The sequence below is a fragment of the Eptesicus fuscus genome, chromosome 10 (assembly GCF_027574615.1).
Source record: "Eptesicus fuscus isolate TK198812 chromosome 10, DD_ASM_mEF_20220401, whole genome shotgun sequence".
Classification (NCBI taxonomy): domain Eukaryota; kingdom Metazoa; phylum Chordata; class Mammalia; order Chiroptera; family Vespertilionidae; genus Eptesicus; species Eptesicus fuscus.
The window spans coordinates 41,993,905-42,200,966 of NC_072482.1; the positions used below are offsets into that span (position 1 = coordinate 41,993,905).

General features: G+C 38.7%; 1 protein-coding gene across 26 annotated transcripts; it reads right to left on the bottom strand.

The window, feature by feature from the left end:
• Positions 1-2,628: 2,628 nt before the first annotated feature.
• SNAP91 (synaptosome associated protein 91) lies at positions 2,629-126,567 on the bottom strand. Of its 26 annotated transcripts, none has more exons than XM_054721846.1 (28): positions 126,438-126,567; positions 90,130-90,272; positions 89,388-89,463; positions 88,378-88,480; positions 86,276-86,369; positions 84,482-84,593; positions 76,494-76,600; positions 64,088-64,129; positions 58,872-58,942; positions 53,282-53,309; positions 51,902-52,011; positions 49,712-49,830; positions 44,127-44,141; positions 43,811-43,978; positions 37,802-37,906; positions 36,874-37,152; positions 36,574-36,651; positions 36,343-36,414; positions 35,833-35,916; positions 34,514-34,597; positions 28,150-28,284; positions 26,309-26,458; positions 22,431-22,461; positions 20,748-20,859; positions 20,347-20,370; positions 6,850-6,933; positions 6,112-6,216; positions 2,629-2,721 (listed from the first exon to the last, which is right to left on the bottom strand). In XM_054721846.1, exons 1-28 carry the CDS (start codon positions 126,565-126,567, stop codon positions 2,629-2,631), a joined length of 2,754 nt encoding a protein of 917 aa, XP_054577821.1. The 26 variants fall into 26 exon arrangements, with proteins under 26 accessions (XP_054577821.1, XP_027983456.2, XP_008142944.2 ...); XM_028127655.2 differs by lacking the exon at positions 20,347-20,370 and adding an exon at positions 56,895-56,900 and having other exon boundaries at positions 26,309-26,443; XM_008144722.3 differs by lacking the exon at positions 20,347-20,370 and adding an exon at positions 56,895-56,900.
• Between the last annotated feature and the right edge of the window lie 80,495 nt (positions 126,568-207,062).

Consider the following 207,062-nt stretch of genomic DNA (forward strand, 5'->3'; position numbering starts at 1 on the left):
TTGGGGTGCCTTCATAATATCACTTGAATAGCACATCTCCAATTGCATTTGTATGGACATGATAGACACAGACCCTTGACTTTTCAGTGCATTTAATCAAGAATGAATAAATAGGCCAATTTAGGTGCAAAACCTGTCAAATGTAATTAAAATATAGATTTTAATATAGCAGTGATTAAATAGGGAATTCTCACTTTTTTTCATTCTTGATAAGGTAGCTTCAAGGAGAAATATTTATTATGGACATTAACCTTTATATTTTTTTAAAATAAAATTTCTTAACATATACAGTGCCACAAAAATAAACATTTCTCACAACAGTTGAAGTTCCTGTGATTGGAAAAATGTATTCCACACCGAAAAAAGTTTTGTATATTTAAGTGTTTTCCTTACTATTTGATATTATCACACTATTCCTGTAACAGAGATGCAGAAGAAAAGAGAATTTATGGAGAGTTTAGGTTTGTCCAAAAGTTATATATACATTGAAACCTTCAAAAACACAGACACATCTTTCCAAATGGCTCACCACACAACAGCTGCATCATCCGTCCATGGGCGAGGTCAGAAAAGCACTAAGGGCATGAGAAACATCCACTCATTGTTTACATCATACAACACAAATAACCCAAATACACTACAAGTCTGAGAGTAGGGATAACAGCTAAGGGAGTACACATTCCTAAGGTTCACTTTCACAGCTGTGCTACACGTTTCAGGAGAGAAGTTATGAGTAAGCATTGGGTTTGGTACTGGTGGCTCACTTTGTAAGTCTGAGCATCAATCTTATCTGAAGTCTCCAAACTCAATATTTTTTTCCTAGTCAGTCACAAAAATTGCAGCTGTAAAGATAAAAAGCACTTGAATTAAAAAACAGTATGACACACTCTTCAAGCATTTTATTTATCTCCCTTGCAATGTTACTTCATAGGTAGCATGAAAAATCTTTATGCAAAAGGTTTCTATGTTACAAGATTCACCGTCATATACCTTTAGCCATTCTCTAAAATGAGCTTAAAATTTCAGCCAGGAAATTATAAAACACAACATTTTAATGTATAGTTTTGTTTTAGAAAAAAATTATATCAGCAGAATTTTGGAATTTGGATACTTAAAACTCTTAATAGTAAGACACTCAGTTTCAATTAAGAACAGCTAACCTTTAGAAAAGAGCAGTGAAAAAAGGGGAATGGCAGGGACTTCTATTATTATTATTGTTGTTGTTATTATTATTAATTTATTTTTAGTTATGGTGCTCAATGTGTCACCAAACAGTTAAACAAGTGACAGAATAGAAGAGAAAGGAGATATTCTTGGTGGCTCAACGCCTTCCTTTACTCTACTCCCACCCACACTTCACCAGTCATCTTTGCCACAAAACCTTTCCTGGGTCTTTAAAGCTTGGCCCTGTGGGTAACTCTTCACAAAGCAGTCAGTGTGTGTCTTCCTCTTGACTGTGAATCCCTGAGGGACTGTTCTGGGTATTTAACAGCATTCTTGACATATGATAAGAGCAATATTCACCGGAGTAACAGGCAGACAAAAGGCTGCTCTGTGCAATGTTCTTGGTCACTCCTGGAATTGCAATTGCTCATTGTCTTACCTATGCCTACATCAGCCCAGTCCAACCCAAAGTAGAATACAAAAGGCACAAGAGAAATTACTTGGCTGAGATGTCAAAGTTTTAAATTATTAACTTTGTATAAGAAAAAAAAATAAAGCAGTAATTTAAAAAATCTTAATGGGCATTAGAGAAAGTTTAAAGATATACAGGTATAAATAAAAAATAACACTGGGTAGTGGTCCAAAAGTTCAACACTCTGCTCCTCCAGCGTGACCTTGCGCTAATCACCTGATGCCAAGCGTCAGTTCCTTTAGCTGTGAAATGGAGACTATGTGGCTAGTTTATCTCACTGGGTTTGATCTCCTACAGAGAAGATCAAAGAAGTTAATGACTGAGAGGTGGGTAGGGAAAGTACTGAAAATAATGAAAAGCAGCATTATTACTGCTCATCACACTCAGCAAGTATTTGTTGAGAACCTCCCCACTGTGTAAGGTGCTGGGGTGAAGAGTCAACTTTTTTCTTCATCGTAAGTTCACTATTAATCACTTCCTATTATGTTAGGAATTTAAAACTAGAATGTTAATTTAAAAATTCTACTTGAATGTAGAAAAGCAAAGGGTAATAATCTAAGTTTCATTTGATGAGGCCAAGAAAGGCTGAAGAAGATAAAAATACAGTATGTAGCCAAGTATATTCTTAGGTGATTTCTAAATACAATATCATAAATATTATCTTTTTATAAATTCCAGTCACAATTTACCAAGTAGCTTGAACAACTTTCTGCTTTATCGGTATAATATCTATGCTTTCCAGTCTAAGGACAATTTGGAGATTTGTCTTTCTCTTAGAGGTTTTATAAATTAAGTAAGATTTAAAAAAAAATCATTGATAATTCATTAATAGCTTTTAACATTGATTAAAAATATAAACACTCAAATTATAATGATCATATACATGTATTAAAACACAGAAGTACAAATATCATACCTAAAATAGCTAAGCATTGCACAAGTAATTATTACAAGCCCACAGGAAAAGCTCAATATTAGATACCTTAAATTGTTTACAAGAAATCCTTGATGTTAAGATCCGCTAATGGGTCCTTTGCTGGAGGTTTCTTGGGACTCTGAGTGGCAGGTGTAGGGCTTGGAGAAAGCTAATGGGGAAAAGCCAGCCCCAGAGAGAAGAAATAGAAAGCAAACAAGAAAGATAGATAAGCATTAGGCAGAGCACGCACCACCGAAAACACACATGCGGAAGATTAGATGGCTAAGGGTTTACAAAATCTACTTTGTTCTACTTAGTCACAGTGTTGTGCTTAATTTTGGACTTGTAAAATACACTTCAGATATTTGGCTTTTCTGAAATTCTTTCATATCAGATGCAGCCAAAGAAAAATTGGAGGACTCTGGTAGAACAATATGGATATGAGTTAGAGAAGATGTGAAAGACTAGTCACATAAAGATACTATGAATATACAATGAGCAAAACAAAATAATCAATTTCTCTGTACACAAGCATTTTGACTTTGGGCTATTAGTACCACTAAACTAATGAAGGAAATTTAAAGGACTTTTTTTTTTTTATAGGGAAAGTGAGTTTGAAGGAAACATTGAAGAGTAACAGTTTGCAGAAAGCCACAGAAGAAAGTACTTAAAATTATTAGCTAAATATACTAGGATTTCATATAAAGCATTTAAAGTGAAAACCAGTCCAGTTTGGGGCACTGTCTGTCTCAGAGGAGCAAACAGTTTCCTAGTTATAAATGTCACTAAATTCCAACATCGCCTGTCCAACTTGCAGAAAAGACTAATTATTCAATACTATAGGAAATAATCATACTGAACTTGCAGTAAAGGCAGCAAAGAATTGCTTTACCTGGTTTCTGTTTGACACCTAAATTATTTCATTGTGTGACAGAAATAGGTTCTGGGATCAGGCTTCTGCAGGAATGCTAGGGGACAAGGCCTTGATTTGGTTATGTAATCTATGTAGAATAGTAACCTTTGAACCTAATTAATCGCCAATGCTCATATGATAGAAACCTAAGAAATCTGGGATTTCAGGGCAGGGATATATGTTTTTACTGGTTCAGTAAACAGCTCCAGAAAAAAGCATTTTCAGATGTGTTCCTATGTCCAGAAACTATTGACTGACTGCAGAATCTGTCAGTCAAGTTTCCATTTAAAAAACTCGATTCATACTCCATAGGAAGATCAAGAAAAAAATGACTATAAGGGTTGGAGTTGTTTGGAAGATAAGAAACTCAAGGACTGATTCATAATTAATAATTAGGTGAGATGATAACAACATCGTAATACCAACCAATTGAGGAATAATGGGATTGTCCAGGCATCCCATCAGTAATGAAAAGCTAATCTGTTCTCTGAAGCTACAAGTCATGTTTATTATCTAGTATAATCAACTATGCTTCATCTCTGATATAGGATATACATCTAAAAATTATATAAGCATGACATGCCATTTTCTAAATTATTATAAATTTGGTTAAATGATTAAAACATTGTTTTCATCATATACTCTACTTCTCAAGTTTATTCTTTGAATTAAGTAAACAAATTGATACTATGTAACACTGGCAGTATGCTAAAAAACAACTACTTTAAATAATAAAGCTGTATTAACTTATTTGTAAAGTTTTCAGCACACCAAGTTCATTAAAATAGAAACATTTTTCTTTTTTCAGAAAGGCGGTAAATAGTCATGGATATATTCAACCATCAAGGTAACACACCTGATAAATGAGATCCTTCTTAGAAATTAAAAATATCTAGACTAAATTTAACCTTACTATTATCCCCAAAACTTTCCTCACTCTCCCCAAAAAGCAACTCTAGGAAGGGTTCATTGTCTCAGATGAGACTAGAACATTTCTCATGAAGATAATGCTTTAGTTATGGCATTGAAGGCCAGGGTTCCTCACATTTTAAATTTATCTCTTTGAACACCTAACACCATTCTCTCTCCTGGTCACTGTGGCTTTGAGGGATTAAAGTAAAAAAGTTGAAAGTATGTTTTGGGAACAGATAGAAAATGGATTTAGAGATGATTTAAGGAACAAAGGGGATTCATGTACATTCAGAAAGTTCACAGAAGGAATCCTATAGATAAGGCAATATAAATACCCTTTGGTAAGTTAAACTATAGAAGTAAAAATGTTTACTGATATTGTTAAAAGGTATTTGACTTATTTGCTTTAGTTTGCTCAGCATGGTGCTAGTGAAGTTGTATCTTGGTGTTCTGACTATATCTAAGTCAGTTTCTCATGGTGAAAACCTCCTTGGTTCTACATACTATACCTCCAACAGACAATTTTTAAGAGAACTCAAGAAAGGGTGACTCATCAGCATGACTATCACTACAAGCAGCAAAAGCAGTTCTACAAAGTGCACATATTTTAGCACCTTTGTTAATGAAGGTAGCACAATGTTGAGTAAGAAATTGGGCCTCACCTAAAGAGAGGTTTGCCTTTTCTTCTGGGTACCCTCTAAACCTTTGGAATTTCCCAAGTGACTTTGTTAGTAAGGTTGGATTTTTGAAAGCACACCTGAAAGGTTATGCTAACAAGATAACTCACAATGGGGGCTAGCCGTGACAGAAAAACCAACCGTGTGATTTGAGAGTTGGGTCTTTGGGCCACATGATATCACTCTGAATTTTAGGGAGGAGTGAGGGTGGATAGATTAAGTTCAACCCCATTGGCAAAAATTCTATTAATCTTTCCTACATAATGAAACCTCAATAAAAACTGAGCACACTGAGCTTTCTGGGTTAGCAATACTGCATGAATATTGTCACACATTGATGCCAGGTGGTAAACCCATCCCTGAGGACAAAGAAGCTTCATGCTTGGAACCCTCCCAGAATTCAACCTATGTATCTCTTCTTTTGGCTGGATCTAATTTGTATCCTTTCACTATAATAAAACTGTAATTTTGAATTTAGTGCTTTCCTGAGTTCTCTGAGTCATACTAAGAAATTATCTAATCTGAGGGTGGTCCTGGGAACCCTCAAATTTGTAGGCAGCTGATCTGAAGTGAACATGATCCACGGGGCTCCCAAACTTGTGGCTGGTCTGAAGTGAGGGTAGTCTTATGGGGACTGCTCCCTTAGACGTTACAGTTTGGCAAACTCACTGAGGTTAGTGTTACAAGTCTTGGGCAAACTTGGTAGTCTGGAGGACTGTGTCCCTAACCTTGAGTTTGGCTAACTCTGGAAACACATAATAAAACTGTGGATCAGAAGTACTCATTTTTCTGGAATAAGTGCATAGATACTTTAAATGCCTGGTTGTCCTCAGGAACCATTCTGAATGACGTAGGAGAGGAATGGTGGGACTTTAAGACAGGTAGTTATGTCTATCCTTTTTCTCAAAACCTCACAGTATTGCTAGTCTGTCTTCCATGCTCCCTTTACTTCTGAAGCAACAGATAGGATATTAGGCAAAAACATTTCAACCGTTTTCCACATGACAGGTTAATACTTAGCAATGAATGTCTTCGTTCTGTGGACATTTACACGGACCTGTGTGCCGGGTACAGCTGCAGCTCCAAAGGGTGGCCTCATCATGGGCTGTGCAAACATGACTGGCTGCTGCGGCATCATGGGCATGCCCGTCCCAGCCGGAGGCTGAAAAGGAACAGGGGTTCACAGCGCGAGTGGAATCCACTATGGCAAGGCCCTAGCAGTGATGTCTTTAGTATGCTCCTGAAAAATCCTCAGGACTCCAGGACCATGAGAAAGTGTAATTTGTGCTTCGACGCTGGAGGATGGCAGAGAATCACGGAGGCACCGTAGAAGCGGGGCTGGCCACATAGCATCCTCATCCCAACCAGGCTTTGTTGTTATTTGCCTTCTGTAAGCATAATTCTTAAAGAGATAAAACCTTGTTTCGTTATGGATGATGGCCCTAAAATTTGCTAGTGATGAAAGTGGCAAGTGAAAAGTCCTAGTATAGGGATTAAGAGTAGATTTTGATGATTGAGCTAAGAATGCTTGATAAATATTACTCCAAAAATAACATAACAATGCACTATAGAAATTATTTTGATAGAAATGATTTTAACTATTTTGTATGTGACTTTATCATGTCATGTGTAGACTACCTATGTCCAAAGCAGATGAGGCAACTTTTTAAGTTTTACCTTACTGCATTCTGGGAAGGATTATATTCCATGGCAGTATTTTTTAATCTGGGATTGGGCAATTGGGCAAAGGCCTTAGAAATGTCAATTACACTTTTTAGCGCGGGTTGTCACTCACCATTCCAAACCCTGCTCCTGGCTGTCCAACAGATGGGGCCCCAGCACCAGGAGGAACTGAACTGGTTGGAGGTACAGCTCCTTGCTACCAAAAAAACCACAAGACAAACGTACACACAAAGTAACAACCAAAAGGAAAGAACCAATGTAATTTTGTTTAAAATGACAATATAATTTTAAAATGCATACTCCTTAGGTATATGTAGATATGCAAAGAATTTTCAAATTTCAGTTTCAAATTAAAAAAAAAATGGGTCTAGCACCATGACAATTATATGAACATACTTACCAAACTGATGTTCACTGTTGTAGTGCTATTTGGGCTCGTTGGCTAGCTGATTAGTTATAGTATAGGGTTTCCCCTCTACCGCCTTATATATCTCTCTTCCACCCTCATGATAAATGAGCCAAATTTATCTAAGCTTTTCCTTTGCTCACCTAAGGATACACACTTTCCCAAAAATGTATACACACACTTTGAATAATTATAAAGGCAGTGTTTATATATACTTTTTGATTTTAGAAAAAGGAGAGAGAGAGAGAGAGAGAGAGAGAGATCAATGTAAGAGAGAAACATCAATAAGTTGCCTCTCATACGTGCCCTTATCGGGCATCAAACCCACAACCTGTGTGCCTTGACCAGAAATTGAACCCGCAACCTTTTGGTGTATGGGTTGATGCTCCAACCAATAGAACCACCTAACCAGGGCTCCCCATTTTTAAATTATTCTTTTTTTGTGTTGTACTTGCTTTTCTCTGACTTGAGTGTTGTACATTTGCACAATGGCCAAAATTCTTAGTTTTAAGAAGCACTTAAAAGACTGCACACACATATCCCATTTCAGATACAGGTCTGGTAGTTTTCAGTCATACACCCAAACCCTCTAATATTTCCCTTATGTTTAAAATTAACCATACTGCGATGCCTTAAATTTAAAGTTAACAATTAGAGCAAAACTCTAATTAAAAAAGGAAATATTACAGTGATGTCAGCAAAAATGGTGAAGTAAGGAACTTTAAAAGCCACCCCCAACCCCCAAAACAATAATGGCTAAACAAGCAAAAAGTCATTATCAACTATTTGGAACTCTGGAAACTAAATAACAGTTTAAGCAACCTAGAAGGTACTTATTCAAGAATATTAGTTGAATCTTACTAAGAATAGTGAACTTTGAGACATTTTAACTTAATCTAGTTCCATCCACTGTTTTCTACTTAAGCTGTAGTCTTGAAAATAACAGCACACATTCCCAGTAATAGTACCAGAGGGAAGCAGAATATATTTAATTATTTGTTTTGTTCGGTCTGGGTGGATCCCTGGAAAGATTGGCTCAAAAGTTTGTCTTTGTCTTGCCAAACTGGGAATGCACCTAGTGTTAAAGCTGCTGTCTTAAGTCACTTGTGGAAAATATTTACAAGCAAATAGTTCAGATGTTGCTGTCTGAGGCAACAGATAACAGTTAGGGCAAATAGTAGACTAAGCAAAAAGCTTGGGAGGAAAGGCTGGAGAATGAGATGCTTTAGGGATTTAGACTTTGAAGAGCTTAGACATACTCCTGGAAATTTAGAAGGCCATGTACATGCCTAGGAAAGACTTGAGAAGTCCTCTGGCTCACCTTGATGCTTTGAGTAAGCAGTAGGTGATTGCTAAGGTAGAGTTGCAAACTGCCTGGTTGAGTTTGAAGACATGCTGCAACACACACTCAGAGCTCCTCTATAAAAGCTAGGAGATAATTTATATTCTGGGAGTTTTATATAATTATCAACTGACCTAAACTTAGATAAAGAAACAGAGACTTCAATGGTCACACTTGACAAAGAACACACACTACAGAATTAATTCAGAATGGTCACTAAACAAAAAAACAAACAACTAAAAAAGTAGCAACAACAAACCTTTGGGGGAAGGGGTAGAATCTGATTTTGAGTTGCCACATTATAATATTCAAAATTCCCAGGTTTCAACAAAAAATTGTGAGGCATACAAATGGGAATGTATAGTTCATATGCTGGAGAGAGATCTCAAATCAATTACTTAAACTTCCATCTTAAGAACAAACTAAATCCAAAGTAAGCAAAGGAAGTAAGTAATAAATATTAGACTAGAGATAAATGAAATAGAGAATAGAAAAACAAAGTAGAAAACAGAAGAAATAAAAAGCTGATTCTTTGAAAAGATCAATGAAATAGACAAACTTGCAGCAGACAAACCAAGAAAAAAGAGTGAAACTTATCAGAATGAGGAATGGAAGTGGGGACATTACTACCAACCTTGCAGAAAGAAAAATGATTGTAAGGAAATATTATGAGAAATTATATACTAAAACATTAGATAACCCAGGTAAGATTATAAAATTCTTAGAAATACACAAACTACAAGAAGAAATAGAAAATTTAAATAGATGTATAGCAAGTGAAGAGGCTGAGTCAGTAATCAAAAACTTTCACCATAGAAAAGCCCAGAACCAGATAGCTTCACTGGTGAATGCTTTTAAATGTATGAAGAAGAATTGATAGCAATCCTTCTCAAGCTCGCTCTCTCTCTCTCTAAAAAAGAACATTTTAAATCATTCTTTAATGCCAATTATTACCCTGATACCTAACCCAGACAAGAACATCATAGAAAAAGGAAACTATAGATCATTATGTTTTATGAACACTGATGCAAAAATTCTCAACAAAATACTAGCATACTGAATCCAGCAACATATTATACACCATGGCCACGTGAGGTTTAACCAAGGAATTCGAGGTAGGTTCAATCAATATAATATGTTATATTAATAAATTTAAGAAAAAAATCTCACATGATCATCTCAGGAGATGCAAAAAAGGCATATGACAAAATCCAACACCCTTTCATAGACACAGCAAAAACACTCAACAAACTAGGAATAGAAGCAAAATTCCTCAACCTGATAAAAGGCACCTAAGAAGAAACTATGCTTAACATCATACTTAATATTGAATGACTGAAAGCTTTCTTCTTAATAACAAGACAAAGATATACTGGATGTTCTAATCAGGGCAATTAGGTAAGAAAAAGAAATAAATATCAACCAGGTAAGAATGGAAGAAACATACTTATATGGTCAATTAATCTACGACAAAGGAGGCAAGGATATATAATGGAATAAAGATAGTCACTTTAGCAAGGGGTGCTGGAAAAATTGGACAGATACATGCAAAAAATTAAATTGAACCACTTTATTATACCACATACAAAAATAAACACAGAATGGACTAAATCCTTAACCCTTTGCACTCGCTTGCTTTTTTCTCGATTCCTTTATTCTACTCGGGATTTAATTTTTTAAATACCCCAGATTTTACAAAGCGTGGCAATAGAATAAAAAACTGGAGTTTCTTTTCATACAAACTTATTTATTTGGATTTTTTTATATTTCAAATTATTGATACATTCAAAGAGTATAAAAAGAGCTGCTACCGATGCTAACCGTGTCGAGTCACACTTGATATCCGAGTGCAAAAGGTTTTAAACCTAAGACCTGAAATCATAAAACTCCTAGAAGAAAATATAGACAGTAAACTCCTTGACTTTACTCTTGGCAATATCTTTTTGGATAAGTCTCCTTGAACAAAAGAAAAACAAATGTGACTATATCAAGCTAAAAAGTTTTTGCACAGCAAAGGAAACCACTAACAAAACAAAGAGACAAGCTACTGAATGAGAGAACATATTTTCCAATGATACATATGATAAAAGGGCAAAAGACGTGAATAGACATTTCTCTAAAGAGGACATACAATGGTCAATAGACATATGCAAAGATGCTCAACATCACTAATCATCAGGGAAGTGCAAATTAAAACCAAATGGGATATCACCTCCCACCTGTCAGAAAGATTATCATCAATAAATCAACAAACAAAAAGTGTGGGTGAGGAAACTTGTGCACTGTTGGTGGGACCATAAACTGGTGCAGCAACTGTGGAAAAGAGTATAGAGGGTCCTTTAAAAATTTAAAATAAAGCTTCCTCATGAACCAGCAATTCTACTTCTGGGTATTTATCTGAAGAAACCAAAACAGTAATTTGCAAAGCTACGTGCCCCCCATGTTCACTGCAGATTTACTAGTTATAGCCAAGATATGGAAGTAAGTGTCCGGTCATCCATTCAAGCAATCAAAGCGTAATATGCTAATGATATGCTAAGGCCTCTCAACCGCTTGCTATGACATACACTGACCACCAGGGGGCAGACAATCGACCAGTTGACCAGTTGCTATGATGTGCACTGACCACCAGGAGGCAGATGCTCTGACTGGTAGGTTAGCTTGCTGCTGGGGTCTGGCTGATAGGGGCTGAGCCAGACGGGCTGGACACACCCTGGAGCCCTCCCATGGTCCCTTTCTGGCTGGCCAAGCTCCCACGTCCTCCCCCGGCTCTGATTGTGCACTGGTGGGGTCCCTCGGTCTGGCCTGCGCTCTCTCACAACCTGAGCTGAGGGACCCCCCCACCCCAGTGTACGAATTTTGTGCACCAGGCCTCTAGTATATATATCTATTTTATTGCTGAGTAATATTTCATTATATAGATAGATAGATATAATGAAATATTATTCAGCAATAAAATGGAATGAAATCTTGCCATTTGTGGCAACATGGATGGACCTAGAAGGCATTATGCTAAGTGAAGTCAGACAGAGAAAGACAATTATCATATGATTTCATTTATATGTGGAATCTAAAAAAACAAAGCAAATGAATAAACAGAACAAAAAAGAAACAGACCTATATATAGAGAGAATAAACTGATGGTTGCCAAAGAGGAGGGGATGGGAGGATTGGATAAAACATAAATAAAAAGGGAAAAGAAAGAAAGAAATCAAACTATCTCTATTTGTAGGTGACATGATTTTATGGATAGAAAGTCCTAAGGAATCCATACACACAAAAAAACGTATCAGAGTTAATAAATAAGTTTAGCAAAGTCATAGGATATAAAATCAATATACAAAAATCAGTTCCCTGTACACTAGCAATGAACAATAAAAAACACAATTACAAAAACAATTTCATTTAGAGTAGCATTAAAATTAATAAAGTACTAAGCAATAAATTTACAAAGAGAAGTACAAGACTTATACACGACAACTATAAAGCAATGTAGAAATAAATTAAAGAAGACTTAAATAGAAAGTATGCTGTGTTCATGGACTGGAAGGGTAGAGGGAAAGCTATTTTGCTCCCCCTACAAGTATTATATTTCAGATTTACTCTTTACTCATCATTTCAACAGGATAGGTTTGGTAAGCTATTCACCAGACCCAGAATTATATAATTTATTGGAACCATGCCATTTATCAGAATTGTAAATAATAATTGTATTATTTACCTGAATTATATCATTGGGACTTAAGGAAATAAAAGAAACAAGGTTTTTATTAGTTATCAAAACAAAATGAGCTTGGGTCAAATAATTTCAAGAGAGTCTCAATTTGTCATTTTGCTTAAATGGTAGATTAACTAAAAAATTTCCTCTCCAAATATTATTTTTCCTAAGGTTTTAAATTGTTTTCTTTTTCAACCTTAACTGAATATTTTATCTATCGGCATATAAAGATTAGTTGTTTTTAGGGAGAGAAATGCAGATTCTGTGATTTCCTGTAAAATGCACATATTTCTGAATTGCAAGCACCTTCTCACTTTGTATGATGGAAACTTGAGAGGCCTGTTGTGCATTGGAAAGCAGGACTAAGAGGCTCTGGAAATGCAGGGCTCTCAATGGCTAATATGACAGAGCCCGGCCAGCAGACAGATTCCAAACAGTCAAGTCCTGTTAAGGTTTCTAGATCTAATTTCAGTTCTCTGATCTGAAACATTTTATAGCTGCACCTCCAAGCCACAAATGAGGGGAATTCGAAACAAATCTGGAAAACAACTTTAGCTCTTGTTTACAGATAAAACCTTTAAAAGGCACCCTCTCTTCTGTCCCTTCAACTTCCTACTCAAAGGTAAAGGCCTGCGGAAGACCAGGAAAATTTGGCAACACTGCTTTGCTGCTTCTGAAGCACAAGTCTTGGCTGTCTCTCTTCCTTTCCTTGGATATTCTTAGAAAAAGAAACTTAAACATATTTTAAGGAATAGAAAAATGGGAAAATAGGATGGAGGGAAGCCAGAGGCCCTTGGAGTGATTTCTGAGGTACAAGCAAAGCCAAAGCTTTGCTAAGAAAGAAGAGCTTTGTCCTAACTGCAGTAAGTGGTAGTGAATTTGTCTAGACTGCAAATAAGGCTGAGAGTTAATAAAGGTAAAATCACTCTGCTTTCGAGAGGCTTTATAGTGTTGCCCGAGTGTTAAGGAAAATAAACAAAGGAAATAGAACTACAGGGGGTCTGGCTGTAGCCGGGGCCAGCGGGGCGCACCTGCTCCCCGCTGTTTCCGCAGCCGGAGGCGGCCGGGCAGCAGGGCCTTCGCCTCAGGCTGCAGGCTGCGCAGGCTGCGTGGTGATGGAGGTACTGGGAGTCGCGCTCTTCCTGTGGGGCTTCTTCCCGCCTCCTGTGCGCTCCTCCTCCCAGCCCCAGCCCTCGGCAGGAGCCAGTTCCAATTGGACCAAGCTCCCCCCACCTCTCTTCAGGAAAGTTGTTACTACGCTGATCCATGCCTTGAGAGATGATTTTGTGTTTGGGTCAAAAGGTGTGAAATTTATGCCCTACACAACTTATCTTGTGGAAAAAGGAGCATCTCACAGTTTTGTGGCTGAAGCAAAGCCACCTACAGTTACTATGCCTCGAATCAAGGTTCCATCCCCGGCCGGGTCGGGCCTGTGCAAGAGGCAACCAATTGATGTGTCCCCTCACGTGTTTCTCCACCCTCCCTTTTCCAGTCTTTTAAAAGGAAAAAAATATCCGCAGGTAAGGGTTAACAAATGTGTGTGTGTGTGTGTCTGTGTGTGTGTGTGTGTCTGGTTTTTATAGCTGTTGTTTTCTGGGGAAAGAAATCCGTGGTTTGTTATTAATTGGAAAACAAAACCAAGTTGTAAAATTATTTACATAGTCTGTTACCAGTGTGGTGAAAAATGTATCTTTGTATAAATTTGGTTGTACACCTACAGAAAAATATGGAAGGGTACTTGCCAAAAAGCTTATCGGGTGGGGAGGTATACCGCCTCATATTCTTCTTCCCGTGGTACCGTCAGAGACAGGATCATGGGAGGGACTTCCTTATCTAGGCACAGTCATGCCGATCCATCCAGAGTAAAGGCTATCTCTGCACCCATCTTTGCCAGCAGGTCCCTGCCCAGCAGCGGGACTGGGCAGTCTGGTAGATACAGGAACTCATGAACTACCTGGTGGCTCCCAACGGGCATTGTCGGGGGCCACAGAATGGTCTACGGGTTTTGGTCCAGGTAGTCCCCACAATGGTGACTTCTCGTCCTGATAGTGGTACCACCTTATGTGTCACTACAGAATGTTCGGCCCCGGTGTCTACCGTAAACTTGACTGTTTGGCCCCCAACCTTCACTTTGACCATGGGCTCATGGGGGCCAAGTTGGATAGAGCTGGTCTTTCCTAGTCGGAATGTACTCCTGCCAGGCCGACCTGGTAGGCCGCTAGTGGGTCCGCCCCGTAGCGGCTGGGTGGAACAGAAGCTCCTGGCTTCCCCTTCTGACGGCTGGGGCACCCAGTTTTCCAGCGCCCAGGTTCCTTGCAGGAGGCACATTGGTCACGTCTCGGGCCCTTTCCTTCCTGGTTCTTTAGTCCCTCGTTGTCTCTGTCTGGGCTCTTCTGGCAGGGCTGGTTGCCTCAAGGCAGCAGCCAGGAGAGCCCCCTCCCTTTGCATTCTTCCTTCTTCCTCCTCCTTGGTAGTGCGGTCTCGGTTCACAAAGACCTTGTTGGCAATTTCTATCAGTTCAGTGGCATTCTTTCCGGCCATCCCCTCTCATTTTTGAGGTTTCTGTCTGATGTCGGTTTGAGCCTACCCCACAGAGGCAGCACTGACCATGCGCTGGCTTTAGGGGCCTCGGGAGTGTAGACTCTGAAGGCCTCGCAGAGTCTCTCATAAAAATCTGCCAGACTCTCACCCCATTTCTGCAGGACCTTAGAGGTCTTCGCCATGTTTGTAGGCTTCTTGGCCCCTGCCCTGATCCCTTGGAGGAAGGCGAGTCGATATCTTTGTAGACGACTTCTTCCCTCCTCCGCCTTTGGGTCCTAGAGTGGTTCTCCCTCAGGCGAGACTTCCCGTGCCCGGGCTTCTCCAGGTAGGTGTCCAGCTGGGGCTTGAGTCTGGAGCCATTTCCTGGCTTCAGCGACTATTCGTTGGCGTTCTTCTGTGTTGAACAAAGTGAGGAGGAGCTGTTTACATTTGACCTGGGATGGGAGGGGGCAATGAGTCTGAAATATGGATTCTAGGAGATCAACCATTGCCTGAGGTGTTTCGGGATATGGCAGAATGTGATGTTCCCAGTTGAGGAGGGGAGTGGTGGAGAATGGCTGATACTAGAAGACTCATCCCCCTTCTGGTAGGGTCCCATCAGGGCCTATTCTCTGTGGACCCCCTATCTCCCGCAATGGCATCTGCATTGCTCCTGGGGGTCTTGGTCCTTGGGCTTGGGCCGCTGACCCAGGATGTCTTCCCACAGGCTCAGGGGACCCTGGTTGTGGCGGCGGGCTAGCTGCAGGCAGGGGTGAGATCGATGGCTGCGGGCTATCCGGCAGGTGAGGTTCCCCATCTTCAGGTAGTGCGGCATTGGCGCGTATGGTGGCAGCAGTGAAATAGCTTCCTCTGAGTCCCCTTGTAATAGGGGGAGCCTCTGTACTTTTCGTGAAGTCTTCCTTTCACTTTGAGCCACGAGGACCTTACACTGTCCCTGACCAGTAATGCAGAACCGGACCCAGGAAGGTTGATCGGAGCTATTTCCAAGCATTGGTCTATGGAAGGAAACTGGTCCGCGTGGCCGGGGCTTCCAGTGACGACCCCATATACAGTAGGGACCATGGGGACATCAAGAGAGCCTTCAGAGGGCCATCCTACACCAAAGGTGGGCCACTCCAATTCACAGAGGGTGCGCAGCTTTCCGGGGGTCAATTTGACCCCATAATCTCCTGAGAACCCTTTCTTAAAGTTTTTAATCATACATTCCAGACCTGTAGGTTGTACGGAACGCCACCCTCGCCCCCCCATGATGGTGTCCAAAATGATGAACTAAAACCCTCCCAGGGAACGGTGTTGCGAAACAAACTATGGGGAGCTCTTCCTGTCGTCCACCTGGCCACTCCCCTCGCAGGGAATTAAGTGCCTCTTAGCATTGGCAGGGCAGTATAAGCACCTGACCCAGATCAGGTTCGCCGGGAGGGACAGTGTCCCCCAGAGCCTGACACTGCCCTAAGCCATATGAGGTCACCACAGAACCGCAGGTTGGGACTCACTCATGCTGACGCCATGGGGCACAGTCACTGACACACACACATGCACACAGATTCACACAGAGTTCCAGACTCCCACCCCAGGAGTCTCCTATCCTATGCGGTGACCACACTGCTCAGGAGGTGATCAAGCTGCCCTTCTGCCTTGTAGGCGGGCCTGAACTCGGTCCAGGGTCCCCGGGGACACTTACCAGTCTCATGTCCTGGTCCTGGCAGACTTTACTGTCTTCCCTAGAGGCCGTTCGAGGACAGCAGTGGCCGGCTACTTTCGGGCCCGGCGAGGGTCAGGGTCCAGTGAAATCACCAGCGTCGTGCCTTCCTGTCCTTCACGGGGACCCGAAATTAGCGGCCTCCTCTGATGGCTTCCGACAATGGTGGCGCAAAGGGCCAGAGTGGTTGTTGGCTTCTCAGAAAACAGGGAAACAAATGTGATGGCAGAAATCAGGCTGGGCAGAAGCGTCAATCCAAATGCACTCGGAGGTTCAGAAAAAGACTTCTGTTTGCACCGCTGCAGGCTCAGGGGAGTTCTCTCCAGAGTCTGAGCCCTGCAACCGGGTTCTGACCTTTTTTCATACATGATAAGCTTCCGGGTATTCAGGGGTCTTTCCACACATGTGGCAGCCTGGGTGGTTGGCTGCGCATCATGCGAGAAGCAAGCGAGATTACAGAAGCCAAGAGGATGGTTCTGGTGGAGCAAGTAAGGGGAGGGTTATCTGCTCTCGGCTTGCCTTCTCTCTCTGAGGCCAGAGTCAGGAGGGCCACTTCTTCTTTCTGATTGAGTGCCACTCACTGGTCCGCCTCCACACAGGGAAGGGTGCTCTCCAGGGCGCTCAGGGGTCACTGAGCAGACAAGGAACCCTCACTCTCAGCCCACAGCCCACAGACCACAGTCACCCTTCTCCTACCCCCTGTGAAACAGGCAGGGTTGGGGGAGGGGAGGAGAACGCCATTGCCCTGAACCCCAGCAGTTTAGAGGAGACCTTACCCAGGGACTGAGGGACACTCGGTGCTCAAGGGCACAATTGTGGGGAACTGTCAGGAATTGGCCCTAAAGGAACCTGTGGCCACTGTCACTAATCCTGGGACAGGCGTCCACAGCGCAAGGCCAGCTGCTGACCAGGTCTCCTCTCCAGGCGCAAGCCTCAGGCTCACTCAGGGCTCTTACAGACCTACAAGGACTGCACAGGACGCCAACGTGCGGTGCTCAAGCTTTATTGCAGACGCTGGCCAGCGAGCTGTAGTGTGAAAACACCCACAGTGCGCACCCTGGATGTGGGGCAGGACCCCTGCAGCTGCTCAGAAGTGTGGGCTTGAGCTCTGCCAGCCGGATATGGTGACTTTTTGCAGGTGTTTCTTCATGTTGCCTGAGTTGTTACAGGGGTCCGAAGGCTGACTTGGTGTTTACTCCCCACTAACGTGCACTTCATTGATTGTAGTGGTCTGGACAGTTCTCACATTCGTGGCTACACCGAAGAGGAGTGCAGCTATGACTGCAAGCATGCGACCAAAAATGACTCTCAAATATACCACTGACATACGACTTGCCCTCACCGCCTTCTTCTTGGAGGGGGTCCGCTGTCCACACTCCCTCCGGCACCGGTGTTTATGCACAGGGGAGGGTCATAGCCTACATGGCAATGGCAGTTCCTGTTATTGTTGCACAACCCAATGCCCTAGGCTCCAGGGCGGCAACCACAGATTCCTTCATTGTTACTGTTAACTTGTTAATTGTTGTCTGTTAACTATCCTATACCCAGCAAAAGAAGCAAAAGAAAAAAAGAAAAAAAAAGAAAGAAAGAGAACTACAGGTAACTCTGCCCTTCTAATAAATTATTTCTGTTCTAATTTCCCTTTCCAGAGCTGCTGTAGCTATTTTATGTCTCTAAGTTTCTGGAGCTTACTAAAAATTTAAAGTTTTCCGCTTCCTAAAAAAACCCAAAAACATATGGAGTTTTGAGGTTTAAAAAATGAGACTATTAATTTCAGTCTCAGTGATGGTGCCTGCCAATCAGATAAATGGCAGCCTTGCTGCCCTGAAGAAGCAAAGCAGTTAAGTATTTGATGCATTCACCACCTGTAGGGTTCGAATCTTGACCTCAGGGGAGGTAATGGGCAGGGAAGGTCTCCAACCTAATACTATTTTTAAAGTACTTCTCTCTTATTTGCCTTCTTGGTTAATGGCCTCTTCGTTTAGCAAACTGTCCCATATAGAAACTTGGGCAACCACTGTCTTGGTGGCTTCATTCACAACCACCCACAACTGTGTGGATTCTACCGGAGAGTTTTCTTTCTTGTCTTCCTTCCCCCTCACTTCAAGCTCTCAACCATTTTTTTTTTTTTTTTAACCTACAGCTGATCTACCAAATATCAGTACTTCACCACCCTTTCTCTACTCCCCTCATTCCATCTTAGATACTGCTATCACCTGGACTGCCCTGAAATTAACTTGTTAAAGAACAATTAAAAACTCGATCCTGCCTGGGCTGGAGTGTCTCAATGGTTGAGCTTCGACCTATGAGCCAGGAGGTCACGGTTCGATTCGTGGTCAAGACACATGCCCCGGTTGTGGGCTTGGTCCCCAATGGGGTGTGCAGGAGGCAGCCGATCAATTTCTATCTGTCCCTCTCTGTACCTCTCTGAAATCAATAAAAATATATTTGAAAAACACGCACAAAAACAACAACTTGATCCTGCTGAAAAGGGCACCACCATTAATGTATGAACTTCTCAGAGCAGCACGCAAGGCCTCTTTAATTTTGCATAGAATAGAATAGGAAAATTAGTTCCTTTAATTTGGTAACGATACTATAAATTGTGAGATTTAATGTGATCAGATAGTATCCAAGATCGGTGCTGAAGAAGCTTTTTCTTTCATTGGGGATTTTATACGTTTATTGACTGGCTTTCCCTGTACCCCAAACAAGACAGTGACGCTCAGATGTTTTTGTGTTGAGGAATGGAGTGCAGCTCCCTTTGGTCTCAGCATCTATTTGAGTCACTAACCACAGGTAAATGCCTGGGATCCCAGGGTAAGAATTATATTCCCTTCCACCCACAAACGAGCCCTAGTTTGAACAATAAGTTAAATGGTCATCTTCGTCATACATCAGTTTTAAAGAGAAATTTAGTTTTCTACTAAGTATCCTTTGTAAAATTTAAAATACAAAAAAATGGTCTTCTTAAGCATTGTTTTTAAATAATGCAAAGAAAGATTTAAAGAAATAGATACTTAGATACAACAGGCAATTTTTTCATTGTTATCAGTTAGGAAATCACTTAAAGTTAAGTTCTTTCAGACTTTGAAGTCACCAAGGAAAATATTAGCCCTTGAATTTCCTCTCACGACCACCACTGGCGGGGGTGAGGAGATAAGAGGAAGTGGGTTTCCAGAACAAAATGTATTTTCCTATAGAAACTATGGTATAAATTGTAAACTGTTAGTTCTGCTTAATGGTGAATTTTGACTCAAAAGGCATTATTTAGATTGGTTTGAACTTATTTTTATTTATAAAACTGCTTATATTTAAAAACATTACTATTTATAAAATTATTTAAAAGACAATATGTTCTAAATTCCAAAACTTAGATATTTAAATTAATTTCTGAAACACAATAGTTTTAGTAGAGTCTATCTAAAATGTTTATATTCTATTTATATTAATTCACTTCCATGCATGTTTGTTTGGCTGGGATTGGTGGGTGATAGTTAGAATTAATTCAGGCAATAAGGAGAATACGACATCAAGAAAGCCTTTGAGATGGGTGTGATATAGACATGAAGGTGGTAAGTAAAGGTGAAAAACTGCAAGTGAAATTGGGAAATAGCAACTAGCCTAGTTTTGCTAATAATGGAGCACATTTAGGAAAACAGTAAGTTTTGCTACCCTTGGTATAGTCTTTTTTATGGTAGCAAATTTCATAAAATAATAATTAGTCTTTATTACCAGTGATATGCTATTTCATAGAGTGAATGGTGGTATTAATATATTAATAGAAATTTAATATATCGAAATAAAATCTATTTAAATTTTATAGAAAAGATGGTGTTAGTAGTTTTGATTTTTGAAATGGTGAGAAGAATTAATAGTGATTTAAAATGAAAGTTCACTTACACAGTGGAAAATTGCCCAATCTTTCTGGTAAAAAAAAAAGTTGTCATTACTTAAGACAATCAAGAAATCTGGGCAAGACATATGATAAAATATAGATAATGATCAATGTTATTAAATGATTTTGAAAAATTATTTCCATAATTATACAAATATAAAACAAATATCTCAAGAAGCATATATACTATTTTGAAATAACTAAAATTAAAAAATAGGTCATAATCTTTATCAAGTATAAAGTCAATAAAGTTTGCATTTTGGTAAATATTGCATCTTGCTTATATTTCTTCGGAGTGCATGGAAAAGTACAGTGTCAGTAGCAAAATTAAGCAAAGTGCACTGTGTTGTACACACTGGGAACTGGCAAACTGCCCACACGGCCCCGGCCTCCAGGGGCTACGTACCAAAGGCGCACTGGATGGAACTCCTGCGGACCAGGTTGCTGGGGCCACTTTTGGCTGCCAGTTGGCACCACCGGTCAACTTTTTCTCTCCAGCATTCCACTGAAGATCTCCCCTAAAATCAAGCACGCAAAACACTCAAAAAACACACTGATCAGAAAAGAATGGTGTGTGATTCCTGAGATACTTTTATTTGCGGTTAGAAGCAGTCTGTTTGAGTCCAGTGATAACAAAGAACACAGGTTAAAACTGATAGAAGATGCTTAACATATTGTATCTAAGAAAGCTTAAAAGCATTTGACAAAAATAATTTAGAGTTTGGACCTCAATGATAACAGGAATTTTCTATTACTACTTTTTTTTTTTAATTTAAATTCTTTATTCTTGAAAGTATTACATCAGTCTCCTTTTTTCCCCCACTCCCCCTATCACTTCTAATAGAAAAATATGCCACAAATTTAACTGAATCCTTCACTGGTTATAAAAAATACTAAATAACTGTATCACAAATGCTATATACCAACACTTTGTTGAATTTGAGGTGCATCTATGATGTCCCTTTCTGGATCAACAGAAGGTTTCACACAACTATATCATAACTACAACCTGCATTACAATGACTGTAAGATATCATCCTATATAATCAAAGGATAATATGCAAATTAACCCTAATGGCAGAATGACCAGAATGACTGCTGGACCAGTCACTATAAGGCGCACCTACCACCTTTTGGTCCCTTTCCTCGGCCGGCAGGCTCCAATCGCCTGATAGTGAATGGGGAACCGGGGGTGGGTGGTTGGGGACGTGGGTGGTGCCAGGCCAAGGCCCCTGCCCTGCCAGTCGTGCCACACACAGAGGGTGAACTGCAGCAGGGGCGGGGCCGGTGAGCGGGCGGGAACAGCCGACCTCTCGGGCCCTTCCCCTGGCCATCAGGCACCAATCACCTAATGGCAAACAGGGAACCGGGGGGGGGGGGGGGCGGGGCCAGCTGTGGGCAGCAGGGGAAGATGGCCCTGATCACAGGCCAGGCCTAGGGACCATACCCATGCACGAATTTCATGCGCCGGGCCTCTAGTATATTGTAAAATGGATCCCAATTTCAGATGTTGAAATATGCATCTAAAAAAGGGTACACTGTTTATCATTCTTACTATCCTTCCTTAAAATTGATCCTCCATGAGAGACTTAAAAATCAATGTTAGCTAGGAATGTTGTAATGAGTCTAAAATTTAAAGCTATGAAAGTATTCAAACCACAATTCCCCAGTATTTCTAGACTAGAAGCCCAGTGCATGAAATTCGTGTACTGGTAGGGTCCCCAGCGGCTGCCGACTGCCGGCCGGGGCCTCCCTTCTTTCCCCCGGCTAGCCCTGCCCCCTGGTCGAATTCCCGGACAAACTCCTGGTAGAGGGGACAATTTGTATATTATGCTTTTAGTATATAGGATAAGATTTCATGACAATCTTGGAGACTAAAATATATTATTCCTTTTCATTGTCATAGCCAACAGTTTGGATGTTCCAGTAGAAAACAACAAAAACAAAAACCCAGAATAAAATAAAAACCAATTCTGAAATTACCTAGCCTGAGAATGAGTAATTACTTTAATGAGAACAACGTTTGATAGTCTCAAATAAGTACAAATACATTGTCTCAACAAAACCAGATAGTTTAAAAAGCACTTACTTTTTGGATGTGGTGCCAGAAATCCCAAGATCTATAAATGGATAAAAGAAAAAAAGAATTTAAAACTCTATACTCAGCTTAAATGATATGACATTTAAAAGATCAAAGACTCAGAGGTCTAGAAAACGTCCATATTTTGCCTAGGAATGACTACATTCAGTTTTGCAAAGGAGAAACTATGTCAGGAAACATTCACAAATCTAACATTTTCTTTTACTTTACATTATACTTAAGGATCGTATTTTAATGTCAATTCGTGTTCAGAAAAAAGAGTAAACACAGCAGGCTTGAGACTGCTATCTTAGAAAGGTCTATGTGGCTGGCATCTGGGAACCTAGCTAGTAAATTATTCTCTACACTGAGATAAAACTTAGCCTAATGATAAGAGTGGCTTGCTGTGTCTAAGCCATACAAACAACGTGGTTTATGCTGAACACCTGCTTTCCTTCTTAGAGACTGAAACTTTAGCACATGATCAGCATCCAAGAAAAATCCTGGGTGCTGAGTCTCTGAAGGGCTTCCTTGGGCAAAAACATCACACACGTGACCACATTTCTGTATGCCTTTCCGCTCCTGGGAATGAGAGAGCATAAGGAAGTCTGAGCATGGATTCCTCCAGACTCTGCCTGTGTCTTTTCCCCGATGATCCAGCTGTGCATCCTTATGAGCTCTTGTAATAAATCTTAGCTGTGAGTACAGACATGTGCTGAGTCTCCCGAGTCCTTCCAGTGAATCAGTGAATGTGAGGGTCGTCTTGAGGATCCTGACACAACCAGCTTCATCGTTCTGCTCTAATCTCAGTTCATCTATTACGTCAGCCAATATTTATTGAGCCCCTACATATACACCAGGCACAGTTCTAAGTGCTTTGGGTTATGTTAGTGAAGGGGAAAAAATAAATCCCAATCCTGGAGAATTTACATTCTAATGGGGTGAGATGGACGACAAAACAACATACATAAAAGAATAAAGAAGTAAATTATGTAGGCGGTTAGAAGGTAAAATGGAAAGCCTATGGAAACATGAAAAGAAAGAGCAGGATCTGGTGGCAGAGGGTGAGAGTGAGGGCAGGCAGTATGAAATAGGATGCGCAGGGGAGGCCTCGTGGAGAAGGTGAGACTTGGGCAAAGCTGAGCGGAGATCCGGGGGAGGAGCTTTCTAGGCTGTCATATGGTACACTCGGCCTAATGGTAACTCGAGGTTTAACATTTCCAGAAACCGCCAAACTGCTTTCCACAGTAGCTGCCCAATGTTGCCCTCTCACCAGCAATGTTAGAGAGTTTCAATTTCTCCACATCCTCATAGACACCAGTTATCATGTCTTTTTCATTGTAGACATTCCAATGGGTGTGAAGTGATATCTCATTGTGGTATTGATATGCGTTCCACCGATGACTGATGTTGAACATCTTTTCATGTACAAAGTGGCCATATACTTTTTGGAGAAATGTTTAAGTCATTTGACTCTTTTTAAATTGGGTTATTTGTCTTTACAATGTTGAGGTGTAGAGTTCTTTGTTCATTCTGAATACAAGTCCCTTATGAGATGTATGTTTTCTCCCATTCTGTTGATTGTTTTTCACTTTCTTGATGATATCACATGTAGCCCTATCTATCTATTCTTTTTTCTGTTGTTGCTTGTGCTGCTGGTGTCATATCTAAGAACAAGGTTATAAAGATTTATTCATACATTTTCTTCTAAAAATTTTATAGCTTTGGCTCCTACATTTAATCTATGAGCCATTTTGAATTAATTATTTTAAAGAACTACAAGACTGTTTCCAAAGTGGCTGCATCATGTATATCCCTACCAGCAATGGTTGAGAGTTCTAATTTCCCTACATCCTAGCCAACACTTGTTACTCTCTTTTTGATTGTAGCATTCCCAGTGAGTGTGAAGTGGTCTGTCGATGTGGTTTTGATTTGTATTTCCCTGATGACTAATGATGTTCAACATCTATTCATATACTTGTGGGCCACTGTATATCATTTTTGAAGAAATGTTTATTCAAATCCTTTGCCAATTTTAAAATTATTTGTCTTCTTATTACTGAATTGTAAGAGTTCTTTAATATTATAGATACAAGTCCCATATAAGATATATAACTTGGAAATACTTTCTCTCATTATGTGGGTTGTTTTTTCACTTTCTTAATGGTATCATTCATAACAAAAGTTTTTAATTTTGATGCATTCTTATTAATTTATTTTTATTTGATTGACTATTTTTGGTATTATATCTAAGAAGTCACTGCCTAATCCCAGGTCAATATACCTATATTTTTTCTCTAAGAGTTTTATCTCTTATATTTAGGTCTTTGATTCATTTTGAATTGATTTTTATGGATGGTATAATGAAGAGGCCTAACTTCAGTCTTTTGCATATGGCTATCCATTTGACTTGCACGTTTTTTGAATAGAGTATTTTTCCCATTCTGAATGGTCCTGCAAACATAGAAAATCATTTAGCATTGTTTGTGAGGTTTATTTCTGGGCTTTTCATTCTATGCTATTGGTCTATTTTTCTATGTCTATACTGTACTATTTGTCCTTATTACTATAGCTTTGTAGAAGTTCTGATATTAAGAAGTGTGCTTCAAATTTGTTTTTCATCAAGATTGTTTGGCTATTGGTCAGCTTTCTTCAGCTGATATAAATATCAAAGGTGGTAGCATCTGTGGGCTGTGTGCTGAGGGTACTCTTAGAAGCTAGAGGTAAAAACCCTCTATTTCTGTAGGAGGGTCTGGGCGGTACATTATAGTGTCCAGCAAAAGTAGTTACCACTACAGACTGTCCGTCAGTGAGATAATATTTTAGAGTAGGAAGAAATACTAAAATAATCTTTCCATGGCTGTCATCAAAGCATTTTCATGGATGCCCAGACTGAGGATGATGAATGGAAAACAAAAGTATATCCACAGGGTAACAGATAGAAAAAATTGTGTATAAATGATATGATAAACTTTTGATATAGCCTTGAGTGAAATGAAAGGTATTTGCAATGCTAACCCCATTCACCTTAATAAAAAAAATCAAATTCAGAGTTGAAATAAAAGGCCAGCATTTATTTTATCATACTGCCCTCACCTCCTAAGACTCTTTCACGTACCTAGCTCCAGCCACAGTCTCCTTGATGTTCCTTAAATATGCCAGGCAATCTTCTGCCCAATGTCTTGGCACTGGCTGTCTCCTTAGCCTGCACATGTTCTCCTTCAGATATCCATATGGTTCATTCCTCTACCTTCAAATCTTTGCTCAAATTTTACATTTTCAGTGAGGCTTACTCTCACCCCCACTCTGTGGCACTCTTTATCCCTCTTTGCCTGTTCTGTTTTTCCCCATGGCACTTATGACCTAACACACTATAAAATTTATTAATTTGAAAATGTTTAATGTTTGTCTTTGCCCTTTCAGAGCACCATAAAAACAGAAATTTATACCTGTTTTGATCACTAATTTTATATCTAGAGCATGGAAGAATGCCCAATATTCAATAAATAGTGTTCGTTGAATGAATAACTGAATCACACTTGGATGCTCAATTAGTCAACATACTGTATTTAAGTTACTTTGCATTCCCATTTCCAAATGAAATGAAAACTTAAGTACTTATTATACACAATACACTTGACTTCATACTTGCACATGCTCTCTAACTATACCTTGGATAATTTAGATTAATTATTAATTATGGCCTGGGTACTGCTTGCAAGACTATGGTATAGAGACTGCTTACCTTTCAAGGAACTGTACTGGGTAAAGAATTTCTGCCCACTCCTTAATACACTCACCCACAAGCGAATCCAGAAAAAAATACATAGGGAAAGACAGAGGGGGAAATCACACATGATTCAGTTAAATAAAACTATATTACTCACTGCCTACTAAGCTGGCAAGAGATGAGTCAAGATCGCTCCCAAGGGGTTTGCTTGCTGCCATTGCAGGACTAGGAGGTACCATCGGGATGGGTGCAGGCTGCCCCGTTGGTGCCATGGTTGGCATCAGAAGGTCACCTAGACCATCAAACACTGGAAATCAAATGGACCAGGTTCAGAATAATTGAAAAAAAAAAGGATCATATGGAAAATTAAAGGGAAAACTGTCTTTAAAAAAACCATGGAAACAAGTGAATATACAATCTTATAAAAGAAGACTTGTAATTCACACTTATCATGACCATAACACCAAAAAGAACATCTCTACATAAGTCTACTCATAAAGTATGAAATACTAATGAACATGAACAAAGATGGAAAACAATCTGTGTAATGTACAGGAAAGAGCACAGACTTTGGAGTCAGAATTGAGCTCAAACTCAGCTACATGCCTCACTAGCTGTATGTCTTTGAGAAAGTTACTGTCTAAGCTTTGGTTTCCTCATCTGTAAGTGGGAAGAGTGCCACTACTACTACATGGCTTTGTTGTGAAGATTAAATTAGATAATATATGTCATGTCTTCATTATAATGTTTGCTGTACACAGGCACTCAATAATTGGTAGCCATGGTTACTCATTAAAAGCTATCACTAAAACATGTTTTATTCAAAATGGTAGTGATTTACCAAAGCCTAAATCGTTTACTCTAAAGTTCTACAATGTTTCCTTTTTTAAAAAAATCTTTGTTGAAAGTATTACATAAACAACTTAAAACAATTTTTAAATGAGAAAAGAAGGCCGAATCTCTTAGTACCTTATGAAATTCGTGTCGAAATAAAACCTCATCTAATGGTCAATACCTACTAATAAGTATCTGAAAAACAGTTGACCATATTTTAGAAGTAAGAATTTTAATTATTTTTTCTCCAGTATAGCAATCACTTTTGGTTCTAACTTTAAGGGAACATTTAAAGTAAACACTATATCAGTAATAGGAACCATGCCATTATTCATGGTTCCTGATAACCATGCAACTAATTACTACCTGTCTAGTTCCTTGAATACAAGAAGACCATTTAAAATGCAGACTCATAGGATTTGCATAAGTTATCGCTAATATCCATGTCAAAGATTTTGTGGTTGTTAATTTTTATAAAAAAAACTATGCATATTTACCATACATACTACTATACAATGATTCTAAATTAAAAAAGAACAGCATTCAACTAGGCACTGGCAATGGAAGCAACCAAATTGTCAGGCAGGGCATATATTTAGGGTGTTTCTGAAACACATTTAATTGCCAAAAACTCACCAATTGAAAATTTGTAGTAAGGACCCAGCATGGGAAGAGTAGAATGGAAGAGAATACAAACAAAATGACAGCAGGATGAAAGGTTAAAGGCAGGCAAAGAATACTATTTGTGTCTCAACTTCAAAAAACCAAGAACTATGAAAGCTTCAGAGGGTGTAAGCAACAGCAGGGGGAGTGTCCACACATTCAGATACTGTACAAAGATCTAGTACAGAGTACTTGTTTTCCTTTAACCATCTCTAAACCGTGTGCATGTAAGCTCATGCAATAGATGGTGTGCGTGTTAAGTTAGATTTCTGCAAAAAAATTAAAAACAGAAATACAGAAAGGAATTAAAAGTTATTCTTAAAGCCACCAAAATATACTGAAAATATTTACTTAAGTTATTGAATTTATTTATTGAACAGTTTTTAAAATAAGTTCATCACTCAGTATTGTGTAGACATTTTCTGATTATCATACTAACCTTAGGTGGTTTATCTTATAATCAGAACAAATTAAAAGAATGTTTGAAAACCACTGTCTCACCTGATGGATCAAAGGAGCTGCTGCTAGAAGTTGAAGGCGTTGTTCCAAAAGCTGCCTCAAAATTGGGCTGTAGCAGGTTGTTCTGGGCTGGAGTCACTGGTGATGGAGAAGGGGCCATGAAAGAACCCCCAAATCCTAGGAAAAAGAAGTTCCAGAAAAACGTAAGCAGAAACAACTAAACATGGGTAAAGGCCATAAAAACAGAGTTAGAAAAGGTTATAGAAAACTGAAAGGAATTGAATGCATGTAGATGAGAGAAGTCAATGACACCTGGGAAGTTATAGGTTTTTATAAGTTTTTCAAGTATTTTGACATCTATCATGTATTAATGAGAGGTTTAAGTTAACTGGAAACAAGATAGCACACAAGAATATATACCTTTATTAAGAGAACCCACAGCAACCAAATCTACGATTACAGTAGAACACATACAGCTAAGAGGGTCTCACCAGATTTAAAATTCAGATAATTATTTTCATTATATTTAAACTTTGTTTCTTCAAATCACAAAACCAGGTAGTTAGAAAATGCTTAGTTGTACACATTGAACCAGTATAATCCTATATAATAAGTGAGGAATATGCTAATTATCCCTTAAGATGTGAGGCGTAATGACCGGATCACGAACCTGCAGGAGGGTGGAGCAGTGAACTACAAGCAGGTGGTGGAGAGCTACAGGAGCAGGCAGGGCAGCAAGCTATGGGGGGGGGGGGAGCGCGAGGGGAGCTATAGGAGGGTGGAGAAGCAGGCAGAGAGCTACAGGAGGGTACAAGCTAGCAGCAGAGAGCTACAGGAGGGAGCAGGCAGCAAGCTATGAGGGGGGGACAAGAGGGTGGGGGTGGGGGAAGCTACAGGAGGGCAGGGCAGCGAGTGGAGAGCTACTGGAGGGTGGCAGCGAGCTACTGGCGAGCTACTGGTGCACTGATTCGTGTGCAGGGCTACTAATAATAAAATAAAATCAGAAAAATATGCGTGCATTCTTTCTGCCACCAAATCCTTTCTAATATCTTTCATATGTTCTAGTCCCCTTGCTGCTACTGCCAAGTGAAGGCTCTCCCAACACTGCTCTCAGGATTCATAAAGTCGCCCAGGGGGGCTTCTCATTTGGACTTCCTCCAGTCTAGTCTCTGCAGTGCAGCCTGAGTGATGTTTCTGGGTGGAAAACGTTGACAAAGTTACTTGCCTAAAATCCTTCCCTGGAGTCGCATAACTTTCAGATTCAGAGTGCAGATTCCTTTGCATAGCAATCAAGCTCTTCTGGCTCTGGTTCCCTCCATCTCCGCAAACTAAGTTGCTGCTTATTGCATCACCATAGTGAGCCAGATGCCTGCTCTGGGAGGGCTTCCTTACCTATACTGCTATCAGCCACAACCACCTCCACCCCCCGCCCCAAGGACGTATGTGCTCTACCCAAGCCCCATCATAATTCCTTATTCTCACCCCCAGACCCACCCACCCACCCCAGGGATGGTATTTTGATGTCAAGAACTGTGTCTTCTTTTCTCACCTTTTCTACTACTAATCAGACAATGCCTGAAACTCGGTATTAACGTTTATGGAGTGAAGGAAACTTCTGAATATAAAAGGTGAGGAGAAATCAGACAATTATAAAACAAGGAAACCTCAAATTAAATATTTATCTTTTGACTACTAGAAGCAAATCATTTCTCTCCACCCCAGACAAAAGCAGAAGCAGAGCTCATCTGTACAAAAATGTGCAACCTGTGAAGGAAGTGATTTCTTAGTAAGAGCTGAGATGATGCTCTATTATCAAAGAATTTATTACTACCAGGAGTTTTTTTTTTATACTCAGTTTGGGTATATACATTCCTTTCCAATCTAGGCATATCTGCTCTTCTTCAGAAGCTGCTTACGAAAAAAAATCAGAAATGCTAAAAAAAAAAAAAAAAAAAAGTAAGCTTGCACTCCATAAAACTAATTTATAAGTTTGGAAAGTGGCTCCCATTGAAATTCTTTGGTTACTGTTTTCTAAAGCAGGCAATAATGTGCAAGTCATGTTGCTCCTGGAAATTGATATGGATTTGGGCTTAAGCTTTCCTTGTATATGTATAAAAAATTGTAATTTGGAAAATTGTTACCTATTAGAAGGTGGTTTTTAAAGTTCACTTTAAGCGATGTATTTGAGTGACATAAGCATCATGGAACTTTCCTAAGTGAAGAAAAGACATTCTTTATATTTTCAAGAACTTATATCAGTCTGAAGCAAAGATAGGCCAACAGTCATTATTTCTGTGGATGTGACCATTTTGGTTTTAGGGAGGTAGGCTGTGTTAAGTGCTGACTTTTTGGAAACATCGCACACCTCAAAGTTGGAATATGGCTGTGCTTATTAGGCAATTATTCTATGAGGTGCTGCTTCTTGTTACAGGTGAATGTGGAAACAATTGTACTGGATGCTCAGCTTCTTAAAACTTGGCCAAGGAAAGACAATATATTCTAGAATTTAGCATCATCTGATTCAATCCTATCTTTCCATGGCTGGAAGAAATGGTGAAAGAGAAGTTAACACACCTACCCAAGATTAAGTAGTAGAAAGAGAAAAAAATGTGCTTTGACACAGGGCTCATCTGCTTAGTACTACTAAACTTCATAAGATAAGTAGGTTTTCTCCATCGGTAAATAAAGAACACTATTCAACAACAACAACAACAGTGCCTTCTCTAAGACATTGAAGGGTACAGCCAAATTGGCATGAGGCTCACCAAGTGCCAGGCACTGTTCTATGCATTTATTAGGTTGAACCACATGAATTTCCTAATTGATTTGACCATTTAGGTCCTACAACAGCAGAAATTTTATGTTGTTCAACCTAAAACATACTTTAGCTAATTTAATCCCAACACCAACCCCATGAAGTTCCACAGATGAGGGAACTGAGGCCAGAGAGGTTAAGTAATTTGCCCAAGGTCAAATGATGGCAAATGCAGAGCCAGGATTCCACACAGGACTCTTCCAGATACTTGTTCATCATAATACTACACAGCCTCTTTCCCACAGCCAGGAGTAATGCCAGAATTGTACCTTCCTACAGGTTTATAAATTTGACAAAAGATCTGGAAAGCTGACTTTTTCCATTATACTCAGTTCTTATGAAGTAGGTGCCCTCACCAACCTCGATTAATTAAAAAGGTATAAAGTGACATAAAATAATCAACTGATTATCTTAAAGAAAAATCTATTGCTATACTCTTAATGAAGAGCTAAACAAGAAAATTATAGACATTAGTAAGAAGTTTGGAGAACTTCTGTTAAGTGAAAAGTTTTAGAGCCCAGGAATAGAAGCAAATAATAAGTAAACTGAAACCACTAATATTTCTTTCAATATGGTTATAAATTACATTAAGAAGAAAGGTATTCTATGGAATTGAAAATAAGGTAGTAATCAGTAGGCTTCTGAATGTCCTGCAGGCATATTTGAACTTTGCTACACTATAACTGGGTTGCTCAACCATCTACAGACTCACTGCCTTTTATCACAGATGATTAGTCTTACAAATGTATCTTTCTCAAAGGGAACAGCCTATGCACTTAATGAAGGTTTATTAATACAGACATATCAAAAGCTATCATATTACTTGGGTCGAGTGAAAATTTAAAACTATTGGGAGTTAAACATTCTCTCACACATAATCTCCTCACCCACATTTGCTCCATTATGTTAAAGATGGTTTCATTTCAATTATTCTCAGTGGTACAACCAGTTCTTAACACATTCCACTTATGAAGATCAATCTGAGCTAGTCAATATTGCTAAGAATAATAGCCTGAGACATTTTGTCTGACACTTTCAGACTGTTTTCCAGCCCCACAGAGGATGAAAATTATTGGCTCTCTGTAGACCTTCCCATTTAGTAAAAATTGTTAAGTTATTAATTCAACTCTGAACATTTTTATATTTTAAATCCATTCAAGGACTTCTATGACTCTGCTAAAACAGTAATTTGTGTCTTGTGGTTAGCAGAGAATGTAAAACTACAAAGAGCCTCATAAGGCTGGTTCATATCTTCCCCGCCTTTGGAATTAAAGATAGGCTGTGACACATTCCTTTATTAGCACAGACTTATGGTGCAGTCACCTCAGAATTGTGTCTGGTAGGGAAGAATATGGTTTTCCTGCTTGATGTCAACCTCAAAAGTTAGGCATATCCTTCAACACACCTAATCTCCCTTAATAATGCATTTTTATATCCATCATCCAGGAATCTGTCTGTATCTTTCAAATCTCTATATTTTCAGCTGGTATATACTGAGAGAAGTTTGCCAGCTGTATTCTTCACTGCGTAAAATAATATTAACCTTTATTTGTTATAAATTTAACTCTCAAGTTTCCAGCCAGACTCCATCTGAGATATGCATAATATCGGCATCCTACCAGTAATCTCAGTGACTTGGAGAGAATACCCAGAGAGAAAGAAGGACTTCCTGCAATTCTGCGAAAAGCCAGAACATTTGATTTTATTCATACCATTTCAATCTTAATTACAACTTCAAAGCAAAAATTTGTAATCACTGATCTCATTTTAAAATTGACAAGGTCATTTCCCCTCAAACAGCATTTAAAATTATGCTGTTTCTGCAGCCTGTTAAAATCTTATTGCTATAGCATAGTTTGTGCTAACTAAAAACATATTCTTCCATTTACAGCCTGTTAAATATCTGAATTAAGTGTACTGGTTTAGCTAGAGCTTAAAGTTTCTGTGACCAATTTGAAGCTGCCTATGAAGAATATCTGGACCAGGAGAAAAGTCAGATAAGCTAGTATTTTCTTTTTTCCACCAAGAAACCAGTTGTGGTTTGTGTTAAATGCATGGCCTCTTGTCATATCTGCAACTTTCCAAGTCCACAGTGGAATCCTGAATCTTTGTCATTCAGAAAAATACCAGCTGGCAGTCACTGGTATGAAGTGGATTTGGCAAATAGGAATGTCTTGTTTACAGGGAAAGATGGGAAAGACATAAAGAATGCCATTGCCCCTGGGAAAGATGATTGAATGTCCAGTTTGAATTACTGATGGAAGGGAAGGTCAAGAGTGGGGCTGCAATACCCCATGCAGCCTCTTGAGGAAATACTTGCCGTCATGTCAAATGTCCTACAGCTCTGAAGGCTGATGAGGCCATTACTCACTACTAATCCAAGAATGAATGTTCCCTGGTATATCCGGTGTTAGGATTGCTATTACACTCTAAAATGAGAGCCAGTCACTACCCTATCAAAGGCTACATGGCTAGCAGAGAATTTAAGCTGAGAGACTCTGGACATGGTGGCTTCCCTGTGCTTATGGGACCTACATTCTCACCAGCTCCTCACCAACGTTATGACCAAAATGCATCTCTTTTGGTGACTGGGGAGGGACAGAGGAAGCTGCATCTAGGTATCTGAGTCCTTTGTGATGCTGCTGCTGTGCTTCCTAGATGTACCCTTCTAAGTTAAGTCAGAGTGAGGTAAAACAGCAGTGTCCTGTGAGTTGATAACCAGAACCCAAAACTCACTTTTTGTGGTCTTGTAACTGGCAAGTGCTTTGCCTGTAAAAATCATAATGTCTAGGTCTGGCTATCATTAAGCACACTTTGCCTTGCCCCCAAGAAAGACAACAGTGGCCTTTTACTATGTTGGAGTCCTTGAAATGTTTTTTTTTAGTCTATCTATCCCATCATAGCAATAAGCAATAATTCTAGGCATCTTGTACTAATCTATTCCACAACATAGTCCTGTTGAACTGGGATTACTCCAGGGGTTTACAGATAAAAAAATGATCAGCTTGTTAAAAGGTGGAAGCAGCTTCAACCCAATGATAGAAATCTATGAGTTTCTCCTAGTGTGATTCATATATTATAGAATCAATGATCAAACATAAGCATATTTTAAAAATATTTTTATTGATTTTAGAAAGGAATGGAGAGAAGGAGAGGGAGAGGGAGAGAGACAGTGATTTTTGTTCCACTTATTTATGCACTCATTGGTTGCTTTTTGTATGTACCCTGACAGGGGATCGAACCCACAGCCTTGGCCTATCAGGATGAGGCTCTGACCAACTGAGGTATCCAGCCAGGGCTTAAAACATAAGCATATTACCTCTAAAGTAAACCAAAAAAAAAATGTGCTAACTAAAAGTAAGGCAGATTAGAAGCATCCATGGAGCCACAGTGGTGGCTTGTATACAAATGTGATTTTAAGACTAATTTCATAAAATTCTGGGAAATAACCTTCAATTACATAATGTCTTGTTTTTCAATTTCATGTCTCAAAGAAAACATGCACCTTAAAATTTATATAATAGCTATTACTTATAAAAATATATCCAAACTTAACTTCCACAAAATACCATTTTATTTTAATTTAATTACCAGCTAGTAGGTCTGCCGATGCTGACGAACTAGAAGCAGCCTGAGGTGCAGGTTGGGGTTCAGAAGCACTAGTTCCAAATGCATCTACCCATTATCCATTATGCAGCAAAAAAGTAAAAGAGTGTAAACGGTAAGTACAGTGAGTAATTTACGTGTTTTGCAGATAAATGCATAGATATGGAGCTTTGTACAGTGAGCTAGTCGCCTATGGATATGTGAAATGACAGAGTGAATTGAATTATGCTCTGATAACTTTATTCTCTCTCTCAAAAAAGAAGAGTTCTTTAATAGTTAAGAATTAACGCCTTTGTAAGAGTAAGATAACTTTTTAAAGGATAAAACTTTTGGACTAAATCCTGTCATTTATCAAAATAAGATCAAAGTGTTAAGAATTTTGTCCAAAGGTAATAAAATACAATTTTTCCATTTATAACTCAATTAAACTTTAAAAAAATTTAAACAAACAATTCAAGCAGCAGCAACAGCCCTCTCATACCCATATGTCAAGGTTTCATGTTTATTTGCCACAATTTTTGAGCCTCTGAATGTCAGAAACTGTGACATCCTTGCACCCTCATGTACCCTACCCATCATGGCACACAGAGTACTTAGTGTGGGTTTAACTTGCTAAGGATAATGTTTTAGCCAGTAGATACACACTTATGAATATTCATGAAGAAATCACGTCTATCCTGCATTTTTTCCCCCTGTAAATTTACTGCTAACAGAAGACTTTAAATATATCATCCAAAGGAGTAATTCAGGATTAATTCAGCACATTTTCCTGCTTTAAATAACATATACAGGAAGAGGAAAATACATTTAAATCAGTGAAATACCTTCCAATTCTTTGGAAGGATTTTGAAACATTAAACTCAATATAAATAAACTCTACAAAATGATGAAAACATCTAGAACTTATATGTTCAATTTTGACTGGCTTATTTGTGTTTTCAATTCTGAATTTCATTCATTTTTATATTGCCTTTAAGAACTTAGAAATGTTGCTTTTAGCCAACAGATCAGGATCACCAGGGAAGAACAGTAGAAAGAAATTCAAATGAGCTGATTCTACATAAGGATGAACGAAAAGTTAAAAACAATCATCTAGAGTTGTTAGGCCATGCAGGGAAAATTATGAACTGATGAGGATGAAGATGATGCAAAGAAATGCAAAGATCTTAAAAACTGGAGTTTACGTTCAAGAGATGGAAATGACTTCACATGGTAAAAAAAAAAAAAATGAAAGAGAGGATCTACAAACTATTATGAGGAAAAAATAAGACTCTGGTAAGGGTTGAAGGAGGAGAGATACGCACCCCCGAAAAGGTCTATCACACCTGAAGGATCCACCTTTGCTGGAGAGGCAGTGGTTGCAGGAGCCGGTGATGCAAATGTATCCACTGCAGCGAAGCACACAACAGGAAACATTGCCCGTCACCCGAAGGAAAAGGAAACCATGAGCCTCGGCAAAGGGCGTCTTGAGATCTCACGTTTAACAGCGGGCGGTACAGTGCACACAGTCTTGACAGTTAAGGGAAAGCGAATGGATCTAACAATACACACTTTCCCGAGGAAAATGAAATTTGACATCGTGAGGTCAGAGGTTTCAGTGTGGGGAAAAAAAAAAGAAGTTTTGTCTTTTCATTGCGTTAAATTTGAAATATTAACCTTCCTCAGTTGGTGACGGGCCAAAGAATGAGATTTTAAAAAGCGATTTTTTTTTTGGGGTGAAGAGGACCCAAGACAAACCGCACGCTTTCATACTGCCCTCTCCACGCAGGACCCCCCCAGGGCAGCTGAAGGCTTGACTTGGGCCAAGGACTCACCGGATAAGAGGTCGGCGGTGAGAGAGCTCTCAGGCACAGGAGAGGCCCCAGGTGGTGGAGAGGAGAAAGCATCTTCCGAAAGGGAAACAAACCAAAACCAGGCAGAAGTAAGTGGAAGCGGCAATCCGAGTCAAACATCTAACAAAGGCATCCACCCAGGCGAGGACAGAGCGCTCAGTCACCCACACATCTGGGAAAACTAACGGGAGAGAGGGGTGGCTTGGGCTTTACCTGTACCGAACAGGTCTATGCTAGGAGCAGCATCCGGCTTGGGCGCTGCAGCGGCTTCAGGGGCGGCCTCAAACAAATCTAAGACCAAGAACACACACATGCCTTTACTCCGCTGGATGAGCCAGCCTGAAACAGCATCCCTTTCCAGCTGTGACTTTGGCAGAAGCAGCACAGGGCTTCTAGAGAGCCATCCAGTTACAAGGTGCTCATGCAGGGAGAGCTGTGGAGGCAGCATATCGCAAGCTACCAGCCTTCACTCCACCGGATGGAATGAGTTCAATGACAAGAACAAAACATTACCACCAAAGATATCTAGAGCAGGAGGAGCGGCGGCGGTGGTGGTGGTGGCGGTGGCGGCAGAGGTGGTGGCGGTGGCGGCGGCGGTGGCGGTGGCAGCGGCGGTAGTGGCAGCGGTGGCCGCTGCAATGGCGGGAGCAGGAGAAGGAGCAGTGGCAGGAACCGGAGGGGCTGTGCTAGCTGTAGGGGTAACTACAGGAACACTGGTCTCGGGTGGCTTCATGGCAAAGAGGTCCAGCTCGGATGCAGCCTCTGCACTACCTTCGGATGGGGCAAAGGGGTCTTTTGGAAAGGAAAGTGGAGACACATACAAGAGCATCAGTCAAGGAAAGAGACGAGAGACTGGCATCACAACTATGGTGAGAGACACCTGACATGGGTATTTACCCACTAGCTAGGCATTCATTAGGCTGCTTGGACTAAACTACTGCCCTATTAGCAGGGGTCAGTGATTAGGATGTTTTTCTAAAGAAAAGGAAAAAAAAAAAAGGAAAATTAAGCAGGTACCGCAAGTTAAGAAACTGAAACACATCAAGGTACGTGTAAGATGAGCCTACAGTCTAGCATCAGAGATTGTTATTCTTCAAATCCTTACTTAACCCAGGAGCTTTGAAAATACATGAAAACATGCCTATATATTTGAACTCCGTGTTACAGAAGAGTCACAATATAGCATCAGAGAATAAAAAAAACATTAAGAGAGCATACTGGCACTGGTAAAAATTGTCAATCTTGAGAAATTGTCAATTTTGATCAGTATGCCCTTCATTGCCTTAATGTTTTAAGTGCCGGCATTATCTAGTCAGCTACGATGAAGGACATATTTTACTCAGAAGAAAGTAAAATTAGAAACACAGATGGCCCCATCTAACTACGGCAGTTTCACATTAGGACAGAAAAACAACAGACGGGCTCGTGACTGGAAACCCACCATTTCCTGAACATGCATCAAGTGCCGCGGCTACCGGGGTTGGGGTGGCTGCGGCGGCCCCTTCGGATGCTGCAGGGGCCTCCCCGGGAGAAGCTGCAAAGGCATCTTGGGTGCAGTTTTTAAAACAGCAGAAATTAAAGGAACAAAAAGAGAAGAAATACAGTAAAAGAACCACGTTAAATTGCGAAGAAGGCTCCCTTATACAACATGAGTTTCTTAAAACGCGTTTTCATGGCCCATGCACTGTCGGTGGTCACAAAACAGCTCTTTGCGCCCCGTCATGTTGGTTACATGCAAGTGGTACAGTGTCGATCCTGTGAGGCCTATTAGGACCCAACAGGTAACAGGATTCTCATTGTATAAGGGCTCCGAGAAGCATGTTTTATGCATCACTGGAAATTAATGGATGTGAAAATTAAAACAAAAATAACTTTATTATGTAACTTAAGACATTACACTTTGATGTCCAGGTGCTAGCTATTCACTTCATCACTGTGAGGCCTTTAGTGGTCTCTAGCAACATGGATGTCTTCTTTAATGCCAATAAATTGGAATATACAACGATAATGTAAAACAGTTTAGTTTAAAAATTTTTTTTATAGTCTAGTACAGGAGAAATTATACTGTTAATACAAAAGGTTTACAAAGTATTCCTTAAAGTTAGGTCTTCATAACCATTGAAAAGTATTTTCAGGTACAACCAAGGACTTGTTTTAAAGAAATAAGGAGATAACATTAGGGGATGACACCATAATGCCTTTATTTTTACTTAAATGTATTGTTGCTTTCAAATATTGTACTGCTCTAGTTGTTTGGAAAATAATCTACACTCAATAGATTAAAATATAGTTTCATGTTTTAAGAATATGTGTTTTTACTATTTAGAGTTAGAAAATTCATTAAAATACAGGCAGACCCAGTTTATAAATGCCCAATTTATAAATTGTTGATGGTTCCCAATGTGTGTTGCTTCTTTCTTTCTTTCTTTTTTGCCAACAGATGAAGTTAATTATAGTAAGAAAAAAAAAAAATCCTGGAGTTTTTGAAGAGCGTCTATGGTTCCAAAGTACAAAAGGAATGAAGCCATCATAAGTCGCCTAGAAGAAACTGCTGGAAAGTGGGCACCAACACCCACTTAGAACCTGTTTCTTACAGGCTAGCCTTCCCATCTTAAAACACTGCCTTCCCTACCTACCAGAGTTCCCCAGAACACTGCTCTTCTGGCCATGAAAAGGGGTTTGTCAGTTATACTTGGGAAACACTGCACAGTCTATCCCCTTTCTCGGAGATTTGTGTAGTGTATTAGGCTATAGGAAATCCTACAGTCCAGGCCCTTGTTTCTCTGTTTATCCCAGCACGTTCCAAAATGATCTGATTGTGAAACACATTAGCAATCTCTTGAGGCTCAGCATTAAATTAAGTACTCTAGCAAACATTAAATCAGAGACTCACTTGGCTTAAGAGGTCCTTTACAAAAACACAAGTATCCCTAGAAGGGACAACAGGACAATCAGTGATTCACATTTTATTGGTTTGTGGGATCTGATTGCTTCACTCAGCCACACTGAGGTCAATGAGGGAGAGGCCAAATAATAGTAATGGAGTATGAAACATACATGAGGAGACAGGGCACACCTTCTCCAGGTGCCATGTTAAGGATACGATAATAGAGAACGTAGAGCAACATGAAACCCTAAGACGGGGCAGAAGAGCATAAGAAAAGTCTAAGAGGACGTTGGAAGGGCTGAAAACATTTTGTCATGAGTCAGGTCTGTTTTCTTTCTTGTTTTTTTCCTGTAAAACTTTGGAACTCAGGCTAATAAAATGGGAATAGTAGAAACCGTAATAGCAGTCACTATTCAGTGATATTTATGTGCCAGTCACTGTGTAAATATTTTATGTGCACTAATAAATTTAATTCCTACGTATCTTGTGATACAGGTTCCACTATCTCCACTTTGTAGATAAGAGAATGGAAGCGTGGAGGCTCAGGGACTGGACCAAGGTCACACAACCAGCAAATGACAGAGTCAGGATTTGGCCATGAACTGTCTGACTGAGGTGTGTGTCTAACCACTATGCAACACTGCTGTGAGCTATGCCTCATCCCACTATATACAACTTCCTCCTGTAAAATGGAACAAATAGCAGTTATATCAGTGTTAGGGGCCAAATAAATATCCACGGTGTGACTTGCTGGCCTCTTTAATGATCACTTATGTGTAAGTAGGTGAAACCCGTATTTATAGCTCTGTCCACAGGAGAGTAAGGTTTTTTTTGGTTTGTTTTCCTGTGAGCAGGACATCTCCTTTTAATGCTTCTCCTATTTGGTAAAACTTAATATTATAAACTTAACTCACTTACTCCCATCAAAACTTCTCTAAAAGACAGGAGCCCAGCCGCTCCAGCCCCTGGCTGCTCAGTCTTCCCAGCCCAGGAGAAGGAGATGCGATGAGGAAGACTGCCCAGCCACTGTCTGACTGTGGCCACAAAGGAACCCTGGGCAAGAACTGTGCAGCTGAGCCCAGTCAGCCCCAGAACTGTGAGAGATAATAACATTTCAACGTTGTTGTTTTTTTAAATAAGACATTCCTTTTTTTAAATATATATTTTATTGATTTTTTACAGAGAGGAAGGGACTGGGATAGAGAGCTAGAAACATCGATGAGAGAGAAACATCGACCAGCTGCCTCCTGCACACCCCCTGCCGGAGATGTGCCCGCAACCAAGGTACATGCCCTTGACCAGAATCGAACCTGGGACCCTTCAGTCCGCAGGCGGACGTTCTATCCACTGAGCCAAACCGGTTTCGGCTGTTTTTTTTTTTTTGTGTGTGTGTGTTTTTTTAAACTTCTTTTAATACCTAGCTCTCTTTCATGATCAATGGCAACATTATTCTTCCAGTATTGAAAACTAAAGCGATTTCCAATGCAGTTCGCTCTCCCATGTTACCTATTGGCAATTTACGTCTAATTCTGCCAAGCCTTAACCAGCAAGCTCCTTGCTGACGCGGCTGTAGACTAGTCTTTTTTGCCTTCTAGCAATCTAGGAAACACTTTCTCTCAAGCTTCCTGTAACTACCTTCCTAAATATGTCTAATAGCTGTCGTTTTCCCCATCCTGAACTACTCTCCCCATCTTCTCCTGCCACATAAGCCATCTTTAAATCACATAATCCTCCTCAATAGCCCCAGAGTCACCTTTCCAGTTCCTCTCCTGCTCCTAAGGCCAGCTTGTTAACCAAGATGCACCAAATGAAGGCAGCCGTGTGGGGTAAGTTCCTTGGGTTTCCAGCCACTGGTTTTGTGCTCACAGACTACCACCCTCATGAAGGCTTGCTCATAACTTGATTCAGGTGATTGACAGGGTTCCCTGGTGCTTGTGCAGAGGAATGAGCGTCAATATGGCATTCTAGTGCTTAGGAAAACCCTGTTATTACAAACTACTGTGGTGTTGTTAGTGAGGTCTTCATAAATAAAAATATAACGTTTTCAAGGCTGTTGTCTTTTAGTTTTATCAATATCTTTTAAGTTTTACTGAAATTTTTAAACACAGCCTTCCAGTGCTATTATGCATGACCACAGAAAAAAGATTTTTGTTTAAGTTCATTAAAAAAATAAAACATTTAGTAAAACTGTTTCTGAGAAACTTGTTTAATAACTTATACTGAGACGACTAAAATATTATGTGGGTATACTCTGAATGTTTAAAAATAATAGACATTTCCTACTTTTCAAACTTGAAATAAAACACATAGAAAATTTAATGCTTTAATATTTCATATCCAAGAAATTAAACAATTGGCCATTTTTCAGAAATTAAAATTCTTTAAACTTATTTCTAAAGAAATCTACTTAACACTGCTGTGCCTGCTACATAAAATCTCAAAATGGCATGTTTTAAAGTTGTGTAAACCAAGTAACTGGTGTCTATTATTCAAAAGTTCTACCACTTGCCCATTTTAGAGAGACAAGATTTTTTTAAAAATGGCTACATATTGTGGCCAGAGACTCTCATTTACATTTTTATTTAAAATCCCATCTCTAAATGATTCCTTATGAATCAATGAAAAATAAGAAAGAAATTAAGGAATATCATTGAAAACTGCAAAACAGTGACACACATAGACTCCTGACACATAAAGCATAGAGATTTTATAGCTGTTAGAGGCCAGTTTTATTTACTATACAGATCAGTGAAAATAACTGATGCGATTTGCAGATGTACCCACCTTTAATCAACCTCTAGCCAGATGACTAGAAAGAATAAAGGTGAAATCAAGGGAGAGCCCCATTCTTTGGCATTAATTTGTATGATTTTCTGTAATACTAGTCATTTACTTACTTATTTGTTTGTACTAGTCCTTTAAATTTATATTTTACGGTAGAAATAATGGCACCATAAAAGTATTTTCAAACATACATATTTCTCTGCCTGACAAATGTAGTTAAAGCAGAAGAAATGGATCAACACACAAACAGCATAATGACACAAAGATTATTTCAAAGAAATATCTTTAGCTCTATTATTCTAGAGAGTCATGAGAGAAGCAAGATGGAGTTGATTTCTTAGAGGCAATTAGCTCCTTACACATAGCCTGAAAAACAAAAATCTAAATCGCTAAAGGCACTAAATGCTTAAGCACTACATTGTTATCCATCCCGTCCCTATTTTCCTTGAAGTTTTTCTGTTAACATTAGCCTATGAGAAACTGCCATACCCAACATCAATAATCGGGGCAGGGAAAAGGAGGGCGTGAAAAAGTTTATTTTATACGTTTAAGTTAACACAAATTTTTGGCCTCCAAATTTATACAGGCATAACTGAAAAACTTTCTCTAGTGGATGATGCTTTATAATACACTATTCACGAGTCTGCAAACCCCTCCCTCCTCCTTTTAAAAAACAGATTTCTCCTGTAGGAATGGGAGTGCAAATTCCTTTCTTGAAACAGTGACAATGATGCTGTCTCGTGGAATGCTTTTTGTCTTAGACAATGTTGGTAAACCTCAGAGACTGGGGTCCGGCATGTAGAACAGTGGTATGTGACACAGCGTGTCAGAGTAGTAAGTGCTCAGGGGAGAATCAGAATAAACCGGAGCCTGCCAAAACTCTCCTGCCCTCCCCACCATTTGCTTCCTCCAATGTCTTTACCATATTCTCAAAATGCCCTGGGGAAGATGTCATATTATAATGAAGAAACACAAAACTATGATGAATATAACACTACTCGACTTGTGCATTTGATAGGTGCACCTCCCCAGGTCTGGACATTAGCACCACGCAGATGGGAATACGTAAACAAACTGGCTTCAGATGGCTCACCAGGTCCAGGCATACGATACTGGCAGAGTCTAGGATATATAGCCCACGCCCATAGCTCTAAATCAACTCTGTGTCAGAATTTACATTAGCATATTTTCAATCCTTACAAGTCTCACCTAAACCTGTTTTTAATCTATGTCAAGAGCTCATTCAAATGATCTCTCAAAGTCCCAGAGCCAAAGATGGTCCAAGTTTTTGCTTAGAAGACGCTTAAAGTTGCAAAACTGGGCATATCCCCAAACTCTCTTCAGAGTCCTCCAAATCTGAACTCTCTTACTGGTAGATGATATTTTTGGTCCTAAATCCTAAGAAATAACTTAGGCCAGGATTTCCCCTCCCATATTCCCCAAATATTTTTCTCCCTGCTAGTGTGAATCTGGCCTAAAAGACAAAATCAAAAGCATTAGGTCTGGTACCACTTTTCCATAGATACTGCAGGGCGGAAACACATATGGGCCAAGAGTTCTAGCGGCAATTTCCACTTTGAGAAACGGAAAGTCAACCTCTGCTCTAAAACCACTGAAATTAAATGAAGATAAAGTTGATAAATTTAGCTAAGATAAACAGACATGAATAACCATTTAAAAAATATGTAAGCACTCTGACGTGCTGTTAAACAATGTACGGACGTTTAAATCTCAGCAATCCTGGAAGGAAAATGAAGGAACAGTGAGTGACTGACTAACCTCCGAAGAGATCCACTTCAGCAGTGACAGCGGTGACAGTTGTAGTAGTGGAGGCGGAAGCTGAAGCAGTTGCAATTTCAGCAGCTGTAGTAGGAGGGGTGGGTTCTGGGGCAAATGGATCTGAAATCTTTGCTTCAGAGGGAGCAGAGGAAAGCGTAGCCAGAGAGTCTATGTTGCACCAGAGATGGAGAACGGATGGAAGAGAAGAAAAGGAGAGGACGAAAAAATACACCAGGTTCCAAAAGATCAAAATGAAGGCAGTTAGTAAGATCCAGAAGTCTCTCAAAACAGAAGTTTAAAGTAAAGCTTTACTCACCCTCTCCCAAAAGGTCTATCGATGTCCATCGTGTGTCAGCATATGAAGAAATAAGAGATAAAGCTGAAATATTCAACCACACCAGTGTCCAAGCAGGGTGAGGCACTAACTGAAGAAATTCTAGCTTTCTGGACCATTTGTAATAAAAAACATAAATGTACAGTCAGCCCTCTGTATCTGTGTGTTCTACATCCTTGGTTCAACCAAACGTGAATCCAAAATATTTGGGGGAAAAAAATGTTACGTTGTGCTGATGTGTACAATGTAGTTTCACCTACGATCGTTACATCTCTACTGAACATGTACAGACTGTTTTTCTTGTCATCATTCCCTAAACAATATAGTAAACAACTATTTACATAGCATTTATATTACATTAGGGATTATAACTAATCTAGAGGTGGCTTAAAGAGGATATGTGTTATATGCAAATACTCGCCATTTTATATAAAGGTCTTGAGCATCTGCAGATTTTGGTATCTGAGGGGGTCCTGTACCCAATGCCTTGTGGATACTGAGAGATAACTCTATTACCTGTTATCATTATGGAACTTTTGAGCTGGAAGGGTACTTTAGTGAATTTCTAGATCAAATTTCCAACTTCATAGATGGGAAAACTGAGAGCAAGCGGGGTCAAGACACTTACCTAAGTCAGGTCTAAACAATTTTGAAAAACTCAATTTATTTTTTACCAGATTTACCATTTTAACTACTTTGATTGATTTCCATATACTATAAATATCCATTCTGATGAAATTACAGCTAACTGAACTTTACTGATCTTCTTTATTTGATCGTAGGTGAAACTACTATAGTCTGGAATACCAGATAATAAATTGGAGCTTTATAAAAGCTGTAGTTTGATTGTAGAATGTATAAAACAGTCAAATAAATAAATGCAAGTTTAGGGGTTAGAAAAAGAAACCCCAACCTAAACTTTTTTCTTCTTCATAATAATATATATAATCTTTATATATATTATATATTATATATATATATATATATATATATATATATATATATATATATATATATATATATATATACCTTACATTAAAACACAGTATTTCATTGGGAGGTTCATACTTTCTGTGTTCAACAGTGGGATTATAGTTGGCATCCTGAATAAGAAGCCTACAAGGAGTTATTCTTTACTTTACTATGACTCCATGTCAAACATTTGGATTGCTCAATGGCATTTTTCTATTCTCAGTCACATGAAACACCTCATATTTAAATTCATGAATGTTCCTGTAAATTTACTTTAATGATAATTTTTTTTATCAGAACTCATTAGAAAGATTTTTTTCCCCTAGAGCTTTAAAAACAATTAAGAACCTGTAACCCAAAAGTTCTAGAGGACATTTAAAAGAACTGAGAAACATAAATTTGACATTAAAATAGTCACATTCATTTAACTACGCATTTTGCAAACCCAGTGAATATTATGTAAAGCACTCTACAGCTACACTGAGATAATCAGACTCTTCCTAACCAAATCCCATATATTTCATAACAATTTTAGAAAATTATAGCACATGGAGTTGACATTAGAAACCCTCTTAAAATTTTAGAATGTATACTTAATAAATAGCATGCAAAAAGGACCTACTAGTATGTTGGGTTGGAGCTAGAGTATATTCTGCTGTTAGGTGGCCAGGTGAACAATCCCAAGAAACAGAAGGTTCTTCTAATAATTTCTTATACCAACAATACCTGGCCCAATACAAGTGTTACTCCCCAGTCACACTTCCTAAAAATATTTTTGGATGACAAAAGTGGGTCTTCAGAAGCCAGATAGACTTGGCCTCTCTCTTTTCCAGGCATTGGTGGGACTCTCCCTCACCCTGCCCTTATCAACATGGATATTTCAAGCTTCAATGAGACTTAGCAGAAGAGTGAAAAGCCACGTGACAGCACAGTTTCCAGACCTATGATGGGGAATGAGCAACTGATTTCATACATTTGTTAAGGAGGAGAAAACTTATTTGTATATACTAGAAGGTGAGAGAAATAAAAATATTTTAAAAATATAAAAGATGTCAAGAGGAGCCATATACATATAAGATTAAAATATTAATTCCTTGCCTTTGACTAGTATTTTGTTCAGCTGGAGGGGGATGATGAAACTTCCAGCAGTGATAAAATGGAAGAAGAAAAGTAAAATTTCCTAAGAAAATGTATGAGGTAATTAATCATATTGTTGAATAATTGATGATGAAAAATTTTTCCATTCCTGGAAACCACAGGTTTTAGTCTCCAAACTCTTCATTTTCTAGATAAAACAAAATTTATGCTACTTATATATTGCTTTATGCAAAATTTTCTCTCCTATAAAAGGAAGTCTCTATTTTAGGATGATAGGAACAGTTTTAAAGATTCTCAAAACTACTACTTGTTGTAAAGAATTAATCTATCCAAAAAAGCTACAATAGCAGAGTTGATCCACTTGCAAATGGTATATAATCAGATTTTTTAAATAATAGAAATCACTGGAAAATATTCACTGTAACCAAGAAAACAGGCCTACAACTAAATTAACAAGGAAATCTATATTCTGCAGTGAGCTGTAGCTAAACTTTTAGGTTATTATAAAGATTAAATGTGTTCATATATTTAAGTGCTTACCCATATCTGTTACATATAAATGCTTACATTAAATGCTAGCTATAGCTAACATTTAGGTTAAATTATAATTTTCATTATTGATCTGTTAATGTCAAAGCTTCTAATCTTTCTGTGTGTGTGCATCTGTCTAAATGCATGTGTATGAAAATAGCCTAAAGATATGCCCCCCAGATTTAATTAACAAGAAAATGGTAATATGAGTCATAAAAACTGCTTCTACTGTAGCTAATATTCCACATGGAAATTATTAAAGTCATATGATCACATAATATTGATGAGCTTTCAAATACATGTTGATAATTAATTCTTATTAGGTCCATTAATTCTAATTAAAACCCTAACAGTAATTCCATGTTTCTCAAAAAGCAGAAATCTGACTTCAAGCATTTATAATAAGAAATAATCTGTTTTCCCACTTCTACAATACACAGAAATATAACATACATAACTCACTTGTTTGGGCTGAGAGATGAATTTATTATAAGAAAAAAACACTTTCCCTATTATGGGGCCAAAAGTAGGAATTTAAAAAATGCTCTGTATTCTTTTCAATGAAACATGTTCATTATTAGCCCACAGGATGCCAAATCTTATAAGCACTATTTAAATTAAATTTACCAAAATATAAATTTGCTAAAATCTGGTTGCTTTACACCAACAGGAAAAAAAGAGTATCATTTACAATATATCCCCTAAAATGGCAATACTTAGAAACACCTGAAGTAGTGATGGTAATTTGAAAATGAAATCCTCTGTGTTATGGTCAGATAAGAATATCCAAATAGGTCTAACTAGCTTTTAAAGTTCGTATTGTACTGTCTAGTTAAACAAAGTTAAAATATGCTTCAATAATAAAATCAGCCTAATCTTATCAAACAATATTGAGAAAGTGATTTTTTTTTTTTTTAGTCACATAAGCCAAAATGTATTTGTTACAATTTAGCATCATCTTCAAATCTTCAACCATCACTGGATCTGTAGAATAAATGCAAACTGAAGGTGGGTGACTATGATTTCTCAACTTCATATTACACTACTTCAATTTCTTAAGGCTTATAATTTTTATTATTTTGCTTAGGAAATTTACTTATTAGCATTTTTCTCCCCAGCTGACTTTTCCACTGATATACAATACTGTGGCTGTAGGTATTTTGTTGAGACAGAAGACTAATGCTGTCTAACCATCAAAAAGTGGCCAGTAGGCCCTAACTCAAGGCTTCTGCTTGCCTAGAAAGCCCTCTGCACTAATTATTAAAAAGTGGTCCCTCGGGCCTACCAGCTTAGAAAAAGCACCTTTCTCTCAAGGATGAGAAAGGATTATAGCTTCTCTGGCAGAAAGCAGGCTGGATATCACCCCCTCTCCGGAGTCTCACACAAACTGGCTGTCCAGGCCAGACAGCCTAGGCTGAAACCACACGACTAGACCTACTGATATCTCAGTGTTTGTCACCAATAGTTATTACTTCTAACAAGTAAAGACTGAAAAGTGTTATAATAAAATTAGTTATTAAAACGTATTCTTCACAATATTATGTGTCTTAGCAAAAACTCCTTGGAGATGAATGTGAATTAAAATGTCATATTGAAATTGAAAAAGATTTCACCTACATTTTTCTTTTGTGTGTGTGTTTTATTTTATTTTTTTAACTGTTGGCACCAAAATAATTTTTTAGAGTGTCAATGTAAGAAATGTCCAAACTTGTAAAGAATTTTTTAAGAGCCTGTTTGAGTTTATTTGAGCTACCGGATGACATGCCAAGAAGCAAGATCTCAAATGCTCCCAAGCATGGTAGCTTTGTAGTTCTTTTTATACATTTGGAATTCAGAAGGGGACATAAGGAAGATACCTGAAGGTGGCGAAATGATGGTATTATAGGATAGTTAACAAGATTATGTGCTCCCTTAAGAGTGGTTATGCCTCTAAAAAAGAGGATTAATCTGGCATTTCAAAGGTGTGGTAAACTATATGCACAAGAACAATGGAAAGGGCTGACTTAAAGCAAAGATCCACCTATCATTAAAGAAGACAGAGGCCTGGAGCATGACTACTCTCCATGACCCCCCAGCCAGGAATTCAGGATCAGATCACCTATGCTGTTATTTTGGGTCACTGATTTATTACAGAGCCTCTCTCTCTCTCTGGTGTGCCGGGTTCCTGGCTCTCCTGTTGCAGGAGGTGCACTACCCTGTGCCCACACAGTGGACTAATGGACTTTAATTCGCCTGAATGCTGAGCTGGACCCGGCTGCAACATGGAACAGAAGCTCTGGACACTGGCCCCCCTTTTGGCTCTACTGGACTCCCAGCTGCCCCTCTTTTCAGGACTGGGTTAAGGGGCATGGGGCTTTGCAATCTGAGAGATGTAACTCCATGCAAATAAAGTCTTTTACCATATCTTGTTCTCCCGTGCAAGTCTTAGAAAATTCATTTCCTAAAGATCTCGCAAGAATCCCGCTCCTGCGAGAAATCGAGAAGTTTGATTCTCCAGTGACAAAGCTATCCCAGATTTTAACTGCATTTAAGTCAAATACAATGTGAATAAAATCAATTCCTGTCAGGAATCCATGAAGGAAGGCTTTCCCTGAGAAAACCAAATTAGAAATGCTGTCTTTGCATAATCTCATAAATGTTCAGGAATACCCAGACTTCTAAAGCCCAAATCTCTAGAAAACAAGACTAAATATAATCAGAATTTTAGAACAGCAAAGGAAAGTACTGCCTTTGTTCCAACTTTTAAAATAAAAACTACATGACTACATGAACATTTTAACTGTATTATGTGTACTTTCTCTGTCTCTGTCTCACTCAATATATATTTCAATTAATAGATGCCATTGTGAACATTTTCTCTCCAAGTTTCTAGCACCATTTTGGACCCTCAGAAGGTAAGCATAACAATTATAGCTGAGTAAAAGCAACTAAGTAGAGAGATGGCATGACTGTCTGGTTTCACTCACCTCCCCATGCAGTGGCTCCTCCTGAAGGTGGTGCTGGTGCTGGCGCCGCGGCTGCCGCCGCCCCTCCAGAGGAAAAGTCTGGCTGGAGGTCCAGGAGATCGCTGGATGGTTTAGAAGTACTGAATGGAAATATAATTTTAAAGTCAGACTTTGAAATTTTATAATGTAAAGATATTTTTAATAGAATTATGTAGAAAACATCACAGATTTTAAATCAAATAAGAGAATAATATCTTGGAAAGGATAGTAGTAGTTCTTCTACACCAAGGGTTAGCAAATGAGATTTGTAAAGGGCTAGAGGCTAAGTATTTCAAGCTTGTGGGCTAGATGATCTCTATCACTGCTTGACTCTGCCACCGTAAAAGTGAAACAAGACATAGATGACGCATGAACAAGTAAGTGTGCCTTTGTTCCAGTAAAACTTTATTTACAAAAAACAGCCAGCGGGATGGGGGATAGGTTTGACTCCTGGGGCCATAGTTTGCCAACTCTTGCTCTATAGACAACAACAAAGTTAAATCATATTTCAAGCTATGAGTCACTCACCAGATCACAGAGCAGAAATTAAAAGGGAAAACCTAAATGCCTCAAAGTAAGGTGGAATTTTCTTAATCATGTTACGAAATGCTGATTAGGAGGACTGTGACAAAAGGAAACATCATCCAAATATTAAAGGTATTAGGGTAAGAGGATTATGGATAATTTCTTTTCTTTTCTCTATTTTAAAAGTTTTTAATGAAAAAAATTCTTGTCTTGAGAAGAATACTTTATTTATAAACCCAAGATAGTAAAATGAATAATTACTAATGTACCTTGTTTTCTAAATAAAACTACAACATATCAGTTTTGGCTATAAAGAGGACTCACCTGGAAATACTTATATATATATTTTTTTATTTTCATTCATTGGGGCTGTGATTTTTCAAAGCTCCTCCATTTGCAGAAGTTCTAAGAAGGAACCTAGAGCTTTGCTATTCAAAGTATAGACCCCGAACTAGTAACATCCTGGGACCCTGTTAAAAATGCAACATCTCAGGCTTACCCCATTATCTCCTACATCAGAAATTTTATTTTAACATGACCCTGAGTGTTTCACATGTACATTCAGGTTAAAAGAGCACTGGCCTAAAGGTCACCAGACCAGGTACCAAGCCATCAGAGTCCCAGGTTCCCCATCCCCTCTTCATAAACAGCAATTACATCTTTATCTTTTTTACAGATTAGAATTCCAAGAAGAATAGATTCTGCTACTTAAAAAGTTTCTAAACCCTTGAAATTTGCCTACTTTTGATGTCCATTTAATAAATACAACAGGTATAACTACCAGAATAGGAAAGTATATTTATTAATATTCATATCAGAGCTTTTATAAGAAGTAACTTATCTTAGTATAGAGACAGAAAGGTCTTGGTTTTACCAAGTTGAAGATTATAAAAAGCCAAACTAAGCAATAGAGGATAACATACATTGTTAACGTGGGTGTATTACTTGGATTTATTGCTTAGTTCAAAATTTAAGTCTCTAAATATAGGGCATTCACAATCAGAGTCACAGATAGTACAAAATGAGACCAGAATCCTAAGGCAAAATAGCCAAACAAAGAGTTGACCTAAAGTTATTATTTGAGGAAGCCACTGCGAGTTGGGGCTTCACTGTAGGCAGCCCTGAGATTTCACAGAATGTACAGTCATCTCTACCTTTCTCACCACCGTTCTGACCTGTACGTGCTAGTAAAGCTCATTAGAAACACCACAGTGGTCCCTTCCTAACACCTGAGTCTGAGTCCCTCAGATACACCAGCTAATTGATCTACAACTGCAAGCTTTTTAAAAAAGGCATTTTAAGACACCATTTGAATTTCCCACAAGAATAAACACTTTTTAGAAAACATTTTCTGTGTCAGCCAATTTCAGAAGAACTTGCAATGTGTGCATGGTTTTTCCACTTCCTTTCCCAAATGTGTGGGCAGCAAGGTGATTTCCACAGCTTAGGCCTTCTTATGCTTTTAGAAGTACAGGCCTCGGTAAGTGTATCAGGTATAAAATAACTTACTTTGTGTACCTAAAAGTAACCCCAGTAATACATGTTAGGATTAGCTTTCATTTTCTGAAATCATTTGGGTTCAGTACATAAAAAAACAACAACTTGTCAAAATACTAATAAACATTCACTGAATGTTCATTAACTCACCTGACAGGGACAGCCGTGGATGGAGTTGCAAATAAATCAACCGGTGGGGACGTGTCAATAGTTTTCGCTGGTGTAGAATTAGGAGACGTAACAGTTGTGGCTGGAGAAGACTGAAAGTGAAGATGCACAACACACTCTAGTCAAATCCGAATCTACAGGACAGAGCAACAGCACTTCCACTTTGCAGACCCATGAACTATAGATCTATAGGGGGAAATACTCCTGTCACTGATAACGCTAATCCTGTCCTTAAACATGCTAAAAAAGAGATAGGGAGGTAAGGGAGTAATTAAATTTATTCAAGTAGGCTGTCTAAAAAGCATGCTTGTGGCCCTGGCTGGTGTTTCTCAGTGGTTAGGGTGTCGGCCCACACACCAAAAGGTTGCAGGTTCGATCCCCTAGTCGGGGCATGTGCAGGAGGCAACTAATCAATGTCTCTCACATCAGTGTTTCTCTGTTTCTTTTTCTCTCTCTCCTCCCTTCCCTCCCACCCTCCCTCCCTTCTACTCTCTCTAAAAATCGATGGAAAAAATATCCTCGGGTAAAGAGTAACCAAAATAGAAAAGAAAACAAAAAACAAAGGCACACTGTGGAAAGATTCCCAACTACAATTGCTTTCTTTACCATTAAAACACACATAATATCATGTGCCTTACTTGTCTCACAGGGCTGTGATTTAGAGTATGTGAAAGTGCTTTTCAACTAATAAAATGTTACAGATACATTTGTTCTCAGTGGTAAAGGACTAAGTTCACATTGTGATATTACACTGGACTTAGAAAATATAAAGGAGAATACATAAAAACTTACCTTACCTTTTCTAAAAAATTTAAAAATAAAATTACACCTGATCCAGTAATTCCTCTTCTGCATAATACCCAAAAGAATTGAAAGCAGGGACTTGAAGGGATATTTATACACACATGATCACAGCAGCATTATTTAAAATAGCCAAAAGGTGGAAGCAACTCAAAGTGTTCATTGACAGAAGAATAAATGAACAAAATGTGGTATATTCATACAATGAAATATTATACAGTCTTGCAAAGTAAGGAAATTCTGACATGTTACAACATGGATGAACCTTGAAGATATTATGCTAAGAAAAATAAGCCAGTCACAAAATGATTCTACTTATATGAGGTACCTGGAGTACTCAAAATCAGAGAGACAGAAAGTAAAATAGTGGCTACCAGGGACTTGGAATAGGGGAAGTAGAAAGTTAATGTTTCAAGGGTACAGAGTTTCTGTTTTAGAAGATAAAAAAGTTATAAAATGGATGATAGCAATGTTGCTAAATAATGTGAATGTAATCCACTAAACTGCACCTCGAAAATGATTAAAATTGTTAAAACAAAACACAACAAAAAATAAACTTACCTTACTTAATGGAGAGGGAGCACCAGATCTAAAAGGCAACAAAAAAATTAAAACTGAATATACATGTAGAAGCATTTAAATTTGATACTATCACTTGGTCAAACATTAATTTGTTTATATACAATTTTTTTTTTTTTTTAGTAATGGACACACTATTTAATACTTTCTATCTTTTACTCAGTTATGACATCTTTTTTAAAAAAAATTTATTGTTTAAGGTATTACAAATAGTAGTACATATGTCTCTTTTTTTGACATCCTCTTCTAATGTTTCCCACCCACTAAATTTCTAGTATTAGAAATTCTTAAATTAAAAATTTCCCCCTATATCTTTAGCAATTCAATTCTTCAAGTTGATCATTATTGCCCATGTCCATCAAAAATAAGCTGTCCGAATTGGAATTTATTTTTTTTTCTCCAAAACTTGGGAAAAATATGTTTTATAGAATTAAAAAACCTGCTGATTTATTATTTCAAAAAGTTAGGAAACTCATTAAGTTTAAAGTATATTGTGATTAATTAATCATAATTGTGATGCATAAAAGAAACACTAAAATAAATAAAAAATCCCTATGAGCCCTGTGCCTGAAATATGCCTCAACTTCCTTAAGTTTTTTTAATGGCTATAATGAAATCTATAAAAAATATTCCTATTGTCCTATTAGAACTAGTGGAAGCTTAAAAATGAACAGTAATCTCAATGTTTATTTCTAAAGCAGTGAAGGAAAATTAGGAAGAAATAATTTTTATTTTTTTTTAGTTATATTATGAATAGCAGTGACTACTGCACATCACTTCTACAAAGTGCTTCAGAAACATCTGCTTAAACAGCTTACATTTTACCAACCTGAGTTGGTGGAAAATAACAATAAAACAAAAGGAATAAAAATACATTGCAATAAGAAGCCTATAGTCAGGGTCTTATAGGATGTCAGGGATGTCTTGCTACTTATCTATAGAGAAAATATCACATGTAGCAGTAGCAGAAAAGAATTAGCAGAGAGTTAGTAACTGAATTTTATATACTATCATGAATTTTTATTATTGGATATAGCAAAACAAATCTAGTAGTAGTATATGCCTGATTAATACCTTTTATAGTCAAGTTCATTTGCAAATATATGCCTGCCATTTTCTATTTAAATTTAGTTTTTACTTAAAATTAATGTAAAGAAAGGGCACATAGAAATTTCTACTATATTATGAAGGTAGAAGAATAAAGGTAACATTTAATTTGGTTATGTGTAGTTTGGCTAAATATAATCTTAAGAATGACATATCCTATAAAGAAAAGGATATACATTTATCTACATTGCTTATTTCAAAGGGCCTACTGAAACAAGTGAATCACAGTGTGCTCTATATCCTAAAAGCTACTTAGGCACCTAAAAATCTTGTATAGCAGGAGTTCAAAAATTCCCTAATGTGTTTTTGACTAATAATTTCTCCACTCCCACCATTTTTTCCTTTATCTGTGTGGAAAAGGAAGGGAACGAAGTCTAAATAAAAATCCAAGAAAAAACAGCCTGAACTTGGCAAAAAAAATATAGAAGCCATTCGACATGGTCACTTTCTAAGAATGAATTAATTGAAATTAAATGATCTCTCAAGCAATGTCATGAAGCACTGCTCAGTGGTACTGACACACGAGGAATACTACTATTACAGAAAAGAGAACTGAGGATGTGCAAGCGCTTTTTGAAATATGTTTTTAAGCTAATACGTAAACATTTCTAACATATTGTATACTCCATGGCAATAATAAAGATATAACAAAAATGATAGAATTGTTCTATCTGCCATTAAAGAATATCACGCTCAAATATAAGCATAAAACATCATAATTGCACAAGAATTATTTTGCCAAGCTCCTACACGAATGCTATTACTAAATGACACATGTAGTTACCCCATGGATTAGACAAACAAATGAAAATTTCTTACTGTCCCTGTGGAGCTATCATGCCACCTACTGCACTATATCTTAACTGTGTAAGTGTCTGTATTCTCCATTAGATGCTAAGTTCTTAGCAGTGAGGGGACTCATCTCAATGATTTATATCTCTGGCACTTTACACAGCAGCTTGCAATGTGTAGGCAGTGAAATATATTTTGTATTATCTGAATTTTTGAATGAGAATACATTTATGTACTCTTTGTATAAAAATGTAAATTAACCAAAAGTCTTAAACATTATTTTGTGTGAAACTAAATTGTCAGGATGTGTGACCTCTGTTCCCATGGACCAGATCCAGCCTTTGACAAGATTTCATCAGAAAGGTGAGAACTAGAGGTGCTCCCATTGGGATATGACTTTAAAAAGGATCATTAATCACTGGTTAAAATCTGAGGCTCTGAGGTTCAGAGAGGTAAGTAATTTGCCAAGTCTCTTCATGCTTTAGTGGTGGGTTTAAGAATCCAGTCAAAGTCTGTCTGATGCCCGGAGCCTGTGCTCATTTCACATCCCAGCGGGTCCTGACGGAAACACACATAGCCCAGCACAGTTGTTCCTCCCTCACACAATACATTGCTTCCTTTTACTTGTTCCTTTGTTGATTTTCTATCTTACCATTGGTCATTTCTCCTTTATAAAAGAAAAGACTACAATGTTTTATATATAAGTAATGACATTTATTACAGACCTATACTTATTTTAGCTAGAGAAACTTAGCACTTAGTGAACTGTATTGGGGGAAATAAAGCACAAACATAATTTTAGAAGAGAATAAATGACTATAAAGTAATCTACCCTAAATTTTTTAAAATGCTACAAACTAATATGTGGGTTTTTCTGATGCACATAGTTTACTTCCACAATGTTAATAGTAAGGTATCAAAAGAGAACATTTTGTTATTTCTTATTTACAACAATAACCCCTACATAGTTCTGGTTATAAGTGCTAGTTATAAAAATAAACAACAACAAAAATAAAACACAGATGTGAAAAATCTGTCTTCCAAATAATTTTATTTACAATAGGTTTATCTTGCATTTCCTGCACCCTCAACAGTTAGAAACCCACATATAAAATAAAATAAAATTCTCTCTTTGGTCTATAAGGTCATAGAAACAAACAATATACAAAGGTGCATCATACAGTATTGCATAAAAGTTCCAAAATATCAGTTTCTTTAAGGCACTAAATATAAAGGGCATACATATTTTTATAGAAGACATTTGAAAATGCTTTGTTTTATGCACTTACCTAACCTGGAGACAACTTTAATAATTAATTTTATTTATAAAATTGTCTTTTGTTATATGACATGGGAAAATCTTCTGATTACTAAATAAATGAAAAAAACTTTGATTTCTAAAATCTAAAAGAAATATATATATTTGTGTACATACATACATATATACTAGTATCTAAGAGAGACTGTTAGTCTTGATCCAAGAAGACCAAACTAAAGTAAAACCATTTATGCCAGTCAACTTGTGAGACAAATAAAAAAGTATAATGAAAAACACAGATGTGTAAAATGGACAGAAATCAATTTTAAATGTTCTAAATACCAAATGTGGACTCTTAAGAGTGTTTTTTTTTTTTTTGCATTTTTAGTAATAACCAAATGCAAAAAAAAAAAAAAAGTCACTCAATATAGTACTCACCCTTCACTTAAGTTCCCAGGTAAGCACAAACATACAAAGAAGAAAATAGTTAACTACTGTAGTTCATTTATTTTAAAAACAGGGAATAAGCAAAAGACAAGTTCATATGCGGTCTTAGCCAATTCAGAAAAGAAATATGACAAGCATAAAATGATTTTAAGGCAGAGAGAAAAAGTATGCTCAGCTAAAGGTAATTCAAAACAGAAGTTACTATTTCACTGCTTTTGGAAATGTACGTTAGTATATATAGCTAAATTCTCCAAAAAATTTGCAGCAGCCACCAGGGGGCGAATTTAGATTTGAAGTTAGGACTAAGGAAATCCACTATGCCGTGTGTGGTGGGGGAAAACCTGAGAGGGAAAGAGTGCAGAGAAACTGCCCAAGGAAGAGGCTCTAACTCTTGTGGGTATGCATACTGCATTTCCTTCGCGAAAAAGGTTCCTTTGCCACAGGAGCAGGGCCTTTTCTCAGGCTTCCTGCCTCCTTTTCCTTAAATCCAAGGCAACTCACTTGGCTTCCTAGATCCCGTAGTACAGGATGGCCCCAGCAGTAGCTGGAAGCGGGCATCGCCTGTTGTGACTTAGTATACTCTCTAGTTTTTTATTTGGCATCAATCTATCCACAAAAGGCTGATCACCCATGGCCACACCCTGGGCTGTGGTAACAAACCTGCTAAAGCCCCCGAGAGGTCCATCATTGCAGTAGCTCTGCCATAACCGCCTGAGAGATTCCTACACTACTGTTTGTCATTGAAAATTTAAAACAGGCAATACTTTTTAGACTAACTTGGGGAAAATGACAGAAATAACACTTAGCCAATAAAACAACAACAAAAGTAAGGTCGGGACACTAGTCTAGATTCTGGGAGAAGAGAGCAGAAAGGAGTTGCCTTTTGGTAGCTGTACCGCAGGTAATATCTCTGATCGGCCTACAGATCTGTCATGGCCAGTTATTAAGTTGTCTCTGCTAACTTCTGCTGTCAAGCTCAGTGGACTAAACATCAAGCCAGGACAAACCACCACGACATTTCAAGCTGACTCTGTGGAGAGAGCTACACTAAGTGTTCAGGGGGAGATAATGAAGTATAAAATCATCCCTGACCTTTAGAATTAGAAAATCTATTTAAACCACATGTGTGAAAAAAAAACGGCCACAACACAGGGCAGAGCGTGATGAAGGAAGGTTTCATGAAATGTCCCTCCCGGGATGTGTGAGATTTACACAGACAGAGATAAGGGGGTTGGCATCCAGGACCAGCAAGGCACAAAGAGCGGAAAGCACTGGGTCTTGTGAATGCACAAGTTTTACCCCTGCCAGAGCAAAAATAAATAAATAAATAAATAGGAATGGAACCTGGACATTTTTTGCATGTATTGAGGAAAAATAGTAAAAAAATGTAAGTGCCAAACACAGGTATAAAAATCCAGTAAAATTGCACTTACCACTGCTTAATTGCCACTCTATAAAAAGATCTCTTAGTGGAATGTCAGCAGCATGCCATGCTGAATGGTTCAAGTGGGAAGAGTCTGGAGTCCAAGAAACTATACTCAAGGGCTTTTTTTTTTTTAACAGTGAGGTTGGTAACACAACAGTGTTCAAGGCTGCTTGTGAAATTGTGCTTGCTTTACGTATGCCCAATGATAACAGCCTCAATTTTTAAACATAAGCAACTCTTTTTCTGATTATTGTGAATCCCTTCTAAGGGCAAATACATAAATCAGCAAGTTCAGTTAACATAGGTGCAACCTACTCATTTGCTGCATTCGCCTGCAGACAGATGGTTGCAGGTGGGGTCGCACTGTCATGAGTTAATGGGACGGTGGGCGGGGGTGGGGGGGTTTGAGGAAACCCAGGAGAATTACAATAAAGCATACCCTAAAACTGTAGTAGTATAAGTTGTACTGTGATAAATCTCATTCTTATAAAGAACAATTCTAACATTTTTCATCTTATTTATAATATACAACTAATGCGTACTTGTTTCCAGGTTTCTTTCCTTCTAATGTATTTAGATGCTGTTCAAGGGTCTCCATGAGACTGCTGGGAGCCTACAATAAGAAAGTAAAAATAAATGTCTGGATTGCTTGCTTGCACAGTAAACACACTGGAACGTCACTGTAACCTTGCATGGTGGAGGCCTGTGAGTGGACCCCAATATATATGTGAGATGATTACATTCTAGGGGCTTTTAGTGTTAAAAATCTTTAAATTCCCTGGAATCTCAGACAGGCCAATCCTATATGTACTTAACTCCCCTGCATAACAGATAGTGTTACAGTGTGGTTTCAGTGTAGAGTATACATTGGATAAACTTTTTTCTAACATATTACTTATATGCAGTAAACTAAGTTTAATCCAATTCACCATATGTTTCCATAAGACCACAGTGAAAAAAGAATAGGTTTTTATATCCAAGTCAAAAATATAAGTGCTCAAGTACAAAGTAACAGAAATTTGAAAATACAGTAAAATCTCACTTATCCACGTTTGACTGAAATATTAGGAAAAATTGCTACTATACTAAAAAAAAGGGGGGGGGTAAGTGATAGTTGTGGGGAAAAGAATACACCTTTAGTAGCTAATAACAATTAAGATTTTCTTATTATTGAGGCATTTAATTTATTTCTATAATAAAATAACTATCAAATATAATAATGTTATAATGGACTATGTGTATTGGCAGATTTAATATATTTCAACCACTTTATTGAAAAGTAACTGTTTTCATAACATTTTAGGCAATATAAAGTGATGGCATTTTACTGTATATTAGAAAGAGAAATAAGAGATTCAAACAATATTCCACTCTATTCCTCAAGCATCAAAATTTTAATTTCATCTTTCTCATATAATTTTAACCCAAATTTGACCTTAGCAGCATAGGCATTCAGAGAATAGCATTTAATGAATAAAATATATAACTACATTTATAGATACACTGAATTCTAATAATTGTATTTAAATTAATATGAAATTAATTTTGAAGAACTATGCTAACTGTTGAAATAGTTCACATAACTCAAAAAAATTCATATCACTGTAATTTTATATGGTACCTAGAGTGACAATTTAAAATAAAATTATATTAAAAATTTTTGATTTTTAAAGTTTAGGATATTTATTTAATATTCACTTAAATTTTACAAATAGAATCATAAATGGTCTCAATAATCATGTGATTATTATAAGTATAAATTACTAAGTGAAGCAAACATAAGTTTATAAATATAAATTACTAAGTGAACAAAATATTAATGTGATCAAAGTGATGAAGGTAAGGTAGAAAGAAACAACCCTATGAGCATTATCTAAAAAGTTAATGACTATAGTGTAGAAAGAATAAGGACTAGCAGGGGGTATAATAAATCTAGAAAATTATAAAAATTAAAAGTTTAAAATATAACTCAGGTGAAAGTGGACTTACTCAACAAATTCCAGTAAACTACCGTAACAAGTATGCCTCTGAATATATAAAAAAGAAGTTTGTAAAAATAAAGAAAATTTTGCTGTATAGAAGAAATAGTCAACTATAAGGTTGTGCTAATTTAATAAACAAAGTGTACATTGTAACCTTAAAGGGAAGAAAATAGTAATGGCTTCATAATTTTTAGGTGTATCCATACCTGGTAACTTTAAAATTATAATAATAATTACAATTTTCATAATAATGGAACCCAGGAGGCATACTTCATTTTTTTTAAATTTTTAATATGGGATCACAGTATGGAAAAAATGTGTCAAGTGATAGAACCATTCTCCATTTAGAAGACTCAGGTCCTCTGAATGGTAAGTACAATGTAAAGGAAATGTGATTCTGTGCTAAGCCTGTTAAAAACAACAACAAATGCTACTTACAGACACAGAATAGAGAACAATATAGGACAGCATAAAAAAGAGGTAGTATATTCTCCTATTACAGTTTTTAGGTAGCTAAACAACAAAAATCAAAACCAGGAACAGAGTTTGCAATTTCTTTCTTTTTTCTTTTTTTGCAAAGTTTCTTAGCAATTTTAGGAAGAATTTTTAGAAAACAAATTAACAGTCACAATAGCCATAATGGAAATCTGATCAAGAACACAGACTACAAAATTGACTTTTGTCTTTAAGAGGAGTTATTTTGCAATATGTGGCACATAAAATTAAGTTTGGAGCATTTTATCTTAGAGGTTTAAAATGCTTCATCATTTAAATTACTTGTAAGTACTATGAAATCTAACAGAAATAAAGTTTTCAAATGTATGCAGACAAAAAAAAACAACTGTTTGATAGTAATGTTCAGGAGTGCAGGAATACCGCCTTCTTCTCAACTGTATCTATGGTGCTGAGCATATCCTGGCGTGTAGGAGGCAATAAAGCAAAACTAAAATTTCCAAGGAGCAAAACTCTGAGAATGCCTTTGCTATTGTAAAGAAATTTAAGGTTAACAAAGTATAATTAGTTACTCATTTTTAAAATGCCAAAGTCAATAGACCATTTAGACGGAAACACCAACCCAAGAATAAGTCAGCCTGTGAAAGCCAATAGATAACAGCAATATATTACGGTTACCGATTCATCAATGGTACAGTCTTTAAAAGGAGACTTTTCTTTATCAGTAGTTTTCAGGTCAACCAGAATTCCTGCCATCAAAACCTAAGATGTTTTTCATAAATGGAGATAATTTAAATTTGGAATGCGCACACACACACCAAACAGGAAATACTATTTTGAAAATCATTTTCTTGGAACAAATTCATAAATAATTTTGAGTCTAGAATAAAAAAGGAAGCATCCATCTAAAATTCAGAGGCTTTAGATTATAAAGCATCATTAAGGGGAGGGGGAGGGGGGCTGAGTGAAAAAGGTGAGGTGAGTAAGACAAAAAAACACAAACTCACAGACACAGACAACAGCATGGTGATTACCAGAAGGAAAAGGGGGGTTAGAGGGGACGTAGAAGAGGGTAAAGGGGGGCTAAATGACTTGGGGTGGTGAACACACAATACAATATACAGATGATGAATTATAGAAGTGTACACCTGACACCTATATAATTTTATTAACCAATGTCACCCCAATAAATACAATTAAGAAAACACAAATGGGAAAAAAGCAACCAAAAGATCATTCAAATTTTTGATCATTAGATTTAAGAAACCATTTGAAAGTGCTGAGAAATATATCAGTTCTGATATCATATTCACTTCTTACCCAAAACAAACTTTTGAATGTTTTTAAAGGAAATGTCACTGATACACATAAGTCATTTAAATGCACTTATGATGACATTAGATGCACAATTTAAAAAGGGCTACCGATGTCCACGCTGATAGTTATTATGCAATTTCTAACCTAAAGGATAGCCATTAAATTCCTCTGCTCCATCTTGCAGCAAGAGGAATTCTAATCCTTTTTTGAGTTACTAAGCAGCTTACTCCTTCTCCCAGTCAACAGGTAACCCTTCTGGTCTCCCTCTCCTCTCTAACCCTCTCCCACGTCTGGTGTTTTTATTGTCACAGCTAGACTGAGTGCCATGGTGGCCACAGAGAGGTCTGGCAGAGAACCTAATCTCAAAGGAGTTAAACTGAGCCCACAAAAAGTAGCATTTCTGACCCATCTGTAGATTGATTCTGGTCTAGCACGGTCTAAAGGATTAACCCTACCTAGAGCAGCTCACATTCCAGCTAGGACTTGACTATACTGTCCCAGTGTATCTAAATTCCCCAGTTCAGTTAGAAGTCTCCTTTGGACCTGTGGAAGGGGCTCTAAATAAGAATTAGCTCTGTTACTTATAATCCCAACAGAAATCACAATTAGGTAGCTTAAGAAATTTCAGAAGCACACAATACTCTTGTACTGAGATGTAAATATATACTGGAGAAATGAGCTACAAAAAATTTTTTTAATGAGGAGGTGATTTACAAATTAAACATTAATAGTGAAGTTTATGTGGCTCTTAAAATCATAACAAAAGTAGAGGATATGAAATACCAGAGTCTAACGGATCTCTACCAAAGAATACCTTTTTATTAGGGCCAGGGCAAGACTGTATCTTAAGGATTTTATCTCTGTTCACCAAATTGTGATAACACATAACATTATATAAAATATGTCGCCATAGCCTGTTTGGCTCAGTGGATAGTGTCGGCCTGTGAACTGGCCTGTGAACTGAAGGGTCCTGGGTTTGATTCTGGTCAAGGGCACATGCTCAGGTTGCGAGCTCGATCCCCAGTAGGGGGCATGCAGGAGGCAGCCAATCGATGATTCTCTCTAATCACTGATGTTTCTATCTCTCTCTCCTTCTCCCTTCTTCTCTGAAATCAATAAAAATATATTTTAAAAAATATTATGTCTCTGAACTCTAGAGAGATTATATAAATTATAATAAATTTTATAGTATCACTATAAATTAAATGCAAGTATGTGATTCCTTCTTTTGATGATTTACTATAATTCTATAATTTTAAAAACAAAACAGTATTAAGTATTCCTTTAAACCTTTCCTTGTCTTCCTTTTGGCTCTGCCCTAACTAAGACAAAGGAGGACCTATTTTCTTATTAACTGACAGCACTTCTAACAATACATCCAGTTTTTCTTTTATTCTACAGTGAGCTGCCTATAGAGCTGAATAAAGATGATTTATCATTTCTAAAAGCTATTCATTGAGCTGAATATTTTAATATTCAACTTTCTAGGTTAACATGCATTATTTATTTGGACTATTTTACAAATAAAGACAAAAATCAGCGTGGTAGAACTATATCAGAGTTTGCCCATTCATGCCCCTTCTTTGCACCTGGGGCATGCTGAAATCTAGAAGAACAAGCAGGAAGACAAATTCAAATGTCTTGATTATCATGCCTACAAATATCTTTTCATAGATAAAATATTTTTTAAAACAATATTCAAGGCTCCCTTTTGATTCAAGTTCAAGAATGAAAATATGACCTAAGTAAATTCAGTTGCCTTTTAAGAAGAAACTATGTTTATAAGGGCAGGAAAATATTCATATTACCTCTAGAAATATATTTAATAGCTAGAAAAAATAAACTAGAATAATTTCCAAGAAAGTCCATTGGCCTACATTTAAAATACATTAAATACTTTTAAATACTTACAAGACTTTATCAATGATCTAGGTAAGACCTTTTATGAAAAACTACAGAATAATAATTTCATGTACACTGAATCTTCCACTCAAAGAATCACTTACCTGTGTGAGGTCAGGAATATCACCTTTATCAATGCCAACTTGCTGTGGATTAAGAAAATAAAAAGTAACTTAATGGGAATTTTAAAAATTAATTTCTCTGAATTTAATTGAAGATCACCACATAATTAGTTAAAACTATATGTCAAACATGGTATAGAATTGTTATGTATATTAATCTTACTTTGAGCATATGCTCTTTGTGTAGTTTTCCACTCAGTATAATATAGCAATTATTTCACTAATATAGTTAGATATAACAAGTATAAAGAATTATGTTAAAATCCAAAAACAGAACTTAAGAAATTGAAGTGTAAAATTTAAGGTTTCTTCCATATTTAACAGCAGCTAAAAAATCTAAAAAAAATTGCATAGACTAAATTTAAATAGTTAATTATACCCAGTAAGTCCTTTGTACAGAAAATGTTTATTTAAAAATATATATATTTAAAATTTTAAAATTTAATTTAAACAAACCCTTCCCCAACCAAAAAACAAACAAACAAATAGTTCAGCCATTTCTCCCACCCCACCACCCACCTCTTGCAACCACCAATCTGTTTTCCGTACCCATGAGCTTGGATTTCTCTTATTATTTTTTTTAGATTCTTCATATAAGAGTGATCATATGGTTTTTGCTTTCTCTGACTTATTTCACTTTGCATAGTGCCCTCGAGATCCATCCATGATGTTACCAGTGGCAAGATTTCATTTTCTTTTATGGCTAAACTAGAGGCCCAGTGCATGATTAAATCATGCACGTGTAGGGTCCCCTACACGCTTTCGCTTTCGATCACGGGGGAGCTGGGTGCCTGTCCGCTGGTGCACCAGGCCTTTCAGAAGCCTTCGCAGCGCCGGAGGCTTCTGAAAGGCCTGGTGCCTGAGCAGACAGGCACCCAGCTCCCCCGCTTTTGATGGTCCGCGGCGGGACGTGAGCTCGCTGCCCCAGAGGTCCCTTCTGTGCCACAGCACAGCCATGGTGCAGACACTGAGCTCGGGCCGCCACTGGCGACGCGAGCTCAGTGTCCTGCCGGCCCAATCGGCCACCCCAGCCACCCTGAGTCCCGCAGCTCCTGGCCAATCGTGGGCATAGCAAAGGTACAGTCAATTTGCATATTTGTCTATTATTAGGTAGGATAATAGTCCACTGGGTGTGTGTATAATGTGTGTGTGTGTGTGTGTGTGTGTGTGTGTGTGTGTGTGTGTGTGTATAACATTTTCTTTATTCATTCATCTATTGATGGGTACTGGGGTTGTTTCCATATCTTGACTAATATAAATAATGGTGCAATGAACATGGGGTGCATATATTTTGTAATTAGAGTTTTCATTTACTTTGGATAAATATCCATGTGTGGAATTTCTGGATAATGCAGTTCTAGTTTTTTTAATCTTCACCCCAGGACATGCTTACTGATTTCAGAGAGAGAGAGAGAGAGAGAGAGAGAGAGAGAGAGAGAGAGAGAGAGAGAGATCTTACTTGCCTTAACTAGACCGAACTTGCAACCTATGTATGTGCCCTGACTGGGAATCAAATCCACAACCTTTTAGCATATGGGACAATGTTCCAACCAACTGCAGTTCTATTTTTAATTTTTTTGAGGAATCTGCATACTTTATTCTATGCTGGTTGCACCAATTTACATTCCCAGTAACAGTAAACAGGGTTCCCGTTTTCCCACATCCTTGCCAATACTTGTTATTTCTTGTCTTTTTAAAAACAGCCATTCTAACTAACATGTGTGAGGTGATAGTTCATTGTGGATTTGATTTGCATTTCCTAATAATTAATGATGTTGAGCATCATTTTATGTACCTGTTGCCCATCAGTATGTCGTTTTTGGAAAAATGTCTATTCAGATCTTCTGTCCATTTTTAATTGAACTACTTGCTTTTTTGCTATTGATTTGTATGAGGTTTTTGTTTTGTTAATCCTCACCTGAAGATATTTTTCCATCGATTTTTAGAGAGAGCAGAAGGGAGGGGGAACACACAGAAACACCCATGTGAGAGAGACACATGGACTGGTCGCCTCCCACATGGGCCCCAACCAGAGCCAGGATGGAGCCTGCAATCGAGATATGTGCCCTTGACCAGAATAGAACCTCCAGTCTTCAGACCAGTGCTCTATCCACTGAGTCAAACAGGCTAGGGCTGTATGAGCTCTTTCTATTTGTGGATATTAACCCCTTTTCAGAGATATGATTTGCAATTATTTTCTCCCATTTGGTAGGTTGCCTTTTTGTTTTGTTGATGGTTTCCTTTGCTGTGAAGAAGCTTATTAGTTGGATGTAGTCCCACTCGTTTATTTTTGCTTTTGTTGCCTTTTCTTTTGAGGTCAGATTTAAAAAATCATCAAGACCTATGTCAGAAAGATTATCACTTATGCTTTATTCTAGATGTTTTATGGTTTCAGCTTATATGTTCAAATCTTCAATTCATTTTGAGTTGTTTTTTGTGTATAGTGTAAGGTAGTGGCCCAGTTTCATTCTTTTGCATATGGCTGTCCAATTTTCCCAACACCATTTATTAAAAATTGTCCTTTCTACATTGTGTATTCTTAGCTCCTTTGTCGTAATTGAGCACATACTAGGTGTACCAGTTAATAATGCGGATTTTTTTTCAATAGATGGAGTTACACATATGTTGATATATATATATATATATGTGTGTGTGTGTGTGTGTGTGTATATATATATGATTTGATATGTATGCTATTTTGTTGTATTGACAGCAAGCTTCAAAACTTCATATGTCAAATTTGCTGAAGGTGTTAAACATCATAGATATTTTTACACTTAAAAATGTCGAATTTTGTGCCAAAAAAAGAGCATTTGCGGGAAGTTTAATTCATTACTTTATTTTGAAGAAAAAGTTATTGCCCTGACCGGTTTGGCTCAGTGGATAGAGCTTTGGACTGAAGGGTCCCAGGTTCGATGTCAAGGGCATGACCTTGGTTGCGGGCACATCCCCAGCAGGGGGTGTGCAAGAGGCAGCTGATCTGTTTCTCTCTCATTGATGTTTCTACTCTCTATCCCTCTCCCTGCCTCTCTGTAAAAAAAAAAAAAAAAAAAAAAGTTATTGTATACTTCGGGAAGCTTATGGTGAACATGCTCCATCTCCAGATACTTGAGAATGCTGGTTTAAATGCTTTAAAAGTAATGATTTTGATGTGAAAGACAAAGAACGTCCAGGTCAACCGAAAAAGTTTGAAGACCAACAATTACAAGCATTATTAGATGAAGATGCGTGTCAAACTCAAAAACAACTTGCAGAAAGATTAAATGTTGCTCAGCAAACAATTTCTGATCGTTTACAAGCAATGGGAAAGATTTTAAAGGAAGGAAAATGGGTGCCACATCAACTGGGTTGATCCAGGTCAACCAACAACACTGACTGCAAGGCCAAATCGCTTCAGAAAGAAGACAATGCTCTGTGTTTGGTGGGATCAGGAAGGTGTGGTGTATTATGAGCTTCTAAAACCAGGTGAAACCGTTAATACTGATTGCTACCAACAACAAATAATCAATTTGAACCACGCTTTGATTGTGAAATGACCAGAATTTTCCAGAAGACATGGCAAAGTAATTTTGCTTCATGCTAATGCACCATCACACACTTCAAAACCAGTTAAAGACATGTTAACAGATCTTGCCTGGGAAGTATTAACCCACCCACCGTATTCACCAGACCTTGCTCCTTCAGATTACCACTTGTTCCGATCGATGGCACACGCACTTTCTGAGCAGCACTTTAAAATGTACGAAGAAGTGGAAAATTGGGTCTCTGAATGATTTGCCTCAAAACAAGAAAAGTTCTATTGGGATGGTATCCACAAATTACCTGAAAGATGGGGAAATGTGTAGCTAGCAATGGACATTACTTTGAATAAAGCACTTTTGATGTTTCTCTTGAAATTATTGTGTTTTCTTTGATTACAAAATCCGCCATTATGAACCGGTACACCTAGTATGTGTGGTTGTATTTCTGGGCTCTCTATTTTGTTCTATTGATATTTCCTGAAGATTGCTTTGGCTATTTGGTGTCTTTTTTGGTTATATATAAATTTTAGAATTGCTTTCTATTTCTGTGAAAATACCACTGAAATTTTAATAGGGATTATGAATCTGTATATAGCTCTGGGTAGTATGAACATTTTAACAATATTATTTCTTCCAACCATGAGTATGGACTACTGATTTACTTGTGTTTTCTTCATTTTCTTTCATTAATATCTTAGTTTTCTACATTCAGATCTTTCACCTCCTTGGTTAAATTTATTCCTAGGTATTCCATTCTTTTTGATGCAATTACAAATAAGATTGTTTTCTTAATTTCTCTTCCTGACAGTTCATTGTTAGTATAAATCAATGCAACAAATTTTTATGTATTGATTTTGTATCCTGCAACATTATTGAATTTATTAGTTATAATTTTTGATGGCGTCTTTAGGTTTTTCTATATATAACATCATCTGCGAGTAGTGACAGTTCTACTTCTACCTTTCCAAGTTGGGTGCCTTTTATTTCTTTTTATTGCATAACTGTTCTTGCTAGGACTTCCAAAACTATGTTGAATAAATGTGGAGAGAGTGTCCAATCCTCGTCTCATTCCTACTCTTAGAAAAAACCTTTCAGCTTTTCACCATGGAGTATGATATAAATTTTGTTTGTTGGGAAGTTTTTGATTACTGATTCAATATTCTTGTTAGTAGTAAATTTGGTCAGATGTTCTGTTTCAGAATATAATTCAGTATTGGTAGGTTGTATATTTCTAGTAATTTATCTATTTCTCCTAGGACAGTGGTCGGCACACTCATTAATCAACAGAGCCAAATATCAACAGTACAAAGATTGAAATTTCTTTTGAGAGCCAAATTTTTCAAACCTAAACTTCTTCTAACACCACTTCTTCAAAATAGACTCACCCAGGCCGTGGTATTTTGTAGAAGAGCCACACTCAAGGGGCCAAAGAGCTGCATGTGGCTCGCGAGCCGCAGTTTGCTGACCATGGTCCTAGGATGTCCGAGTTACTGGCGTATAATTGTTCATAATACTCTCCGATGGACCTTGGTATTTCTGTAGTATCAGTTATAACATCTCTTTCATGTCTGTTTACTTATTTAAGTCCCTTCTCTTTTTTCTCTTGGCGAGTCTAGCTAGCATTTTGTCAATTTTATGTTTTCAAAGATTGAGCTTTTAGTCTCACTGATCTTTTCTATTGTCTTTTAAGTCTCTACTTGACTTATTTCTGCTTGAATCTTTATTTTCTTCCTTCTAGCTTTGTTTTACATTTTTTAGTTCCTTGAGGTGTAAAGTTAGATTGTTTGAGACTTTTCTCGTTTCTTGAAGTAGGCATTTATCACCAGGCACTGCGTTTTCTGCATCCCATAAATTCTTGTATGTTACATTTCCATTTTCTCTTGTCTCAAGGTATTTTTTGCTTCTCTTTTGATTTCTTCTTTGAGCTACTGGTTGTCAGTAAAATGTTTAATCTCCACCTATTTGTGAATATTCCAGTTTTCTTCATGTAATTTATTTCCAGTTTCATACCATTGTGGTCAGAAAATATGCTTGATATGATTTCAATCCTCTTAAATTTATTAAAACTCATTTTGTGGCCTAACATGTGCTTTATCTTGTAAAATGTCGCGTGTGTAGTTGAGAAGAATTTGTATCCTATTGCTTTTGGATGGAATGTTCGTAACATTGTTATCAATTTAAAATAGAATGTTATAGATATAAGTTGTTACTAGTATATGTAAGGCTCATGGTAACCACAAAACAAGAACCTATAGTAAATACATAAAAGATAAAGAAATCTAACCATACCACTAAAGAAAGTCAGCAAAGCACAAAGAAAGAGGACAAGAGAAGAAAGGAAGAGAGAACTATGAACATAGCTAGAAAACATTTAACAAATGGCAATAAGCTCAAACCTATGGACAATTACTTTATATGTAAATGGACTAAATTCTCCAATCAAAATACACAGAATGAATAAACAACAAAATCCATTTATATGCTGACTACAAGAGACACTCTATCTATCTATCTATCTATCTATCTATCTATCTCTATCTATCTATCTATCTATCTATCTACTAGAGGCCCAGTGCACGATATTTGTGCACAGGTAGGGTCCCTAGGCCTGACTGGTGATCAAGGCCAATATGTGAGGCAACCAGTGGGGTGATAGGGGGACCCCTGCTGACACCCGCCTTGGCTGGCCTGGGGCCTGCAGGCTGGTGGCAGCTCCTTATTGAGTGTCTTCCCCCTGGTGGTCAGTGCATGTCATAGTGACCAGTCATTCCACCATTCGGTTGATTTGCATATTAGGCTTTTATTATATAGGATTTATTTTTAAAGTAATTCTTATTTTGGTTTTTAATTCTTACCCAAAGACATGCTTTTACTAATTTTTTACAGAGAAGAAGGACATTGATGTGAGAGTGAAACATCATTCAGTTGCCTCCTGCATGTACCCCAACCAGAGATCAAACCTGCAACCTGGGTATGTGCCCTGACTTGGAATCCAATCCACCACCTTTTGGTGTACAGAACTATAATCCAACTAACTGAGCCATACCAGCCAGGGCAAGAGACACACTTTAGATGTAAAGACACACACAGATTCAAAGTGAAGGGACGGAAGAAGATATTCCTCACATATGGAAACCAAAAGAAAGCAGGAGTAGCTATACTTATACTAGACAAACTTTAAAGCAAAGACTGTAATAGAAAAAGAAGGGTGTTATATAATGATAAAGAAGTCTAGCTAACAAGAGGATATAATATTTGTAAATATTTATTCACCTAACATAAGAGCACTTAAATTTATGTAAGACAAACATTAAAAGGTAAAAGGGAGAAGTAGACAGCAATCCTACCTAATAAAAGAGTAATATGCAAATTAACCATCACTCCGCTATACCCACAAGCCATGCCCACCAGCCACGCCCACCAGCCAATCAGAGCAAGTATGCAAATAAACCCAACCAAGATGGCTACAGCCACAGAGAGAAGGAGGGAGGCTTGGGTTTCCGAGGCAATGGAGGAAGCCAAGCTTTCCACCTGCCCTTGCTGGCCTAAGCCTCCACTCAAGGCTACAAAGTTTCAATTATAGAAGGTAAACAAATCCAAACAGAAATGGCGGCAGCCACGGGGCTGAAAAGAGCAGGAGGCTAGGGTTGCCCCTGGCAATGGAAGAAGCAAAGCTTTCTGCACACACTGGCCAGCCCAGACCTCTGCTTAAGGCTACAAAGTTTCAATTATAGAAGGTAAATAAACCCCAACAGAAATGGCTGCCGGCCACGGAGCAAGCAGGAGGCTTGGCTCTGCTCCAGGCTACAAAGTTTCAATTGTAGAAGGTAAATAAATTCCAGATACCAGGGCCTCCGCTTGAGTCACCAGGGGGCGTGGCTGGCCTGCAAACCACCACAGGCCCCTCACTCAGGCTGCCCCACGCCCCAAGGGAATCCCTACCCTGATCCGGGACACCCTTCAGGGCAAACCAGCTGGCCCCCACCCCTGCACCAGGCCTCTGTCCTATCTAATAAAAGAGTACTATGCAGATTGACCATCACTCCAACACACAAGATGGCTGCCCCCATGTGGTCAAAGATCCTGCCCCTATGTGGATACAAGATGGCCACCACAAGATGGCCAGCAGGGGAGGGCAGTTGGGAGGCACCAGGCCTGCAAGGGAGGGCAGTTGAGAGGGACCACGCCTGCAAGGGAGGGCAGTTGAGAGGGACCAGGCCTGCAGGGGAAGGCAGTTAGGGGTGACCAGGCTGGCAGAGGAGGGAAGTTGGGGCAAACAGGCTGGCAGGGGAGTGGTTAGGGGGTGATCAGGCTGGCAAGCAGAAGCGGTTAGGGGCAATAAGGAAGGCAGGCAGGCGAGCAGTTGGGAGCCAGCAGTCCTGGATTGTGAGAGGGATGTCCGACTGCCCATTTTACTGGGATCAGGTCTAAACGGGCAGTCGGATATCCCTCAAGGGGTCCCAGATTGGAGAGGGTGCAGGCTGGGCTGAGGGACACCCTCCCTTCCCCGTGCATGAATTTCGTGCACCGGGCCTCTAGTACAATAATAATAGGGACCTTAATACCCCACTTATATCAATGAATGAAGGTCATTCAGACAGAACAATAAAGAAACATCAGCCTTAAAGGACATGTTATATCAGATGAACTTAACAGATTTTTATAAACATTCCATCCAAAAGCAACAGAATGTACATTTAGCTTTCATAACTTTTCAGGATGTATTTTCAATCCATTCCCAGAGAGAACCATTTAGTTAGTTTGTTATGTATCCTTCCAGAATTTTTTTTATGTATATCCAAGGAAATGTGAACTATATAAATATTTATATCCCCCATCATTATAGAATAACATTGTGTTATATACACTGAGCTTATATCTTTCATTTAATAATTTATCTTAGCTCTATATCTAAATTAATACACAGAGTTCCCTAATTTTTTTAAACAGCTACCTTGTCCTGTAATTTACTTAAGAAGTCATCTATTAACAGGAATTGAAGTTGATTCCAATCTCTTGCCATTGCAAGCAATGCTACACACAATATTTTGCCCTGTGTGTGTGGACTCATCTGTAGAATACATTTGTAGAAGTGGAATTACTAGGTAAAAGCATACAGGAATTTTTATTAGTAGGTTGGGGGAGGAAGTGAGGGAAAAAGAAGCACAAAGAAAGAGCACATGAGTGTGCAAATATAGAAATATATTAATAAAGCTAAATCAATGAAGAGAGTAATAGGTGCTTACCAATACTACTTTATCAACTCTTGTACAGATATGAAGATTATTCAAAATAAAAAGTGGGCAAAAAATGCAAATTATAACTTCAATGATCTCATTTTATATAAATGATAGAATTGACTCTCAAAGAAACAAAGTGAGTTAAACCAAAGTCTCTCTCTTTGATAAATTAAGTGCCTTGATTATGCTGATGGAATGTAGAAGCAAATACATGAAGCAAAAATGTTGGGTTCCTACAAAGACAATAAGGCAAAGCGGAGATTGGAAAATCCACTTGAGTGTCAGGTGCTGAGCTAACTTCTTTCCTCTGCCTTTTCTGTGTCTAAATTAGCTTGGGCACTATTGACATTTTGGGATGATGCTTTGTTGGGGGTTGTCTTGTGCACTGTAGGATATCATTGGTCTCTACCCATTGGATGTCAGTAGGCCTCCCCCTCTTCCTCTGAATGTAAGTGGGGCTTTAGGGTCCCCTGCTATTATTGCATTGCTCCCTACTGGGTTGTAATAATAAAAAATGTCTCCAGACATTGTCCGCTGGGGAGGAAGGGAAAGCAAAATTGCCTACTCTGGAGCACCACTGGTGTACAGGGCACTGACCCTCATCCCTCTAGATCAGCTTAAGCTGGAAAGTCCTCCCTGAAATATAGATTTTTAACTGCGAATGACTACACTCTGGCTTTAGAGAAGCCACTGATGCCTCCCTAAACTCACTTATGTTATTACAAGTTATGGAAATTATAAACTAAGGCAACTTCATCGCCTTTATTTCCATATTTAATACCTATTTAGGTGAGCCATTAAATATTAATATGAATGAAGTCAGTGTTTTTGAAATTAAAGTATTATGGATCCCTAATATTGGAATCACTTTGCCAAAAGATGATGTGTTCCTATGAAATGAATAATTCTGTTAAAGACACAATTTAGAAATTCATCCTTAACATTGCTATTTTTACTATCCTGACCTTGGAAGATTGAGGTGAAGTGTGATTGTACTATAGAAATCTTATTACTTTCTGTCTGCAAATATTCTGGAAGACATACTCCTACGACTTGGTATTTACCTTGGACTAGCAAACTAAGAATAACTTGGTTCTATAAAAGGGAAGTGTTTAGCAGAAATTCCTGTTACATGTGAAACAACCATTTTTGCAAAGTTTCAGTTGTCTGCTTTAGGAATCTTCAGTACAGTTAACCATCTGTATCCATGGGTTCCACATCCATGGATTCAACTAAACATAGACCAAAAATATCTGGGGGAAAATGCTATGGTGTTGGTGATGTGTATGATGTAGTTAGGATTATGACTGTGGTATCTATACTGAGCATACACAAACTCTTTTTTCTTGTCATTATTTCCTGAACAATATACTATAACAACTATTTACATAGCATTTACATTGTATTAGATATTATAAGTGACCTAGAGATGATCTTAAGTATATGAGTGGATGTGTATAGTTTATATGCAAATACAATGCTATTTTATGTGTGGAGACTTGAGCATCTGTGGATTTTGGCATCCACAGGGGGTCCTGGATCAATCCCCTGCAGAAACCAAGGGCTGATTGTATGAGAAAACAAAACATGGTGTTTTCTGCACTTTGAGCAATTCCTCTGAGAAATTTGATTATTTCCATAGAAATTAGTCTACTACTCTACATTTCTTTTAATAGGATGAACAACTTGGTGGTAACATTTGCCAAATACTCAATATAGTTGTATTTTTTAAATGACATTCTGGAAGTCTATATTAGGCAAATGGTACTAACCACAGGACAGCTATTTAATATGAATCTAAAGATAGATACACCATATGAGTACTAATTGGAAGAGAAAGCTATGTACATTTGTCAAAATATTTCAATATTAAGCAATCATAAGCATACCATTAAACACTGATATTCAACAATTAGTGTTGAAATCATGAACAATATAATTTAAATGTGAAAGAAAGCACAAATGGTTAGGTTTTATCCACTGTGGTTTAATGTTCATTCTATTAAAAATAATTTTGTAAATTAGTATACATTCTAATAAAACAATCATGATGTTCAAATAAAAGTAAAATATTTATTATTCAGTCATTTAAAGACAGGCTCTCAGAGTGATGTCTGATTTCTGTAACTGTCATTCACAACAGCCTGAACTGAGCCTGTGCTAACGTCGACAGACACAAAGTAAACTTTTACATGTAAAAATAGAAGGAATTGATAAGTAAGTACCCTCTTCTCATGGAGACCCTGAGCTGAGCCATATGAAGCTGATTAGATAAGTGTATACCCCAGACGGCCACATGTCAGCTCCTTATCTGATATAAACAGTAACAATGGGAACACTGGAAGCATATGCACCAGGAATTAGCAGAAAAATGAAATAATCTCCTGCTCTCTGGACTTAGGCAAAATTGTATTTTCACAGAAAGAAATTAGGTAAATTTACTAGATTATATTGATCATTATGGTTAAGCCATGGGAAACTCATATGAAATACAAAACATAAAACCTGTGCAGCAGTAAAAGCAAAAGTGTCAAGCAATTCTATCCTTTCTTAAAGACCACCGACATCAATAAACCCATGAGGAAATACACATGAACATGCTTTCAGGTATATGCAATTTATATGAGCTAATCTTTACCTTTTGTTTCTCATGTTATACACAAAATATTTTTATTCTGATTACAAGCCGTAAGGGTCAAAGCTGAAGACACCCTTTAAAAAGGGTGCTTGCAATATTATTTTGGTCTCATAATTTGAATTTGACAATTATTACTTCTGTGATATATGAGACTTGAACTAGACACAGGGACTAGAGTGCTTTTGAAACTATATATAAAATGCTTGTTCTGTGCTATATTCTCAAAGTGGTAAAAAGTACAAAAGCATGACATGAATGTCCCATGTTCATGGCATTGTGTGCTTTGCCACTGGGCTTCAGAACCTTTTGCACACAGCGCTCCTGTCAGTCCTAGCAATCAGTTAGTTGACATGTAAGATAAAAACCCATCTTGCTAAAGGATAACAATGTTATAATTTCTAATATCAGTATGAACCAATAATTGGGTCTTATAAGATGAAAGACCAACTTACAAAGAACCTCAGAAACATCAACTATACAGTTACAAAGTTATTTTGACTAAATATACTTAAAAGCCCTTAAGAAACTATAAACTTTATAAAATTAATTATACTTTGTTTTATTTTTCATTGTGTTTAAATCACTGACACGGTAAGAAAGGCCAGATTTTATGATCTATATTCACACACAAAGAACAATGGATGAACTTTTCTGAGGATTTTTTCTAGGGTTCAATAAAAAGGAAGCACTTTCTTACAATCAAAAATAGCATTAGGTGGAATGGAGGAACGGACTACCTTACAAAGCAGTAAGTGAGCTCATATCCATGAAACCTTTATTTAAGACAATGGTCATCTGACTGGGATACAGGAGTGCAGTGTACAGGTCTGAGTGAAAAGGTGGATAGATGACTTCTAAGGTCGCTTCCAACCCTAACGCTCTGTTATCTGTGGCAGAGTGTTTGGCTAGATTATAAATGTTATTATTTACTCCAGATACATGAGCTAATATTGTAAATTATATTCCCAACCAAGCTTTATATTACTTACCTCTGCAACTTTGAGAAATTCAGACACGCGCGTCATTCTAGTTAGAAATCGTTTGTAAATTTCTAGAGCATCTTTACATTGTCCTTTCTTCATTTCAAAAAACTTTTCTAGAACAGATAGACAAGCATTTTTAAAAGAGCATTATACTACATTTTATTGTAAGTATATATAAATACCATTACTTAAAATTGAAATTAATGTTTGAATCAACATGGCACTAAAATCTGTAAGAGGTATTAATGCACCTAAACAAGGGACCTCAGTGATTTAAAAGGGGTTCTTGTTCTACGGTGTCTCACAGGAAACAATGAAAATATAGTAAAATGTGAATTATCAAACAGGTTAAATTCATGATCCATACCTACCAGCTTTCTGTTTTGGAAAATAGCATCAAATTCTTTGTGATAACAATCTCAAAAGTAATGAATGACTGCACTGAACTGCATCCTTATTTCCTTACTAGCTCACTCTTAACCAATTAATTTATATATTATAAAGCAGTAACCTATAACGTCCATGAATTAAAGAATTCTCTAAGATGTCTACACTCTGTATAAATTGATACTTCCTTTATTGGTTATAAATTATTTCTTTCAAACAGTACAATGTATGTTTTAGTTATAAGATTGTGAAGTTTTGTGAAAAACATATGGTTTACCGAACACTTCATGACTCTATAATCACATCCTCTTTCTCAACCTGTAGCTTTCTAGACAGAAAAACAGAGGAGTTAGTTGTTCTCTTGTGTACTCCCAAGACTGGACATCACAGTCATTACGGTACCATCACTCCATTACAACGGCAGCATGACAGTGTGTTTTCTCCACACCGTTTTGAAGAAAACTAGCACTTTATCAGTGTTTTTGCCCGCCAGTCTTTCAGTCCATAATTACTGACACTGCAGATGGAGACATGGTAGGCCATTGTCTACAACAGCTCCCAGGCAACTCTGGATCATAACCAATGGCTTGGTATCATCATTATTTTATATCTGCACATGGTTAAACACATGCTATTTTTATATTCTCTCACACTTTAAAGTTCTTGATTTCATTCAGCATGTAATTTTACTACCTCAAAGTATTTTTAATTTTCTCAAGAAAGGTTTAATAATATATAATTACACAAAGAACTAATTATTAAGGGTAGCTACTCATTACCTTCTGTTGACAGTCTTTTCGTAATTTTACTTTTAGCATAGACCACCCCTGCAGGCTATTCAAGGGAAGCAAAGGGATTGAGAAAATAAACACATACTGTTTCCTACTTGTTAGGATTTGAGAAGGAAGCAAGCTTTTCAAATAAATGGTCAAAGCTAGCGATATTTTCTTTATCCACACTATCCTCTTTTTAGATAGGATCATGGTGCTATAAGGAAACAAGTCATTTTCCAAAAAAAGGACTTATTCTGGGAAACTATGCTTTCCTTTCTTTCTTGTTATACAATCTTCATATAAACAATTTCTTCAAAATGTCTAAATTACTTTTCTTTATTATAATCTGTTTATTTCTTTGCATTGGGTCTTTAGCAATAACACAAAAAGAAAAAGAAAACTAAATAATCTCAATTTCCTTTTAAAACCAATGCCTCAAAATTTTAAGCAAATTTTCTCTGTTTCCTTTGGGTGCTTTTAAAATGGCATCTATCATGGTAATTTAGGATTCAGCAACAAAAGAGATTCAATCATCACGGCTTTAGGTCATAAGCCCACAACTATTTCTATAACCATGGTAATGACGATGAAAGGCAACGTGCACTGACATACGCAAAATTGTGAGGATCCCTTGTCCCCTTAGAAACCAGGACAGGCTCCAGGGAAATTAACACGTTTAACAGAAGGTATGTGTCACCCAGAAATGAGCCTTTGTCTCTCTTTCATATTAAAGCTAACATATGTTGGTTTTCAGTTGTTGAAATGATCAAATTTGACATTCATAACATAAATGTTTATAAATAAAGTATTGATAAATCCCCTGTCATGTTAGTATTCCCTTTCACAAGTAACTGTCCTAGGAAAGAAGCCACATGAAAAGGAATCTCATCCCTGAAAGACAAACCAAGATTGTACATGTGGACATCAGTCAGGAAGGGAAGCATCTTCTAACTTGAACGTCAGAGTTTCAATATAGATATGATGTTTGTGAAGGTTTCTGGCACCAATATTGACTCCAACATTAGATGCCGAGAATTGGTCATGAAGTCCTGGATTAAAACTAAACCATAATATATTTAAGTTAATTCCTAGCATTACGTAGTAAACAGAAAACATACCTGTCTGTAAATACTTAGGATTCTAAGCGTGCCTATATTCTAAAGTATTATTTTCACAAGAGCCATTTGTCAACGCCGAACGAAGGCCTCTCACACCAGAATGTTGTCAGGCAAGAATACTAGTATATTCCCCTACCACTTTGGAAGAGTAGGGTCTTTAATATGAAAAGGTGTAACTTTCCTCCTTTTCTGCTCCTAATTATGGCCAATAGACTGTCTTTTTCAAATTAGATGAAATAAAAATATGTACCAAATGGTTATTATTTTAATAAAAAGGAAAAAATGCATTCTTACTATAATCAATCAGTGAATTCAACATAAAGAGAAAGTAGAGCAATATTTAAGTAGCTGTTCAAGACAACAATAGAGGAGGATCACATAGCTTAACATGTTTAATTGTCACATGAATTGTAGAGGCACTATATCCAATGTTCTCCAAGCCTAAGTGGGAATAAAACAAGGGTCCGCTGGTGAGAGAGGATGAGAATGAATCAACTGGGTGTGGATTTGAGTAAGATGAGCAACTCAAAGATAACTGAGGTTTTAGATTTAAAAGTCTAATTATATGTAAACAGAAACAAGGAGATTAGGAAGGGTAAATTCAAGAGTTCAGTTTTAGATCTTGCTGAGTTTTAGGTAAGAACACAATATCTAAATTTAAGTGTCTACAAATAAGAAGACATGCAAAACTAAAGCTCAGAATAAAAGTAAGAACCAACATACTAGATTTGGGACTCATCATAATGGAGATAATAGCTTTTACAATGAAGAACACACAGAAACAGCAGAATGGTAAATGGCTAGAAAGGAACTTCAGCAAAAGCTCACATTTATGAGTGGTAAGGAAGAGTAAGATCAGCTAGCAAAAGAGAAATGGGAAAACCTATCTTATTTGGTTTAGGGATAAACTGTCCCACCTGAAATAAAGGCATTATGGTTTTGAATTGCGTTTTATGGGCAGGAATCTTTCCATACCAAAGGCAAAATATCCAAGAGCCCTGTATTCGATGTTGGGATTGGCTCACCCAGCCCCCATTCTTTCGTTTTCTAGACTGATAAGAAGCAGGGGTTCTGCGAATTAGACCTGTGGGAGGCCTAGAAAGTGAAATTGAGGCAGAGCCATATTGCTTGTACCTTTACACCTGTTTCCTACAAGCGATAAAATGCTAGAAGTGAGAGTTTATCTTTCAGCAGCATTGCACTGTCTGCACTTAGTGGTTTTGAGGAGTAATTGTTATGATTGCAGCCACTTGGCATGATTCCCTAATCCCTGGAGTACAGCTTCAGGTGTCCATTCTCCTGCTTCCTAGGGCCGCAAGGCAGTCGGGTGGTAGCAGCAGCGACTTTCTTTGAGCACACCTTAAAGTGGTGGCCTCGGTAGTAGCTCCCCTAGATTCAGTAGTCATCTCAGGAGGCTGAGCCTAGAACCAGTTCCTGCAGGCTTCCAATAATTACATGAGTACCTAACTCCCTGTATTAAATCTCTTTTATTTACAATATGTAGGGTACTTTCTGTTTTCTTGAATAGGTACAGTGTTTAATAACTGAAGTGGCTGTAGAAATCAGACCCTCGAAAATGTTAAAGATGGGAATCTTGGATTAGATATGCAACCTGATTGGCTTTAATGGCAGCAATGTCCACCTGCAGCTATTGGAAAATTAGATTCTCATAGGCTGTGCTGCATAGGAGAAAAATAATTACTTAAATGATCACCTATCGTTTTCTGAAATGAGCACCCAGAATTAAGCTTATCAGAGCGAGCAGCTGCTGGGATAGAGTCCACCATGATGGGAACAAGGCAAACACAACTGTGGGGTGAGGGGCTGCTTCTGACTCCCCTGAAGAGCTTACAAAGGAAAATGACAGCACAGGATTTTAAATTATGGACGCAAGGTTCCATTCAGACTGTGATACTTCAAGCTGGCCTAAAATAACCTTATCTCTTGCAGACACAGGGCTGTCAGAGCTGAAAGTCAGATGAGTGTCTAATCCTGTGAGTTGCTGAATTATAACATATGTGGGTAAGTTAAATTTCTAGCCTCACCATGGTGTCCTTTGTGAAAATTAGGAATTTTATTGTAAAAGAAAATTGAAAACAAAACAAAACACTTGGGTAGATTCATCCAAAAATGAATCTATCCTTGCTGGAAAAAGCTTTTCCCCTCTTAGTCAGAAGAAGCTGGTCCTGCCTTGCTTGGAGATCCTGTAATCAACCCCTTTCATCAGAGAATGAAGATTCTCCTCATACCCTATCCTTCTACTTCTTATCCCCTTCCTTTTGTCAACTGCCTTGATAGAATGAAATTAGAATCTAGCAATTCCTGCATGCCCCAGGGAGACAAGCACAAAGTCGGACCCAGGAGGAAAAACCACACATGCTCCAAGAAGTACAAGAGTTTGTAGGTTTATGTTGGCAGGATGATTGCCAGACAAAATGAAAGATACTGACTTAAATTTAAATGGTAAATAACGAATAATTTTTAGCATGAGCATGTCCCAAATATTGCATGGTATTTATTAATACAAAAAGAGTCATTCATGTTGATCTGAATACAAATTTAATGAGGCATCTTGCATTTTTCCCCCTCCTGAATCTGTCAGTCCTAATTGATAAAAATCTAGAGAAGTGGAATGAATTCTAAAGGTCTGAGCAGGAAAGAAGGCATATTACATTACAGTTAATAACATTATTGATAACATCGATTTGGGTGAGCATACAAAACGCGTGGATTCAAAATGCTAGCCTGAGCATCTGGGAGGGACTCAAACACAGTGGCTCTCAAACCGAAGTCCCCAGATGGGCAGCAACAGCACTGCTCAGGCCTTATTGGAAATGTAATTCTCAGGCCCTTCCCCAGACCTACGGGATTAGAAACTCCGGGTTAGGGTCAAGCAATCTGAATTTCAATAAGCTTTCCAGGTATTCTTAAGGAAGGTCCTAGAAACTCAGCCAAAGCACTTTTTTCTCATCTCCTGCAAAGAAACTGTTATCAGAGTGTGCACAAGGGGAAAAAAACATGCCCAGACTTTTCAGGGACACACAGACTCTAAGCTGATGCTACTCCCTGGGGACGCAAAATGTCACTCTATGTTCTATCAATCTGAGTAGAGGCTCTATGGAGATTAGGTGATAAAAGAAAACTATATCCCAGTGGATGCATGAAACCATCTGCGGTTATTGCCCCAGTCTCCTGAATGTATAGTTGGAATAGAAGTACTTTGAAACTAGCAGAGTCCTCACAATGGTTTCCTAATTTCTGCAAAGATACAGGGCTAGCATTCCATCATATCCCCAGTTAACTTGCATATCTGGTTTGTGCAAAAGATGCATGGATGGTAGAGAGTAATAGTAGGTTACTGTAAACTTAATCAGGTGGTGATGCCTACTTGCAGAGATCCAGATGTGTTCTCCTTACCGGCGTAAAATCAGCACAGCTCCTGACACCTGACAGGCAACTACCAAACCAGAAAATTCTTTTATCTCCAGCCAATAAACAGAGCTCATCATAAGTAGTGAGGTTTCACCTGGCAGGATGCCAATACACCCTCACTGTCTTATTTCAGGGATATCATCCTCTCTGGCTGTCATAAGCCCAGGAAATACCACTTTGATGACATTATCCTGATTGTATCTACTGGACAAGAATTTCAAGTATGCTAAGTGCCTTGATAAGATACACGCATATCAAAGGGTGAGAGACAGAATCTATGAAAGTTCAGGGACCTGCTACCTCAACGAAGTTTCTGAAGGTCCAAAGGTCCCCTCCCTGTGAAAGACAAATTGCTTCACCTTGCACCCCCTATAACCAAAATACAGGCAAAGTTGGCTGAGGTTTTTTTGTTGTTGTTGTTTGGAGGTGGCATATACAGCATGTGTGTGCTGCTCTCAACAGAATATCTGGTACAGTATCAAATATGAAGTAGAATCCCAATGAAGGGACGGCTCTGCAACATCCCCAAACTGGAGTCACGTGGGCCTTTGCTCCTGCAGATCTAAAGGAACTCAAAGCATCTGCAGCAGCTCCGAATGCTGCAGAACGCCCTGGCACGCTCCACTAGGAATTTTAGGAGCCTCCAGTGCTTTGGAGCAGAGCCATGTCTTCTTCGGACAGTAACTAATATCTTTTGGAAAAATTGCTCTTGGCTTGCTTCTAGAGACTTAGATTCTGACCATAGAATATCGAGTAATCATGAGACCTCAAGTGTTTTCTAAAATACAAAACCATAAAGTTGGACAAGTGCAAGAATACTCCATCATCAAACGGAAGTGGTGTATCAGAGGTCAGCTTCAAGCAGATCCTGGACCCCATGCAGGTTGTGTGAACACGGCTCATATTCCCAGTACACCTCCTCTTCTGCACTGCCCTTTCTCCCTCAGATCATGCCTACGGCCAGCTGACTGAGGGGCAATAGAACTCAAGCTTGGTTTACAGATGGTTTCTCATGCTGGCACTAGTTGGAAGTAGTTTGCTGAATCATTATTATCCGCACAGAGGGGTGACCTTGACAGTGAAAGAAATCTTTTACTGCAGGGCAAGCTTTAAGTAGTGTATCTATCTGATTTTTTACTTTATGTCAAAGGAAATATGAGGATACATATGGAAATATACAAAAATATGTGCAGTAACTAACTGCTGGCCTGTTTTACCAGGGACTTAAAAAATAAAATAAAATGGGAAGATCAGTGACAAGAGATCTGGACAAAAGGTAGTAAGTAGATGGACCGCTCAGAATGAATGAAGAGCATGAGACTATTTCTATCCCATGCAATTGCAGGCCAAAGGCAACCAAAAGACTCTCAATAATCAGGGGGTAAGGGGACTCCATAGGCTGATGAACAAAGTGCCACTGCTAAATCTTCAGTCTGCCAATACCCGAGATCAATGCTGGGCTTCCACCTTGGCACCATACTCCAGGGAGAATGGAGTCATCCACAAAGTAATAGGATAAGCATGGATTCCTAGGTGGGAGAGCAGTAATTTCCCTATACCATAACAGACGGTTTATCCTGTACGTGGATCTATCATCTCTGCCCATATTGCTCTGCCAGTACCACCATCTGTGGAATTACTCACCATCATCGTATCTCACACAACACTGCCTCTATTTTTACTGCACACGAAATGAGACAACAGACTCCACAGAATCCATCAGTCTTAACAGGAATCCCATCCATCCAGAAGTGGCTGGCCTTACATAATGATGGGATGGCCTGCAGAAGAATCCATTTCTAACCTATTCTAAGAATATACCTTAAGAAGCTGGGGATTCCAGTGTACACTCTGAACCATTGATCACTGCATAGGTCCAGGCACCTAGGCGCTAGAGTGGCCCCTCTCACTATTCTACCGACTGAGGTGCCAGTGGCTGCTTGTTTCCTGTACATCTCCAGGGGTGGCATCACAGGGAGTTATTAGCAGAATGGAGCAGTTATTTGTCATTATGGGACTTATTCTGAGAGGCAAAGCTTATAACCTATTCCCTCCGTCATTCTGAAATTTTGTAAGCACCAAAATCCCTGTATAGAATCCCTTCCTGCCTAAAACATCTAGACTACTTCCTATTCCCTGAGCTGAATCCTTAGATGTAAGAATACTCAGGGGAATGTGACCGGAATGAATGGTATATTTAGATTTTCATGTATGAAGCCTGTGGTATCCAAATCTTTGCATCTGATACAGTCTTTATTCAAACATCATTCAGTAGTCTACTTACCAAGTAGGTTAATAACTCCATCATTGTAGCAAGCAAAAAGTTTGATAAGATCTTTGAAAAGAAGCATAAATGCAGCATTTATGACACCATTTGTTAGCTCATTTGGATGCACCTAGAAGAAAATGAGAAGTTAATATGTTAAATTGTATCATCAAATGACAATTTTTCTCAGAGCACATTAAAGTGTCTCAAATGATTACTAAGAAATTCATCTCTATTTTACAAATGTTGTGTAATTCTCTTAGTAACCCTACCAATATCAAAAGATGGATCGCATTTTTCTTGCTTTAAGTCAATGAAGTTAGTCCTATCAATTATAAGACATACATACACTCTATTTGATCAGTAATCCATAGATGGATCATATCCACCTTTTGAACATCTGGTCTTTTGCTGCTTTTACTATTTTTTATTACATTCTTCCACCTCCCCTATGTAATGTTCTCTGTGTAAGGGTTCAGGTTCCAGGGCCTGCAGTAACTCAGAGAGGAAGCACAGCATGGGAAATAGATACCTTATCAGCAACCCCTAAAGCAATTCTCAAGAATCATAGCATTTACGCATCTACCAAATACTCTAACCACCAAAATAAAGAAGAATAATTTCTCCTCATTCCCAAATCCTCATTCACAAGCTCTGGTGTTTTTTTTTGTTTGTTTAGTTTTGTTTTGTTTTTTTCACCTTTTATGACTTTTCTCCTTAGGACAGTATTATCGAAGGGAAGAAAAGCAAAGAAAAATAAATGTACAAAAAGAGGAAAAGATAAGCAATTCCATAAATACCTAGCTAAGTCCTTACTATAAAACCTGTCAAAAACAAGATAGTTTGCTGCTTTTACTGAAATGTCACAGGAGTTGGGTGTTGTGACTAGGATGCAATTATAAAGTGAACCATATCGTTGTAACAGAAATTTTAAATTATTAATACCTGAAGAAAATAGTTTTAAACAACCACCAAAAGAAAGAAAAGTTAACAATGTGAGTTAACCTTTTGCATTCGGATGTCGAGTGTGACTCGACACGGTTAGCATTGGTAGCAGGAAACGAGAAAAAAGCAAGCGAGTGCAAAGGGTTAAGAATCTTACTACATGTTAGAATACTTTATTTTCATGAATTAAATGTTTATTTAATTAGACTTTTTATTTTGAAATAACTATAAATCCATATGCAGTTGTAAAAAAAAAAAATATGGATTCCCAGGTACCATTCAACCAGTTTTTCCCAAATGGTAACATTACAACACTATATTATAATATCACAGCCAGGATATTGGTATTGATACAATCCACAAATCTTATCCGGATTTCCCCAATTTTATTTGTGTTCATGTGTGTGTGTATGTTTAGTTCTATATAATCTTACCACAGCCAACACACAGGAATGGTTTTAGAGACCAGCCAGGAAGAAGGACCAGGACAAAACAGAAATAATTCTCTTTGGTGGATGGTGTAATTTAGACGGTCTGTATAAAGTGGCTTCTAACAGCAGGCGGAGTCAGCTGCCTGCAGGTACATTTTGCACTACATTCTGTCAAAGACAACAGGAAATGGCCATCCTCCTCCAAACCTGGGGTTCCAGGAATGCATCACTCACATTTCCCCATGACTTAGTAAATACCTGGTAAGCTGCTGGGACAATCTGCACAATCATCTCCACTGCACTAACAGCTTCAACCAAGGGCTTATCTAATGTAAATGAGGGAGATCTCAATCTGCTTCCAGCTTTACCTGTAGCCCACCTTCAAATAAAAGACAATCCTGACTGTATAAGAAACATCTGCCAGTGAGATACATACATCAAATTCAAGCAGTGCATCGATTTGTCCCTGCAGTATTGGCATACTCTTTAGTAGCTTTTCTGGAACCATTGTTCTCATTACACCATCAGCCCTACAATTTTTTAAAAAGAGAAAAAGAGAAAACTTGCTTGTACATGAAAAATTCAAGACCACACACATTGTTCTAAGCTGTTTCCCCCGCTATTTCCTTGTTAATCATGTGGGATGATTTTGAGACATGAAGAGGTTGTAGTTGACCCCGCTCTCTGTACTACTTCCTTTTATCCATTCTTATTTTTCAACCACACAGGCAACAAAGGAAGAGAGCCATGTGGTCTGGATATTTAGAAGTCAGTTGAATTTCTAAATGGATTCTTTTAAATATTTAACCTAGATAACTGTATTCAAAATATAAGTTTCCTAAATGCCAGTTTGTTTGTTTCTGAGAAAGAGAGAAAACATGTCATGGAAGTCTTCAAAACCTGTAGGCCTGGGAGTCCAGATGTTATACTATGAACCATCAGTGAAGAAAAATGCATGCTGATAGGCACAGTTTGGCCAAAAAGAGATAAGTGTTTAACGAGCCACATAGAATGAAACCGGAGGTTAGTGCCCGAGGGTGCCTCAGAGCAGGCAATGAACCCTGGACCCACCGCTTAGGGAGCCCCTGCATCCAGGGATGGTCAAGCAGTGGCAGTACTGCAATGGGTGAGGAAAATGTAATGTGAACAGGCCGATGACGGCAATTTTCAAGGTCTTTCTCACTTCAATGGTAGGAAAAGTATCCCAAAGTGTCCTGATGTGCATAAAAGGGTGAGAAGTTTCTGAGAAGGTGTGGGCTTGTGGTGGAGAGGCCACAACCCATCTGAGAACATCAACAATGATTGCCCAGGGCCATCTTAGCAGGCAGAGGAAGGTGCATGGACTAGAATCATCTCTACTAAGAAGGGGTTAAAGTAAGGATCTTCATTTTATAAATGTTCACCCACAAGAAACTAACTTATTTTGAATAGGTAAGCTTATTATTGTTCATCACCATGATTTAAAAAGTTCAAAGCTAAGGCTGGGCAAGCTATTAGAAGAATAGAGTTAAATCTTTTTGTGTGGATCCCTGAAACTAAAATATTAAACCTTCTACAATACCTTGTCATTTTTTCAAGTTAGAAAAAATCACAAGATTTACACAAATTTTTGACTGAACATTTCAGATTAAACTCAAACGTCTATTTAGAAGGAAATAAATGTTAATTAAGAATTAAAATGTTTCTGTTTCAATTAGGCTTTCTTAATCAACGGTTAGTATTAATAATTAGTTCAATTATGGTGTGTGTGTGTGTGTGTGTGTAATACCAGGGCGGTATTACCTCTCAAAAAGAGATCTCCACCGTGTACACAGTTCAGTTTAACCTCAATCAAAATACATTGAAATAATTATTGTCAACTTCAGTCACTGCTCTTTTAATTAAAATTTGTTCAAATTCTCTCCATTTAAAATTGAATATATATATATATATATATATATATATATATATATATATATATATAGAGAGAGAGAGAGAGAGAGAGAGAGAGAGAGAGAGAGAGGCCAGATTATTATGATCTCTGAACGCATAATAATCTGGCCACTCAGTGTATTTGTATCTCAAATGGGTACCAAAAGTATTCTAGACTTTTGCTGGAGATCAATCACCTATTTGCCCTGAGCTTTCTATCAGCCAATGCAAAGGGGAAAACTGATCAGGTGCACGATTTATAGTATCTTTGATATCAAATAAATGAGGTACTCAAGAGAAGTACACTGAGTGGCCAGATTATTATGCGTTCAGAGATCATAATAATCTGGCCACTCAGTGTATATATGTTTAAGAATTTTGAATTGATTTTAATAAACAAAATGTTATACCAGAGCATCATGTCAGATTTTATGCATGATATATAAAGTAATGCATATTATAACCTCAAAACTAACTTCTATAATATTATTGAGTTTCTTTTTCAAGCATTTGTAAACAGAGCCTTCATAATCAAAATTATTTGGCATTTAAGATTAATTAAAAGAAATTAAGTATGCTTTCAAAACCTTTTTCTACACAAATAAATAGGAGAAAGAAACAACATACCCTTTCTTCACCCTGGCAAAATCAAATGCCATCTGTCTGTAAGAGAAAGCCTTTTCATTTAAATATCTACTATAGCGCCTTATGAAGGTAGACATATCATAACCTGGGGAAGGAGCGGAGAAAATAAAATTAATAAAATACCTTCAATTGTGCTTTGCTTAGTACCAATTTCTTTTAACTCCCCAGTGTAACTAATTCTAGGATGCGGTCAATAAGTGTATCAGACAAGCCTCATTTAAAATACTACTGCAGTCTACGGCCATACCACCCTGAACGCGCCTGATCTCGTCTAAAATACTACTGCAGGCAAAAATGCTTTTGCCATGAGACATTGCAAGACTATTCAGTTTAGTTATGCTATCATCCTTGAACAGAATGTCTATTCTGATTTTTCCTTGCAGTTTTGTTCACTGTTTCAAATAACAGCCAGTTTTAGACTTAATATGTGCAACTCTCTGAGAACTCTCCACTTGCTTGGTGTGCCTGCCTTATACGTAATAGCAACCAGCAAATATGATGACTGAACAGATGAATGCCATTTGAATTCTATTCATTTATAAAGAACACTCCTTCAGGACTGTTACCTGTTTTTTAAATTGGGAAAGTACCTTTCATTTCACTGCTTCTTGCACCATTATAAACAAACAACTGTGGGTCTAGCACAACCACTGTTACTATTTAAGGTAAACACTAGGAAGACAAAAATAAAGTTTACATAATTTACATGCTGAGTTATTTTAACAATGAGATATTTAAAAACTAGTATAAACTACCTATATTCAGGGTGTCCCACAATTATTCATTCAAAGTGTACATATACTTTGGGTTAAATGTGAAAAGAAAGAAACATCAATTGAGCTATCAAAAAATGTATGTACACCCTATACTTTTCATTTTTTCTTAAACACACAGTTATAATGATTTTGTATTAATAACTTCATTTCAAAAATAAAAATAATTAGACACAAAAAATATTAGCAAAAAGATAGATAAAACATAAATATTCTCACCATGGGATCCACTTTTGTCCAAAAAATTGCTGAGATTGAATAGTGTATTTCTAGAGGCCAAATACTGAATAAATCTCTGAAAAAAACAAAAATTAGAATCAAACACCAATGTTCTCAAATCATACTTTTAAATAATTTCTGATACTAAAGGGAATTTTTATTTTTACAAATTGTCACTCTTTTCTTTTACTCAGTTATAAATCTTCCTAGTCTCCTGACTTTCTCTGAAGGGGGGAAAGGACTGAATAATACTTACTGAGTTAGAACTAAATTGTATGATCTTTCATTTCTATATATATTAGAAACACTATAATTTAATAAGATTCAGTATGCATCCTATACAAAGTGGGAAATTTTTACATTATTAATATTTTCCAAAATTAAACATGTTTATGAAAGCAATTTTCACTTAAAGGCACAAAGGAATAATTCCTATGGGAAAAATAATTTTATTATCCCTTTTCCCCTCACATTTTTGCCCACTAATACATTGACATGGTAAATACATTTAGATACCAGCAATACTGAATACTTAGATATCTCTAATAAAATGTCTAACCACATTTGCTTTTTGAAAAATAGCAAAATAGAAGATTAAAATTGTACTCTAGAAGAATATGAACCAAGATTTCCTCTTCTTTTTCTGCTAATTAGTGAAAATCCAAAGGGCCTTAAGTCATCATCATCCTCTTCCACAAAAGCCTCATCCCCCACCAAAAATAGACAAGTTTACTTGGTTTACCTCATTTCCATGCACCATGAGATGATGTGTTGTGACTAAAGCTTTAAATACAACCACCCAGCTACTGTTTGTTGCTCGCTCAAAGAGCGTGTCGGCCATCTGAGGAATATTAACATTGGTCTCATTGGTAGCCTGGATCAAGTCTATGAACATATAGAAGATATCAGTCAATTATATTTGTCATTACATACAAAAACTCATTTCAAACATTAAACATTTAAACCTGTTCACTTAAATGAATTCAAAATTGCTTTGAAAATAGTTAATAAAAATTTTATAAGTTAAACTGTATTATTTTTACACATATATTTATGTGTTTTTTCTTGAGCTTATTTTTTTTTTCTATTGAATCCTCTTCTAAATTTTATGTGTTTTCTATTACCAATGTCATTTTTTAAAAGTACAAACTCCAGGAAAGCTAAGCCTCATATTAATCATCTTTGTTATCCCTCCAAGCATAATTGTCTCAGACATGTGGACACTTACTCTATGCATCATTTGAAGTCAATAACACACATGTATTTTTTGAAACACAAGAGCTAAAAGCATATTTCATTTGGATTTTAATTTTGATGGTTATTAATAAATACATTTGTCACATAAGTGTCAGAATGAGAGCAAATAGTAAAAGGAAAGAATTTTACTACGCCCATCTAAGCTTTCAAAGAACATCATGCATGCATTAAATTACTATAATTTGACTCTAGTTTCTAAGGGAGTAAAACTTTATAATAAATTCACTACCCTACATATTATCAGTATGATTCCAGGTCTATCTCAGGGGCAATTTTTTTTACAGTGGCCAAGAGGCGCTGCCCAGCATTCAGAAAACATGGTGAGTATTGTCCAAAAGCTAGCAGAGGCAACCCAAGATCACAGGCTTACAAAAGGAATCTAAGCCACACCGGGGCAGTGAGAAATGAAGAGGAAACAACACCTTAGACTTCTTTTGCATGCCACACCCACCATTCAGAGAACTGCATGTAATTCCCATTTCCTCGGAAATCCCATGCAACCAACACAGAGGCAAACCCATGCTTTACTCAAAATCCACACTCAGTAATCATCGAGCTATGTATTTGTTTTATGCACTTCTCTATTTTATCATAAATAAGGTTTTAAAAAGTTGATACTCCATCACTGAAGTAGCTATTAATTTCTTAAAGGGTATCGATAACTGTTCTGAGTTACAAGTGGACCAAACCAGGCTTATTTCTGACTTTATTTTAAATTCCATTCATCATCCCTGTCCCCTTAACGCCCCTCCCTCAACATTTTCCTTTATTGGAATTCTATTCATCCTTCAAGAAATCTTTCCTGGTCCCTTTTAAACGTAGCCCCCTGTGGCCTCTCTCTGTTTTAAAACTTGAGGCGCTTTGTTCTTGCTGGGTGTTCAGATTAGATGCGTAATCGTCCTAAGTTCCTGCCATACCAAAGCTCCTGGAAGATGGAAACAGTCATGCCAATGTCTTGTTTCCTGTGCAGCACTTCACAGAACACAATGCACGGTAAACATCTGCTGAGCGAAATGTATAAAAGCTATACTTTAGCCCCAAATATAAGCAGTTCTTTGAAAAAGAAAAACCACCATGCTCTCGCATTGTTTTCTGAGACAGTATCATGGGACTAATTGAAATTCTGTTCCAGTCATAAATTCTTCTATTCGTTTATTTACTGAACTGGGCTCAGGGAACACAGAAATGCACTGCTGGTCAGAGGAGACAAAAGCATGATCAGATAATAGAGAAACCCCTCTAAGAGATGAGTAAAGAGAGGCAAAATAATAGAGCAGAAAGAGCCCCGGGCCAGAACCCCGCTCAGCCCCTGCCTAGGTGTGTGACTCTCAGCAAATTAATATCCCTTTGAATCAGGTCCTCATCTTTTAAATTGGGGTAATAATTACTACTTTTCAGGGCTATTATAAGAATTGCAAGTGGTCTGAACAAAGTAGGTGCCCAAAATAAATGTTTGTAAATATTGTTACACATTATGAAAATGCAGTGAGATAGTAGAAAAGATCCCATGGGAGGGACCCTAAACTCAGCTATGACCTGCGACAGGAATGAGAAGTACATTTTTAGCAAATTTGCAAAGTGTGGAGTCATAAGAGGTGCTGTGTCCTTGGACAAATGTGGGGGTCTTAGCGCTAGGTGTGGGCAGGTGGTGGGGAGAAACTTAACTAAAGAGCGAGGGAATGGCCGGTGAGGGATCTCACACATGACATTAAAGAGTTTGGATTTCACCCTATGGACTAAGGGGACTCTTGGAAAAGTACCAATAAAATTTCACTTTTAGAGTCAACCACGTTATTCAGCAACTACTAAATACTATCTGCAAGGTAAGCAGAAGCACAGGATGAGGAATAATCATCTTTGCCTGGAGATACTAGAAGACTTTAAAAAGCCCAGTTGAGAGTCAGATGAGGTGAGCTTAAACTAAACTAGTAGTGGAGATAGGGGGAGATAATGAATGGGGAACAGAAAGATATTTATGAGGCATCACTGACAGGATTTGCAGGTGAGTACATGGATATGAAGAGGTGAAGGGAAAAGAAATCCTGAACAAGTCCAGGTTTCTGGTTTCAGGTCCAGTTAATGCTTTTCACTGAAATTGAAAGAGAGTTGTTTCAAAGGAGATATGAACTACTAGAGGCCCGGTGCATGAAATTTGTGCACGGGGGCTTGGTGGGGGATGTCCCTCAGCCTGGCCTGCACCCTCTCCAATCTGGGATCCCTTTCACAATCCAGAACCACTGGCTCCTAACTGCTCGCCTGCCTGCCTGCCTGCCTGCCTGATCGCCCCCAACTGCCCTCCCCTGCCAACTTGATCACCTCCTAACTGCCCTCCCCTGCCAACCTGATCACCCCCTAACTGCTCTCCCCTGCTGGTCTGATCGCCCCCTAACTGATAGCTCCCCTGCGCTGGCCTGATCGCCCCTAACTGCTTGCTCCCCTGTCAGCCTGATCGCCCCTAACCGCCTCTGCCTTGGCCCCTGCCACCGTGGCTTTGTCTGGAAGGAAGTCGGACATCCAGAAGATATCTGGTTGACCCGGTCTAATTAGCATATTACCCTTTTATTAGTATAGATTTTGGACATGATATATTTGAAATAGCTGCTGGAGATCTAATTTGACCAATGGATTTTAATGTAACAGTATAAATGTTCACTGACATGGTTTCAGATTCAACATTACAATTTAAATTTAAGAAACTACCACTTAGAGAGTTGTGGTGTAGTATCAAGAATGTCCTGAAAAGGCTATTAAAATGGTTCTCTCTTTTCTAATTGTGTATCTGTGTGAGGCCATATTTTCCTCATATATTTCAACCAAAACAATATATTCCAACAACCTGTATACAGAAACAGATATGAGCAACCATCTTCTTTGGGAGAGGATATTAAGAGATGTGTAAAAATATAAAGCCAAACATACCACTCTTCTCACTACAGTCCTTGTTATAGTAAATAATTATTTTTCTCTGAAAGTATTTTTAGTGCTAACTTATCAATTGGTTTATTATTGTTATTTTAAAAAGGAAAATATTTAAAGACTTTCTGTTTTGATGTCAAATACAGTAATTATCTAAAGACATAAATCACATAAACAAAAACTTTGAATTCCTCAATAATTTAAGAGTACAAAAAAGGTCTGAGAACAAACAGCTTGAGAGCTGCTTTTCTTGGTGTATGCCTAGAAAGGGAATTGCTAGGTTGTAGGGCATGCACATACTTTACAAAATGCTTTTACACAGTAATTGCACCAAGTATATGCTCATCAGTAGTTTATATGAGTTTCTACTGCTTTACTTTCCCACCAAATAAGGGTTTTCATTTAAAGAATTTCAAATAATTCAACAAAACAAAGTATGAACATAAACATGCAAAAAAAATTATTGAAAATTGTGAGAATCTGAATGTGAAATATCTCTGTCATATTTGAAATTCTTAGGATTGAAAGTCTTAGTTGAATTTTGGGAGACAGATATAGTATCTTTTTAGTAGTTTTAAAAATAGCTTTATTGAAGTATAATTGACATACAAAAAAACAGCACATATTTAAAATATACTATTTGGTAAGTTTTTACAAACATATGCACCATAAAACTATCAGCAAAATCTAGACAATGAACATATCCATCACCTCCTAAAGGTTTCCTCAAGCTTTTTTCTATTTCCTCCTTCCTGTCCCTCCCCATCTCCATCCCTGTGTCCCTTAATAATCACCAATATGCTGTCAGCCACTTTACATTAGTTTTTGTTTTCTAAATTTTCTATAAAGCAAATCATATTTTGGGTCACAGGGGACAAGTCTTCTTTCACTCAGCATAATTATTTTGAGACTTGTTTTCCAATATCAATAGTTTATTCCTTTTTATTGGTGAGGTGTGCTCATTATATGGACATACCAAAACTCTGTGTCCATTCACCTACTAATGGACATTTGGGAAGGCTGCAGGTTTTGGTTACTACATGTAAAACTGCTATGAACATTTGTGTACAAGTATTTGTATGAACATATGCTTTAGTTTTCCTTTGAGTAATAGCTGAGTGGAATATTTAAGTTATTTGAAAGTAAATATTTAAGAAACTGCCAAACTACTTCCATCCTGGTTGTATCATGTTACATTCTCACCAGCAGGGTATGAGCGGTCCAGTTTTTGCTGTTGTTTCATTGTTGCCATTTCAACAGGTGTGACAGGGTATCTCCTTGTGGTTTTTCTTTGCATTTCCCTGATGACTAATAATGTTAGACATTATTTTTCATATGCTTTTCATTAGTTTATTTGTCATTGGCATACATTCTTTGCCCATTTTTATTGGATTGTTTGTTTCTTATTATTTAGTTACTAGAGGCCCGGTGCATGAAATTCGTGCACGGGGGAAGGGGGTGTCCCTCAGCCCAGCCTGCACCCTCTCCAATCTGGGACCCCTCGAGGGATGTCCGACTGCCCTCTCACAATCCAGGACTGCTCTGCTGGCTCCCAACTGCTCGCCTGCCTGCCTTTCTGATTGCCCCTAACCGCTTCTGCCTGCCAGCCTGATCACCCCCTAACTACTCCCATGCCAGCCTGATTGATGTCTAACTGCTCCCCTGCCAGCCTGTTTGCCCCCAACTTCCCTCCTCTGCTGGCCTGGTCACCCCTAACTGCCCTCCCCTACAGGCTTGATCACCTCCAACTGCCCTCCCTTGCAGGCCTGGTCCCTCCCAACTGCCCTCCCCTGCTGGCCATCTTGTGTCCACATGGGGGCAGGATCTTTGACCACATGGGGGCAGCCATCTTGTGTGTTGGAGTGATGGTCAATCTGCATATTACTCTTTTATTAAATAGGATAGAAGCCTGGTGCATGGGTGGGGGCCAGCTGGTTTGCCCTGAAGGGTGTTCTGGATCAGGGTGGGGGTTCCCTTGGGGTGTGAGGCGGCCTGGGTGAGGGGCCTGTGGTGGTTTGCAGGCCGGCCATGCCCCCCAGTGAACCAAGTGGAGGCCCTGGTATCTAGGATTTATTTACCTTCTATAATTGAAACTTTGTAGCCTTAAGCGGAGGCCTGGGCCAGCCAGCGTGTGTGGAAATCTTGGCTTCCTCCATCGCTGGGGAAACCCAAGCCTCCCTCCTGCTCTCTCCATGGCTGCAGCCATCTTGGTTGGGTTAATTTGAATACTTGCTCCTGATTGGCTGATGGGCGTGGCTTGTGGGTGTGGCAGAGTGATGGTTAATTTGCATATCACTCTTTTATTAGATAGTATTCTGAATCAAATCCTCTATGAGATACATGATTTGTAAATATTTTCTTCAAGTCTGTGACTTCCCTTTTCATTCTCTCAACAGTGGCTTTCAGAGAACAGAAGTATTTAATAGAAAGTCCTATTTATTAAGTTTTTCTTTTATGGATTATCACGTAAGAAATTGTTAAGTCAAGGTCACAAAGTTTTTCTCCTATGCTTCTAGAAGTTTAAAAATTTTATGGTTGTAAAGTTAGATCTATAATATATTGTTAGTTTTTATAAATGGTCTGAGGTATGAATATATGGTCCTTTTTGCATTGTAATGTCAAATTGTTCCAGCATCATTTGTTGAAAAAACGATTCTTTTCCCACTGAATTGCCTTTGAACCTCTGTCAAAAATTAATTGGCCACATATCTTTGGGTCTATTTCAGGATTCTGTTATTTTGATTGATCTATTTGTCTATCTTTACCCCGATACCATGCTATCTTGATCAATGTAAATTTATAATAATTCTTGAAATTGGGTAGTGTTAGCCCTCCAACTTGGTTTCTTTTCAAAATTGGTTTGGCTCTTTTAGATCCTTTGTATTTTCACATGAGTTTTAAACTGAATTTATCAACTTAAAAAAATGTCTGCTGGGATTTTGATGGGGATTATGTTAAATCTCTACATGAATTTGGGGTGAACTGGCATCTTAACAACATTGAGTCTTCCCATCCATGTGCACAGTCTGTCTCTCCATTTATTTAGATCTGCTTTAACTTGTCTCAGCAATGTTTACAGTTTTTAGTAGATTTTGCTGATAGTTTGATGGGTGCATATGTTTATTGAAACTTACCAAATAGTATACTTTATGTTTGTCCAGTTTTTTGTCTGTCAATTATAGGTCAAAAAGGCTATTTTTAGTATTTCAGTGTTAGGTATATTTTGCCAGATACATTCTCAAAGTATTTCATATTCTTTGATTATTTCGTAAATTGTATTATTTTCATTTAAATTTCTAAATGTTCACTGCCAATTTTGAGAAATACAACTTATTTTTATATTTTGACTTTGTATCCTGCAACTTTGCTAAACTCACGAGTTCTTTTTGGTAGATTCCATCATATTTTTTCACAGATAATCATGTTATTTGTGACAAAGTCAGTTTTACTTGCAATCTTGATATGTTTGTTTTGTTTTGTGTGTTTTTTATTTATGGCACTGGCTAGAATCTCCTGTAATTTGAATAAAAATGGTGAGAGAGGACATCCCTGTCTTTTTCTGATCTTCAGAGGAAAGCATTCATCTTTCACTCTTAAGTGTGATGTGAGCTAAAAGTTTTTCTTAGATGTTCAATTGTTTTATGTTGGGTTGGGAAAGTGCCCTTCTAATCCCAGTTTGCTGAGAGCTTTTAGCATGAATGGATATAGTATTTTGTCAAATCTATTTTTGGCATTTATTGAGATGATCATATAGTTTTATAATGTCTGTTATTATGTTGAATTACATTAATTAATTTTCAACCTTGCATTCTTGGTCATGATGTTTTATCTGTTAATGGATTTGATTCGATAAAATTTTGTAAAAATTTTATGTGAGGGATATTGGTCTATTATTTTTCTTTTCTTAGAATGTCTTCATCTGGTTTGGGGATCAGTGTAACACTGGCCTCATAGAATAAGTTCTGAAGTATTGTCTCATCTTCAATTTTCTGGGAGAATTTTATAGAATTAGTATTACCTCGTTTTAAAATGTTTGGTACAACTTACTAATGAAGTCATCTGGACCTGGAGAGTTCTCTATGTTAGACTACCTTTAAAAAAATCCACAATAAATCAATTTATTTAATAGATATAGAGTTACTCAGATTATTTTATGTATTTCTGAATGAGCATTGGTAGTTTGTGACTTTCAACAAGTTTGTCCTTTTCATACAAGTTGAGAATTTATTGGCATCAAGTTGTTAGCAGTATTTCCTTATTGTCCTTCTGTAGAATCAGTAGTAATGTCTCTTTTATCATAATTACCTGATATTGATCATTTATTTCTTCTTTCATTTTTTTCTGATTGGTCTAGAAAAAGGCCTTTCAATTTTATCTGTCTTTTCAAAGGACCCTCTCCCTCTCCACAATTCAGGAAACCATTAGGATCCAGCTGGGTCCTCCATCCACCCTTTGCTATGGCCTGGACACTCTCTCATGGCAGTAAGCTGGGACAATCCTAGAATTCACCTACTTTGTTTTCCATCTCTTAAGGATGATGGTCCTTTACTGCCTGATGCCCAATATATTTAAAAGTTACTTGATAAACTTTGTGCAGTTTCTCAGTTGTTTCAGGAAGGAAGATAAATACAGAACCTGTTACTTCCATCTTTCCACAAAGTATAAGTCTCTCCTTTTTGGTGGCTTTAAGCAACTGAAAATATGTTACAAAATCTATCTGAGGCAAATTATCATCATCAAAATAAGAGAATATAATAAATAGATATAAGTAGGAAGATAACTTTAACTTTTAGGAGTTGTAAATAATTGTTCACTAAAATAAGAAAATGTCAACAAACCTAAATAGCTCTCAAATTTGTGATCACCTACTTTTTTCCCCACTACTATGTGAGACTCGTGGGAGAACTGTGGCAAGTCTAGGCAGGTCTGGACATGTAAAATGAAATGACTTAGTGAGGGTTTAGGTGGGAGATATGCCTAAAGGGGAAGCACTAGGAGGTACATAATTAAGACAAAGGTGGAACAGCAATAGCAAGAAGTGATGACCCTCAACTGTTAACTGTAGATGACACAGATGAATGGAGTAGGAAACAAAAGAATGAACACCCGCCTGAGAGTTTACAGAGATAAAGGGAGAAGTTTGTAAATGTGCCCAATATGATAAATAGCATTTGCAGAATTTAACCACAGTATCTTTTTTCAAATAAATTATTCTTTAAATTTAAAAGTACAAACCGTGAGCTTTAAAATTTTTCACTTACCCTAGTCAATATAGCTGGATAAAAACTTTATTTGTATTTTTATATTACTACATGCAAACTGGAATGTAATCTAGTTTCTAAATTATTTAGGTAATTTCTTTCATTTTCAATAAAAATATGTATATTTTGTAATTACTCTATAGTCCTTTGTAGAAATATATACCCCTCAAGCCCCCTTATTTGTTCCCCTATAGAATTATGGAAGATTCAAAATTAGAAGATGCAGTATATGTACAGCATAGACAAGTCATTCAGTTAAGACTTTGGAGCCAGACCAGACCCAGTTTAATTACAATCTGTTACTTAATAACTGTCTGATCTTGAGCAAAGTTGCCCCTCTTAACCTCCACTTCTGTATTACTATGATGAGGATAATAATAGCAACTATGTGACAGCTGGTTTATTAAAGTGGGTAAGGGAAGCAAAGAATCTAGAGCCTGACACATTATAAGGGAAAGATATCAAAGTACTAGCACAGAGCCTGATACACTATAGCCACTCCTTATAGTGTATCAGGCTCTGTGCTAGACTGGTTGCATTAAACTTCTTTCTTTTTTCTTTCTTTCTACCTATCATATACTTATCAAAAATACATATGGATATATATCATCCTATCCTATCCTATATAATAAAAGCCTAGTGACCAAATGACAGAACGACCAGAATGACCAGTGGACCAGTCACTATGATGTGCACTGACCACTAGGGGGCAGACGCTCAACGCAGGAGCTGCCCCCTGGTCATCAGTATGCTCCCACAGTGGGAGCACCGCTCGGCTGACTGTGATGAGTGGTGCTCCCACAGCAGGCGATCCTCGCAGGCCACGCCCCTCCCACTAGTGCAAGAATCCTGTGCACCAGGCCTCTAGTACATATATAATATAGTATACAATAATAGGGATAGATACACAATTATAATTAGATCCACCCTTTGGCTACCTATATCAAAAGACTTGGCATACTATGTGAATGAACTCAGTTAATTCATTCATTAACAAATATTTTCTGAATGCTTATCATGTGTCAGGCCCCGTTCTATCAGCTGGAGATACCGTAGTGAACAAAACAGATAGCATCTGCCTTCATAGATCATACTTCCTAATGGAGGGCACAAATACCTAGAGATACAATGTCAGGCAGAGATAAGTACTGTGATAAGAAATAAAGTAAGGGGGTACAAAGTAACAGCGGGTACTATTTTGGATAGAGTGATCAGGAAAGGCCTCCCCAAGAAAATGATATTTAAGTAGTCCTAAAGGCATTGAGGAAGCCAGTCATTCAGTCACCTTTGGAAGGAATGTTTCATGAAGAGCAAACAGCACATGCAAAGGTCCTGAGGTGAGAACGTGCCTGAAAGGTTAAAGAAACAGCAAGAAAGCCACTGTTTCTGGAGAACAGCAAGGGAGAAAGTGGCAGAAAGAGAACTGACCAAACCAGGTAACAATGCATTACAGCTCAGGAAGGACTTGGTATTTCATTGAAATGCAATGGGAAGTTGTTTGAGGGTTTTGATCAGGGAAAGGATGCAACCCAACTTATATTCTGAAGAATTACTATCATGGCTATATGGAGCATGAACTGGATGGGCGGAGTGAAGTTAGGGGGGTAAAGGTACCTCTATTGTCTGAAACACCTACAAAGATGTCCTCAGAGTTATGCCAACATTTAAGCATCATGGCAAACTATACCTTCAAAGTGCTCTAAACATGGGCCAGTTTGAGATGCAGGCAACAGCAACTTTTCAAAATGAACATTATAAACTGCCATGATTCTTCTGACCAATTCGGGTAGAGGAGAGACTGGCCGTGATGCTTCCCGAATGCAGCATCACGACTCACAGAGCTTCACGAAGCCAGCACAAGTGCCCAGCCACCTGCCTGCACAACTGGGCCCAGGGCGTGTCCCACTATTGCTTGGGATGGGGGGAGGGAACGAGGACGCAGTCCATGTGCCAAACATTGCATCCTCAGTTAACTCCAGGGTGGTAGAATATTATTAGGACAAAAATTACAAGTTTCCTTTTTGCCTTTTAGGATCTGTACACAGCTGGTTCTTGGCATTGACAATGTCACTGTTAGGGAAATCACTGGATTTCTTTAGCATAGTGTCTTCATTCATGAGGTAATCACATCTGTCCACGGGCCATAATACGACATTGCTCTTATAGTTTATCCTCTTCCGATGGTTTTCTTAACAACTAAAATGGGGTTCTCAAAAGAACTCTGTGCTTTAAGGAACAGATGTGAGCAGAACCGGGTATGTGGGGGGTGGCGGAGGGATTGAGCAAAAAAGAAAAACTTAAGGACACAGAAAACAGTGTGGTGATTGCTGGGGGATGAGGGGAGATACAGGAGGGTATAGGAGGGATATGTGGTGATGGAAAGAGACTTGACTTGGGGTGGTGAACACACAATACAGTGTACAGATAATGTATTGTAGAATTGTGCACCTGAAACCTATATAATTTTGTTAGCCAGTGTTACCCCAATAAACTAAAAATATATTAAAAATGAAGAGTATTGTAAAGGTAGACGACATTTTTTAAGAGACCACTGAAACAGAAGATCGTGGTGTTCTGCGCAATCCACAAAGAATCTCAAGCCAGTCCTCTAAGCTGGCAGGAACCGCTGGGAGGGCGGCCTTTGCTGACTTCATTGCCAAGGAGAGTGTAGAAGATACTGCAGCCTGGGTTTCTGATTTCCTGCTACTGCCACACGATGACCAATGGCCTATGTCTAGTCTGCAAGTGTGTCAGGTGAAGTCACTCATGTCCTGTCTCCATGATGGCCTTAAGTTTTGTGGGTGTTTTTGTTTGTTTATATTTGTGTGTGTATGTGTTTTTTTTGTTTTTTTTTGCTTTTTGTTTTGACAGAGCCTTGGACTGAAAATACGTTTAAGGGATTTAAATTTAAATGATCTCAAAACAGCACTTTTGGAGTCCCTGGAAAAGAACTTGCCATGTTAGGAAGTGTGCCATATCCCAACACTGATCAACCGTGCATATCTTTTGAAATATCTAACCTAAGATCCTCAGGCTCTAACCAGAGCCCCTCACTGCCTACTCCCCTCAGAAAAGAACAGCCATTTCATCTTCAGCTCACTCTTTATACCCAACACCTCCTTTTGGAATGCTCTAGGACCAGGAAGAGAAGCAATGCTTCACAGTTAGGACTCAAGCAGCAGGAGCAAGGCAGCAGTGTTCTGTTCCAATCAAGCTCCCTACCCACATATGTGAAACGTATGTTTCCTAAAAATAAACCAAATCCTTAAGTGGCAACTCCTGTAGCAGAATTCAGGACTCTTCTCCTTTGCTGTTTCTACAGCCTCATCTCTAGGATGTCTCCCAAAGCTAATCCAGGGCTGGATCTTAACTACCTTCTACTCCTGCTCTTCCCCTGGGCAAGAATCCTTGGCAACACCAGCACCATTCCATCTCCTTGGCCTTACCAAGTCTTGTTTTTATACTTCAGAACTTCCTAGAAGGAAATATCCCAAAAGACCCAAGTTAATTTTCTTTCTGGAATACCCAGGAACACAACTTTAGTTCATAATAGTCTATCTACCTATCTGTCTATCTATCTATCTGTCTGTCTATCTATCTATCTATCTATCTATCTATCCATCCATCCATCCACACACATGCACCATATACACCATACACACACACACATACACACACCATATACTAGTACACTATATAGACAAACACACACATATAAACCTTACCTAGTAAAAGAGAGAAAAAGAATTAAGTGAAATGAAAAGATTATATAAACCTCTCTTCTTCATATATATCCTTAATTCTTAAAAAAATAAAACAACTGAAAATGTTTTAGAGACATTAAAGAGAAGTTTATGAGGCTCTATTTACTGATTAATACTTAGTAAGGGGAAAAATGAAGAATGGTGAGAAATTCAGATATTACAGGTGGTAGCAGAGAGGTAAATCAGGAAGTCAACCCCGGAGACCCCAGGCCCCCGCCCTATCTTTTCCCCAAAAGCCCTGTCCAGCTGAGAACCTCCACCAGCCAACCCCCCACTACACTCTCCTATCCAGCAGGTGGAAAAATAATCACTTTCCTAGTTTCACTAGAGTGCAGGGGGCCAGGAGGAAAAGCTCTTCCTGATGTTTCAGAATGGAACTCATTCAGACCTTAACAACATTATAACAACGATTAGTAGTTCAGTCATATGCTCCAGGTACATTACGGTTAATACAGGCTCTGGGGAGTTAGCTGGAGAATTTAAATACTTATTAGACTATTGCAGAGGAAAACGATTTTTAAGATTTACAAAGCTTCAGTGTTCAGCCCTGGCTGGAGTGATGAGTGATGTCTGGTGTGCATCACCAGACATCACACCAGACATCAAAAGGTCACTGATTCGTTTCCTGGCCAGGGCACATGCCCAGGTTGCGGGTTTGATCCCCAGTTGGGAAGGCAACCAATTGATGCATTTTCATTTTTACCAAGAGGAGTCACTGTTTCCAAGGAGGTTTTCCACCTTTCCAGGTGCTGTGAGATAATCCTCAGCCTCATAGCTTTTCTAAGACCCTGCAGTCTAAAGAAAGAGATGTCTATTTCCTGTGTTTCTCTTCACCTCTTTTCTCCCACTTATTTAGATTTCCAAGATAAAGAAAAACAATGGATCTCGGTATACACAAAAGTCCACAAAAGAGTCATGTAATATCACAAAGATTACTAGCCATCTCAGAAAGAAGAAGAACCTCTAGGAATCTCTACAAAATGACAATCACCCCCACCTCACTACTGAATCTGCTCTGGAGTCAGTAGTGACTGCTAAACTGCCCAAGAGCAATGGACACTCTCTAGTTCCCATCTTCTGTGCAATTGGACAGTCCTGGAATGCACTGTGCCTTTATCTCAGCTGCCTGATTCCCGCCATATCCTAGAGTCCACTGATTTTTTTCTTATACCTTTCACTTGGGCTCTTTGCTATACCAGGCCTTCAAAACAAACAAAACTAGATGAAGTCTCTCAGGTGTAAGTTGGCTACTTAATTAAGCACTATTTTTACTATATTAAGTATTCCTTGGAATAAGTTGGTCATATTTATATGACCCATAATAAAAGTTACCATTTAGTTGTTTAAGAGGTATTTGACAATAAGTGGTAGCATGAAATGAGTTCATCAGAATTTAAATATTAAAGAGTTTCTTTTGTTCAAAGCACGGACAAAGCTTTGTGCTTTAAACTGTGACTAATAGGTCTTTGGTAACTAATTCAGCAAATAAATTACTTAAATTTAGGAACCAGACCATTATATAGAGATAAAACCACTGACATATTTTACTTTTATATTATCCAGTCCTTTATTAGTCTAGTTGAATTTTGAGTGTAATATATTAGAGCCTAAATATCCTTTAGGACAATGGCCACATCCATTACGATTAATAGAATGATTCAATGGCTGACACTACATTTACCAATTCTAATTTCCATTAGTAGAGCTTCATCACACTTTTCTTTAGTGCTGTTTTACATGGGGGTAAGACTAAGAAAGGATGAGATGAAAGCCAATTTCTATAGAGCTTATTAGAAATAACTAGAGCCATTCTTACCAGTGTGTTGATAACTGCAACGTTTTGCTAATTAACAATCATGTCCTTTCGTGTTGGGCACGAAAGTCTATTTGGGCGTTTTTAGTGCCTTGCTTTAAGAATATGTTATGTTCACTAGATTTTGCATTATTTTGATAACAGTTTTTATATGAACTCTTAAGTTTTTGATAAAAGTCAAGTGTATCAAGTTTTGGAGAATGGACATGATACATGATTTAACGTGATTGGTTCGACTGCAGTTAGCCTAGTACTCTCACACCTCACTGAAGCTAGCTGTTAACTCCACAGCTTGCTGAGCTCCTGCTGGGTTTGATGAGCTAGCTCTAGTAACACTAGCATAGGCAGATTGAGGTGTTCTGGGGAATTTGAGGTAAAATGAACATGTACTTTAAATGACCATGTTTATCATATGGATTTAGTTGTTCTTACCTAATACCATGATATTGGAAAAACATTGTTTAAAAAAATAACAGAAAATTATTCCATGCCCTTCAGGAAATAATATCCTAAATGAGTCATATGTTTGTGATGTTCACCTGACATTCAGCTAAACTGTAACTGTGGTTAGGATGTCTAAACCACACCTAGATCATAATGTACCAAAGAACCTAAAAACAATTAATAATATGATTGGTAATATTTTCTTTCTATAAGATTTCCTTTTCTCCTTCTATGTTACATAAGCCCATCTTAGGCTGAGACCATTTCACTTACCCATGCAGATACTGGGGGAAAGGGCATTCGAGGCAGAGGGAACCGTTGGTGCCCAGTTGGTTGCTTGCCTGACTTGCCCAGAAACAGTAAGAGGCTAGTGTATCTGAAGCCCAGTGAGGTGGAGCAGGCAGAGGCCAGACCCTGTAAGACCTTGAAGACCATTATTAGGCCTTTAGCTTTTTGAGTGAGTGATATGGAGTCTTTAAGCATAACAGTATCATGATTGGCATTATATTTACAAGGATCAGTCTAGCTGCCATGTTGAGATTACACTGTGGGGGAAGGCCTGGAGCAGAATTAGGCAGCAATTGCAGTCATCCTGGTAAGGGATGATGTTGGCTGGGAATGAATGGTGTCAGGGGAGGTGGGAGGTGACAAGTGGTTGGATCTATCTGTGTTTTACAGGTAGGTAGAACCAACAGGTTTTCCTGGCTGACTGCATTTGGGGTAGGAGAGAAAGAAAGGAGTCAGCAATGACATTAATGATTTAAGCCACTGGATGGATGAAGTTGCTATCAACTGAGATTCAGATGACTGACATGATATAAAAACACAGCTTTGAGGGGAAGATAAAGAGTTCAGCCTTGGATGTGTTGAGTGTAAGAGTCTAAAAATGTTTTCAAACTCATGAAATTTGCCTCCATGGTTTGTCCAGCTTTATATTAGGCTATGGTGATCTACAGTCTCTCCTTTTACCCTTCCAATACAGCCCCTTTCAAATTTAGCCTTGGCATTTTTATCCCCTTGGTAATTTCCTTGTGCAGGCCCTCGTTATCACTTGACTTTCCAATATCTCTATCTAGTCTACATTTTCCCTAGTGTAGCCATTTCACACATACCGGGACTCGGGGTGGCCGATTGGGCTGGTGGGGGGCAGTGACTCACGAGTCCCCTGCCCTCCGTTCCTCCTGCTGGCCCCAACGGCCGGCACTGCGGGAGGACCCAAGGGGCTTGCAGAAGGCGCCGGTGGCGGAACTTGGGGTGGCTGATTGCGTGGCTGATGGCACCAGTTTTCCACCAGCACCAGTTTTCCTCTGGCCACCCACTGATCGGAGCGCCTCCCGCCAGCGAGTTCGGGGTGGCTGATCATGCTGGCAGAAGGCACTCCGATCAGCAGGTGGCCAGAGGAAAACTGGTGCTGGAGGAACTCAGAATGGCCGATCACGCTGGCAGGAGGCGCTCTGATCAGCGGGTGGCCAGAGGAAAACTGGTGCCAGCAGCCAGGTGAAGGAAGGTCTTTTGCACGAAACTTCGTGCAACGGGCTTCTAGTCTAATCTAATAATAGACAAATATGCAAATTGACCGCACCTTCGCTACACCTAAGCCACACCCACCAGCCAAGCCACGCCCACCAACCAATCAGGACGAGTATGCAAATTGCCCCAACAAAGGTGGCGGCTGATTTGCATATCAAGACAGTGTCGAAAGAAGCCAAGAGCTGCAAAGGGGAGTAAAGCTTCGAAGAAGCAAGCAAGCCAGGGGGGTGGGGGGAGGAGAAGGGAGGAGCGAAGTCAGGGAGGGAAACGAAGGCGGGCTGGAGGAGAAGGCGGGGCCGGCGGCAAGGGCGGAGCGGAGGCGGGGCCGAGGCCGAAGGGAAACACGGGCGGGCTGGAGGAGAAGGCGGGGCCGGTGACAAGGGCGGGGTAGAGGTGGGGCCGGGGGCGAAGGGAAACGAAGGCGGGCTGGAGGAGAAGGTGAGGCGGGCGGCAAGGGCGGGGCGGAGGCGGGGCCGGGGGCGAAGGGAAACGCAGGCGGTCTGGAGGAGAAGGCGGGCCGGTGACAAGGGCGGGGCGGAGGCGGGGCCGGGGGCGAAGGGAAATGCGGGCGGGCTGGAGAAGGCGAGGTGGGCGGCAAGGGCGGGGCGGAGGCGGGGCCGGGGGCGAAGGGAAACACGGGCGGGCTGGAGAAGGCGAGGTGGGCGGCAAGGGCGGGGCGGAGGCGGGGCCGGGGGCGGAGGCGGGGCCGGGGGCGAAGGGAAAAGCAGGCGGGCCGGAGGAGAAGGTGAGGCGGGCGGCAAGGGCGGGGCGGGGCGGAGGCGGGCGACAATGGCGGAGCAAAGGGAAACGCGGGAGGGCCGGAGGAGAAGGCGAGGCGGGCGGCAAGGGAGGAACGGAGGCGGGGTAGAGTGCAGCAGGAAATCCCATTGCAGGAATTTTCCTGCAACGGGAAAGCTAGTATATATATAAAAAGCCAGAGACCGTAATGGCCATAATGACCCTAATGACTGGTTGCTATGACGCCCACCACGGCCAGTGAACCAGCCCAATCAGGGGTTGGGGCCGGCTGGCCAACCTCACAGCCCCTCTCCCCTGCCGGCCCGCCCGTGATCGGACTCTCCCACCCCAATCAAGAGTGGGCTGCCAGCCAAACGCCCCCTCCCTTCTCCCTGCCAGCCCCGCCCCCGATCAGCCTGCCCCACCAGGATAGGCCCGCAGCCCCTCCCCCCGGCCAACTGCCCCTGATTGCACCTCCCCACCCCAATAGGGGGCGGGGCTGGGTAGCCAACCTCCTGCAGCACCTCTCCCTGGCTGGCCATGCCCCTGATGGGCCTCCACCACCCTGATCAGTCTGCAGCCCCACCCTGCCGCCAGTTGCCCCTGATTGCACCTCCCCACCCCAATAGGGGGCGGGCTGGGTGGCCAACCTCCTGCAGCCCCTCTCCATGGCTGGCCACACCCCCAATGGGCCCCCACCACCCCAATATAGGTGGGGCTGGCCAGCCAACCTCCTGCAGCCCCTACCTCTGGCCACCCCACCCCTGATAGAACCCCCACCCCAATAGGGGGCAGGGCCAGCCAGCCAACCTCCTGCAGCCCCTCCCTCCACCCGGCCTCACCCCAGATCGGCTGCCCCCACCCTGATCAGGGGTAGGGCTGGCCGGCCAACCACTCATGGCCCCTCCCCCAGGCCGCTGGCCCCACCCCCAACAAGTCCCCCAACCCCAATTGGGGGTGGGGCCTGCCAGGCAATCACCCACGGCCCCTTCCCCCAGTTGCCCGGCCCTGATCGGGCCCAATCAGGGCACACCAGCTGGCCAACCTCCCGCCATCTCCTCCTCCTGACAGGCCCAGCCTGATCTGGCCAGACCCCACCTGTGCACAAATTCATGCACTGGGCCTCTAGTAAATACATAACAAATTGTTTAAAAATAAAATAGCTCATAATTATGACCTACTTAAGATTTTGACAAACTTTATGAATTACAATCTCCCTAAAGTTCTATTTGATGGTCAGTTAGTCTATTAAATGTTGTGAATTTTTTTTTTATTAATCTTCACCTGAGGATATTTTTTCCATTGAATTTTAAAAAGAGTGGGAGGAAGGAATGGGGAGAGAGAGAGAAAGAGAGAGAGAGAGAGAGGGAGAGGGAGAGAGAGAGAGAGAGAGAGAGAGAGAGAGAGAGAGAGAGAGAAACATCAATGTGAGAGAGATACATCCATTGGTTGTTCCTGCATGCACCCTGACCAGGGGTTGGGACCGAACCTACAACCCAGGTACATACCCGTGACTGGGAATCAAACCCAGGACCATTCAGGTGCAAGGTCCAATGCTCTAACCACTGAGAAACATTGGCCAGGGCAGCAATAACTCTTTTTTACTCAAAGACTCTATATTTGAGAAGTTTAATATCTAAAAATAGCTAAGTCTAAACTTTTTTTTTTTTACGAAGTCTCAATAATGTATTTCAGGAGGTGATGTTAATCAAACACAAGTTACACTCATATTTTGATAATTAGTACTAACATTTGTTAACAGAATAAAAACAAGATAATGAACCCCATACTGAGGGTTTAATGACCCCAGATATTTTCATATCTTGTAGGAATATACTACTGTCTCTCAAGCTGATACCACAGATAAACACAGAGAAGCTGCCACATAAAGTGCCTGAAAGATACCTAGGAAGATAACTGTTGGGGTCCCAAAGACATTTTCCTTCAATAACAATAATTCAGAAAGTAATTCAGGGTTGAAATTTGTTGCTGTGATGGCTGTTTTTAATAAATCTATTCATTTAAATGTTACCATAGCCCCATGATGCCTTAGAAAAGAAGAGACTGAGCCCGCCCCCCTCCAATTAAGTTAATTGGTCCAAGATCACAGCCTGAAAGCAATTGAGCCTGGAATTACATTAGGCCATTTGATCACAAGTCAGTATTCCTTCTGCTGTACCTTCTACCACTCCCCAAAGTCTGTAATTAAAAGGTATCTATATATATATATAAAAGGCTAATATACTAAGTGTCCATCCAGGGTAATGATGTCATGTAGCAACGCCTGGCTTCCTCTCCCTAGTGACTAGCCTCCTTGCAGTTTCTTCAGCCCAGGAACACGACTTGCTTTATAGCCAGGTGGAAACATTTTACACTTTAACCAAATGTCTGTGAAGCATTTTCTTGTGCCTCATCTCATTTGATCCTCACAGAAGTCCTGGAGTAGGTAGATAGGAAACTTGGTGGAATCATATTTTCTTTTCATTAGCCAGAAAATGGAGATGTAGAAAGCTTAGAAACTTGACCTGACTAAAAAGAAGTAAGAAATGGTGGACCTTGAAAATGACTTCAGGTTTTCTCACTGCGCAGAATATAGTCAAACACTGCGGCAGTTAAATATTTTACCCTTTGTTCTCCCTGCATGATCTACAATAATAATCTGCTTCATGTTTATATTTACTGCTGTGTTGCTAGTAGTTACCTGAAAGAGAAGTTGGGGTGCTTCACTGGGAGGGAAAAAGTTTAGCTAAATCAGAAAGCAAGTCTAATTAAGCAAGTTTATTCTATATATATAAAAGGCTAGGTTGACTAATGCATGTGTGATACATATAAAGCTCTCACTGGCACCAATTGCATGTGTGTGTTTCGATCTGTCATTGTCAATTGTGAATTTGGTTGACACTTCTATTATAGAGAAAGGGTGAAAAGTGATATTAAAATATTTCTTCTAATTAATTTCCTTTCTACGTGCACAAATTCGTGCACTGGGCCACTACTGGTAAAATAAAGGAGTCTGGAGCAAATCATCAAGATGCATAACTGATGAGGGGTGAGACTGGCTCAAAAATAGTTATTTGTGTCCACCCTCTCTACCCCCTTCCCCCCCCCCCATTAAACAGAGAAGGGTCTCTGCAGGGGTTTTGTCCATCTAGCTAATTAGCTAACCTGCCTTCAGATCTCACCCTGTCTTTAATTCCCCAAAACAATCATATGGTGAGTAAAATTGTCATTATTTACAGATGACATGATACTGTACATATAGAGAACCCTAAAGATTCTACCAAAAAAAGATAAATTCAGTAAAATATCAGGATACAAAATAAATATCCAGAAATCAGTTCCATTTTTATACACCAAAAATGCACTATCAGAAAGGGAAACAAAACAAAACCATCCCATTCACAAATGCTTCAAAAGGAATAAAATACCTAGGAATAAACTTAACCAAGGATGTAACAATTAAATGGTGTTGTAATGGGTTTTGTTTGGGATTATTGCTACTTCTGAATGACACTAGAGACACAGACAACATGATGCAAAGGAAAAAAGAATTCTTGCAGTTAGAACCCTTGATGAAATCCTGACTCCTCCCCTCATTGGCTATGGGACCTTCGATGGTCTCTAAACTCTTTAGGCCTCATTTCCCCCTTCTATAAAGTAGAAATAAAAGTTATTTGCCTCAAATGGTGTTTTTGAGGATAATAGCAATTGATTTCTTGATTTTAATTCCCTTAAATCTTATAGGGAAAGACAGACTACTAATGCATTATTCATCAAACAAGTGAATCAATAATTATTTTACATTGAAAAAAAAAAAAAACCCATATCCATGTACTTGTACCTGAGTAGCAATTCAAAGAGAATCTCTTGGTACTAAAATTCAAATGTGCTTTGCATAACTTATATTTTAATGCAATTGATTAATACCAAACCTGATGCGTTGAGAAAGTTTAGGTTTTAAATGCAAAAACTCGACACATCCTTTTTCTGCCTCACAATAGCTATAACTGTCTCTGTTAAAACCAAAATAGAGAGTCATCCTTTTGCTATTAAACAGAGCAGGGAAGAAAAACTTCCCATGGCCTAACCAAACAAATCTCCGAATTACTAGCTTTTAAAGACAAGGTCAAGGTCACTGGCAAGTAAAACCTGGGTTTGGAACCATCCAAGATGAATGCCAATTCTGGAAGTCTAGGTAAAATCAGAGAGCAGTTTACCTTAGTATCCAGTATGAATAAATTGCCTAGACAAGTGATGGCAAATCTGTTTCATCTTAAGCATCACCTATGATTGACAACAGAAATCCAAAACAGTGTATATGGATGCAGTTGGGGACCAAATCAAAGCTCTGAAGAAAAGAGTGCCAGGGTCAATCTGCAATGTCTGCCAAGGATGAAGGAATATACAGTGAGTCTACTGGCCAGCTAGTCATACATTTCCAGAATCCCCCAGCATCACTGAAAGAAAACTTAGCAGCTAGCTTATTGCTAGATAATAACGACCACATTCTTACAGCAGTGGCCTGATACAATTTCATTTTTGGCAGTCCCAGTGGCATAAAATAAGTGTTTTTAAGGTAGAAGTGACAAGCTGTAATCCAATTTCTTTTTCCTTGGACAGGGTGAGGTCAATGCTGTTTGTTCACATCCCATTTCCTTCCCCTTCTGGACTCACAGCTAGACCTTCCCCTACATTTTGGCGAGGCCACTGAGCTCTTGCTAATGGAATACAGGTGAAACGTTGTGCAGGCCTGGACCTTACTCCTCTTTCTATCTGCCTTTCTCGGTTAGAAAGATGCACAGAATCCAGTGGAGCACTCTGAAACCTTAGGGGATAGAATCCCTAGATGGAACATGCTGCCCACAGAAGTCTGTGATGTGAGAAAAAAATAAAATTGTTTCAGGCCACTATCTCTTGGAATTTCCAATTAAGGAGTTCTGGTTGAGAGTGACAATTATAGTATCACTAGAGGCCCGGTGCACAAATTCGTGCACAGGTGGGGTCCGGCTAGGGAGAGGGGCTGCAGGTAGTTAGCCAGCTGGTCCTGCCCCTGATCAGGGTTGGAGGGGGGGGCGATTGGGGGTGGGGCCGGCTGGGGGAGGGGCCACGGGCTATTGGCCAGCCACCCCGACTTCTGGTCAAACTCCCTGTTGAACTCCTGGTGGAACTCCCAGTTGAGGGGACAATTTGCATATTAGCCTTTTATTATATAGGATGCCACATACTCACATGGGCAAACCATGCCCTGAGCAAAGCAAATCAGAATTCTTCCCTCTGATTTTGTAAAACTCTAGCAGTAGGGAGAGAGTCTCTTTCTCTGGGTGAGGCGCGGTGATGTGAGCCTGGGAGCTTCAGCCCACCGTGTTTCCAGATGCACTGAGAAAGAGCTTGAGAACGAAGCAGATGCTCCACTATTGTGTGAAGTAGAGGCAAGAGAAACAGGAGGTGGACGGGGATCTTGAACAAGGACCAGAGAGGCCCAGCTTCCTCCCTGCCTTTCTCTCAGATTGGTGACAAGGGCCAAAGTGATCCTCTCTGTGCTCAAACTAGTTTGACCTACATTCCTGTAACCCCCTAATCAAAGTGGTCATGATCAATGTGGGTATACTAGTATAAGGTATATAAGGTGGAAAGTAAAAATCCTTAAACCCTCAGAAAATATTTTGAAATATATTGTACTAAACTATATAGTACAGGCATATACATACTTTTAAAAAATGAAAACCAGATCATATATCATTAATTATCTTCCCAAGTCAAATATACTTTAAGAATCTCATTTTTCAAAGTTGCCCACTATTATATTGTTTGGATACACCATCACTTTTTAAGTATTTAGGTGTATTCAATTTTGTGTTCCTATAATACATTGCTGCAACAGGCACCCTTGAATGCATGTTTTTTTCTATTCTTCCTTTCATTTATCTGAGATAAACTTACAGCAGTCAAATTGCTGGATCAAAGGACTTTCAAAAGTTTTGATTAAGACTGCCAATATGCCCTCCCAAATGAATGCCCAATTTGTACTCTTATTTTTCCATCTGAACAAGTAATGCTGAACTCAATTAAAGAAGCACTTCTGTCTGAGTCCACAGCACACTAAGGGAAATTATTAGCATAATCCCTCAGAAGAACCAAAGTCAAATCTCCATTCTACTGAGATACGTTTATAGAACATTCTTGACAGAGTAATGCTACCATAGCACACAGTTCTTCACAAAATGCAATAAAGTGCAACTAAAAATGAAGTGGCTTCTTTGAAACCATGATGAGAATTCTTGTATTCTTGTAGGGAAAAAAGAACAAGTAGAGAACCACAAAGCAAGGAGGAGATGCAGGTGTTAAATAGTCAGTTCAGCCTGTTCATTAGCGCAGACTCAAATCAGCCCTCCATGGAACCTCCCACCTTCCATGGCTAAGGTCATGCTCATTCAAAGGTAGACGAAACCAGAATGATAAGTGTTAAAGTACTTATGGAAGATGCCAGAAAAACATGAATACACTGCAATCCTGTTGGGTCAGGGAGACAAAAATAACAAAATTTCATTAATCCTGGGTCTAACAGAATTATTTATCTAGATGATGGAGGGTTTTGTAAGCTGTACAATTTGACATTAATCAAGTAGATGGTGAGATTATAGGAATTTTTTTAAATTTTATTTCAGCCCTTAAGGAAGAATCAATAGGCTCTCTTCTGACATGGTTTTAATATTTATCTTGAGGAAAAGAATTACAGTGCACGGTGATGTGAAAACAACTGGTTTTACAGAGAATAGGAGAAAGGTAAAGTTCTTCACTTGGATATTTACTTAACATAAACTTCAATAACTTTAGTTTTTTCTTTGGTGTTTCAGACTAAAAACAAATCCAGTGAAGTATGGGAAGAACATACTTAGATATACTTAATGTATATGGTGATTTTGGGGGGTTATTTTTGTTTGTTTGTTTTGGATTTTTAATAGTTAAGTCTAATTTATAAAATTCTATAATTTCAGTGATGGATAGTTAACAAGTGTTATAAATTATGTCACCACAATAATAAGACCAAACTAAATGGCCTTTAAATTGAAGTTTGCTTTCATACATAGTTTTTTGGAAGACTTTTAACTACAAGTCTGTAATCTTTTTAGTCTTCACTGTCACCAATGGCATAAGTAGCATTCTCCTGTGTCAAAACCATGACCCAAGAAGCAAGCAACAGACAAGAAGAGGGAAAAGATAAAATGAGGTCAGACTAACAGGACTAGTCCTGGAACACCGTCGGGGACTAATATATGCTGTGCACTGTGTCAGAAGTGCCCTGGGCTATATTTGTATTTATGGTGAATTTTAAATCAGACGGTTAAAATGTATGTGTTTGTGTATCTATATGTGTGTGCATGTGTGTGTGTCTATGTGTATATATATATATGTATGGATATATATGTACATGTGAATATACACATATACACATATACACTATCTATCTATGTTTAAATATTTTTACATTTCCCACATGACCTACACAGAGGCTATTTTCTGGCATATATAGCAATCAGACCTAGGTGAACAAAGCAATGGCCCATTAGGACATCTGCTGAAGGCAGGTAAGAATTATCCAATACTATTCAATACTGACACATGTAGAATGTGTGATTTTGCCTCTTTGGGATTCAGCTTCCTCATCTATAAAAATGAAGAGGTTGGACAATTTCTAAGATTCTCTCCAGCCTAGAAGATCCTCCTGGCCCCAGCCCATGTTCTGGCCCCTGTTCACAACTCAGGTCTCATCTATTAACATTTTCAGTCCTCTTCAACTCAGTTTTGCAGCAACCCTTAAGTTCTTTAAATTCCTAAAATGTGCCTTGCTCACCCTGAGCCTCTTCCTAGATAAGATAATGCAGCAGTCCTTGTCCTCACCTAAGGAAATCCCACTCATTCTTCAAGTCTGAGCTTAAACATCACTGCCTCTGTAATGGACCTCCACTGTAGTCTTTGCCTTCCCTGCTAAAACGTAGTCCCTTTTTAACCACCTGTAATTACTTCTTTCATTTTCGGCCTCCCCTACTAAGTCCCAAGCTCTCTGATGCCAAAAGCTGTGTGTGTCTTGTTCACCATGGTGTTGCTGCCTCCTGGAACAATTCCTGGCATTTCGTAAATACCCAAATATTTGTTAAATGAATAAATAATGGGCTTGTGCTAAATAAGCCACTGCAAGCCTCAACACTGAAAGTAATTTCTAATCTTTCCAAACAGGTCGCTAAAAACTAAATTAAATATGCCAACATTTATTGCTCTCTTTACAAAGGCAGAACAATCCAAGGTTTTAGCTTAAGCTTGTCTCCTTTCCTCACTGCTTTTCTAAAATCCTAAAGTTAATGGTAATATTATTATGTTAATGAGTAATATCACGATAGATTCAGTGAATAATATGATTTCGGTGAAATTAAGAGTATGTAGCTACTTGTGAAATAATGCTTTTCTTCTGTAACTATCCTTACTATTCATAATGTATGTATTCATGAAATATAAAATGGAAACTAAAAAGCAATGTTACACAAAGGTATCCAACTCAGAACAAAATAAAGCAAATGTACGCGCGCGCGCGCGCGCACACACACATACACACACACACGCACACACACACAAAATGCTAGCAAAGAATTTTCTGATACTAACACCTAATCATCTACTATCTAATCATTGATGATATGCATACACCAAGACAAGAACACGTATGCTTTCAATAATAGCCAAAAACTCTTCTTATTAAGAATATACTTTCCCCCAATTAAGTTTTTATCTTATTATAAAAATGCAATTGTTGAGAGACTGTTAGGAAATAAACATTAACTATCCACATTGGCAATTTACTGTTTCCTTTATTTGTTTGCTTTCCTCTGATACTAGACTTTTATCCATAACCTGAAGAGAAAATGGATCAAGTTGTAACTCCTTGTTCTTCTGAAAGGTTAGCAAGTAAAGGTAAAATTTTAAAATAGAAATAAGGAAAAAAGGGCCTAAAATTTGGGAAATAGGAAATGTGTAATAAAAATATCATTTAGCAAATGTTTACTAAAACCTGCTCCCATGCTATGTCTGGTGTTAGGGATAAGGCAGCCTCAACTGCAGACCAGAGAAAGAAAGAAACCATGGAACAGAATCCTCCCACTGCTTTTGGAGTGATATGACAAGGATATATGTACAGGGATATAAGCACTGAAAAAGAATGACTAATGTAGGTTTTAGAAATGAGATTTTAAAAATGTATTAAACACAGAAAGAGCATGTGCAAAGGCCCCAGAGGTACAGAGTACAGTGTAACTACTGAATTTCAAAGTGGCTCAGGAAAGGACTGTGGTGTTTGTGTTGGGGGTGGGGATTGGTGGAGAATAGAGGATAGGAAAACAGGTTGGTTCCATTTCTAGCATACAGGTAGACTGTAAAAAAAAAAAACCACCAAACACCTGATAATCCAGATAAATAATACAAGCATCCTTCCAACCATTTGGGTAAATGCAGAAGAAAAGCAATCCTCAGGGCTGAAAAAAAAAAAAGATGCAGAAAACCACATGGTAAACTGATACTGAAGAGAAGGCTCCCTGAGGTCATGTGTTAATGTGAGTGGATAGAGGCTTAGATTTTAAGAGCCCTGTGGGGAACAGGTACAAGGTCTTTGGGAATAAGGAAGGAGGCTAGCTGGAACTAAGATCTCCATATAAATCTAGAATTCTCATAGAGTTACTCCCTTAGTAATATTAGAAGAAAAACAAAAACTAAAAGAACACCTTCCAGCAAAGAAGAAAACAGAAAAACTTATCCCACCCAGCTTAGGTTCTGGGTAGATGAAGAAAAAGAATAACCATAGTTTCCCTCTGTCCAAGACTATGATTCAAATGTAGACTACAGATTCATACTCCTCTAGCAGGAGATCCTCAGAGCCATATATGTTTCAGAATTTAAGATTTTTCAGATTTTACAAAAATAATATGATACATACTAAAGTACACCATATATTAAGTAACACCCAGTACAATCTGGACAACACACATAATATGAGCATATTTCTGTAGCTCAACACATGAAAATTCATGGCATGTAATATAATGGCTATTATCAGGTCAAATTTTGCTGCCAAATGATTTTGGAGGGAGGAGGGAAGGTCTTCTGAGCTTTTTTGATTTTCTAAATATCAACCTAGACTTGTACTAGTTCAGAAACTCCAATAGCAGAAATCAACTTAAGATGCTCCCAAGGTGGTAGCACTGTGAGACTTCGCAGAAGCAAATATAAATTCTCTAGAGGTGATCCTAGGCATCAGGATTCCCACAGATGAAGTCCTAACCAACATGATTTAAGAGTCCAAAATTACAAAACACATGAGGAAACAAATCTTGAGTGAGGATTAGGCAAAAATAATAGCAGAAATAGAACTTCATGTAATGAGTCTATGAGATATAAAATGAATTGTACTCAAAATGGTAAAGAAATAAAAGAGGAACTCAAACATGTGAGCAAGAAATGTATGTTATAAAAAACACAATTGAAAAACTTTAAAAATGAAAAAAGTTAATAAATAATATTAAAAACTAAGGAGGAATAAAAGCAAAAAAGACATAGCTAAAGAGAGAATTAATGATCTGGAAGATATCTGAAAAACAAAGCAGGCTAAACAGGGAAGGAAATAGAAACTATGAAAGGTATATCTAGAAACATAAGGTTATAATGAGGAAGTCTAGCATATGTATAATCATATTTGAACAAGAGAAAAAAGAATGAGTGTAGGCAACAATTAATGGTAACTGAAATGCTGAGAATTTTCCAGAACTGATGAGAGACATGAATTCTCAGATTCAGGGAATCCAACAAGTTCCAAATAGGATAAATAAAAAGAAGGTTACATCTAAACACACATACACTACAGAAGGACAAGGCAAACAGATTTTAAAAGCAGCCACAAAAACAAAGAGATCACCTAAAGTCAGATAGACTAATAGTTGACTTCTTAAGAACAATAATGGAAACCAAGAGTTAAATACTATTCTCAAAGAGAAAATAACTGCCAATATAAAACTGTATATACAGACAAACTAACCCTATATAAAAATAAACGCAAAATAGATTAAAGACTTAAATATAAGACCTGGAATCATAAAACCCCTAGAAGAAAACATGGGTAATAAAGTCTTTGACATCACTCTTAGTAATATTTTTTTATATGTCTCCTCAGGCAAGGGAAACAAAGCATAAAAATAAACAAATGGACTACATCAAACTAAAATGTTTTTGCACAGTGAACAAAACCATCAACAAAACAGAAAGACAAGCTACTGAATGGAGAAGATATTTGCCAATGATACATCTGATAAGGGGTTAATAGCCAAAATTTAAAAAGAACTCATACAACTCAACATTTAAAAAATATAATCCAATTAAAAATGGGCAGAAGACCTGAATAGACATTTCTCCGAAGAGGACATACAAATGGCCAACAGACATATGCAAAGATGCTCAACATTACTAAGAATCAGGGAAATCAAGTTAAAACCACAATGAGATATCACCTCACACCTGTCAGAAGGGCTATCATCAATAAATCAGCAAACAACAAGTGTTGGTGAGGATGTGGAGAAAAGGGAACTCTTATGTACTGTTGGAATTGTAAATTGGTGCAGCCACTATGAAGATCAATATGGAGGTTCCTCAAATAATTAAAAATAGAACTATTATGTCACCCAGCAATTCCTCTTATGGGTATTTATCTGAAGAAATACAAAACACTGATCTGCAAAGATATATGCACCCCTATGGTTACTACGGCACTATTTATAATAGCCAAGATAGGGAAACAACCTATGTGTCCATCAATAAATGAATGGATAAAAAAGCAGTGGTACATATATACAATATAATATTACTTGGCCATACAAAAGAATGAAATCTTACCATCTGTGACAACATGGATGGACCCAGAGGGTATTATGCTAAGTGAAATAAGTCAAACAAAGAAAGACAAACATCATATGATTTCACTTATATGTGGAATCTCAAAAACAAAATTAATGAACAAACTATACAAACTTATAGATACAGAGAACAAATCAGCAGTCACTAGATGGAAGGGGCTTAGAGAATATGGGTGAAAGGGATTAAGAAGTACAAATTGCCAGTCATAAAAATAGTCCCTGGGATGTAAAGTGCAGCACAGGGAATATAGTCAATGATATTATATTAACTGTATGGTGCCACATGGGTACTAGACTTATTGGGGTGCTTACTTCCCAAGGTGTATAAATGTCTAATCACTACGCTCTACACTTGAAATGAATATAATATTGTATGTCAACTATAATTGAAAAATATTTTTTTAAAAAAAGAAAGTAAAAATAAGAAAATCTTAGACATAATGAAGGAATGGTGACCAAAGAAGTCAAGGTGGATATATTTAAATAAACACTGCCTGTATTGAATAATAATATCTAGCTTTGAAGTTTAAAACTATGATGAAATTAAAACACTGGACAGTTATAGCATGTAAGTAAAAAGGGGGTGATTGGAGTTAAAAGTTTCTAAATTTGTTTTGTTTGGGAGGAAAAAAGACATATTGACCTACTTTTGTCTTTAAGTATGCATATTAAAATCTTAAGGGTAATCACTAAAAAAACAGAAATAATATATATAGCTTCCAAATTATCAAAGGGGAAAGTTGAAGTTAAAGTACAAACTGAAGCAACTGAAAAGAGGGGGCATAGAGCAAGCCTGGAGAAGTAGTAAGGGCAAACCACTACGGATTGTATATATCAGTTGCTATGGTGGTGGTAGTAGCAGTAATAGTGCTAGTAGTAGCAACAACAACAATTATACTAGTAATGGTTAGCGGGAGGAGGAGGAGTAATAACCGATGTTCTTTCCACATTCATGTGTTAAACTCTGGGCTAGGGGTTCTACATGCATTATTTCATTTGTTCCTCACCAAAAGTGAGGTCAGTACTATTATTAATTTTCATTTTACAGTTGAGGTTTATTAATGATCTAAACCAAGGCAGAAGACAGCTAAATAACGAGATTGCAGAGAGTTTTTAATAATTAATCACCCACTGGATTTGAGAGATGAGGGATAACTCTCAGGTTCATGGCTTGTGTAATGCCTAGTTCCTAATAGCAATTCCAATTTTTCATGCATGAATTAAGCCAATCAAAGACACAGAACATCCAAAGGAGTAGAGTTGGGTTTGTTTTCTTTGGAATGGCGAGTTATTGTTTCAAGAAGTTTGGTCGTGACAGAAAAGCAAGGATGCCAGAGGCCACAGAGTCCAAGGAGAGTTGTGTGTAGGTGGTTTTGCTTGTTTTAAATTGAGATACTTGAACATATTTATAAGAGAGATAGAAAGAGAGGTTAACATACTGATGACAAAGAGAATAAATGATGTAGGAAGAAGGAGAATTATAATAGAAAATAAAAGTGCCAACTCTAGGAAAATAATCAAGGCCAAAAAACAAAACCACACAAAGCAGGCCCAGATCCCGCTTCTCTCTTTCCTGAGCAGCCAGGAATGGCTCATGACAAAATCCCTCAGAAGATATTAGGTCCTCCATAAAAATGCATGCGAGAGCCCTGGCCAGTGTGGCTCAGTTGGTTGAGCATCGTCCCATACACTGAAACATCACCAATTTGAATCCCCATCAGGGCACATACCCAGTTTGTGGGTTCAACTGAAGGCAACCAACCAATGTCTCTCTCTCTCTCTCCTTGTCCTTTCCTCTCTCTCTAAAATAAATAAAAATATATTTTTTAAATGCCTAAGAGAAAAACCTTATGGACACACATGGAAGGGTGAAGGCTTCAGGGTACAGTTCCCTCTCTGGTTTGTGCTCTAAGGAAGACTCCATCATTTCTTACTTCAGGTCATCACACATTTGACACCGGGATGCCATTCAACTATCCCCCCCCCTCCCAACCCCCTTCATGAGAAACAAACGAGTGAGCACATTACATAAACACTTAAGAAAAAACAGTCAACATTTCCCTTCACAAGCAAACAATATATTTCTCCACAAAGAAAAAGGAATTTACAATGTTTTTTAATGGCAAGAAATGTGGCTTTTCAAATTAGTTAACTACACCAGGATTATATTTGCAGGCTCTCTCAGGAGCTGCAGGCTCAGGAGCTGAGTCAACTAACCTAAGACTCTGTATAAAGAAAGCGTCCTCGGCCCTGAGGGAGCAGGGTTGTATATCACTTCTGACCTTCTTTACCAAGTTATTGAAACCCAGATAAGCTCCAAAGAACACTCTATCCTAGCATCGATCAATTTGAAGAGAGGAGGTAAGATATTTATTTGTGAAAAGCTAAGAGAGAGATCTATGGCAACTAAGTGCCCAGATTAAATTACAAATAAGACTTCAGTGACCATTTATTAAACATTAAAGCTAATATGGCAATGTACCCAAAATTGAGATTTTAATCTAAAATGCTGCAAGCTAATACTGAAACTAAGATACAAATGTACCTACTACATATGTAATTTTTATGTATTTTTCCATGTATACAATTTTTTAAACCACTAGGGCAACTTTTAAAACATCAACTTGAGTTACCAACTTTATACTGGTTTTAAGAAGATATCTACTAACCACATTGATTGCCAAAGAGGAAAAAATATTAAAAGGGATCCAAATATATTTGACGTTTAAAAAATTTTCTCTGAAAATGAGGAAGTGAAAAGATCCAGAAAGAAATCCCAATTTTTCCACTAGCTGGTTACAAAGCCTTCGGAGTTACTTTAAGTCATTTCTGAAGCAGGTTCCCTACTACTGCCTGACTCTTGGCACCTCTTTTTCCTCCCTGGCTCCTGCCAACCCCTAAATCTCACATGCTCTCTTTTGTTTCCTCCTGGGATGCTGAGCATCATCTGAGAAACATCACAGGACCAGGCAGATTGGACCCGTTGGATTTCTGATTTCTGAAACGCTGTTTGGAAGTATATTTTCTTCATCCCTTCTTGGCTGCCTAAAAAATAATTCAGAGTGTTTTACTGGTATACCACTCATGGGCTGGGTCTTCTGGAGAAATCAAGAAGAAATAGTGTGTCTTGACATAGGAAAATGAAGGGGATATTTAGACAATAATAAATAGTTAAATGAGAATAAATGGAATCAAAGTAAAATATATTTATAGCAAGTGTTCAGTAAACTTTTATATATTGTTCCAATTAATTTTATTCAATAAACTTTGCTTACTTTTTTGGATCGTAGCACTATAGAAATCTCTATAAGTTATAACAAATATAGATATGGTATTAACTGAATTAGGAGTTCTATAAATTAAAATATATTTTATAAGCTTCTGCAAATAAACTTTTAGGTTTAAAATTTATGTTTACTCAGAAAATTTCTTACTTAGTAACAGATATTTTATGAACAGAATTAAGGCAGCAGGAATTTTGTGGTAATTTGCCAATATTTGCCTTGAATCAAAATGTTGACCATATTTTATCAGATATGACCTACCCTTTATCAGATATTCTTAAAAGAAATACAGTCATATTTTTTCTTAATATGGGAGGAAAAGAATCACTTAAAAATGAAAAGATCTCAAACATAATATTCAGAACTTGAATCACTTGCCTATTATGTGGGATAAACTCATTATTAAAAACCCTCAAGAGGTTTAAAATACAAAAAAAAAAAAATAGGATTACTGATAACCAATTTGGCTTTTCATAAGGTTTGGCTGGATGTTAATAGTAACGTCTAAGTTTAAATATAGAAATTGCAAATAAGAACACAACATTTGGGTAGGTACTGGGTACCCTATTGGATCTTGTTACTTTATTATTTGACTCGAGCTATCCTTTAGTCCATCAAAGACCATCAATTACAAAACAGAAAAGGAAAAGCAACTGAAATGTAAAACACTCCTAACCAAGAAGGCAAATACTTGCTGAGTCCTGGGTGTTTTATGTACTATTAAATCTGTACACAAAGTTACAAGGAAAAGGAAATGGGGATGTATAGATAGACCCAGAAAAACTAAGGCCAAATTAACATTCGTTAGGTGTTTAATTGTCATAGGCACAGGGCAACATTATTAGAGTAGGGTAGAGCATAGAATAACAGTTTTACATAATCAAAAATTACCTTAAATATATAATCCTTAACTAGTTTACTAGTATATACAGTTTCTCTGTAGACACTGAAGTATCTATATCCTTTACATTTAATATATAGATGCTGATTATAGCAAAGCTTTTTATGAATATATTTTTCCTCTAAGAAACATACTGTTATTGAAAAAGAGGAAAAAAATCAGAGAATTTATTTCTAGAGGTTTTTTTTTAAATTAAATCTCCACCTTCTCTCCACCTACTCATTTAAAATAAGAAGTAATTTTTTCAAATGTATAAATCATGTAACATTAAGTGTCGTTTTATAAATCACCATAATTAACAATAATTTTCTTGGCCTATGAAACTACAGAGAAAAAATTGTCTTTTAAATCAGTATTTTAATTAAGTACACTTTTTATAAAGATTTTGAGACCATTTAATTAACCAGGTATCTAAAAATATTATAGAGCCATATATTCTATTCTTATAATCTTCCAATCTAAACTCTAAACTAAAAAGTTATACACAAATCAAGAAATTATAAATTTTTTGTTTCAAATCCCCAACTCTACATTTTATGCTCTTTTCCTCCCAAGTAGTATTTATTATTTTTCAAACTAAAACACCAACTATTGAAGAATACTTCAGGGCCTACAGTGAAACTTAGTTATGTGTTTGTATGTTTTAATGACTGGTGTGACTCACTTTTATAACTAGTACGTTACTGAAAACCTGTGAATAAATTACTAAGGTAGTTTACTGTTATTTAAAGAAACTGCACCAGGAATCCTGAGTGAAGATGCCATCTTACAATGCATATAAATATAATATTATGCATATTCAGATTCTCTGTATCATCTTTTCTTAAATTAGGACATACCAGTAATGTGCTATCTATCTTCCCAAATTCCTAAGATTGGTTGTAAGTGAAAATAATGCATGACTTAGTGGAAAAGTAAAATGTAAAAAACAAAACAAAAACAATACTTCTCAGTATGTGCCTTTTGCTCTTTTTTTGGAGGGGCGGGGGGGGGGGAGGACAGATTTAAATGTTGTTTTTTCATGCATTTCATAGAGACTGCACTGAGTACATGAGTTGTGAGGCCCAATTTCACACAAAGCCTTGCTGGCATTTTCAAGGTTAGACCATTCAGGCTAATATGGTTCCTTCCCCCAACTCTCCAACGAAGAATTTTACTAAATAAACCGCAGATGGCAGTTAAGTACAGTGGTAAAAGCTGTGATAGTTAATTATCTTGCCTGAACCAGTTAAGTAGTGACAAATAAATAATGTAAAGCCCATTGCCTGGCATACAGTAACTGCTCAATAAATGTTTAGCTCATATGATTATTCACATTAATAATTCAATACCAATTCCTGACTTTAGCTGCTTTCTTTAAATATGGAATCTTATCCCAAAGTTCCACATCTTCAAAATCACCCCACTTACTAACATATGCTGCAAATACTGGAAAACCTTCCACCTTAAAACATTTTAAGGAACTTTTTTGACATCTAAAAGATTAAGATGACTGATGACATATTTAGATATGGAAAAGTCAGTCTTTATCTGAAAATATTTTAATGAAATGCTCAAACCTGCGAATGTTTTCTGAAGTGTACTGATATACTAATCTATTATTTTCATAGCATTTAGCAAATCCACAAACTGTAGCTTTTTATTACGAGGATCTGCTAGACTGACACATACCTTTAAGACATGAGTCACCCTTCCAGTATTGGGGAAACTGATGGAAAGATGGCTAAATGATTCAGCATGCTGCAGCAAAACGAGCTGGTCATGAATTTATAATTTCCACTTCTGTTAGGTGCCCCAGCCCTGGTGGCCTCTCTCATCCTGTACTGCATATGTAACACATGATACCACAATTAACAAATGTTGTTAAGAATTCCCCCAGGAAAGGAATAATGCTGTTTTCCTTTCAAGCAAGCTTCTAGAAGCAAAATTATTCATTTTTATGGGACAACAGGTTCAGTAGGCTGGAACACCGTGACAGAGTCCGTTGTAAGTTCCATCAAGCTTAGCTTATACTGATAGGACTAGAGTCAATCCTAACACTGGTGCCATTTTCTCAGCCAGTTGCACATGGAAGACAGTGGGGAAGGCCTGCAGCAAAAGGAAACCAGAAAATGGACAAAGGACATCAGATGTGAAATGGCTATGGTTGTACCTGTGTCTCTCATGCCAGCACCGACCTTTGCCAACAAATACCGTAACAGGACAGATCTTAAGCAGGTCCAAAAGACCGAATGGCAACGACAGAATAGATTCTGATGCAGCCTGTTCAGGAGCCGCACTACCCAAAGCAGGTGAAAGGCTTTTTCTAAGTGTCCCTATGTGCCCTTCAATAACAAAAGATGGCCTGTTCAATCGAAGAAAACATTTGTTTCAGAAATATATAGATTCCAAACTAATTTTTCCCATCAAATAACCAATATGAAAAAAAAAAGTTATGAATTAAATGTTTTCATCTAAAGTCACACTGCCTCAAATGCTGGAAAAGCACATCCATTTTGTGACCACAGCCTCGTGTCATCCGGCCCAGCAGTGTCTGAGAATGGGACAAAGCAGTGTGCCAGGAAGGGTAAGACGAAATCCCCATCACCTACCAAGTGCCATTTCCTCCTTCGGTAGTTTGAATTTATTTCAGTTCGGTGTGGTTATACACAACACACACTCGTCCACCCACACTCACACCCAAAATCTCAGCAGCCACACCGAAAAAGATGGCATTATCTAAAAACTGTTCAAAATGTGTTTAAGAAACAACTGGGGTGACAAGTTTGACCTTCCCTAAATCCATCTTATTTCTGCTGTTGTTATGACTGTGCAACCCCTGATTTCCTCTAACCCGGAGAAGGAAGGGAGCGTGGAGAAAGAAAGAAAGAGGTGAAAAGTGCCTAATACAGAATGTGCAATTTCTTGGTATCTTACAGCATTAATGAATATGTATATTTTCTCCACCAAGACCTTGGTGGTAAAGAGGCGGGGGGGTGGGGGGGGTTGGGGAGGGGGGCGGGAATGGCTCAAAGACAAGGTTTGGGGGGCTGACCCAAGGAAACAGACACCTCCAGGGTTGGAGATTTCCAGCGCTGGGCAGCCCCGCTGAGAGTTGTAAAGGCTGCAGCGTTCTGGACCGCGAGCCCAGGCCGCGCCGCCGGCATCCAGGGCGCCCCTGCCAGGCGCGTGTCCCACTTATATAAAGAGATGCTTACAGTCCAGGTGCTTTTTCTTGGGGCCCATCACTTCATGAGTGGTGGCTTTGCAGACCGCTCTGGCCACAGCGGAGCCTGTCACGCTGTACTGAGCCGCGGCGATCCTGTCCGTGAGCGTTTGGCCCGACATCTTCTCTGGCCGCGTCTACCGCCTCCTCTTCTGCGGGAAAGGAGAGGGGAATGGTCTTGCTTTAAACTACAGACCCTGCCCTCGGAGCACCCAGGCCTGGCCTCCTCCAGCCGCACGCACGGCGGCTCTCTTCTCCGTCCCCGCCCTGGTACCACCCCTTGGAGCCAGAAACGCGCCCCGCTCCTGCAACGCGGTCCAGGGGGTCTTGAGCAAAGGTAGGTCTGTCGCGCAACCCCAGCGCGGGCTCCCGCCCCAGCATCCGGCCACCATCCCCTCCAGCGTCGCCTCACCCCTTCGGCGCCCCCAGTCAGCACTTTGCCTGCAACCTGATCCCCAGGTGCCAGACCGGCGTGCTTCGGGGTTATTCCCCGGGCGCTGCGCCCCCCGGGTGCCCACCCCTCACCTCCCCACCGTGCAGCCCGCAGGCTTCGGGAAATGAACTGGATACCCAAGCCCTGGCCGCTGCCCTCCTCCTCCCGCTGCTGCAGCAATGGGCTCGTCCTCCCGCGGCCGCAGTGGAGATTATCCTAACGTTGCGCCATGTTATGCCCGCGCCTCCCTTTCCTTCCTCCGCGTCCAAAGCCTGGCCGAGGCCCTCCGCCCGGGAAGCCTCCCTTCGCCCCCAAATCCCTGCTGCATGGACCGCGCCGCTCTGCGGAGGCGCCTGAGTCTCCGGGCGCCTCGCCCTTCCCGTCAGCAGGGCAGAGATGGGCTGACAGCCCAGCCCCCCGCCGTCCTCAGCGCCGCGGCGCTGTCACCCGGCCACTGCCCCTTCTCCGCGCCCCAGGATTATCCTTCCTGGTCCCCGTGGGCCCTGCAAGGGGGAGGGGGCCCGGCCCAGCCGCGGGTACTCACCCCGCCCCAGGAGCGGCGCCGCCCGCCGCAGGATGAGCCGAGCCTGGGCCACCGAGGGAAGCCGCGCCGGGTGGGTGTGTGCGGCCGCGCGTGGGACCCGGTGCCCCGGGCGCGATACCTCCAGCCCCGGCCCAGCCCCGGCCCTCAGCTCCGTGGTCCGTGCGCCCGTCGCCAGTGGCCCCAGGAGCCAGTGCCCGCCCGCCGCCTCCGCCGCCAGCGCCGCCGCGCCGCGTCTCCCCAGCTCTCCGCGCTGCGTCCCCATCCCCGCCCCCACCTCGGCTGTGGCTGCTCCGACGAGTCAGGTGACGGCGGCGGACAAACCCGGGCGAGCTCTCCGCGGAGCTCCCGGCGGCCCCCTCCCAGCTACTCACACTCGCCGCCCCCTCGAGCCGGGTGCGCCGCGCGCTAGCATCCCGGGTAAGCGCGGAGAGAGAGGGAGGCGGGATGCGGGGAGGCCGACGTCCACCCAGCCTTCCACGCCCCGCCGGGCGCCCAGCCCTCCCTCCGCCCGCTGGACCCGCACCCGCAAGCGCTCCGCGCGCGCGCGCGCCGCACACACCTGCCGCCGACTGCGGGATGCGCCCGGGCCGGCGGCGGCGTTGGCGCAGCCCTGCGAGTGGGTGCCGGAGTTTCCGCGGTGAAGGCCAAGGCTAGGGCGTGGTCACGCTCTGTCTGACAGATCCCAGCCCCCTATTCCCTCCTCCATTCGTCTCACACGCGCCCTCCTGTCAAAGGCAGACTTAGCCCAGATGGGCAGGACGATTTAAAATGTCAGATTCTGCCAACCAACCGCACCCGTTACCTGTGCGTCCTCAACTCCTTGGAGCTCCTCGACTTGTCTCTAACAATTGGGGGCCTGGGTGGGCAGGTCATTCTAGCCATTCTGGTCTTGAACGGATATTAAGGTCAGCTGCAAGGACGAGTAATTAGCAAAGCCATCGATGGAGTCGCAGATCATATTCACAGTAATCATTTGGGTGTGTAAAGAAAACTCTTTTTGTCCCCTTCAAAAGTAATTTCTGCCCATTAAATATAGTGTTTGAATTGCATGCATGGATTTCTAAACAGGGATTTGGGCTCAGTAATAGTTTCACGTGCGGACATTTTCAAAAAAAATGTTATTTACCTTAACCTAAAAAAAAATATATTTTTAAGTTTTTAAAGTGGAATCAAAATCAGAACTTGAGTTGTCATTTTCCTTGATATTTTTTGCTCGCTATGGGAGGCCTCTGTTTGGCCTGGCGGTTGTAAAATGTCTACCTATATATCAAGGTTTTGTTGTGTTCTCTCTTTCACCTGGTACAGTGTTCAGTATTTCGTAACTCTTGGGACTGACTGACTTTTAGCATTAATTACAAGCGTGATGACTAAAGGAAAGACTGCCCAAGACCAACATTGTTAGGGTTCAAATACTAGTCTTACCACATGATCTAGCAATATCACACCTAAGTATTTATCCAAGAGAAATAAAAACACATTTCCACTAAAAAAATGTGTACTCAAATCTTGTAGTAGCTTTATATGATGACCCAACTGGAAGAAACCCGAATGTTATGCTGGTGGTAAGGGGACAGACAAAAAGTGGTGGATCCACACAATGGAATTATACTATGCAATAACAAAGAGATGTGTTTTTATTTCTCTTAGGTAAATACCTAGGTGTGATATTACTTGATCATATGGGCCTTGAAGGCCCACGCATACAATAAATAGTATTCAATAAATCTTCAGCAAGAATAAGCATTGACTTTATTTATTGATTGATTTGAGAGAGAGAGAGAGAGAGAGAAACATTGATTTGTTATTCCACTTATTTATGTATTCATTGGTTGAATGTGCCCAGACTGGGGATCAAATCCGCAACCTTGGGGTATCAGGACAACACTCTAATCTGAAGTACCTGGCCAGGGCCAAACATTGATTTCCCATATTTTTACAAAATGAAGGATCTTTAGATCTCTCTCAATGGTCTATACAATAGATATTATATACAATAGACGTCCAAAACATTGGCTGAGAAAAAAACACACTATTTTTTTTCTGAGCCAAAATACATGTATGTCACTGTACAGATGTTTTCTAAGTCTCTCATTTAACTTTCATGTTTTATTCTGAGTATCAGATCTAATAGAGAAAAACCAAACCAACAATAATTAACATGTAGACTGACAATTTATATCAACACGTGAGGGCAAACGTGTTTAAGCTCTTGGTTTCAGCTTATTTGTAAGACATATGAGTAATATTAAAGAAACAAAGCAAAGGGCAATCACCCCAGGCAATAACCTGAATAACCTGAGGCGGAGTTTGAAAATTCATATTTTTCTCTAAAAACTATAATGCTTTTAAGGTAAAACTGTAGGGTGATTTCATTCCAGAGGTGCTTTTCTTTCTAAGCAGGAAAAAAAAGTGAGGTGCAGAAATAACTATATTGGGATATATCCACCCCCACACGCAAATGTGACATGTCTGTCCAAACTCAAAAGCAACTGGCAACAAAAAGCAAATTTTGATATCCTGAAAGCACTTGTGTAGACATAAAAAGATTGCTTCACTTTTATAAGAAGACATAGAAAGCGACCATAAAACCGATGAGCATTCTAATGTAGCAAGAAAATAGTAGGTTGTACAAAGTATTGGTAAAATTGAGATTCAAACAAGTAGATCATTTTAGGGAAGTGCAACATTTTATCCAGGAAACCACTCAAGTTACTTAAGAATGAAAGTAAATGGAGAAACAGTATATTCCAAGAAAGGACAAACATATTTAATAAGTTTGGTTCTGCCCAACATTCAGGTTAGAAATTAATTGCATAGCAACTAGCATGTTTTACATGCATGGTAATACTTAAAACAATTTCAATATGACATTTTAATTTTCCCTCCCTGCTTTAAACCTAACGTGGCTACCTACAATACAACAAACTTGGACTTAAAAAACAACAACAATATTTAGCCTCACCGGTGTGGCTCGGTGGTTGAGTGTCGACCTATGAACGAGGAGATCACGGTTCGATTCCCAGTCAGGGCACATGCCTGAGTTTTGGGCTGGATCTCCAGTACGGGGCATGCTGGAGGCAGCCTATCAATGATTCTCTCTCATCATTGATGTTTCTATCTCTCTCTCCCTCTCCCTTCCTCTCTGAAATAAAAATATATATATATATATACAAAAATAAACACATTTTTTAAAGTCTCTCTCATAGTTCTATAAATTAACAGGACTCTGCTGGGTAGTTCTCCTTTGAAAGCTTTCATGTCGTTGCAATCAGGTGAAAGCAGGGGCTGTAGTCATTGGAAGTGTCTACTGGGCTTCCCAAGATGGCTTATTCACCCACCTGTCTGGCAGTGATGCTGGCTTTCACTGAGAGCTCAACTAAGGTTTTGACCAGAGCACTGATACAGGGCATCTTTATGTGGCTTGGGCTCCTTATGGCAGAGTGGTCCAGGTAGTCACACTCCTTTCCTGGTGGCTGGCTTCCAAGCAGGAATATCTTAAGATGGAATATCCTGAGAAACATAGGTGGAAGTTGAGAGGTTTCTTGTGACCTAACTCCAAGGTTACAGAGCATCAGTTCTGTTGTGGTCTATTGATCAAAAAAAGCAGTTTCAAAGACGGTGTAGATGCAACATGAGGAGACTATTACTGGCAGATTCGGGACCATCTACCACAGTGACACACGAAAGTAAACCCTTACGAAGATCCTATAGAGAGAAACCTGTATTCTCAGAAATATGAGCTTAAGTGATTCAATTAAGATTCATTGGGAACTATCCCCCAAATAATTGGCAACTGATCAAAAATTTACTTGAGGATAAATTAAAATAATGTGGTGAGTTATTTCCTTTGATTTGAATATCCTCTCTCACATATCAGGTAAACTCTTACTTATCCTTCAAGACCCCAGATTCAGTTGTATATGATCTATAAATATTTCCAAAATCCTCTATTTTAGGCCTTCTTTTTACAGGTGAGGAAATTTAAGACTAGAGAGTTTAAGTGAATTTTCCTCTATCACACAGTGAGATTATGGCATAACCAGTCCTAAATTCCAGTTGTCAAACTTCCAACCTAGTTCTTTTTATTGCACTCATTGCTTCTTTTTTTTTTGTATTGCTTCTGATAAAGATATGATAGTATTAGGATAGAACTTCATTTCATATTATCAACTAGCTCTTTATTTAGAAAAGTCCTTTTTAAAAAGTCACGGCCTAGAATGCATGGTAGCTAATATCTTAGGTTATGTAATTGGACAAGCCCTGGTTTGAGTCACTAGCATTGGCCCTCATTAGCTGTGTGACCTGGACAGATTCTGTAGCCTCCAAGGCTCAATTTTCTCATCTGTAAAATGGGCATGATAATAATATGCACTTTGAAGGATTATTATTACCATCAAATAAGATAATGGCTTATAAAGCCAATAGCACAGTGTATGGAACACAATAAAAGCCCAATGAATGTGGGTGATAGTACTCAATAATTATGATATAGTAATTGATTTTATTATTTTATTGATATAAGGTTATATTACATTCTATTTTTCTATTTTATTTTATTATTTGGAACTACAAGTTTATACAGTTATTTGATAAATATTCTACTAGTATCGTTTCTAAAGTGAGAAAATAAACTAATAAATTACCAGTTTCTGAGCTGTGAAAACCAGATAACTTCAAATATCATCATGAGTTGGCTTGAGCTCCTGTGATTCCCAGGAAATTGAAGTAGAAAACATATGCATATACAAATAGTCATTGTACAGTAATGCAGTTACAAACAGCAGTCATTTCTTTTTTCAATCTAGTGATATGATTTCAAGGGAATTCTTGGGAGCGAGAAGATTTTTCTTTGAGAAAGGAGAGGATTAATCAGGAAAGTCTGTCTGGAGAAGGAAGTTTCCCAAATAAACTTCTAACTTAAACACATGGGAGGGCTCAGCCAGTGTGCCTCACCGTCCAGTACGTAGCTCATTAAGTTTTCCTCTTTTTATTTTACTTTCTCCTCGATTTTTGGCTGTTTTTGTATTTGTGTACAGCTCAGTTTGCATTCTCAGTTGCTTAGGGTGAATGACTGGGGTTCCACTTGGTAAGTCATTGCCTGAGTACTATGGAAGAGCGTGCATTTGTCCTTCGTACAGCTCCAGCAACACAGCCGTGGCCTGCTGTTCCTGGGAGGTCTGATATTCTCACACTCCCTCACATTGTGCAGCTGAACATACACATGTACTGGTTAGTTTAAAAGGTTCTTGTGCAAAATTAATTATAGAGATGAACTATAATTTTAATTACATAATTATCAGCTATAATTATATCAGGTAACCACTGCTGTTTCTCCAATAAAGAGAACATTAAAGAGAAATGGAAAGCTTAGGGTATTTAATGCTCATTCAGTACAACCAGATGAGAATGAAATGCTGTGTTACTATGTAAACTCACTTTGTCTCAAACAAGTAAGATCTTGGACTCTTTCTAGAGCATAATGCATATAACAGTATTGAATTTCTTTTCCACTCGCCTCGAGTACTTTCCTTTGTCCAAGAACAAATGCTTCAGATATTTGGGAGTCATTTCATAGGACAGAGCATTATTACAGTAGGTCTAGAAAATTAGAAAACTCTACATTTTAAAGTTTATTCAAATATTCATATTAGCCTCATGTTAGAAAGTGTAATGAAACAAAATATATATTTTTATTTTCTAAAAGTGTTAGTTAGTTTAGAGAACCAAGTTTTCCATGGAGGATCACGTTTTCACTTTTAAGTAGGAAAATGATTTTTTTTAAAAAAAATAATGCCAGAGTGCCAATTCTTTTCCCCATGGAGAAACTAAAGAATGAATTGATTGTTTTATTGTCTTGACCTTAAAATTTTGCCTTCCTCAAACTAAAACTGGATTAATTCTGTTGTAATTGGGATTGATTTTAGATGTAGTCATAAAAACAAAACTCAAGAAATTCTCATCACTCATGGGCTTGGATGCTTGTTATGTCTCTGTATCTGATGCTTCTAGATGGGCATTATCAGAGATGTGCATTTGTCTTCATGAAATCTCAATCAGTGTCCGTGGTGCATCTTTTGTATCTAGATGTGGAGAGAAAGCCAATTTGTTTCCATTGTTACTGACTTCATTCTACAGCCCCCGTTAAGTTTACTCAGGCTTTTGCTGATAAGAAACAACAAACATTGGCATTACAAGAAAACCCTAAAGTTTCCATTTTGTGGGCCATAGCAACAAATTATGAGTCACATAAGTAAGTCAATAAACTTAGCATTTATGTAGCATTGTTTTCTAGGGATATGAAAATATTTCTCACTAATAGTATACAAAATTTGGAGATGTTCATAGTTCTGAGATAATAAATACTGTTGTTTGCATCTTTTCAGTTTTATTGGGGGCTTTAGCCCTTAGCCTGGTGCTATCCAGTGAGGGACATTGTTCGGCAGCTACATGGTTTATTGTTGGATGCTGCCCTTTGCATTTGGACATGTTATTGATTGCCATTACCACATGGTCCCTATTTGGAAGTCATAGCCCTTTCTGAACTGTGTATATCAATATTGTTGATTGATTTCCAACTATAGTAATGGTTTGTGTGGCTGCCTCTGTTTGAGACCTGCCTCAAATACACAATCTCCTGCTTATAAACCCTTAATGGTGATTATATCTGCTTAAGTACATCATCTTTCAGGGGCTATGATCCCGTAGTGGCCCACAGCTTTGCAACTCACTAGGCATTTTAAGTCCTTAAAATACCTTTTGTGCTTTTTGTAGTTGCAGTTGTCTGAGCTTCCGCTGGCTATCGTGGAGGCATTTCCATGTCCTCATCCTCATCCACTTCACTTCACTCAGCTGTGTGTAGGAGAAATTTTAACCACAGAGTTCTGGCCACAGTCAAGGAACTCTCTGCTAGAGTCTCTCAGTGACCATCTCAAAGGCTGGATGTGACATTTATGATAGGTTTACCAGTAAGTGTCACTGTCATCTGGAAGTTTACACACACATGTCTGGAGCTTGGTACTGATTCTAAACTTTGTCAGTTTCTCCTGGACCTCCTCAATTCAGGAAACCAAAGTACCTATAGTCAAGCAGTGCATTGTCTTCCAGGCCCATACACAGATGAAAGGTCCTGATGGTGTAGGGCTGCTTTACAGAGGCATGACTGAAATCAGGCCGATAGAGATGTGCTCATTCCATGGTGAGCAAATGTCTTCCTACATGGAAACTTCAAGAAGAGCAGTCATTAGCAGAATTATTTGAGAAATAAAATAACATGAGTTACTTTCATAATTCTGAAAGATAACTTTGGGCTAATGGGATGATTTTCTCACATGTGTGGAAGAATATCTGTGTCTATTTTAATGAACTATGAGCAAGTTTATGTAGAATAGATTGCTTTAACTGTTACTAAACACATACATTCTGGTGCTTTATTTAGGCTGGGTCAGCAACAGAAGCTTGAAAAAATAAAGGAGTTATGGGCTTCAGCCCATCTCTAGGGATTAAGGCACAGGTGCCTAAGTCCAAATTGCTCATATGGTGTGAGCTGAGGACCAGGCAGGCGGAACTTGGTTATCCAGGTGAGGGAGCCATAAGGAAGCAGAGTCCAGGGCCAGGGGCAGCACTCTAGCAATGGTAGGAGTGCTGGTAAGAGAGAAAATGAAGAACAGGAATTAAAAAATCATTCTTAAATACTACCTGGCTTGGTCCAGACTTGGAATAATACCAATTCTGTAAATGTGAGTAAAGTATCCCCATTCCTAATTATGAGTGCAGGGGCGAGAGATTAAACTCAGCAAGAACACGGCCCTGTTTTAGTCATATTATCTTTTACTCAAGTTTCATGTGTAAGGTGTCTTTAAGTAGTTTAGAAAGTAGACTGTTAATAATATTCAAACATATTTCCTCACAGTGCTAAACATATCATCAAAATAACATAATTACTTTTTGGTATTTCTATTTGGTTTAATATACATATGTGTTTAATGCAAATATTTTCTCTTGTAATCTCATCTTCTTGCTTTCACCCTTACTTACAGGTAAAATAACATTTAAAACTGGAGCTAATTGAATGTTTTTTCTTTTTATAAAAATCAAATGTGTCTTCCTCCATTGACTTAAGCCTCCTCTCTTTTTTACAGATAAATTAATTTCCTGCCTATGTAATTGTCCCATTTTATCTCTTAAAATATGTGTCTTCCCTCAATACAGATAAACAAATGTTTGATGACTGAGCTAATGAATAAAAGGACCAATATCTCACACAGTACCTAATACATAGTAGATGATCAATAAATGAGTTTAATGAATGGATGAATGGGAAATCATTGGCAATAGGAGTTAATTTCTCTGAAAAAATTAATTTATAAAATAAGACAGGAGACACTTAAGGTCCTTTTGAAGACCTATGAGGTCAGATACACAGAGAAATTAAAAGAAGACTGCCTGGCACTCTTGACAAATCAACTGGCTTTTTTCCAAGGAATTCTAGACATTGTCACAAGCTACAACTTGCCAACTGCGAATTAGTCCTTAAAACACCTTCAAGTAGGGCTACAATCTCTCAAGAGTAGGTTTAGAGAGTTAGTCACTGCTGTGTTGTGAAAATACTATAATTTTGTTAGCACAGCAGTACATGTTGATAGGTACACGTAGCAACATTGTAAAATAGCTAAGCTGTCACTGTGACTCATGATTCCTGACCAACTCTCATCATCTTTTCTTCCTAAAATTTGTTCAATGTTTTCTTATCAACTAAATTCTATTTATATGTTATATTTTATCAACTAAAAACATTTTTCCTTAAACTTTAATAAGTAGATGATGAATTTCTGCTGTAGCAGCAGTTTTCATACTCAAGAATTAAATCACAGTACATGCTTTGCCTAGGGTTCCCCATAGTTAGGAAATAGTTATTTTAAACTAAGTGTGTTGAATCATAAATATTGATAGGTATACCATCTTACAAGATAGCTTTAAATAATAATGTGATATTATAAGAATTACACAATTTTTGTTGAGAACCCATATCCCAAGCACTTTCTAGGAAAAAAAATCCTTGCCTCAGTGGAACTTACATTCTAGCAAGAGAAGACAGACAATAAATTAATAAATTCATTATCTAAAATGTTAGAGAGTGACAAGTACTATAGAAAAAAAAGTATAGAAGGCTAGTATGGGAGGAGTGACAATATAATCTTAGGTAGGATGGTCAAATATATGGGGTGGTTTGTGGAGGAGGGACATTTGAGTAAAGACCTAAAGAACATGAATGAGTCACTGTTGCAGATAATACATTGATCATCACTCTTGCAAATTTCCTTTAGAACAGCCCTCATGTGTATGGATGATGTCATTCTCCTGCCTAAAACATCAATGACTCCCTATTGCTTTAGCATAATGTGCAATGTCCTTAATTTGTTCTATGACAACCTCTGTGATCTCACCCCTGGCTCATCCTCCAGCCCCCTGCCTCTTCCTCTTGCTTTTCCTGCTTCATCCATCTGGTTTTAGTTCAGCTCCCTCTTCAGTGCCAATGGCTTTTCCACTTTTCAGTCTTCCACAAGCATTTCTCTCTGCCTGTAGCTGACCACCCTCACCTGCTAAAGTAATCCCTGTTCTTAGATTCTCATTGCACACCATATTTGCCTTCCTAGTCCTTATTGCAATCATAAGTAAATAATCATTCTATAATTATTTGTTTAATTTCTATTTTTCCTCATAGACTTAAGTAAATTGATGATAGGGATGCCCTGTTCATTACTATATTGCCAGAGCCTGACTCATGGTAAATGCTCAGTATTTGTTGAATGAATAAAGCACGCCTGAAATGGTGGGATTTATGTTGGGCTAGGGAGAGAGAATGTACCAGGTTAGGACAGTAAAATAATAATGAAAAGTTTTGTTTCCTTGAATGAACTTAATATACTATATTTTTAAAAATCTTTATTCTTGAAAGTATTATATAGGTCTCCCTTTTCCCCCCCATTAACTACTTCCAGCCCACTTCTGTGCCCCAATCCCCAAGCCCTCACCACCCCATTGTCTGTGTCCATGGGTTATGCATATATGCACACAAGTTCATTGGTTGATCTCTTCCCACTAAATGGCCTACATGGAAGGACAATTAAGGGCTTCAGGAAACTCTTTTAGGGTATATTCTTCTTATGGATCCCTATGTAGCTAGCAATGAGTCTCCTTAGACAATGATTATAGACTAGGAAGTGTAGCAATTACTTTTCTTTCTCCAAACATTCCAGTTCCCCACCCTCCCCTCTTGGCCCTCTTGAAGTTGGGTGTGGCCATGTGACCTCCTTTGACTCATGAACTGAGTGGATAAAGATAGGTCACTCTGGCAAGAAGCGTTAGAGTCACCACACAATTGGCTACCTTTCTCTTTCTGTTTGCCTGGCAGTGCTTCAGGTAGCAGCTCCTCTGAAACTTGGGTGATTTGTTTTCACAGAATTATCTAGCCTGTCCCGACTGACACATAAATAGGTTTTGGGCTCAGTTGTACAAAAAAAAAATTCAAGTACCAGTACTGAGATGGAAAACTGAACTCATCATTTCTCCTCCTAAACTGGTATCTCCACAAGACCACTGACCCAAAGGAAACCAGTGGTCCAAAGCAGAGCAGCTGACTAATTTCTGGATTCCTTCCCTCTCCTTGCTCCCCACAGGCAACCTGCCAGTTCCCTGATGAATGCCTACTGAATACTTTCCCTTCGTCACACATTTCACTTTCCATCTGTCTCTATCTCAGGCCCTTACCATTTCTCTCCTGGACAGCCTCTCAACTCATATCCCTGTTGCCACTTTTTCTCCTCTCTCATTTATCTTCTGTGTGGTTGCTACAGTGGTTTTTCTAAAAGAGAGCTCTGATCACACTCTTCTTTAAAATTCTGCAGGGAAATTTTCATTAACTTCAGGATTAAGCCCAAATCTTCAGCAGAATGAATTGAAGCAGGACATTTGAGACCCTCAGCCCCTGCCCCGGTCCCTTCACAAGCTCACTTGGATGCCCATCCTCCACATGCCCACAATGTCTTACACCTGCTCCTGCATTCGTGCTTTTTACAATATAGTGCCCTCTCACAGCAACCCCTTCTCGGCTCTGGGGCTGCATCACATTGGGCCACAAGGATTGTAGTGGCTCTGCAGGGTGGCACCTCCCCAGCCCTGCAAGTCGTTTTTACTCGCAGACAAGCGAGTGAGCAGAAGAGACGATGCACCATGATGGCAAAGGAAACAGCCAGGCACATATTCCTGCTCTCTGATTTATTTTCTTTTTCTCTTAATAAGAGAAAAGATTTGTATATTCTAGTTATATTGAACATAGTCAGTCTTGAAATGTTCTTCATTGATATGTATGTTTCCTATAGTGAGTAACAAATCCTTTTCCCTAGCCTTTTTATCATTGAACATTGCCTTCTTCTTGGGATTTATTGCTATGGGAACCTGAACAAAATAAAAATTTAAGTGTATCTTCATTACATTTAGTGTATCTCCATTACATTTAAGTCCTGTCTATATATATAAAAGGCTAGACTCTCCTGTGGGTGGTGACCAGGGTGGTTTTCACCGAAATCATGTGGTAGGAGCCGTAATACATATTCAGGTCACTTTCCTCAGAAGTGTGCTTGCTGAAACTACTAGTATTAATAGGATTTTGATAATTTATGAACTCTTACAGCCCATCAGGAACATAAGGCTGACTTTATCTTATTATTTGAAGCAATTTGATGTGTTCTTGAAGCAGAGGGCACAGTGCTCTCTTTAGAAATAGCAGAGAGCATTAGCATGGAGGGGAAGAATGTATAAGAAAAACCTTTTTAATGGTAAGAAACAAGAATGGAATGGCAATCTCTTAGTGAAACCTCAGAGAAAAATATCAGGAATTAGGTAGAAGTGAAAGCACAATGTGAAAAACTGTTTTTCTTTTTAGTGAAGCATTTGTTAGATATATTTTAACAAGTAAAACTGAGAACTCAGAATGGGTCATCTGATTGACTAAAAGTCTCAAACTCTATATTTTAAAACATTATAAAGACTAGGTTATATATGACTAGGCGATACACCTCTCTTCTCTAGCTTGGGGTCACATTTATTTTTACTATTCAAGCCATAAACATTGGTGACTCCTACTTGCCCTGACTGCTTAAAACTGCAGTCTTTTTCCTAGGATTCCTCTCCTCAGATATTCCTGGGAATTGGTAGGGAAAGCTTCCCCATCTCTCTAACCCATCCTGGCAGCCACTTTAGAAGGGAGGAGGGGATGGGGAAAGAGAGACATCAACATGAGACACATTGATTGGTTGCTTCCCACTTGCACCCAACCAGGACCAGGGATGGAACCTGCAACCAAGGTACATACCCTTGATGGGGAATTGAACCCAAGACCCTTTGGTGCACAGCCGACACTCTAACCACCGAGCAAACCAGCCAGGGCATCCAATTGCAATTTTTTGTAGGACTTGTACCTGTACATGCTACACTGATTTGCTCCAACTATAGACACATGTTTTCTCATATCCCTTCGAAGTCCCTTTGAGGTGAAGGATAATGTGGCTTAGTAAGGCTTTACTGAATTTTTGGAAAATAATATCTGATGTCCTAGTGATTTACCCTGGACATTGAACCCAGTGTCAGGGTTGTAGCGCAGCCCCCTATAGATTCCTCTGTGTCTGGAAGCCAGTTCACCACTCCAGTTAAGACCAAATCTCCATGTTCCTTCACTTCAGGGCTCCACTTCTTTAGTTCCATATTGCAGAGAAGATTTCCCTCCTTCCCCAAGACCCAGGCCCACCCATTCTTGCCCCTGCTGGATTCACATTGGAAACTCCCATTCCTTTAGCAGAAGACTCAGAGAATACAATCACAGCAGTTGACACTGTATTTCCAAAATTTTGTATGATTCAATCTTGATATGTGAAGGCCACTAACATTCAGTGTAAATCCATACTTTTGGAAAACAGTTCTCTAACTGCAAAGGCACAGTCTGCCCAAACAATGCAACCATTGGCATTACCCAACCGAACAAGGATTCTTCTGCAGCAACTACACTCAGATTTATGTGACTTCATAGTTCTTTCTAGGAACAATGGTAGGTACTTTTATGGAACTATAAGTTCCATCCTGGTGTATTTCCCAAAACAAAGGGAATTTGTTACAAAACTTAATTGATATTTCTGACCCTAGAAAATGAAATTTTCAGCAACTTCAACTGGCAGTTCTTTTTCTTAAAAAAAAAAAAAAGAAAGAAAGAAATTAATAAAAGTAATTCTTAGGCTCCTTCCCCAGGCACTACACACTAAGTTGTAGTTAATGTCCACCATGAATTCAGGTTAACATGGGCAAACACATAGAATTCTTTTAAAAAGGAAAAGCTTAGAGAACTAGATTGACATTTCTAAATGTATATTTATTTTTCTTTTTGTGACAACAAGTTCTAGGGCAGGCCTTCCTTTCTATTTTCAGAACAGTATTGACACACATAAAAGCAAATAAAATGATGTTCTTATTCCAGGCATTTGTGAAAGTATAGATCTTAATTAAGCTGCAGAGGTGATTTAAACAATTATCTAGAGCTGAAATAAGTGAAAAGTGAATAGTGATTTGGTAATATTTTAAGCACAAAAGTTTTAAAATTACACATATAGTACCTGTTAGAAGATAGGGAGAAGTAAAAATAAGAAAAATACTTATCAATAATCCTACCTCCCAGAGATAACCACCTGTTACTTTGGTATCTTTCTTTCTAGTATGTTTTTCTAATAATTAAAAAATGGTTATGATCATATAATATCCTAATTTTCTCATGTTTAAAATAAAACCAGTTTCCTATGAATCATTAAAAATGATTTATAAATATTATTTTGATTATCACAAAATAGCATTATTATTGAATTTGTGGTGACCTTTTTAATTTCTAAGGTAGTTATAAGCTGTGTTTGTACAGGTCAATATAGAATACATAGTTTTGTCAAAACTGAAGGTTCTATTGTAATCTGATTACCATATCAGTCTGATTTACTATATCATTAGTAGGAGACTGGGTCTTTCAAAAACCAGTTAAAGGTACAGAGCAAATGATATGGCTTGCCTTTCATTTCAGGTGGAATCTGAGGTGGAACCCTTGGTTCATGTGTTTTATAGGCCAATAAAGATTATCATTAGAAGGACATCTAATGATGGGATTGCTAAATGGTTCAATCATAACTACAATTGATCAGTTCATTGATTTCCCTTAACAGACAAAGTCTCTTTTTTAAGTTTCTTTTGTGCCCTAATATGTGATCTATCTTAGAGAATGTTCCATGTGCATTTGAAAAAAAAAGTATTCTGCAGTTTTTGTATGAAGTATTTTATCAATGTCTATTAATTCAATCTGCTGTAATGTGACAATTGAGGGCATTATTTCCTTATTAATTTTCTGTCTAGATTATCTGTCCATTGTTGTGGATGGGGTGTTAATATCCCCTAATATTATTGTATTACTGTAGATTTCTCCCTTTATGTCCTTTAATAGTTGCCTTATATATTTAGACTAGAGGCCTGGTGCATGAAATTCCTGCGGGGGGGTATGTCCCTCAGCCTGGCCTGCATCCTCTCCAATCTGGGACCCCTTGGGGGATGTCCAACTGCCGGTTTAGGCCCGATCCCACAGGGCCTAAACCGGCAGTCGGACATCCCTCTTGCAATCCAGGACCACTGGCTCCTAACCACTCACCTGCCTGCCTGCCTAATGCCCCCAACTGCCCTCCCCTGCTGGCCTGGTCACCCCCAACGGCCCTCCCCTGCTGGCCTGGTTGCCCCAAATGGCCCTCCCCTGCAGGCCTGGTCGCCCCCAACTGCCCTCCCCTGCTGGCCTAGTTGCCCCCAACTGCCCTCCCCTGCTGGCCTAGTTGCCCCCAACTGCCCTCCCCTGCTGGCCTGATCTCGCCCCCAACTGCCCTCCCCTGCTGACCTGATCTCGCCCCCAACTGCCCTCCCCTGCTGGCCTGATCTCGCCTCCAACTGCCCTCCCCTGCCGGCCTGATCACCCCTAACCCCCTGCCAGCCTGATCTCACCCCTAACTGCCTCTGCCTCAGCCCCCACCACCATAGCTTTGTCTGGAAGGAAGTCAGACATCCAGAAGATGGCCAGTTGACCTGGTCTAATTAGCATATTACCCTTTTATTAGTATAAATACTTCTATGTTGGGTGCATAGATATTTACAATAGTTATATTCTCTTCTTGAATTGGTCCCTTTATAATAATGTAATGTTCTTCTTTGTCTTTTTTTTACATGTATTGTTTTAAAGTTTATTTTGTCTGACATGAGTATTACTATTCCAGCTTTCTTTTCATTTCTGTTTGCATGAAATATCTTTTCCATCCCTTCACTTGCAGTCTATATGTGTCTTGATTTGAAGTGAGACTCTTGTAACTAGCATATAGATGGTTCATGTTTTTTAATTCATTAAGCCACCCTATGTCTTTTTTATTGGAGTATTTAATACATTTACATTTAAAGTAATTATTGGTAAGTGTATACTTATTGCCATTTTGTTAATTGTTTTTTGTAGTTTCTATACTTCTCTGTTCCTTTCTTTTCATGATCTCTTCCCTCATGGTTTACTGTTTTACTTTAGTGTTTTGTTTGAGTTCCTTTCTCTTTGTTTTTTATATATCTTTTGTAATATATGCATGAGGTTTATGCATATAATTCTGTATATATAGCAATCTATAGCAATCTATTTTAAGCTGATAGATGCTTAACTTGAAATATATTTTATTAGTACTACATTTTCACTCTTTCCCTATTTTACACTGTATTCTTCTTTCCTACTTAAAGAAGACCCTTTAACATTTATTGTAAAGTTGATTTAATGGTGATGAACTCCCTTAGCTTGTGTGTGTATGTGTGTGTATATATATATATATATATATATATATATATATATATATATATGTTTCTTATTGATTTCAGAGAGGAAGGGAGAGGGAAAAAGAGAGAGAAACATCAATGATGAGAGAATCATTGGCCAGCTGCCTCCTACATGCCCCACACTGAGGTTCGAGCCTGCAACCCGGGCATGTGCCCTTGACCAGAATCGAACCCAGGACCCCTCTATCCACTGAGCCAAAGAGGCCAGGGTATGAACTCCCTTGGTTTTTGTTTATTTGGGAAAACTCTTTCCCCTCCATTTTTGAATGTAAATCTTGCTGGGTAAATCATTCTAGATCGTAGTTCTCTTTCTTTCAACACTTAAAGATGTCCTGCCACTCCCTTCTATTCTGTAAAGTTGCTGCTGAGAAATCAGCTGATAGCTTTATGGGGTTTCCTTTGCATGTAACTAGTTGTTTTCCTCTTGCTTCCTTCAATATTGTCTCTTTAACTTTTGCCATTTTAATTATAATTATGTCTTGGTGTGGCTCTCTTTGGGTTCACCTTGTTTGGAACTCTCTGTGCTTCCTAGACCTTGGTGTCTGTTTTCTTTCTCAGATCAGAAAAGTTTTCAGTCATTATTCCTTTAAATAAAGTTTCTGTTCCCTTTTCTCTTTTTTCTCCTTCTGGGATCCAACAATGCAAATGTTTGAGTGCTTGATGTTATCCCAGAGGTCCTTTAAGCGATTCTCATTTTTGTTTGTTTTTTTATTTCTTTATTCTTTCTGCTGTTCTGATTGGTTGATATTCACTAGCTATCTTTCAGGTCACTGATCCATTCTTCTGTGTTAGCTAATCTATTGTTGGTTCTTTCTAATGTGTTTTTCATTTAAGTTATTGTATTCTTCAAGTCTGCTTGGTTCTTTATTATACTTTCTAACCCTTTTTAAAAAATATGTTTTTTATTGATTTCAGAGAGGCAAGGAGAGGGAGAGAGAGAAAGAAACATCAGTGATGAGAGAGAATCATTGATCGGCTACCTCCTGTACTTGATCGGCTACCTACCTACTGGGAATCAAGCTTGCAACCCAGGCATGTGTCCTGACTGGGAATTGAACAGTGACCTCCTAGTTTATAGGTCGATGCTCAACCACTGAACTACCCTGGCTGAGCCACTTTCTAACTCTTTGTTGAAGTTCTCCCTAAGTTCCTCTATTCCACTATCAAGTTTGGTGAGCATCCTTATGACCCTTATTTGAATTCTTTAATAGCCAAATTACTTATTTCCTTAACCTTAGAGTTTATTTTTCCCTCTGAGGATTTTTCTGGTTCCTTCATTTGAGAGATATTCTTTGTTTTTGTTTTTTATTTTGTTGGAGGCTCTATATTTATTTATTGAATTAGACAAACTAGCTATCTTTCCTAATCTTAAAAAAGTGGCCTTATGTATAAGTGGCCTCTGCATAGGCTATGTGTGTTGGGTAATTTTGGCAAGTCGGTAGGAGCTGAGCCTTTGCCTTAGGTGTGAGGGGCATTGGCCTACCAAGCTGGAGTGGCTCTGGGTGTTGCTCCTGCTTGCTCCCTTTCTTTGGGTGGAAATGGACTTACAGGATGTATCCAGGAATGCACTGCAGCAACCTAGCAGGTAGGCCAAAGCATCTGGATAGAGCCCCTGCCCATGCTATAGAGGTAGAGGGGGACATAAACAATGGGGCCCCTCTGACCCTGGAGAATTCCTGTAGTCCACAAGACCTCGCCAAGAGCTCCTTGGATTCTCCAGTCTTCTCTATATAGTCTCTCTCTGCTTTGTTGTACCAAAAGTGGTCTTGCAAAGAAACAACCTCTCTGTAGACTTTATGTGCTGGGTAGTTTGGGGAAGCTCCTTGGAGCCTATCAGGCCCTTATGGGTCCTGGGGCACTGGCCTGCTCTCACCAGGAGGGCCAGGTGGGTTTGGTGACACCCTTCCTGCTTGCACCTTTTGTTTGTAGGCAAAAGGCTCCAGACAATGTAGCTGGAAAAGTCCTAAGGTGATCTTGCAGGTAGGCTAACGCACTTAAATAGAACTCCTGCCCAACTATGGAAGTGGAGGGCATGGAAACAATGGCGCTCACTGCCTCCTCAAGCCAGAGAGTTCCAGCAGCTCTCAGAGGGCTCCCCGGCTTCCCAGCGTTTTCTCTTCAGTCTCTTTCTCTTGTTTATTGTTCAGCTGATGTTTATTTGGCCCTCAGTTCCCAAATACTTTTCTTGACATCCTGTTATGTGCCAGACTCTATCCTAGATGTCACCTGTATAGTGAGCAAACAGAATCTGATCCTGCCCTTGTGGCATGAGCAGCTTCACTGGAGCTTGTGAACCAACATTTACTGGAAGTTTCTGTGCAGTGTTAAATTATTGGAGTGAATCTTACCAATCACTAGGCATGCCGTATAACAGGAGAGATTATAAGTAATACTCCAAATCTTCATAATGAAACAAATGAGGAAATGTTTATTTGATTATATGTCATATGTCATTTCTCAAACCTTGCAAAATATCCTACTTATGAGCAGCTGATGACCCTCAGGATTCAATAAGCGATCTTATAAAAAGTACACTGCACACAATATATTTTTTATAGTTTTTAATCAGAAGATTGTGTAGGAGGCAATGAATTCTATATCCAAAATAATCAAATAGATAGAGCTCTTACAACTGAAAAGCCATCTATTTTAGAATAAACAATTCATCCATCTTGAAAGGCACCCTAAGTGGATTTCATAGTAGCATAAAATAATATACATTTGTTATTCTAATCTGAAGAACATATTCACTTGTGGTAACTTGTTCTTGAATAAGCAATAAGGTCAGTGGCGTAAAAAAGAGGAGTAACAGAGAATGAGAGACAAAGAGAGGCCCAATGTACAGCTCTAGATACATAGGGTGTCCCCCAAAAATGTATACACAAACTTTGAATAATTATAAAGGCAGTGTTTTTAAAAATACATTTTCTTTTCAAAATTTAGAAATCAGCTGTTAAAGTGTGTATTTATTTTTGGGGGGACACCCTGTGTATTTATATATCTGACACCTGCTACTAAGAAATTCTGAAGATCTCATTCCATGCATGCTATACTTAAAAGGAACCATTTTATCACATGTGCATTTGAATTGTTGGTGCATTAGATAATATTCTTTTGTCCACTTGCTTTGTACACTCCAAGATTCCTGAGAGTGTAAAGTGTCACTAATTATGGTGTATGACCACACGGTAATTCTGTTAGCACACAGCAAAGGGCAAATTTGTTTTATTCAGTTATTTGCATTGCCACAGGGCAAAATTTACTCATCACTGCAACATGGGGGTTTAAAATTTTCCATTGCACTCATTACTCCGTAATACATATAAATGAAACCATTAATGTTTTCTAGTGTCCATAAATATATTTTTGACAACATGTTCTCATTTTATTGCTTTATGCCTAGATTGAAATAAAATTAATCATGACAAAAGATAGATGATTAACATCACAAACTGACTCTTTAGCTATGTTTGCAAAGGTGCTAATTGCCCATTTATAAGCATTACTAACCTGAACTCAAATATGTGTAACTACAGGCGAGGTCATAGATGTTGCTAGTTTATGTGTATGATTGGATTTTGAGGGAAAGTGGCCAAGATTCCACACAGTACATTAAAAGACACAAACTGAAGCACATGTCACTCTTCATGACGTGTTAAAGTGAAAGGATACCTCTCATACCAGGAAACAGTTGCTTACTTGGTGTTGCCAGTGAATCATTTAAAAGACACAAAAGAAAACACTGCATTTAAGGAACTAAAACCAGTGCTAGCTTTCTCATTTTATGCTTTCTAGTATTCAATAGGGGTATTTTCTAATTATAAGATTTTCTAATTATAAGATTTTCATTCTTCTCAGTCTTGTTCTCTGGAATGAAAGATTACCAAAAGTCAGGATGAATAGGATAAGCATTGCCCTAGCAACACATAAACCTGAAAATATAAATCTATTAGATTCTGCTTTCTGAATGGTGAGGGGTTAAACTAACAATTCTGGAACACTAGAGAAAAATATCATGAGAGCTTGCTAAGGACAAGTACTAATTTAAAGTTGTGTGTGTGCATTCAGCTAAGAAAATCCACATAACAATGGGAAAATGTCAAGAATTTCATAGGGGAGGTAAAAGGTTTTTATTGCTATTATGCTTGCCCTGTTGTTAGGGCTAACATTAGACAGGATGGAAATTATGACACACAATCACTTAGGACTTTCATTGCCAACTTTATGATCATAGCTGTGAAACCACTTTCTTATATCTGAGCTATTGAAAAATTATTTTGTAATTACAAAGTAACATCTGAGGCAGAAGTTGAATTCTGTAAGTGATTAGATTACTGAACTGTTAGTTAAATGTATCTGGAACTTTGTGCTTCCAGTTTCACCTGAAATTGATTTTAAACAGGTCAATGAAATAATAGACTAGAAGTGTTTAGGGTCATTCATATGAAGATAGAAGTCACCTGGGATAAAGTGGAAAGAGATATATAATTATAGATAAAGAAAATAGCTTAATTATGAAAACAACAAAGGTATTCTTTTATAAAAAAGAATAGCCTCCATTGTATTTTCCTCAAAAATAATACCTATGTCTTGATGACTTTAAAGAAATAATCTGCCTACTTATAATACTTACTGGGAAGCAATTTTTTTTGGCAAATCTAGTGATCAAGAAATATCTGATGAGCCAAATAAAGTAAGAGTCAATTCTACCTTCTGAAATATTTATGGTTCTCCTAAAAAATTTACCAGACTTAGGGAAACTAAAACTAGGAACCTTAGAAGAAGATAGCCTTACTTCTGAAAACTGCAGGGACTATTCGGATGGAATGAATATCAGTAGCTGTTTAGGGATATCCCACATCAACTCTACAACTTCTAAGAATGGAGGGGACATACAATTAAGATTAAAAAAAGAGAAACAGGATAAACCAAGAGGGCAGTATAAGGTATACACCTGTATGTGCTGCCTCTCACAACCATACCAAAACTACAACTAAAAGACAAAATGACTATCACCCAGAATCACAGGAAAGCTGGCTAAGGAGAAGTTCTACAACTAGAAGGAACGAAAAAAGCGCATTGAGACTGGGTAGGACATGCAGAGGCACAGAAAAGCAGAAGTAGGGAGGCACACGAATTGGGCTGGTGATTGGGTGCGCTGCTTTTTTCAATCGGGAAGGAGATACAAGCTATCGACTGCTCTGAACTCCAGTTTCTGGCGAGACTCTGGGGACCCAGACTCCTATGGGGAGAAACTGGACTGTCTGGCATCAGGTCGGAAAGTGAGGGTGGCTTTCTCATAGAGGTGCTTGCAGGAATCATTGCTTACTCTGCTGGGGTGCGGGATGCGGAGATGCGGAGACTCAGAGAAGGCTGACTGGCAGACATATCTGGTTGCTACACCCTGGTGATTCCCTGAGACACCGACCCACCCAATTTACAAACCCACCCAAACTGTGCACAGTGGCTTTTGCATATGAATGGCCTGCCCTTTTGCAGCTTAACCTAACAAACTACAGCTGGGTCAGACAGCTCCAAAACTTCCAAACCCCAAACAAAGAGGAGAAATCTGCAGATCTCCCTGTAGCTCCTGCTGGGTGGCTTCAGGCAATAGCTGACTTGCACATCCTTGGAGATCCAGAAGCCAGTGTATCTAGTGGTCAGTGTGAGACGATACCAGATTTCAACTCCTCACATCCATAAGTGACACACTCAAGAGGCACACTCTGAGCACAAAAGCCCCACTGAAGCAAGTCCTGCCCCATAAGGGTGTCTCCAGCACAGCAGTTCTTCCATTATAGACACAGCGGGTCCTCACAGCCAATTGGCCTGGGGATCAATTCCTCCCAGTGTACCAACAGCAATCAAGGCTTAACTACAACAAGACTGTGCACATAGCCCACAAAGGGGTGCACCAGGAGTGTCCACCTCAGGTGATTGGGGAGGCTGAGCCACTGGGCCCTATAGGACAACTAGCACACAAAGCCACTCTATCAACGCAGGGAAGCAGCCAAAATGCGGAGACAAAGTCACAGATCACGAATGAAAGAAATGGAGGAAAGCAAACTACTGGATATAGAGTTCAAAACCACTGTTATAAGGTTACTCAAGAATCTTCTAGAAACATCCGAGAAACTTAGTGAGACCTTCAAGGATCTTAATGAGAATGCCAAAAAAAAAAAGGAAAAGGACCAGTCAGAAATTAAGCATACACTGTCTGAAATAAAGAATAATATACAGAAATTCAACAGTAGACTAGAGGACCCCAAGAATCAAACAAAGATTTGAAATATGAGGAAGCAAAAAACACCCAACCAGAAAAGCAAAAAGAAAAAAGAATCCAAAAATATGAAGTTAATGTAAGGAACCTCTGGGACAACTTCAAGTGTACCAACATCCGGATTATGGGGGTGCCAGAAGAAGAGAGAGAGCAAAATATTGAAAACCTATTAGAAGAAATAATGACAGAAAACTTTCCCTACCTGGTGAAAGAAATAGACTTACAAGTCCAGGAAGCACACAGAACCCCAAACAAAAGGAATCCAAAGAGGACCACACCAAGACACATCATAATTAAAATGCCAATGGCAAAAGACAAAGAGAGAATCTTGAAAGCAGCAAGAGAAAAACAGTTAGCTACCTACAAGGGAGCACCCATTCAACTGTCAGCTGATTTCTCAACAGAAACTATGCAGGCCAGAAGGGAGTGGCAAGAAATATTCAAAGTGATGAATAGCAAGAACCTACAACCAAGATTACTCTACCCAGCAAAGCTATCATTTAGAATTGAAGGTCAGATAAAGAGCTTCACAGACAAGAAAAAGCTAAAGGAGTTCATCTCCACCAAACCAGGATTATATGAAATGCTGAAGGGTATTATTTAAGAAGAGAAGAAGAAGAAAAAGGTAAAGATAAAAATTATGAACAACAAATACATGTCTATCAACAAGTGAGTCTAAGAATCAAGTGAATAAAAAATATGATGAACAGAATAAACTGGTGAATATAATAGAATCAAGGGCATAGAAAGGAAGTGGACTGACAATTCTCGGGGGGGAAGGGGGTGTGAGGGGTGCGGGAAGAGACTGAACAAAAATCTTACACCTATGGATGAGTACAGTGGTGGGTGGTAAGGGTATGGGGCCGGGGGGGGGGGTGGTGAATTGGGTGGAGGGGAGCTATGGAGGGAAAGAAGAGGAACATCTGTAATAATCTGAACAATAAAGATTTATTTAAAAAAAAAAGAGAAACACATACCATAGAATCTCTAGGGATGTATTTTTATTTCTTAACACAAATACATTGTGTGTGTGTTTTTCAGGCCAATCTGTATAAACAATCTATGTGGGTTTCTGGACAGCATTTTCCAGTCTCTTCAGACGGCCTCAAGGTCAAGAGAGAGAGATGTGGACTGGGGTTAAAGTATAGCTGTATGGATCCTTAGATATTCAAATGAGACAGGAGACCCTGAGTATATGTAAATAGTCTTGTATTTGACAACAGTTTTAATGAAAATACAGGAGAAATTTTTATTAAGTTTTATTTTATTATTTTTTAATTCTTTATTGTTGAAAGTATTACATCTGTCTCCTGTTTTTAAATCAAGTTTTAGATGATAAATTTTCCAATGTGAATATACTGAGAAAAAGAATTCATATTCAGAAGACTTCTAAAAGGTAGATTAATGGGTCAAAATTAATGAGATTAAACTTTAGAGAAAGAGCAAGATACTTGCCTTCCAGTCCCAATGTCTTTCAAGGTTTGACAGCTTCCTATACTTTGAAATAAGAAAACAAAACATGAAGAAAAAAGACCATAGATTCTCTTATACAGCCAGGCAGGCTGGAATCCCCCAGGGGGGTTGTGGGCAATGGAAACTAAGCCAAAAGGTGTCACAGGACCCTGACTGGGAGCATAGGCTTGTATCTACCTGTGCTGTGCTTTGGAGGGTGGGGGTCCTCATTAACGCTCTGAGGAATGCCATCATTTCTGTGGGCAGAAGCAGCAGTTTAAGATCATGACACCCCAAAAGTGAGGTGGACTCAGGCCCAAAGGAAACCTTTCATTGTCACTAAGGGTTTTGTCTGATAGTTGGGACGAAGCAGTGGGAAGTTCTCGGTGGAAGGTACAGCCTGCTTAGGAGTGTCCAGGTGGGCTGCCTGAGGTGAGCAGGACGTCCAGCCAGAGGAGCAGCACAATCCCCGCAGTGGAGGCTGGCAAAAGCTATAGAGAAAGTTAGCCCTATGGATAAGTGCATCTCAGTTCTAGCAAAATGAATGGAAGTGAATTACATTCTGAAAGCAAAGGTAAAATTTCCACAATCAGGATTGCACATGGGGAGGAGGACAGAAGGACTCAGTGGGTATGAAGATGTTTGGGACCCACTTTGGAGTATCAGATGCCAGGCTGCGCAAATCAACATTAAAAGCAGCAAACCAAACCCAGCCAGTGTTGCGGGCTTCATCCTCAGTAGGGGGCGTGCAGGAGGAGCAGATCAATGATTCTCTCCCATCATTGATGTCCCCCTTTCCTCTCTGAAGTCAATAAAAATATATTTGAAAAAAAGGAACTAACCTATATAAAAGAAAAGGGCTTTGAGAATCATAATTTAGTTTTTGTCTGGATTATCATGGACACTGAAACTTTATTCAAAGTGTTAATACAACTAAAAATCAAGTATATAAATTAAAAAGCACAACCACAGGCTAGTTGATTGATTATAGCAAATAGTACAAAAAGTTAACTTTAAAATATAAATAGGGATAGCATAAAATTGGGATTAGGAGCAAGGACTCTGAAGTCCCAAGTTCCTATCCTGGCTCTACCACTTACTAGCTGAATGACTTCAGACAAGTTACTTAATTTCTCTATACCTCTGGTAGCACCTCTCTCAAAGGGTTTTTGTGGGTATTTAAAAATTTTTATTCCATTTTTTTATAATTAATTTTAGTGCCAAAGAAAACAATAAAAAATTCTTTATATATGTTCAAAAAGGTAAAAATATTGGATTAAAGAGATTGGCTTGACGCACATCAAGTAAAAAGGTCCAAAGAGTTTAATTCACTGAACATTCAAAATGAAACAGCAATGTGATATCATTCCCCAAAAGCAAATTTCATTTTAAGGGGGGGAAAAACAACATAAGAACAGGAGTTATAATAAGGAGGTGACAGCCTCATCTCAGTTGTCATTGATCAGATGATATCTGAAACTTATTTTGTTCTGAAAGCCACATTTTAAGAGGTATATAAGCAAATTGAACTACATTCAGATAAAAAAGGGTGAGGGAATGAAATTGAAGAATGTGCCAATGCTTAACTTGGAAAGGGGAAGGCAACATGGGGATAGGTAGGAGTCAAAGTTATGTTCAAAATTGTTAAGTGCTGTCTTAGAAAAAAAAGAATAGACCTTCTTTATGTAAATTCAGGTGTCCCTTTGAGTAGTCACTTTAGTACTATTAAAACAAAATGATCTGTCATGAAAGGTGATTAGTTCCTTGGATTTAAACTGGTTTAACTAGATGCTGTATACAATCTGTTGGGAAGGTGTGAGTTTGAACTCCATGTTTATTAACATCAATCTCAATACTAAATGTCAGTAACTCAAGAAATTCACAACTTGGCATGCTTTCCTGGACCTGCAGAATCCGCTTGTGGTGAAGTGGGATGCTATGGTTTGGAGTAAGAAAGGGCTGGGTAAGATATTAAAATGACAGCTGAAATGAAGAGAGCTGATAGGTAAGGATTAAAAGGGTGACTTGAAAAAGGCACTACTATTCAATCCTTTAGTAATGAAAAGTTGGATAAGAAACTGAAAGCTGGAGTTATAGTAACTATTGCAATGAAGTTAAAAATCATTGACATTTTGCAGTGAAGAACAGTTTTATTAAATTTCATTCCAGTCAAAATTAAATCCATTTAAATCCTCCAAAGGAATGTTGAAAGAACCTTGCAAGAGCCTAGAGAAAGAGCTATAGACTCACATAGTTTCTGGTCTTTGAGGGTAAAAGATATACTTAAGGCATATTTTAAAGTAGATTCCTTTTATTCTTGGAAAGCTAGTTTCTGAACTAGGAATTTTGTGTGAACTTTTCAAATATAATAGCATATTTATTGCACCCTGCTTCAATGGTTTCCACAGGACAGCATTCATTATATGCATTCACTATAAACAGAGTCAAAGACTCAGGTTATTATTATAATCCTTCAAGGCTCTCTGTTTTAATTGAACTATTTATGGCAAACTATAAGGACATAATTCAGCCAAAGGAATGTTTGAGTCTCTTTTGATTTGTCTTCTCGTGACCCTTGAAGTATTGCACAGTGTGGATCAGTGAGGAACAACTAACATTTCAGAAATCCCTTCTTATAACTTACTTTCATCTATTAGATTCTAGGATTTTTCTTTTAATGTGGAATTTTAAGTATAATTGAGGGTATCTATTTTTAAATTTCTTTAGAAGTGTTTATAATACTGTGTTTAGTTCTTTAATTAGAGTAATGGGGTACTATAGTAAACTAGTTTAATTAAAAATGCTTGATTGAAACTATTTTATCTTGTGGCAGATTGATTTTGTGACTCCAAAAGAGATGATCCATGCGTACACATTTTAAGATAATTTGGCATTGTTCTTCCTATCTAATGAGATTTTGTTTTGTTTTGATTTGTTTTTTGTTGTTATTGTTGTCATCAGAATTTTGTAGATCTTGTAACTTTGATTCAGTTTAAACTTTAAGATCTTTATTTTGAAAGAAAAATGTATGCATATAGATATATATTATGTGTCATTTCAAGAAATAGTTCAGAAGTTATTCCATTTTATAGACTATTATTTTTAGAAAATCTCAGAACAAATTATTTCTATCTTAAATCTATTTTTTCCTTGGTGAGTAGTCAGCCAAGTGACATTTTTTTTAAGATAGCAGACATGACATAAGTAAACTAAAACAAAAAAATTAGGTTCAAGCATATAAAATGCTGGTACCCACAAGCATTTGAAAGCTCTCATTACTAAATAAACAGTCAAGTTGAAATGAAATAAATATGAACATAATGACATTTATTTATTAGATTGCTCTAGTCCTCCACCTCTCCCAGAAAATTAGCATTCAGAACAAATACTTAATAATCAACAAAATGCAAGGTAGGGAAAGTAGAGCTTGATAATTATGACAAAGGATTTCTTTCTCCAAAGATTCATAAGCAGGTGTCCTTAGCATGCACAAATACACACAAACACACCCCCACACATGCCTCCCGTCAACAACTGCTGCTGCTCTAACCCTATAGGCCAATTCTGTTCTTGGTTGATGGCCATGTGTTTCTGGCCTTAGGCCAGAATATTGTCCTTATAAAAGGAAACAGATGACTGTAGGAAACCAGTCCAAGAAGATACAGAGCCTGAAGCAGTGCCCCTGGCATTCTTTGATGGGAAGAAACAAATCAAGACTGGCATTAATTGATATCATAAACCCTGTAGAGACTGAGGAGAAGTATCACATCAAGTCTGGATGTTCTTGCATTTTGGCTACATTCTAGGAATTTTAAGTTAGTAATATTGATCAAGAACCCTGTTTTCAGTACTACAGATTTAACTACTCCAGAAGGCATTAGAATATGGAAGTTTACTTAGAGGTAGGAAAAATAATGACTTGATTAAATGGAAATTTACATAGTTCATATTCTGGTCAGGAAGTCTAAATAGCATATCAATTCTTCCAAATTAATTTAAAGTTTTAACATAATCTCAGTGACATTTGGAGGAATGTACATCAATCCTATATAATAAAAGGGTAATATGCAAATTGACCCTAACAGTGGAACGACCAGGAATGACGAGTCGCTATGACGCGTACTGACCACCAGGGGGCAGATGCTCAATGCCAGAGCTTCCCCCTGGTGGTCAGTGCGCTCCCACAGGGGGAGCTCTGCTCAGCCACAAGCTGGGCTGATGGCTGCGAGCGCAGCGATGGTGGCGGGAGCCTCTCCCACCTCCTCTTCAGTGCTAAGGTTGTCTGACTGCACCCTCTGACTAAGCTATGAGTTAGACATCCCCGAGGGCTCCCAGGCTGCCAGAGGGATGTCTGACTGCCAGCTTAGGTCCAATTCCCTGGGGTCCTGGACTGTGAGAGGGTGCAGGCCTGGCTGAGGGAGCCCCCCCTCCCCCAACCCCAGGAACACAAATTTTTATGCACCGGGTCTCTAGTATTAATATAAAGAGAAGGCATATGACAGAATTAATTGATGAGAATCTATTTCCCCATTCCACCCATGTCAAACATAAAAATTCTAGATAAAATGTAATACAAAAACATAAAGGAAAGAGTGAGAACAAAAAACAACACTTTGAATTCAAATTGAGCCACAAACAAAATTCTACCATACATGAAGAAATATAATTTTAGATATAGGACAGAAACTTCTACAATTTGATCTCAGGAGGCCATCTAATAAAATCAACAATAGGACATGAATTGACCTCACATTAAAATAGTATTATAGAACAGTTGGACAATGTTAAAAGAGCTAGATGAAGAAATCAGAATAACAAGAAAATACAATATTAAAAAGTAAAAATTAAAAGGACATGAAAAAATAAATATGTAAAAGTATGAAAATAAAAATATGTATTGAAATTAAAAAACCCCAAATAGAATATACTATATATTGGACCTAGTTAAAGAGAGAATTAGTAAATTGAAAGATGATACTGAAGAGTTTTCTCAGAGTAATAAAGAAATAAGATATATGAGAGAACAGTTGAGACATGCAGAATAGGTATAGCAGCTCTAATATGCCTAATGGAAGTTACAAAAGAAAGGAATGGAGTAAAAATAACATTGGAAGACCAAACTAGATGTCTCTTTCAAAAGTACACTTTAGAAAGCCCTCTTCGTGATCTTACAGTGCATCAAGTATTTAGGTCAGTGAGATTTTGGAGTATTTTCTAAAGTAAATGGGGATGTTTTGGCCCACATTCCAGGCTGCTAATTAAGATCAGGCCTAAATGAAACCTATAGTCTTTCTTGGGTCATTTTGGAGAATTTGGATCCTTTCAGGCATGACCTAATCTGCATTCTGCCATCATGGATCTCTGTGGTGATAACCATTGCCCCTTCCTGGAAGGACTTGATGTCCCAGCTGTCAGCACCTTCTGGGTTATCTCAGCTTCTGACAGTCCCTTCCCTCAAGGCCACACCCTTCTCAAAGGCCACATCCAGTGACTGCTGGGGTATAAAGGCCCAGTGTGGACCATACTGATGAACAGTATGTGCTCTAACCATCCAGAGGATTGGCTGAGCCTTTGTCATCCTGTGCCACAATTTGACATTTCCCTATGCCCAGTCTGCCCCTGTCCCTCCTTTATACCTGTAAGGGGCTTCTCTAGCTTCTGCACCCAGAGAAGCCAACCTGAAACAGTAGCAGGAGTGGTACTAGAACACAGGCAATAAGATGGGGCTTCGATCATAAATTAATTGACCATATACGCATGGGTTTATTTCTGGGCTCTCTATTCTATTCCATTGATCTTTGTGTCTGTTTTTATGCCAGTACCATACTGTTTTGATTACTGTATCTTTGTAATACAGATTGAAATAAAAGAGCCTGGTACCTCCAGCTTTGTTCTTCATAAGCATTTTGTAATAGACCCAAAACTATGCTTCTTAGTATCCTGATGGAGAAAGGAACTCCCCTTTCCCTAAAGCTTTTCAGAAACTTTCTACATGATTTTTAAAATGAACAGAAAGTTAAAGCCAAAAAAAAAAAAAACTGGAAGATGAACACTAGGGATATCAGAACGTTTGTTTGACTAGTATGTAAAATAACACTTGCGGGAAATATATATTACTTCCTTCATGTTTATTTATGGATATTCTTATGCACCTGCCACTTAAAAATAATAGGAATTGTGTTAGGAATTTTTCATGGAAAAATAAAAAAACGATCTCTCAGGCAGCCTATGGAATTTACATTGAGTGGATTTGTTGGGGACGGTATAAACAACTTAAGATTTGGGAGTCCATGCATAGCACATGTAATCAAGTACTGTTGGAATATTTTTTCCCAAGTGACAGAGGCAGTATTGTTCACACAAGTAAAACAATGCTAATAATTGAGAGAATGTGGCCAAATCACCTCACTTGCTGGGACCTCAGTTACCTAGCCTGCATTTAAGGGGTTCTCAAACCTAGATAAACGTCAGAATTATTTGGGAGCTTTTTAAAAATAAAATTTTAAACTACTTAAAATTTTATCATAAACTACTTTTATCTTCCTTTTAACTTTATTATAAAACGGAAGAATGTAGAATCTACTCTTTTGTTTAACTTTTTTTTAAGTTCAACATTATTTCTGTAAATATTCCATGTTTTATTCTCCCAGAATTTATTATGCTCAAGGCTTTTACATTTAGATCTACATTCCATTTGGAATAAGTGTGAATTAAGAGTCAAGGTTCATTTCTCCACCCCCACCCCCCAAATATGGATATCCAATCCTTTATTTAAAAGACTTCTTGCATCTATCTATGCTCATGAGATAGATGAACTATAATTTCCTTATCCTATAATGACACGTTTTGTTATCTGGCATCATAAACAAGTTGAGAAATGTTTCCAGTTTCTCTACACTCTCAAAAAGTTTATGTAAGGCTTATATTATTTCTTCTTCAACTGTTGGGGAGAATTTGCCAGTGAAGCCATCTGTGCAGTTTCCCAAATCCAAGTCCTGCTAGGTTACTGTTCTAGCCTTTGAGTTAGTCTCTAGCCTGTCCATGCCCCTGTTTTTTTGTTTTGTTTTGTTTTGTGTGTTTTTTTGTTTGTTTATTTGCCCAGTTATAAAACTATTTTAAAGCGTAAAAGAGAAATTAAATAGCATTACAGAAGATTTTCAGAGGGTGTTTGCATTAATGCCCAAGAAGGAAATTCTAGTTAAGGTTTTAAAAACTAGAAATCATGTGTCTCTTTTCCAGAAAATGCATTTAAGTAGATGAACACAGGGGGGAAAAATAGTATGTATATGTGATAAATGCATTCCTTTTTGTACAAAACAAGGAGACCTCTGTCTGTGATCTAAGGATGAATTTGCTTATTTGTGAGAGTTCTAAAAATGTACCTTCACTAATAGGCTGCTGGGTGTTGGTAAAAAGCATTGTAATTAAACAAAATGGCATGGCTCTGTTGAATGGTGAGTTTTAGACAGCGATGACTCTAGTCCTGTTTAGGGGAGGATTAGAGAATAAGTACATAGGTTGTTCAGTTTTGTGACAAAGATCATCACTATCTTCTATAGGAAGAAGGGAAAAATGACTGCCTCCATTAATTTAACAATATACTAAGTGACTAGAAAGCATTAACTACTGCAGCAGGTGGGAGATCTTTTTGTACAGGATCTCTCTCTCTCTCTCTCTCTCTCTCTCTCTCTCTCTCTCTCTCTCTCTCACACACACACACACACACACACACACACACACACACACACACACAGCTTTGACCTTCTATACTTACATTTCAGGTCCTTGGACCTCCCTAACTCCCATACATCCTGCCAATACAGCTTAACTACACGGCACAAAATAAAGGCCCATCTCCCAACAAAATCAAAGTAAGAATAGACCGTAACACAGTTCAGATGAACAGTGTGAAGAGGTGCTACGATGATACTTCACGTGTTGTTTAGTGGAAAGTACAGACCTCATGTTGGCCTCATGGAGGGGGCTCCCAAGGGAGTGAGAAAACCGTAGGTGGTGGAAAAAAATAATTAGAAAAATTGGAAGTAAACTTGGGAGTTTCTAGAGAAGGTTTTAGAACAGGGAGAAGTGGTTTAACATGGGTAACTTTGAGTTTCTGACCTAGGGATATGTAATTGGGATTATTTTATAAGCAAATTAAGTTACAGTTCAAGTGGATGCAAGTTATTAAGTGGATGTGACCTAGAAATGGGTGAGTATAAAAATGTTAAATACTCCATGAACTTCTGATGTAGCTCAAAGAGAAGGTTAATTTCATTTTCTTATTAACCAAGGAAACTAAGAGAAGTAGCTCTGGTTTGCAAGGGAGATGGAAGTCCATGCAGAGTCGGATAAGGCCTCTGAAATTGCCATAAAATGCCATCACATGCATCAACAGAATGCCAAAGGAATGTATTGCCACAAATTCATGTCGCTTTATCTCACCCACCTTCTGTGTAGTAAAATGTTCGTGTATTCTACACGGTGATAGAACAGGTTGGGAAGCTGACGATAGGAGACCCAGAGGAATCATGATCCAAGGGGCATAGTCCCTTAGGGGGAAACATCTGGTCTTCTGGGGGTTGGAAGCAGAAAGCAACCTAAGTGAAACTGCAGAAAACCTTTTAAAATCTGTGCTTGGCCACCTTATACAGCCCTGGCTGAGCAACCAAGGCAGAGATTGTTTACCAGGCTTCTAGAGGAGTCCAATTGTTTGGCTGCAAGAATTCCATGTGTATGCTCATGCCTGCCTTGACCCGCAGGACAAGATTTTTGGCTTTGCCTTCTTTGTTGCCTTTGCACTGCTTCCTCCCAAACAGAAAATGTCTGGCCTTGATATCACCCTGTGGAGTTGTTTTGTCAGAGATTATGTTTACCAGCTGTTAGCATCCATGTTAAATTGTTCCCAACTGCACTTCAGAGGAACCCTGAAGCCTATCATCTGATTGTTAGATGTACTGATACCCTGCCTGCCTGCTTGCCATCTCCGTGAAATCTGGGGTGCTCACCATTGTTCTTCCTCCTGTGCCTTCCTCACTGGTTGACCTGAATTCACACACGGCTTTTCTTCCTTTCCAGAACTGAACCAAAAATACTTTGTTCAGCCTTTTGATGCGAGGGGCCTATGACACAGAGGGATGTAGCTTGATCTCAGTGTGGTTATTCTAGCATAAAACTCAATACAAGGATATCCTCCCAATTCTCTCTCTCTCTCTCTCTCTCTCTCTCTCTCTCTCTCTCTCTCTCTTCCCCTCTATCTCTTGCTGTCCATTGTCTATGCCAGAGACAAGAAATTAAGACATCTGTTGGCAGGGAGTCATTATGGCTAAAGATAACCTGCACTTGAAACTTGAAGAACACAGTAACCATATTGGGGGGGGGGGGTAACCACTAATAATTCTGAGGAAGTTATATATTTTTCATCCCTAAACAAACTTTATTTATTGCTTACACACTGGCAAGTGAACAGATCTAAGAGATCATGCAGGTGAAATAGGCCAGAGGGACCTCCAAAAGAAACAGTCCCAAATTATATGTGTCCTACCCATACTATTGACCATAGACAGTAACATCTGGAAACCTATATCAATTCTCCTCTGGTTCCTACAGAGTGAGATCCAGTAAAAGCTTGGGCCCACACTGGTTGGTTCTCTTATTGCTAATCTGGTGCATCCGCATGCTCCCACCCTGCTCTTCTGTCTTAAATCTGTAATAAGAGGTTGTGGTGTCATGGAGGGATTGCTCTTTGATCGCTCTCTGCACTCTGACCATAGCAGGAGATTAATAAATGTTGCTGTGTTGATAAATGTGAGCCTCTCTAGAAAATCAACCAAACCCAAAAAGGGGAACATTGAAATTCTGATCTATAGCTGGTAGGTCAGAAGCACAGAGGCCAATCTGGATTTGTGATGATTGACATTTGAAGTGGGGGGGGCAGTCATGAGGACTGAGCCCTTAACCTGTGGGATCTGATACTATCTCCAGTGTCAGAATTGAGTTGAATTGGGGGACAGCTGGCTGATGTCAAAGAATTTCTCCAGTCAATGGAAAAACACCCACAGGCTGGAATTGGTGACCAGAACAGTAGGAGAAGAAAGGAAAAGGAAATACGACTTGTTTTAGACCACCAACTTCCCTCTTCCCTAGGCTTCTCTGCTTGCTTCATATCTAGTCCATGCCAGAAAGGAAAAAGAAAACCATTCCTCCTTCCCCTAGCCCAGAGCCCGGGGGCCTGATCCATATCTCCTCCCTCTTTTGGGCTCACTTTGACATAATTCACAATGACAACTCTACATAATTCACAATGACAACTCTGTATTGTCATTGTGAATTCTGTAGACATGAACAAAGACCTGAAGGAACACTGTAAGTTTTTGGTGCTAAAATGATGAAATTCATTAAAGAAGTTAAAAATGTTAAATACTCTATTGAACTTCTGATATAATTCATAAAAGCCAGACTTCAATAGCAAAAAATAAATGAAGTCAAGACATAGTTTTGGCTTGAGGAAATTGATTGCTAAAGGTTGTTATGATATGGATGAATCAAATATTAAGTGCTTTCAGAGAGAAGTTGTAAAATAGTAAATGAAAGACAAAGACTTTCTAATTCTGTATCTGAACAATTATTTCATTGTTGTAAAATAGTCATTATGACTTATAATGCCAAAAATAGAACTCTTATTCACTATCTTATAGATTTATCAGTAGGAATATCTTGAAAGAGTGTGTTAGAAGGACTCTCAAAAAGTTTTAGATACTAGTTGCTAAATAAGAATTAATATAATTATGTGAGACCCCCCCAAAAAAAAAACCTGATAGAAGGAAGTAATGATTTGCTTCTAGTTGAAAGCATGGCTAATATTTTAATTTTTTAAAGGAAATAATGAAAAAACCATGATAAAATATTAGGTGTTAGTACAAATTCATTAGCTATGTGGCAGTTCTCATGGAAAAACTATCTTGGAAAAAAGTCCCCAGAGCATGTTTATTTGGAGAGGACCAAAATTTCCAAGAATGGTGGGTTTTGAGACTCAGATTTAATTCTTGAATTCTTTCTTTATAAAAAGCAGAAGCTAGAAAACTGCTAACTTGAATAATGAGTGTGCTGTGTAAAATCTAATGAATTTTGGGGGGAATTCCATATTTTTTCCAGCTTTATTGAAATATAATGAAAAATAAAATTGTAAGATATTTACAAGTATACATGGTGATGATTTGATATATACATACATTGTGAAAGGTTTCCCATAATCTAACTGATTAACATATTCATCACCTCAGATATTTATCTTTTTGGCTTTGGGGGATGTGAGAACATTTAAATTCTACTCTCTTAGCAAATTTCAGTTCTGTAATACAGTGTTACCAACTATAGTCACCATGTTATACATTAGAGACTCAGACCTTATTCATCTTATAACTGGTAGTTTGTACCCTTTTACCAACTCTCCTCATTCCCCCCACTCTCCAACCCCTGGCAGCAGCTTTTCTACCCTGTGTTTCTATGAGTTTGGCTTTTCTTTTTTCTTTTTTTATTCCACATAGAAGTGAGATCATATAATATTTGCCTTTCTCTGTTTGGCTTATTTCACTTGGCATAGTACCCTCAAAGTCAATCCATGTTGTCAAAAAAGCAGGATGTCTTTTCTCATAGCTGAATAATATTCCATTGCATATAGGTACCACACAAGAAGAAGTAGATTATCTAAATAGTCCTATATATATTAAAGAAATTGAATCAATAATTAATAACGTTCTAAAATAGAAAGCACCAGGCCCAGATGGCTTCACTAGTGAATTCTGCCAAATATTTAAGAAACTATACCAATTCTCTATGATCTCTTTCAGAAGATAAAGTCAGAGAGGATGAGACAAACATACTGACAGAAAAACAACCCTATACACCTGTATCTCTCATGAACATAGATGTAAAAATCTTCAACAAAATATTAGTAAATCAAATCAAGTCCAACAATATACATAAAAGAATTATACACCACCCCAAGTGGGATTTACTCCTGGTATATAAGGCTGGTTCAACATTCAAAAATCCATTAATCTAATCTATCACATTAACAGACTAAAGAAGAAAAATCTCATGATTCTATCATTAGATGCAGAAAAAGAATTTGAAAAAGCCAGCACCCATTTACAACAAAAATTCTCAGTAAAGTAGTGAATAGAGGGGAACTTTCTTAACTTCATAAAGAAAATCTATAAAAAAAAAAAAAAAACACCCAACAACCCTACAGCTAACATCATACTTAATGGTGAGACATGCAAAGCTTACCTGCTAAGATCAGGGACAGGTAAGTCCTTCTCACCGCTGCTTTTCAGTGTGTCTTGGCTGATGCAATAAGACAAAGGGAAATAAAAGTTATACTTATCGGGAAGGAAGAGATAAAACTGGCCTTATTTGCAGATGTCATAATGATCTCTGTCGAAAATCTGAAAGAATTGATGACAAAACAAACAAACAAACAAACAAACAAACAACCACAACCCATATGCTGGTCTTTTCAACAAATGGTGCTGGAACAATTGGAGATCACATGCCAAAAAAATGTGTGTAGACAGATCTTACAACCTTCACAAAAATTAACTCAAAATAGATCATAGATCTAAATGTAAAATGCAAAACTATAAAAATACTAGAAAATAACTAAAAGAAAACCTACATGGGCTTTTTTCTGGTGATGACTTTTTAGATACGATACCAAAGCCACAGTCTATGAAATAAGTGATAAGCTAGAATTCATTAAAAATAAAAACTTCTGCTCTGTGAAAAACAATGTTTAGAGAATACGAAGACAATCTAAGATAATCCATAGTCAGGGAAAAAATATTTGAAAGTGACACATTTGATAAAAGAACTGTTATCCAAAATATACAGAGAACTCTTAAATCTCAATAATAAAAAAATAGACAACCTGATTAAAAATTTATCAAAAGACTTAAAAATCGCACCAAAGAAGATATATATATAAAAGCCAAGCAACCGGAACAACCAGAATGACCGGTCACTATGACATGCACTGGGGAGGCCAACCAGCCTGATCAGGCCCAATCAGCCCCCCAACTGCCTGCAGCTCCTCCCCCTGGCCTGCCCTGCCCCACCCCCAATCAGCCCCCCACTTCGATCAGGGGCGGGGCCAGCTGGCCAACTTTCCGAGGCCTCTCCCCTCAGCCAGTCATGGCCTCTTCCCCCAGCTGGCCGCAGCCCCTCCCCCCAGCCAGCCCTGCCCCCGATTGACCCCCATCAGGGCAGGCCGGCCCCCACCCATGCACGAATTCATGCAAAGGGCCTCTAGTATATGTGTGTGTGTGTGTGTATATATATATGAAATATATATGTATATATATATATTTATATATATATATGTTTATATATATAAGTGTGTGTATATATATACATATATACATATATATATATATATATATATATATACATATATATTTCATACACTGTGCCTTTGGCATTATATCTAAAAAGTCATCACCTATTAGAGTGGCCAAAATCCAAAATACCGATAGCACTAAATGCTGGTGAGGATTTAGGCAACAGCAACTCTCCTTCATTGCTGGTGAGATTGTAAAATGGCACAGTCACTTTGGGAGACAGTTTCTAATAAAACATACTCTTATTATGAGATCTAGCAATGGCACTCCCTGATATTTATCCAAATGAACTGAAATCTTAATATCCACACAAAAATCTGTGCATAGTTGTTTGCATCAGCTTTATTCATAGTTGCCAAAACTTGAAAGCAACCAAGATGCCTTTAGTAGGTAGAGGATGGATAAATTGTGGTATATCCAGGCAATATGATACTTATTATCCTATATAATAAAGAGATAATATGCAAATTGACCCTCAGGCCCTCGCACAAGATGGCCACCCCACGTGGTCAAAGATGGCCACCACAAGATGGCCAGCAGGGGACGGTAGTTGTGGGTGATTAGGCCAGCAGGGGAGAGCAGTTAGGGGTGATCAGGCTGGCAGGGGAGGGCCGCTAGGGGGTGACCAGGCCTGCAGGGGAGGGTAGTTGAGGGCAACCAGGCCAGCAGGGGAGGGCAGTTAGGGGTGACCAGGCCAGCAGGGGAGGGCAGTTGGGGGTTATCGGGCCAGCAGGGGAGGGCAGTTGGGGGTGATCAGGCCGGCAGGGGAGGGTATTTGGGGGCTTTCAGGCTGGCAGGGGAGCAGTTAGGCGTCAATCAGGCTGGCAGGGGAGTGGTTAGGGGTAATCAGGCTGGCAGGGAAGTGGTTAGGGGTAATCAGGCTGGCAGGCAGGCAAGCGGTTGGGAGCCAGCAGTCCCAGATTGTGAGCGTGATGTCTGACTGCCGGTTCAGGCCTGATCCCCGTGGGATCGGGCCTAAACCGGCAGTCAGACATCCCCCGAGGGGTCCCATATTGGAGAGGGTGCAGGCTGGCTGAGAGACACCCCTCCAGTCCACGAATTTCATGCACCAGCCCTCTAGTTCAGCTATAAGAAAAATGAGCTATCAAGCCATGAAAAGACATGGAGGAAACTTAAATGAATACTATATTACTAAGTGAAAGGAGCTAATCTGAAAAGTCAATATATTGTAGGGTTCCAACTATATGACATTTTGGAAAAGGCAAAACAATGGAGACAGTATAAAAATTAGTGGTTGCCAAAGGTTAGTGGTAGTGGTGGTGGTGGTTGTGGGGGAGATGAATAGGCAGAGCACAGGGAATTTTTAGGGCAGTGAAACTGCTCTGTGCAATACTATAAGGGGATAAAATGTAGGTTTACATTTGTCAGTACACAAAACACAGAGTTTATTTTTGTGTTATTATTTATTAATTATTTTATTACTAGAGGCCCAGTGCATGAAATTCATGCACAGTTCGGTCCCTAGGCCTGGCCGGCAATCAGGGCCGATCAGGTTCCCCACCTCCCCACCTCCCCGCCTCCCCATCTCCCCGTCTTTTCCTTCCCTTGCTCCCTCAGCACCCAGCCACCACCACTGGTCACCCACCATGGTCCACACCACCCCCTGGTGGTCAGCACACGTCATAGCAAGTGATCGAACACCCAGTCTCCTGGTCGAACTCCTGAGGGGACACTTTGCATATTAGCCTTTTATATATATAGATTTTCCATAGAACAACTGCTAACCTACTTTTGCCCAATTCTGTAAAGGGATGGACATGTGTCATTATACATTTGTCAAAACCCATGGACTGTGTAATATCAAGAATGAATTCTAATGTAAACCATGGACTTTGGGTGATAGTGAGGTGTCAATGTAGGTTTATCAGATGTTAATAAATGTACTACTCTAGCGGGGATGTTGGTAGTTGGAGAGGCTGTGTGTGCATGGGGTATGGGGTAAGTGGGAATTCTATACTTTTCACTCAGTTTTGCTATGAACCTAAAACTGCTCCAAAAAGAAAGTTTGTTACTTCAGAAAACTAACTGGGGAACTTTACTGAATTATATTCAGTAAGCACAACCCATAGAACATTGTTTCTAGTCCATGTTTAACCAGTTCAGGGAGAAATGGCACTGTCACTGTCACTAGTTCCTCTCCCTTGCAATATTGCCAAGACCCTCACTTCCAAAAGTGTCTATTCCTTCCCTAGGTCTAACAGGGGGAAATTGGAGATAAGTGCTAAACATTTTTAGAAAAGTTGTTTTTCAATCTGCACGATAGTTCTGCTGATTTTAATGATAAGAAACTTGACTCTTCACTAGAAAACCTCCAACCAGACCAGATTCAACTATGCAACAAAAGAACTGTGACTTAATGTTTCACATCATTGTAGTCTTTGAATTTATTTTTTCCCCCTAAAACTCATAGAGGCTTTTAGATCATCTTGATCCAGTCCCAATCATAAATCATGTTTTTCTTGTTGATTTATATTTCCCACAGACCTGCAAATATCTCTAACTTACCAATATTTGGTTATTGTTTATATGGTCAGAGAAATGCTGAGAAAATGTGTTCTAATATATTTCATGAACTGAGTGAGAATTTTGTAAATAGGAAAGATCCTAGGAACCATCTCATAAAATACTTCATCTTATAAGTGAGACACTTGAGTGACAGTAAACTTAGTGACCTGATTGGGGTGTCATTACAAATTAACAGCAAACCTGAGACTAGAACCTAGTTCTCATTACTCCACAAATAAAGAATTCTGAGTTCACATAATACAAAGTGTTGGCCTCAAAAAAGAAATGGGAGAATATTTACAGGCTTATGCTTTTGCCAATTAAAATTTTGAGGAATATGAATTACTAATTTGACCAACAAGAGTCAATGCATCAACTCATACTTTCTTGGGCTTTGTAGCATTAGCTTGCAGTAGCAATGCACTGTAACACAACTCAGAAGACCAAAGAGTTTATGGCAGGATATGACTTCAGCTTGGTTTCTCCGTAAATAGAAGCAGCTCTATTTAGAGAACAGGTGTGTTATTAGGGAAAACACACCGACTTTACACTTCGAGTGCACTCCACTGGAGTACTCAGTTCCTGACAAAGAGAATCGAGGACATATGCTGAATATTTAATGACATGCTGTTTTGTGGTCTCTCCCAAACCACAATGTGAAGGTAGTAGTTGTTTGTGTTGAGTGATGATTATATTTGGTGCATTATGTTCCATCTGGTATGTAATATTTACCATGTCAAAATCGGTAGAGCGGTGAGAGAAGAAGCAAAACAAAACTATAGTTGTTTTGTGGTCCTGAGGAAGAGAAGCAATGTTTTTATTGGTGCATAAATCAGTTCTTGCAAATAGAATGCAGCTGCATGAGAGACAAGCAAAAAAACAAGTTATTCTCCTTATTTAAGCTTTTTAATGTGTCCTTCCCCTAAGATGTCCTTTAAGTGAAAGAATGTGCTTATTTCTTTCATATCACTGAATTCATTGATTTACTCCCCACTTTGTAATAAAGAGTATTCAAGAACTTTTAAGATGGTTTCAGGTTTCTACCAAAAAGCAAGACAGACAGCTCCCTACCTCAAACTTCATTCAAATATTTTGAAGCTACCTGCCTGACATGTCTTTCCCTCATTCAGTCCTCAAACAGCTATTCTAATTTTAACTTTTCCACTGACAACTCCTCTTTAGAAATAACTTTGATTTTAGAACCAATACTCATTATAGAGTCGCCCTAGCAAGCAGTGTATTGATTTCCCCCCTCTAATTATTTCTTGTTTCTATTTAATATTGACATTTTTGAAAGTGTTATTACATCTCAAAAATTCAGTGCTAACTATAGAAAATTCCTTTGTCACTTGTGATGAAACATTATAACATTCTTTTCCTGTGTCACAGCCCCTTATGTTGCTGAACTCCCTGATCATTTGTTTATTTCCATCATTTCTTCACACTTAGGTATACAGGATTTACACCAGGATGCAAATAACTTTGAAAAACTATTAGGTGGCAGAAATTGTATATCGATTGGCCATTCTTAAAGTTCATATGTTTTTCTTCTAGACACTCCTGATTATCTTAGCACTTCTCCTTATCACTGCCAATGAGAGTGCCGATGCTTTACTAAAGCAGATACACTGAGAGCCTGTGCAGATACCCATGACCCAGCTAACCAAACCAGAAGGGAGGGCACGGTGTCTTATGAAAAGTGACATAATTTATATGAGAGCGATTTGTATATGTAGCATAAGATCATGTAAATGTAAATCTAAAGCATTAAGATGCTGAGGTGTGGACAGTGTACGGAAGGTAGAAGCACTTATCTCTAAGACTCAATCCTGCCACTAACCACTTACACCATTCTGGGAAGTGCATTTAATTATCCTTTTCTATTTGTGCTTGTATCTATTTGAAAATTAGTCTAGCTACAAACCTATCATGTTTTTATTATAATTTATTACAATTATTTGCCTATGTGTTTTCTCACCTATTAAAATTTTGTTCTCCTTGAAGATAAGAATCCTATTGCATTAATTTCTCCATCACTCATGCATAGCCCTGTCATTGATTCAAAGTAAATGATCTTAGGAGTCATGCCATATTCTCCTGATGTCTATCTTGACATGTTTAAGGCTTTTGGTACAAAGTCTGGTGCCTTTTTTTTTCCAGTTTGATTTAAAATAAGTTTTGTGGTGGGGGGGGAAATTTACTAGAAAGTGTCTTGGGGAGTGCTATCCAATATATATATATATATATATATATATATATATATATATATGCCAAGTGACTGGAACCACAGAATGACCGGAACGACCAGTCTCTATGATGCGAACTGCGGCGGCCAACCAGCCCAATTGGGGCCTAATTGCCCCCCTCCCCAACCTCCTGCGGCCCCTCCCCCTGGCCAGCCCTGCCCCTGATCAGCCCCTATTGGAGCAGGCTGACCGGACCTTACCCGTGCACAAATTCATGCACCAGGCCTCTAGTAGAAATATAATATGAGACACAAGTGTGAGGCACATATGTAATATTAAGTTTTCCAGAAGCCACACTCAAAAAGGTAGAAATAAAGGCATAATTAATTTTAAAAATAGATTTACTTAATATATCCAAAAGTATTATTTTAACATGTAGTCAATAAAATAATTACCAAAAATATAAAATAACCTTTGTATAAGGAAGTGAGTCGAGGGATGTAATGTGCAGGGGATCGTTTTCTCAGACAAAACCTCTGTGGAGTATCAGTTGCAGTCTAATCCGGGAGAGGCTGTCAAAGTTTAGATGTATGTGCGTGAATGTCCCACTGAAAGGGGAGTTCTGCGTGTCAGAGCCTGCCAAAGGGAGCCTGCTTCCCTACTTCTGTCAGACAGCTCAGCTCCCACACCATGAAACCACCACAAGTGTTGTGAAGGCATCTTTTAGAGTGTGCTCTTCAGTGAGCACCATATCTAGCTGTCCTGTTTCTTGTGATGTAGGTTTCATCAGGCTCCAAAGGGGGTGGCTGGTTGGGGCAGTGTGTTCAGAAGGATCCTGTTAGAAGGATTTGCAGCCTACGTCTGAGTTCACTAGAACAATGTGCTCTTGGTATGGGATGTGGCAGTGCATGTGCTAACGGTTTGCCCGCTGTGTTGAGTATGTTTGATATTAATAATGTCTAATACTTAGTAAATACTTACTGTGCCAGGCACTTGTATAAAGCACTTCATGACTGATAGCTCATTTAATCTTTTCAGTAATTTGAGATATGTACCATTATTATCACCATTTTACAAATGAGGAAAATGATGCCTAGAGACATTAAGTTGTTCAAGATTACACGTCTATCGAGCAGTTGGTCTGTGATTTATGTGCAGGCAGTAATTTTCCAGGATTTATATGCTTAACACTATGCATACTGTTTAGATATATTCACCTGAGAAGTATCTTATCTAATCTCACTGGTAACGATACTAAAATTGATCAAACTATGAAGTCTCTGAAATCCTCAGCCATCTGCCATGGCCTTTCCTTAAAGGGACAAACTGACAGACATGGGCAGGGGGCCACTGACTCCTTCCTTAAGTGGACTTGAAATGATATGTCTCCAAAGTATGGTCTTTCAAATGCATAAATTTGGAAGTTTTAGGAGGCTGTGGGCACGATGAGTTCATTGCTATTTCTTTGCTTCTTTCCTAGGAAAGACACTAGCCATGTGATCAATGATTTTGCTTTAAATGTACTTGCTTTTTTACAAAAAGGCTCATTAAGATGCCCTTTGTCTTATTAACCTGACAGCAGAACATCAATCAGCACATCCCAAGAAGTGCATAGATGGTCTTCACTTACTATAGTGTTTGGAACACAACAGAATACTTACTGTCACAATGAGAAAAATAGAAACCTTTTCTAATGAAATGCATGCTTCAACTATGATTTATTTATTGTTTTTTGCTGTAAACAGCATGGAATCTATTTCCAAATTTCTTCTGAAGTAGGGTAACCTCATGTAGCCAAGAAAACATAACGATTTCCTTCTAAATTAGTTCCATATTGCATTGAAATAGCTCATCTCTCTTGGACAAAATCTATCAGGACATTAATAAAATGTAACAACGCTTGTGTTTGTTAAATAGGTATGTTACTGAGGGGAAGAAGATAGTGGTTGGCAAAGATTTTTTTCTTTGGTAAAATTTGGGAAACATACTCACAGGTAGTTTTGCATTATGTAGGCATACTCTGATCTCCACAAGAAGAGGATAGATGAACTATCTCTGCCACACCTCCACATCCCATTCTATCTAAAGACACAAATGGGTACCCATTTTACTAGTAAGTCTTAGATTCTGCATCATAAAATGTAGAAGAAAAGGCTTTGGCTTAAAAGATTTTGAAGACTGGAGTTGTGAAATACCCTCACTCACATTAATCCTATGACTTACTATTATTGTGATGATTAAATCTTAACATAGCTCCCCTCACATATTTATTTTGCTCAGAAATGTCAACTTACAAACCTGTCATACTCAATAGATATATTTTGAGCTACTACTGAGTGCTAGCATCTGTGACAGGTAGCATTAGTTGCAAAATAGACACTGATGAAATACATGAGTTGATCTGTTAAATGCCATTGTTTGATAGCATTCATTAGTATGCCAAAGCACATTTAACAAAAAATTATAGTTTGAGTATTGGTATACTAGTACTTAATATTTAGATTTTAAAAGATGCAATGGGTCCTGGCTGGTGTGGGTCAGTTAGTTGTACATCCTCCCATGTACCAAAGTCACTGGTTGGATTCCCAGTCAGGGCACGTGCCCAGGTTGCAGGTTCAATCTTTAGTTGGGGTGCATTCAGGAGGTAACTGTTCGATGTTTCTCTCTCACATCAATGTTTTTCTCTCTCCCTTCCTCTCTCTAAAATCAATTTAAAAATGATATTCCTGGTGCTGAAAGAGGGAATCAGAAAATTAGCGTACAGGGCATTTATCATCATGCTTGTCGTTGCTAGGGTCACCTGGTTGCCTGGAACAGTTCATGTTGATACCTCCTGCCCTGGTATAAGTTAATAGGACTCCATTTTACTTTCAAAATTGCCCTGGTTTGGATGGCAAGTTATATTATTATCTTAGTATTTTCATGTGTCATAACTCAGACAAGCTCAGGCCTGAGACATATAGTAACTGAGCTGAAGTGGGGGTCAAAAGAAAACCTCAACAGGATGGGAATGGAAGAGAGAGTAGAAGGATCTCAAGAAAATGTAACACATTAAAAAGGCCCAAAGTTGTGTATTGTTGGTTCCAGAAGGTGTTACACAAGATGCAATCTGGTGGCTGGGACCAGCCATATGCAATTTTAAAACCGGGCATATGATCCAGTTCCGCTTAGGACAAGACTTCATGTGAGCAGCTGTTCATGAAAGAGTTGGTTGTGGTAGTGATAGTGGAGACATACTGACAGGAGCTGGATTAGTCAAGGCCTCCAAAGTGGACTGACTTAAGGCAGCGACTGACTCCTGGGCCTGGGAGGGAGACTAGCTTGCTAGTTGGGAAAACTAAGGCATGGGCTTTATGGTATGAATCAATCAATACAGTGGGAGGTAAGAGACAGTCACAATATGGTGAGTTCATTCCAGGTACACTGGAACGGGGTCCACAGCAGAAAGACCAATTACAGATTCAGTCCACCATTAGTGCTGCACCTCCTCATTGTCAGTGTTGGCTCAAGAAGTGGGTGTGCCTGAATGACAGGTGGAAGCCATCATTGTAACTACAGATGGAAGGGGCAGGGGAAAAGATGGTCTAACTCTCTTTGAGGGAATAAAGAACAAACTTTCAAGGCAGGAAGCTGACAAGCATCAGCTGACTTATAAAGATTTATTGATGCTCTGGCTGATGTGCTCAATGGTTAAAGCGTTGGCCCATGCACTGAAGGGTTTGTGGGTTGGATTCCCAGTCAAGCACATGTACCATGTACCTGGGTAGCCAGTTCACTCTTTGCCTCTGGTTGGGATGTGTGTGGGAGGCAACCAGTCGATGTGTCTCTCTCATCTCTCTCTCTCTCTCTCTCTCTCTCTCTCTCTCTCTCTCTCTCTCTCTTTCTCTCTCTCTCTCTCTCTCTCTCTCTCTCTCTCTCTCTCTCTCTCTCTCTCTCCCTCTCTCCTCTCCCTCTCTCCCTTCCCTTTCACTCCCTCCAAGAAAGCAATCGGAAAATATCCTCACATGAGAATTTATTTTTAAAAGAAATGTTTAAAGATTTATTGGGTGAACAAATGCCCAAATTATGTGGGTCTTACTACTATAAAAACTCCAACTGAAGAGAGTGGTTAGTACAAATGCAGCCAGTCTCTGAAGATGAATCAGAGTGTGGACCAGAAACTCAGAAGTCTCAAGGTCAGGAGTGCAATCACACAACTGATCAGACTGTGTAAAAGAAGGAGAGGGAACTAGCAAGAAGGGCCCATGATGATGGCCGTGCCCACCACGGTTGACGGTGGCTAATCTTTGTGGACCTGCAGATGTGTGGAGCAGAGGTGTGTGCTCATTACAGGTACAGAGTCCGGCTGGGTAGTAGGCATAACTGGTCACAAGGCAGAAGCAGCCTTGTTTTCTGAAAATTGGCCCGATTATGGAACACACTTAGAAAAAAATGAGAGGGGAGAGGGTAACAGCTGTTTTATGCCAACTTAAAAAAACAAACAAACATCAGAATGCCAGAAATGCTTTTCTGCCCACCCTAATTGATGTGGTGGGATTTTAATAAAGATTCTGAGAGAGCTTCAAAACTTTAAATCAATAGTGCAGTTGTACCATCTTCTCCTATATTTGATGCTTGTCTATGAAGTAAAAAGGACAATACATCATTAAATACTTCCAAAAATAAACTCAAATATTTCATACAATTTTTTTTAGTTAAGTTTAACAGTGGTATAACTGTTAAACATAAAACATCCTGTGGAATATTAGATGAAAAACCCATATTTCAATTTATTAGAGAAAAAACTGGCAAATGATTTTAAAGGGAATATCCAGTTGAGAGACAGTAGTTTGAGGAAACTAATGAGTTTTACTTTGTAGATAATATGTAGACTATGTTTTGGTCCATTCCAGATTAGATCCTTATATAGACATGTACACAAACACTGAGGATATACTGCTCTTCTTCCATTGGCAATTTAAGACAAAAACAATATTAAACTATAAAATAAATGCAAGAAGTTCAAAAAAAGGTTCTGGCTTTTCTAATACTGTCTACTTGAATTGGTATTAATATCAATATAAATCTTGATATTGACACTTTCGAACATATCAATTTGTCATTGTCTTTGGGGCTCTGCTTCACTCTGAAGCCATAACCAGGATACTGAGTGCTGCCTTTGGTGACCCAGCACAGCGTGTGAGCTAGTTTTCCAGGAAGAGGAAGAGCCAGACACACTCACCAAGTGCCACTCAACATTGGTGCAAAATACTTATTTACGTTTAAAAAATCTTTATTGTTGAAAGTATTACATATTGCTAAGTATTTGGAATGATCTTCTTTGGAGATAATTAGCCTTAAAAAAATCATAGAAAGCCAGGAAGGATGGCAACGATGATACTTCTGGGAAGCAGTAGCGGGTAGACCAGGTTGACTCGGTTGGAGTGTTGTCTTGTGCACCAAAGTGTTGCCAGTTCGATTCCCAGTCAGGGCACATGCCTGGATTGTGGGGCTCAATCTCTGGTGGGGGGAGTGCAGGGGACAGCCTATTGATGTTTCTCTCTCTCTCTCTCCCTCTTCCTTCTTCTTCTCCCTCTAAAATAAATACAATAAAATATTTTTCTATAAAAAGGATTTTAACCTTATCTGTAATAGCTTAATTTAAAAACTAATTTCAAGTGATTTAATAAGGTTTAATAATACTTGATATCATACAAAATTCTCTGATTTTGATCCACCGTAATATTTCTTCATCCATTTTCCCTTTGGAGTCTCAGTGTAGGCTCCCTACTTGTTCTCCAAGCCTCTTCCTGGCCTTGCTCTTTCACTAATCCCAGCTTTTGAGCCAATACTATCTGTTTCATTTCTTCCCCCCCACCCACCCACAGTGAGATTTGGTACTAAGCTCTTGTCTTAGTCGATCTTAGAGTTGCAGCTTTCCTCTTATGTTATTTATATTTTGAGAGTGAGGCTCCTGCATTTGAGCTCTCCTGTAGCCCTACTTCTTAGGGCCCTACTTCTTAAGGCCACAGGACCCTGCCTAGGTTTCCATTCTGAGGCCTTCTTCCATTAACTTGCCTATTTCACCAGTTCTATGATATGAGTACCAGGGCTCTGCCTTTTTCTTGTTTGGCCCTTGCCTCAAGATCAGAGATTGTCCTGAAAACCCAACTTAACAGCAAGAGTCTTGATCCTGTGGATAGACCTCCCCAGGAACCACTGCCCTACCCTGTATAGCTTTCTGGCATCACACTCCTGCACTTTCCCCATCCGTCATCATGCCAGCTCCATTAGAGCTGGACATCTTCTACCCAGTGCTGACTGTTTGCTTGAATCCTCAACAAAACTCTTCGAACAGTTTAGCCAGGCCAGGAGCTGTATCCCTAATCCTTTGCCACAAAGGACCCCTCAAAAAATATTCAAAAAGAGGGGAGTATCCTGTGCAATGTCTAGTCAGAACACAGCCAAGCCAGTCAGAAAGACACAAGTTGTTACCTATGTAAGTGTCAAGGCTAGAGATAAGAATGACCTGTAAGCATGGATACATGGAACAGACTGTCCAGTGCCCAAGGGGAAGAGGGATGGGGGTGACTGGATAAAGAAGGTGAAGGGGTTAGCGAAAGAACATATATGCATACGCCAGGGACATGGACCATAGTTTGGTGATGGCCAAGTGAGGGGGAGTTGGGGAGAGTGGAGGTGAGCAAGCGGAGGGGAGGAGTCACTTGCAATAATGTCAGCATTAAACATTTTAAATACAAATATTAAATTTTAAAAATAGAAGAAAAGAAATAATTAGACAAAGTGGTAATCAAGACAGATTAGGCACAGGTGGAACAAGGCCTGGTGCACAGCAGGGTCTGTGAAAAAGACATCCTGCTGATGGGATACTGGGGCCAACAGGATTGGTGTGCTTTTGAGGATCTGGGTAGGGTGAGGAGAGGGCCTAAAGTGATGATCACCACCAGAAAAGTGCCCGCCTTTGGCCCTCTGCCCCATTTCACTCTGAGGAAACTGCCATGACTCACTAAAAAGAAAAATTCCCAAAATACAGCAGTCAGATCCAACAGGATCCTTCTGACTCACCAAACTGACATCCTCAACTCTGCCAGGGGCATTTAGATGAAAATGAGTAGTTTTATTTTTAAATACATTTTTTTATTATTTTCTTATTTCACAGTAACTATAGAAAATAAGGAAAATACAAATAAGTAAAAAGAAGAAACAGGAAAATCAGCCACAATTATACCACTTGTATTTAAGTACTGTTAATATAAAATAATTTGGGTGTATCCTTTATACTTTAAGCCATGTGCATATGTAAGCTATTTATCTATAATTTATCTATCTCTTTTTAAAAGAGGTCAGATTATACATGCTGTTGGCCATTTGCTTTTTTTCATGCAACATTATGTCATAGATACCTTTAACAGAATCACCTTTCTTTTCCCTTTGTTCCTTTCACAAAATTATCTGACTACTCTTTAATTTTGTATATTTAGTTATTTGAAATAATCTGATAGTTTTTTTTTAATTATGTTTTGAACAGCCTCATACTAACTTCAACTGGTTTACAAAGAATTTTAAGTGAGAGATTGTTGAGACAGGCAAAGAAAGCAAAATGACTAAGACTGGAGAAGTGTTAACTAGAAACAAAATACTATATTTGGAAAAAAAATTCTGATTTTTAAATAAAAATAAACACTCCAATTACCAACTTGTTCTTAGAGCTCTCGCTACTTAGATTTCGATTCAACTTAAATTATTCATAAATTGCAATTGTAATTGTATTCGTATGGATGAAACATGCAGTCAGTATCTAGAGGGCAGTCATTCTATGAAAATATGGTTCCAAGCAAGGTCCCAGCCTCACTCAGTGATTCTAAATGTTCGGTTTTTCCAAGGCCGTGAAGCCCACTGAATGTGGTCAGTCCCGTTCTGGTTGGATGCACTGCTGTGAGGTTTTTCTGCAGATGTTTGTCTTGTTTCTCTTTGTTTGCTTGTTTTCTTCCTACCTGGAGATGTCTATCCTGGCCATGAGACCTCCTACGTTCTAGTGTGGAATTACTGCTTTTCCCAATAGACCACAAAGCTCAGTCAATTCTATTAGCATCTTCCTCAACATTGCTGGAACATTTAAACTCCTCTCTAAATGGTCTTGTTCTTCTTATCCAGAGAGATATCCTTAAACTGTCAAATAATAAATGTTTTCTTTCTATATTAGAGTCTTGATTTCAATATTTTCAAACTCATCTGTCCATATTACCCTGTTCAATGGCTGTGATGTATCAGTTGATCACCTTTACAGGAGTTAAACTGGGGTATTCAGTTCTTAGATATATGGCTTATCTGAAGCCCCTTGAAGTGAAATACTGTATCATTTTTAAAAATAAGCATGAAGATTTGATAATTTGTGATTATTTCTGGGCATATGAATTCTGTGGCCCAGCCTTTTTAAGATAATTTTTTTTAATAACAACTAATCTAAACCTTGTGGGACATGTATGACTGCTATATTCGCATAACTTCCCCTTGACTGGCCTATGCTTTTGGTGTTCATCCTTCCAATTTCTTTGATTCTCTTTATAAATTCTTCTTGTTGTCCCAACACATGGTGTATTTAGCCATTGAATCCATATAACCAGAGAACGCTTTTTTAATGAAATCATTAGCAGTGTTCTCTAACACTTCTCAGAATTATGTAGCCCAGGAGCCATTTCTCCCAATCCCCCTTCATTTCCACCCAGGTGCTGACCACACTCTGCTTCTTCCTGAGGAGTAGTTTCCAGTCATGTGATTTGCCCCCTGAGCAGGACTTCAGTGATGGGACAGAGGTATGAACAGTGTAAAAATCTCTCAGGTTGCTTTATGCAGCAGCCAATCACTTTCTTGCACTAATAGGTCGTGTTAAATATCTCTCCTTTTCCCTGCTCTGACAGTGTCAAAGCTTTTTTTCTCAGTGTCAAACTTTTCGTTATATTGTTAACCTTTAGAACACCACCAGGTTTCTGAGAACCCAGAGAATGCCATTGTGTTCTGGAGTTGTTGCTGCCTCTGTTCCTCCAGAACACCACCCAATTCCTGTAATGTCCATTCAGCTGGGTGTTTCATTTTCCTTACCTTTTACCTCAAGGGCTCTGGGCAGATTTATCTCTTGTTTAAAACCACCTGTATCCTTAAACCAAGTTTTAATGCTTTAGGCTTCCATGACTTCTCTTTTAATGTTCAGGTTTTCTGGTGTTTGATTTGTTTTCTCTTGTCCTGAAACATGGCAACCTTTTCTCACCATTCTATCAGAACATAAAATAGATGCCCATCAAACTTTTAGTGTAAAACTCTTTAGTACCCACATTCAAGAAAATATTCTGTGCGTGTTTATTATTGATACAGAAATGTTAAAAATGTTTAAAATGACTTACATTTGAAAAATGTAACATTAGCATTCCCTGGAGCTGACTCACATGGAGTAGAATATTTAAAAAATCAGTAAACATAAATTCTGTGGTCTTGTTCTCAATAATTTTCCGAGCCACCATTTTTCAATGCGCCCATTTGCTTAAATGTCCAGTCACTGTTTCTTGATGATTAAAGTTATGATTCCATTCTGAGACTGAAAACTTGTTACACGAGTTTTTTGGGATCATATGGTGCACTCTAGTGGGGTCTACTTGAATTACAAACAGTCCTGTTTCCAACTCTTCCCCACCATTTTGGGGGAGGGTGGGGCATGACAAGAGGCAGAAATTAGTTAAAAATATACTATGACCTAATATTCATGATTTTTAAAGCCAAAGAACTTGAGCAAAAGAAACATAGATCTGGAAAGGACATGGAGATACACATTTCCTTCCATCACGTCTAATTAGCACTTCACCAAAGGCAATTCAGAAGACAGATTGCTACCCTAAGCATGTGTGAAGCAGAGATGTGATCATGCAACATAACCATGCTTGTATTCGCTTTGAGAACATTTCAAATAGATGTTAAACATCGTTATCATCAAATATTTACACAGCATTGCTTGTGTACATGAAATTGTACTAGATATTATAATTAGTTTTTCCTGAGCCACTTTATACATTATAACAACTAACAAGCTACTGCACACAACTGTTTCTTTATAGGTCAAATCATGTAATAGAGGAACTGAAATAGAACTCTTCCAGGATCTGGCAATATCATGCCATTGTGGGAAATGGCTATGTTCTGCCAATCATGTTCAGGGGTCAGAGACAGTCCAGCATGGGGAATTTCTAATCCATTCTCCTTTAATATAGCACATATTTGTGTCTCTGTGTTTTTTTAAGAAAGGAAACACCAATAGCCAGTGTAGGTGTGAGGCTGCACAAGGTTGCAAAGCAGAAAGGACCGAGGTAGGCAATTCCTCTTTGCGCTCTTTCACCAGTCAGCTGGGAGACTGGGCAAGCCAATGGATAGTCTAGGCCTCCCCTTCCTCCTCTGTAAAGTGGGAAGGTGGTCCATATATTTTTCTTCATTGGTTGGTTCATGAGTTGATGTTATCAGTGAGATTGCATTGTTCACAAGAAGAAAGATTATACTCCAACTTGACAAATAGATGCTATAACTGGGTACTATGTAGATTAGCACAGGAAAAGTAAAATACTATGAGATGAGCCCATTCCCCAGAAATTCACATGTAGTGCATCTCAGGAAAGAATGGGTCTTACGCTAGTAACAATTACCTCCTATAAAGTTTTCATCTGTCATAAGTCATTCCCCATATCACAACATAGGTGTGTTCTCTCTGTAAATAAAACGATGATTAGAAATGCCACACTGTGGTATCCATGTTGACATTAGACCTGGCTAAACCAATGAAATTTAATCATAGATTTTTAATCTTTTCTGTAGATGCTAAAGATCCAAAAAGGGTAATTATGTCCGCTTTCATGAAATATTCTAATCTTAAATTTATGAAGCACTAAAAGCACATTTGAGAGGTGGAAGCATTTAATATAATGGAAGACCTTGGGGCGACTATATTTATACACAACAGAAATTCTCATTTGGGAAGGGCATGCATTTGCTTTAGCTGTTTTCTTCCTGTTACATAAGGACCTGGGCATCAGCCAATGGACATCTTGCTACAGAGAATTGACAGATGCCTTAGGAGTAAAAGTGGAGATAAGCCAAGAAGTCCAAATTCGTACACTTCATATGACTATGGACAAAACATAACATTTGCTTTAATGAAAGATATTCAACTAGTTTTGACATAGGCCTTATGACTTTATTAACACATTGATTGCCTTCTTCTCTGACATTTCTCAATAGCAATTCATATACTCACTTTTATCAATGCGATGACATTGTATTTATTTTAGATCAATAAATGAACTGCAATATGGTATGTGGTCAGAAACACTGAATATTTCAATATTACATGTATATACTGTTGCTTTTGAGATGGCATGAGAAACCTGTGTATTTTCATAGGAATGATAAATTAGTAAAATTATTAGGAAAAAGTAAACAAAATAGGAGTTTTTTTCTGTGCAAATACTCATTGTCCCTTAACACTTCATTTTTATTGGTGTGTTGTGTGCTTAAAATCCCCAATCTTATCCTAGTTTTCCACATTTCTGTTTGCCATGGAGTATAATGGGAAGGGCATAGGCTCTGAAACTTGACAATCTGCCATTGAATCCAGCTCTGCCACTTACCAATAGAATGATCTTGGAAACTGAGCCTCAGTTTCATCATTTATACAATAAGTACAATAATACTTAATTTGAATAGTTGTTATGAGGATGGAATCCCACTTATTAAGTAGGTGTTCAATAGTTTTTATTTTCATTCAAATCTACCCTCCACCCTCTAAAGAATAAAACCTGGGTATATCATGAATGTATTATAGTTTTGGGTGGTATCAAACTTACAAATACAAAGTTAGTTTTAAAAGTAAATATTCACCTTCTTTGCCCAGTCACCCTCATCCCCCTCCTCCCGGGCACCAGTCAGTCTGTCCCATGTATCTCTGCCTCTGGTTCCATTTTGTTCATCAGTTTATTTGTTCATTAGATTCCACATATTAGTGAGATCATGTGATATTTGTCTTTCTCTGACTGGCTTATTACGTTCAGCATACTACTCTCCAGGTCCATCCATGCTATTGCAAAGAGTAAAGAACATATATGCACACCCCATGGACACAGACAACAGATTGATGAAGGACAAGGGAAGGGGACGTGGGAGTGGTTGGAGGTGGGCAAAGGCAGGGGAAAGGGAGACAACTGCAATTATGTCAACGTTAAAAATTTTGTTAATAAAATAAATAAATAAATAACTGGGCAATGTTCATTTAGATAGAAAAAATAAATAAAAACAAATTACAATTTTTTAAAAACACTGCTTAAACATTTCAAATGAAAAATCATACTCTTTGATCACCTTCTCCTATGACAATTTTATAGTAGTACATTTTAATTAAGAAAAGTAATTCAGATTTTAGCATGGTGGATTGAACTTTTTAAAAAATATCTACTCTGGGAAAGTTATTATTTCTGCCCTATTCTCACTTGCCTTCCTTCTTCACCTGCCATATTATATGGGTCCCTGCAGTCCTCTTATCTGCCCTCTATACTCATCGCTCTGTGAACTCCAGAGAGAACTCTCAGCTCTCATGGTTCTAGCTGGAACATCTACATGGATGATCTCTAATTCTCCACTCCCTTCTTACCCGTTAGTATGCTCCAATTGTATTTTCCCACCCATCCGAAAGACAGGCCTCTTCAAAGTCACATCAGCACCTTACAACCAAGTGTTTAAAACCAACCTCATCCTTGCCCTTCCTAAGCTGACTCCACATTGATCTCAAGGATATAATAAAATTTGGAGTAAATTTTGATGAGATCCTCTTTGTCTTATTCTAAATCTCAGGCTGTCTTCAAGGTGATTCATTGAAAATGTCTCCTTATCTTTCTATCAGTATAAATTCCCCTTTTTCTTTCTACTTATAAGTGAACCCAACCTTGATGGTATACTTTGAGTGTCTGAATATTACCAATTTATCAGAGTTTAGCTCATGACTTTTGTGAAGCCTTCCTGAATATTCTTATTTACATTTATTTAATCCACTTGGCAAATTCAGCCACAACTCTTTTTTTCTGAATTGGGTCAATTTTGGTTCTAAGTTAAGCAATGAGACAGAAGTTTGAGGACTCCAAGAGAGTCAGTTTCTCTATCATCCCTCTATTTATCTCTACTCACAACAATATTATGCAATGTTTGATATTACACATACAGGTTTTTGGTCCTCTGTTGGTGAGGTTATTTTTTTTCCAAATGCCAAAGCAGATCTAAATCTCTATTTTGGGAGGTGAGTCATAGTTATATGCATATTCATGTTATTGCCTCACAGGAACAGGTGATGTTCTATCCTACCTCTTAGGTGATAAAAATGATAGGCCATTGTGCTACAAAGATAATGCTATGTCCTCATCTGAAGAGGGTTCAATGGGTAGGCCCCTTCTATTTTCTAAAAGTGGCGACAAAACAGCAAAGATAAACCACTTGTTCTATTTGTTGCAGTTTGCGAAATTTACCTTCCTGAAAAAGCCCCAGGGATCCTTTTTGCAATAAATAACAATAACAATAGGCTAATTCCATTCACTTCCCCCCAGTAAGGAAACATCTTCAGTTGTGTGGTTGCAGGAGAATTTGACTGAGGATCATCCATAACTCAGTTATATCACTTCTAATTTGGAGATGGGGAGATGTGGAAGAAGTAACTCCTGATATTTCCCAAGAATTCAGTACCAGAATCAGAATTTAAAAAAAAAAAAAAGATTTCTTGTTGCCTGACTGGTGTGGTTCAGTGGTTGAGCCTCAACCTATGAATCAGGAGGTCATGGTTAGATTCTTGGTCAGGGCACATGCCCGGGTTGCGGGCTTGATCCCCAGTGTGGGGTGTGCAGGAGGCAGCCTTTCAATGACTTTCTCTCATGACTGATGCTTCTAGCTCTCTCTTCTCTCCCTTGTAAATATATTGTTTTTAAATGATTTCTTGCCCTGGCTGGGTGGATCAGTTGGTCCCATACAACAAAAGGTTGCAGGTTTGATTCCTGGTCAGGGCACATACCTAGGTTGCAGGTTTGATCTGTGGTCTGGGCATGCAGGGGATGCAATTGATTGATGTTTACCTCTCCCTCCCTCTCTCTGAAAAATCAATAAAAACATATCCTCATGTGAAGATTAAAAAAAAGATTTCTTTGTGCTCTCACATATTAGCCACAAACTGAGGGAAGGTATGAACCCTTTTAATATTTGAGTCCAAGCCACAGTGGGGGCAGGATCATAGTTAATGCACTATGCCATTTGTACTCTCTATTTATTTACCTCGAATTAAGTATTTCCCCAAAGAGTATAAGATTATGAAGGGTTACAGATGTCTACCCCTTTCTCCTACTCCCCCTCCTCCTCTCCCTCACTCCTCTTCTTCTTCCTCCTTCTGCTCCACACCCATCTCCTTCTACTTTGAATTCTCAAACAGTACTGGTTAAATAATAGATACGTAGTAAATGTGTGCAGGATAAATAAGTAAATAATTTCTTTTTAGAACATTGAGAAAAATCCCGTCCATCTGTTTCTGTTAATGGAATAAGTTATGTTCAGCCTTCTTTTCCTAATTTGACTTCATAAGGTTAATATTTACTAAATTTCCAGGAAATCTTGAAACATTGGAAAATATGGGGAAAACCACTTAGATTTATAAAGATAAGGACATAAGCACAACACTCCAATTGTTTGGTACTTCGTTAAGATAATAACATCTGTCAAAAACTACCATGTGCCATCCAAAGAATCAGAGATTAAAAACACACACAGTAAGTCAATTGATGACTCACCAAAGGGATACAAGTTTGAAAGGAAGAAAACAGCTAAAGCAAATGCATGCCCTTAGAATATTATATATAAGTATATAGTATTACACATTATATAATGAGTAATAAAGACTAAAACAATGGCAAAACAGTGAGGATAGAAGAGGAGGGAAGGAGAAGGCGGAAGTCTGATGGTGATTATCCAGTTGCCATGTCACTGTGAAGCTACAAGACAAGAAGATGTAGGGGGGAAGATGACTAAATTAACTTTTCTCTTCCCTCATCATTAGCATCCTACTGTTGCCAAGACTCAGGAAAGTGTTTCATTCCTGGAAGGTTTCTTGTTGTTCTTCAATAATATGATTGTCTTCCATTTCTTGATTCAATAAGTGATCAATGATGGGGGTGAAAAGTGCAAGGACTGAGAAGCTCTGATGTAGTCACAGAAACATATGCTGATCCATGGTGGTTTACATTTTCTCAGAAGATAACCCAGCCCTGAACAACAACAAAAATGCTCCTGAAGAGAACTAGAGACTGACACCTTATAACCCAAACTGAGGAGTAATAACAATGAAAGGTTATAGCCTCCATTCATTGAGTTCTTACTATATGCCAGGCACGGCTAAGTGCTATACAGTTATGATTTCATTGATCCACATGAAACCTTATAAATTAGGAACAATTACCATCCCAATTTTACAGATAAGGAAACGAAGGCACAGAGGAATGATTTGCTTGAAGTTAGAACATTATCAGAACCAGGATGTGAACCCAGGCAATCTGATTTTAAATTTCATGTCTTAGTGAAAAAAAAATGTTTCCTTCTTATATATGCCATTATACCACAGTGCATTTTAATACATTTTAGGTCATTTTGTTATAATAAATGTGAACCCTGAGGGGGAAAAAAAAAGACATCTACTAAGAAGGAGTCCTGGTGGTTAACTGGGCTCAAAATTTAAGAAAACAACAATACAAGGGCCTAGCTGCCCTTTCAGTACAGGAGCCTCTCATACAAACTGAACTTCACAGAGAAGCCCAGGCTGAACTGCCTGCCTCTGCACTGAACTGCCTGCCTGCACTGTATTCCTACCATTTCAGCCAGCTCTTATAAAGGAGTTCCTGGAATCCTATTTCAGCCAATAGGACTGAGGCCTTTCCCCAGTCAATCAGAGATGCACAGCTCAGGCCAATCAGAGTGGTTAAATGCTTACCAATCAGGATAGTGTCTTTTGGACCAATCAAACTATGAGGATTTGGAATCCTTATTTGTATGAGGATGGAATAACCAGGGACTAGGATGGGGTCTCCTGATCATATAAGCCAGCTTCCCTCTAGCTTGGGGAGCATTAAAGAGCATTAAATTGTCTAACTGGAGAAGGACATGGCCTCAGGGCTGCCTGATCCCAGGGCTACCTCATAGCTGTGCTGTTTTCACGGCCATGCTATATCACAATTGAGCTGTTTTGCACTGAATAAAATTTATCCTTCACCACACCCCAAATTGGGGATTCTTCTTGGTGTTGAATTGGTGCCAACAACCATCAGTTAACATAAAAATAGAATAAGGTGAATTAGTTGTAATATTAAAATACCAATAACACTTTTAATTCCATAAAACTGGGTGGTAACCATTATAATTATTCCATTTTAATAAAAGAAACTGGAGCATAAATGAACTAAAACTGAGAACCAATGTAAAAATAATGACATAGTTAAGTATATAATACTTTTGTCTCCCAAGTGAACTCACATTACATGTAGTTTTACCACTAAGTTAAAAACCTTAATATAGTTATGGATTTACTCAATTTTAAATTTAACTAATTTAAAATAAAAAGGTAAGAAAACATTGAAATCATTTGTTTCCTACTATTGCAGAAAACTCAAATATGCAAGTTTTATTTAGTACCTTAGCTCAGAAAATTTCAAAAGGATTTATGAGATTTATATGTGTAATGTGCTTAAGAATACCTGGCACAAGGTACTTACAAAAGATTTCCTTTAGAATAAAACATATATATATGCAGGGTTGGGCAAAAGTAGGTTTACAGCTGTTCGTATGAAAAATAATACAAGAATAAACTCTGTGTTTCATGTACTCAAAACAATAAACCTACTTTGGCCTAAGTCAAATTTCCAATAACTTCCTGTCTTAGTTTGGCCTGCCACAGAAGGAGACCCTGAGATAGGGATTCAAATGCAAATTGTTTGTTTAGGAGGAGAAGGACATGATCAGAGGAAAAGTGAGACAAGGTAGGAAGGCGGCCAGAGCAGGGTGTTAGGAAGCCAGCTATTACCATGTGTAAGTGGAGCCTAATCCCACTGGGGAGACCCTGAAAGCCAGTGTAGACCATGCTCCCCAGAGGGTAAGGGAGCTGGCACATTTACATATCAACTTCCATCAGTCAGTGCTTCAGTCACTGAATGAGAGCTGCTCTGGTCAGGGGCAACAATGCCCCTATTTGTCGAACTTGCTATATGGGAGGCAGAGCGGGATCCAACAGCAAGAGAAGTGCAGGCGCTGGCAAGTGGACGTCTAGCTGATGTGCAGGCACCAGCCTCAGCTCCACTCTCCTCCATTCCACTTTTTACTATAAAGGATATTATTTTGTCTATAAATCTTTATATCCAAACAGCATTTACTCTTGGAAATAACAAAGGATCATTTTATTCTACAAACAGATTCCTTCATATTGGTTTGTGTGAAGGCTCCACAGAAGCAAATGTCCAGCGAAATAATTCAGGCTCCCTGTTTCAAGCTGCTCTGACGATCACACACACAGTGTGTTGCACGGGATAGTAAATTTCCAGTGGGAAAGGAGATGTGTGCAAGAAGCTCATATTACTGATCTAGGATACCAAGATGTCCTCTGGAAAGTCTCCCCCTTCCAGTCCTAGAAGTAAAATGACTGTTATTGTTGGGCCTCATGGTTATCCTTCTTATTTTATCTATTCACAAAACCCTACAGTTGTGTGGGTATCCAAATCGTTGATTTATAAGGCAAGGAGATTTAATGGATTATCCTTAATTATAAACTGAGTTAACTTTTTCAACGAGGGCCAGAACTGATTCTACATGGCCAAGGAGACGGCAGGATTTGGACTAAGAAGTCCAGCTCACCCGCTCTTCTCTAAGTTATATATGTTTCCATTCTCACTTTCCTTCTCATTTGTCTCATTCTTTCCTTCCTTCACATAAGTTCCCAAATTGGCCCAATGGCCAAATAACCAGATAGAGGGTATTTTTTTTTCCTAGTATTCTTGCTTGATGATGGCTATAGGTTATAAATTGCACCCTCCTCCCCTTTTAGGAATGAAAGACATGAGGTAACAAGAAAATCTTCACATGATTAGAAGTTGCAAAGAATATTTTGACCATTCTGACCTGCCCTTGGACAGTTTTAATTTACCTATCTTTCATCTATATCCTCACATAGATAGAAAAATAGATTTACTTGTGTATCTTATAGTTTGCCCCAGCTCTTCCCTTATTAAATGTTTCCTTAGAATATACCCTGATGCTTTGTCCTAAAACATCTTACCTCATTATCCAAATACTAATAATCAAAATTATGTAACTTTGAACAATCACTTATAAAGATTCCCCAAGTTGTGAGAAAAAATATTCAAGAAAGAAATGTCATGCTTTTTAACAAGAAAAGGTGATGGAAAGTGAGAAATCACATGCGTAGGTAAGAAGTGTGACTTTCACCCTCTTGTTGGATGCCTGGCAGGATTTCTTAGAAGAGGAAAATGAGGATCCACTATGTGATTTATATTTGCACTTTGAAATTTGTCCCTAGCCTGAAATCAGGTCTCGGTGTTTACTCAGCCATAAGATGGAATCACATTACTCCTCTGTGTGATGACTCACAGGAAACAATCCATGATTTTTAAACAGAAAAATAAGCGCAGCACTCTTTTCCTGAGCATCCTGAATGATGAAAGGATAGCAAATGTCTTCCCACAGTCCCACTCAGTCCTCACCCAGTTCCGAAGAGAACAGAAATGCTGACTTTTTTTTTTTCTGGCCTATGCAATGGGAACTATAAAAAGATGCTGGGAGTGGATTTGTTAAAAGGTTTTCTTGCCAGCTATAATTCCAGTGTGTGTGTGTGTGTGTGTGTGTGTGTGTGTGTGTGTGTGTGTGTGTGTGTGTGTTTGGTAAATATTTATCACAAGGCTTTTTGTGCATTTCTCTTTTATATCTTTAGAGAGAAATATCATAAAGGTCTGAAGTGTATAAACATATAGATTATGATTACAATGGGAAAGCAAAATACAGCAAAGATATCAATGATGTATACTACAGCTTTGCACAATCCCAGCATTATATTAAATCATCCTTGGTAGAATACCAAGCATGCTTGTAAAAAAATGTTACTTAGAGTACATTATATGCACTCTCCTGTGTTCATTGCATCAAGCACACTGGTAATCAGCAAACATTGATTGGATTAAGGATTGCCAAGAACATCCTGCCAATTTAGGGTTTATTTATTTACTTTGCTTGGTTATTAAGTTGAAGCTTTTTCAATTATTTATTTAATGCTCTTGTCAATATGATCTGCACCACATGTCTCTTCATTTAGAGTCTAGTAGATACTGGCTTTTAGGTATGTACTTAAGGCAGAGACTGTATTCCATTTATTCATGAGCATGCTATCCCTATAAAATGCTTAGACATTCAAATCAGACAAAAGGATGAGCATCAAGTTTTGATTTCCCAGTGAACACTCATGTTCTCCCTTTATATCATAAACTGGAGATTGATACTCAAGAAATACATAGTGAATCCAGACCCTTAAATATAGATTTAAAATTTTTTTAAAGATAATAGCAACTTTATAGAGATTACAATTGCCAGAAACATCTGGGGGTAAATTACCTTAACTATTTTTAACAATAATCTATTGAGGTACAAATTTAAATAAATGACAGGAGCAAAAATAAATAAAGAGATTATTCTGTTATTATGTAGAGACATTATGATATCCATATGGGAAATGTAGTATGTTCTTATCTTGTAAAAATATAATTCTCTGAATCTAAAGAACGAACTGTCCAAAAGAACTGACTGTGGTGATGGAAATGTTCTATATCTTCTCTCTCCATTGCAGTAGCCATTAGCTACATGTGGCACTTGTGATGTAGCTAATGTAATGGAGGATCTAAATTTTAATTTTATTTAATTTAAATTCATTTAAATAAAAATATCCACATATGATTAATAGCTATCATATTGCACAACTTAATTCTAGGGGAAAACAGCTCATTTTCGATCCTCAAAGAAAAGTTATACTACAGTGACAGGGATGAGATAAAATTAGACATTTAAAAATTAATGGGCATGAAGAAAATATTTTCAATAGATACATCTGATTTAAAAAAACTATTATCCAAAACAAACATAGAACTTACAAAATTCAACAATAAGAAAATAACCTCATTTTAAAAATGGGCCAAGGACCTTAACAGACATCTCACCAAAGAAGATACACAGAAAGCAAATAAACATATGAAAAGATATTCTACGTCATATGTCAGCAGGGAAATGCAAATTAAAACAGCAATGAGATACTACTATACATCTATGATAATGGCCACCAATCCAGAACACTGATAATACCAAGTGCTGGCAAGAATGTGGAGTGACAGGAACTTTTCTTTGTTTCTGATGGGATTGCAAAATAGTGTAGTTACTTTGGAAGAGAGGTTGGTGGTTTCTCTCCAAACAAAACATACTCAGCAATCATGCTCCTTGGTATTTATTCAAAAGAGTTGAAAACTTATGTCCACACAAAAACCTGCACACTGAAATTTATAGTAGGTTTATTTGTAATTGCCCAAACTTGGGAGCAATCAAGAAGATATCCTTCAGCCCGGCTGGCATGGCTCAGTGGTTGAACTTTGACCTATGAACCAGAAGGTCACAGTTCGATTCCAGGTCAGGGCACATGCCCAGGTTGTGGGCTCAATTCCCAGTGTGGGGCATGCAGGAGACAGCCAATCAATGATTCTTTCTCATCATTGATGTTTCTATTTCTCTCTCCCGCTCTCTTCCTCTCTGAAATCAATAAAAATGTATTTTTAAAAAAGATATCCTTCAATAGGTGAATGGATATAATCAATGGGCATAATCTGGAAATAAATTTTAAAGTAGGATCTAACTCTAAAGGTTTAGACAGCCTTTTAGGAAAATAATTTTTCATTTCATTAAAGTTTTGACCTCTCTCTGAAACTTTTGACTCAGCTAAAAATTCCTTGAAACTCTGTCATCTTCTAGAGTTCTTTGGCATTGATGTCCAGATTCTACTTCTACTCTTCTATTCCTTCTTATTCTCCTTTTCTGGCTCCTTGGTTTTTCTTTATTTAAATGCTTCCTGTTTGGGGCTTTGTCTCCTGAGCCCTTAAGATGCTTCCATTGAAATACCTTCTTGTTCCACCCAGTCTCTCAGTTCCCTTTTCACATCCATAACTGTTTTTTACTCCCACCAGCATCTTGAGCCCCAGACTTCATTTAAGCTGTTTCATGCTTCTTCATTGCAGGATCCTTCTGACTGAATATCTCACACAAACCCAGCATCAGAGAATTTGACTCAATGATTTCTAATACCTTCTGAGACTATTAGGCTATAGGTATTTCATTTTAATCTAAATTAATCTTATCATTGACCTTCCACATTTTACCTTCTGTGGGTGGTAAAATTATTCTTCTATTCTTGAGACTAGAAAAATTGGTATTTATAACATTATCCTTTCATTTATCCCCTGAGAGCAACTCATCAACAAATCAATCCAAAGAAATAATTTTTTCCCTGTAATGTCTCTTATATTCACTTAGCCTGCTTTTCCTCCAGGGCAAACTGGAGGCCTGGGGCTCTAAGAGGTAAGGCAGCCTAGGCATGGGAGTGGGAAGGGGGCCATGACCCTGTGATCAGAGCACAGAGCACTTGGGGTTAAGGTTTCATGAATCAATAAGAGGTCAAAGTGACTCCAGGGGAGAGGATTGAGAACAACAATGAGAAATATGGGAAAGGTTTTGCAGACAGAGTAAGCAGCTTTGAGAGGCAAGGTCCAGAAAGAGTTCTAGAAGCAACTGGATGTAGGTCAAAGGACCTTTGATAAGCTTCTGTTGATGAATTTAGGGACAGGGTTACAGAGCCTACAAGACTAGATTTTTTTCTTTTTCCCGATACATCACCCTAATCTAAGCCCTCAGACACATATTACTACTTAATTGCTTTCTTTCTGCTTTCTTCTTAATTGTGTTACTTTTGGCAAATTAGGAAAACTCTCAGTGCCTCAGATCCTCACCTGTAAAAATCATCATACCCATCTCATAAAGTCATTTGAGGATTAACATGTTAATATATGTAGAGCACTTAGAACAGGGCCTGGCACACAATAAATGTTATATACACATTGATTATTGCTATTATTTCTATAACAATTTCTAACTGGTTCATCTATCTCCAGGCTCTATAACCTCCATTCCATCCTGCATTTAATTTGGTGATTTTTTTTTTATACTTCCTTTGGCCTTCAGTGGTTCCCAAATTACCCAACTCCTCTATTGACATTCTCGACTTTCACCAATCAAGCCCCACCTACTCTTTGCTCCCCAGTGCTTCTCCTCTGCTTCTTCCAGCATGACCTACTCACTGTTTCCTGCAGAAGTCAAGACCTTTCATACCAGCTTACCTGGTATGTTGCTCTCCTTCCCCCCAAAAATACTCCTTTCTTACCTTCTACCTGTCTCAGTCTAACCACATGTCAGGGCGCAGCTGAATTCTACTTCTTCTATTGCAGTGGAGGTAGGGTCTGTTGGGCTTCCCAGGTGTGTATCTAATAACATCAAGTAGAATGCCTGGCATACAGTGTCTAATAAATGCCTGGCACACAGTGTCTTTTTTCTTTCTCTACTGTTCAGCACTACAGATTTTAGAGCTGTTTATTGCTTGATTGACAATTGGCTTAGGGATATATGTTGTGTCAGTTTAGAAAGCATTCAGTTGCATGTCATAGAACACCACATTCGTGGAAGGTTAAACCCTAAGAATATGTACTGTGTGCTTCCAATATTTCATCAACAACTCAAAATGTCTCTCTGCCCTTTGTGTTCACCATTCTCAGCCAATTGGGTTTCCATCCATGTGCGTTTTACCTCACCATCACAGGACTGCTATTGCAGCTCAGGCAATACATCTTCACGTAAATATTCCAAGATGGAAGGAAGTATCAATGACAAGTGTGTCATCCCTAGCTTAGAGGCTAGAAAAAAAGAGTGTCTGGGAAAGGAGAAAAGTGATGCCACCATTGGCTTAGATAATTAATCCCTCGGGGCAGGGCACATTACTACCTTAAAAAAAAAATGGAGTTCTATTGGGAAAAAGAGAAAAATAATTCTTGAGTAGACATCTTGGTTAGTGTCAGCACTTCTCTTGCATTTTTACTCTCAATTATAGTCTCTTCGAAGGAAGAAATAACATCTTTATTCTCCGGTGTGTACAGTAACATGAAAACATGCAGCCCCTCAGTAAGCCATTGTTTGACTGTTGAAGTCCTCACTGCTGTTTGGGCCATTTCTTGTGCACGCACCTCAGGTCCATCTCAGACTCACAAACAGTGAAAGTAACAAAGGTCCAAGAAACACACTGTGAGCCAATAGACACTTAGATTTAACACAGTTTATATGAAGCTCAAAAGTCAAAATACAAATTTTGAAAAGTTTTCCTGTTACTATCTGCCTCACATAAACATTATGTGCTTCACTGAGCTGGAAGTCCTTTAATTATCTTTTCAGGAAGCCTTGCTGAGAGTGTAGATTCTAAAGCTACCAACCAGAGCAGCCTCCTGCCAGCTCATGCTCTAAAACAGGCATCAACTCCAAATAATAGTTCCTTTCCCTACATATTATAGTATTTATCTGACACAAAGTAATTAACATCTACATCCAGTAAAATCTCTCATTACATCATGTGGTCCCAGCTCCTCGAAAGCCACTCACCCATCTGGTTGCATTAATTTTGCCATTTGCCAGCATGTGGTTTGTGTGTGTAGTGAGGGGGTGTGTGGAGAAGGGAGAACTGCTGGGTGTTTGGAGTAACACGTTACCACATGTGCATGGTCGGGTTTGTAATGTGTACCCAGTCACTTCGTCCCTCTGCTCAAGTTAGAAAGGGACAGATGCTCCTGGTGACACCACTCTTGGATTTAAACTCTCATACATTCCCTGTTCTGTGTTTCTGGAGAGCATCAGATTGTGGGAAATATTAATGTTTTATAATTAATTGGATGAAAAGATATAACCCAGAAATTCCTCAGCTATGAAAGTAAAATTCTACAGATCAAGGGAATAACAGCAATTCTAGATAAAAGCCACCCTGAGTTTTTGAGCCATTGGGGAGAAATATGTATCGAAGAAGAAAAAGATTACATAATAGATTCAGTCTACTTATGTATTCCCAAATTATGCATATGCAGATTAATTTGTACACATTGTGCAAGATTGGGGTGGGTAGTGAAAAATTCCAGATATTACCAGATGATTGGGTTATATAACACTCCATGCCCACATGTTTTGGACCCAATGCTTTATTTTTCTTTCAGCTGCTTTGAAAGCACATAAATGCAATAAATAAATCTGCATAAGGAACACAGGCCCAATTTATATAATGGTTATTGTCAAAGCTAGGAAATATTCAACATAGGGTTTTGGATGGTCCAAAGTTGTTTTTAATAAAGCTATCCTAAAAAATAAAAAATAAAGCTATCCTTAGAAGTCATTGAGTAAATACAGATTATATAGCAGATGTGTTCTGTAAATCATGAAGGGCGATTCCATTGAAACATAATTAAAAACAAAGGAGATAGATATTCCACACAAGCCAAACATTACAATGATTATCATCTAACAACCAATAAGAGTTGCAAGTTTTATCCATTCTTTCAATATGCCTTTTTTTTTTTGTAGTTTTCAAAGGAAATATGCCAACCCAAACTGGAATGAGCACTTGATATGCTCTCCTCATACTAACTACAGTGATCTTGCCTTGATATTAATAATTACAGCTGCCAGGCTCAGGTGGAAGGGGTGGGGTGACTGGAAGAAGCAGAGAGGGAAATGATCAAAGTGGCGCTATACCACACTGTGTTCATGATTGTTCTTTCTCATTAAAAAAAATATTTTTTTATTGGTTTTAGAGAGGAAGGGAGAGAGAGAGAGAGAGAGAGAGAGAGAGAGAGAGAGAGAGAGAGAGAGAAAAACATCAATGCTGAGAGAGAATCATTGATCGGCTGCTACCTGAACACCTCACACTGGGGATAGAGATTGCAACACAGGCATCTGCCCTGACCAGGAGTCAAACCATGACCTTCTGGCTCATAGGTTGACGCTCAACCACTGAACCATGCCAGGCAGGCTGTTCTTTCCCAATATTCGCTCTGACTCATTTTCTTAGACCCATGTAGTCCATGCTGATGTTCCCAACAAGAGTGATGGAGGGCGTTAGAAGAGTCAGTGTCATGGTTAGAGTGGAGGTTCTGAAAGGGTGAAATCTGACTCCACTAAGCTTCCATATGGGCAAACTGCTTAACCTTTCTACATTTCAGGTTCTTCTTCTTTTTTTTTTTTTTTAAATTGGGGATAACAGCAATAACTATCTCAGGATTATAGGCAGATTGAGTGAAATATTATTTCATAAATTATTTAGCCCATAATAACAAGCCCTATAAATGTTAACTATTATCATTATTATTTTAGCTATAATGGCTATAATGGCGATAAAAGAGAAGTGAATAGAAATGAGGTCTTTAACAACTTATTCCAGGCATCATCCATTCACTCATTTCTTTGCATAAAAGAAGCACCTTGGTTGCTGTGCCCATTATATTGGGGTAGGCAAAATGGCTTTGGGCACAACACAAGACCTTGGTAAAATCTCAAATAGGTGAATTTGCCTCTAAAATTTCCTCACCACCCTTTCAGCACCCACCTCTCCCCCCTTCCCCAGAATATGTCTTACTCCCGCTGCCTCAGTGGTTCAGAGTCACTCACTGAAGTTCACCTTAACAGGTAAACTGTCAACTCAGTCATCTCCCACCAAGTCTCCTGTGCAGAGTCCCATTTCCTCAGATACCTGCCTTAATTAATGCTAAGGTGTTACATTTTCTGGTCTGTTGGTATATTATATTAACTTTTTCAGATAATAAACCTGCATGTTAACAGGGGCCCAGTAGAGACACAGTGCCTTACACAATGAGTCATTCTCATGTGGAATTTCAGAGCTTGAAGTAGGCCCTTGGGGTACACAGCTTGGTGCAGAGAAGATGTTCAGCAGCTGGCAAATTAATTCACACAGGAGGTTCTGTCCACACAGAGATGGCTTGGCAGGAGGTTGTGAGGTCCTGTTCTGCTCTGATGAAGCATACAGCTTATTTAGAGAGAGAAGTATATCAATCTATACTAATAAACGACTAGGTGGCCCTCACGCGCAACGTCGTCACAAGATGGCTGCCACAAGATTGCTGCCAGAAGACAGCCGCCAGAAGACAGCCGTCACAAGACGGCCACCACAAGATGGCCACACACACAGCAGAGGTGGGGCCCAGCAGCCGCTCCATGCAGTGAGGCGTGGGGGGTCCCGCAGCTCCATGCAGCACAGAGGAGGCTGGTCACCGCATCTTCACCACCACATGTGGAGGAGGTGGGTCCAGTGGAGGAGGCGGGTCACAGCAGGGGAGGGCAATTGTGGGCGATTGGGCTGGCAGGGGAGCAGTTAGGCGTCAATCAGGCTGGCAGGGCAGAAGTGGTTAGGGGCAATCAGGCAGGCAGGCAGGCAAGTGGTTAGGAGCCAGCGGTCCCAGATTGTGAGAGGGATGTCTGACTGCCAGTTTAGGCCCTATCCCTGCGGCAGTCAGACATCCCTGAGGGGTCCCATATTGGAGAGGGTGTAGGCCAGGCTGAGGGACAACCCCCCCCCCCATGAACAAATTTCATGTACCAGGCCACTAGTTAGATAATAATAGAATAAAACCCATGGCATAGTATCATCTATAATAATTAAAGCATAATATGCTAATTAGACTGGGTGTCCTTCCAGACGTCCTTCCAGATGAACTTCTGGACGAAGCCGGGGCTGTGAGGGAAGCCCAGGTCCCGGGTACCTGTTGGCGGCTGGTTGGAAGTCTGGGTCCTGGGTGCTAGAGGGAAGCCAGTGCCGGCAGCCAGGGAAGGAAGGCCTACTCTAATAATTGTCAAGGTAATATTATTTGAGAATATATAAAAATGCCAAAAGTTATTTAGTAGTGATAACTAATACTTATTGACTGCTTACTAAGTAATAACATATTTTATTGTGGTTAAATACACGTAACATAACATTTACCATTAGTGACATTTAGTAAATTCACAATGTTGTGCAACAATCACCACTAATTCCAGAACATTTTCATCACTCCAAAAGGAAACCCCATTTCCATTACACACTTCATTCTCCCCTCCCACCAGTCCCTGGCAACTACTAATCTGCTTTCTGTCTCTATGGATTTACCTATTCTGTATATTTCATACAAATTGATTTATATTATATGTAGTCTTTTGATCTTTTCCTTAGCATATATTTCAAGTTTTTATCCAGGTTGTATCATATATCAGTACTTCATTAATTTTTATGGCTGAATAATATTCAATTTTATGGATATGCCACATTTTGTTTATCCATTCATCAGCTGATGGACATATGGGTTGTTTGTATGTTTTGGCTGTTGGGAATGGTGCTGCTCTGAATATTCATGTACACGTTTTTTGGGGGCACCTATTTTCAGTTCTTCTCACGAGTGAAATTACTGGGTCATATGTTAATTGTATGTTTAATTTATTGAGGAACTGCCAAACTGTTTTTCATAGTTTCCATTTTATATTACCACCAGCAATGTATGAGGATCCTAATTTCTCCACATCCTCATTGACATTAGTTATTTTCCATTTTTAAAAAAATTCTAGTCTTCCTAAGGTTATGAAGTGGTATCTCATTGTGGTTTTGATTTGCATCTCCCTAATGACTAATGACATTAAGCATCTTTTCATGTGCTTGTTGGCCATCGGTATGGCTTTTGTTTTTGTAGCATTTTACATACCTTATCTTGATTAATTCTTACCAGAGATCTGACAGATATTGTATAGATAAGTAAACTGAGACTTTGTAAGTAAGATTAGGTAAATTGTCATGGCTGAATAGGGTTCAAACCAATTTTCACACTCTGGATCTAGGGGAAATGAGCCTGGAAATGATGGACTTGGGTTACTGAAGAGTATCTGGGCCTCCCAGGGTAAGAAAAATGTCCAAGGACCGTGGGGTTATGATTAAGGCGTGTTGGAAACAACCCACCTGTAAGGCAGGCCAGTTGCAGAGACTGAGCCACGCACAGCCGCGTCAGTGAGTCCGCTGTTGAATGTGTGTCCCCAGGCATTCAGCTTTCACAAAGGAGGCTTGGAGGAGCCTCTGCAGTCATTGGAAACTTTTCTTTCCATTTTGTTTTTCATTGTTAAAAAAGAAAAAGGAGAATAAGAAATAACCTGGTATAACTGTACCAATACCTTTTTTTTTTTTTTAAATGCCATTTTACTTGATTAACTAGAATACTGCGGTAAGAATGTAGAAGATGAAGAACTTGGATTTACATGACCCAATAGGAAGAAAATCCAGATTTTCTTGGATTTCAAAGAGCTTTTTAATTATTCGGGATAATCAAAGATCTTTGGAATAGGACAGGTGAGTAAAGAACACATGCCCCAGAGCCAGGACACGCCTAACCCACAGCCTGACCAACTTGAGAGCCCAAAAGAAGAGTGTCTTTTGCCCTAACTGGTTTGGCTCAGTGGATAGAGCGTCAGCCTGCGGACTGAAAGGTCCCAGGTTCGATTCCGGTCAAGGGCATGTACCTTGGTTGTGGGCACATCCCCAGTAGGAGGTGTGCAGGAGGCAGCTTATGGATGTTTCTCTCACATTGATGTTTCTGACTCTCTATCCCTCTCCCTTCCTCTCTGTAAAAAATCAGTTAAAAAAAAAAAGAAGAGGAGTGTCTTTCCACTGACAGGTATCACCTGTACCACGTACACTGAGGTGCCACAGGCAGGCCACGTGGTGTCGGCAACTGGTTGAACCTTACACATATCTTACTCAGCTACCCTGCCTCCTCTTTAGATGATTCTGCCATGCATTACATAATTTGAAAATTAAGATAAATAATGCACAAATAGTAATGAGAGCTCCTACAAAGTGCCTTTAACTTTGTAGTTTCCATGAAGAGTCCGCCATGGTAAACAAAAAGATGCCTAAAATCACATGGAGATTGAGCCAAATGAGGGCAACTTTTAAGTTCCAGACAATTTTACCCCAAATACTGAATAATCTTTTACTCTCTATGAGATGGTATTAAATCAGAAGCATAGCCAAATGTATACTGGGACTAGTTAGAGCAACCAAAGGTTTAATGTCAGATCCCATTAACGGGACAAAGCTCGCTGCCCATGCCATGTGGGAGCAAGGTATTTTCCCAGGTACCGTGAGAGTAACACTCGCCTGTCACATACCTCCTGGACCATGCGGGGTGTTTTCATTAGCACGCAGAGGCAGATCTCCAGCAACACCAGAGCTTTCTGTTTACTTTAAAGGAAGTGCAAAGTATAAATGTTTACCAAATCTGGACTGGACTGCCTGGTCTCCAGATGAATTTGGTTGTTGTTGCTATTGTTTTCTTAAATGTGTTTCAACATGGATGGAGCAGTTTTGGACAGAAAGGAAGCACAATTCACTCTAATAGCCTTTCTCTAGGGATCTGGGCCTCCCACTGAAAGATGAGGAAATTGGCAAAATTTTTCTTTGCAAGGATGGTGTCTGTGTCACATCACCCATATAAAATATACAGTTAGTTACATTTTTCAGAAATACTTTTTAAGGCAAATGATTTTTAAAATATTTCCCCCAAGAATCTTCTCTCCTCATACTGAAAAAAAAAAATCTCTTGGCAAAAGTAACATTTACCTACACATCAGGCATTAATGGAAACAACTGGAGAGCATTTGCTGGCCCAGGCCTGATATCTGGAGCATTTGTTTCCTGGAGAGTGCGGTGAGATAAAGTGAGCTCTTTTATCCTCTGAGTCCAAAATACAGATGCCTTAAAAGCCTGCTTTAGTGCAGAGCTTAATCAGAGATGGAACTGAACTGTGAAAGATCCTTCAAGATCTTTATATGTATGACTGGCTGTATTTAGCACGTACAACCCAGCAGAATTTATTTGAATCCCCCGGATATTATAAAAATACTCAATGGACCTTTCAGAGCAGTTACATGTCTATTTGAACTGTGCAATTCCAAATTCAATATATATATATATATATATATATATATATATTCTACATTTAAAAGCTTATGGAGCATTGCAAATAGACATTACTGGCTTTTTATCATTTCTGCCCTAAAACACATTTCACTAAAACTAGTACAACATATGAACATGACTAATGCTTTATCTGTTACATGCTAGTTAACAAGAACTATAGTAAGTTTTCTTCCATTTTACTTTTGACATTATTTTAGTTTAACTTTACTATTTTTCCTGATTATAAGTGTAAAATAGGAATATTGTTAAAAAATAGAAAATTATAAAGTAATAAAAACCACCTGTAATTGCCACCGCAGCTATAACAAATTTTAATGTTGGTTCTATTTTTTCTAGTCTCTTATATATGTTTGTATGAATGCACATGCATATCTATATATTTGTTTACTTACAAAGTTGAATTCATACCTTAAATATTTTCTGTCCCTGATATCACTGAACATTATAAAATTAGGTTTTAGCATGTTATTAGTCTTAGTGCACAAACTTTTAAAGGGCTGCATAATATTATCCTTTAAAATTTTCAGTATTATTGAGAATGTAAATTGTTTTTATTTTTGTATTATGAATGATGTAGTGATGAGTATTTTGATATATAAATATTTGATCATATTTCTGATTACTTCTTTGGCTAGGTTCAGTAATTGGAATTGTTAAGTAAAATATAAAAGTAAGACATTTTAAGGTTCATAATATATTTTTTCTTTACTGTTCTGAATATGCCACGGTAAATGGTGTAAACTCCGCCACCAGTGAAAAAGAAGTGCCTATCTATCTCACCACACTCTCATCCAGACTTATTAGTAGCATCAAAAAATAGTTTCCAGTTTGATATGCCCAAATCACTGTTGCTTCAAACTGCTTTTATGCACATCACTGTTGCTTCAAACTGCTTTTCTTTAAAACCAGTTAAAATCTGTACTTACTAGTAAAATGTGGGGAAAGTGGCAATTTGTTTTCTTTTTAAAATTGTTCATTTCCTTTGCCCACTTTTCTTTTTTCTGTTAATCTATTTTTCTTTTTAAATAAAAAATAGATGCTCATTATAAAATTAAAAAAATAAAATTATAAACAATAAAAATACTAAAGTTATCTTTCACCTTCTATTCACTTCTTTCCAACAGACACAATTTGTTTGCATATTTCCTATGGACAGTGACTTTTACAAAATACATAAGCATACATAAACATCTATAGCGTGTGTTTTTTTAACATAAATTAGATCTTTTGCTTTTTCACTTAAACATATATCATAGATTCATTTACTTGTCAGTACTCAGATATTTCTTTTAAAAAGATTTTCATTTAAAATCTTTTCATAGATTTTCATTTAAAAAACAACAGTATTCTGAAACTTGGGTGTTGTGTTGCATAGTTAATGTCATCATTTATTTATTTATGTTCACCATTGCACACATATTATTATGGTTGTTGGGAATAAGAAGCTCTGGCCTTTTCTATGCATCTTCCCTCTACTGAATGTAAAGTATGGATTTCTTTTCCACTATTTCTATTTCTCAGGGAAGAAGCGTCTGTTCGGTAGCTGAGAACACAGTTCTCACTAACTAGTTAGAAGAGCGTAGGTCAATAAGGGGTTCTGATGGGCCCCTTTCTCCACGCTCAGCAGGCCAGCACAGGGTGCCTGGAAAAGCTGCCGAAGGTGTCTGACAGCCTCCTCCCACCCCATTCCCAAATCAGAGAATATGAGCATAGCTATTCTCAGCTCTAGTGGGGAGGAGCGGGGTGAGTCACCATCCTTCAGCCAGTCCTCTGCTGAAATGGTGGCTTAATGCTTATGGCTGTTGAACAGGTTACCACTCCTACAGACTAGGCTGGCCCTATTCCTATTATTGGAAGCTCCAAGGACAGCCACAAGAGTCTGAGCAGCTTGTAAGCTCTTAACTCCTACCTCCAGGAAATAGCTTAAGAGGCCAAATACCTCAAGAGGCCAGAATGGGGAGAAGCTGCCAGGCTCAGCTCACTTCACCTCTTACCTAAGAGTACCAGTAGAACTGGCATAGCCACTTGCCCGATCTGTCTCAGGTGAGCATGGTGGATGGATGCCATTATGCAGAACCACCATTCACAATATCTAACTCCTGAAGATCTGGGTGGGGAGCATACAAAACCCATCCATGCAGCCATTCACTCCTCAATCATACATTTATGAAATGCCTCCATAGTATTGGTTTCTAGAATCTCGTTGGGTAGCAGGGACACATTGATAAAGAAATGTTTTTTCCCTCAGAGAGCTTGCCATCTACTACAAAGACATAGATTGATGTGAACAAATGATTATAACATAGCATTGGTACTAGGCCAGATGTGTGTCTACGGTGCGAGAGGTACAGAAGAGGAGGGGTGTTATTTCTGCTTGGGGGATAAGGAGACAAAGGAAACCTTCATAGAGCAGGTGCTATTGGAGTTGAGTCTATTGGTCTCTCCAAACACCTACTTCCTGTGCATCCCTGAAACTACCTGTGCCTCCAGAGCCAGGTCCTAGTGGTTATCAGCTACTGTCCAGCAGCTGAGCACTCAGACCCCTTGCTTCCATCGTCAGATCTCCTACTACTGATATCCATCTGCTGCCCTCCTATAAGGAGTCTTGTGATTACCTTGGGCCCACCCAAACAATTCAGGATAATATCCCATCTCGAGATCCTTCATCACATCTGCAAAGTCCGTTTATCATAACATAGTCAGTTCTGGGGATTAGGGTGTAGACATCTTTGTGGAGATGGGGGTGTCCATTATTTTGCCTACTGTAGGTAATATGCTGTTGAGTGTAAGAATATCTATAGGACTCTCAGGAACTATTACAGGTTTCAACACTTGGCCAGATTTTCATGTGAGAAGATAACAATGTCTGTAGAGCAGAGACAAAGACTTCAGACAAGTCTAGGTGGGTAGATGATGAGGACCTGAATTGGGAGGAGGACAATGTGTATGGAGAAAAAGGACATAGAACAGCCATAGAAGAGCATAAATATTCAGTCACTCTGAATGTGAAAATTTGATTGTTTTGTTCTTTTTCCACCCATTTTTTTTTCTGAGTTAAAGGGGTAGAATGTGGTTATTTCTTACCCCTTCGGAGGGTTCAAATATTGAACCCTCCATGCCCTTAGAGAAAGGGGTTTGACTATTTTGGCCTGCCGAGGAGCATATAGATGGCTTCCCAGTTGTCTACCAAACAGTGTGACAGGGAGAAATATTTATCCATCACCCAATGGTTGAGGGTGGCAACAGAAGGCGATAACCCCCCTGACCTGAGGGCCGTGCGTGGGGCCTGCGAGCAGGTTCTGCGGTGTTGGAACAACTGCCCTGGGGCAGGCAGAACAGATGCCCACAGCATGCTGGAAGCAAGGTGCTGGCAGAAAAGATGCCCACAGCATGCTGGAAGCAAGGTACTGTCCGTGTGAAGCCATTCGAGCCGCCACAGCACTGTTTGCCAAAACCCAGGCTGTGAACAGAGCTGAGGCTGAGACGGGGTAAGGGACTAGCAGGTGTCTGATGCAAGCTCCTTTCCTGACAGCACCCTAATCTCTTTATGGGGACACGAAATCCTCGTTCTTATCTCCCACTTCCAAGAAGCTGAAAACCAACGGTACAGATCTGTCCTCTGTGCGACCTAAGCACCCCTCTTGGGTAGTGGATGACTCTGAGCGGCAGGCTGTACACACCATGAAAGGTCCTGGCAGGATCAAGTCCAGTTTCTCACAGTTGTGGGCAACTTGATAACATCCTCTTATAGTGGCAAGGACATCCACGACCTTGAATCCTGAGAGAGCATAAGCAAGGATGGGACACTTTAAAGATCAGTCTTACACAGCGGCAGCCTCAGCAACAACACGCTGACCAGGCTGTCTCATGGATGACAGTCCATATTCCCTGCTTCCTGCACCAGCCTCTCTGAGTTTCTTTGTTCTTGCCAGCCCTTCACTCGAACTCCGGCATCCTTTTGGGTCTATGAACCCCTGGTGTTATTCTACCAAATTTACTTTTCCTTAAGTTAGCCACAGTCAGACTGATAGAACAATCAGTGAGCAAGATCGAAGACAAGGTGTGGGGTGGGGCAGGGTGGAGAAGAAAGACCATCTCCCTCCCTGAACAGTCAGGCTTGAACTAATTGCATAACATCCAGTATATATTGTGTATGTTATGTGTACATATACTGGTATGTATTATGTATACTAGTATTTTGGCACCTTTTTAAGTAGAATGAAATTATCTATAGAAACTAGCTCAGGCACGATCTTGCTAGAATTAACAATCATTAAGAAAAAAAAATCCCTCTCATTTTTGCTTCAGCAGTTATCAGTAATAGCCTTATCAAAATAAGAGTCTACACTTCTGATTTTATACGGGCCTAGAGATTGTTTTGGTTCTGCTTCAATCCAACTTACCTTTAATGGTATCCGATAAGAGATATGTGAAAGTGTGGCTTGAATATACACAGTTCGCTCAGTTCTCCCCTAAAATCCTATGAAATGAGGGAAAAGGAATGGAAGAAAGCATAGATGCTCAAGGGCAAAGAGAAGAGGAGGGAACGCAGGACTGGTAACTGACACATCGGGCGGAGGAAAGCTGACACCTACACCAGCAGTGGGAGATGGCCGCAACCAGAAACAAGCTGATTCATGCTGCAGCGCCCTGGGAGGCCTCAAGGATCAGAGGTACCAGGTATCTTTGAAGATGACAATGTTGGGAGGTGCTGAAAACAGAAGAATTAGTTCAGAACCTATACTTGCAGCAGTTAGATGCCCCTCCCCCTTCCCCAGCACAGGCACCAGGCAATCCGCCCTCCCCCGCCACAGCTGGATCCTGACAAGTTCTGGATCTGATCCCAATAGGCACGGCTGAGGTGGGGGTGAGGCACTCTACTGAGATGATAGAGGGATTAAACATGCCTATTACACTCTAAAAACTTTAGATAAAACAAAAAAATCAGTTTCCATATAAGTTACAAAGTTTTCAATAGTTATGTGTCTAGCTTAACATAACCTTTCTTGTCTAGCATGTACACATATAACTTCAGGCCCTCCTAGGGCTGAAACCTGCCTGGCTCTTGGTAATCCTCTGTTGTGGAAACAGGATGAATCCATGACCCTGGACCCCACCCCCGAAAGGAAACCTGCTCTCCAAGGTGAGCCACCCAGACACTGTGCATTCTGGCGAGTACTTCCAGTGTTCAGCCCCGGTCATTAATTCTTTATAACACAGTGGTTAGAGAGCACAGTCTCTGGAGTCGAGTTGCTTGGGTTCAAACTTGAGCTCTGCCAGTTACCCGCTAACTTGGCTAAGTGATCTTAGACAAGTTACTTAACTTTCCAGTGCCTCTTTATCTAAAATAATTTTTAAATGCTTCCAAATCTTTGATAGTTACATTATGCCAAGGACTTACTTCAGTTTTCTATTAAAAAACTACTCAAAAATTACATTGTGCTCAAAGACAGAATTTGAAGAACTTCATGTTTGTGTCGCCTCAAAATTCATATGTTGAAATCTTCACCCCAAAGTGTGATCCTAGGTTGGGTCCTGTGCCAAGAAAAGAAAAAAAAGGTATTATAGGCATTATTGAAATAAATGGTGGCACTTGAATATGGACTGGGGATTAGATAATAGTCTAATTGTATCAATGTAGAACTTCCTGATTTTGTTAATTGTGCTGTGATTATGAAAGAAATTGATTTTGAAATACACACACAAGAAGTATTTAGGGACAAAGGGCATGTTGTCTGCAACTTACTTTCAAATAATTGAGAAAAGTGTGTGTGTGTGTGTGTGTGTGTGTGTGTGTGTGTGTGAAAGAGAGAGAGAGAACAATAAACCAAGTGAGGCAAAATGTTTAACAGTTGGTGAACCTAGATAAAGTGCATATAAGAATCTTTGCACCTTCTCATAAGTTTAAAATGATATAACATTAAAATTTATAAAAACAATATACTGTGGAAAAGATTTCCTCCTGAACATAATCTTCTCCAGGTAGCATTCAGTGATTAAGAGGGATCCCTGTAGACTAATTTACCTGTCATCTCCCCTTTCCAAACTTAGAGAAAACTTGATTTCGAACCATACCCAGTGCTATGATCAAAAGCAAGATAGCTCCAGCCTCCCAGAGCCCACGGAACCTGAGTGCATGAAAGAGGAAGCCAACTAGTTTATGAATTCTTCTTCTGATAATATTTCCTGTAGGTAGTTTTAAGTAGTACCTGCTATTGAACAAAGTGTGGCAGAATTTGTTAGTAGCCACACAAATATTAATTTTTTCTTGGTAACAAATCCCCTGATTTTTTAGGTAAGGCTATAGGGTAGCTTATAATAAAAGATAAATTCCCCAGTTTTCCTTGCAGCTAGGTGTCGTTATGTGATTAAATTCTGACCAAAGAGACTAAAAATTAAAGTTAAAAGGCAACTTCCAAGATACCTCTTCAAAAGACATCAGTCATAGGCCCCTTTCCTCTTCTTTGTCTCTTCTACCATAATATTACTTGGAATATAGATGTGATGCCGGGATCTCTAGCAGCTGTATTGGGCAATAAAGGCAAGTTCCACACCCTAAGGAGAGTGGAACAGAAGGAGAGAAGGAAACTGTGTGTGTCCCTGAATAAAAAGAGCTGTCATAACAAACCTGGTAGATTATTTTATTTGAGAGAGAAATAAACTTTCATTTTGTTTAAATCACTACTAATTTGAGTTGCTATTTATATTAAAAACACAATTGTATTTTTTTAAATATGCATTTTAATTGACTTCAGAGAGGAAGAGAGAGAGAGAGAGATAGAAACATCAATGATGTGAGAGAAATCATTAACTGGCTGCCTCCTGCACATCTCCTCCTGGGAATTGAGCCCGCAACCCGGCCCTGAATGGGAACTAAGCGGGAATCTAACTGTGACCTGGTTCATAGGCTGATGTTCAATCACTGAGCCACACCAGCCAGACCGGTTTTTGTTTTGTTTTAAATAAAGAGCCAAGATCTGATGTGGACTCATAATTTCTATGAAATTTTCAGGAGATATTTCACTTCATGAGCATGGATCCCAGCAATGTTTCTCTCTAGAGCCTAACAGACGCTTCACATAGTTTCAGTTGATGAATATTTTAGAATGAATGAAGATATTTTTAAATAAAAACAACTCTAAAATGTTGCCTATAGCAACATTAGAAATACATCCCAATTTGGTATTGTTATGATTATAACAATTTGCTTCAAAGATCACATTAAATATATTTCTTTCTCTATAAATATTTGATCAAAGGTAAATTTGATCTGGTATTCCAACTTGTTAAAATTATAGAGAGATTTTTTTATTATACTGATTTTAATGTTATGATTATATTATTTTATGATTTGCTTCCATAGCATTCTGCATTAATGTATCATAAAGTAAAGTGAATCAGGCAGGTCAGGCTGAGTTATGCCAAAGGAACAAGCCACTCCAAAAATCTCACTACTTTAAAACAACAAAGGTTTACTTCTGGTCAGCAGAGGGCCCTGTTCCATTTTGTCCTCATTCAAGCCGATGGAATCTCCTCCATTCAGACAAGGGGGTAGGGAACATAACAAATTGCTCATTGGTTGTTAAAGCTTCCATTCATAAATGATGCGTCATTTCCACTCACATATTATTGACCAA

Bases quoted from the DNA above. Each gene is read 5' to 3' on its own strand.
- SNAP91 (XM_054721846.1), bottom strand. From the start codon at position 126,567: ATGTCGGGCCAAACGCTCACGGACAGGATCGCCGCGGCTCAGTACAGC. The intron at 36,652-36,873 runs GTAATGTTTTGT...TCTTGGTCTTAG, and splicing joins TGCTCTAGATATCTTTGGTG to ATTTGTTTGAGGCCGCCCCT. The intron at 2,722-6,111 runs GTCCGTGTAAAT...TTTCCCCATTAG, and splicing joins CAGCTGTACCCGGCACACAG to CTTTCTCCAAGCCCTACACC.